We start from the raw sequence: 276,880 nt of genomic DNA, 5'->3' as shown, positions 1-276,880 counted from the left end.
CACACACACCCACCCCCAGAGAATGCTGAAGAGGCTCAGTGATAACAAGAAGTATCAGAAATATTAAAGGAGCTCCAGAGTATCCAGCAGTACCAAGGATGGCCTCAGAGTAGACCAAAAAACAAACAAAAAAAAAAGGGCAGAAAGCTTGAAAGTGCCCCAAAGAGTAGCATCAAAGAAGGGAAACTGAGCCAAAATCTGTAAAAGACTCAGAGAACACAGGGTAGCCTCAAAGAGGCAAAGAAACAAGTCGAAAGCCTGAAAGAACCATGTTGAACACACCAGAGACCTTGACAATGACAAGAAAGTAGCAGAGATTCTGAAAGAGCACTAGGAGAGTATGCCTGCAGCTGCTAAGAAAGGAGAGAACTGCTAAGAAAGAAAAGAGCAACAGAGAATAGCCTTGGAGAAGGGAAGAAATAAGCAGGGAGACTGACAAAGTGGGAATGGTTCGTTTCTGGGAAGAAGCCTCTGTGAACTGGACAACACTCTTTAAGAGCCTGAACTGATAGACCTTATGCTGAATTAAGCCACTGCACTGATGGCTAATTATGTCCCTTAACTCCACCGTATAGTTCAGCACGATCTTCACTTCCCATGTTCAAAGGATTTGCCTAGGAAAGTTACATTGCCCCAGCCACAGAAGTTGTGGACTTTCTTATCATGATGACAAACCTTACCATCAAGATTCCTCTCTGTATCTGGCTGAGAAGAACTAGACTAGTTCCTGACAATGGTTTTGATGTGTTATCGTTATGTTTTTAATTTGCTATTTGGAAATTACATTCACCTGCTGTTGTAAATGGCTTTGAAAAACACTGAAGAAAAGCAGCAGAATAGTTCTAAACAGCATTCTTAATGCTTGGGTCTTGCAAATACATGGCTTCACTTCTGGAATTACTAACCCACAGTTTCAGTTTAGGTGGAACAGAGTAATCCCAAAATGACTGGAATGAATGAATGAATGAATGAATGAATGAATGAATGAATGAATGAATGAAAACACTATGTTGCTGATAAACCTCCCCCCCAGCTGCAAAGAAGCAGCTATTTAGTCTTGGCTAAAGCAGTCCCCAGTTGTGTTTTTCTCTGGAAATATTTTGGAAACCAAGCCTAAAAGAATTCTGATTCCAGCTGTACGGGGGAAAAGAAGAAGCAGAAAATATTTAATCCTGCCAATGCTGTAGCATTTTTCTACAACACAGAAGAGCCCTAAAATAGGAAGGCTGTACCAGACCTACACAGCCCTTGTGGGGTGGGATGGGGGGGAGGCATTAACATAAACTTGGTATTAATCATTAGCGTGTAATATAGAAGTGTCTGCTTTCAAATCTCAAGGAAAGAAATGTTACTAAACAAGGCCTTGAATGCACCTGAAGACAGCATGTTAACAACCGCTTTAGCAGCCTCTTTTCATTATTCAAATGAAACTTTAGGAGTCACAAATAAAACCAGCATGCTCCGGGCTGCGGTTCTTTTCCTTGTTCATCTAAAAAAATCAAAATGACAAGACTGTGTGTTCCTTCCTGGGAAAAAAATCTGTTAGCACAGCCTGCTGGTTTTGAACAAAACTACAAATAAAAAACTTAAAATGTTCTTTCTGAAATCTTTTTTCTTTTGAGGGTTTCTCTTCTTGAATATTCCTGACTGATAAAGTCAGACATGTCTGACCAAGGACCCCCAGTTTTTAACTTACTCATCCTGCAGACAAGGCTGCACTCAGCATTGGAAACTACTGCACGTAGGAATAGTACTCACACTACGCTGGATCCAAAGTTTACCTCAGAAATAAATTTTGGTGGCATTTGGATACATCTTCTGCTCAAAATAAAACCAGCATAAACCAAGTAGCTCACGGCCTTGTCAAGTTACAAATACATCCAAGGATGGAGAGTCCAAACATCTCTAAGAACCCATTTGAAAGTTTAACTTCCCTCAAAGCAAAAATTCTTTTCCTAATAACTACTCATAATTTCTCTTGGTTCACTTTGCATCTATTGCCTCTTGTCCTATCACTGCACACCTCCAAGAAGAGATTGGCTCCATCTCCTCTACGTCTTCACATGAAGTAGCTGAAGACAGCAATGAGACCATCTCCTTGAACCTACACTGCAGCCTTGTCAGCAGTCCTGCCTCTGTCAGAGAGCAGTGAGGATTAGCTGCTCCACCATGGAAGGTTAGTCAGGAGCAGAATGCAGTAACAAGGCAGGTGCAAGCAGTCGCCTCACCAAGAAGGAGTCAGGATGCAGAACAGCAAGTCCAGGTCAGGACGAGGGCCAAAGACGGTCACAGACAGCCCAGAGATCCCCCAGCAAGTCCATGTGACGAGGCAGATCCAAGGCTGGCCAGGAAGCTGATCCAGTGGGTCTGGGTCAAGGTCCAGGTTGTGCAGGTACAAGATCAGCCATAGACAGAGCTGCTACACACCTGCAGTGTAACATGGGCAGGGGGCAGCAGCAAGGCCTCTGCTTAAAAACAGTTCCCAAGGGAAAAGAGGGACAGCCCCTTGCTTCTAGCTTTCTTCCCAACAGCTCTTATCAACAAAGGAGCTGTACTTGGACTCAGCCACCCAACCTCCAACTTAGCCACCTAAACCCCTGGAGGAGGGATGCACTCCGGGCCCTGACACGCTGACCCCATCTCCGTCTTCTCCTGACTGGATTCTCTGGATGGACCATGATCCGATTCATTACCTTGATTTGCCTGGGAAAGTCAGTGGACCCTGTTGCCAGCAGACCTGCTCTGCCCTCCCTACGCAGCACGAGTGCTGTGGGAGTGTGCCCTGGCCACTGAGGGCATTACCTGTGCTGTGGCCGACCCCTCCAGCTCCTGGTTTGCCTCCTTGAAGATCTCCAACAAAAATGTGCACACCCGTTTCACCAGGCACTTCCTTCCTGCTCCCTGTGCCTCCCCTTCTCTTCGGGCTTTGGTCACCATCCCCTGACAAACCTCCGTTCAAGCCCTCCTAGGAAAGCCTGTTGGAAAGCATCCTCTTGCCCCGCCCCAGTGTGGCGTCCTGTGTCTCCCCAGCACGCCCCGTTCCTCAAAGAGGGGGCCTGTGGTCATAAAAGCCGAAGCTCTGTCTGCAACACTGGCTGTGCAGTCAGGTGTTAACCCGTAGGTTGGGTGCCCTCCTACACAAGCCTTTCCTCTCCACTGGCAGGACCAAGGAGAACAGCACCTGGGCTCCCGTGCCCTGTACCCACACTTGGTTTATTAAGGTCTCCCTTGACAGTATCATTGGTGCACACGTGGATGAGCAGGCCAGGGGTAAGAGGCCAAAGTCCAGACGTGCCTCAGTGTTCTCTGCAACACCCCCGTCCAACCTCCCTGCAAGCAACTGATCAGGTGAGGTAGCAAGTCAGGTCAGCAGATGAGTGCCTCTTACCCTGTAGAAAGAAGTCTCCAACCCGTGTCACACACCGCTTCCTCTCGGCGCTGCTTCAGGTGTGGTTCATATTCACCTGGCTGTGATGCAGCCCTTCAGCCTGTATGGCAGTATTCATCCACTGGTCATTCCAGGGCAGGCTCAGAGTTGTCCCTCCTCTCTTCCATCTCTTGCCTCTGTAGGAGCTCTGCAAAGATCCTGTCAATCTCTTGTTTGTCTGCCCCTATGGCAGTCTGTGCACATCCCTCACAGCTCCTTTTGTGGTGACGTAGTGACTCAACCATTACTGCAACCCTGACATGCAAAACCACGTGGCACCCAGACACGCTGTTGTCCAAGGCCTGGATTGTATCTGCTTGCAGGGGCTCTGTCTGTTCTGAAGACTCCAGCATGTCAGGGTAGTTGCTCCAGGCAGTGCCCTATTGTACACAGTCCATTGCTGCACAGTCCTAGAAAGTCTCATGCTCTCTTGAGCAGAGTTTTTAGCCCTCTTTGCATCCTCTTAGAATCATAGAGTATCTCCAGTTGGAAGGATCATCAAGCCCAACTCCCTACTCCTCGCAGGACTACATAAAACTAAACCATTTGACTAAGAGCATCATGCAGGCTTGGTCCCATGACCACTTCCCTGGGGACCCTGTTCTGGTGACCGACCACTGAAGAACCTTTTCCTAATGTCCCAGCTGAACTTCCCCTGATGGAGCTTCATTCCATTTCCTTGTGTCCTATCACTGGTCACCAGAGAGAGGAGATCAGCACCTCCCCCTCTGCTGCCTGCCTTGAGGAAGCTGTAGACGGCAATGAGGTCGCCCCTCAGCCTTCGCTTCTCCAAACTGAACAAACCAAGTGTCCTCAGCTGCTCCTCCTAAGTCTTGCCCTTGAAGCTTTTCACCATCTTGGTCACCCGCCTCTGGACACACTCTAATAGTCCAATGTCCTTCTTATATTAAGGCACCCAAAACTGCACTCAAGGTGGGGCCACATCAGTGCAGTGTAGAGTGGGACAATCACCTCCCTAGACTGGCTAGCTGTGCTGTGCTTGATGCACCCCCGGACACGGTCGACCCTTTTGGCTGCCAGGACACACTGTTGACTCGTATTCAACCCAATCCTGAGGTCTTTCTTACGCACATTGTCATTCTTGCTCTGACCACTTTGAAGCAACACAAAAAGAACAACGTAATTCCTGCAAAGAAATGCAACCCAAATGTCATGGTAGAGGCTATATAGCAATTACGTCAGGCACATGGCATTCTTAGACTCAACTTGTAATTTGTCTCCTGACATGTCATACGACCTCTGACTAGTCAGTTCCCAATCTGAGCTAGATGATTGCCTTCGCTGACCTGTAAAACTAGATCTTTGAACCAGCGAAGCATCTTCGTTATCACTCTGGAAGCATGTTAACTTCCTCAAACATTTAATCTGTTGCCCCAAAGTTGTACAAAACCAAAGTACCAACGTGAATAGGCACATATGTGGCAGACCATTCAGTGAGGTACGGTCACCTTCGGTTTATTCCTCAATCCCTTCCCCTCACCCCATGCAAGAAGAAAATTCAGGACACTTTTCAGTACACTGGTTGTCCAATGACAGCACAGTGTCAGCAAGCTAGCTCTGCAACTGGGCGCATGGGGCACCTGAGTCCTAGGTTCAGGAGAGGCAGCTGAAAAGCTGGACTGACTCTAGACCTGAGCCAGGAGGGCTGTGCTGTAAGAGGACTTGGTGGCTCAGACCCACACCAACTCAGGGGTCTTTTGGTTCTGCTTTATTGACCAGCGTAGCCAGCCCGCTGTCGGAAAATTCTTAACAAGGACAACTTGTGAAATACAGAGCCACATTTCTGTGCAGTAATAATGTTTTTTCTGCCTTGACACTCTGAACCCAACATTTTCTATGCTGTTTTCCAAAGCCATTTTAAAGATTTCTCCATTCATTCTCAGCCAATGCAGATTTTTTTGTGCATACTAAACCACTTGCCAGCCGATGTACAGCCAAGTTTAAACTGAACACCAGAGACAGCTCTGCCATTTTTTTCTTATGGTGGAAAGAGACAGCATGAGGATACACAGAGATGTAGGATGCAATTTTGCCTCTTCTTCTTATGGATACTATGCTTTACAGACTTCCCAGACAACCACAGACTTCCAACTCCACAGTCTGCAGTGTGGGTTTTTCTCTGCTCATCTCAGTCTTGCTCACTACATTCCCTAGACATGGAGGAAACTACTGACAGTTGCTTGTGCTGCCCAATGTAACTGGGCACAGGTGTGTTCCTGCTTTTCTCCCCACAGAGATAATCACAGGGAGCAAAGTCAGAGAGGCTGCACAGAGAAGCCATTCCTTACATGAGTGTTATTCACTGGGAGGTGAGGTGAACAGGAATGCCATCTCCAATCATTGAACAAGGCTACAAGTAATCCCTGCATCCTTTTCTAGGTTACAGTGAATGTAGAGAGGAGTGCATCAGGCTATAGGAAAGTCTCTTTTTCCCTATGTATAGAACGAACCTCTATATTGAAATTTCAGGTTGATGGAGTCCAGTGCAGGTATGATATGTACATTGGAGCACAGAAGAACTCTGCCTAGTACACACACTGTAAGGAAAGTTAGATGATGAGCAAAGTTTAATCGTTAGAAGAACGCACAGGGAGCAGCACTGCAGGGTCAGTGAGAACCAGCCCCATTCAGCTGTTTGTGTCATGGTCAAGAAACTGTGCTGGTGCTGGCAGACGCACTGCTTTTGAAGTTACCTCATTTCCCCACGTATATATTTCCACGTATATGCGAGAGTATATTACTTTAAATCACACTTAGCGAAACTTTGATTAATTAATATAGGCTAACCAAACACAAAATTTCCCCCAAATTATAATTAGATTATGGCATTATCTCTTTATAGGCATAGAGGCAAGAAGCAAGCACACTGCCACTCTATGGATGAGTTAAATTGATTTTAGTCATGGGGCGGATTGTGGTGGTGCAACCCTCCCCTCCTGAGCTGCACAGTGCTTGGTGTGATTCCGCCCATCCTGGGCTACATACCAACCCAAGATGGATTGCAAAAGGCACAGGCCAGAGCGTTAAGGCACCCCCTTGACGTACATGGCTCCTCCTTCCCTTGTCCCCCTGCTCGGGGACAATCAACCACCTCCTGACAGCCTAATACATCTGTACCTGGGTCCTGGCGCAAAGGGGGTGATACCAGAACTTCAAAATCTAACAAGTTCTGGGCCTGTGCAACTGGTAGAAAGTATGAGAGTATTTAATCATCTGAGTTGTGCTGAAATGGAAAATTACCTGATGAAAGTCAGTTATCTTGGACCCTATAAATAGCGATCCTAAGTGAGACCCTTTGAGCTCTCCTGGAGCTGTGACCAGCCCTTGAGTTGGGATGCCTCTCAGGCACAGACTCGTCAAGGTTTAAAGACTGTCTGCTGACAAAGCTGACAAAAGGCCAGGGCAAAGTCAGACTTCTCAAGGCTTGATTATCTCCCACTGAGGAATGCTGATGCCTTGTATTTGCTCTAAACTCGAGAAGAGGGAAACTTTAACTATGGGCTACCCTCTTCACAGAATCACAGAATCATCTAGGTTGGAAAAGACCTTGAAGATCACCTAGTCCAACTCTTAACCTAACACTGACAGTTCTCAACTACACCATATCCCTCAGTGCTGTGTCAACCCAACTCTTAAACCCCTCCAGGGATGGGGACTCCACCACCTCCCTGGGCAGCCCATTCCAACACCTAACAACCCCTTCTGGAAAGAAATACTTCCTAATATCTGGTCTAAACCTTCCCTGGTGCAACTTGAGGCCATTCCCTCTTGTCCTATCGCTTGTTACTTGGTTAAAGAGACTCATCCCCAGCTCTCTGCAACCTCCTTTCAGGGAGTTGTAGAGGGCGATGAGGTCTCCCCTCAGCCTCCTCTTCTCCAGACTAAACAACCCCAGTTCCCTCAGCCGCTCCTCCTACGACATGTGCTCCAGACCCTGCACCAGCTTCGTTGCCCTTCTCTGGACACGCTCGAGTCATTCAATGGCCTTTTTGTAGTGAGGGGCCCAAAACTGAACACAGGAATCGAGGTGCGGCCTCACCAGTGCCGAGCACAGGGGTAAGATCCCTTCCCTGTCCCTGCTGGCCACGCTATTTCTGACACAAGCCAGGATGCCATTGGCCTTCTTGGCCACCTGGGCACACTGCTGGCTCCTGTTCAGCCGGCTGTCAATCAACACCCCCAGGTCCCTCTCTGACTGGCAGCTCTCCAGCCACTGCTCCCCAAGCCTGTAGCGCTGCTGGGGGTTGTTGTGGCCCAAGTGCAGCACCCGGCATTTGGCCTTATTGAAACTCATGCAGTTGGCCTTAGCCCATCAAACCTCTCCACCGAGCTGTATGTTTAAATACGCACATTTCTTTCATGAATGGCAGGCAGGCAGACCTCAGCTCTACCCGGTACAGAGTGTTCCCCCTCCCCGGCGGCACAACAGAGACCCCTCCCGGACCCGCCTCCCGCCTCCCCTCCCGGACCCGCCTATCCCGTTGCCCGTCTCTATGCCAGACCACGCCCCCCTGTGTGATGGACCTATGGAGCGCGACCTGTCACAGCTGGTGCTCCGCCCCTTTCCCCTGCCGCCGATAACGGAAGCGCCCGGAGCCGACCGGTGACGCGCCCCGCGCGCCGCCTGCGTACGACTCCTCCCACACGCATCCCCCCACACACACACCCCCTCCTCACTCCCGCCTCCCCCCGGCTCCAGGCGGCATGTGGGGAGCGGGCCCGGGCCCAGGCCCGGGGTGGGCGGCCGATGCGGTGAGTGCGGGCGGGAGGGTGACGGGGGAAACGGCCGCTCCTTTCCTCTTTTTCCTTCTCCGCCCGTCGCCGTGCTACGCGCGCCCCGCAGGCCGCTTCCGTTCCCCTCCCGCCCCCGCCGGCCAGCGCGCGGCCAGGTTGGGGAGGGGGGTGGGGGGCGTAGGCCACCATCTGCGGGGAAGCCGAGGGCCCGGTTGGAGGTCTGGGTCGTAGATAGGCCGCTCCGCCATGTCCCTGAGCTCTAATGGGATCAGCCCTGGAGGTGGGCGGTCACGGGGCTGACTGCAACGGTGCTCCGCTGCAGCACAAAGGGGGTAAGTGGTGGTACAGCTGCGGAGGGCATTGTCATCTCACGTTGTGTCCTGTACTGGTGCTAATGCTGTTCTTCCTTCTCACTGCCCCTCCCTAGCTCAGCACTCTTACCTCAGCCAAGTCTCCTGCTCAGGTACTTTGTTCTCTAAGGAAGAGCCAGAGAGTCCTTTAGCACTGCTAGTGTTCCCAACAGGGAACTCTGTACAGAGTTGATGTTTGTAGGCAAAAGAGTCTTTGGCAATAAAGCACAATCTGCCAAATGGAAGTAGGCCGCACAAGAAGGCAGACAGATTTGCCCATCAGGGTGCTTCTGTATTTTTCACCTTGACAGTGGTGAGGCACTGGCACAGGTTGCCCAGAGAAGCTGTGGCTGCCCCCTCCCTGGCAGTGTTCAAGGCCAGGTTGGACGGGGCTTTGAGCAACCTGGGCTAGTGGAAGGTGTCCCTGCCCATGGCAGAGGGGTTGGAACTGGATGATCTTTAAGTTCCCTTTCAGCCCAAACCATTCTGTGATTCTACATGCATTAAAGCATGTTTATTATTCAAACTTAGAAGTACTTCTGGAAAAATGAGGCAATGCATTACCAGTAGTAGTAAAGCCATTCAGTCGCAGCACAACACACAACGAGCATTCATTCTGTTTAGGAGGATCCTTTTGCTGTCAGAGTGTGTTTAACCTGAGCTGTTCTGCTAGCTCCTGGACTGGTAGAAACAGTGCTAATGATGGGAGTTGAGAGGCCTTGTGTTAGCGACAGCACTGCTCATAAAACCCTCATTGCTCTATCTTTGATAGTCGACATCCTGCCATCCAGAAAAACCCACTGAGATTTTTTTGGCTCACTGTGCATGCAATCAGTGCTTTTGGACAAAAAGCTGCCTGCTCCTTATAAATGGTGTGGGTTTGATTTTAAATTCAGCAGTAAGTTGAGCAATGTCCTTCAAGCATTTTGGATTTGTATCACCTTTGATAACAAGCTATCTTGTTTTTGTGGCTTTACCTGTTCATGCCTTTTGGTCATTCTTCCATACTTATAAGTATCCTGGAATCTGCCTGCTTCCCCTGGAGTTTGTGACGAGGGTAGTACATGTGGATTGAATGTAACATTTTTTAAAGCTATGGGAATAACTGTCTCCTTAGTAAATGGTTTATTCTGAAGGTAGTGTTGCCCCCAGAGGAGTATAAGTGTGTTGATGGGGCACAGGTGAACATGCCTTCTCTGTAACTTGTTCAAAAGGCGTTACTGGTTTGATTGATCAGATTCAAGGCCCTGAACTAATGCTGGGACGGAGCTGAGGTCTGACTGTTTTACCAAAAAAAAGCCTGAATTGCTTTCCTCTTAGCTTTAAAACGTAGATTACCTCTGCCTTCTCTCTGTAGGAGAGAACATAACCAAATAGTCATCTGAGAGGAAGAGTCAAGTTGAAGGTGAATGATTATCATCAAAAGATGTTGGCCAGTTGTGCTTTAAACACAAAGAGAATATAGGCTCTGTGACTTTGTATTGCTGTGAGGAATAGAAGAGATCTTGGCAGATGCCCTCTGAAATAGAGAACAGTTTTTCTTATCAAAATATTTTTCCATGCAGCTAATGTACCTTTAGTGTAGCTCTGCTTGAACTTGAGGCAGCTCTCCATGTTTGTAGCCTTCCATCTGTACTAAAGTAGTTTTGCCCTCAGATTCTGCAATTTAAAGATGTGTTGTAGAGGTCTACTTCTGATTCCCCTGTTTTCTAAGCATCTAGATTTTTGTAGCCCTTTGGAGCTTTTGATGATTAGAATACAGTCTCTAGCTATTACAAGGAGGTTTCAGGGATTGTTTTTCAAACAACCGCAGAGGGCTAGCTTGGAAAAAACGAGGGGGAGGGATAGTGCTAGAAGTGCCTTCTGCTCTCAGTAGCACTGGCCAGCTGGTGCCTACTTGTCGTCTCCAGTATTTGCTTCTTCAGGTCTCTACTTTTTTCTGGGTTGAAGTGTCCAGGAAACAACTGAAACATGGCTTGACTTACTTGTGCTGGAGGGTGTTGTTCCACTTATTGGAAGCAAAAGTTAAGCTGAGGAATTTGTTGAAAGAGTGCCAGTCTTGGTTAAGCAGAGGGGATGAATTGCTGACCTTTTCTGGGAGTAGGGTGAGCTGCTTTCTCTGAAAGATTCCCCTAAACTACTTACCATTTTTGCTGGGAGGGGAGTGGCAGACAGGGTGGACATGTTAGGAGATACATGCAAGTAGAGTCAAGTACTTTCAGAGTTTTCAAGATTTTATTGATGAATGAAGGAGGAGCTGAAATCTGACAGGGACTGTTCTGAAAGTATTCCAGCATAGCTCTTGGTAGGCTTGATCTTGTCTGTCTGCTTTTTGAACCTCCATAAACTTGCAGCATCCACAGCATGCCATTAAAAGGAATTCCATAGATTTCCATCTGCTTTATGAAGAAGTTTCTCTTTTACTTGTTTTGAACTTGACATGTGCAGCCTTTGATATGTGTCTCCTTATGTTGGAAGAAGATTTGACTCGTTATTCCCTATTCAGTTTTGTCATGGTTTTGTAGACCTCTGCTATATCCTTTCCTCAGTCCTTTTTCTTCTATCAGGCAGAACCCTAACTATGATAGTCATTGCTTGTGTGGAAGCTGCTCTGGCTTTTGGTGTGAAGTTTCTCTGTAATTACAAGTACAGAATACCAGTAATGTTACTGTATCATTTTTAAGTAGGTGCATTATGGGGGAAAGAAACCTTCATGCAGTGTTGAGGAATAATGCACTGTGGACGTGCACAGTTAAATAATTATATTCTTTGCCTTAGTTCTTAATTTTTTTTCTAATTTCTGATATCCAGTCTAATTTGTTTACTGTTGGTGAGTACCTAGTAGATGTTTTCATCAGAGGCTATCAGATGTAACCCCAACAGCTCATTCCTGAGTGGTACGTAACTTGGAGCCTGTTGTATATATGAATGGCCTTGCTCATATAACCATCAGTATGAAATTTAACACTTCTCTTTGATCTGATAAAGCCTATAGTGCTTGCCTTTACTGGCACACTTACAGACATTGAGAGAGTTTTGAAAATGTTGCACTAACTTAAAGGATAATACTGGTTAAGTAGCAAATTGAGAATTTTTCTCTAAAAAAGAGAAAACACATCTTCCCTCCACCTGCCAAGGGTTTTTTTTTTTTAAGTATTGCAAATTTATTTTGCTTTTTTGTGAATTTCTCAAATAATGCATTTTTGCAAATAGTATCAAAGCTTTTTTTGTGTGTGTGTGTGAATATTTCAGGAAATGCTCCAAAGGACATCAGAAGATTTGTTTCCAAAGATGGAAAGTTCGGTTGAAGAAATGGATACCTCTGATACCCAGTGGGGCTGGTTTTATTTGGCTGAGTGTGGTAAATGGCATATGTTTCAGGTAAATACCTACGAAGTTATATTAGCTGTGATGTATTCCATACATCAAACTACCTATTGCTGAATTTGTCTAAATGTTCTTTTTCATTTATTTTGAAGAGCGATTCAAACAGTCATTGCTCTGTTAGCAGTGAAGATATTGAAAGGAGCTTCCAAACAAACCCACATGGTTCTGTTTCTTTTACTACTGCGAAATTTAACTACACACTAGACTTTTCAGGTATGTATCTTTTCACAGAGTAAATTTAAATAACAGGTGCCAGATACACCAGTTCATTTGTTCATTCAGCAAATTATTTACCACGTATCTAGTGCAAAAACTTGTGATTGGAAATGTCTTCTGTACCGGAATGTACATGTAAGTTTTTAGAAGCAGCTCCCTGTTACATTTTCTGGTGTAGTTTATTAATAAAGTAGCATGTCTTGTTTAGTAGCTCTCCATCATGTTAGTGCTGCTTACCTCAGCTGTAGGTGGTATGTGGCATACATCTATGGGACTGGGAAGTTTAAACCTTTTTTCTTTAACGTGCAACTGTTTGTAAGCTTGAAAAACTTCTTCTGTTCAGAGTTTTTATAAGAAACATTGATAGGAAGGAAGCTTTCTGCAAAATACTGGCATCAAAGTGATTTTTATAATTCATCAGGTAGTTGAAGCCAGTTCTGTTGTCAGAATAACGAGAAGATAGGCAAAGGGATTTTTTAGTAGATTGTCAAGGTCTCACTTATGCCATGCTTGTAAATTACAGACTGTTACAGGAGTCCAAAGTATGTATCTAATTATAAATTCATCTGTCCTTTGTTGACAGGTGTGTTGTAATGACTTCCTTTCTTTTTGTAATTTTCCATCCATAGATTGTTTATTTTCTGATTAAGCATATACCTGTTTCACAATTTAAATAGAAGCCTCTTCCAAATCAAAGAAAATAATAGTATTTCAAATACAGAAAGTGGGGATAGGGTAAAACAGTGATGTACTGGGACTAAAGTAGTATGTAACAATATAAGAAGTTTTATATTTACTTGTGTTGAAATGTCTGTTTAAAATAACCTTTGTTTCGCATCCAGAATAAAAACATAAAAATTGTTGCTTAAAGTTTGCATTTAATGTTGCTGTTAGTAGGTCGTGATGTCTTGCATTAAGGATAGTAGTAATGTGCTTTGTCATCCTAGTTGTATTAAAGTCAGTGGAAGTTTTGCCAGTGATTTAATGGGGGTGTTTTGTTTGTGTAATATATGCACATTTTGCCAACTCCTATAAATGACAGTGATTCTGAGGCCAGTATTTAGAAATGTTTATCAAAAATGCTGATTTGTTAATTGTTGAAATAGGAATTCCTGTCAAGCAACTGTGGGAGTAGTAATGTTATTTTAATGACACTTAAATATTTCATATGCTATAGATGAATTCTAGAAACTTTCACCCTAACTCTTGTTTTATGCTCAGTGATGAAACAAACCAACCTAACGACCCTTAAGCAACGTCCAATAAAGCGAGCTCCCTTTTCTATCAGTGCTTTCAGGTAAGGAAATAAAAGGAAGACTCCTTATTTTTATTTTATTCCTGATTCTTCTAAGTAAAATGGAAGTAAAAATTTTATATTTATTTCCATTTTGCATCAAACAATTTGAGAGGTGAAATGAGGCAGGAGAGCTAGTCGAGTGAAGAAGGAAGACATTTCAGAGAAGAATGACAAAAGAATTTTTAGTTTGCCTTTTGTCTTTTTTCTGAGAAAGTAAAGAACTTGTAGTGGAAGAGTCAAAGTGTACTGAATATCCTTTGGCGAGGTTCTTAAAGCTGTGCCTGACTTTGGCCGTTGGAGTCCCTTGCTGTAAATACCTGTTGAATCAGAGTTGCTGGAGAAGCGGCAGCAAAAAAGAGTCGTTTTTTCCATTGTAATAATGACTTCATAAATCATTAGGAAGTATCATTGTAACAGCAAAAAAGATTGAGTTCTATTTTCTTGCCTGTATGTTTTAATCATTTACTCTAAAATGATTTGAAATTACAAGAAATTGCATCAAAACAATCACATACTGTTTTATGAGTCTTAATTGCTTTAGGTTATAAGTTTCTTACCATCTGATCAGATGTAGAGCTGTGCTGATGTAAATCTGGTACTCACTAAACAATAAACTGATCTATGCAGTGATACTACCACAGGTGAAATTGACTGTATGGTATACATGGGGCTTTTTCCCCAAATAGTTTCTTAGAAATAATTTTAGTTCTGAATTGTAGTCTGGTTGTACTTTCAAAAAGAAATTTGGCATTTGTAATAAGCAATGTAGTAGCAATCTTTTTACACTGATATTCAAGAAGGGTTGTTTTTTTGAAGTGTCAACTGCTTATTTAATGGATATTTGCTGAAGAGTGCATGCAATAATGTGGCAATTCACTTGTGTTTTTTGTTTCTTGAGTAATTGCATTCAGTACCCTCTTTCCATGTGATGACACCATTCTTTACTTTCAGGAGATTGCTTAATTTAGTGCCGGTTTTAAGACTTAAAAGCTGCTATGTATGTGGTGTATATGTTTAAAACACTCTTTTTATGAGGGTTTAGTTTGGTTTTTTGAAAAGCAAATTCAATTACAATTTTCAAGTGCGTATTTCTAACATGATTCTTTTAAACACTTCAGATGAGGGCTCAGTTTCCAGAGGCTTAGGCTAGTTGTAATGCCTGATAGTTTGGAATGTCCAGGCTGTATCTACTCTCACATTTCTAAATTAGTGTTGCTCTCCTGATGACGTGGACCTTTCTGACCATCTCTTCTGATTTATATTCCTATCTTTTGTTGGGTAGGTGGTTTATTAAAACTGTTCATTACTGTGGCTAATTTATAATAACCTAAGCCAGAATTTGAATACAAAATAAGACCTCTTGACCTTACCTGCTGACAACAGCCTTTGAATTAAAACACAAAGTAGTTTTGTATAAGTTTGGGGTGGTTTTGCGTACGGTGTTGTTGGGAGCAGGAGTTTGACAGGAAGAAAATGCCTCATGTCTTTGATATGATGTGTTTTTACCTTTTTTTGTTTGAAGTTTCATCTGTGAAAATGAGGCTATCCCTATGCCTTCACACTGGGAGAATGTAAATACTGAGGAACCATATCAGGTAAGAGTTGGTATGCAAATTGGTCAAAAACACATGATAATGAAATAATGCATCGAATTGAAATTGTACTAACCTCTTTTTTTCCAGCTTATTCCATTGCAAAAGAAAACAAATGAATATAATGAAGTTTCTAGTCTCTTTGGAAAAACAATGGATAGCCACCGAATTAAAAGAATTAAGAGAATACAAAATCTAGACTTGTGGGAGTTTTTTTGCAGGTGAGATTATTTCTAAAAACCAACAGTCATAGGATTGTTAACAAAGAAATCTTGAAGGCATGTAGCAGAACTATGTTTAATTGCTTTCATTAATAATGAAAATAAATGTTACTCTTTATCTCTCTTAAATTTTCTTATTTGTCATTCCTCTGTATTCATAATCCCATATTCAGGACTGTAGCTTCTGCAGGTGCAGAAATGTAATACTTGTAGAAATGCATTACATGTAGATGTAGCGCAGATAAAACTGATGCATTAAAGATGTTCAGGATGTTCATGTGGTAGATGCCCATGATAGTTACAGTGAAGTAAGGAGAGCAAAAATAAGCTTTCTGTAAAATAATTCCTTGACAGACTTGTACTATTTTAATTTCTAGTGAACAAAGCAAATGAGTATCTGTGGCTTTTTTAGTTTCTCAACGTTATAAAACCTAGGACAGAATTAAGTGTCCAGTTAGCACATATTCATGTAATTTCTTTACATTTAGTGTGCTACCAAAGCTTTCACTAAGTTCTCTGCTTTTCCCTCTTCATATTGTGCTGTCCCAGAAGAAGGAGGAAGTGTAAAGTTCTGTTTCCACTTATTTTGCAGTATCAACCTTAAGCAGTTGTATTTGGCAAAAATTATTTGTGTAGCCTCTATGAAGGAGTACCTACGAGAATCAGTTTTAAAGATGCATTACTCTATTAAAACCAACTGAACTAAGTTAAATAATGAGGAAATAACTAAGCAGATGTATATTAAAAATCTGCATAAGTTGTATGAGTTTTTGAAAGATGTATAATTGTTAATTTAAAGCTGTGTCATGAATATGCATAAGGAAATTAATTTAAGTTCCTGGTTAAGAGAGTTAACCTCTTGGTTAAGAGAATTTTCTTAATTGCAGGTCTACTTGGTTATATTTACTTATTTGGTTATATTTACTTGTTTAGGTATTAAGGCTTATGTGCTTGGTCTTGTGTTTCAAGATCTACCTTTCTACCAATAAGTTTCTGCAGAGGTATATTTATACCATCTTAATACCAATCTTAATTTTTGAGAATAGGAATACCAAGCAGACTTCAAAGTAAATATCCTTTGAATCTCCAGTGGAGATGACAGCGGGGGGTAGATGACCTTTTTTGCTTAGCTTAGGAACTGATGTCATTTGGAGAGTGTACTACTTTTCCTGACTGGTCAGTGAGTAGAATTCATGGTTTAAGAACTCTGAATCTATGGATACTGTGCTAGAATATTTTCAAAGTGCAAAACTGAGAATGGGAATTAGAATTTCATACATCAGGAGTATTACAGTCATCACTGTATAACTAACTACAAAACAAGGTACTTTTTAGTACCTGTACAATATAAAAATATGTAGAGAGAAGTCATTTCAGTTTTAAAACTTTTCTCCTGTGTCAAAAAAAAAATACAACTAACAGTGAAAATTTCTAGAATAAGTGTATGCAATTGAGGCTTAGCTGCTTTTCTGTTGAGGGTAAAATACAGCCTTGGAATAGTGGATTTATACACACTGGTGAAGAAATTATAGCCCGGTAGTATATTACAAAGAAGTAGGTATTCCAGCACTTCAAATTCACTAAAAGTTCTTTTGGTGTCCCATGTGGGAAAGTGAAAGTAACAGAAGATGAATCTTAGTCTAGCACATTTTGGTTTATACATCTCAGTTTGGAGCTGTAGAGGAGTAGAGCAAGTAGAAAATGGTGTTTGGTCAGTGAGATTGCTGACCATCTTTAGAAACAGCTTGTGTGCTTGCATATGCACAAAGAGCATGTCTCTGGGTATTTAGTTTTGTTTAGGTTTCTCCTTTATTCAGTGAAGCAGCTGTATGAGAGCCTTCTGAGTGGATCAACTTAATTTTGTTTTACTGGATTAGCTTGTCACTGCTGGTAGACAGTGCTAACACAAAGTTTTTTTTAATAATAGTTGGATTCCTCAATTTCTATTCCAAATCTACAAAAAGTCCTGCTGTGGCATTTCTCCATTCTGCTGACCCAGCTGCTCAGTGTGCTCAGTATATTCCCCTACTTATGAGGAACAATTGCTGCTTAAACTTTTGTGGTTTTGAGCAAGTGTTTTGTTTCATTGATAAGGTCTGTGATTAAATTTGAGCATTGCTTAAATGATTATTTGCATCATTGTAGTGGTCCAAACATACTTGCCTGTTCCCATATGAATGACTATTTTAAATTGGGTTTATGAAATCAACTAGTCAGAGATAGTGAAGATGTTACAGAACATTTCTGGACAATTGATTATATACCTTTTCTATAAATTTGTTCTGTTCCCCTGTTTCAAGAGAAGTTACTCTAGGCTACCTTATATATTGTCAGAGATCAGCAGCCAACAGTAGAGGGCTGCTGATTGAAAAATTTCAAATGTTCAGAGTACTAGCCCTTAGCTCAGAGGTGTTGCCTCACACAGGTAGTTTTCTCAAGATGCAGGGAGTCTTGGCTCCTGGGTTTTGTTGAATTGCTAACAGGGTGGAACTTGAGTGCCTGGAACCTCTCTGCCTCTGACACAATATGTCACAAATTAGTGAAACCTTCCAGATGCCCTTGAGATTCTACTGACATTCTTCTGATTTGGAAAGCAGTTTTAGGGAAAAAAAAGACACACAAAAATTAAGTTGCCAAGACATAGTTATTTAAGTTTGCGCTAAATGGAGGAGAAAAAAACAAGCTCAACAATAAAACAGAATAAACACATCTTTCAAGCTAAGCACTGCAAGATTTTCAGTTCTGTGAAATGTAGTTATTTATAAATAATGCGTAATTGCAATGTAATGCCATTAATACGATGATGAATTTTTGCTGCCTGTCTCTTTCCCTGGACCTGGTTGATAGGACTTCCTCAGACTGCATCTAAACTGTAGGCCCTGAGAACGCTTCTCCAGTTCAGTGTGCACTCCAGGTATAAGCAGATTGCTTAATCTGGTAAATCTAAGTATATGCATGAGAAACCTAAGTATGTAGCACAGAGCCCCTTGCACTGTGGCTTTTATAGGAAGAAAATTCAGGTATGTAGACAAGAACAAAGCTATGATGCATTCCTACTCATCTTTGGACAGTCAAGGGATCATACCTATGAATGGCTCAGTGATTTAGACACAGCTCCGCAGTCTGCTTCATGGATCTTAGGAACACCCAGCTGACAGTCGCTTAAAAAAGATTGGTGGAAAATATATCTGTTCTTTAATTGAAGGTATGCCATGGCCTTCTGCCCGTGAGACTGTAATATAGGTTCACGTGTAGTATAATTTTTTTTCAAAATTCTAGGTTGATGTAACCCTGTCAATGCATGACTTACCTGTTTTAGAAAGTATGTGAACCATAAATTTAGAAAACCATTATGAAATGATTATGTTGAAGTAATTTTACCTAAAAATACAGGTAATTTTATTTTTAATATTTTTGCTGGTTTACCTGGGTAATTATAATCCACTAACTTCATTGTCCCTCTCACCATGCTATTTAAGTAGGTGGAGGGGGAAAAATACCTTTCTTTTAAAAATGTATTTGCAGAAAGTGACCACACTGAAACTAATGCCAAATGAACACTGTTGATAAAATTGGTATAAAAGTCCTTTTTACCTAATCTTGGATTTCTTCTGAAAATGGTCCACAGCATCCAGAAGTGTGTGATTTCTAAACATGTACCTTAAGAATTCTGATCTCTGTAGATACTAGAATCATCTAGATGCTTGTGAAAGTGAAATGTATGGAGTGTTTTAGGTCTGTCCCCTCTGCAGTATTTTCAGAGTACTAACTTAATTTGATTGTACAGATGTTTGTAATGCTGTATTGTGTGTTCTCTGTAGGAAAAAAGCTCAGCTAAAGAAGAAAAGAGGTATCCCAACTATTAATGAGCAGATGTTATTTCATGGCACCAGTAATGAATTTGTAGAAGCAATATGCATTCATAACTTTGACTGGAGAATAAATGGGATGCATGCTGCTGTATATGGAAAAGGTAAGTATTTTTGTCACATACAACAGTTTGGTAATCTTAACAGTTCAACATTAAGTGTTCCCTATAGTGTGTTCTTTGTGATGTACTCCCTGTGGTTTATCTAAGAGCTGTTTAGTATAGCTCTGCTTTTACAGCAAGCGTAATTAAGACAGTTAGGATGCAGTAAGGAATGTAATTGTCACAACTGGCTGGTAGGACCAGGGAGCGTGGGGAAGGGATGCCCAAGAAAGCAGATCACAAGACAATCTCCCTATTAAAGTGTTCCCACTAAAAATATTTGGTCATCTTGCTATAATCTTAACGATTTAGAGAAAAAAAAAAATGTATTACTAATGAACATAAAAGAACAGATATCCTTCATCATCCTGATAGCTATATCCATGCTCTAGTAGTTAAGCTGTCATGATAAGAATGTCATCAGATTTTTTTTTTTTATTTGAAAGGGACCTATTTTGCAAGAGATGCATCATATTCCAGTCGTTTCTGCAAAGAGGACATGAAGCATGGAGATACTTTTCAAATTCATGGTGTGAATCTGCAGCCTCATCTGCATAGACCAGATAAAGTTATGTTTCTTGCTCGTGTATTAACTGGTGACTATATCAATGGTGATTCAAAATACATGAGGCCTCCTTCAAAAGATGGAAGTTTTGTGAACTTGTATGACAGCTGTGTGGATAATACCTGGAACCCAAAGATCTTTGTTATCTTTGACGCCAATCAGATCTACCCTGAGTACTTAATTGAATTTTGTTAAACTTGGAAGGAGCTGAACTGAATGTTGTTTGTGTCTTTTTTGATACTTTTGTTCCTTTTCTAAAGACAACAATACAAAAACATGAAGCGTAAAAGGAGAGAGGTGAAAGAAAAGCTGCATATGTTTATGGAGGAGGGAAGCTATTTAAGAGAGGTTGTTGAACTGTTTTAAAAAACTGTAAACTTTACTAATGCGTTTTTCCAATGTAGGGATTATTACAAATTTGAGATTGCTTAGTGAGCCTTAAATATATTGGGCATTGGTAAGTTTTCAAAGGCAAGATTTATGTTCTGATTTTTTTTAATATATTACAAGTATTTATTCACGTGGTAGAAATATGCCTGTAATATAGTATGCATAAGATGAAACTAATTTTTTATAAAGATTGTCTGTAGAACATAAAAATAACAAAAACAACAACAAAAAACAAACCCAGGGGACTTGGCTACATATGTATATATGTCTGTGTTCTGTAGTACACGTTGCTTTGTGTTTGGAGGTCTCTTAGTTTTTTTCTGTAGGTTTAGAATCCAATCTGGAGAAAACTGATGAAGGAGCTGTAAAGTTCACCAAAGCTGTTACGTTTAACTTTAGGTACATTTTACTGTAAGCTTCAGTTACATACTTGCAAAGATTTAATCATATCCTTGCAAGATTGCAAAACCGTTACACTAGGATTTGGACTTTGGTTTTGATGGAGATGAGGCACATAAGCTTTTCTGGTTGTTAATTGTTTGGTATGTAGCAGTTGAACTCAGTGTTGAGATACCAGCAGTGCCATATACCTTTCTGAGTTCTTATTCTATAGAATTTTTTCCCTCTTGTTACAGTGTATGTGTGCATGCACTTACATTCATGCAGCTGTGCTGCTGTGATTCTTGCCTGGTCAGGGTTTAAGAAGCACTTGGTGCTTGTGCACTTTTTATTACTGAAGGCAATGTTTAGATTAACTTTACTGGAAATAATACAGTTAAACTAACAATGAAAGCTTCAAAAGATGCCATCCTTTAATTTTTAAACACTTTAATAGAAGGCTTTCTGTAACACTTGTGTAGAACAGGTTTTCATAACAGGTATAGTTGTAAAGTTAAAGTGTGTTTTTTCACATGTAGAAAGAGCAAAAGAGACAATATTTGGGTAAAGAACAAACTTGAGTACCTAAATACATGACGAGCCTTAAGGGGCTGTTTCGGTAAAATGTACTGATATGTTAAACAATTTCCTCTAAAATTGTATCCCTAGCGTTTGTTAAAGAACCTAAGGAGCACTAAGGGACAGTAATACAAGGTCTAAGTGGAAGCCTTCCAGGTTTCTTCTTTGGCTATGACCAGTAACAAATCCTTATAGAAATATTATATAATTGTGGCAGATATGAATGATCTGTGTTAGTCTGTCATGGAACTGTTAATGGACTTTTTGATCCAAGGCTGTGTTTAAAATCTGTTGTATTTAAAAGGCACTGCAGCTGGTATGACCAAGTCTGCTCAAAATCACATTAAACTTATGGAACTAAAAGCAGAATATGACTACATATCTGGCATCATAACTGAAGATGCAAACATCTCTTCCTTCTCCTTAGTGCTGTTATCTTTGCCTGTCCATGGATCTTGCACAAGTTGGGTGTCTGTTTGTATTTGTAATTCCATGGCAGCTTTTGCTTCTGTTCCTGAACTGTTTAGGACTAAGATGCGTTTTCCTTTATTTTAGTGCAACAGAAAGTGTGATCTCTGATTCCAGTTGGAAACTCTAGGTTCTACTGTTGTAGGCATGATTTGTGTTTGATTCACTACTATGCTGTCTGTGCAAAAGGCACATTGTTCCTCACGTTGTATAAAATATTTAATAGCAAATGATCCAGGGAATTTGTGTATTACTGACTACTCTTTATTCTTATATGGTATTCTACAGAACATACATTTTATGAAACTAACATATGTGCTGTTGTTCCTTTGATTTGGTCTTTTATTTCTTCTGAGGTCTGAACTGACGTTTTTAATTAAGTTTCTTTTTTTTGTGTGTCTCATGGATACAAAATAACCATAATCTATACCCATCTTAGTGACTTCCAATTGTTTGCGTGGTGGTGTCTTGTTTACTACTTAAATCACTTGAATGGCAGAATCTTAATCTTACCAAATCACTGTGCAGTTGTAGTTTCAGCTGCTCTTTTAATGTACTGTTCTGCTTTCTGGTGTCCATTTTTGTGCTGATCAGTCTTGATGCTGAAGGTATCTGTAAAGTAGCCATTCTTGCCGACAAGGAGAGATTATTATTGTAACTCTACAGGTGGCCAATACAAGAACTAGCTGGACTTAATAAAAGGAACAGTGAGGGAGGAAGGGAGGAAAATAATTTCTTGGAATACAGACCATTAAAGGAAAGGGATTTAGTCTGATTTCTGGGGCAGGAAACCTGCAATTTTCTGTTACTATTTCATGTAGTAAAACTTTATGCTCCATTTTCTTTTTACACCTGTGCGAGAGAGCACGTACTGATCTGAGGTAAAGCTTTCTTACTAAATTATTCTTGTAGCAGAATGTTTTCACATGGGCACGACACTTCAGTATGAGCTGATCTTCTGTATCATACTGGCCTCCTGTGCCAGCTTTGCTTTCTAGAATGGGTGTGTACTTAATTATTGCTGAACAGATCTCATTCATCCAAAGCAGTTTGGGAGAGCATCTGTCTTCACTCCAGTTCATTTATAGGGGCAGTTTGTACAAACTTTGTTTTCAAGTTAAAATCTGCAGAAACAAAAGGATACTGTTTTAGTTTTTAACAGATGTCCCCGTACTCTCACATCCAAGTTAGATGTGAGATGCATAATGTACTGGCTGGAGTTAGTGACTTAAATTCCAGGAGTACATTGGATGCCAGATCAGCTGGTAGTTTGAGGACAACTCTGATCCTTTTTAAACCATTATCAGCACACAAGATCACAGCAGGAAGGCTAAACTGAGTTTGTGCAGTCCACGTAGGTGGAGATTGCCTTCAGTAATTGCCTTCAGACTCATCAGTAATTGCTGTGCTTCTCAGTTGCCTATACAAACCATACATGTCAGTTTTAAAATTCCTTTGACCTATATGTCCATCAGTGGTGTAACTATGATTATTATTAGACACTGTCCAAAACAGCAGACTCCCAGAACAGCATAGGTCTGCTCCAGTACAGCCAGCTACTCTTGACAAATCACCAAAAAAGTGTGGGGACTGACAGATGGAATACTTCGTAATGTGATTGCTGCTTCTGTGCTTCTCTTGCTTTCCTCCGCTGACACAAGCCTGCAGAGTTAGTGAGAGAGTTTAAAGGCATAATCTCTCAGCAGCCAAAATAAGTATATGCTTGCTTAGCTGCTTTTTTTTTATTTTGTTAACAGAGACAGAAACTGCTCACATTACTGATGAATTCACTGACTTGATTTCTGTCACATACAGAGTAGAAAAACAGGTCACACTAGAGGTCAGTTTTTTTGTTTTTTTTTTTTTTCCAAAAACACACATTGCATAGCAAATAGACTGTGGGACCCTGGCCCAGACCCTAAGCCCCCCGCAGTCACCGCCTAGTCCAGCTTAAAGGTTGCTGGTGAATACGCAGGCACACCAGGGTTGGGGAAGACACAGTCTCTTTGCTGTCCCCAAAGCAGCTGGTTTTGGGAACAGACACTGTTCCTGCCCCAGGGACGGGGGGCTCAAGACCCCCACTCTGGCTCCAGTAGCTGACACGGAGACCCCGCTCGTCCCAGTCGCTGGCACCACAGGCCAGGGGCGCCCACCCCCAGGTCTGACCCCGGGAGCTGGCACCAGCTTCCCCTCACACACACACAGGTCTCAGCAGTAGCTGGCACCGAGTCCTTGCAGCAAGCACATGGGACAAAGGGTGTGCGTACGCAGAGAGATGCTTAAGAAAATATTGAATAAGAAGATAGAGGAAGCCAGGCCACACTGCAGTGATCAGGCACAAGGCTCAGCCAGACAAGCGACCGACCAGCCCCGTTTTACAGCCAGCTGGCCCCGCTTACACCCCTTTCTGTCTACCACCCTTTGTTCCCCCTTGCTCCCCCTTCCCCTGCACACCCCCCACCCCGTGGGTCTGTACAGCTCTGTCCATTCCTGCGCCCCTTGAAGTCCAGGGTCCCCCGGTGTGCAGTATTAGCAGTTGCAGTCACAGAATCATCTAGGTTGGAAAAGACCTTGAAGATCATCTAGTCCAACCATTAACCTAACATTGACAGTTCTCAACAACACCATATCCCTCAGTGCTATGTCAGTCCCGGCTGATCTTCCTGAAGTGGCACCAGTGGTTTCTTGATAGCCCATCCGTTAGTGTGAGTGCTGAGGTTTGTTTCTTTCCATTTCCTCCATGTTTGTTTTGTCAGGTCTGTGTCTCAGTGTATTTTGTTTCAGGTTTCCCCCTTTTCCCCTGAGTTTCCCAACTGACAGGTCCCCAGTCAGATCACCTTGCTGGAATAAACTTTCTCACGTTCTCTCACGTGTCCTTATCAACTGATGTGACTGACCAGGTTTGTTCTCACCGCTGCCTCCCTTATCAAGTCAGTCAGGTTTGTGTCCCTGTATGTTCTTGTTCATGGCTTCCTCCTTTTCTTATTGTCCCTGTTGCACTGGAAAAGGTTCTTGACCAGATACCCTTAAAGGAGTGACACTCATTCCACATATCCTTCCAGATAATTATGCCACATAACATGTCCTGCAGTTCTAGTCCCACATTTGTCCTAACTTGGGGATTTATTTGTGCAGGTCACGTTTCATTCCTACGGTAAGGAATGCACATAGTAAGATCATTTGCACGGAGCTTTCATCATGATGCCAGGACAAGAGACAGCCAAGGTGAACACAAGGACTGGAAGCTTGCAATTTCTTGTGAGTGGATCTTTAATTTTAAAGGGCCCACTTGAATGTACAGAAGTATTTGGTGTATAGCAGTATAAGCAAGAAAAAAATCGCAGTTTAATGAAGAGGGGGTGTACAGTATGGGAAAAGGTGTCGTGGTTGAAGCTCCTCACAGGGGCCACTGCTGTAGCCCCCTCCCCTGCTACCAAAAGCCCCGGCCACACACACAAACCCAGTACAAAAGGATAAAGAAAATAAACTCTGCCCATTCAGACATTAATCAGTTCCATGGAATACCATAAAAAGAGTTCCTCTTCCTTGTGTGCTTGGAACTGTTAGGACTTCGACATTGCTGTCATGTTAAGGATGGTAAACCAGCTGGTCATAGGTGTTTGCACACCTATTTGCAGATATTTTAAGATTAATTTACAGCTACTATTAGAGTCTTTTACAAAAGAGATTGTGACTCCACTGCTAGAAACAACAGTCTTAAGCTATGCTCTTCTCAGCTGTTGACTTCATTAATTAGAAAAGTCATTAATTTCTGTATTTATGTTTTGCCTGCCTGGTGCCTTAGAATGTCTTTGAGGGTTTTTTTGTTTCAGTATTTTCCTTTTTAGAAAAATGTATTTTGCAATTGGAGAGGGATGAGAAAAGAGTAAGACAGGATAAATGTATCAGCATTTGGGGAAGCTGCTTGGTCCATGTGCTGAGAGTGTGCTTATCAGGAAGGCAGATATTGGAAATAACATGTTTCCTATCTGAAACCAAGAACAGTTAGACCAATTTCCTGTTTCAGTCTGCTAGCCAATAAATGCCAAATTTTACTTAAAGGGAATGAAATCATACTGACACCAAAAGGAACAACCTTAAATGTTTCTTCTCTTTACTGAGGTTCTGCACTGAATGGTTTTCTTCCCTTTGACTAATAAAGCAATGTAATATGTAAATCAATAACAGGTGGTGAGTGTCTGGCTCGTGTCTTGGTTTCATGAACAATATAAGGCAACGTAAGGGCTTAGCCTGCTCACCTCCCTCTTTTTGTTCCCATATTTTGCTTGCATTCACATAAAGTGAATCAGACAAAAGATCTGGACCTTTGTTAAAAGCTAATTTGGAGTGGGAAGGATGGTTTGGCTTAGTTACAGTTTTCTTTTCTGGTCTATAACACTACTGCATAAATAATACATGGCTCCAGTATAGCTGTCTACTGTTGACAAGACACAAAGGAAGATGGGAGAATGATGTTAGGAAAAAATGTAGCAAGAACGATGGACCTGTGTCTTTGGAAGTTAGGTCCAATTTATGGTGCATTGTGCATGAAACAATGTCAGCTGTAATGAAAATCTGCCACCTCAGACTTTGTCAGAAGGCCATCAGGCTAAAAAGCAGGCAGAAGAGTCTTGAAGGGCAACAGCTGTACTCATCTGTACACATGAGTACATCATGACTACTGCTCTAGTTACAGCAGGGTTTTTTTAATTTAAAGGAGTTCTTAAGGGAAGGATTACCTAATTACCTAAAACATACATAGAGAAAGACCACGTTAGCTGCAATAGCCTTGTATAGGGCTTAAGGCATAGGAATTGGAGCAATAGTTATAAAACATGCTTGTCCTTCAACCTACTTACTCACCTTTCTATGCCTCACTTCCCATCTCATCTCTTTTTATGTTTACAACACATATGGAGTGCAGCTTGCAGCTGAGCTTGACTAGCACCCCCCAGATGTCCTTTGTAATATGCTAATGCAGTTTATTGCACTAAGTGATGTTTTTAGGTTACAGACCTGGTGGTGACCAAGTAGCTAGTACCTGTGATTTTTTTTTCCAGTCAATATCTACCTTTGAGCTGGTGAAGGTTATCCAAGAAAGTAATCCCAACTGAAAACTGTTGGGGCAAATTAGGCTTTCAAAGAATGACTGGATATTGGATACACTGTGCTATTATCTACGTATTAAACCATGGGATTAATTTTAAAAGACTTTGTTCTATAAAAGGCCTGGGTGACACAAATACTTTCATCATAGATTTTGTGTTAACAGAGCTGTTGAGAATACTGTATCTCTGACAAAGCACTGTCAGCTACTTATTGGATGTATCTGAGAGTGACTGAAATGGCAGCTCCAGTCTGAATTTTTTTTAATGTTTTTGATTTTTTTTTCTTAGTATAAGAAATATGACCCAAAACAATGGTATAAAAGACAAGGACAAGAGATGGAAAACCTGGGAAAAAAGATAAATGGGAGAAAAATGGTTCAATAAGTGAAATAGTGCATGTGTGAGCATGAATACTGGGGCTGGGGAGTGGAAGCAAGAAGGGGAGAGAACATAAAAATATTATTGCTTTAAATCTGTCCTTTAAAATTTTTAAACTCAATTTTCATGCTGATGATCATCCTGAATGTTCAGCAACCTTATGTATTCCCAGTGGGACACAGTATTGGATGAAGAGTCAGGGGACCTGTAGTCTCTTTTGGCAGTTTCTGATGAGGACAGACATACATGGTACATAAATGATACAGATATGAGAGCTCCAGCACCTCTTCTAAGCACTGTTGTAAGGAGCATGGGGATAGCAAAGTATTGCTGTCTGCTGTACATAACTGGCTTCTTGTGGGGCCAACATGCTTCCCAGAATATTCCCAGAGCAGTGACATTGCATACATCTTGTCTTTGCACCTTTATCATGACAAGTGTGTGGTATCAACTTTACTGCACTTAATTGATCACTCCAGCATGACAAAAGGAGCAAAAATGTTCTGTTTTATATTAATGAATCAGAGGAAACTGTGTTGTTGCTCTAAATCTTTCTGCGCTATGGAGCAATTGATTTCTGGACAGGAACTGTCTTCTGTTGTGTGCACAGACTACTTATTGCAATAGATCTCCATTTTTCTTGGCCTTTAGCTGCTATGGTGGTAATTATGACTGATTTCCAATTTCACAATATGAACTTTCTCTGTCTCTTTGTAAAAAACAGGTTTCTATCAAGCATGCTCATAAGGTGGTGAGTTTCTAAAAGTTTTCCTTTGAAGCATAAAATCCTTCACTGAACAGTATCCAGCACTCTACAAAAATTAATTGCATTAGGAAGACAATATAGTTCTCTTTATAATAACTATTCATTTAAACTGAAAAGCCCTGAGTGGAAGAGATGTGACAAACAGAGCTTCTAGCTATCAGTGCACTTCAGCTGTTTCTGGGCTGGAATCTCTGTAATGCTTCATGACAGATAGCCAGGTTGTGGACAAAAATACAGAGTTCACCCCCTCAGCATAACTGTGGGGTAATTGGTAAGGCAGTATATAATCAGTGTTGGATTTCATCCAGGATACCTTTCCCTTAGGAGAGTAGATCAAGATTTTTAATGGCAGTATGTTTTTAAGACTAGTTTATAGTTCAGCAAACTGTGGAATATTGAGTAAAATTGCAACAGTATCATGGCACAGGCTGAGAGAGAAGTCCATCTACTGTACAGCTGGCTCCACATCCTCGCAGTGAAACTTTCCAAAATGGTGTTTTTCTTTTAAAATAAAAATTAAATGGTAATCCTTTTCAGTTTGAGATATATGAAGATTGTGGCTGTAAAATGTGATAGGAAAGAAATCAACATGAAGAACTGATTTGAATGTTCCCCTGGGAGTGTTGTGGATTTTAATATTTCAGAAATGGGTTCACTTAGCCCCGAGGGAAAGTGAGTGGAAGAGCATGATAGATATGAGCATGCACAAAGATTGTACTTTCAGTATTAAGGGGGAAGAAATAGGTCACTGTAGGTTAGATAGCTAATTTGGTTTCATTTAAAGCCACAAGAGGTAGAAAGTGCTGAGCTACAATCAGGAAGAACGGATACTGTCTCCTGAGGGACAGGGCAAATAAGCAGTGTAGATATTAAGTCTTCTTGCTTTGTAAACTCTCAATTTACACAAATACACCTGTTAATTCATGCTTTATTACTGATCTGATGTTGCCTAACGGAGAAAAGTGCCAGTTTATGCAACAGCTCTAATTAATCGTGTGACAGTGCTGAGATACCCATGGTTTAAGAAAAACATTTCTAATGCAGGTCATATAGAAGGAAATACTTCTATTGTTAGTTTTTTATTTATTTATTATACATTACGCCCAAGAATGGTCCATCCCAGCATCCAGAAAGTCAAGCAAAAGTGGCAAGATGCCTGCATGGATGAACAATTTGCTCCTGACTGAACTCAGACGTCAAAAGGAAGCACACAAGAGGAGACAGCTCAGAGAGGTGACCTGGGAGGAATGCAGCAATGCTGTCTTGAGCATGCATGCACAGGCTTAGAAAAGCCAAAACTAAGTTGGAGTTGAATGTGGTGAGGGATTTGAAGGGCAACAAAAGGCGCTTTGTTGTGGTTTGTCCAGCTGGCAACTAAGCAGCCTGCGGCCGCTTGCTCAATCCTTGCCCCCTGTGGTGGGATGGCAAGGAGAATAGGAAGAAAAAGGTAAAACCTCATGGGTTGAGATAAGGACAGTTTAATAGGACAACACAAGGAGAGAAAAAGTAATTACTAACATAATACTGATAAAATAATATATAAAGCAAGTGGTGCACAATGCAATTTCTCACCACCCAGAACCTGTTGCCCAGCACATTCCCAAGCCATGATCCCTCCCCGCCCAGGCCAGCTCCCCCAGTTACATACTGGGTATGATGTCATATGGTATGGAATATCCCCTTGGCTGGTTCGGGTTAGCTGTCCTGGCTGTGCCCCTTCCCAGATAGAATTAATAGAAAATTAATTCTATCCCAGTCAAACCCAGGACGGGCTTCTAGATATATGCCAGTAACAAAACAAACAAACCCAAAACAATTAGGGAAGCAATGGGCCTGTTGGTGAATGGGACAGGGGATCTGGTGACAAAGGACATGGGAAAAGGCTGAGATACTCAATGCCTCAATGGTAGGATCTGCCATCAGGATTCCCAGGGCCCTGAGACAAGTGGCAAAGTCCAGCGCAGTGAAGACTTTCCCTCAGACCAGGGATCTGATGGTCGGATCCAGTGGATGGTGTAGGGTCCTGTGCTGGGGTGCCATGACGAGCGTTTATCAGGTCTGCAGAAGGGGCAGGCGAGGCAGCGGGGCATGGCGCTGTATGTAAGGGAGGGGTTGGATTGTATGATGCTTACAGTTGGTGATGACATGGTTGAGACTCTCTGGGTAAGGATGAAGGGGAAAGCAAGTAAAGCAGATGTTGTTGTGGGAGTCTAATATTGACCACCCAGCCATGATGATGACACAAGTGAATTATTCTATAAGGAATTAAGGGATATCTCTAGATCAACCTCCCTTGTCCTTATGGGTGATTTTAACTTCCCGGATACCAACTGGGAATATTATACAGTGAACACAAACAGGTCTGGGAAATTGCTGAAGCACACTGAAGATAACTTCTTGGTGCAGGTACTGAGGGAGCTGACTAGGAAAGGTGCCTTCCTAGAATTGTTGTTTTTAAACAGAGAGAGTCTCGTGGGTGAAGTGATGGTTGGTGGCTGTCTTGGTCACAGTGGCCACAAAGTAGTTGAGTTTCAAATTGTTGGTGATTGATTGGAGCAAAACTGCCAGCAAAACTTTGGCCCTGGATGTGGGGAGAGCAGACTTTGGGTTGCTGAAGGAGCTAGTTACTAAGGTTCCCTGGGAATCTGCTTTTGAAGGTATTGGGGTCCATGAATGCTGATCACTTTTTAAGAGCCATGTCTTAAGAATGCAGGAGCAGGCAATTCTAAAGTGTGAGAAGTCAAGCAAGTGGGGCAGAAGGCCAGCTTGGCTGAGCAGGGATCTTCTTCTAGAACTTAGACAAAAAAGGAAAGTGTACAAACCTGGAAGCAAGGACAGGCGATACGGGAGGGCTACAGAGATGTTGTTCACCACTGTAGGGAAAAAATTCATGCGGCTAAAGCTCGATTAGAGTTCAAACTGGCCAGAACTGTGAAGGACAACAAAAAGGGCATTTTAAAATATGTTAATAGCAAAAAGAGAATGAGAAATAACATTGGTCCGTTGCTTGACAGGGTCGATCACCTCACAAATAGGGACACAGACAAAACAGAGATGTTTAATGCCTTCTTTACCTCTATCTTCACCACCGATGATGGGCCCTGGGACCCCTGGAGCCCTGTGTTGGAAGACCGTAACTGGGGAAATGCTAAACTTCCAGCTGACCCTGAACTTGTTCCAGACTTGCTGCTCCAGCTGGATGCACATAAATCTATGGGGCCCAATGGGATTCATCCCAGGGTACTGAAAGAGCTGGCCGATGTCATGGTAGGACCTGTTTCCATTATTTTTCATGGTCTTGGGAGCCTGGAGAGGTCTGAGCTGACTGGAAGCTGGCAAATGTTCTCTCAGTTTTCAAAAAGGGTAAGAAGGAAGACCCTGGTGTTGTGGTTTAATCCTAGCCAGCCACTAAGCCCCACACAGCTGCTCGCTCACTCCCCCGCTGGCGGGATAGGGGAGAGAATCAGAAGAGTAAAAGTGAGAAAATTCATGGGTTAAGATAAACACTGTTTAATAGGTAAAGCAAAAGCCACGTGTGCAAGCAAAGCAAAACAAGGAATTCCTTCCCCACTTCCCATCGGCAGGCAGGTGTTCAGCCATCTCCAGGAAAGCAGGGCTCCATCACATGTAATGGTTACTTGGGAAGACAAACGCCATCACTCTGAATGCCCCCCCCTTCCTTCTTCTTCCCTCAGCTTTTTATTGCTGAGCATGATGTCATATGGTATGGAATATCCCTTTGGTCAGTTGGCGTCAGCTGTCCTGACTGTGTCCCCTCCCAGCTTCTTGTGCACCCCCAGTACTTGCTAGCAGGGTGGTGTGAGAAGCAGAAAAGGCCTTGACTCTGTGTAAGCACTGCTCAGCAATAACAAAAACATCCCTGTATTATGAACACTGTTTTCACCTACTAGCCATACTAGCTACTATGAAGAAAAATAACTTTATCCCAGCCAAAACCAGCACACCCTGGTAATTACAGGCCTGTCAGTCTCACTTCAGTGCCTGGTAAAATTATGGACGTTACTCTGGGAGTTACTGAAAAACACTTGAGAGACAACGCAGTCATTGGTCATAACCAGCACAGGTTCATGAGGGGAAAGACCCACTTAACCAACTTCATTACATTTTATGACAAGGTCACCCACCGAGTTGACCAAGGGAAGCCAGTAGATGTGGATTTTAGCAAAGCTTTTGATACTGTCTCTCACAGTGTCCTGGTTAAACTGTGCAGCACACACCTAGACAAGTCCATAATGCATTGGGTGAGCAATGGGCTGATGGGTTGGGCTCAAAGGGTTATAGTGAAAGGGGTTACATCAGGCTGGTGGCCAGTCACCAATGGGGCTCCTCAGGGCTCAATTTTAGGGCCAGTGCTCTTTAATGTTTTTATAAATTATATGGATGCAGGAATTGAATGTACATTAAGTAAGTTTGCCGATGATACTAAACTAGGAGTTGTGGACTCCCTCGAGGGTAGAGGGGCCTTACAGAGAGATCTGGATAGACTAAAGAGCTGGGCAATCACCAGTGGTATGAAATTTAACAAGAGCAAGTGCCAGATTCTCCACCTGGGACAGGGTAATCCTGGTTATACGTACAAACTGGGGGACGAGAGGCTGGGGAACAGGCCCGCAGAAAGAGATTTGGGGGGTTGGGTTGATGGCAAGTTGAATATGAGTCAACAGTGTGCCCTGGCAGCCAAAAGGGCCAATTGTGTCCCTGGGTGCATCAAGCACAGCATAGCCAGCTGATCAAGGGGGGCGATTGTTCCCTTCTACACTACAGTGATGCAGCCCCACCTTGAGCACTGTGTGCAGTTTTGGGTGCCTCAATATAAGAAGGACATCAAACTATTAGAGTGTGTCCAGATGGTGAAAGGCCTTGAGAGCAAGACTTACGAGGAACAGCTGAGGTCACTTGGCTTGTTCAGCTTAGAGAAGAGAAGGCTGAGGGGTGACCTCATTGCCGTCTACAGCTTCTTCAAGGTGGGCAGTGGAGGGGGAGGTGCTGATCTCCTCTCTCTGGTGACCAGTGATAGGACACAAGGAAATGGAATGAAGCTCCATCAGGGGAAGTTCAGCTGGGACATTAGGAAAAGGTTCTTCAGTGAGAGGGTGGTGGGTAACTGGAACAGATTCCCCAGGGAAGTGGTCACGGCATCAAGCCTATCAGAGTTCAAGGAGTGTCTGGATGATGCTCTTATAGTTTAGTTTTAGATAGTCCTGAGAGGAGCAGGGAGTTGGACTTGATGATCCTTATAAGTGCCTTCGAACTTGAGATATTTTATGATTCTAAGTCTATGAAACCTGAGGGGATGCATCCCTGAGAAGTGAGGGAGCTGGCCAGTGTCATTGCAAGGTGACTTGCAATCAGGAGGAATGTTTCTGGCAGGTTTGAGGAAGGTGATCCTTCCCCTCTACTCAGCACTCAGACCACATCTGGAGTGTTGTGAGTAGTTCTGGGTTTTCCCCACAATACATGGATGTACTGGAGTGAATCCAGCAAACAGCCACGAAAATGGTTAAGGAATTGAAACACCTGAGGAGAGACTGAGAGAGCTGGGACTGTTTAGCCTCAAGAGGAGAAGGCTCAGGAAGTTAATTTTATCAATGTATATATATACTTGGTTGGGGGGAATAAAGAAGACAAAGCTAGACTCTCCTCAGTACTGCAAAGGGAAAGGACAAGAGGCAATGGACACAAATCGAGATACAGGAACTTCTACCTAAACATAAGAAAAAAATGTTTTTACTGTGTGCATGGTCAAACACTAGAGCAGGTTGCCCTGAGAGGTTGTGGAGTCTCCATCTTTGGAGATTTTCAAAATCCAGTTGAACAAGGCCTTGGGCAACTTGCTTTAGCTGACTGTGCTGTGAGCAAGGGGTTGGAATAGATGACAGCCAGATTAATTCCATGATTAAAGCTTGATTTTTAGAAAAGTCTTACATATTTTCTTGCAGTGTAGCATGATCAAGCTTACACTGCTGCAGGTGACATGAGAATGAAGTCAAACATGTATTTCCTTTACTCTGGCGAGTGAGATGACTCTAGAGGAGGTCAAGCTGGATGACTTCCAGTTTCCTAGCTGTCGCTTAATGTAATTTCCATTTCATAGCCCATCTGTAAATTTCTTGCACTATGTTCACGACTCCAGTTTCTGTAACTTTTCCTCTGATCCCTAATCATAAAAAAGGAAAACATGTTTTTGAATGTTACTATGAAGTTCCCTCAAGGTGGCTGCAGTTTCATAGGCATTTAAAAGCTGCATTAGTGTGGAAAGCCAAAATAGGCCTGTTACTAACAGGTAGAAGAAATGACCCCTTGCATCCCAGCAGTGTGATAGCTCTCCAGACTGAAATAACCACACATCACCACAAATAAACTGTGAAATACAGCCTGTTTTATTTAAAGGGTGGGGGTTTTATTTTTATATTGCACTTGGCATTTCCTGACTTAAGAGATGCAAACTGTCTTCTGCCTACCACCTGTTTCTGTTTGTAGTTCTGGCATTTGTATAAGCTAGTGGTAGAGACTGCCATCCTGTTTCTAACTCATTTTACATTAAACATAGCAATCAGAAGGATCCTAGCTCTGGACAATATGTTTTGCACCCCCAGTGCTTTTCAAAATCTCTTAGTTTTACTCCTTGAAGAAAATCAAGTGAGTTTATACCAAGACTTCATAGAGGACAATTTTGGACCCATATAAAAGGGTGGAATTCTTTGAAGTATTCCATTTACCGGTGTAATTTAAGCCTGTGCTAAGAAGTGAATCCATGCATATGCACCTTTATTCTTGGGCTCTTTTTTCTTTTTTCTCTTTGCAGTTTGCATTATAGTCTCTGAGACCACAGTATATCACTTTACTGCTTTTCACTCCACTTAATCCAGGAGCATGGATTTGATTCTGGCTTTTCATGAAGAACAAACTTGTGTCTGCTGAAACCTGTCAGGGTCTTTCTCTCTGCTGTCACCAGCTAGGGAACTGAATGCATATGAAGGTATAGGATCAGAAACTGCTGCAAGATATCACAGCAGTACATGAGTGCAATTTTGGAAGCAAAATTCTATCCTGAAACATGTTTCTTCAAGGCCTCGGAGGCTGAATTTCCACGGTGGTATAAAGGAATCTGATGTTCCAATACTATGAAATTTCAATGTGATAAATTTACCCTTTAGCTGTATGTCAAAGTAGTCCATTCCTTGTGTGGGTCTTCTGGGGTTTGATAATTACAGCAAGTGGTTGACAGTCCTCTGAAATACATAGGTAGTTGCTCCTTGCTCTTGCTACTCCTCCAGTTTGCGAATACTTTGATCCAAGTCCAATATTCTTCCCAATTTTGCTAAAAAGAAAAGAAAAAGAGGTAATTTTAAAGCAGAGGACATAAAATGGATAGGTCTAATGGTGCAAGTTTCACCTGTCAGATGACACTCACTTAGTCAGGACACTCATTTAGTTAGCTGGAAGTAATAAATACTCCGTTTTTTTCTTTTGATTAATGTGATTAAATCCAGCAGCTCCCATGACTACTGCTCATCAGAATTAAAAACAAAGATTTCTTTGTTTGGGAGACCTAGACAAGACAGTTCCATTCAAACTGCAGATCTGACCCAAATTTTCAAACAATATCAGAATAAATAATTTAAATTGTGAATTATAACAGTTACTTCTAAGCCCTATCTTCTAGTTGACATGTATCTGCATGGGTATTGCAACATGGTAGCGGTCCTACACTGGTATTTTATGTTTTGCTCCTTACTCCACTGTTTGTTCTTCCTAATGAAGAGCTAGAATCCATAACTTTTTGCTATGAGAGAGAATGAAAACAGAGAGCAATAGCCCATTTCTAGCTGGCTCTGTAAGGCTCTACTCCAAAGTATTCACAAATATATGTAAAAACAGCATTAGCTGAGTAAACAAGACCTAGACAACCTCAGTGACCAGCTCTTCCACTATCCCTTAGGAAGCCACAAAAATTTCTTACAGAAACTGGAAAGTCTAAACTGCATCATAGTAAATGATAAGGAAGAAAATGGAATGATTTGTTGCAACAAGGTGCCTAAGCAGTCCCCAGTTTTAAGATGTATTCTCTGGGGCCTTAATACAGTACTGTTACCACTCAACCTGCAAATGATACTTCAGTGAGCTTTTTTTTCCCATGCATGTGACTCTTGGCTGTTCTAGAATTTTCCCCAGTCTTAGCTAACCCTGAATACAGGATGTTTCTTGGAAACACTTCTATAGTGTTTCTTACCCTGCGTCTCCTGACTTGGGAGCCCTTTAGAAGAGTTTTCAACATGGTAAGAATTTCCCTTTCTATATGCTGTCTTCAGCTTCTCCACAAGCTTCTGAATTATGTCTAGTACTTTGTGGCTGAGAGTGTGACTATTTCTCTGAAATAATTTTGTAAGAAATATTGTCCACACCTTTAAAGGAAATGTAATTCCATCTTTTACCCACTATTTTACTAACATAGCAAAAAGTTAAATAGAAAAGTTAGTCTGAGTCAAGTCAGCATGTGCAGAGTCTTGTAGCTATTCAACATGCTGATGATTTCATGGTAACTACCTGTGTGCCTATTTTAGCCCACAGTACATATAAGGCAGCTGCTGTGGTTAAACAAGTTTCAAATATTTATTACTGAGCGTGGATGTAAGCAGTAACTGTCAAGTAGCACTTTAATGTACTGTAAATCCACACTCAAGCTTGCTTTGTGGAAACTTGTACAAGCCTATAGTCAAAGAATCGTTAGAATTACCGAAGTAAAATTTCCCTTTGCAGAAGCCATCCTAGTTAAAACCCAGTTACATAATCATCAACTCAGTATTTAATAACTGTCTTGAAGTATTGTAGTGTTTTTTAATTAGATATATCAGGCATACATGCCTGTATTCTATGAACTATCTGCAGGTTTTCTTCACATTCCTCTTTATAGATGCAAGATTTGCTATTTAGCAGCGCTCTGGTATTGTAGCCTACATTAAGAAGATAAGCCTGAAGGGTTACAGGCTGTTCAGGAAAGATGGGGTGGGTAGGAGAGCTTGTACTCTGTGAAAAGGAGTGCCTTGGGTGCATGGCCAAGTTGATGAACCCATGGAGAGTGTGGGTAAGGACCAGAGAACCGACTAGTGCAGTTGTGTGTGTGTGTGTGCTACCACATCACCTGATCAAAAAGAGGCAGCTCAACCCTTCATCAAGCACCGTGCCCTAGGAGCTCTTCTGCAGTTGGAAGACTTTACAGTGGTGAAAACTATGTTGAGGATTTTTCTCATCTTGGGGGACTACTCAGAGAACCTGATCCCAGATGCAGATATTTACACGTTTCAACATATACTTTGGGCGAAGTGAAGTATCTGAATCAAACGCGGAATCAGTTCTGACTCCTGTTACCATCTTCTTGTAACAAGACTTGGGGCAATTTGAGCTTGCAAGACACGGAAAATTCTAGCCGGTCCCCTTTGCGTGGTCGCCACCCGAAGCCCTCGCTGCGGCTGAGTGCCCCTGCACCCTCCCAAACCCTCTGCCCGGTGCCGTTTAGGTTACAGCGATTACACCCACACCCTCACCCTGGAAAACCGCGCCCAGTCCCGGCTGCCGGAGGGCCCGAGGAAGGCAGGGCCTCCCCCTCCCTCCCCCAGGGCTCTCCCACCAGACCCGCAGAAGGCGAGGGGCGATGGGCCGCGGCGCCGCAGCGGCCTCGGGCGGGGCGGCCGAGCTCCGGCTGCCCGGCCCCGCGGGGAGGGAGGGAGGGCAGGCGGCCGGGAGGGAGGCAGTAGGCTAGGCTGGACGGGCCGGGCGTTCCGCCCCCCCCCCCCCCCGCGGGGCGCAGCTCGCCTCGCCCGATTGTGCCACCCGTGCTCGGAACAAAGTTTGGAGAGTTGTTTCAACCTTTCCGCGGTTTTACTTCCACCCCGAGGGCGGGCAGGCACCGCGCCTTCGCCGGGGCGCCTGAGGGAAGCGGCGGGAGGTGAGTCCGGGAGAAGTGTGGTGGGCCAGAAGAGCCAAGGGGGGGGGGGGGAAGAAGAGGTCCGTGCACGGCCAGGTCCTTCTCCCAGCGAAGCTGCTGGCAGAAAGGCACCCGCGGCGCTGCTTCACCCTTCTTGGCGGAGCCCCGGTGTCTCAACAGTGCCCTGCTCTTCCGCCGCGCTCCGCCTGCTGCAAGCCTTGCTTCCTGCGAGGGGCTGGCTGCAAGGGAGCGGCCCCTTCGCGGGCTCTGCGGGGCTCTGCAGGTTCAGGGGAGCCGGCAAGGGACAGCCCATACCCTGCCTCCGCCGGGGGCTGGGGGCTGCAGAGAAGGAAAAGTTTCCGTGCCGGCAGGGAGCCGGGAAAGGTTGGCCGGGGCGGGCCGGCCCCGCTGGCAGCAGCCGGGGGGCGCGGCGGCGCTCCCGAAGCCGCTGTGAGGGTCGCAGACTGCACTCGCAGCGCCGGGCCCGCCCGTTTCTCCTCAGCGGGCTCTGAGGCGGGAAGGGGGCCGGCGGCCTGAACCCCAGTGAGTTGCTGAAGCCCACCCTGCCTCGTTCCTTCCTTCACACACCGCTGGTGCCAGCACCGGAGCGACGGGCGGCGGGAAGCTGGCGCTCAGAACTTCAGCCGAGTGTGGTGAGGGGTGAGGAGGTGTCATGGCTCCTACACAGAGAATATTGCATAAAGGTGCTGCCCAAAAGTGCTGTTGACTTTGTATTTGCACTTCTGCATTCCTCATGTAGCTTCATGCCAAGGCCAACAGACAGTGTCACTTCATGTCCTGGTTACTTCAGGAGCTGCCCGGTTGGTTTTCAGTGAATACTTCCCTGCAGATACAAAAGATCATTGAGTTTGTGGCAGGTGACTGCCTTCAGGGCGGGAACAGGCCCACCAAGTGCTTAGAAGTACTGGCAGTGAAGATGAAGGCAGTGCTTCTACTGATGGTTGCAAAAATGATTCTTGTGTTTCCCTGCAATAGTTTGGTGTCAGTCTTGCACTGCTGTAGCTCTAGTGTGGGATCTGATTTAGTTTTCTCGCTTTCTTGATACTGAATGCTTATGATGACTGTAAATGACAGTTACAAAAGAAGACTTACTGCCACCACGATAATAGATTTCTTAATATATACCAATAGAACAGATTATGACTGCATTGTAGTGGAACTTGGGTAGTGTCATAATTGGGAGAATGGTGAAATCCCTCTGGAACACTTTGACTAATTTAACATACTTTTCTATTTTCCTAATTGCAGCTTTGGTTTTCAGCAATAGTTTCCAGGCTCGTTTCACTTTTCAGATGGCATATATGAATTATTCTGATGCACTGGTGAAAGTTTATTGGTTTTCTGTGGGATGCCCTAAGCACTCAGGTATCTGGTCCCCAAATTTACCATTAGGGACTTAAATATTGTACAACTCAAAAGGTAACTGTTACACCCAAAAGAGTGAAAATGAAGCGTCAGTCTTCTCTTTACTAATTCTCATCTTTCTTGACATCAAGAAAAGAAATCAAAAGTCTGTTTTAAGTACAAAGAGCAGATGTATTTCTGTGAATGGATTAAGTAGCAAATGAGATTTAGCACAGTAATAGTTTACAGTTTCCTGGTCTGCCAGCTCTTGGAGACAAGTTCACTGCTGCTGAAATGAAGGAGGTTCTGTGTGAAACACCTACCACCCCCCACCCCTCCCCTTTTCTTCCTATCTTGTAATGGGCTAGAAGAGAACTGTAAAGAAATTAATGCACGAAAGAGCATTGCTCTACAAGATTTTCTTGTGGTTTCTTCAGTCCACAGGATGGATGTGCTGCTTCTAACAGACCTCTTTTCCTCCTGTTTCTGTTCACTGGCAAATGATACACTGTCATGATTTTGTAGATGGGTAAATGGTGGCCATATGGAGCGGTAAAGAATATAGTGGTCTGCCCAGATTCCCTCTCCATTATTTGCTAATTTTCAGTATAAGTAAATATGAATGTACAGTTCTACATATAAGGAGCGAGTAATACATCTTTAGGGTTTTATTGCTCTTGTTAAAAATGCAGATTTAATCAGTTCAAGTTAAACCTGATGTAAAAACATAACTGATTCCACTGTCCATGACTTATCCATGCAGAAGCACCAGGATGCCTGTGTCAAGAAACTGACCGAAACTCAAAGAATTTGGAGCTCTTTCCAGACAAAGATCTAACCAGGTTAGGCCTAGAGTTTTCAGTCTAAATCTGGTTTAATTTTTATCCTAAGAGTAAACAAAAAAATTGTGATAAATATTTGTCTGCATTTCTAGGCACCAGTGCCCATTTCTGGGGTAGTTCTTCTGCACTGTCATGGTTTAAACCCCTCCGGCAGCCAAACACCACGCAGCTGCTTGCTCACCCTCAGGGAAGGGGGGGAGAATTGGAGGGGTAAGAGTAAAGAGACTGGTAGGTTGAGATAAAAACAATTTAATAATTGAAATAAAATTAAAATAATAATGATAATAGTAATAATAGAAAATACAAACAGGTCATGCACAATGTGATTGCTCACCACCTGCTGACCGATACCCAGCCCGTTCCCAGCTAGCGATCCCAGAGAAGAGAGAATCCTGAAACCAGCGTCCCAAAAACCAGAGTGGAGCTTCTTGACCAACCCATATCAATACACTGAGCATGACGTTAGATGATACGGAATATTCCATTGGCCAGTTTGGGTTCATTGTTTTGGCTGTGCTCCCCCCAACTTCTTGTGTACCTGCGCACTAGCAGGACGTGGGAAGTTGAAGTCCTTGATTTCTTAGCAACAACTGAAAACGTCAATACATTATCAACATTCTTTTCGTATCAAATCCCATACTGAATCCAAAACACAGCACGATTCTAGCTACTAAGAAGGAAGGAAAAAACCCCAACAATTAGCTGTATCCCAGCTGAAACTAGGACACCCACATTTAGTAAGTTGAATCACCACAGGTTTGGATAAGCAAGGTATGGGATAGCTTACTGAGAGTCTTGTCGAATCTGCCTCATTAGTCACTATCAGATTTATTGTGTGTCATGTCTCAGTCTAATCTGACTGCCTTCTCGTGCTCTCCTTCTGCTGTGCCTCTGTATCATGTGTTGTGTCCCAGACTGCCCCTTGCTCTGGTGCCTTATTTTTGCCAGACAGAAATTATGAAGTAGCCATACCTGTTTCAGGGTGGGAGGTCACACATTGCTGAGCCATGGCCAGGATATGTGCCCCTTTGAAGAGCCTGTGACCTCCAGAGAGCCACCCCAAAAGATATTCTCCCTATTTGCAGTAATCATGCAATTGCCCCTTTTTCCTCACATGACTCATCCCTTAGTCTCACAGATGGGTTGTCAAGAAAGGTGAAGGGTCTTGCTGGGGAACTTCCCTTCGTTTGACAGCAGTGTAAATGGAGGCAGGGATCCTGCACAATTGCAGGAAAAACTTCTTGACTAGTTGACTCATAGAGAATGTGAAAGTTGTGTTTCCACTTAAAAGCAGCGGTGAATTAAAATCCAATTAAGAATCTGTAATGATGCATTTTTAATTGTTTGTGTTGCTAGAATTTTTTTTAGAATTAAACAGGATGAGGTACACCAAGCCTACTAATCAAATATAGATAAGTGGTTTTGTTTATATGTGTTTCCCAGACCTTGGAAGTGAGCCATGCGGAAGAGATAGCATGAAGGTTATCTTGTACTGCATATAGGAAAATGACACTTGTACCATATTTTACCATTATTTCTTGCAATGGAAAAACAGTGATCTAGAAAATTAAATATTCCCATGCCTCACTCACATGGTCTTGTCCCATACAAACTGTCTAACTGACTCAGGTGAAGGTGGTTTCCAAGAGCAAATTTATAGTTTTAGAAATTCTGAAACTTTTGCAAACAAGAATTCTTGCAAGCCAGGTGCCAAATAACTAAGTAGACACTTGGAACATGCCTCTTGGGTTTTCTAGTGCAATCTGCATTAGCTTGGGTTCCACTAAAGTCAGTGGCAGAGTAGACTGAAATTTTCCACTAACATTTTTTCCATTAAAAATTAATTTTTATTTTACGATAATATTTAAATTGCATCTCAGAATCCTTTCATTTAGCTTAAAGATGTGACATTCCTTGACAAACTAGAAACAGAGAGTGTATTTTAGATTTCAAGTCAAACTTTTGTTAGTTTGCAGGCAGATCAAAGGGTTTTAATTTTTTTTTCCAGAAGTTACATTTTTAGCAAGGTCTTTTGGCAGAGGCAGAATATTTCAAGGTTTTTTTTTGTGAAAATGGTGTACTTTAAAGATGTTCTTGTCAACCAGATTTTACCAGCTGAAAGTAGCTCCATTTAGCAGTAAGTCATTAAGAAAACCTGAAAGATAAGACAATTAAAAGCGACATATACTGCTTTACTTAAACTTTTTCCAGGCCTTTACTTTGGGGGGGGGTCTTGTTTCCAAAGCAAATAATCTGTCAACAAATGGAACAGCTCATATGAATTGGCAATACCTCCTGCCAGAACATCATGTTACATGTTACACCATTTACTAATATAAGGCTGTTATTAATATAGTTATTTGCATTTATTTTCAGTGCTTGGGACAATTCAACACAATAAATCATGCAGTCAGATGGAGTCAGCTGAGTTTTGACTTCACCATGCTTGGAATGTGCTGCGTATGTTTTAAGGTGCTCTTTCTTAACAACAGGTTTTACTTCTCTGAACTAACATTTTATGTTTTGTAAAGGAAATCAAAATAATGGTAAAATGGTTCTATAGAGTTCTATAATAGTTCTGATACAAGTTCCATAACTGATCTCACTACTGTATGCAAACGTTTATGAAAACTAATGCTCCAGCCACAGATGTTAGCCAGAGTTGCCCAGAATACATAACTGGCCAAATTGTATTTGTATGCAGTAAGGTTTTATTGATAAGTTAGAGAGATAGAGACAGAATTTGTGGGGAAAATACACACACACACTTATACCACTATACTTCTCAGGTGTTAGGTAGGTCAACGGTTTCCTGAAGACTCAAGGTTCTTGCAGGCAGCATGCAGGCAAGGAACAGGAGGGAGAGAGAACAGGTTTTCTTGGTGTCCTTGAATAAGGCAGGAGGAGCAGGTGGAGGGAGAGAAGAAGAGCGTGGGTCCTTGAAGCATGCAGAGACTGCACGCAGGGTGCTCTCACAGCTCTGATAATCCTGTGATTATTCTGCAACAGTGATTGCCATGATGATTGTTGCCCCTAAATTCAGTGTCCTTTTATAAGAAGTTTGCATTTCCAGAGAATTCTTAGCTTTTAATTTCTTAAATACATTAAAAAGGAAGCATCCAAAGCAATGAAACAAGAGGAAAAGATGCATTTCCACTAAAATCTTAACTAGAGTAGCTTTACTTCTCAAGGAGCCTAGCAGGTCCATTTAATTTCACCCTGCCTTTCCAGTATGGATCCCTAAGAACTGCTAATATTTAGGCAATGAAAACCAGAGAAGATAGTGCTCAAAGGAAAGTGAGAGGTTTTGGTTGCCTGTGCATTAGTTGTTTTTCACTAGTGTTTCCATATTGAAGGAGCAGGATGGGAAATAAATGAATCTGCCTGCTTCCTTTGCTTACTTCTGTTACCTTTGGACATGTGAATTAATAATACATGGATAGTTTTGTTTACTACTTCCATAGAGGCCAGCAGGAAGCCAGGCAGGCGACTTTCTTCTTCATCTGTGTGGGAAGCTAACCGTTGGGAGAGGCACATTTTCTTAGAAACACAGTGAAAACTAGTTGCTTGGATGGAGATGTTAAAAATAAAAAAGGTAAATGAGGACATGATCAGCAGTCAGAGAGTTGGGATCCTGCGTCATCGTGCGCAGAAGTGACATAGTTTGGGTTTTTTCCAACATTTGGATTTATGGATTCATCTAGGGACAAATACCGAGTGGGGAGTGAGTGGTCTTTCTGAAGTCTTCGGTAGCCTGTTTTGGAATCATTAATGCTGTCACTTCAAGCATCTTTTCTGGTTTTCTCCTGTTTCCCATTTAATACTGTGAAGACTGTGCTTCTGATATATGACCTAGGTTTTTTTCCTTCTTTAGTTTTTGGTATGTTTTTTTCTTTAACCAGTCATCTTCTGAAAATGAAGAATTTAATTTATACAATTATGATGTATTTATTACCCACAACATCTTCTCCCAGGTCTTTTACCTCTTGATTTCTGCTCATCTCCCTTACTTTGAAATAAATTGGAAGCAATTTTATGGAAATCTAAAACCTTGTTGTGGTATAAATGAAGCTTTGAACTTCCATTATGCAGAATATACAAAGTAGGTGATCCTAATGGTTCCCTTAATCTTTAAAATCTACAGTCAGGGCTGGTTGGAGAGTTTCTCTTAAGATTGATTGTAAACAGAATTTGGTTCTCCCACACAAATTTACTCACAGGAACAGAATTTCTACATAATGTAAAGTTTTTCCTTTTTAGGCTAGTGGATGCATGATTCCTTCATTGTCTGCCTTTGCTGTTCCCCTTGAAATTATTTTCATGACCCATTTCTTTCAGACTATCCTGTTGTGGTCCTTCATAGGAACTCCAACCTGTCTGAGATCTCTCCCTCCACAGTTAAACTCCCCATACCCACCCTATGGTGCGCTATCTCCTAGGATGAAGAATCATGAGAGATCATGTGCATCATGAGAGAAGTTACCTAGCCAGTGAATTCAGGCTGTGTGGAAGAAAAGAGGCTTTTATGACACATTTCAATGCGTTTCTGAAGCAAAAGCACGAGACTTGCATGTTTTTACTTGAAAAGTCAAAATTGGAGGAATGAAGGTCCCATTTTTCACCTAGTTCAGTCCAGGTGTTCATATGCTTAGGTGAGGCTTTATAATGTATCCATGAGAGCTTAAAGGATAATTGTCTTAGTCGTAGTAAAGGAAAAAAAAATGCGGATTTTTTTGGGGCGCACAACTTTGTATCTCTGTTAGTTTTTTTAAGTGTGGGACCTGAAGTTTTACCTTGAATAGTCATAAAATCTTTTTAAAATGCCTAAAAATAACATTGAGGTCCACTGATCTATTATTCTTTCTCAAGGAATGATCACCTATGCCATTATTTGCAGAACTGTGGTCTGTTCTTCCATGATGGCAGTTGCACTACCTTTGCAGACAGTGGTTCGGTGCTCTTCTTTTTTTATCATTGAATGGTTTATCATGTTGAGCTTGTCTGCCATGTTACAGCACTGTACAGAAGACTGTTACTTCTTGTGTATTGCGTTATGTGCATAGGGAGTATTTTTCTCCAGTCCTGTATCTTGCAAACTTCTATGTTCTTGAGGATGGTCACTGTTCTGTCTTTGGTCTTAGCAGTCCCGTTCCTCTGTCATTCTCTGTAGGTCCTGATTTTTTTGATTCTTGATTTTTCTTTGATGTGTTTCCTTGATGGGCCTCTTGGCCTTAATTGAGCTAAATAAACTAACTTTCCAGATTAAATTGAAAGGATTCTACAACAGGGTTCACAGTCTAGCTGGATGAACACTTGACCAAGGGCAGGGCACAGTAGTAGGGAACAGAATGACTTCTTTCAGCAGGCTTGTGCCAACTTAAAATAGTTGTGGTGGTACATTTTAGCAGCCTTAGAAGCTTTTCAGCATAATGCTAAAAGATAACTAACTCTGACACAGAATTAGTTCTGAAGAGATTCCTGTTGGTGTGTCAGACATATTACAGAACAGCTGCAAGTTATTTTAACAATGATAATTTGGTTGTAGGAAAATATATTTCTTGTAGCAAAAATATGCAATCTTAATTTTCCAGCTTTTGTAAAACATAAATGTTATCTCTCATTTTGTAGTTTGTATAAATCCATGGTGACCTCTGTATTAAGTAAGCTTGCTACATTTTTCTGCTGATGATTTGTGTTTTGAAGTGTGCTACAGGAAGTTTGTACCTATAACCACATACTAAAAAAATAATTTTACTGAAACCTGAAGACTCAAGAGACATGAATGCAGGTAAAACAGCTCTGTAAGTTTTCAACTATCACAATTAGGGAGAATGGGGTTGTCACAAGTCATGACTTAAGAAATTTGTGGATCAGTAGTGCTCTGTAACTGTAGAGTTTGGAGTATGTCTGACTGGAAAATCAAGATGAAAATGTCATTTGAAATTCTAACAGTGACTTGGCTTTTGCAGGCCAGTCCAAAAATACCTCATGATTAATCATCTGTAAAAAACCTCATAAACCCCACATCCTTCTTAAGTATTATTTGGAGCTATGCTTGCTTGCATCAGCTCATGATATGAACTGTTTTACATAGTGAAGTGTCTGTTTGTAGCTAAAAGAATGGAAATCAAAGATCTTAATAGAACAGAATAGTCTTTTGAATTTATAAACCAATTGGTTTTTAAAGGAGATGGATGAGTGAATGGAACTACCTATGTTATTTAAAACTGGCCTTGGAATAATTAACATTACTGATCCAGTAACGTGGGGCAAATTGCAGTTTTAATCTTTCATGTTATTACCAGCATTTGCAAAGTATCAGGGTACTCTAGGGAAGCAGCCGTAAGGATTAAGAATTTTAGTGTATGCTCTAATTCAATTTTCTGCTGTGTTCAAGATGCTCGCTGTGTAGCAAGTTTTTATGATGTATACGAAAGGTGAGGCAACTTGTAAGAAGGTGAGGCTTCTGTGATGCACATAATTTCATTTTGTGGTATGGAAATATTTAGAAAGCATGGTGACGTTTTCTGAATCATCTGTACTGTTTGCTAAATATAAGCAACTTTATCAAACTGTATATAGTGCCTTTTTGTTCCACCATTTTTAATCTGTTTTCATATTTCTATTCTTTCATATGCCATTGACTATTACTTGCAGGGTTTTTCTTTTTTCTTTTTCTTAAGGAAGTCTAATGAACTGTGCAGAAACCACAAGCACTAGCAGCACTTACTATCATGATTAACTTGACCTTTTCCTGCAGTTGTGGCCTTCTGAGAAATTGTTGAGATGTGAGAGAGAGAAAAAATATATTACATCCAATACACTTGGAGTCTGGGTCAGATCTTGTTAAGACCATCTTTAGGTTGCACTTGTCCCACGGATCTTTGGTTTTTTTAAACCTGTTTTTAGTTAGTGCCACCGCAAAGTTGAAACTGATGGCCTGATTTTGATTACGACTCATACAGTGGTGTCAGTCAAGAATGAGCTGTATTGAAGTAAGTGAGGTTTAGGTGTATAAAAGCAATATGAGAGGAGAATCCCATCCAGATTATTATACCGCTGTAGTCTGAATGTGGCTTGCAGTGGCATTTCCATTTGATCCCCTTGTGGGTGACTGTATAGAGTCAGAGCCAAGATTCATCTAGCTCATACACTGTTTTTGAGACTGTCTAATATTGGAAATGTCAGGAAAGGGATTAAGAAACAGGGCAGTTATGGAATGATCTTTTTCTTCATGTATCCTCCCAGCTACTGGTGTTGGTCAGACTTTCTGAGCTAGGAATTTTCCTCGTAAGATAAAGAGTACAGCTGGTTTAGGCAGCTGTAATAGCCAAATGCCCCTTGTTCTGTCTGACCTATATTCCCTGTGACGGCATTTCCTAGCGTTGTTAATTTTCCAGGGCTTGCTTGGCTGTCAGCACAGGGCCTGCTCTGAGAGGCTTCAGTGCCTTTTGGGGTGCGGAGCATGGTGAGCCCTGGCAGAGGGCTCACCCGCCGCGGCACCGAGTGGTACCCAGTGCCTGCACGCTGTGTGCAGGTGGAGGGGCGATGGTGCCGTCCAAATAGCTGCTCTTGGGGTTTATAAAGCACCCCTGACTGCTGTACATTAAAATTGAAGTAAGACCCGTTCTGAGAAGGAGTTTCCTAAGGTGGGATGGTATTGGGTGTAGCCATCCTTTGTCTCTCTTAAGAGTGTTTTTTCTTCTGCTGCTTGTAACTCTGCTTTAGGAAGGATTTTGACAGCTAAGTTCTTTGGTCATTAAGCCAAAATTATTTCACCTTTGGAGAGTGTTTGAAGAACAGCCCTGGGATGATTGGAGTTGCAAAAGAGAATGAGGGAGAGAGGAAAATTTACCTATGTTTGCAGATTTTTGCCACATGGTTTCAGAGGGGGTGAGTGATTTGCTCATCAACGTCCTAACTTGGTTTGAAGTCAGTGGCCTGGTTGCAGTGCTTTTATACTTATATGCAACATGGGAAGTCCAATAGCCTGGCCCATAGCTATTGGAGAAATCACTTTGTCATGGGAAGCCACTGCAAGTGTGACTGACTGTACATCTAAGAAGTTCTTGGAAGATGCTGTGTTTTAAGAGGTATAAAGCACTGCCAGGTTTGAACTTAAGCACAGAATAAAGCAGACTCTGTCTGCGTTACTCTGTCTGTGTGATCAGAGCCTTTTCTCCTTAAGAAGCTGAGTAGGCAAGCTAAAGTTCTTGTTTCCTTACATTCTGCCTTCACATCCATGCAATACCAAGGTCTGTACTCTGGAGACAACATACATTTCAGATTCAAATAATTCCCACTGGCCTCTGTTGGCGTTGTTCTAGATTGTGCCAGTCATGCTGGATCAGAATCAGGCTATGTTCCTTTATAATAGTCAAATGCCTCTCAAAATACTTCTCTGTCTTTAAAATTCTCAGACAAATTTGTGGCTGCTTCAGGGAGACCTATTTAGAAAAAGGGAAATACAAATTCAAGATGCAGATACGAAGTCAAGTTGTTGCATGTCATCTGAGCCCTGGTGACTGTACATGTGTTCTTAGCCTGTAATTCACAGTACCTCAGTGAAATAGACTGTTTCTCTGCTTGGTTTACCCACGTGATAATGAGTTAAGATCATGCAGGGAGACTTACAAACATCAGGTGAGGCATGACAACCCATGATTAGTCAATAATGCCTTTGAGTCCATAGGCTTTTGGGAAAGCCTGCTCCTTTTGTATTGATACTGTGCGTTGTACAATTGTACATGTTTGGAGAAGGAAAGCTATTTACATCTGATCTCTTAGAATGAATTTAAGATCCAATTATAGCCAAACATAAATATATACAAATATTTTCATGCAGGGGGTATAAACGTGATTAGCTTATGAAGTCTTTTCCCCAAGTTCACTAGTAATTAGTTCTCCTTCACAGCTGAAAGTCAAAGCCCTAAGTAATAACGATGGATCTAAGGAAATGTTTCAGAATTCCATAATCCGTTATCTTTCTCTTAATTTACTTAACTGATTTAAACACTGTGATTCATTGGGTTCCATCAGTCATCAATTACCTTCCACTCTGTAGCTATTATATGAACTGTATTCCAAAGCACTGGATGCACACTCTGATACATGGTGTTAAGATGATCAGCGTCAAAAGGGTACCAGTTGAATACTTGTAGTGACTTTAAATTATTCTTTCATTTACCCATATTTCCTGTGTTTTCTTCTTCAGGTTAATTAATTGTCTATATTTCTTGTTAAACTGGCTGATTTTGCTTTGAGATTCCTTTTCAGAGCTAGTTTTGTCTTCTCCTTCCCTCAGACTCCCTCCTCCTCATTCAGCGTCCCATTTGCAGTGTCTTTAGTGCGGGCCATCAGGGTAGGCATTTTCAAAAAGCTTTTTCATCTTCTAAGCTTTAGTGCCTAATTAAAGAGATGGTTGCTAAGAAATTGTGGAAAGCATCATTAAGAGGGTCTGATTTGCTCTTTTCCTTACCTTTCATGCACAGGTTTCAGATCAGAATTTATGCGTAAATGGGATAGCAGCATCCCAAAGTATTTCTGTGCTGAGATTGTAACAATGGACAGAATACAAGGAGACTGTGCCAGTCCTGTGCCACCAGGAGATGCAGAGAGGAACAGGACTGGAGAACAAGACCCACGACTAACTGTGTTGGGAAAAGCACATGAGTTCTTCCAGATTTGTGATCTGGAAGGCAAAGGCTTCATCACTCGTCAAGACATGCAGGTAAAACAAAATTTGCTATGTGAATGCACAATGAAAGAAGCTCCTAATGCCCTTAATGAGTTGAGACTGATTTAGAGTTAAAAATTGTAACACCCTCCTGATAACTTTAAAGAGATATGTAGGATATAAATAATCTCTTTGAAGTCTTACATAATGCTTGCATTTGTTTCCACAGACAAAGCAACAAAAAAGTGGAAAATTGAAGTAGGTGAATTAATTCCATTCTTGTTGAGAAAGTTGAAACTCCAGTAAATTAATTACTTTGTGATTGGCCACAGCATCATGAATGTATTCAGTCCAGCAATTTCATCTTTCTGTTTTTTCCACAAAATTAAAAACTTTCACTTTGGTTTCATCTGCCAGACAATGGTGAACTCTCAACTGGATCACATATATATGTAGAAAATATAGAGAAACAGTATTTTAGCATCACAGTGTTCACCATAATCTTACCAAATTGTTCTGAAATTTCCTGAGGGGCCAAAATCAGATTTGCTGGAAATGTAGCTGAAAAAAACCCAACTATATAACAAAATCTTTTGAAAATGGGATTGGATGCATACTGCAGAAATGATAAGGTGATTTCAACTAATGTGGCAGAAAACAAGAATGTACTCATGCTTGACATGCAAAGCATAATTTCATTGTGTTAATCCATTTCTACTTCAGTACTTATGGATGAAATAGAATTGGGGAGTGGTAGCAAAATCAATTCAGCACAAACTACTACCAATGGAAGCATCTAATATAAAACGTAGAAACCTTCCATATCCTCAGAAACAGAGATGTGTCTGTATATAGGAAAATGCAAGTGCAACACTTTTAACTACGTATGTTGGAAAAGCAAAAACCTCATAGTAAATTGCTCAGATTCTGGCAGTTGTGTGTTTCTGAGTTTTGTGATGACCTGTGCTAATTCTGCAAAGTTGAAAAAATACAGGAATGCAGGTGTTTGCTGTGCTTTAGGCTTTACCAGTATACATTATCTCATTGAAGTAACTGAAACAAACAAATACATCGTTAGTGGTAATTTTGGTAAATCCATACCCATAGAGAATTTCACGGATTATAATTTTATTGTCTTTCCAAAAACTGAACGCCATGTATTTTCACCTAGTGGAAGACCCGTATCTGTATATGTATATATGTGTATATGAAGGGTTTTAATATCTATCTTTGTAAGGAACATAAAAACATTTGTTTCTGTTTGATTCTAGGTTTTATGCTTAGAGTGCTGGTAAATTTATACTTTAGGTTCTAAAACACATGTTGTAAGAAATGCAGTAGAAAAAGGGCTACAAAGGGTTACAAAGAGCAGATAAAGCACATTTCTTCTATTTCACCATGAGTATTTCTTCACCGTGTCTGACAACTTCAGTTTATATGTGTCTGGTTCATTTGAATACAGAAATAAGGGTACTCAGAATACTTGGGAAGTTTTTTTTATATTTGCTTTTATTTCCTGCTGATCCAATTAAAGCTAATATTACAAATACAGACATTTTGAAGATATTGGATTATCCTTACTCCACTCAACACTTTAGTAAACAGGAGTAACTCAGCTGAAATCAATGCAGTTCCACTGACAAAAAACTGGGGTGAGACCCATCTCCTCCCTTTGACTTTACAGTAGTTTAGTGACAGTGAATAAAAATTATGAAGTAAAGTCTAATTTTACATTAATTCCAGCAATTCAGAAACCCTGATTCTTTGAAGCCAGGGGTAGCTTTCTCATTGTCCCATCTTCCTTGTAATTCAGTAAAACAGAGATTTGTTTGGACACCAGTGACAGTGATCTACATTTTCTAATGGATTTGGTATCCTTTATTTTATTAATATACAAAATAATGATGTTTTCTACTGAACAACTGTACATTAGACATATACTGCTACAGTTATTCATTATGCTTCATTCATTAATCATTGAGAAAAATGACTAGTTAACTAGAAACCCTGTATTGCAAGCATGTTTGAAATCAGTATAGTTGATTCTGATTGCACTTTTCATGATGTTCACTCCCTATAACAAAGACAAATCAATAAAATAAATCAGTTTTTCCTTAAAAGGTACCAAGTGTTGATCACGTTTGGATCCTGCTATTTGTTAGTTCAGCACTACTTACCATTAATGAAGCATTGCTTCAAATGCAAGATGCTAACATGAAGCTTTTTAATCTTTAGTCATGTGATATGAGGCATGATTTTCAACAGAGAGTGCTGGGTATCTAAAAAGTGCTGAGTATTTAAAATCCAATTAACTTCAGTGAAACAGATCTTGCAAACAAAGTTTTCTGATGTGTCTATAATATAGTAATTATATTAAAGATTTACTCCTCCCATATTATATCATGCTGTTTATTTTGAGATTATGTTAATACTGGTTGTTTGGAATCTTTCATTCCATTTCAAAATATCAAATGTGCTCAACTTTCAAACAAACAAGGTTTTCTGAAATTGCAAGAAAGCAAATTCTGCATGAGTCTTGAAACAACAGCTTTGCACTTTGGGCCTTGAGCTTATCATGAGTAAGGAGAATAAGTGTTGCAAAATGTTTTGTTTTAATGTGTATAGCAGAATTGGGTTCATATCTTGCTCTTAGCTGTTTGAGCTCTGTCTTTTTATTTAGCAGAGTAAAAGCTTGGTATTTTTAGATAAGTAAACATAGACATCATGAAAGCACAGAGCACACACTGAGTGACAATTCAGATAATTTCCCTTTAAGCTCCAGTGGTATCTTTGGAAATGTTTTATTTCCTTTTTTTTTTTTTATTAAATTAAGAGCCTCATGTTGAAAGGATCGATGTATTTTTACAGTAAGCTCAAAATGAGCAAATAAACTAAAACACATCTATGAGACCAACCATAAGATTTTGTTACTAACAAAAAAAAACCTTAAAATTTTTTTGAAGAACAAAACCAAGAGGTTGGGAAAACATTGACTTGATCTTAGTAACAATGGTTAGTGTGGCCCCAGTTCATCAAAGTCCATAAATCATAAACTACCCACAGGGAATTTAATGGAGCAAAATGTTGATACATTCTTCAAAATCTCCTGTTTCCATAGTTTTCAAGGAAATGCAAGTAATTGTGGTGTTTTCTACTGCAAAATTAGTGTAATTCAGTTCAGAATTTGAACCCTGCAATAGGGCACTCCAGCTGTAGTTGGAGAAGCGTGTATTTATCAGTCAAATTAGCAGCAAGACCCACAAGCATTTGTACTGGAATAGCAGGTGGGCCTGTGTTTATGACATGGTCGGCAGAGGACAGCCAGCTCTCAGGAAGCACTCCTTCAGCAGGTCCCAAATACCTGGCAGTAGGAGTACAGTTTTTGTTTTTCTAAGTGTAAAAAGAGTAATTTGTCTGAAGCACCTTCGCCCTCATCAGTGCAGTGTAGGCTGTAAGAATTTTACAAGAGAAGCTAATTTTGAAAAGTTTCCCTGTAGATCTAAAAGATTAAAATATAAAGCTTTGGGAAGATGTGTGTGTTTAAGTGAGAAACTGATAGTAAGTCAGGTGTATTGCTGATGAAGTAACTTATTTAGACTGAATATACATCAAGTTTTCTTAGTTTTTTGGAAGCAGGCAGCAACGCATAATTAATCCTGCTCAGATATCCCTTTGGGACTATTCCATGTAGCTCCGTGCTTTAGCAGCTCTGTTGCTTTCCCTTCTCAAGACCACCTTGGAGTTCCCTTTACTGCTCTTCCATTCAACTCATAGAGGTTTTAATGTATACCCTAAACCCTGGTTAATGCACTCAGCTAATTCTTACCTTGGCTGTATGGCTTGGTTTGCATAGTGTTTTCTATTGTTCTTGGATTGCAGGAGAAACTTTCTTTGGCCCTAAATCCCTTCCCTACAGTGAAACAGATTAGTACTTTTGTTCTGATGAACTTTATCAACCTATTAGCTTGCAATTTTTAATATGTTGTATATACAATAGGAGTTCAGGGAAGGGATTAAAATCTTAACTAATGAGGCAGAGGAGTTCACCAGTGATATTATATTGCCTCTCAAACTGAGGAAAGGTTTTAATCTTCCTAGTGCTATCTCCTGGTGCTGTTGTAGTTGTTTGCTGCTCTAGTTTCCTGTTATTTCCAGGAATCTGTCTATACTGTTAAAAGAATTACAGTAAAACCATTAGGGCCAGATTAAAAAAATGGTTTTTTCTTTTATGCCTGTCTTTAGATTCTCCGGAAAAAATATCTGATTTTGTGGAACTGCTTTCATTAAGTTTTGTCTTTTTTGGTGTGAGCATGCTGCAGTTCAGAAGTAGATGGTCATGAACTACATATAACTCATTACTGGAGCAGCAGGTTTGCTCCTTGGACACTGCAGCTTTCTTAGCTTTGTTTTATTTATTTATTTAAAATATTTACACGTTTTAAAGCAGCTTTAATTAGGACAGTATACCCTCTATAATGTTCTTGATTAGAGAGTCTCTTGCTTGACCTCATGACATGGAAGGAACTAGGTGTACACTTCTGCTTGCAACTTTGTCCAGCTGCATGATAATCAAGGCATTTCACCAAGATAATCAAGCCATTTCACCAGAACGCTGAGACTCCACCTCAAGTTCTACCTCGTCCCTTTGTGATTGGAATCTGTGTCACAAGGAGATTGTTCTCACTGCTTTGTCTTAAAGGGTTCATAAAAGCAAATAATGAAGTTAAAAAAGCAAATCTCCCTCAGTTGATGATGTTTTACTCTGTGATGTATTTAAATTTTAACTCTGGAAAACAGATGTATTTAAATTTTAACTCTGTATTATGGATGTTCTGTAGAATCTAGTCTTCCTCTCATCCTGTAGTACTGGGTAAAGTTGCTTCGTGTTTTGTCATTCCAGAGACTGCATCCTGAGTTACCTCTTAGCCTGGAAGAACTTGAGAAAGTTTTTGTTACATTGGATGCTGATGGCAACGGCTCACTTACTCCAAAGGAGTTCACCACAGGATTCAGTGAGTTTGGAAAGCACGTCTCCTTTATAGAGCTTTATTCATATTCTGTGCTGTTCACATCAATAAAGACACATTTTATCTCAACAGTACGCTTAACGATGCACACAGGGAGCCAGACTGTTCCTTAGATACAGCAGATATATGCAGCAGATGAAGTGGTCAAATTATGTCTATAAATAGACAGAGAGCTCCAGGGTCTTTCTCTCCTGTGTAAGATGGCACAGTATGAGACAGGTGATGTAACCTGTTTGAAGTTGTGGAGTAGATCTATGAACAAATTTTAGAAAATTCCCTTGGAGGAAAAGAATCTTGTGTTTTATTTCATATCAGGTGATAAGACCTGAGAGATAATTAAGATTAAGATTAATGTAAGACAATGTTGAAAATGTGTTAATACCATTGTCCTTACATCTTACATCCTTACATAACAAATTAATTCTTCAAATGATGTCACTTTATTTCAAAACAAACCACGATGAGGCAATTGTTATCACTGAATGATGGGAGCTGATAAGTCTTTTGTAACTGCCTGCTTTGCAACAGCACTCTTACTGTCATGTTTTTTGTGTTTGTGAAAGGGTTGTTTTCTGCCCAGCTGTGAGGTTCCAGGTAAGATGACAATGTTAGTTAGTGAGACTGTTTGGTTGTTTATGCAGAATCAATTTTGTACTTAAATTTTAGCTCTGCTGACTATAAGCATCAGGTTTAAGTATTTTCTCTAGAAAACTGAATCTCTTCTACATGTGAATTGTAACATTAAATCTCCATTTAAATACTATGTAATAGGCCCAGCAAATAGGACCTTCATTTTTGTTTGCAATCATTTGAAATTTTAGTTCTCTTATGTCCCACCTCTCCCATTTTAGAGCTAGATCAAGTATCTTAACTAAGTATGCTTTAATCTGCAAATTGTCATTATTTAAAAATGAAATAATGTGTTACTGCTTTACTTTTCATAAGTAAATTATACATATTTCTTAGTTAAATGGAGATTATTTTCATAAGTAGTCTCTGCAAAAACAAAATTTTGTGTTAAGGGATGTTGTAAGTGGCTGCCATGTCCAGCAGCTGCAGAGCCTGGGGATTCTTTCTGCCCAGCTGCTGCAGCCCAGTTCAGAGACCCAGATGGATGTGGCTGCTGCTTTTCTGTTGCAGGTTCAACTGGTAGTGCAGTTAAATGTGTGTCCTAGAGGCACCCACACATGCACACGCACAGACACACAAAGGACCTGCACCCAGCAGACTACACAGACTGCCACAGACAAGGCGCTGCCTTCAACAGCACCTGTGTGTAGGGTTCACATAAAATGTAAGGATAAGACAGTGTAAAGCATGCTACATTTTAACCTGCTACACAGGATTGACGGCTATTTTCTAGGGATCCAGGCTAGATAGTCATACATTTGGCTAGGTGATGATGTTTCTAGTAGAAGCAGAAGCTGTACTAGATAAAGGCTGCTTTAGAAAACTAGAGAATGGAGAAAGCAGAGTAGCATCTGGATAAAACTTGTGCTGTACCAATTAGTGTGGGAGAATCCCGTTCATATTTCTAAATGGTGGAAAATCTGAAATTTACTTTGCAATATAGTCTATTGTTTCTGTTGTCAACATGCTGTGCTGGGTTCTGTGAGAAAAAATGCAAGATAGAGATGATAAAACCATAAAACCACATCAGTATTTTGTTTCCTTGAGTCTAAGGTAACTTCTGTACTAGAATTTAGAATATAACCAAAGATCCTTTGCAGAAAATCACAATTTTGCCTAGATTCCTTAAAACTTCTGACTTGCAGATGTTAAAATAGCTCACACATTTAGAATTTGATGGAATCATCATCATAGAATCATTATAGAATTGTTTGGGTTGGAAGGGACCTTAAAGGTCATCTAGTCCGAACCCCCCTGCCATGGGCAGGGACACCTTCCATTAGACCAGGTTGCTCAAAGCCCTGTCCAGCCTGGCCTTGAACACTGCCAGGGAGGGGGCAGCCACAGCTTCTCTGGGCAACCTGTGCCAGTGTCTCACCACCCTCACAGTAAAGAATTTCTTCCTTATGTCTAATCTAAATCTACCCTCTTTCAGTTTAAAACTGTTACCCCTCGTGCTATCCCTGCACTCCCTGATGCAGAGTCCCTCCCCATCTTTCCTGTAGCCCCCTTTAAGCACTGGAAGGCCGCTCTAAGGTCTCCCTGGAGCCTTCTCTTCTCCAGGCTGAACAACCCCAACTCTCTCAGCCTGTCCTCATAGGGGAGGTGCTTCACCCCCCCAGTCATCTTTGTGGCCTCCTCTGAACCCGCTCGAGCAGGTCCATGTCCTTCTGTTGGGGGCCTCAGAGCTGGACACAGCACTGCAGGTGGGGTCTCATAAGAGTGGAGTAGAGGGGTAGAATCCCCTCCCTTGACCTGCTGGCCACACTGCTCTTGATGCAGCCCAGGACACAGCTGGCTTTCTGGAATGTGAGCGCACATTGCTGGCTCATAGTCAGTTTTCCATCCGCTAATATCTCCAAGTCCTTCTCCGCAGGGCTGCTCTCAATCCACTCATCACCCAGCCTGTATTTGTGCTTGTCATTGACCCAACCCATGGGCAGGACCTTGCACTTGGCCTTGTTGAACCTCATGAGGTTTGCACGGTCCTACCTCTCCAGCCCGTCCAGGTCCCTCTGGATGGCACATCCCTTCCCTCCAGCCTGTCAACCGCACCACACAGCTTGGTGTCATCGGCAAACTTGCTGAGGGTGCACTCAATGTATCTTGTCTTCCCCAACAGAGCACAAGTGCATTGATTATTCATGTGGCAATTCCACTTCTGCAACCTCACTGTACAACTACTGTATTTCTTTCTTCCTTTCTTTTTATGGATATCACTAAAAAGCCTGTAGCTGTTTATTTTAGTATTCTTTGCAAGTCTCAGTATTTTTGGCTCTCTTGTCTATATATATATTCTTTTTATCTCCAAGTTGTCGATTTCTTTTTTTGTTCATTGTATTCATTGTAGGATCTCAGCTTACCTCTTTTTTGAGGTCAATATTGATACAGTCAGATCTGAAGGCAGATCAGATACAGTCAGATACAGCCAGATCTTGTCTACATATGTGTCCCCTCCACACCCTCCCACTTTGAGATATGAGTTCAGATAGTTGTGCACTTTTGAGTCTAAGATAGTTTCAAGCTTCACCTGTTTGTTAATTTACTTGAACCCTTCTAACCAGTTGAGTTCAGTAATACCTATTTTTGCTTAGCCTCATGTTTAAACTGAATCAACTGATTTGTCAATTTCTTATAATCAATTCTTCTATAGTGTTCTCAACACTTACTAGAGCAAATGCAAGGTAACATCATGTCTTGTTGGCTAGTGAAAAATTGTTGAGAAGGTCTCATGACTTTCATGGAAGTCTCTCATGGCTGTGATGTGGTCTCAATAGCCAGGAATATCTGAATCACAGAATCATAGAGTGGTTGAGGTTGAAAGGGACCTCTGGAGGTCATCTGGTCCAAGCCCCCTACTCAAGCGGGGCCACCTCAAGCTAATTGCCTCGGTCTCTGTCCAGATGGCTTTTAAGTATCTCCAAGGAGGGAGACTCCACGATCTCCCTGGGCAACCTGTGCCAGTGCTTGGTTACCCTCACAGTAGAGAAGTGTTTCCTGATCTTCAGATGGAACCTCCTGTGTTTCAGTTTGTGCCCATTGCCTCTTGTCCTGTCACTAGGCACCACTTAAAAAAGCCTGGTTCTGTCCTCTTTGCACTCTCCCTTCATGTATTTGTATACATTGATTATATCCCTGAGCCTTCTCTTCTCTAGACTAAACAGTCCCAGCCCCCTCAGCCTTTCCTCATATCAGAGATACTCCAGTCCCTTAATCATCTTTTGTTGGACTCTCTTCGGTATGTTCCTGTCTTTCTTGTACTGAGGAGCCCAATACTCCAGGTGTGGCCTCCCCAGTGCTGAATAAAGGCAAAGGATCACTTTCCTCAACCTGCTGCCAATACTCTTGTCTAATGCAGCCAAGGATACCATTAGCCTTCTTTGCAGCAAGGAAACATTGCTGTCTTCTGTCAAACTGGTGTTCACCAGGATTGCCAGGTCCTTTTCTGCCAAGCTGCTTTCCAGCTGGGTGGCCCCCAGCATGTACTGGTGCATGAAGTCATTCCTCCCCAGGTGCAGGACTTTGCACTTCCCTTCGTTGAATTTCATGAGGTTCCTGTCAGCCCGTTTCTCCAGACTGTTGAGGTACCTGTGGATGGCTGCACAACCCTCTCGTGTATCAGTCACTCCTCCCAGTTTGGTGTCATCTACAGACTTGCTGAGGGTGCACTCTGCACCATCATCCAGGTCATTAATGAAGATGTTAAACTGGACTGGACCCAGTATTGATCCCTGGGGTACGTGCCAGTCACTGGCCTCCAATTAGACTCTGCACCACTGATCACCACTCTCTGGGCCCAGCCATTCAGCCACTTTTCAATCTACCTCACTGAATGCTCAACAGCTTGTTGGAGGCCTTACTGAAGTCCAGGTAGACCATATCCACTGCTCCCCCCTCACCTACCAGGCCAGTTACTTTATCATAGTTTATCAAGTTGGTCAAGCTTGACTTCCCCTTGGTGAATCCATGCTGACCACTCCTGATGATTTTCTCATCCTTAATGTGTCTGGAAATGGTTTCCAGGATTAGGTTATCCATCACCTTCCCAGGGGTCAAGGTTAGGCTGACGAGCTTGTGGTTCCCTGGATTCTCTTTCCTGACTTTCTTGAAGATAGAAGTGACATTTCTTTTCCTCCAGTCTTCTGGCACTTCTCCCAGTCACCGTGATCTAAGATTATCAGGAGTGGCCTCACAGTGACTCAAGAGTGGCTTCATAGTGACATGTGCCAGCTCCCTCAGCACTCCTGGGTGCATCCCATCAGGGCCTATGGACTTACATATGTCCACTATACTTAAGTATTCCCTGACCTGACTTATCCTCTTCCACCAGGTGTACGTCTTCCTTGCTCCAACCCTTCTCTCTCATCTCTGGGACTTGGGATTCCTGAAGGCCAGTCTTGCTAGTAAAGACTGGGGCAAAGAAGGCATTCAATACTTCTGCCTTTTTCATGTCCTGTGTAACCAAGTCCCTCATCTCATTGAGGGACACATTTCCCTAGTCTTCCTTTTGTCTCCTATGTACTTAAAGAAGCCCTTCTTTTTTTTCTTTTTTTTTCCACATCACTGTCCAGATGCAATTCCATTTGGTCTTTACCTTTCCTAACCACCCCTGCATGCCCAGACAATGTTTCTGTATTCCTGTTTCCTCCTAGGTTACCCATCCTTGCTTCCACCCTCTGTGCTTTTTTTGTGTGTTTCAGTTTGTCCAGGAGCTCCTTGTTCATCCATGCAGGCCTCCTGGCTTTTTTGCCTGGCTTCTTATTCATTGGGATGGAACTCTCTTGAGCTTAGAGAGGGTGATCCTTGAATATTATCCAGCTTTCTTGGGCCCCTCTTTTGACTACGGCCTTATCCCAAGGGACTCTTCCAAGCAAATATTTGAAGAGGCCGAAGTCTGCTGTCCTGAAGTCCACAGTTATGAGCGTGCTTTTCACCCTTCTCCCTGCCCCTCTGGATCCTGAACTCCATCTCATGGTCACTGCAGCCAATGCTTTCTTTTGACTTTCACATCCCCAATGAGACCCTCCTTGTTGGTGGATATAATGTTCAGCAGAGCACTTCTCATTGGGTCCTCTGTCACTTGGAGGAGGAACTTATCATCAGTGCACTCCAGGAACCTCCTGGTTTGCGTATGTCCTGCTGCATTTCCCTCCAACAGATACCAGGGTGGTTGAAGTCCCCCGTGAGGACCAGGGCCTGCAAACATGAGGCTGTTCCTGTCTGTCTGTAGAAGGCCTCATCCACCTGGTTGGGTGGCCTATAGCAGACACCCACTATACTGTCCCCTTTGCCTGTCCTTTCTTTAATCCTAACCCATAAGCTCTCCATCAGCAACTCTTCTATTCCCACACAGAGCTCCATGCATTCCAGCTGCTCTCTCACGTAAAGGGCAACTCCCTCCTCATCTTCCCTTCCTGTCCTTCCTAAAGAGTCTGTATCCTTCCATTGCAACACTCCAGTCATGGGAGCCATCCCACCATGTCTCCATGATCCAATCTTCCTGTTATTAATAGAAATATCCCAAATAGATTGAAGAAACTGCTGTAGGGGTCAAGTTTAGAGGAATTAAAATGCATGTGAGTCAAATGGAGGGAAATAAGTGTTGATAAAATGTAGCTTTCTATATGCAGTTTATACAGGAATTTGAGGTGTGCGTTTGGTCATGCACTAAAAAAAGAATGTTAAAACAGGAGATAGGTTTTATCAGTACCAATGCTATGATTATTTTAGATTCCTAACTTCTATTTAAGGATATCAAGAAATAAGACCACAACATTTATTAAGTGCTTGTTGCTGCAATTTATGTCTTTTGTTTATGGAGGCCTGAATTTTTTCAGTATGCTTGTGGATTTTGAGGTGAGTGATTTACTGAAGGTTAGACATTAAACTGGGGACAGAGGCATAGAACTCAGGGATCCTCTTGCCGTGCCTCATCCTTTTGCTGTTTCATTATACTCCCTTTTCTTGTAAACAAGTGTAGGAGTTTCCCTCACAAATCATATTTACTGTAAAATTTGATCTTTAGTATATTGCTGCTCAGTGACATTGGTTCTTATAGTAAATTCTGAAAATGCTAACATATGTAATTTCTGATTCTTAGGCCAGTTTCTTTTGGGGCAGATTGCTTTGAATAATGAAATGATGCAGCAATCAGAAGGTGAAACATCCCACCCACTTAAATGCGAAGAGACCATGAATGATGATGAGGATGAAGAATTTCAGTTCTCAAATCTGATGGATCGGCTTGGAGCTAAAATGGTTTTGGATGAGTGAGTCTTCACAGCAATAGTAATAGATTGTATGATCTTTTATGATTCAGCTCTGGGTTTGACTTTAATGGAATCCAAGGTGAATGACAAGAACCAAGGCTGCTCAGTTACACAGTGATTTTTTTAAAAATTAATTTTCTTGGTTGTCAAAGATGATAAAATGCCATTCAATATTCAAGAACAAAGCTATTGTACTTCATGCATATGAAACGTGTGTTTGTGCCATGTGAAAGCTATACCATTAACCCACTAATTACCATGGATTTTGAACTTACATAGTTACTAGCATGTAATCCACAGATGCCACTGATTTTCAATCAAACAATGCACGATGACTGCTTTTTTTGGCAAGGTCTGTGTTTAAAGTGTACCAGTTAACCACAAGAAAGAATGTTTTCTCCCCTTTTTCTGCTTTTTCTTCCCTCTGTGCATAATTGCAATTGTGATTGCTCTAATAACACTACCTCTTTCAGGACGAGAATGACTCACTCTGAAACACAAAACCCAAAAACTGCTTCTAAGAGCTTCTTGTGTGTTGCCCTGACATTCATTGGTCAATCACAATGAATGTTCTAGATCAAAAAAAGCATGGGGCAAAAATGGGAGAGAATCTGGACAGAGAGTAGGAATGTTTCAGAAATGCATAAGCGATCCTTACCATGAAATAAAAGTGCCCATCAGTGCTTCTTTTCACCTGACTGCCTGTTACAGGAAAGAGATGATTGTCAGTCATCCTGAAAGGTTTTCATTATGAAGAGATTTTTATCACCCACTTTTTCTATCCTTATCCTCATTTTGTCCTTTAAATATAGAACTCTTTGCTGGCTAAGTTCAGGCTTACAATGCACGTGAAAGAGAATGAGTCAGGAAGAAACAAACAGAAGAAGTTGTTCAGGAGAATTTTGTCAAAGTCTTAAAAACCCATTATCGTTCACAGTAGAACATCTTTTTTCTGGTGTCTGCTGAACAGATTTGGAAACAAAACATACTCTTAGTAAATCTTTAAATCAAAATTTTCAAGATGTCATGTTCTGATTTTTGTAGCAGTCCCACTGTAAAATTAAAATGAGTTGAAAATGAAAGAACATAGTGCAAATGCAATTTGTTAACTTGCCTAAGTAACTTAGGAGACCGAGTCTCATTCATGTCTCATGAGGAAGTGTTGTTGATTAGCCTTCCCACTGTCCCCTCCCTACTAGATTCGTGGGAACTTCTTTACTTCTAATAGAAGTGACGGGATGGTACAGTGTCTCTCATCTGTCTCCTTTCTTATCCATTCCTGTTTAGAGGAAATGTCTGGCAAGGCACCCACTAGACAAGCAGTTCCTGTGATTCTCTGCAGTCATGCATGGCCATTCAATAAATGCAATTTCCACCATTTCCCACCCACCTCATCCTTTTCAAATCTGGCACTGCTTAAGTATCCTGGTTTTTTTAATAAGCTTTGTGTTCTGACTAGTGATGCCTCAAAGCCTTCATCCACTAGGATCCTGTGAACATTTATTGCAGCCTGAGAAATGTTGTCTTTTAATGAATCCTTTGTGATCTCTTCTTTCAGTGAGAGTGATGTGAAACAACTTTGGTTGCAGCTGAGAAAAGACGAACCCCATTTACTTTCCAATTTTGAAGAGTTCCTGGTCAGAATTTTTTCCCAGCTCCAGGAAGCAGATAATGAAAAGAACGAGTTGGAATGCGCTCTAAAAAAGTTAGTACTTCTTTTTGTTGTACTGTTTCTGTAGTTTTACAACTATCTTCCCTACTCTTTGAACCTTTGAAATAAACAAGGTGTTTCAGTGCAGAACTGAGGACTGTAATCACAAGAGTTCCCATAACATAAAGTTCTATTAGTCATGAAGAGTGCCAGTAAAATTATTTGTAATGTGGAAGTGGCTGAAACTAGCTTTTCTCTTCCAGTTAACAGATTTTGTTGACTGAAAGTCTTCTGCAGAAGTCTATTGCATTGCAGTTTTAAGACAGTATTAAGCAATTAACTTCTAGTTAATCAGTTTGACTCCAGAGGACGGTCAGATTTACCAGTAAATGTGGTGAATTGTCTGTGTGCTTTGCAAATATTGCGTGCAGAAAAGCTGTAAATCTGGATTAACTGGCCAGAGAAATGAGAGGTTTAAGATGTTAAAGGAACCCAAAGCACTGATACCAGTGAAAATGTAAGTTAACAAATACAAACATAAAACAAACATGAAATATAGTAAACAATATATATTGGTTTTATATATAAAAACATATATAACGTGTATATATATAAACAAATACATAAAACATATATAAAACCAAATATATAAGAACTAAAAATTAATAGATCATCCTTCAATATGTAGCTATCTAGAGGGAAAAAAATTGTGATGCTAAATCTAACTAGAATGCAAAATAATGCTTATAGTTGAAGTTCTCCTGTATTTTTATTATGAAGTGTCACTTCTGAATTTCGCATTCTTATAGATTGAGTAATAAAGGCAAATAATACATTGCTGAACATTTACTTCATTTGTTCAGCACTCTGTTGGCTATTCTGAGAATCTGATAAGGCTTCTGAAGAAAGAAAAAGACTAAAAATGTATGGTCGTTAAAGACAATTGGTTTGTATTGATAGCAGCATTTTTATCTAAGTCTACAAGTGTGGTTTTAGCCTGCAGACAGCTTTTCAGTTGGAAACAGCATAGAGGTAGTTGTGCTGTCTGTTTTAGACTAGAGATTATCAATAACCGTGTGTGGTGAGGGGTTTGTTTTGTGGTTTTATTGTGGTTTTTTTGTCAGACCGTTGTCAGTGGTTTTTTTGGGAACTGAATGAATAAATTTGTCTGTTTAATAACTGTGATCAGCACAGAAGCGCATGGAGAATACATTTTCTTCTATCCAGTTTATCAAGAGTGAATTTTATTAGTGAAAACATACACACATGCAGCCATCCCCCACATTTACATTATTCAGAATCAAACCTGCATTCAGAGATCCTTTGAACATTGGCATGGACTTTAGTCTACCTGATGTGCCTGCCTGCACCCTGGGCGCCTTACCTATTCTTTGACTCAGACCTTGGGTCCTTCCAGATGTGGGTCTTCTTCTACTCACTGGCTGGTTCAGCTGGATTGAAGTTTGCTACCAGAATGTGTTCATTTGCTCACTCATTAGCAATCACAGATCCTTCAGGTATTAGCATGAGGCTGTTTAAGTCCATCTAATGGCCATGCTGAGAACCTAGTCCCTTTACTTCCAGTCATCAGCTCAGACCTTGAGTTTTTCTGGATGGAGATCTCCTCCTCCTTGCTGGCTAGTTCAGCTTGAAGTGTGCTTGTGAATAACACCCATACAGAATAGACATTGAGTTCACACAGACAATTGTTGGAGAAGAAACTTAAAACCTGCCACTGTGATCCCTTAGTTAAAAGAGTTTCAACAAAGATTCCTAACAAGATACCAGATATATTCCTGGTACACTCACGGAAGAGGTCTATCAGTGCATCAGACATATTCTGTATGATGGGGGTGTTTCTCCTTTTAAGTGATCTGTAGTTCTGGTTCACTAGAACAACAGCCAAAATACTGCTAATGAGTTTTTACATAGAACTCAATACACTTTAAGGAAAATGAAGCAAATAGCCACACTTTTATCCCAGAAATGGTGTTCTTCTCCTCACTGGTGTTTATAATCATAAATGAATTGATGATGAGCTGTTGCCCATATTTGTAGATTTTAAGGCAAGATGAAACTATGAGGTTTAAACCCTCTGCTTTGTAAATACTCATTTGCTTCTTTATTTCTTTTCATTTAAACAGAAGTGAGAGACTTTTACTTCAGTGATATATCAAACTAAATACTGTACATATATCTGGTCTGGTGCTGGAAAAGCTAAGCTGTGCACTGAAAGTCTGGACTAGTAGCTCCTTACATTCTTCCATTTTGTTTTTGGCATCTACACAGTAGATAGAGTTTTTGTTTGCCAGGGTTCTCCTTGATTTTCTGATATTTGTATTTAATTTTAAGTGCTAATTTGAAATTAGATGTCTTCTTAAATTTAGTACTGGTGTTTTTTAAATAATAGGGTGATGGTAACTGAGTAGGCAGAAAAGTGGTAAATGAACTTAATTGTACGTAAATGTAAGGAAGATAAAATAATTTAAGTCATGTTTAAATGATAGTGAGCTTGGAATGGACAGTTACAACTCTGGAGAAAGCCCTTGGGGTCATCACAGAAAGCTTCCTGCAATCATCAGTTCAGGGTGCAATGGCAGCCAGAAAAACCCAGTAAAATGCTATGCATGATAAGGAACGTTACTGAGAACATGACAAAGCATGGTTTTGCCACTACAAAATCTTGGTGCACCCACATCTTGAGTACTGAGTGAAGTTCTGGTCTCTGTGACACAAGAAGAATGTAGTGGAATGAAGAAAGGTACAGAGAATGGCAACTCAGTGGTTAAAGGAGTGGAATAGTTATTCTGAGAGAGTGTCTTTAAAAGGTAGGATCTATTGAGCAAGGAGGTAAAGGCTGGAATGAAATATGATAGACCTTTACAAAACTATGAGACCACTGACTAGGCTGAATGCGGAACTGTTATTCTTAAAATCCCTAGCAGCAGAACCAAGGGGCATTTATTAAGACTAATAAGAAGTAAGCTTAAAACAGATGAGAAAGAGACCTTTTTCTTCTAATAGCAGATAAAATCTTCAACTGCCATTAGCCCTGTCTGCTGCTGTGCTTTGCATTTGAAAGACAAACCTAGTAAAAAGGTGGACTGTGCTTCAAACAAGAGAGTTCTAAACAGAGAAGATAAACATAAGGGTAAACGAGAAGGGAAGGATGAATTGACTTCTCATTGGGTTAGCACGGACAGTGTCAGAGTACACCTTCGGTGGAAGAAGAGGAGAATCAGCGTCTCAGATTAGTGCACAAAGTGCACAAATCACTGTATTCTTTTAAGGGGAAAGAAGAACCATTACAACAAACTGGATGAACAGCAGTTGTGAAACCCAAACAATTCACACTGCAGCTACATGAACGGGCAGAAATTAAGCCCTTGAGAGTGATCCTGAACTCATCATGAGAACTTAGTGAACTCACGTTTCATTCCATTTTGGTTAACGTGCTCTGTCTCCCATTCGTTCCCATCTCTGTTTATTCCACAGCATTACTGGAAAGAGAAAGATCACGTTATCAAATATTGCTGAAATTATACAATTATGCATTGAGTAAAACTGGATGGTATGATCCCAGAAAATAGAGATTTTGTATCTTCACATAACAATGATATGCCCTTATGGCTTTAACTATTTTTCTGCTTGTGGGGAATATTTGCCAGCTAATGTATTGGATTATTTTTTCTGCTGCTTGTTAATTACGTTACTTATAATTGTGTCACAGTTTTGATTATAACAGGGTACTATTTTATCTTTCTGTCTAATTTGCTCAGAGTTAAGAATGGTAGACCATGAATGAAATGCTTGGGGAGTACTTAACCTGCAGAAATGACATGTGCTTATGTGCCAGACCAACTAAAAAGATTCCTCATCTAGAGGTACCTCCTGGATGTAGTCTTGATGGTGCTGCCAATATCCTTTGCTTCCAAACACATAAGAGGAAGGAAATATCTAAATCAGCAGCTTAATAATATGGGACTAAAGTTATTCTCCCTGTCACACAGAAGCAAAGAAAATCTTTATGATTCCCATGGAATCACTGGTTGCTGTGCAGTGTGTTCTGCCTGTGCAAAGTTACAGGGTTTTTCAGTACATAGTCAATCTAGCCCTGATCAAAGTGACATTATACTGCATGAATACAGTATTTTTAAATATGATCTTAGCATCTCTGCCATACCTTTCTAAATAAGTGTTAATTCTTTATGAATCTGTGTAATTTTATTCCATTGACAAGTGCTAATTTCTTATGAAGCATTTTCTTAGTTATAACAAAATAAAATTTGAGATCAGAACATGACCTGACTTTACACTGTAAGGGGAGTAAGGCAGCAAAAAGGGCTTCTGGATTTTCTGTCACTCTCTTTGAAGCATTGCAGTCACATGAAGAGGCCCTTGTCTGGGCTGCTTTTCTCACCTAGTCAGAGTTCACAAAAATCTTAAGTGACAGCAATTGTTTTCCTCAGATTGGTGTAGCTTGATATTTCTTTACTGCTGCTGTAAATCCTGAGAAAATGCCTTCCTCCCCACATTTTTTACCTGTGACTGAAAATGCAAGCTGGCAATGTCAAGTGTTCTGATGTTTGAAAAAGAGAAAGAAAGACTTGTTTCTGGTGTTTCTTACTCTTCTTAGCATAGGTAAATTTTGTGAAGTTTCTTTCTGTTTGGCTTGGCTTTTACTGAGAAGAGAGCCAGGCCTTTAATAAGTGAAGATATAGAATATGGAGAGCATTAGGTATGAAAAAAAAAAAAAAAGTAGATACCCAGATTACAAAATCAGCAGCTTTTTTTTCTACTGTATATTCCTTCTCTTGCTTTTACTGTTGTGGATGCCCTAGGAGATTATGTACTTTATTTGTAACAGAAGCATTCTGCAGATTGCTTAAGCAACAGCTCTAGCAAGAGGAATGTGAGGGAATACATGGTATTGTCATAAAGGCCCTATTAATCTATTAGAAATCTTTCTAGGGTGTCCCCTGAGTTTGATGCAAAGTGTTTTTTGCTTTTCAGTTTCTGGATTAATCAGAAAGAATAGAATAGAATAGAATAGAATGGAATGGAATGGAATGGAATGGAATGGAATGGAATGGAATGGAATGAAATGGAATGGAATGGAATAGAATAGAATAGAATAGAATAGAATAGAATAGAATAGAATAGAATAGAATAGAATAGAATAGAATAGAATAGAATAGAATAGAATGGAATAGAATGGAATAGAAGTAGAACAAAGCATCTGTCTTGTTCCCTTTCAACAGCTAAATTTTTTCTGCTCAAACTGAGGCATCTGTTCAGTGTGATCCTTCATGTGTCAAACTGCAGTGATGCTAATTGCAGTATTCTGTTGGAAAAAGTGAGCTTTGTAGGTCTTCCTTTTTTCTACAGTCGGATACACTTGTATGCAGCATATTTATTTCTGTTTCTCACCTGGGCTTTTCAAATTGTTTCAGCAAAGCTGTTAGAGAGGCAGTAAGGCAGCTTTCAAGAAGGACTTTGAAGAAGTCTGTTCTTAGACATGTTAGAAGTACCTCATTCAGTGATCTTGAATGGTGAACAATGCAGTTCCAGAGTAAAAAAAATGAAGTTGCAGTGAAAATACTTCTTTTAACTGGCAAACTTAGGCTCTGGAATTCTTAGAATTGTCACTAGGAAGCTCTGTTCCTTAAACCTAACATTTAGTAGTCATCAAAACTGCATAATGAACATCTGCTTTATATGGAAACATCAGATGTGTAGCTTTATTAGCCTTTGAGCTGTTGAAGCTTTCCTTCCATGAGGAAAAAAAAAACTAATCTGTGACTTTTCCTGCACAAAAATTCCTGTTTTCTTAACCCTAGAACATTCTCTGGAGTCTTGTGTTAAGGCAGAAATGTGGGGCTTAGCTTGTCATGTGAACCGTGACTTGAAGTAATGCTACAAAGAACCACTCAGTATACTTTTATCTCTTACTAGGAAAATTGCTGCTTATGATGAAGAAATTCAACATCTCTATGAGGAAATGGAACAGCAAATAAAAAAAGAGAAGGAGCAGTTTCTCTTGAAAGTGAGTGTCTCTTTGTTGTTGTGGGCATGGATTCTGCTCCCACTTCCAGTGGTTTTATACTCATTCTGGGTGTGAAATGAAAGTCCACAAAATGCATTTCACAGCAGAATAAGAAAAAGCATCATTTACCTCACTGCTACTTTTGTACTGATCCAGGCTCTGCAGATTCAAACTAAGTGATTTGCTGGATGAGAGGAGCATCGATGTCCTGTGCTCAGTGGTTGGCATACAGTAGCAGCTGGCATTCTTTTGAAAGTCAGCTGAACTACAGCCTTATTGTTTTATTGATGCTGCTATGGGTACAGCTTCTGATCACAATTAGGAAAAATGCTCTTTGAGGTTGTTCAGAGCAACACTAATCCTGTTGAGTTCTGCAGTCTCTGCTTTTGGAGAGGGAATAAGTTCTCACTGAAGAGCAACAAGAGATGAATCAAGTGATGGTAATTTCTGAAGCCACCATGGCTATTTGCAAAGTAAACATAGGACAGATTCTTTTGTCATTGCCAAGGTGCTTCCAGAACACCTGACAATTAATTCCCTTTTCTTACGAAGTCTCCTTTAAATATCCTCTACTGCTTTCATAGTCTGTTCTCTGGATTTTTCTGTCCTGTTTTTTTCTCCTAAAACAAGGAAACTAACAAGAACTCCCGGTATGCCCCAGGAAAGTGTCATCTTAGAATCATTTAGGTGGGAAGACACCTATGCTGCTCCTAACTAGATCAGATTGCTCAGGGACTTGTCCAATTGAGTTTTGGGTATGCAAGTGATGGAGGTTCCACAGCTTCTCTGAGTGGCCTGAGACAGCCAATCAAGGCTCATGCCTTTTTGTTGTCTTGAAGGCAGTCTTAAATTAAACCAATATACGGTTTCAAACAACTCGCAGTACACAAAGTGTTGCCAAAACTAGTGGATATCCATCAATTAATGACTGCCTCCATTCTTGATCAAATATGGTATCCAAAAAATCCTTTAGTGATCCAAATACATGAAGTATTTTTTGTTTTCTGACATAAAGTGTGTTAGAGCAAAAAGAGCCTTAATCAGCTGTCTAAGGAATCAGACTTTTCACTTGCCTCACAGGGTAGTGAACCTGACTTACAAATTTCAAGATTTTTCCATTCCAAGCTGAGAGCAGTTTTTAGTGGTGGATGGGATGAAGCCTTTATATAAAGTTTGCACGTCAGCCGAACGATAAAAAGTATTTGCAACTTTGCCTGACAGCAGTTGTTGTGGAAGAAATGTTTTATATGCTCTTAATAGCCCACAACTGAAGCTGTATTGAAAATCCTAAAACAACAAAGGCTTTTCCATTAGCAATGATTGTTGGATCTCCTAATTAGTTGTATATTTGAGGTAAAGCTATTTCTTTCAAGCTTTTTCATTAAAGCTTCCCACTGAAGCCAGCATTCAGAAGCCAGTTCAGTCAGCATTCACATTAATGGTTGTCAGACGTTCAAGAAGTATTGTTTCTTGGCATGACTCATTTGGGGAGATCTGACTGTTAAATTCTTTCTCTAATGCAAAGTCTCACAAAGACTTTACAGCCTGGAGAGATGCATTGATGCGATATAAAAGGGGAATTATTATGGCTTGAATGAAGAGCAGCTCTTGAAGAATACATGTAAAGAAATTGGTAAGATGCAGATGCAGAGTACAAATTGTAGCTATTTACGATACTTAATACCCTGCTGACTGAAGGTTGTACAAAAGGGGCAGTTATTCTGTCTTTTTGACTTGGATATATATTCTTTCACATAAGTCAGTTAAAATGCATTTGATTACCCCATTACATGTAGTGCTGAAGGGGAAAAGCATGTAGGAACCACTGCTGTCTTGGGGGAATGTTTGTTTTTGTTTAGAGGCATTTTCCTGGGAACCTTAGAGAGTAGAAGCCTGTTGTGGAGGAAGAGAACATACTCTCAGCTAATATGAACTTCTGGAACCCAATTTTACTCAGAGGACGTCTGAGAGTTTGTCTCGGCTGAGGAGTGTCTGAAGGAGTAGTCTCAAATAGAACTGGGAGTTCCCAGAGATTGCAGGATACTTAGTGGACAGGTTGATATAGTTGCTAAGTGAATGGCAGAGCCTGAAGCCCAGATCACTTGCTTATACCAGTGGAACATCTGTGACAAATTGTTGTTAGTGATGGAGTTTAAGGGTAGCAGGTATTGTTTCTTTTACTTCAACCTGAGTTGCGCTGCTCTGTGTCAGTAGCCTCTATGTCCCATGTCAATCCTGGTAGCTTGTATGTGAGTTACTGTATGACTTCATAATAATTTAAATTTGTCCAGGTTGTTTCCATCAGTGCATTCTCATCACTTCTCTGTGTCAGCAGTTGTCTGGTTCAGGAAGCCAAATGTGCAGAAAGGTATTCACTTTTTTGCTATTTTTTTTCTGCTTGTTTGGCTCTCTGAAACAGCTCACTGCTGCAACAGGAATGCTAGTGTCTAAGAGGATGAGGGTATGTGTATCTGGAAATAGGAGGATCCATTCTAGCTTCATTGATTTAGGTTGACTAAGCTCCTAAGGCTCCTGCCTAAGATAGAAGACTTCTACCTCCACTTTGTAGACTTGATGCCTACTCACGTGCAGTCAAGCATGTCCTGTAGCAACTGCAGTCATTGAAGTTACTGGACTACACCAGTTTACAGAAGCTCAGAGTCGAGATTCATGATTGATACCATCCCTAAATTGAGTTCTATCAGTAGCTCATTATGTTCACTGTGAAAAGCTTGCCTGTTATTTTCGTGCCTGATTCCTTGTGTCTCCTCCTGCTGACACAGTTGTGCTGTTCTGTTAATCCATTTCCTCTTTGAATTTTGCAGGACACAGAGAGGTTTCAGTCCTACAGTCAAGAACTGGAGTGCAAGCTCCTTTCAAAAGAACAAGAACTGGAACAATTGGTTCAAAAACAGAAAGGGGTATTAACTGATATCCTTTAGAGTTTAAAAATTGATCATTTTTATTTGTTCATATGATTTTCTTTAGGTACTATTTTAGGTCCCAAAAATGGAAGTTGGTGTGGTGTGGTTCTGCCAAACTGTGACCCTCTGTTGCTTTTGTGTCATGAGTGTAGATATCTGAATGCGTTTAAAAGTGAAGTTATGACTGCCAGACTTCTACACGTGTGCTTAGGAAAAATGTTACCATCTATTTCTAAAGCAGTTTTCCTTTTATATGATAAAATGAAAGAAAAATGCTCCAGGCATTCTCCCCAGGTACTAGGTTAATTTTATGAAAATGTAGCAGAATTCCACTGCCTTCAATGTGCTAGGAACTGGCTTAATGCCCAGACAGTTCAAGAGCAGAGAACAATGATTTGGGTCTTATAGTGTACACCTTTGCTCAAAGCTTGTACCAACTACACATTTACTTGTTTTGGATGATTCAGCACTATGAACTTGAAATGCTCCCTCCTGAACAGTCTGCTCCTCATACATGTCTCTGTGATAACAGTTTTATAGCAGTGCACAGTTCTCTTGCATGATAACAGCTTGTCAGGTTTCCATATTAAAGCCTGATGTGTTTTGCTTCTTAAAATGCATGGCCTGCTTGGGGAAGCAGAGTATTTCTGCATGTGTGAACTTGTAAAGTGTCTCCAAGGTCAGTACATGAAAGACTAGTGATAGGGAAAGGGGGTAACACTGGAATTTAAAGGGCTGAAATGAAATGCTGTGAAACCAACTTCCTCTGTGGAATATGAATATAAAATACATGTAAAATTTCTTTTCCTGGCAGCAGTGCTTAGGAGTGCCAGTCCTGGGAAGTAGGAGGGAAGTAAGAGAGGAAGGGAAGAAAGAGGAAAAAGAAGTTCGAGGGCAGTTTCCTAGTTATGTGTAGTTTTTAGATCCTCTTCTGAGGAACGAATCCAGGTGCTGCTGAAGCCAATGGTAACTGTAGGATTCTACTTGAGTAAGAGGGGAGACAAACCTCTAGTTTACTATAATTATGCAAGTTTAGCTGATGAGGATATAGGCCATTGAAAGTTGAAATTTGAAATCAACTGCCTGGTGTTAATTACCTTTGTTCAGTACCACTGTGAATCAGAATAGATGTGGTTTTATGCATGCTGTTTACCACACTGCAGCACTATAGTGAAATAATCTATACTTTGAAGATATCTGTGGGGGCACACAAATCAGGCATTTTTAGTCTGAAGCTACCTGGAAAAATATAATAAATTATTTATAAATGTTTTGTAATGATTACATTTTAATATTCTCCTTTTTTGGTTGTGGGTTTTTTTTTTTTTTTCTTTAAAGCTGTGTTTAAAACTTAGTTATCAACCAGTAGTTCTGTAAAACCCTTCTCCTGTGATTCTCTAAAATATATGTGTTCTAAATTTGGTATAAAACCCACAGAAGCTATACAAAGGCTTACACTCAATTTTAAGACTGGTGCAATCAAGTAATACAGGCATGTTAACACTGCAGTAATACTGTATCAGGAAGGTTTATCTTATGATTATTGTCTACGTTACCTATTGTCTACTATTGCCTATCTTAGAGAACATAAAACAATGTGTTATTTTTATGAGTATTTTTGATCTAATTTTATGTTTTCCTTTTCTGTTCATTGCATTGCTTATTATTAATAGTATTACTGTGTTTTCTATTTTATTTGTCGTTTCTATTATTTATCATTTCCCCTCTCCCTTATGAATTTATATGAGTCTCAACAAGGGTGCTTTTGAAGGACAGGATCTTAATACCACCATAAAAATTAAACTGTCCCATTTTATTTTTATGGAAAGGAAGCTGTGTTGGACGAATGGAATTCACTACTTGTAATGATGTGATGAGTGAGATAATTTTATTCAGATGATTGATGGCATTTGAAACTTTTGTTATTCAACCAACTGATTGGTACCCGTTGTCAGTCTTATATGCAATATTTGATTTTTTTTTTCTAGTATAGCAGCCTAGCCTGTTTATTTGAATACTTAGTGTAGTTAGAGGCAGTGTTTTGTACATATATTTTTCTAATTACTAATGATCATCTCTGAGAGTGACTCTCATCTTTTCTGAGATCTGTTTTTATAATACTATATCCCCACTCATTTTCTGGTATTACTCTTCATTCACTTAGATATCTGTGTGCTAGGTTAGCTTCCACCTGTCTAATGTTTGCCTTATCCAGAGCACTCTGTCACTTTCGCCTCCTTCTCTTGCATGTAAATATATTTTGGTAATTAAATCTATTCTTGCAGACAGTAATGGTAGCTTTGTTTAATTAGAACTTCCATGCTTGATTGTATGAAAGAACCACTTTGGAGTAATAAGAATCCTTTTTTCCAAACTTCATTAATAAGTCTTTTTCTTCTATTTTTTTTTTCTTTTTAAATACAGTGTAATTATTCCTGTGTTGGAAATTAGTATAAAAAATGTGAAAGGAAACTTCCAGATAAGATGAGTTCAGTGTTGTTTCTGCTGAGTTAGCCAGAGGTAGTGTGCTGGTGTGGAAGTCCCGGACACAACTTAGACGATCAATGTGATCAAGTTGATGCCACTTTATTAAAGGATACACAGCAATTTATACTATCACAAAGCTTCACACGCTGCTATCTTATTGCTAATAGGCTAAAGCTACTTGTTCACGCGCCCTTCTGCCCTCTATGATTGGTCCCGGTGTGGTGTCCACGCGCTGCTCTCCCACTAGGTAGGCATCCTGTTTTGAACAGTCCAACTTCTTTATCTTTTGCCCAGGAATGTAGTTTCTAAATCTATCTCGGCCTTGCTTATGTCCTTGAACACAGCTGCAGCTTGTTGTTACAGTGAGGCCCCTTGGTCTGGATTGCTCACAACATGTTCGTTGTTCTCCAGCGATTCCACAGTAGTGTCCCTTATGAGGGTCTTCTGCCTGGCATGACTGATGTGATTCCATGTTGACTGGCCTTCTGGAGGCCAGGATTCCTTTGGCTTGGGCCATTTTTGCTGGCTACCATGATCTTGAACTGTCAGCTTGATCTACATCGCTTAGATAAAGCACAAGGTACTCTCAGTAGTGTTCCTCAAGGGATGTGTGATGGCATGTCTCAGAAGGAGGCACTGGGGACAGAGGATGTCCAGCATAACATCTAGGGCACAGAATCTTATATTAGGGGAAGAAAGTAGGTGTGGAGCAGGTAAAAGGCAGGAGAGCTACTTGGCTTCTCACATAAAATAATGGGTTCTGTGCTGATGAGAGCCACTGAAGAGCATGATTGTGGGATTCTGAGACATCATGGATCAGTAGCACTCAAAAAATGCAAATCAAGTGATAGGATTGTTAAGAAAGGCGTCTCCAGCCTTATAACACTATATAAATGTTTCATCTTTCACACACACCTGAAATAAATAGGAGAAAAATACAGAAAGGATGCTGGGCTAAGAACAAGGGAATGCATGAAGAGTGCTTAATGTATGTGTCTTTGAGGAACAGCAATAGCTGTCCTCAGCAACAGTTTGTTTGTATTGGACAATCCCAGTTCTTCACTCAATTTTAAACTTGGAGTTTTTCCTCCCATTTTTGTCAAAAAAAGAGAATATACACAGCTACTGTGTCTCTGTGTGACCTGTGGTAATTGGTTAATTCTCTCTGTTACCTAGATTTTCTTAAAAATGACTATGGGCCATGAGTCTTCCCCAATCAATTTTCATCTATTTGATGACTCTGGGAGCCAATTTGCAGCTCCAATAAGCAGCTAGAGCCTATATGGTCTATGCCATTCTGTACCAGCTGAGCATCCACCTAATGAGTTATTGTACTGTATTGAGAGTTGTTTAAATGAATGCTTTACAAGTAGTGTTTGGCATTACTTAAAGGATTGTATAGATAAAGTGAAAGGGCGGGAGCTCTGTATTGCTGTAAAGTAACCATTTCTCCTCTTGTTGTGTCCCAGGGTTTAAATATTATGAGCATCTGCTATTGAGCATAGTTTCAACATAATTATTTTTCTCACAAGAGTAAGCACCAGGATTTATAGCAAGCATTTCTAACATCAGTACCTATGATTCTGGGAGCTGATGAGGGCTACCATTGCAGTTACATTTCCAGACCAGTCTCTGTGTAAATTTTCAGATGGCCATACTGTTCTGTAAGTGAGATTTCTGCCTGCAGTTTGTTGCTCTTGAGATTTTGGAAGTTCATCTTTGTGTGATCAGTTTTTGCTTCTCCCAAAACCACTCCTCTGGATAAGAAAGTCTTGTCTTCTGGTACCTGAAGCATTTGGTCTTAGTTACTTAGAATAGATAACTTCATTCTGTCAAGGAATGGAAGCAATACTCAGAAACTGAAGTGATCTATCAATGTAAACCAACATTGCTCAGCAGTAATTTGATGCCCAGCTGGTCAGTGTTCCATATGAACTGTGAGCCTGCTGAGGCTACAGTTCAGCAAATATATCAAGCTGGGCTGCTGCTGAGATAAGTGCATCCACACTACTCTTGTTCCTGACCTTTCACAATCCCAGCCAGAAAGTATTTTCTGCTTTTGTTTTCTTAGAATCACAGAATGGTTTGGGTTGGAAGGGACCTTAAAGATCATCTAGTCCGAACCCCCCTGCCATGGGCAGGGACACCTTCCACTAGACCAGGTTGCTCAAAGCCAACCTGGCCTTGAACACTGCCAGGGAGGGGGCAGCCACAGTTTCTCTGGGCAACCTGTGCCAGTGTCTCACCACCCTCACTGTAAAGAATTTCTTTCTTATATCTAATCTAAATCCACCCTTTTTCAGTTGAAAACCGTTACCTCTTGTCCTATCACTACACTCCCTGATGCAGAGTCCCTCCCCATCTTTCCAGTAGCCCCCTTTAAGTACTGGAAGGCCACTATAAGGTCTCCCTGGAGCCTTCTCTTCTCCAGTCTGAACAGCCCCGACTCTCTCAGCCTGTCCTCACAGGGGAGGTGCTCCAGCCTCCTGATCATCTTCATGGCCTCCTCTGGACCGACTCAGTCAGGTCCATGTCCTCCTTCTGTTGGGGGCCTCAGAGCTGGACACAGCACTGCAGGTGGGGTCTCATGACAGTGGAGTAGAGGGGAAGAATCCCCTCCCTTGACCTGCTGGCCACAATCCTCTTGATGCAGCCCAGGACACGGTTGGTTTTCTGGGCTGCGAGCACACATTGCTGGCTTATACTTTTCTATCCACTAAATACCCCAGGTCCTTTTCTACAGGGCTGCTCTCAATTCACGCATTGCCCAGCCTGTATTTGTGCTTGGGATTGCCCCGACCCATGTGCAGGACCTTGCACTTGGCCTTGTTGAACCTCATGAGGTTTGCATGGGCCCACCACTCCAGCCTGTCCAAGGTCCCTCTGGATGGCACATCCCTTCCCTCCAGCGTGTTGACAGCACCCCACAGCTTGGTGTCATTGACAAACTTGCTGAGGGTGCACTTGATCCCACTGCCCATGTCTCCAACAAAGATGTTAATCATTACTGGTCCCAACACCGACCCCCAAGGAACCCCACTCGTCACTGCTCTCCACTTGGACATGGAGCCATTGACCGCAACTCTCTTGAGTGTGACCATCAATCCAATTCCTTATCCACCGAGTGGTCCATCCATCAAATCCATGCGTCTCCAATTTAGAGACAAGGATGTCATGCGGGACAGTTTCAAAAGCTTTGCACCGGTCCAGGTAGATGACATCAGTTGTTCTTCCCGTATCCACCCATGCTGTAACCCTGGCATAGAAGGTCACCAAATTTGTCAGGCATGATTTGCCCTTAGTGAAGCCATTGACTGTCACCTATCACCCTATTTTCCATATTCCTGGGCCTTAAGGTTGCATTTAAAACCAAGACTAGAACAACAGCAGTGTTGTGAAGCGTGAATAGACTGGCAGAGCTGGGTAAGGACAGATTTTGGGTTGGGTGAGCTCTGCTTATTGGCAAGTGCCAAATGAGAGTTCTAACAAAATCCATTGTGTCTTAAATCTGGAATATTTAACTGGTATCCTTGTAATGCTCCTGGTACATTTTACATCCCTTAAAACACATACTGGAAAAAAATTAATATAAAAAGCTTTTATACCTTCGGGTCAGTAGTGCCTTCCCTAATATAAAAGTAACTAATTTTAGTTGTCTTAACTTTTGCTTTGTCATCTTATATTTGCTCAGTTAGCCAGGGAGATGCAGGTGGAACTTCTTCACATACCAGAAACTGCTGTCATCTGCTGTTATCTGTTTCACAGGAAGGGTGTCTCTTTCCTTTATATATACTTTGAAGAGTGCATATAAAAGTGAATAAAAAAACTTTAATTCACACTTCTTGGTGGATTTAGCTGAGGTGGCAGAAGGGTTACTGCTTGTTGATATTACTGGGGATGGGAAGTTTTATCAGCTACAAGATTTAAACCTAACAGTTTTTAGGCAGAAGTCTGAATTGCTCTGTGTAGGCCTTGTCATTGTGGGAAATTGTCTAAAATAGCAGTTGTGAATATCAACTAAGTACTGCTAATCTGCTCTGTAAACACGTTTTTTGTGGTTTGTCCTGGTGCATTTTTGAACTGGATGAAATTCAATCATAGACTGGAATGGCTTTGTTTTTGTGTAACATAATTATGTCTGCATACAGAACAGTGGAAGAGCACCATATGTGTTTTATTCATATGTTGGCTTTGATAGAAATAGCTTCCCTATTCAACTAACCTCTGAGACTTGAAAGCCTCAAAACCAGGATGCCTCAGTTAGTTATAATACTTTCTCTTCTCTTTTCTTCCATCCCAGTTAGAGCAGCAATGTACAGAACTTCTCAGTGGCAAAGAAGAAACCAAAGTAGAGAACACCAAGCTGAAGCTGACTAACCAGGAGCTGCTGAGAGACCTGGAGAGAACGTCTCATGATCTAAGCCTCGCTCAACAACAGTTACAGGTGCTTCAGGAGGAGGCATCAAGACTACATGAGGAGAAGGAAATGTAAGTCTCCAGCTGCAGGGGTTCTGGTGCATTTGCTTAGCATGCCAGTGAGCGTCCTTCTCAGGGTATTCAGTGCTGTGATTTAAGTTTGTGTCATAAGCAGAAACCACCAGCAAAGCCAAATGCGGTTCTAGTAATTTTCCCCCAAGTAATTCAGCATGTTTTCTGGCTTCTACAGAGTCTTTTGCTACTTCTTCAAAACGTCAGTGTTCTCCCATTTGTTGAGGGTGTATGGAACCAAAAATCAGTTTAATTGGTTAAAAAGTATGTCTTAGTTTTGAAATACCAGTGGAATTAATTACAGAAATTACAGTTTGGCACATGATGTTCCATTTTCCTCAAAGCTAGGTCTGTCTGAAACTTGATTCTCAGAATATACTCAGGCTATGAGATGGCCAAGATGGCTTCTTTTCTTCATCAAAACCAAGCATGTTATTTCTGACTAAGGAGCCTAGCCAGCAAGATAAAACGTAGCTTATGCAGCTAAATCAAAATTCACACAAGGCATTATGGCAATCCAGAACCATCATTTTGGGGTTTCCAGTTCAGATGTTTTGGATTTCAGATTCTGACTCTGAATTAAAAAATATTTTTCAAAAAGAAATATTTACAATTCATATTTTGAGGGATATTAATGGCCTTTAAGTGACAGATCAATCTACCTGTTTGCTCCAGCCTTTCGCACAAAGCAAAAGTTACATCACCCTGAAGCTGTAATTGGCAGAAACATTCACTGAAGTCCATTTAATGGAAGATAGTTTTAAAAAATGCTCAGGGATCTGTAAAACCCTCTTGTTGCCAATGGAGAGCACATGGATGCCAGACTGTGGTGCATATCTTGCCAGAATCTATGTATTTCAGCAGTGAACTACTTAATTCAGAGCTGTTGCTATTTGGCATATTTCAGGATAGAGCAGAATATTAGATCAAATGTCATATTCTGTTTCTGTTAAGCTTTGTGCCAAACTCTATTTAGTTATTACTGATTTAATTTTCCTTAAGGGTATAAATAATGGACTTTGCTGATAAATGATTGTTAACGGCCACTGTGTTTAGAACACTATTTTTAGGTTTGCGTGTTTGTTGTGTGTTTTGGAAATAGACAGTAGAAATATTCCTCCTCAAGGTGGTTTGTTTCCTCTTTGAGGCCTCTCTTTTCAGATCCAGAGCAAAGACTGTGGAGTGATCTGGTTTTAAAGCTACAGAGGAAATCTGCCCAGTGGTCAGACTGATGAATAATACTACTGCATTTCAAAGCACTTTGGATTCAATAGTGTTTTATGGAATTAGAGCTCAGCCCTACTCAACTGCACCTGCAGTGTTGCTTTAAACATCTGTATCAGTCTGGTAAGACCTGAGCTGTTGAAGCAGGTGTAATGTTCAGACTGTGCACAGGAAGAACTTGAGGCTTCACTGAAAGGCAAAAAACATGTAAAGCCAGACACCAAGTTGTGTTAAGTCTAAGTAAATGGTGTAAATCTAGTGTAAAAATCTGAGATGCTGTGTCCAATTTTAAGGCTGCATAACTGTTAAAGTCAGGAAAGTAACCGTAAAAGTCAGGAACTGAAAAGAAGTTGTAGGGATTGTAAATGCGTGAGCCTGATACATGGTTCCAGCTGCAAGATAAACTCATAATTTTGGATAAATTGTTACATGGTCTTTTGTGGCCATGAGTGAGAAGGCTTTTAGCAGTATGTCTTCTCTGAATGATGCAAGTGCCAGTATCAGTGTATATTAAGCTCTCAGGATGAAAAAATTATAAAGCTATAGTTTTTTTAAAAAGAACCTCTACTCCTTCCTCTGCTAACTCAAACTGCTGTGGTACCGCGGGCCTTTTATTGAATAAACTTTTTTAAAATTAACTACCATTCATGCAGAATAAAGTCTACAGGTTTGGAGAAGCTGAAGTCTCAAATGTGGATACTCCCGGGGGAAGCATTTTAGCAGTGTTGTTACTGTGATTGGAACAATTTTATTTATTTCTTCTCATTACAGGGAGGTGTACCGAGTGACGGAGACCTTAGAAAGAGAGAAGTCAGGACTTCTGAAGCAGCTGGATTTTTTAAGGTAATGCAGACCTTACATTCAAGAACTTCTTGCATTATTCTAAAGAGGTACATTAAAGGATGAAATTATGTTGGGATATGTACTGGATGTAGGTGTTCAGGTGTTGGCAGTGGGGTGCCGCAGGGGCGGCCTCTGTGCCCGAGAGGAGAGGCTGGGGCTGCCCCATCCCAGACACAGCTGGTCCCAGATGGTCCCAGCAGACCCACCAAAGGGCACAGCTGAGCCCCACAGCCAAGATGGTGACACCTCTGGGAAAGTGTGTGTAGGAAAGGGTAGAAAACACTGCGCAGCAGTTAAGAGAGAGGAGTAAGAAAAAAATGTGTGAGAAACAGCCCTGCAGACACCAAGGTCAATGAAGTAGAAGGGAGAGGAGGTCTTCCAGGTGCTGGAGCAGAGATTCCCCTGCAGCCTGCGCAGAGCCCATGCAGGAGCAGGCTCCTGGCAGGAGCTATGGCCCGTGGAGAGGAGCCCATGCAGGAGCAGGTTTTCTGGCAGGAACTGCAGCCCATGGGGAACCCACACTGGAGCAGTCTGTTCCTGAAGGACTGTGCCCCATGGAAAGCATCCACACTGGAGCAGTTCGTGAAGGACTGTAACCTGTGGGAGGGAACACATACTGGACCAAGGGAAAAGTGTGAGGAGGAAGGAGCAGCAGAGAAGGAGCTGTTACGGACTGACCATAACCCTCCCATTCCTCATCCCCCTGCACCACTCAGGATTGGGAAGGAGGTAGAAGAGTCGAGAGTGCAGGAATGAAGTAGGAAAGGAAGGGTGGGTAGAAGGTGGTTTTAGTTTTGTCTTTGTTTCTCAACATCCAGTTGACTGTTTTGTCTGTGATGGTAGGTGGTAAGGAATCTTCACATCTTTATCTTGACCCACAAGCTTTTCCATTTTCTTCCCCTGTCGTGTTGAGGAAGGGGAGTGAGAGAGCAGCTGGATGCACATCTGGCAGCCAATCAAGGTCAATTCACCACAGGATAATGACACAAAAGGTAGCAAAAATGGTTACAAAAGACAATATGTCTTTTGCAAGTCCCGTTCTTGCACACAGTAGAGGGCAGTACACATGGAAGATTTGCTTTGTTTTGCAGTTTGGTACTGTAGGACAATCTCTGTTCCAAAGGTCAAATGTAAAACAAAACAAGGGTGAACTGTTCTAAGCTGGTTCTGTGGTAGAAGCCTGGCCACAGGAGACTTGAAGCTTACTAAAAGGCTCTGTTGTTTCTAAAGTGATGGGAGTACAGACAAAATGAAGATTCTTTCCCAAAAATGTTTATTTGTAAAATTATATCAAAATATAGTTAGCTAATTTTTTCTGTAATATTTCTGTATTGATAGGCTTCAAAGTCTGGAGTTGTGTTGAGACAACTGTAACCCTCTTTTTAATGTGCAGCAATGTTAGTTTTTGTTTGCTCAATGGAAAGTTTGCATGGGCTATAGATTGTACTTGCCTGGAGGCAATTTTAGAGTTACCTATAAAGTTCCCATGCTGGAGGAAAGGCTCTTACTTTGCAGTGTGTTTCCCGTAGGACACTCTATGTGGTGCAGTTTTACCTGCTGGTGGCAATGGGGCCATAGATAGAAACATCTGACAGCAGAGGGTGTTTCTGTTCACCAGGGCTGTAATGTCTGCTCTTTTGTGGCCAGGCCAGCGATAGATGGAGACAATGAACGATGTACTAAGCAGGTGTGTTGTCAGATCTGATGAGAGCTGGCTGATTGCCTGGAGCCTCCATTTCTTGACATTTTCATCTTTTCTGTACAATGACTGGAAGTTGGATGTTTTCCTAGGAAGACTTCTCCATGGCAGCCACAACTGTAGCCCTCAGAGGGATATAACTGGCCCTCACAGCTGTCATGAGATGAATGGAGATGGTGTTCATTGCACCCTGTCCACATTAACAAGCCATCTTTACTGTGAAAAGCTTTAAAGGTTCTAATTTGGACTAAGTGAAGGCATATTGACCAGAACTGATTTCTATGTGTTAAGGCATTTGTTTTGATAAACTACAGAATGAGGGCCAGATGCCAGCTGGCTTTAATCAGCATAGCCCTACTGGAGATTCAATGGCCCAGACAGGGAACTCGCTGTGGTGAGAATATAAATAAAGCATGATTGAGGGTGGAGATATGCCAAATTAAAGTGTATTTGTCTTGCCTTTTACGCTGCCAACTGTCCAGTCTGTCTGTTAGTGTTGAGTAGAAAAGTCAGCAGTTCTAAATACTTGGCCTCAGTGTTTCTTTTATTTGTGTTCTCTTTGCAGGGAGAGGAACAAACATCTCAAAGATGAACGTGACATATTTTTACAGGTAAACAACTGTTATTTTCAAACCCAGTGTTGAGCAAACACATATCAGAACAGCTTCAAAAGAAAGGGATCAGAAGGCTGTGCAGCAGACAGACTCTTGTGATACTTAAATCTCGCCCCATTCTTAATTTGTATCACCTTTTTTCTCACATGAGACTAAGATTTTTAAATTTGCTGCACAATTTTAAGAGCTACATTTTTAGAATTATAAAGTTGGAGCTATCTTGAGGGAGATGAATGTATTTTATAAGAAGCTAAGGATGCAACCATGAGAGGATGAAATAACCTAAAAATTGAACAATTGAACAATTAAATTGTGTTAAATCTATTCAGTCAAGAGTAGCTAATAGCCTGAAATGTGTATACAACAGTACAATATGTGAGTACCTGAATACCTGTCGGTACTGGGTAAGAGCAGATCACATTAACTTTTTATCAGGCAGCAGAGAATGGGCCCCTAAGAAGTTCCAGAAGTACCCTGGCTTAAGGAGAGTAAGGCCACTTAGTTTGCACTTGTTTGTGTTCTTAGTCCTACAAGAAACTGCTAATGTAAAAAATATATCTGTTGACTTCTTTTCATGACATTATGCTGGTTTATTGTGGTCCACTTAGTTTACAAAGCAGAGAATTCTTGCAGGATCTGGTGTTTCCATGTTCTGATAGTTTATCCATCAGGATTTTGAAGCATTTATACCTCTAGGATTTTATCTAAAATTTTTCTTTCATATTCATTTCATTATTTAACCATTAAGAATGAAGGAATTAACCATAATGAACAACAGGAGTAAATTAGTAAGAAGTGTTTTGTATTTCTGCAGAAATGTAAAACAAGTGTTCCAAAAGCATACTGGAAGCAAAGATCAGGGTCTGTCATTGGGAAATACATAGAGGGCAAGATGCTGCCTAACAGGTAAGAACTTTTTTTCATGTGTTCCCTGTTTGAGTACAAGGCTTATAGAACAAGATGTGAAATGTTTTCTTTCTGATACCTTTGGAGTTTTCAAAGCATGTATTTCTAAAGTGTCTGTCACTATAAGATTACTGTACTCTTTGCGAAATTTGGAAATAAAGAGACAAATTTTCACATAAAACAAGTGTACTGTCTGCAAAGGCAAGAGTCTTCCTCATTGTGAATGAGTATATGCTGGGAGGTGCAAAAGCTTGCCATTACACTATGTTGATGTGGTACAATGTCCTTGATAACTCCTGAAAGAGTACACCTCCTCCCTTCTCACTCTAGAGGACAGCAGTCCTGATGTAGAGTATGGGATGTGGAACATGAAGAATTTAATTCTCAACTGTGTGGCTGTAAACTTGAAATCAACAGGAACAAGATGGTGATCTCAGTGAAACATTAGCTTGTTTCCTTTGAGAAAGAGGAGCTGGAAAGAAGACTAGTATTTCACTTTGAAATAGCAGCTAAGACAGTGTCCCTGCAGGCACAGGGTCATGAACTGTAAGGAGGGAAAGCTTTCAGAAACAGTTTAGTAAGTTCTGTACTGAGAAGTGAAGCGTAATTGGCAGAAGCAATTATGGCACAAAAATCACAGGAAAATTTAGGTGGGAAGGACCTCTTATGTCTCTAGTCCAGTCTCCTGCTCAAACAGGGGTAACTCCAAGACTAGGTAAGGTTGCTCAGGCCCTTGTTCAGCTGAGTTTTTGAACATCTGGATGGAATTCTCACAGCCTCTTTGGCACCTGTTCCCTGGCTGCACCAGTCTCATGAAGAAATTTTGTATGAAGTCAGCATTTCTCTTATTGCAACTTGCATCTGTGGTCATTGTGCACATCTGAGAAGACTCTGGATCTATTTTATCTACACTCCCCCTTCTCTTGAATCCCCACTTAGCCTTTTTTTCATCCATATTGAACAAAACCATCTCCCTCCCACCTGTTAAAGAGAGTATTAGATTACACATAGAAAGGGTCTGAGTTGGAGTGTTGTTTTATTCTTCCAGAATGGCATGGGGAGGGGAGGAGGAAATCAGAGTAGAGAGTTTACTTTAGCCAGGAGGTTAGAAATGAGACTAATCTTATGCTTTGTATTCTGGTACAGGTTTTCCCCATAAGTTATTAGCTTTCCCCCTGATGCTTATATTTATCAAGCACACTATATATGTATACACATTGTATGATGAGCTCACTTTTCAGTAGACATTAGACTGAATCTCTATGTCTTCTGTGAGTAGTAAAAAACATGGGAGATTAAATTCAGTTACACTAGAATAAAACAACAGGAATCCACCTCCAGTATATTTTTGTGATGTACTTTTTTCTCTTTCTAGCTATTCATTTGAAGAAGATGATGTTTTCAGTAACTCAAAGAGAAGGAATTCTGCTGGACTGAATGGAATTCTCTCTGTAGAGCCTGATGCTGGAGCCACTGGAGGAATGTCTAAAGCATCGCATCTCCAAAGAATCATATCAATTGAGGAAGATCACCTACCCCAGCTTCTTGACAGGCTGGTTGATAAGCAGCTGAACAGGTGGACTGGAGAAGATGAGAATACTTCTGAGATGGAAATGGATAAGAAAAACACAGAACAATCAATGGAACACTCACCATCATCTCCTAGACAGCAGCCTGTAGGGAAGGAAACACTGTCAAATGTAAGGGGACAGAGGGGACCTCACCTTGAGTATTTTGTGCAGTTCTGGGCCCCACACTTTCAGAAGGATCTGAAGGTCCTTGAATGTGTCCGGAGTAGGGCAACAAAGCTGGTGGAAGGGCTGTAAGGCATGTCCTGTGAGCAGCGGCTAAGGACTTTCCTTGGTCTTGTCTAGTTTGGAGAGGAGGAGGCTGAGGGGCGACCTCATTGCTCACTACAGCTTCCTGGGGAGGGGAACTGAGAGGTGCTGAGCTCTTCTCTCTGTGATCCAGTGAGAGGATGCATGGGAATGGTTCAACAGGGGAGGTTTGGACTGATATTAGGAAATATTTCTTTACCGAGAGGGTGGTCAAACACTGGAACAGGTTTCCTAGAGGGGTGGTCAGTGCCCCATGCCTACAGGTGTTTAAGAGGCATTTGGAGAATGCCCTTAATAACATGCTCTAACTTTTGGTCAGTCCTGAAGTGGTCAGGCAGTTGGACTAGATAATCATTGTAGTCCTTTCCAACTGGAACTATTCTATTCTGTTCTGAAGGACCTTGGAAAACATGAAATGGTGTTGAAGGGTAATGCATTATTCTTAGACTCTAAAATGATTTAGTTTTCTGTTTTTAAGTTAAAGCTTGACAAATTAAGCCATTGAGTGAAGCGGGAGATGGAAATACACTGCAGATAAATGTTGAAGGTGTGAAGAAGGGAAACTCAACCTAAAGGAGTGGTAACTGTGGACAATGTGTGCATAGAGTTATGTGTGAAGGAGTCTTTCAGGAAAAATGAAGTTAAGCCTTGTAATAGATGACACAAGAAGATCACTGAAAGGTAGCAATTGTCTAAAAAAAGAAACAACTCTTTTTTTAAAAAGTTGCGGGGTTTTTTTGCCAAAAAGTGACATTTCTCATATTTTGATACTTTTGAGTCAGCTTTGGTAGCTGTTACAGTGTCTAAGAAATAATATCTTTACTTTTTGATCATTTTTTGAGAAAACTTTTAATTAACAAATTGAAATCCAGTTGGGTTTTTTCATCTCTTGCGTATATGTGCAAGATAACAATGCAGTAATAATCCATGCAGTAATAATACTTAATACAATATGCTGGAAGGTGCATTTCTTTGGAGTCTGAAGTCCTACTTGCACTGCTATTGCTTCAGAGCTAACTGTGCTTGTTTTCTAATTTTAGTATCATTGTTAAGTATTACTCATTTTTAGATTCTTGAAGCACATATTAAAAAGATTAAAGTATTGGAAAAATAGGTATGCTTGGTCATAATTATATAGTTCTTTTAGAAGAAGCAAGCGTATCTTAAAAATTATGATGGAATTATGCCATGGTTACATAACTTCTAAGTGGTACATTTTAATAAAAAGTCTAGGGCACAGAACAGAGCTTCATTCTTTAAGATGATTTAATACAATGCATACTTTTTGCTTGCTATATGACTTATTTTGTATCACATTTTCAAAGTATGGCATCATTGGACTTTAGGACAGGAATAGCCAGGTAGGTCATCACGTCCATCTAGGACAAACTTGTCCTGCCTGCTCTGTTTTGGCAGTCATGCCCCGTGAAAGCGCATCCTCTCAGCTGGGTAGGAACTGGGCATTCCTGCAGATCTTGTTTCTTCTTTTCTTCCCCCCCCCCCCCCCCCCCAAAAAAAAAAACAGTTGAGAGCAAGCAGGGAGGGGAGAGGAGAAATCATAAAGTATCTCCTGCCAGGTTGCTGAAAACATTTTGTTTCAGTTTCTAAAGAAACATTGTGAGGGTAAACAAGAAGTTCATTTCCAAAGGTCACTTAGAACTGGGACTTCATATTTTTTTTCCATGAAATGTCAGTGCCTTAGCCTGGCCCTTAGTTTGGGTTGGTTTTTTGCTTGTTTTTTAAAATTTAGTTTAAAAAAACCACAGCAAAATACCCCTTTCTGATAAACTCCCTGTCTATGTGGCACTGTAATATGTGTGTGGTCCTGCATGGTCCTCTTGGCCTGCTGACTAGGCCTGACTATTCAACTGATAGCATTCCATTGCTTAGGGCAGTCTCTAGGCTGTGTAAGTGTCTGACCACTGCCATTTTGTCCGAGTAGTGCTTTGTCTTCTTCCGTACACCACCTCTAGCCTCATGAATTTCTCAAACAACTTTGCATGACCTAAATAATGGCTCTTCGGATCACCACTTTTTGACCATGAGATTTAGACATCAGAAATGATCTTGTTCCATACAGTGCTTGCACACTGATTCCCTCTCCTCACAGCATGCCTGGACTAGGAGGAGTCATATTCAATTAGTAAGTGTTTTCAGGGCAACTCAGCATATAATCTTCAACTGGAGCTGAAGAAAACTTCAGAAAAAGATAACTCCCTGTTTGCTGCATGATGAGTTATGAGGAGTGAGTCTCAGGGCTGTATGTCTTCTGCAGCCAGTCCTTCTCTCCCCTCATGTTTTGCTGCTCAAAGGATCTGCAGTATAAAGGAGTTTAGGATCTAGAAATACTTGTGCAAATGAGGCAGAATGATTCCATTTAGTTGTTACGTAAGTAGCTCACTCAGATATGAAGTCTTGTCATTCTGTTTTGCACTAGGAAGATGTATTTTTCAGTTCATCACCATTTGTGTTCTTGTAGTCTACATGGCTTCGTATTACTGCATTCCATGATCTCACTGCTTACTATACTGAACTCAGGCTCCTAGCTGGTGGCATTAAGACTTCCTGTTCACCATACATTCACAGTCATTTAGCTGCCTTTATGACCTACTGCATCTTAAAGGAGAGTAGAACCAATGTAAACTTTTTCTCCTTTTAGAGAATGGAAGTCGACTTCTGAAAGCATCTAAGAACTTGCAGCAGTACATGAGGCCAGCAACTGCTCTTTTATCTGGGAGTTAACAGTCAGGTAGAACATTTTTCTGAGTGGCTATGAAGACGAAGCTGCAGTTAGCATAAGCAGAAATGTGATTGGGAAAACATCTGAAGAAACCATAATGGAAACTAAAGCAAGATTTTCTGTCCAAAACCTCTGCCTGAGATGCAATTCCTCTCCCCTCTGTTGATTCAAAATGGAATATGAACTATGTTTATACCTGCCATCTTCCACATTTGTGTTAAATTGCACAAAAACTAGGTATGTTACTTGACCTGGCTACTGTTTATATGAAGGCCACTCGAAAGACACATCTAGAGAAGACTTTTTTAGATTGTATTGTAAACTAAACCATATTTACATCTCACTATTATTCCATTTTCCCATCATCACTTTGTTGAAGCAGACTATGAAGTAGCTCATCCCTTAGTACACTGTTCAGAAGCAGTTTTAGAATCAAATTTGTTTATTAAGGTTATTTTCATAGGTGGACTTGATACATCTCAATGAAAAATGGCTGCCTATTGTGTTGGGAGTTGAGCTGAAGGCCTCTGGTGTCTTTGAGTCTTAGTGCTACTGAGGTGTGTATGACCACCAGGGACAGGGTATTTCAGGTCATGTAGTCCATATTTAGTTATTGTTCTCAGAAGCACTGTGAAAATGGTGCCAAGCTGATGATTGTATGTTAACTTGTTTTATTTCCCAGAGCACACACACTAATAAGCTGGGAATGTTTTTCAGCAGAAATGAAAATGTGTGTGATGTATGTGTATTACTAGCAGCCTAATAGCTGCAGTGGAGTTTGGGATTTTAACAGAAAAGGAGAAGTGAACAATGAGATAAGACATCTCGGTATAGTTGTAATGCGCTATTAGCCCAGCTCATGAAAGAGACATGTTTTTTTGTCCCAAAGATTTACAGCAGTGAATGATTTTTTCTCATACTAAGGAAAACAGCAGCTTGAGGTTTTATTTATTTTTTTCCCCTTGAGTTGTTTCTGATTCTTTCTGTAAGGCTTCAGTATGTTTATAGGAAGCATTTGCAAGGCCAGACTTCAATGTCTCTTTCAAAGGACTGTCAGGCAGTGAGTTCAGTTCTGATATCTTCTTGAAGTCAGCAGTCTCAGGGGATTCTGTACCTCAAATACCTGGCAGAGGGCCTTTCCCTCCCTCTCCTTCCCTCCTCTCCTCTCCCTCCTCGCAAACCCCACCCCAACAAACTAATGCCAGGAGCATCCATGATCTTGCTCCCTTCTGCAGCATTAAGAACAAACTTGCTATCTCCCCCTTCCTCCCCCACCTTTGCACAAAATAGGAGAAGAGGCCAGCTAGGGCACCCCCTGCAAACCAGCTGGTGCCACAGTGTTCTTCCCTCAGCAGCTCCTGGTCTACATACAAAGGTCTTTGGAATAATGACCTACTCGACAGAGGATATAAATATTCTCTCCAGCATCCACTTAGCTTGCCTGCAGTAAACAGGATGTGGATAGGCAGAACAAATTGTTCTTCCTTCTGCTTAAAAAACCTAAATGACAGAAGCATAGTTGAATGTTTACAGCTGAATTAACTGGGTCTAATTCTCTCTCTGTCTCTTTCCCCCATGCTTCTGCCTATAATGTTAAACAGATACAGAAGTGCAGTAATTCCATGGAAGCTCTTGGCTCCACAATAGTATCAAAGAGAAGAATCTGGTGATAGATGACATAAGCCAAAAAATTATGACTTTGCTTCAGTTATCTAGGTGACGATGTGCTGTTTCCTCTGTGTCATTGGTATAGGATGAAAGTACTGAGCAGAGATGTGTGAACCTGTATGAGTTTTGATTTGCAGGGATGAACATAAACCATTTTCTTTTCTCACTTTCATGCATTTTTCAATGCAGTCTCATGTCAAAGTTCACATTCAGTATACTTCCAGATCTCAGCCCAAATCACCACACTTCCAATGATCTGAAATGATGCATGGCAAACATCTGAAATGCTGAGTTATTTTAAGAAACAGAATGTTGCTTTATGAGTAGTGGAGAACATGATAGGATAAAATCTCTTTTTTTCCAATCTCAGTTTTCCTTCAAGACAAGGCAAATTGGAGAGGCAACAGGATTTATAGAACAGATGGAAACTAATGTTTGCTCTTACTTGAAGGAGGAGAGAATAAACTCAGTCCCAGACCGCTTATTCAAGATTATTTTTGTGGGCAATTCAAGTGTTGGAAAGACTTCATTCTTAAGGCGATTTTGTGAAGATCGGTTTTTCCCAGGCACAGCTGCTACTGTAGGTAAGTTTAAGAAACATTATTACTATTATTATTTTAGTTCCAACAGTACTTAGCAGCTTCTGCTGAGATCAGGCCCTGTGTTATAAAGCAGAAGCATACAGATGTTTTAAAAGTAGGACATGCAAAGTGAGTTTTCCTAAACTGGGAAGCAGATAATTGATGGAGAGGTTTCAGAGTAGTTTCTGTACTGGAATCCTGGCAGCACTGAAGTATATCAGAAAAATCCTACTAATTTCAGTGAAGCTAAAATTTCCTTGTAGATCTCACTGTTCTAAAACTGATATCCTGTCCTCTGGACTGCGCTGTACTAATTATCCCACCACCATACCCCATCTCTATCCCTCTAAGTAATCTGATGTTGTTTTAAAGAGCAAGTAGAATATCTGAATTATGTTTGAAGAATTACCATTATACTAAGCACCAAAGAAATATGCTGGATCAGTGTTTTCAAAGCCAAACATGTCAAAGCCTACATTGTACTTACATTGCCTGAAGTAAAGCAAGCTTTCAAAAGTCAGACACATAATCAATGTACAAAAACTTAAGTATAGGTTATTGCAATGCAGCTGAGTTACTGTAAATGACCAGATTCATTATACTTAGTCTGTATTTAGACCTTACTTATTCTGCAGCATATATGAAATAAAACTTGTTCGCGATTAAAGGTATTTAAATTAATGAATTTGTCTTGCATTTGTGACAATCTAAGAACATTCAGGTGAGCAGTTGCTGTATCTCCCTTGACTTACGGGGTAGATAAAGACACCTGAGTTTAAATTTCTACTGGTATGTTGGGTGTCTAAGTTCACATTAGAGTCAGGGAAGATCTAAGATCTTAGCATAGGTATTTAAATTAATTTTGGCACTATAAGGTATTTTACTTGGTCTTAAGCTGCTGCTTTGGAAGAGAGCAGGTCTCCTGGGTGTTCTGCCAGATTCAGACATTTTGAATAGCAAATGGCATCTCAGATAGCACTAGGTGCTCAGCAGACAGCTGAATTCTACCCTGCCATCCTCTCTGAATCAATCCACTCAAAGGAGCCTTGGGACCAATTAATCTGACCCTTGATGCCTGCTTCAGGGTGAGCTTAGTCATTTCCTAGACTCCTAGTTCTTCACTGACTAGATCTTCATTAACTGTAATAGGAGCTTAGACACCTCCATGCAGTTGTCTACATTTAAGAGTGGTGCTATGTCCTATCCATGTTGTCTTGTAAATGGCTGATTTGCTTCTCTAGACTCTGAGGTCTTGCACAGTGTGTGCAATTGCCTGGAGCTTCCAGAGGAAAAGCACAGAAATGCGTCTTGACCTTTTCATCTTTCAGCTGGTCATCCAGTATTCTTGCAAATGCAATGGCAAGAAAGTATTTGTCATAGCTTTGATTTAGTCTTCACATCAGTTAGTTTCACAGGTCCCAGAGGAGTTGTTGATGACCTACTGAGATCCCTTCCAACCTGAATTATTCTATGATTCTGTGATTCTATGATACAATACAGTGTGATACAAGAAAATGCAGGTTGTCATTAGGACGAGGCAATGACTATTAATATTAAAGACTCTAATTATTGTTATAAATATCCAGAAGGTATTTACATCATCACAGGTTAGGAGAATTGGGAGGGGATTCATTTAAAAGTTTACATAAATTAATTTTTGTCTCACTTCCATTTAGCCACATAAAAATTAGGGGACTAACCTAACTGTAGTCTATATTCTGAAGAGGGGAAGAGGTTCTCCACATATTCAGTCCATCTGTCATCAGCGTTTATCTTAGGCTCCACTGTCCTCTTAGTGTAGTGCCTTGTGTTTTTCCACTAACTGTGTAAGGTGCCTATGTGGCTAGCTCAGACTAAATGATGAAATTTCAGACAGCTGAAGTTAGACAGCATGAATTCCAGGCTAAATGGCTGAGACTGCTGTGAACTGTCAAATGGACCCTTGACTCATATACTCTGATTTGGAAAGTTACTTATCTTACAGCTTTTACAAAATTCAAATACTCTGTTAACATTCAGTATTTTATTACTGAAGAACTTTTGGCAAATAAAAGCTCTTGTTCTCTGATAGTTAGAGACTATGGACATTATTTTTAATGTAGTATCTATCTTGTTATCTTTCTGGAATTGTTGCTATTTGCTGGATCAGGTTTTCAGAGATCAAACTGAGCATATAAAGAGACAACCTACCTTGTATTTCTGTTGTAGGTGTGGATTACAACGTGAAAACCATCACAGTAGATAATACCCAGGTAGCCCTGCAGCTCTGGGACACTGCTGGCCAGGAGCGGTGAGAAACCTTCTGTTGTGGTTTAACCCTGGTAGTCAGCTAAACACCACAGAGCTGCTTCCTCACTCCAGTGGGATGGGGGAGAGAATCAGAGGGTGAAAGTGAGAAAACTCATTGGTTGAAAAAAAGACAGTTTAGTAATTAAAAAAATAACAACAACAAACCCACCACCACCAAAAAAAACAATAAAGAGGGAAAGAAACAAAACCAAGAAAAACAAATCATGCAAAAAACCCCAGTTGCTTACCACCAAACAATTGATGCCCAGCCAGTCTCTGAGCAGCTGCAGCCTCAGCCAACCTCTCTACCCCCACCCTGCAGTTTTATTGCTGAGTACAACATCATATGGTATGGAACATCCATTTGGTCAGTTGGGGTCAGCTCTCCCAGCTGTGTTCCCCTCCCAACTTCTTATGCACCCCAGCCTACTCACTGGTGGGGGAACCTGAGAAGCAGAAGAGGCCTTGATGCTCTTTAAACACCGTTGAGCAGTAAATAAAATGGTGTGTTACCAACACTGTTTTCATCACAAATCCAAAACATAGCCTGGTACAAGCTACTATGATGAAATTTAATTCTATCCCACCCGAAACCAGTACCCCTTCTAAGGTTTTGCTTCCTTGAATCATCTGTTTGAAGATTGGTAAGCATGGACCTAATCCTGCTTCTTGGGAGAGGAGCAAATATAGTATTCCTAACAGAGCCAGTGAATTCACAGTTTAGATCCTTCCCTAGCAGCAATAATGTGTTGATTTGGTGCTAAGTATCCATTGAAAAACTGCCAATCTGTAAGAGAGACTTAAAGCTCTGAAAATTTCATACCACACAATTTCTTTAGGAGGAAGGCTGATTTTAAAATGTACCTAGAATTATTTCTATAGCAGAAAAGTTTAAAATAAAGGGGTTTTTTTCACCAAAACAATCCCATTGTAGTTGAATAACTCCAAGCTTTTGTAAGTTTTCAGTGATAATTTCGTTCCCCATCTGTTCACCCATTTGTATAGTTTTCTGTTATTAAAAGCAAGGATAATAATGATAATCCACGTTTTCTAGAGAAAGCTTGGCAAAAAAGCCCCAAACAGAAATCTAGCTAGCTTTAGGCAGAGAAGTTTGTCAGGGGGAAATTTCTACTCCAAGCTTAAAATGAAAGAGGATGGGAGAAAGTGAGATATGCCCCTGATTATCCAGACTAACCCAGAATCAATTAAAGGCAACAGAGGGAACTTTTCCAAACACTTTGTTTCAAAAAATATTTTTTTGCAAAGAATTTATTTGCTGTTGCAGTAATTTGTGGTAGTAGTGTCCTCTGTGAACCTTCTGCTGAATGTGAAAAGGGGTCTGATGATTTGGGAAGAATGGGATTGCTTGCTACAATTTGTAATAAGCCTCACCTTTCAAACAGGATCTGCAGTGAAGATCAGTATTATAGCTTCTCTGTTGTCTAGTTTATGGAATTTTGGAATACATTTGTAAACCAAATTAACAGGGCTTTAACACTTACTAAGACTAGAAGATTAGAAGAAACTGTATGGCAACATCTTCCTTTTTGGTGTGGGGGAGGATTACTATAAAATTTTACTTATATTGTCAGATTGCTACTTCTGTTGAAGAGAGCTATAAACAGGTTCTTACTTGTAGGTACCGAAGTATTACCAAGCAGTTTTTCAGAAAAGCTGATGGTGTCATTGTGATGTATGATATAACAGCAAAAGACACATTCACAGCTGTCAAGCAGTGGCTGATAAGCATCGAGGTAACATGACAAAACTTTAAATCCAAACTCTGGTGTCATTCTTCTCTACCTTCTTTTGAATAGGGAGTGTTAGCAGGGCAAAGCACAGAGAGCAGCATGTTTCTTGTGTTGTCACAACTACATTTTTGTTAGTGATTTTGGTCTATACAGTTGCCAGTAAAGCTGTTTATGAAAATAATCACAGTTCCGGAGATTTAAGGACTTAAAATGAGAGGTGGGGAAAGCCCAGCATGGAGTCCTCTGATTTCCCATAAAGGTTATCTAGCTGGATCACCACTGGTAGGTGCTTTGGATCAGTGATGATGGTCTGATGATCACTGATCATCACTAGCAGTTTGACAACCAAGTGTGTAGCTCATGGGAAGTTGACTGTTCTGTGAACATAAGCTATAAACTTAAAAGTTACGGTATCTACATTAGTGCTATAAAACTGTCTTGTGGTAGACAGTTCAGTTTCCTGGGGATCATCCTTTCAACCACATGAAAACAAAATCATAGCCCATGCCACTGAGTGGCTTCAGTTAATTAAAAATTCTTTTTTTCTCTTGGTATACCACTGTAGCTCATAGACAACATGTAGTAAGTTCAAGCAGCTGAATTTTCATGTGGCCAAAAGAAAAAATAAAAATAAAACTGAGGCTGCTGCAATAAAGGACTGAATCGCTAGGGAGACCAAAGTGTGACATCCTGTTTGCTCACTATTGCAGAGTATTTGTACTGAAAAAGTAGAGAACAAATTGGTATTTAAAGATCATTTAGTCTGGTTTTATTGGGCATGGTGTTCTAGTATAATACACTGTTTCCCTAATGGCCAATAGGTGGCTTTGCGAGTTGAAATTAGAACTCATTCATTCAAATGGTTCCAAACAGGCATAGTTATTCCTTATCTGAGTAGCTCTACTGAAGTAATAGTAGCATGCATTTTGTAAGAGCAGGCCCTTATTAAATATATGAGCTTAACAAATCAGTGATTATTATAATTCAGTATATTAAAACTAGAGGACAATTCCAGTTTTTGATCCAGCACAATTGAATATTGTGGTCAAAATCTTTTTCCAAGCTGTAATAGTTCACTTATCTTTACTGACTAATTTTGTTTGCTACAAACTATTGCTAAGTTGAAGACATATGGCCAAGTCCATTTATTGCTAAAGCATTCAGCCCACTTTATGAATGTACTCACTGTGATAATTACAACAATTTTCAGAATGAATTTTGATTCGTGCCTATTCTATGGATTTTTTTGGACATATTCTGTGTATCTCTCCACTAATTTATGTAATTTATCTGGCATAATTGTACCCAGATGTTGTAATTATTTTCTTGTCCATGTAATTAGAAAAGCAGTGGCTATAAACTGCAATGTCAGAGCCTGTATAGCATGGTAGTTTTCTCTCTCCTGTTTTAGTATAGAGCCTGATGAGCTTCTGTACTGTTATTAAAAAGTGCCAAGTTAGTGCAATCTCTAGCATTCTGTCTTTTTCATGCCTTTTATCCAAGTTTAATTCCTGACATGTTTGTAAGTAGAGTGGCACATACCTGGCTCATATGTGATGTCTTAAATGGCTTGTTGCAGCGTGACATTTGTTAGTTTTTATCCTCTTGATCTGTGATTTTTTAAATACAATGCATCAGTTGATAATTATTCTTTGTTCTGCAGGAGACAACTGGGGAGAATGTACCTGTGCTTTTGTTGGGTAATAAAACGGATAATGAAAAGGAACGTGAGGTCCCTATGGGAATGGGAGAGCATCTTGCTAAGGTACTATACTTAGAGAGGAACCCCTTACAAAACTTGAAGGTGAAGGTTTTAAAATGGAGTCTCAATGTGTATAAATTCATAGAAACACAGCTTAATTAGACAAGTATTTTTAAGGATTAGGAACCCCATCATGCTTATCAATTCAGCTCTTAATGATGTAAATGCTGATAATTACACTAGTTATAAAACTGTCTAGCTGAAAAAAACAAAAAGTGGTGCAAAAAATATTTAAGAATTCACTTATTGTCTCTCCTCTCTCTCCCTCTCTTTTTCTCCCTTCTCTTTGTCTCTCTCTTTTTTCTCTTTTCTCTGTGGATGGATTCTTAACAGAGATAGTTTGTGGACCTTTTCTCCCTCCTACCTCTTGTAAAACCACAGAAGACCATCTGTTACTCCTATGTTAGGAGTAGAAAACATGTTTACTTCTAGTAGCTTTCCATCAAGGAGATAAAATAAGTAGAGCTAACAGTGCATCTACCAAAGCACTGGTGATCATGGGCCATAATTTAAGCACTAAGGGACTGCAAATAGCAGATACTTGGTTATATTGCTGTCTACCATGTTCATCAATTTTTCTTCTGAATTTCTCTATACAATGCATATAGTTTGAACACCAACGCCTCCAGAATATTAATTTATTTAGAAATAAGTCATCCCAATATTCCTGAGAAATTAACTGAGTTGGGAGGAATTTACCTAAATTAAGCATTGATTGCTGGATTTTACGCATGTACTTGTTTCTTCTTTGAAAATAGATTTACAGCTCTGCTTGCTGGTAACCAAAAGGATGTTTTCAAAATTTGAAATGCAGATGAATAGTTCTTGGTTTATAGGAAAGATTGCTGCTAGGCACCTGCCTGTAACTGAAAGAAGTAGGGCCAGATCTCTTTTTATCTTACTTTGATTATTCATACAGCCTTTTACAAGAATACCTCTGTGTTCAGGTTTGTGTCCATTACTCTGTTTTTATAGGGGAGCAGTATCAGCCTTGAACTTCATCCCTCAAAGGTTCTCCCTTTAGGAAATCTGCTTTTTCTTGTATGCATGGAAACACAGATAGTTTTAAGACCCTGGAGGCTGGGTGGGACTCCAGGGTGTAACATTGAATCCTTCTGTGAAAAAACAAATGACACATAAATGCTAAATGGACAGAGTAGGTGTCTTGCATGTCATTTAGCTCTCTTAAAAAATTGTACTATAGTAAAACAAAGATGAATCATTCTAATATATAGAACTCACAGCCCACCAGGCCATTAATTCTAACATGTGATGCAAGAAAATAAAATGTTTTGCATAAGTAAAACAAAAAAGGTTGTCAAATTAAAGATAGTTATAATCAAATGAATGGATCTGAATGACTCATTTGAATGTTTGAATAATTCTTGCTAAACAGCCATGTAATTCCTATGAAACCACATACCACTGTCTCTATTAGTGAATGCAATTGAGTTACTTATTTTGTGAATAATCCCATGAATTATTCACAAATGATCCAAAGCACATGGAACTAGATGCTGAGTTGATAAAAATATCTATAGCCATATTTGGTGAAAACAACCCTGAACCTGTTCTCATGCAAAGAACCAGATTAGCCTATTGACCCTGAAGTCCAACAGTTTTTATGGACTGTTTCAAGGTCTCACAGGATGGGATCATTTTTACCTACTTTTTTCTGTAGTCAGAGAGGAATGTGTACTTTCAGAGGGCATTGAAGCCCAGCTGTATTAACTCTTGCTTTGCTTCAGTCCCACATCTTACAAGTCAGTGTACTACAAATTGGTTCAGAAAACCAAGAGCTCCCATTGTAATGCATGGGTCACATAACTTCTTTGCAAGGCAGACAGCACAGTTCGTTATTAAAACGAAGAATGGCAGCCTGAAGGGACTCCTTTCAGTTCCTTGTCATTTGAGAAGACTGATAGTTGCACTGTGTGTGATACCCCGGGAAAGGGGGAATAGAGGATAGGGATTCTGGAAGGCAACATAGGGAACAACGAGGCTGTGATGAAGCTGACCTGTAGTTGGATGAATTAAAGAGTAAACATCATGATGGTAAGAAGACTTTTGCAGTCTTGACTTTGCAGGGAGAAACAGCAGACACAAATCAAAATGTTCACATGCAGTACAAGAATGACCTGAGGGAAAACATCTAAAACTGTCTTGATAGAGCTACCAGTAATATAAAGAGGAAAAGGAAAAGGGAAAGGAAAAGGGAAAGGAAAAGGGAAAGGAAAAGGGAAAGGAAAAGGGAAAGGAAAAGGGAAAGGAAAAGGGAAAGGAAAAGGGAAAGGAAAAGGGAAAGGAAAAGGGAAAGGAAAGGAAAGGAAAGGAAAGGAAAGGAAAGGAAAGGAAAGGAAAGGAAAGGAAAGGAAAGGAAAGGAAAGGAAAGGAAAGGAAAGGAAAGGAAAGGAAAGGAAAGGAAAGGAAAGGAAAGGAAAGGAAAGGAAAAAGAAAAGAGGGAAAAGTCTGTTTCACTTCTCTAGCAGAGGCTCGAGAAGGAAAATTCCGTGTAACAAATTTCTGTTTGTCTTAGCTTGATCCACTGATCAAGAGTTCATGTGAGCACAACAATACAGAGGGTATTCAGATCATATTGTGAGCATCCAGGATCAGCCAATGTTCTTTTTGAGTGGATTAATGTAACCACTGCCAATTATTTAAATAAAATGGCTTATGATGTAGGTGCTGCTGAGGCATTCAGGCAGCATTTTATTTTGGCCCTGCACAGACTTCCTGAATGATCTTAAATCAGTCAATAAATCCTTGTCTATCTCTGTTCCTCAACTGTAAAATCAAATAATAATGCCTTTGTCTGCCTTGACTTTGCAGACTATGTATGCTTCATGGGATGAGGACTGTTACTGTGTGTTTATCAACCTGTCAGTGCCATTGTTATACAAATACTGCTAATGAGTGAGCTATTCTTCTCAGAGTGACACTACTTTACAGGACAGAAATTGCCCAGCTCCCTCCGGTAATCATGCATTTTCCTCCCTGTTCTTTAGATGTCTGCTGATTTTTATGTAAGTTTTTAAAATGAAGTAATTGCCCGTGGTCTCTCAGGTTTGATAGGTAATTCCTGGATGGAGATGAATGGCATTTTCTGACTTATTAATTATGTGTCCTGCCTTCTTCTACTTTGTTCTCATTGTGTATGCTATCAATTAAAGTTTCCTGCCCGATTCAAAAGAATGACACTTAACATTTCCAGGCTGACTCCCCCTCCAGAGAAGGACCTGTTTGCCAGACTGACAGAAATAAGCAATTAATATCAGTTGAGTTTAAATTGTTATCTTTCACTAATAAGACTCTGCCCTACCCATGCAATTTGTTGAAAAATCCATTCAGATTCATGCCAGCATAAATGATGTCATCACTGAGAGTTCTCTAGTGAAATCCTGTTGTTTGTGGGGAAGATGTAGGAGTAGTATCACTCTCTGCCTAACTGATGTAAAGTAGCTAGATACTGATCACAGTAGGTTTTCTATTAGAGTTCTGATCAGCTAAGCAGAATAAAGGAGTGCAAATTTTATTTCAAACTTCTGTTTGTGTAGCTAGCAAGAAATTTGAGCCAGTCAAATTTTATCTTAAAACTTTTCTAAGGAAAGCAAGAGAATCATGGGGTTAGATCATTGTAAAGAACACTGTTTAAACAAAAAAATCAATAAAATATCCATCCAACACTTAACATTGCCTGATTTCTTCCCTTCTCTGCTCTTCTGTGCTAATCTGGCCGCCCAGAAATTACTACAAGTGGTTCAATCTTGATGTTCATTAGAACAAATCATGTAACCACTGACAACATATTCAAAACTGACATTTGATAACATTGGAGCAATTTTTAGATATACTAAAATGAACTACCATATTTATGAAACTTCTTTTCCCCACTTCTTGTGTTCAAAAATTCATGAAGATTATAAAAATTTCAAAAAACTGTGCAATTTTGGAAGCATGGTATATTAAAAAAACCCACACAAACCAAAACTGAAATACCTGGTCATTTTAATGGGAACTTTTCAAAACTGAATTGTAAGTGTCATATGAAGGGTGATTAAGTACAAATGCAGAAGCCACAGTTAATAGCAAACAAATGAAAATATGCAGACATGTGATTGTTATAGAAAGTTGGGTAAAAGGGCATGTAGTAATACTGTAGAGGCAGTGTAGGTGATCATCAATGTAATAACTTGTGAAAGTAGACAGATGTCTATTGTGGAGAGGATAATCTGTCATTTCCTCTTAAACTTCTGTTGCCATCACAGCTGCCCCGTCAGGTTTTTGTGAAGATGATCTCCTGCATTTGCATTTATTGTGATAAGGCTTCAGCTGAAGTGCTGAGAATGTCTCCAGAGCTTGATAATTCATCTGTTGTTCTTAATTGCAAAGCTCCCAGGGGCTACAAAATCAAAGGTGCAGGTTGACTGCAAAAGAAGGTGCAGAAAATTTACCAAGTACAAAAAATGAAACAGAATTCATTTGTTGTTATATTTTGCTGAGGTTTTTAACGGGTCATTTTCTGGAAAACGTTGGTCTCAAACTATTGAATACAAGAAACACTGCTGCTGAAGCTTTCCAAGATTAAAAAAAAAAAAAGTCACTGGAATTATTTTCACCTGCTTTGTCAAGCACTCAGTGATGTACTAATTACCTCATCATCACAAGGAAAGTTCACAAGATTTCCATACCTTACAAGGCACGTTTGCATTTGAGCCGTTGAGAGATCAAGCTCTTACAGCAAAAGCTCACTGTATAGAACAAATATCTGCTAAGAAATGCATATAGTTGTTTGGGAGGCACACTTAGACTTCTTTTCTTATGTTACTTTTTACTGTTAGCTCTAGAATTGTCTTAATTTTTCCTAAAATGATCTATTTGTTTCTTTATTTGCATATTCCAGTATATCTGTGTTGCTTTTTTAAAGCTGGAGTGAGATATTGTGCAAAATTAATTGAAACTGTCTTTCCATTTGATTCTAGGATTACAATTTAATTTTCTATGAATGCAGTGCATATTCTGGGTACAATACCAAACAGTCTGTGCTTCATTTGGCTAGGTAAGAAGAAAACGCAACCTATGAGTTCTATATGTGCCTGACTTCCTTATCACTGATGACAGAGTGAATTCTGTTTGTTAAATTAGTTTGATGGGAACTTAGAGTGATTAAGTACTTGTTCCTTTTGAACTGGTCTGTAGCCTGACCCTGTTGTTCCAGCTAGGCAGTTAGTTGTTCAGTTCTGTGTAAACTAACAAAGCTCTGTATAGACCCAGAAACACCTGAATTGTTGCTAGAAAAGCTGAAGGCCTGGGACATTGTGATAGTTCTTGCAGGAAATTCTTGGAGGTTTGGTTTGGAGAAATATGCTTGTAAATGGCTGCTGCTGTATCCTTGCAGCAGAACATTGTATGTGCAGCTTTCTTCCCTCATTGCAGCTCAAATTCTGCTGTCTGCCTGGGGGCTGGGAGAGAGGGAGAGGTGGATTTTTGAAGTTATATAAAGACTAGGGATAAAAATACAGGTAAACTTGTTCCTCTTATGTGAAGACATTGGTAATGAATTGGCAGATCTTTAATACTGTTGCTGAAGTTAGTGAAATTTTGTGAATGTGGCAGGTAATTGATAAATGTCTAGGTAGCCAGATGTGTTTTTGTTTTGCTCCAGCCTCAAAAATAGCAAATTGAAAGTCACTATTTTGGTTCTCTGTAATATACAATAAATGCTAACAATCAGCACCAATTACATTTTTCTAACTAAATGAACAAAAGCAGTTCTTTGATGGAGCAACCATAATTGTTTGTTTGTTAGTTCACAAAATTCTGTCATTTTCTGTTAATCTCTGCACAATTTTATAGGCTTGGGGGAAATGTTTTTTGGTTTGATCTCTTGTGGTTATTATTGATTTTTTTAATCAAAAGTATTGTTTCTTTCCCCCAGGATTTTAAAGGAACATGAAGATAAAGTGAAAGAGAAAACCATTGAACTTCAATCTGATACGAATAAAAAGTCTTGCTGTATCAGGCCATAAAATGCTGGGACATGTTTAGACAAATCGTACATTTATATGACACTACATGGCACCATCAGATTTGCTTTATCTTCCAAATATTTCTTCTGCTGTGTTCCGAGTGTAGGTGTAAGTGAAACTTAAATTCCTTGTATGCTCTAATCTTTGCTTTTACAAATACTGTCTTTAGTTAATTGACAATGTATTTGGGGCAGTAACAATCTTTTATTCTGTTTGACACCTAACACCACTGAATCCTGCTTTGTGATCAGGCTTGTAGAAGCTGCCACATTAATAATTAGAAATAATTTTATAGGAAGAAAACTACTTGGAATGTGAAGTAAATTCTTACTGGTGTGGATGACCTATCTTCTGAATACTTCTGTTTATTTCAGTGCTTTTTAGATCCTGATTTTGTGCTGACCTTTGTTACAGTTTCTTAAAAATTGAAATAGGAAGCTGGTTGGTTGTTTAAAAGCAACACACCAACAATTGCAAAGTATAAGGTGAACAAAGGATTGAAGAACTAGGAAGACTTTCATAAGTAGCATCAACTCATTTATACTACACATTGTTGCATAAAGGTCCTTGATAAGAAACCCTCCCACTTAGATGTGATGAACTACATATTTTTAGACAGGTCACTGAGATACCATACAGGCTTGCCTGAGCTGTTGCCAAATAAGATGGCATGTTTCCATGGTGAGATGGTGCTATGCAAATATCTAGCTTAGTTTCCAGAAACAGTAAAGTCATGGCAGTGCAGTGCTTTATTCTGGCTAGTTAGCCAGAGCCTATCAGAGCAAATCAGCCTGTGCTTTTCATATTTGACATGGCTGTATTGCTTTGTGTTGCAGAGCTTGCTCTGAACCTCTGTTTGGCTATGGTGTCCTATAGAAGTCCCAAAGCAATCTGTGTCCAACTTGACCATTCTGATCAATTCACTGTCATTAACGCTGGTCAAAAACACATACCTACGTAGGAAGCTCATTTCACTGGTGTAGTTGGTTGCAGTACAAAGGATATTATGGCCAACTGAACAGCTCTGTGTCTCCAGAAGTCTGACACAGAAGGTGTCATGCCAAATGTTGGAGGTGAAATTTTCAGAAATAGTAGATCTTCTTTTGAGAAAGATTTTTGAGAAACTTTTCAGCATTTAAGGAGTGAAAAATCTCACCAAAATCCAGTAAGATACTGCTTTCTTTAGCAATGTTAAGAAAAAATTTCTCCTCATCTACCTAAATATGTGACCGATTTTTCAAAAGCATCTGCCACACAGCATTTCACTTTGGTTTAACCAGGGCCTGATAGCACTGAGATACAGTGTTTGAGAAATCAAACCCATGGGGACATCTTTTAGAAAATCATGGCCTACCCTGGATCATAAGAAACCCAAATGTCATAATTACTTTTGGAAGCCTTCTGTAGAATATAAATGAAAATAACCAACTTGAGACTGGGTCACCCAGCCAGAACATGATCAACAATTATTCTTGTTGGTATTTGTCTTCACTGCATCCAGCTATTGTGGTAAGCATTCAAGAATGATTATTCATGATGATGGGCTTGTTGGGAAACTTGAACCCATGGCATAATTTATTTCATTAAAATATCAAGCAAAACTGTAGATTTTCTTATGTGGCTGTTACAGACATTGTTTTCAATCCTTTTTCTAAATCTTTAAAAGTTATTTTTCATTTAAATAATGAATCAATTTGAAACTAAAGATGAAAGTTAACCACTAGCTCAGTAACTCTATTTTGGGATAAAAACTTCATCAGTAATTAATTGTGCTCTTGGGATTTTGGTCTGATCAAAGGTATTTATGTAGTGCCAAGAACTGTACGATAGGGGTTTGCAAACTTTCCGCTACAGCAATTCTTATATCCATACCAACACTCAAATGCCCTTTCCTATGAGTTGGGATCCAAACGTGACTCCTTACCCTATCAAGTAGAATAACCAGGATTTTCTTTCTATCAGGACCAAGTAGCCCAGGATGAGCTGATGCTTAGGGGTGCATTAGAGTGTTTCATACCCCATCAATATCAGAACTGGCAATATTTCTTCCAAACTCTGTCAGCCTCAGGAAGACAGTTTGAAGGCTTAATTTCAGCTTTACAACTGCTAACTCTAGCCCCACAAAACTCCAAATTCAGATCCTTAATTTTTTGTTCCCTGAAGTTAATTTTGATTTTGGAAGAAAGTGACACATGATGTGGATATTCTTTATGTGACTTCTACAGGATAGTTTTTATTTGGACATCTTTTAGTGTGCACTGAGACCCTGCTAGCAGGATATACACAACTTGAGGGTAGGCAATGCATCTGAATCCTAGGATGAAGGTGATTTCCTTTTCTTCATCTACTAGAGCCAAATCTGGTGCAGTCTAAGACCCAGGAGGTGTCTCCCATCTCAGACTGATAGCTGTGGCTGCTGCTGTTCCTTTTTGCAAGTCCAGCCAAAACCCAAGCTGAGTACATATTGCAAGATGCAGATACACACACAACACTAACATCATCGGCCACGCAGACAACACAGAGAGCAGTGTCTTCACTGCTTGTCACCCACATGCACACAAACGGCATTCCCATAAATACAAACACAGATAGCCCAGTTCTTCTCTTCCTTTCCAACTGGTCAAGATTGAAAATTGCTGATGAAAACATACACATACACAATTCCTATGACTTGCAGTGCTCTCTATCCCCTTCTGCCCTCCCTCCTTCCCCAGGATCATGCAGAAATTTGGTAGAAATAAATTTGATAAAAAGACTGGATAGCCTGCAGTTATGGGGTGCAGGGCTCAGTCAGATTAAACTCTGACCAGCAGCTTGCTTGTATGCAACTGGCCCCTTTTATTCTACCTTCTCTTGATTTTTTTTTTCCCCATGCTTGTTCTTCTTCCATCCACCTTGACCCCTCCCTTTCTCTGCCCTTCATATCCCAAAGAAACAACTTGCCCCTGGTTGTCTTTTCCACATTAGTCCCAGTTTTGCTACATCTGTACCCACATACATTTTATATTTCTTCTACCATTACCTAGGTCACCTTGGTATTATTGATATAGTTACTTAGGTGCTGCTGGCGTTGCAAGTTTCCCCTCCCAAAGAAGTCATTACTATTCCCTTCCAGTTATCTGTGAAGTTAGTCATGACTTATCGTATAACTCCCCCTTAACCACCTGTGAAGTCCAGCCATTGCTCACATGTTGTATGTTAACTGTTATCAGCTTCTCACTTTGTTACATTCGGAGTTTCTCATGTCATGTCCAGAGTTTCTCATGGTCTGTTTGGTTAGCTAAACCTCAGGCCAGGTCCTAGTTGTCTGTCTGCCCACCTTAAGAAACAGCAATTATTTGTTGATTAATGCTCTCAGAAGATAGGTATGACTAACATACTACAAAGCTCTACTTTGGACAGATTCTACTGGCCAGGTGGTCATCAAACTGGTGCGGGAATTGTCAGCTTCCAGTGTTCCTTGATGCTAACTGATCCTTCGTGTTTCTGGGTTGCTGTGTTCTGACTCTCCACCGTGGTTTTATACCTCCTGTCAATATTATTTTCAGATGCATCAGAAAGTTAATACTGACTTAATAGCAATGAAGCTTTCTTTTTTTTTTTCCAGTTTTGCATTAGCTTTCCTTGCTCATAGACCCCCCTCCCCTCTTTCCAAAAGCTTTTTGGTAAAGATAAGCCAAGATCATGATGCAGCTGTGGGTCATGAAGTCTTCTCTAGTGGGTTACATAGAGATTTTTGGAGATGTGGATGATGTCTTTGTACTGAAAGAGAAATGAATCAAAAGGTAGTAGGCAGGGGAATGCTGAGCAGAAGTGTATTTCACCTATTCCTATTACACTCTGAGAACACAAAACCATCTTCATTTAGAAGTGACTAAAATGCTGATACAGGAATCTTTGAATACAAGTACCTGCAATGCTACAGAACATTTTAGCTACAGAATGTTTTGCTTCTTCTGCCAGACTCTTCCTAATAGTCTTTGGACAAAATTCATAGCGGGTATAAGTTCAATGACTGTAGTAGATTTTTTTTTAGGGATGTATATTACTTTGGAAAATTTCCCTTAGTAGAATGAAAAGTACCAACAATAGTGAATGAGAAATTCTGCTGAAAAATTCCTTCTTACACTCAGCAGGCTTTGTCCTTCTCTCAAGTTCACTGATGTAACTCCTTGACTTTCTTCTGATGCCACCCTGTATAGAGTAAATCAGCTCACAAGCAGTGCACGCCCATGTGAACTCTTTGAGAGGATGATCAGTTGGTAAGAGAAAGTGGGTGAAATTAATCTTCTTAGCCTGGTCAGGTACGCAGTACTGACAGATCTTTGGATATCACACACACTACGAAGCCTATTTGCATGGATGTAACACAATGGTCCGAGCCCTTTGAAATGGGCATATGTTACAGTCTGTAAGTAGCAGTGGTCTGCAGTCGTGACCTGTCTGAAGGAGATCATGAACTACTGTGTGACAGTCAACACTGGTTCCAGCCTGCCCAGATTCAAGCCAAGCAACAGTATTAAAAAACATTGCACGCTATAATCTCACTCAGAGAAGTGTACAGCACCTACCTATGGAACATATTTAAAGAGTAATCTGCAGCTGTTAAAGTGGGGACACTCCACACACAAGGAATGTGTGAGGAACAGACCACATTGAAGAAGGTTTGCTCCTGAAAGAATTGTAACCAGTGGGTCATTCCCCATGCTGGAGCAAGGACAACTAAAGAACAGGACAACTGGAATCCCTGTGCCCAGAACAACTGGAAGCATCAGGAACTGAGTGGCAGAAACCATAATATTTGGGATGGCAGAAAGCATAATGCACACCGCCTCAACTCCCTGTGCTGCCTGTTGGCTCACTGGATGAATTCTGACAGAGTGTACCTCAGAGTGAAAATAAAGGAAGCTGAGACTCAGGGGCAGAAGAGAGAAAAAAAATATATTGATGTTTGTCTAATTCTTTGCATACTTTTTCTTTCCCAAGTACCTGAATCAGCAATAAAGATTTAAGTTGGTTGGTAGTAAATTAACTCAGGTAAAATTCCCCAACTTCAGACTGGTTTTGTTTGTAACATCTGCATATTGGCAGAATTTTCTACTGTGTGAGACCATTATTGAATAAATCCACTTCATCATCTGCACAAGTGGAAGCTTGTTTTAGAAAGAGAAACATGTCCATAAAGCTCATCAGTAGCAACTTCCTGAATTCATCCACAGCTGCTGAAATAAGGGGTCTTTTTGATTATTGAATTGACAGGAATTGCAATAGCACTCACGTACACTCCTGAAAAAAACAGAAAGATGGGCACTTTGACCTGTTTACACCTCAAACAACTAAAGTTCTTTTAATATGAAACTGGTAAAAGACATCTGATTTTTGTATGATGAAAATAGATATCTCAAGGAAAAAAACAAATCTGTAGGTTAAGTTTACATGGCAGGAATAAAAGTTCATTCCTATAACTTTAATACTGAGTTAATATGGGAAAGTACATTCCAAGTAACCTGAAATATCGTATCTAGTGACACTGATTCCTTCCAAATGTACTGGAACTTAAAGGTCATCTGATTAGTCAGATAAGCATTGATTCTTTCCTTTCAAACACTGAGGAGGAAAGTGTTTCAAACAAGTTCAGCCATACTGGAAAACTGTGTTTAGCTTCTACAGTCATCCGTCTCTTTCTGGTGCCTTTTCTGCAACATGCTCCTCCTGAGCACAACAATCATTGCAAGTCTTTTCCCATTCCCAGAAGAACCCAGATTCAGAGGGGCTTTCTCACTGGAAATGACTAATTTTCATATGCTGAACAGGAAGGGAGTAGGGAAGCCAGTGGAACTGAGACATTCAAATAGAATATTATGTGGCTCTGAGTATTACTCAAGTACTCATATTTCTTGAGCTGCTGTTTGTGTGTATGCAGGTGATGAACAGTGAAGACATTGCTCTCTGTGTTGTCTGTGTGGCTGATGATGTTAGTGTTGTATGTGTATCTGCATTTTTGCAATATGTACTCAGATTGGGTTTTGGCTGGACTTGCAAAAAAGAACAACAGCAGCCACGACTATCATCCCTCTATGACATTTTGTGTTGTGCCCTGCATTTCCACATGTTATTTTGTGCCATCTGTATCACATGTGTTGTGAGATTCGTTTTCTTTTACTCTGAGCATGCATAATAGAGGTCTTTTCCAGGTCTTTTGCCACTGTGTCCAGCTTCATCTTTTTTTGCTGCCTTCTCAGTGACCACATTGCAAAGTGAACATTATCAGTCTGCCTATTTGCAGGATTCAGTACTCCTGCAGCACTAAACTTAAATCTTGCCTTTGCAGAGCAAATCAAGTATATGAATCAGGAATTTGAATACTGCTGTATCTGTATAGCTGTTATTAAAGCTCAGGTGCCATCTTTTCCAGGGGGAAGAGTACAGGGTGGGATTGTGACTCACTGTCCCTGCCAGTCATTACTCATCTGTTTTACCTTTTAAAAGTCATTAGAACTCTGCAATGAACCAGCTTTAAATTACTCCTTTGGCAGAACGTCAAGGAAAAAAAAAAAAAAAAGACAAGAGTTCTCTGGTGAGAGCTAGTGAGCTGAACTAGCCCAGCAAAATCTGACAAATACTGAAGCTAGTGGGAGGATACAGGTGGAAAAACACAGCTAAGATCACAGCTGTGAAAAAAGAAGTCTAGAGGGGAGAGCAGCCCATTTTCAGTACTAGCAAGGTGTTTAATTGCCTCATCTGTAACTTCATCTTTAAATACAGATAAATGGAACTGGATCTGAACTAATTTACCATGCTTCTCAGGTGGCTTTTAGGGGTGGTGGCTTTGGGGGTCAGTGCTGAGCCCAGTACTGCTGCAGCCAAACACCAGTTTGGATACCTCTGCTAGAGCTGAAAAGCCTCAAGACTACCACTGCACAGCTCAGAGATACAACACTGCTGTAAAGCTTAGTGGGGTGCCCCTGTGAGTGTGAGTGCACTGTTCTGTTTCTGCACAGCCATGCTCCCTGTTGCAGGTGCATATGACTGAACTACGTTGTACTGCACTACAAGACAGTTTTGATCAAGGTCCTTTGAATCCAGACTATTAAGGCTCATCAATTTCTGTAGCAACCCATTATTATATGGGTTTATATTATGAAGCTGTAATAAGGCTGTTCCTCATCCCTTTGAAATAAGCCATAAATCAGTAACGCAGCTTCTCAGTGACAGGACTTCTGTAAGTATTATTCTGACAGAGAAAATGATTTGCATTAAATGACATGTCTGTCAGCAGAGAAAGACAAATGAATTATGAGAGTGGAACTTTATACATGTATGCTGTAGACATTTTTATTTGTAACCATACTGTAAAGTCACTTTCTACATTGAAATGTATTGGTGTCATTAAAAGCCCCAGCAGAGGCTGTACAAGGAATTACTAAACTCAGATAGGATGTCTGAAGCTTTTACTTTTGTCATGTCCATGTCCCATGTAGGGTGTGCTGCACAGAAGTTGAGTGCTACTCACATCAAGGCAAGTGGAGAACATATGCACAGATGATTAAGTAGTGGAAAATTTGTTTAACATTTGTTCCTAATGGTCATGATTCTTAGGGTTGCGTAGAACAATATCTAAAGTATCTTTTTGTCATTGCTTGGCGATGGTGTAGCTGTGCAGATGTAGTATACTTAGACTTCTACAGGGTGCCATTGATCAAGAAAGTGGAGTCATACAAAATCAGCATTACAGACATCCATCAAATGGTTAAAAATTATCTGCTGGCAGGTCTCATAATGCTAAATAAGCAAAGCATGGTCTGTTGTGAAGGGGAATGTGTTTTATCAGATCTGCCGATAGCTTATAAAATCTCTATCCTTGGAAGTTTTCAGGACAGGTTTTACACAAAGTTCTTTCTGGAGCAGTAAGTTGGACTAGAAACCTCCAAGGTTTCCTTACAACCAACATTTCTATGGTACAGATGGAAAAAAACAGATAATCTTTTAGTCATGCAAACCATTCTGCATGTCTGCTTTGTATAAAGCCTAACAGTTAGTCTAAGACCCCTACAACACCTGCAACAGAGCATCCAAGGGTGCTATGAAAGCACTTTATGGTACTAGACATTCACAAGAAAGCAAATGTCAGTCCTATCTTCCAGAGGGCAAGAAGGAGGGCCCAGACAACTACAGGGTGGTAAGCCTTACTACAGTTCCTGGGAAAGCGATGGAGCAACTAATCCTGGAAACCATTTCCAGACATGTGAAGGACAAGACGGTGATCAGGAATATTCAGCATGGAATTACAAATGGGAAATTGTGCTTCTCCAAGCTGATGGTTTCTACAGTGAGATGGCTAGCTTGGCAGATGAGGGGTCATGGATGCTGTTTACCTCAACTTTAGTAAGGATTTTGACACTGTTGCCCATAACATCCTCACTGAGAAAATGACAAAGTGCAGGTTAGATAATTGGACAGGAAAGTGCTTTGAAAACTGGCTGAATGACTGGGCCCAGAGGGTCTAAAGAAGAGAAAGCTCAGGAGGAATCTTATCAGTGTGTGTAAATACCTGACGGAGGTGGGGAATGAAGAGGAGGGAGCCACTCTTCTCAGGAGTTCCCAGTGACGGAATGAGAGGCTGCAGGCACAAAATGAAACACATGAAATTCCATCTAAACACAAGAAATACTTTTTTTTACTGTGGAGGTGGTCAAACACTGTCCATCCTTGGAGATATGCAAAACCCAACTGTAAATGGTCCTGGGCAACCTGCACCAGCTTGTCTTGCTTCAGCAGTGGGGTTGGAAAAGATGTTTTCAAGAGATTGGTGGATCACAGTGCTACTTTCTGGCTCCTGAAATTCTGACTCTGTAATGTTCAAAGCCCCATAGGACTCCAGGCTGACTAGATTTATCCTCACTACCCCAGGCAATTACGTGAGTGTGGACTATAGTAAAAAGAACACATGACACACAGGCAAGTAAGAGATGAGGACAGCTTAGAAGAAAAGTTTGGCTTTGATTTATAAGTGGATTCTGGTTTTATGTATACCACTGAAGTACAAGCTAGAAACATCTTGAGATGAAGGAAAAGAAACAGCATATTGTGTCAGTACTGTGTCCATCATTTGCTGCTGTTACAGCTTCACAGAACACTTAGGTTGCTTGCCTGCCTACTCTCATCCCATAGGAAAGCAAGCAAAACAGCTATTTTTTTCTGAGATGCTCTGTCAGTGGTGATAACTGCAGTTTGGATAATCAGACAATTATGGAAGTAAATAGTTTTTGCTTTAATCAGGTCTCATTAGCTAATGATATTGATTTGTCATGCCAATAAATGTGAAAAATAAGCCATTATGATGATAAAGTGCTTCTGCTAACTGATCAGCATTGTAAGTTACTGTTAATATAATGAGTTATATATGCCTTTTTGGACTGCCATTTCATATTTCTGCATCAAAATGGTAGGGCATGTATGGTTTGTGAATAAATTCTGTTGTGACCTTAACACAGGGATCCATTTCTGGCTCTAGGGCTGTGTTGTACTGGAAATGCTGATGGTTCATTTGAGTAAATGAAAATGGCTAGACACAAAAGCACAGCACTGAACTGCAAAAGAGGATGTTCTGTTTTCCACATGAGGATTTAGGGGTCAGCTCAGGCTTGATTTTGTTGACTGCTGTGCTTCTAAAAGACCATGTTTGATGTTTCAGAGGAATGGCTTGGATTGTAGCCCAAACCTGTATGTTCTGTGAGGAAGTGACACTGATTTTGGGTTGTAGTTGTCATGTCAAAGCAAACATGGTTTCTTTCCGTTTCACAGTCACACCGTAGTTTTCTCCAAGCTTTCTCAAAAATGCTATCTTCATGTTGTCTGCATCATCACTTATCTCCAATGTTTGTTTCCACTGAAAAATGAGAAAAATATCAAACATTCTAAGAAAATGGAAAGGGAAGGGAGTCGGAAATTGTATCAGTACCTGCTGAGACTGGAAAGACAGGTAAAGAGAAGAGCAGAGATTGCAACAATTTTGAGATCATAAAAAACCTTTTCCTTTCCCTTCAGCAGTATCTGGATCCTGGAATATTTTTTTGTCTAAAGGACGGGTGCTCTGCTTTAGCAGTCATCTGCCTCTTTCTCAGTGCTGGCTGTGTATAGCATGTCTTCTTTACCCTTTTTGTGTCTATCCCCAGAAGCAGCAGCAATTTTCAAGGGAACAGTCTTGTTTCCTGTAGGCATACTACTGCCCTGGCTCACCTCAGTCAACATACTGTGCAGAAATACCAATATTCTGGGGAATCTCTAGCTGATGAATCACATCCTCTTTACTCTAGACCAATGTATGAAAAATGAATTTAAAGTAATGTGGGTTTTTTTATTTTACAATAAGGCTATTAGAAAACAAACATATTGTTATATCAGATCTTAAACATCAGGTTTGTTTCTTTAATTGCTCTTTAAAAAGGTTTGTAAGTGCTATAAATTCACACTTAATTTTTAGGAAGTTTAGATATGATCTAAATGATTTGTCTGCCTCCCACTTGCCTGTGTGCTTGGTGATTAACATCTGAGACGATCTCTGAGAAACGTTGAAAAGAAATGTTTCAAAAAAGAATAAAACCCTCCCACTTTTCCAGTTGGAACTAGTCTGTGAATGCTTAATGCCTTTTGAAAAAGAAATCACTTGGCTCTGTTGTATGTTCAAACTAGGCAAATGCATTCACTGGCATAAACTTACACCTCATATGCCAACCTGAAGATTACTCATAAAAATGTGTCCTCCATGCCACCAACACAACACGGTAAGAGACCCTGACGTTCTCTTTAATTAGTGACCCTTGGAGTTACATTCTTTGCAAAACCCTTGGATACATCTGTTAATCAGTGTGCAACAGCAGCAATATATGCATAGCCTCTGTTAGAAGGAAAAAAAGGGTGTGTGTGAGGATTACAGGCAGATAGGTGGTGTAATTCATATGAAAGGCTAGGATGCAATCAAGGGTGGTGTAGGGAAGAGAGGGACTACCATGAGGGGACTAAGGGAGGAACTAGTTGTATCTTCCAGTATCTAATGGGGAATTACAGTGGAAACAGAACCAGACTCTTCTCAAGGGCAAATAGTAAAGAACAAGAGCCAACAGTTTGAAGTTATAACAAGAGGAATTCCAGTTGAATATAAAATGCTTCCTTGTGAGATTAGCACAGCACTGGAACAGCTGCCCAGAGAGGCTGGGGAATCTCTGATCTTGGAAATGTTCAGAACTTCTCTGGACAAGGGCCTGAGCAACATGAGTTAGCTCTGAAGTTAGCCCTACTCTGAGCAGGTGGTTAGAATAAAGACTTCCAGAAGTCTTTTCCATTACAAATAACTCAAAGCTTCTATGAGGTTCTATGGCAAAATAACTCCAGCTACTCTGTTTTGCTGTCCCCTTTGCAATTCGGATACTTTCTTTTTTCCCCTTCACCCGTCCTCCCATATATAGTGGGAGTCATTGCCTGTAGCTAAAGTAATCTACTCTTACTCAGCTGAGAAAGGGGTTCTGAGCCCCTGACTCCACCTGAACAAGGGAGCTGACAAACTGGTAAGAGCTAAGTCACTCTGATGTCTGCCTGCTCCACCACCCTCCCCGCCCTTCTCTCCTGCTACTCCTGCCTGCAAAAGAAAAGCATGCTCACCAATGAAAGCAGCCTTCTAAAAGCTAACTTCCCATTTCTATAACACTCGTGGGGCTTTGTAATTTGAAAGTAGTTATAATACTGTGTTGTTTTGTCGATTATACCAGGGACATTGGGACACGGTTTTGTTAAGTAAATCTTTCTTTCTTAAGTGTTATTTACACTTTTTTGCAGTGTATTTTGATCACAGAAAACATATTACATCTACCAGTATGCACAGTACTTGAAGTTACTGATTATAAAACACAGACAGATTGTCCTCTATTACACTGAGTTCAATTCATATGAATTGGGCCACTTACAATGTTACTGACAAGACATTGAAATGATAGCACATACAAGTATTTTTTAAGTAAGTAGTATGTGTGAGATGTATTTTACAGGTAAAGGAGAGTGATGGTTAGATTATCTTCTTAAAGTGGTGATTTATCCTTTGTTATATACATGGTATACCATGTATCCTTTGTAAAATTACCTTCTAAGTGAAGGAAGTTTTTCTTGATTATTTACAATCAAATCTGTATGTGGTAAATTAATTTATAAGTTAATATTAAATTTAAGACAAGTCCTGTAAGAAATTACCTCTGAGAAGGTTCTTCAAGCTAGCTCTGTAGTAAAAGCATGCTGTCTCTGGTAATATTATTGTCTATATTCTGAACCATTTCAACCCCTATTAAAAGTCTAAGACAGTTTTAAAAAGTCTCTAAAACTCCTAATTCTGCACATAAGAAGGTCCCCAGAACAAGCCCTGCAAAACCCAAACCAAAACTGTGAAACTTTAGTAACATTAGGCGAGGGCTAGTTGCTGCTGGGAATAAGAAATGCATGTGAGAATAAAGTCATACTCTACTGTTCTCTAGAGAAGCTTGGGAACACTGAGTGGCCCTCTTAACATCAGGGACCACCTCCCTAATCCTGCAGGCACTGCAAGTGTGAATTGCACACACTGCTTTTTAGAGGCATGCTCAGTATCTAGCTTTTTTGGATGCTCCTTTGAGTTTCTACTGACAGGACAATCCTTGAGAAGAGCTTTAATACTTTTGCCTTAAGATTAGAGTCGAGGCAGAAACAACCTACTTTTTCTTTTCTCCAGGGCTGTATTTGTTACTCATCAGGGACAGTCTTTTGTGTAAATACTGTATTTCAGTTTCTTTCTCATGCTCTGTCCTCAGCTCATCATCTTCTTTTCCTGTCAGTGGGAAGGAAATGAAAAGCTTTTCAACATATATCTGTTTCAGATATCAATGGCCATTTTGTCATTAGTATTTTAATGCAGAGCTTTGAAGATCTCAGTGGCTTGGGTTCAACCCTGGAGTTCACGATAGACTTTTCTATTCAAGCCTTGAGAAGATTAGGCTCAGACTCTGTGGTAGTTACTGAGACTTGTTGGATTGCTGAGGAAAGCCTATCAGCTGATTGCACCTGGCCTGCAAGCTCTTTGCAGATCTGTTTCACTAATGCTGACCTAACAGATTCTATGTACGCTGAACTCATCGGTGCTTTCAGAACCTTAGTAGTAGGTAACGCCTGTAATGGCCTTGGTAGCTCAATTTTTCTTTTTGAGCACTGTGATTTGAAGATACTCAGCACTGCAGTAAGCACTCTCAGTTCTTTATGTGATGGAGAAATATGTGATGTGGTTTTGATAGGAAGAAAAGCACAAGTCAGGTTCCCAGGGCTGAATGTGACTGAGTCTGGTCATCACCTCAGAACTGTGCCATTAACAACAGCAGCAAGGACTTGCAACACCGAGGTGAACGGGCACTCGTAGTAAGAAGGCAAGGTGGGTGCTGTTGAAGGGGCACCTACATTTCATTCTCCTTAGGTGAAAGATGAGGCAGAAATGGCAGTACACAGCAGTGCTTAAAATACCTCTCAGACTGATTAATGAGCTGTCCTGATCAAGTTTTCTTTGCTGCTTCTTGTCCAATGCTTTCTGTCAGGCAAAAATGACACATTCTCAGTACAGGCGGGCAGACCCTTGTGAATTCTCTTTTTTTTGTGTGTGTGTGATTTGTATTTTCGTTTTTCAAACAAGATGTTGGGGTTTTTTTTGTTTCCTTCTTTTAATATTAAAGATATTAGAGATTCATGCAGTGGGTAAGAGAAGTGGATGGTTTGAAGTGCTGTCAAAGTGCAAGTTAGACAACAAAGCAAGAGTCTTCTTTCATTTACAGTCAGCTCAGTTGTTACTAGTAAAGAAGATGAAAACATTGTTTGGGTATCTATATAAATGGAGAGGGCTGAGAAAAAACCTGGTAGAATTCCTTACCTTAAAGTCCTAGAATCGCAGAAGTGTTAGTAGAAAGTGACTTCTAGAGGTTTTCTGGTCAAAGTCATTACTGAAAGAGTAGCTGATCTAGCTATGAACTGTTCCCTGAAAATGACAGCAATATTTGAAAGATAAAATCCTACTCATTTTTGTGAGGAAAGTTGTTCATCCTCATTCCAAGAAAATGTAAGGAAAGTGCTTTAAAACAACAGTGATGAACTACACTGCAAACAGTATGTTTTACTGCTGAATTACAGTTTAATTTCATTCTACATAGATACCATGTGATACAATCCCTAGACCATAATCTTTAGACCATAAGAAAATGGAGGCACTGTACAGTTTTTGTGAAGGGAAAACCAATAGAAATAGGTTTCTAAAAAGTGAAAAGTTGACAAATACTGGCAAAATACATCTTCAAGTATGCTTTATTTGCAGGTGATTAAAAAGATTTTTAGGCAAAAAACCTAGTCAATCTCATCCATGATGGAACATGATTTAGTGCCTAATGCCAGACAGACTGGAATATGGGTAGATAGGACCGATGATGCAGTTTTTGACGAATTACATGTGGTTAAATGGTCAGTATTCATATAGTAAAAAGACTTGATACATAGTATGAAGAATTATAAGCAGTTAATATTTTAACTATAAGCAGGAGATATTGTAAGAAAAACAAGGGGTGTAAGGGGGTGGGGAAGCTACAGACATCTTAGTAATATCAGAAGCCATAGACATCTTTTTAAAGACATTAGCTTGTTCCTGCAAATCACTGCACTCTTGAGAATAGTATTTGCAATTTATAGCTTATCTAAAACATCACCAAAAGGAAACACTAATTCTTATTTTTTTAAAAATTATTTTGTATTAAGAATCTTGCAAAGAACTGAAATATGGCATGGCCAAGAAACATGAATTACCCACCATTTCAGAGACTTTGCATTCATTACATTTAAATACTAGGTGTCTGATTTCAGAAGGTCTCATGCAAAATCCAGCTATAAAAACTCACCACAGAATATTTTCAAGGATAAAAAGCTAATGTTTTTTAAAGCTCTGACAGACATCCAGTTGTGAAGGTGAATTTTAAAACTAATGGTCCACATTTTCCAGAGGACATTCAAAAAGATAGTTGTTGAACTTTCTGTAAATACCCAGCTCTTATCTACACTTTGCATGGAATATTTACCAAAGCTGTAACTTTGGACAGTTAATGGAATATATCACTGCCTAGAGTAGTGCCAGAGGTAACATCATTATCTTTCCATAATTGCATAATGAGAATTAAATAATCACAAAACAAATTCCTATTATGAAATGACATTTTTTTTCTCATGTACAATATATATATTCATTTATATTGAATATAAGTCCAGTAATACTATCACAGTAATGTGCTGTAGTGGTCTTTCATAGTGAGAAAACTGCCCTAATCATCTTTAACATGCAAAGCTTGGAAGAACCAGAAATTCACAGTAAGTAGTACAATTTGTATATGCATCTTCTGCCATCCTAAAGTTAACCAGAACACTCAAGACTCTTGCTTATTTTTCCTATATGTTTGACAAAAGCTACAGTTCTGTATACTGTACATTCACAGTGGGATACCAGCCCCCTGTACTATCTGCAAGAAGGATCAGGTTACCACTTTCCATCAGAGTAAACATTCTAGTATTTAATACAATAATCTTGTGAACAGTAGTTCCTAGCTTGAAGTTCAGCAGTTCAAGACTTGATAAAATTCTCCTTTTCATCTCGCTGAAAGGTTTCTTGCTAGCGCATTTTGTAGTCATTAGATACTGACATTTCACATAGCTGTCCTTTAAAATCCAAGTCTACCGTGAAATCCAGGTCACGCTGTAAAAAGATTTAAATGTAACATGTAAGTAAGACCATAAGTTCAGTGTATGAATTCAGTTATCATTGCTTGGGTTGAAAAGACCTGCAGATTCAAGGGATACCTACTGTGGTTTATAACTTCTTTTGGTTTTAAATGTTGCTAACAATGAAAAAGCAGGATATAGGATGTGTAATAGCGTTCACCATACAATCTATGTCTAGGGCATATTTGTATATTCTTCTTAATGCTGATTTAGTGTCCTGGTTACAACTAGGGAGTTTCTGAAACGCTGTGCTGTCACACATATTCTATAACAATTTTTTAAGGGTATCCCCCATTCAGATGCTCTTGTTCTAGCGTAAAGGGCTTTCACACTAGGAGTTATTCCAGAACAGATCTAGTAAACTTCCTGTTGTAGAGAAACCCTCAGTCATTCTTTATCTTATAATGACATGTTTTTTGGAAAGAGGCACTACATAGCCCTACAAAACAAAGCTGTCTCCCTACAAGCTTTTGAAAGTCTTCATGTTTCAGAAGAACAAAGCACTAACAAATCCTTTTGAACCAAGGTAGTCTCTCTGTCTTATGATAACTATCAAGAACCCATTAATTTTAGCACCTAAATCTGCATTCAGGTGCTTACTGCTGTGTGAACAAATTTGATATATTTTCTTCATTTTTCCCTCAGAAGAAAATTGATAAATTCAACCCAAAAGAAAATGTTCCAGTTCCCCAAGCACAACATAAAGGTGGGAAACAGACTGTTTTCCTCTACTTTCACAGCAAGTGGTAGCTTCAGGAGTGAATGTGTTTGTTTTAATGCCAAGTTTATTTTGTGTTTATTTCTTCCCCTGTATCAACACTACTCTGAAAACCATATCCAATCTGTATTTGGTACAAAAAAGGAAGGCAATGAAATGTTAAGATTTGCTGCAGTCAACAAATGCAGTATTTCAACAATTACAACAACTGCATGGATGGATTATAATCAGGTTATTTTCATGGCTGTATGTTGTAATAGAAAATGAAGAGATTCTGCTCAAGGGTTTTGGCAGAAAATGGTGCCACTGTTTCTCCCAGAAGCCATACTTCTCATGTCTTGCTCTTATATACAGGCATGGGTCGTCCATCAGACCGTGTCTCATAGTCTCCTTACAAGTTAAAAGAAGCACTAAATAACGGACATACTTGGTGAGGGATTCAGCCCATGGCAGAGAAATTGAGGAAGCTTTCACCAGTTGTCATAGTGTGATATCCAATATCCATCATGCTTTAGCTTTAGTCTTAAATAAAACATCTGTATTTTCTGTGGAAAACCACAATTTTTAAACAAGCATATCACTTGATTAGTGAGCTCAAGTACATTTGATCAGTGAGTTCATACAGACATTAAGCTGAAATCTATTAATTTCCTAAAGGTTCTTAGGCACTGCATGGGAAATCTGGCCATAGATATGGAACTGAAGTACTCTTGATCATCCTGTATTGGCAGAAGGGATCTTACCGCTGATTTTAGTGATAGTATGAAGAGACCCTTGCTTACTTGTGTCACAAAATGTGAGCCAAGCTGATTGCAGAGGGCAACTGACTTGGTGATGTACTCGAATCATTTCTTCCTTCCCATGCTAGCTTGTTTGCAGGCTGAGTTCTGTGACATTAGCACTGCATTATCATTGCTGTTAGCAGCTTTGGTGAAGCTGTGACTAGAGCTCTTACTAATAAACATGAATTTACAGCCTTTAGCATGCTCATTGTTTTACTTATATGCACTTTATTTACTGTTGATTATAGTTTGTGATCAATAGAGTTGGAATTAGAATCAGTGATGCTGACTCACCACATTTTTTGCATTTGGTTTCATGGATATAGTCCCATAGATTTCTTCTCCTCGTCTCACAGTTAAATAGTCCTCTAAGTAGAAGACAGTTTGCTTCCAGTGAGTATAGGGAGCATCAGGTGCTAAAAATACATATGGGTATTATTTATAGAAATTTCATCTTTGCATTGCAAATCAAATTAAGACTTGGGAACAATTGAAAAAAGCCTTTCTTTAGAGAATAGAATTCTTTAATTTATATACTATATTAGCAAACATGCTTTACAACAACACAGTTCTCTTGACTGTCACTGGCTTGACTTCTGATTTTTACTGGAATATGTCAGATGTAAATCACACCCAGCAAGGACTCCGCAAAGCGGTTACTGGGATGGTAGGCACTTTTTTGATGCTTCCCTTTCAACCCACACACATTCAAATTGGGCAAATCAACGCTAAGTGCTTTGAAAGTCAGAAGTCTAAATTAATTCAAAAAACAATTACACAAAACCATAAAAGAAAGATTCATAAAAAAGCTATTAATCACAATGACACAGATGAAACCTTTGACTCATGATCCCAGAACAGGAGATTTTATAGTTTCCAGGAGGATACAGCTGGGGAAAGGGCACTTGCACTTTAACCTGTTTTTGGACTTTTTAAAGGCATATGCTATGGGCAATTTGCCAGAGATAGATACTGGTCTAAATTCACTTCTAGTCTTGCTTAGCAAAATCACTTTGATGACCTTCTGCTATTTCAGGGTTTTATTTTACTTTGTTTTTATTTCAGAGTTAAATTCAAATCTTTGAGCAGTGCTTAATGAACTAATGGTTACTTCTTGTTCCTAGCATTCTTGCAGTTAAGAGCATCTAGGAACCTAAGAATAGCTGTACAAGTTCGGAGACTTCCTCCTGACAAAAAAGCCTCCGATAAACGTATTTTTCTTCCATTTGTTTCTTCAGTCACTTTTTGATGCAGACATGGGCCCAATGTATTGAATCATGCTAATAATACCTTAGCACAGTTCAATAAAACAATGATCTCATTTCATTTCAACATCAAAGTTTAAAAAAGAAATTTGGCTTTAGAAATTGTGACTGGGGGAATAATGAAGCTTTTTTTAAAAACTGCCAGGACAGGAATTTTTAACAGTTCTTTTTTTTTCCCAAAATCCTAGAATCAGAAGACCAATGGAAAAAAACTTTTGTCAGAAACGGTGTTGGCAAACTGATATCTTCCAAAGGAAAAATATTTTACCAGCTAATTTCTGGCTATATGTCTAGACAGTTTTAATGACTGTTAATCTCAATGCCTAATTTCTTTCAGGAGTTCAGATCCAGAATCTGTTTTCCATTTGGACATGCTCTGTAAAATTTCTAATTGAAAACATGTTAGACCAAAACTAAGCTGAACTTTTATTTTAAATCATAACTGCTATCTTGTACACACAGATGTACATGTGCACATGCCCTTATGCAGAGCTATCTTCCTTAGAAAAGCCTGGCATATCTGGAAACTTGTGCTCCATGGACAGGGGGTGTGTGTGGAATGTAGGTGCAGGTCTTCAAGTCCATAAGGTCTTCATAATTAAAAAATGACATATCAGCGAAGTGGCACTTCCTCATGTCCTACAAACTTGGATATTTTACTGAATTGAGTAGAGCTCTGCCAACAGACACTAGCTGGGAACCCAGACCAGTCTTCTAGACAGTGGTGTCTACTCCTTCAGTTACAGAAGGCCAAACAACCTTTTTATGATAGAGTTACTTCTTCTGCACCTACCTTATCATGATGTGCTGAACAGAGGCAGAGAACCACTTCCCTCAACCTCCTGTCTACACTCATGCTCATACAGGTCAGGATGATTGGCCAGATTTGCTGCAAAGGCATACTTCTGACTCACGTTCAGTTGTTGCTCACCAGAATCCAAGAGTCTTTTCCAACAAAGCTGATTTCTATCCAGTTGGCCTAAGCAATAGCATGGAGTTGTTTGGTCCCAGCTGCAGGACTTTGCATCTGGCTTTGCTGAACTTTATAAGGTTCTCATCAGCCCATTTCGAACCTGCATAGGTCTCTATAAATAGCAGCCCTTTCTCTCCAGCCTCTTCTCCTCCCAACTTGGGATCATCCACAGATTTGCTGAGATTGCACTCTATCCCATTATTCAGGTCGTTAATAAAGATGTGGAATAATACTGACCTCACTGTAGGTCACCTGTGGGATGCTACTAATAGCTGGCCTCTGGTTTGACTTTGCTGACTGACACATTTTGAGCCAATTTTTCACCTGTGTTATTGTTCACTTATCCAGTCTGTATCTTACCAGTATAGCTGTAAGGATGCTATGCAAGGTTGTATAAAAGGCCTTGCTAATGTGAAGGTGTACAACAGCCATTGATCTCCCCTCATCTATACAGCTAGTCATCTAGAAGGCAGTCAGGTTTGTCAGGTATAATTGGCTTTGGTAAATCCATGCTAACTGTTCTCAATCACCTTCTTGTCCTTCATATAGCTGGAAATAGTTTCCAGGTGGATTTGTGTCATAACCTTCCCAGGAACTAAGGTGAGATTGACTGGCCTGTAGTTCCATGGATCTTGCTTACTGAACTTCTTGAAGATGGGTGTGATAGCTGCCTTCTTCTAATCATCAAGAAGCTTCCCCCATCACCATGAACTTTTAAAGATGTTAGAGGGTAGACTTACAATGACATTGACCAGCACCCTCAGCATGCTTGGGTGCCTCCTGTCTGGTCCTATAGACTTGTTTAAGGTTCTGTAGTCCTGATGGCACGCCTTGAGGCACAACTCATGTGCTATCAGTTCATGGTTTAAAAACCCTTCTTCTCCAATGGCTGGAAGGCACCCCTCCCATTATTTTAGATACTTTGAATAACAGTTAACCCCTCCACATAAATAGTACTTGTCTTAGTGCAATTAGAGTGGCACCACACGGGACCCAGACGAAACTCTGGACCAAGTACTGTGCAAAAGAGTCACAACCAATTGGTTCCCCCAGGCTTCAGAGTGGTCCCTAAATCTTCCATAATTGGTGATATGGCTGTAGCCTCATTTGCATCAAAGAAGGCCAGAGTGAACTTTGGTCTTAGAAGCCCTTGTCAAAAACACACAAACAACTTGAGCATGGACTTGAAAATCTTAAGAACTTGACTTTGCAGAGATGTCTGGCTAGCAGCTCTTCTCCATCTGCATACAACGGCATCCAACCTTTTTTATTTGGTGGGCCATACAGCCTCCTGGAGAAGTTGGTTACTGAAGTAAGACATTCAGAGAATTGGCAGTAAAGCAAAGAAAACCATTCAATGGGAGAAATGTCGCATTTGCCAAGTGGCAGGAGACAGAATTTGGAGACATAGGAAGCCTCTTCAAGCAAGCCTCAAAGGAGGCTGAGCCACCAGCAGCTAAGAGATCTAGTTGCAGAAAGAATGATAAGAAAGGGCAAGCCTTCAAAGCTGGAAGGATTCTAGAAGGGCAGTGTATGACTAAGCATTCAGAAGCAGCCTGTGGGAGCTACAGATAGTTTAAAGAAAGTAGGTTTTCAGGCACTGCTGATGAACTCCGTTCTTGATAGAGGTTCAGAAATATTGGAGATTGTGACTCCTTTCCCCTCTTTTTTATGACAGGTAGGCACACAATACCTTGTATATATACTTGCAAGTTGAGGTGGGTCTGCAAAAACCTCTCTGTAAGAAAAACACTATGCCAAACTTGGTATCTGCCCTAGGCTTTTGTCCAAATGTAGCCTCTTCTCCCTAAGAGTATTTAACCTTTCTCCTTCCTCAAGTTCTCACTTCCTGTGTGCTAAGGGAAGATAAGCCCACCTGTGGTGGTCTTGCAGAACATTTTCTAAGTGCCTGAGTGAGCCCTCTTCATTCCATACACCCAAGAGGCAAGAAGAGTCAAAAAGTCCTCATCCCAGCCACCTTTTGCTATACTGATACTGGAGCAAGTCTATGTCTACTCCACAGACAATGCCTTGCAGTAACATAACAGGTCCTTTTCCTTGCTACTTTTGATGCCTACTCACTGGGATGTCTAAGAGTCAAGCCAAGAATGGCTGGGTTTGAGGGCCAGATATGCTGATGGGACACATCTGACTAGAAAACATTAATCAAATAGCCTAATCTATTCAACGGATGTTTCTTAAAACATGCATGTTCATATGCACACATAAACCAGAAACACATTCCATTATTCCTTTGCAGATGAAGCCACATTTTCAATGACATAAAAGACCTTTCATGTAGTTCTGGGAATATAAGAAGACCTCCTTTACTAAGGTAGGTTTCAGTTAACATCACAACACAGTAACTACACCCTTCATTCGAACCTATTTTTTACAAAAAACTGGAGGTTTGACTATATTACCTTTTAAAAAAGATTAATGGCCTGCCTTCTGCTGAAAAAAAACCAGCCTTCTGTGGAAAAATCAAATGCCTAAAATGTAAACTGTTTTCCACCTTAGATAATTTTGTTCAGCACAAACCCAGAAATATTAACACTTCAGGATACTACTGCAGTGCCTCACAGATTGTTCACATCTACGCTTTGTTCCCCAGCACATACCGATGCCTGTCATGGTGTGGGCAATACTGTAGTATAACACATTTATGGAATGACCAGGGAAACACAGTTACTGAAAAACATAATACGAGGCACCAAATAACATCATCCATATAGTTATACTTCTAGAATCAAATATAAATATTTTAACAAAGTACTTTGAGCCTTGAATCTCACGTAAGGGGTTAAGAGCTCCTGTGAAAAAAGAGATTTCTAATCATATTTAGAAGCTGGCAGCTCTCACGAGAGTGAGCGACTGATGAGTTGTGGGCTGGGCCAGGAGTAACGGCAGCCACCCCCCACTCCCACAACAGGCAGCCCCAAGGAGCACCAGCCACCAGGAGCGTGGTGACCAGAGCGGGAAAACAGGGCCTGGTGAGGCAGTTTGCACAGAAGGGTGCGCAGGGAGGGCAGCTCTGCAAAGGAGGGGCATTCCACTGGCCGAGCAGAGAGGCTTAAGTTCACCTAACCCAGCAGTGGGCACCATTCAGGTGGTTCCTCAGGGGTCGGTGTTGGGACCAGTGACGTTTAACATCTTTGTTGGGGGCATGGACAGTGGGATCGAGCGCACCCTCAGCAAGTTTGCTGACGACACCAAGTTGTGTGGTGTGGTCGACACGCTGGAGGGAAGGGATGTGCCATCCAGAGGGACCTGGATGGGCTGGAGAGGTGGGACCATGCAAACCTCATGAGGTTCAACAATGCCAAGTGCAAGGTCCTGAACATGGGTCGGGGCAATCCCAAGCACAAATACAGGCTGGGTGATGAGTGGACTGAGAGCTGGAGAAGGGCTTGGGAGTAGTAGTGGATGGAAAACTGACTATGAGCCAGCAATGTGCACTTGCAGCCCAGAAAGCCAACCATGTCCTGGGCTGCATCAAGAGAAGTGTGGCCAGCAGGTCGAGGGAGGGGATTCTGCCCCTCTACTCTGCTCTTGTGAGACCCCACCTGCAGTGCTGTGTCCAGCTCTGGGGCCCCCAACAGAAGAAGGACATGGACCTGCTCGAGTGGGTTCAGAGGAGGCCGTGAAGATGGTCGGGGGGCTGGAGCACCTCCCCTGTGAGGACAGGCTGAGAGAGTTGGGGTTGTTCAGCCTGGAGAAGAGAAGGCTCCAGGGAGACCTTATAGTGGCCTTCCAGTACTTAAAGGGGGCTACAGGAAAGCTGGGGAGGGACTCTATCAGGGAGTGTAGAGATAGGATGAGGGGTAACAGTTTTTAAACTGAAAGAGGGAAGATTTAGATTTGATATAAGGAAGAAATTCTTCACTGTGAGGGTGGTGAGACACTGGCACAGGTTGCCCAGAGAAGCTGTGGCTGCCCCCTCCCTGGCAGTGTCCAAGGCCAGGTTGGACGGGGCTTTGAGCAACCTGGTCTAGTGGAAGGTGTCCCTGCCCATGGTGGGGGGGGGGGTGGAACTAGATGGTCTTTCAGGTCCCTTCCAACTCAAACTATTCTATGATTCTATAATCAACTTACATTAGGTCCCATTTACACCTGTTTGAGATGTGTAATGGTGCTAATTGCAATCAGCACCAGCTGTAATTTGTTGTTCTTGTCATTAAAGCAGTCATAAGGGGGTTTTTTTTCTCACAACACTGGCTGGTTTATTCACTCTGGTAAACAATGCCTTATAGGAATGGAGTTACTCCTTTAAGTATCTGCTCACTAAGGTAAGTTAGAGTTTCACATTTGAGTTGTTAGAGCTGTTTTACATAAGCAGTACGTGTGTTGTTAGATCTTGGAAAAATATGATGGTTTTGTTCTAGACTCTGAGACAAGCAAGAGCTTTTATTGAGTTTTGGATTTCGGGGAAACTAGGATGCAGAGTTGCTATCTCTCACTGAGCCAACAATTCCCTGTCTAATCTGAGAAACTTGTCACAGGATTTACATATAACTAGTGATGGGCATAAAGTCCTGGGTCATAATTTGTGCTGAAATCCAAGCTTGGTAGTCATTGTGAAATCTTGCCCTGATGTTTTGGCAGAATTACTACAAGCAGCTGTCCTTTCCTCATCCTGCTCACTTCCCCCAAAATGACAATAATTTTTATCACTGAAATTCAAACCTGGTGTTACACTAAACCTTTGTGTACCATCAGACCAGTATCACTGATATAGCAATAGAAATGAAATGAAAAGAAATACAGATTACCTGTAGAAAATCCCATCTTCTTGTGGCACTTTGTAAATTCAATATTAAAATACGTGACCAAGGCATGAATGTAATCATTACGCTGAATTTGGAGGCAGAATGCAGAAGTAAATGCCAGTTCTTCAGTCTTCACTGTATAAATATCTACTTCCTGTTTTGAGGAGAAAGAAAAAGGCATTTACATGCAGATGTCTGTGACTAAGGTAAATGTTAAGTGATGTACTTAAGCATTTTATTTAATGATCAGCAACAAAGACAACTGGCAGCCCTTTAACACTGTAAGAAATCAGTGGTACATTTGAATATATCAAATCATCAGCAAATGATCCAGTTATGTGACTAAGTTGACAGAGTGTGATAAGAGAGACCACTCACAGAAGAGTGTGTGCCCTTGGGAATGGCAGGGAGGGGCTGCGGGAGCTGGAGGAAATCAAGGTAAAATGTGCTTTGACAAATATAGGCACAATGGATGTTGAAAGAGAAATATAGGTCCCAGTTCTAAGATGTTTTGTCATCGGGGACTGTCAGCTTGAGGAAAGATGGCAGAGTTGAGTTTTTAATAAGAATAAACCTCTGACTTGTTTGAGCATCTCTGGAAAGGAATGTGACTGTGTCAAGAAGTCCAAACATTTGAGGCATGACAGGGGCGTGCTTTTTGCCAATAATGCTTTCTAGTCCTGTGTCAGATGACCAATTCCAATTAGTAAGCACAGGGATCTTACTCTTAAACTAGACAGAAGCAAATAATGTAAATCGTACTACGCCTTGATTGCAGTAGTTGGGAGCAATGATGTAGTCTCCAAGACTGATTATTTCCATCAATATTTAAATCTCACTGTTCAAGGCTTAAACTAAGGTTTTTTTAGATGGATCTGATTTCCCCAGCTAGGTATTGCTTTTACTTGGGTTGTTTCCAAAACTTGTAGTCGTGTTAGGGAGGATACTAAGTCTGAAATACTATTAATTGTATTCTAATGCTATGGGAAATGTTTCCTATCAGTGCACTTTCTGATATCCTCCTAAGCGTATCTAGCTTCACTGTCCTTATTGTCTTTGTCAGGGCATATTTGGCAAGAGCCAGATATGCCCCAAATATTTTTCTCTCTATTATTCGGAAGGTCAGTATTAACAACCAAACTGCTCATGCACACAGAGAAATAGAAGCTTTGTAGGCAGAAATCCAAATTTCCTTTACCACCATAAGCCAGGAACCATATCACCGACCTCACCAGCATTAATTCAGACTCACTGCAAATCTGGAGAGCAGAGTCTAGAATGTCCATTAGAGGGCTCTTTTGGGCTCTTTCAGGGCACAATAGAGGGCTCTTTTAGCAATTGCATTCTATAATCTAAGAGAAGTCTGCAAAAAATAGACATCCAAAGTTGCAGCCATATTTCAGTTACTGAGGTCTTTCCATGGACCACATATCATGTGTTTCTGAGACTTAGAAAGCTTATGGTGAGATGATTTAAGCAAGCTATAGTTTTGGCTTGTCCGATTATCAATATTGTTCAAGAATAACTTAACCATAATGAAAATTATTCTACATTGCGATTGCACCCTGAGTCACTAATGTTTATAAGTGACCCATGCTTATAAATGGTCATTTAAAGCCGTGATAGCCTTAAAATGTTTGGGTTGTGGGGTTGGTTTTTTTTTCCACAACAGATAAAAAGAAAAAAGCACACTAGGAAAAAGAATTTCTGAAGTCTCCTGGCAGACTTCCATAGCAGCCTGCAAAATTTGCTTTGACAAGCTAGACTGGACTGGTGGGTGGTAGCTGCAGATTTCTGCAATTTTTGGTGGCTTCTTCGTGGTATCACTGTGGGGAAATTGTGAATTAAGTCCAATGATGAGGCCCATAAAAGGGATGTAGCTCCCTCTCTCTGAGCTGTATTGGCTCTGCAGGGTAAAGTGGAATCAAAAGCAGTAGGAAGTATTTTCATTAGAGAAGTTAGTGGAAATGTCTCAGAAGTGTTGAACTATGCAAGATATGAGACAAATGTGGGGTTTTTTATTATTTAATATAGTTTTGAAACTGGCCTGATCCTGTTTTGGTGATCTCTTTGAATCGTAGTCTGGCTACTATATATTATTATATTAAATGTCATTGCTCATTGAATGTTAATTAAAGCTAACAACACAGGGGACAAATGCTATCTTTGCATAAAATAAGTGAGAAAAGTAATAATTTACCAAATTTTATTTAGATTTCAAAACCAACAACAAAATGGGCATAGTTAAGCAGGGATCTGATCAAAATACAGTTCTTAATTATACTAAAAAAATGTGTTAAGCTGAGCAACAATAAAAGTGTCAGAATTATGAGCTAAATAAGGAGGTCCAGACTGTGGTTGACACTGCATGAAAGACCATGAGACATCCCATACTACATGTCCCTGTTGCAGAGACACACAGAGGTCCAGTTTTCACATTCACTGCATAAAGAATGGTTCTTGGGCTGTCCTGTGGCACAAATTGCTTTAGGACTGAGCAAATGATGTATAGAAAATCACTTAGAATCACAGGGATGGCGACAATGAGGTTGAAAAGCAAGTGTTGCCAGCTGCTGTGTATTTCTTGAGTTGTATCACCCTAGCTGAAGGCAACCTAACTCATGAGAGAAACAGCCCTGAATCAGCTTCACTGATGAGAAAATCCCGACTTGCTGCCTGACCCATTTCCTCATGTGAATCGTAAAGCGATACCACCGCACCTCTTTTCTGATCTCCTTCCCAGCCAGTCAGCTTACGCAGCGAGGATTGTGTGAGCATGGAGGTAAAGATTCAAACCTCAATGAATGCCTGGTTTTGGTGGGGGGGGGTTCGTTTGTTTGTTTTTTGGTTTGGGGTTGGGGTTTTTTCCCCCTTCCTCTCTCCCATTGCACCAGCTGTCTTGGTTTGAACAAAGAGGGAAATGGTCACCCCAACACAGGATGTGATGGTGAAGGCAGTGCTGATCACAGCAGGCCAAGGCGCTGAACTGATGTAGAAGCCGGAGGACAGGCGGCATTGGTACAAGCAGTATTGCCAGCTTCAGGAAAAGGATTGATCTGAAGGCTGAGAGTAAAACTAATTGCTAAGGAAGGGAAAACCAGGAAACCCTCTTTTCTGACAAGCACTGAGAAAATGACCTACATTGTCAGATGCACACATGCATGCACATGTGAGGGGAACACTGAATGCAAGTCAGCCCCCAGAACACATTCACTTTTCAAAAAGAAAAATATTTTTCTTTTTTCTTGTCTTTAACGAGTGCAGAGAACTAACAGTATTAATGTGGGGAGAGAAGAAACAACATTAAATTCTGGGTGTTTCAGGGGAGCAGTGAAAGGAAGAATGGAGTATCTGAGATTGTTTTGACTAGATATTGCAGTGTTGTTGGTTCTCTATTAGATGGAATAACAGGGAAGCAGGTATAGCTATGGCTTCGTGATAACAGAGACCTCAGCTTCCTGCCAGGGCTGCTTTTCTGCCATCTTTTCCTGTTTGCACAAAAGGAAATGCTTGAAAATTACTAGGGTGTTGTTTGTGGGGGTTTTTTTTGGAGCGCAGGGAGGAATAGGTGGAGTTAAACCTGAGGATGCTGAAAGGAAAGAGTGTGGGGAGAACTGTTGGAAAGGAAAGAGTGACAGGGAAAGTCACTTAGGAAAGGGAAGGGAGATTTTCATGTGGAGAAGAGAGTAGAGAAGAAATATGAGAAAAAAAGAGCAGTGTTTGAAGAAAGATGGAAAATGAGTGTCACAGGTGCCTCTTGCTTCACTTTAGCAGAAGCTGGGAGAAAGAAATGTGATTAGGGAGTTCACTGAAGTTGCAGTGGAGCAAGAGAAAAGTCTCATGAGGACTGCCTTGTCCTAAACCTCATGGGTCAACATTACTATGGGAGAGGAACATGGGACTCATTGGAGCTCACAGACAAGTGCCTCACCTGTGTGGTTGGAGCTCTCTGAGCAACAGTACCTTCCTGCAGAAAATACTGCAGGTCCTTTGAAATAAGGCTTCATATAGATGAATCATTTCCAAACCAGCAAAAATTTCTCAAAGAACTGGGTATTTGAGCACATAGGTCAATGCTTTTTTGCTATTATGCTCTGTTCTCTGATAAACAAGAATGTTGCATATTTTTTTTTCTGCAGGGAAGGCAGTTTGTGCTTTAAGTAGCATTGAACTGTATAATCTTAAAGTGGTGTGTGACCTGCAGGAGCTTTAAACTGTTCCTGGAAAGTGTGGGACAAATGGGAGCATAAAAGTAGATTGATTTCTTTGTTTGGTTCTTTCTCTGTGGCTAGGTAGGGGAGGATATTCAGGAAAGTTCAACTGTATTTTTTTATTACAAACTGAACGTGGCATGTTCTTCATTCTTGTTTGGTTTTGTGAGTTTTTGCCACTCTCATTGCAGGTTTTTCTACAGCTGTGTGAACAATTGATTTATTGTTGTTGTAGTCCCTGGTGCTGACACCAAGTAAAAATTAACTTTTGGGTCACCCCAAACCCATTTGTATTTCTCTATTGTTCAAGGGGATCAGAGAAGAAAACACAACTCTCTTACTGAGTTTGAAACAAACTTTCCCAATTTTTAAGGCAATGTTACTGAGAGCAGTAGGCCCTCAGAAGGACGCTTGTACACCTTTCCTGAGATCAGTTATTGACTGGTGGTTTGAAGATGTTTTGGTCCCACTACCCTCCCTGGCTGATCTGGTTTGGAATTTAAACAGAAGACTCCTACTTGCCAAGAAAATTCCTATGCCCCTGGAATATATTTAAGAGATCGTTCAAAGGGGAATTGCTTCCACAAGAGAGGAGATGCTGTATTCCCTGCATGCTCCACCCCCAGTGCACCCGTGGCTTAGTGGCTAGAGTTTCTTGAAGAGTTCAAGGCTTGGGTTACATCCAGTTCCTGAAGAGTACAAATGAGGAAATTTTACTCAAGTCTCCAGCATTCTAGATGTGTCATGGTTACATAGCATGCAGGGGTTGATGTCTTATTTTGATGATTTTTGTAGAACAATTCAGATCATTTAAATTGGGAATTGGAATAACTGCAGAAGCACAGGGCTCTGACTGGTCTGTCAGGAATGCATCTAGTGACTAGTTCATCTACTGACTTATGTACAGGAAACCTGGACTCATCTGGTAGGCACCCTAAGTTAGCTGAATTTGAGTTGAATACACCCCTAACAAATCCCTTTGTGAATCTAATATGAATAAGCTGTGCCATCTTGAAATGCTATAGTAAAACATTTGAATAATTAAACATTATTGCTTTGTTTATTCTCAAATGTTTTCTTATGCTAATATTATTCTCTAAATTCACAAATATTTTCAGGATCAAAGAAATGCACTTTATAGAAATATACCATGTGCAAAAGTAAATTAAATTAGAAAAAAGAAATGCAGCCTCAGTTTTTCCTGCTTCCATATTGCTATCTTGAACAGAAGTCTCCCTCCTTCCTGTCTTTCATTGACAATTTTCTCTTTTTTTTAGTGATTAGTTGTGAGATTAGGGACAGATTCTGGAATGGAGAGTGTTTTCTGCTTGTGTAGTTATTACCCGCTTTGCTCCCAAGGTGCCATTACATGGTAAAGCACCATTCAGTGTATGGACAAAAGATGTCAGGCCATGTAGAATTAAATCGGTGCAGATGGACTGTGCATGCATATGTACTCACACAGAGTTTCTACTTCTGTTCCTTTTTGCTGCTTTCAGTAAAGGTTCTGCAGACTAAAGGTATGTCTTTCCTTTTTGCATATGGGGATACTTAATGCCTTGTTTGTTACTGGCAAAAAGTGAAAGGGAAAAATTAGAAATGAGTCTTTGGGATAAATGAGCATACTCTTGGATTCATGGACCTGATTTTTACCACTGCTATTGACGTGGACAGCCTTATTAATAACAGTACTCCCACATGAGGAGGACTGCTTCACATGGAAGGAATTTTAGAACCTTCATGTGTTCCTGCAGGCTATGGATTCTTAACCTGGTCTTGTGAACAGGGAGTAGTGACCCTTCTGTCTTATATATAGAACAGGGTACAAGCTAACCTCTGGCTGCAGATGTTGGGGCTGGAGAGCACAGTAACATTCTGGATAAGGCTAAGAATTAGGAAGTTATACAAATAAATTAGGTTCCAATTTTGATATGCTCTGGAGTAAATTAGAGTTATTTCATCAGAGCTGACCAATTCAGAAACAGATGCTTCAGTCTTTTTTTTATTGCAAACAGAATCAATTTACTCCTTTTCCTCAGCAGCATTCCATCAGTAATTTCCAACCTCTACTTACAAGAAGGTAGGGCAATTAATATCTAAATACACTATGTCCATATTTTTCCAGTATTTGCACATGTATAATTTGTAAGAGTATTAAGTTACAGTAGCAGTAGCCAGATGAGTACAGCGTCACAAGGAGAATCTTGCTTTTGGGTATTCCATAAGTGATAGAGGTATCAATGTTCTCGCTTAGCTCAGGTGACAGTATTGGGCATGTGCAACATACTAGTACTGCCTAACTTAAAACTGCACAATTTTCCTTCTTGGTGTAATAGCATTTTATGATGATGGCTTCAGCAGCTAGTTAGAAGCATACAAAGATAAAACATAAGTAGCAGGTCTCCAAAGAATCCTACAGTTAGGTGTAAACATTCATAATTAGGTATATTTGGAATTACCAAACCTTTATTAAACAGGCATTGGTCACCACTTGCTTTGGATCTACTATGTCCACCAAAGGCTCCTTCATGGCAACATCCCTAATACAGGTCATGTCAAAGCCGTACACATTCTCCCACCCTGTCAATGCAAATGGATGTGTCAAAGATTAGCAGTAATAATCAAAATATTTTTTGTTTCTCAAAGCATCTTTCATTTGAAAGACCTTCTACCATCCCCTAACTTTCAGCTCTCTTTGCTCTCTGCCCCAGTTGTCTATGTCATCATTGATATTGTACAGATAATGCAGTTGTGGCAAAATAACCTCTCAATGTAAATCTTTGAACAAGTGGCCCTTGTTTTCTGGTGTTCCCAAAATCGTGTTATATGAGATTTGTCGATGATTTTCATGGCTTCAGACATTTGAGAGTGTTGTCCAAAATCATGTAATATGTCAGGTTGAGACTTGGGAATAGCTGCTAAGGTTAACCTATCCTTTCCTATCCGTTCTGGTTAATACTTCCTTTTTTTATAGACTGCTATTCAATCAGCAGTTTGCATGCTCTTAATTATTTAAGTAGTCTTATTTTCAGCAAGTGAATTACTGACAGGAGTGGACTTAGAGGTATGTTTCAATATCTGGGGCACCCAAGTTTTAATCTGCATGTACATCATGACAAAAAACCAAGATGTCCACTTTCTAAAAGACTTAAAGCCATGCTGATCTTCTGATTGTTCAGATAAATGCTTCTTATCTTGCTGAGGGTTTTTTTTCCTTTTATATTTCTTGAACAAAATGAAAACATTGAAACATTGAAAAGTACACTGGCTTTGCTTTTAAGATTGCTTAACAAAATGCTTCAAAAAAGTGAAATCTTAGTCTTATGAATCATATGAGACAAGGTTCATTCAATGTTCCATCTGAAAGTCTAAGCTGAATACTGTGAAATTTTTAAAAAATCATTTGAACACAAGCAAGGTAAACTGATAAACAGCAACAGTGAGCATGTTTAAAATGTCTTGTTTCTTCAGAGCATAGCATTTGGGCTACCAGTGTTCCCAGAGGACTATGACTGAAAATGCAGTATAAGCAAAAAATCGGCACATTTCTAAATTGGAACAAATCTGGACATGAACAGTTCTTTGTGTTATCTCTTTATTGGGCTGTGAGTTTCTCAATATTTCAGGGGAGCTGGTGATCAAAACTTTCGTTTCAGGCATCATGAGCATGTAGGAACTTCAGATTGTATTTATAGAAGCCATATGTTTTTATGTGGTTACTCAGAAAAGATTAACTAGGAAACCCTGAAGGAACAATCTATTAACAGAGTTGTTGGGGCCTCCATTACTTGATGTACTTCAGCCTACATGGGATGCCTTTGAAGTATATGCCACAGTCTGTATTAGGCAGAGACCTGTCACAGGAGTTAAAAGATAAAATTATATGTTTTACATTTTGCAGAAAATCAGAGTAATTTACTATAGTAGTACTCTGTGGCATTAATAAAGTTTGAGAAATCAGAAGTCAGATATTTTTAGAAACCTCATATTGCAATATTTCTTAATCAATATGATGGTTCTCGAGTGCCCTTTGAAATGCTCAGCCCTGCATCTCATATGAAGGCAAGACACTATCCACCTTGAGAGCAAAAAAAAGAATGATGAAAAATTGAAATGTAAGGAGACACCATCAAGGATTTATAAACTGAAAAGAGAGACAGGGTGGTGGTGCAGATAAACAGTGAGATGGAAATAACTGAGGAAGATACAGAGGTATAAAAAGTGAGGGGGGAAGGGAAATCAAAAGTGAAATCAGAAAAGAAAGTGTCTTAAAGGCAAACAACATTTTAGAAGAGAAAGAACCTGAAACATTTTTTTTAAATGATAAAAAAATGAACAAGTTGAAAACAGGTATATTGTCAGTGAGAAAAGAAAAAGGCTCAAGGCCTAGAAAGGTAGGGGTTCAAAAGCAAGGTGAAACAAGGCATAAGGGAATTTTTTTAGGCCAAAATGGCTTTGATTCCTTTACAGAATGAATCCCTCATACATCCTTCTGAATCTGTAAATTTTGTAAGGAATTTAGCCATCAAGGTCATCACATCACTGAGGAGAAAAATCTAGGCTGTGCTTGAGGAGTCGATATAATTCTCCCCGGCACCTACACAGACTTCTTGTCACTGCCCCACTGCTCTGGGCTTGCTTTTGACCCAGAATGGCAGTTTTGATCCATTGGAAGTTGAGTATTGGCAATGTATTTGATTAAAGAAACACCAAACTTTCTTTTCTGAGAGAAGCTGAGAGGCAAGGAATGAGGAGTCAGGCATTTTCATTTAAAGGTTGACTGAACCCACTAATTTTACTCAAGCTTTTGCATGTATCCTTAATTAATAAAACTGCTTAGGAATTTTGTGATTTTTTTTTTTTTTTTTTTTACCCTAATGGAAAATGCCTTTAAGTGAAATTGACCAGCTCTGAAAAATAAATAAAAGCCAAAAAAGAAAAAAAGAAAAAAAAAAAAAGAGTGAAATCATGTAGAACTTATTCATTTCATCAAAACTATTATGACCAAATAAATCCAAGCTTGAATGACCTGGGGGATAAGAAGTTGAACATGAACTAGGAGCATGACCTTGCGGTGATGGAAGTGAACCACATGCTGAGATATGAGGAGTGTCCAAGAAACCCTGGGATAGCAAAGGCTAATGGTGGGATCTAATTGCTATCTGCTGCTACAGAAACAAACAAAAAGTCAGATTCCTGTCAGGTGACAAGGGACAATGAAGGCAAATTTCAGCAAGGAAAATTCTGACTGGATATTCATAAACATGTTTACTCCTGAGGGTGCTTCAGTATTTGAACAGTGCCCAGAGAAGCTATGGAATCCCCATTTCTTGACTGGAGGGCAGAGCCCTGAGTGACCTTTAACGGTGAAATCTGGCCTGCTTTGAGCAGAAGGGCTGGACTAGGTGACCTGTGGAGGTCACTAACAGCACCAGTTATTCAATGAAACTTCAAGGAAAAAAATCCCCAAATTATAAATGTAAAGGAAAAGTCAGTTTTATCCATCTATGAAATAAAACAAAAAAGTTTAGAACTTTTTTTCACATCAAAGTAAAATGGAAATTTCTGATCCTTACTTTTCATGTTAAAATTCTCACATAAAGTGTTCTAAAGTTAAAAAAGCATTACTTTTTTTACTTCTTGACAAGCTTATTAGTGAGATTTCTTTTTTTCTAGGCTTATTTCTTAACATTCACAAATCACTTGCATCTTAATTATTTTTCTGTTCTTTTTATTTTAAAAACAGAACCCAGCACCTGGAAGGCAAAAGAATACTACCAATTTTAATGGCAGTTACGTGGGATGATGTATTTATCAAAACAACAACAAAAGGAAATCTCCTAAAATCCACATTTGAAAATAGAGATAGAGATATCAACATACTCTTAGCAAGGTCTACATCAATTTATTCATGCATCTTTCCTTTTAAAGCATTTTAAATTACTACAAGTTTCCTGACTTTATCACCAGACTAGAGTTTTCTTAGTGTTCATGTTTATAGTGGAATTCTGGCCTCGTCAGCGTGATTACTTGGCTTTTGCAAAACTTTGCCAGTGAAGAGATTAGAGCAGGCCACTATAAATCAAATATTTTAGGAAAATAACCATAGAAAGGTGTTACTGTTAGGTGTTTACTCACAGTGAATTTTGAAGTCCTTGTACTGTCTGTCTTCAATTGCTACCACGTACAAAGCAGCTCGGTCTGGAAACATTAGCCCTCCAGGTTTCTGTTGATGAATTGTGGGGAAATGGATCTCGTAATCTATTCACCTGACAAAGACATCACATTTTGAACTGCACATACAAAAACCAGACAAGCACCCCTTGCATGCCTTTATTGTTTTCCTTCAGATTGTCACATCAGCTTTAATTTCAGCAACTCTTGCAGCCTGTAGCAATGTCATTGATAGTGTCTATACGAATTTCACCAGCAGTTAATCAAAAGCAAAGCTCTTTCACTGAAATTCCCTTTCTTAATCTTTTCGTTAAAGCCTAAGAAATGGCACTTGGACATGTAACTGTGTCTTGTTATGGTGACAGTAGGAGAGGGAAGGCTTGTAATCAGAAAATAATTGGTGATTGCTCCAGCAAGGAGTATGACATGCAGAGCACCTACCAGCCACTTGTCTCGTGCGAAGATGACTGTGTTTAACATTGACTCATAGAACAGACAGTAACCCATCCACTCGCTGATGATGATGTCTACTTTATCCACAGGTAATTCAACTTCTTCCACTTTACCTTTAAATATTGTGATTACTGAAAAAAGAATCCAAAGAAATATGTTTCACATAATAAAAACATCTGACTAAGTTCCTTACTGGTGAATGTCAGGATGACCTTTTCAATATGATTCTCTTCTTGAATGCCTGTAGATAAGGGGTCACTCCATGCAACTCAATGGATTTTATACTATTTTAAAACTACTTGCAGAAGTTTTAGTATCAGTATAAAAGGGAAAAAAAAATCCCAAACCAAAACCCAAACTAAATAAAACCCATATATAAAAAAACAACAGAAAAACGGGCCTTACCTGGTTACCTGCATGATCTCATTTTACATGCCCTTTGGAATTTGGAAGATTTCTAGATCATTAACCAAGTAATGCAAAGAATTGACCTAGAATCCTTTAAATGTCCCTGTAGGGTTACACATACATGATCTCGTCACCGAGATATGAGAGATTTATGTAAGTAGGATCTAACTCTCATGTGCTTTTCAAACACATTATTCTGGCTTCACAATGAGGAAACTAAGACTTATTTCATCCATGAATTCTGGGGAGCGGGCTCAACTGAGAAAGTCAGATCTAGCCTGACAGTACACAAACAAGAAAGTTTGTACAAGCATGGTTCTCTCGTGAAAAATCAATCATTTCATTCCTTTCTGCTTCATGATTGAATCTTTTATAACATACTGGCATTCTCACTCTGAATCTTCTATCTGGTTTAGACTTGCATAACTTCCCACAGTTATCAAAAGTGACTGCTGGAAAACATTGCTGTCAGGTATTTTATCACCAAATTAGTTTAAAGGAAATTAAAAAGGTTGCTAGAAGTTTGATGTAGTAGAATACCAGATCCTCAGAGACACTATTACAACACAGCACATTAAATTACTGGCAATACTGTGTATTACTTACAGGAGACTGGGTATGCACTGCAAAAGTCAATCAACAAGCAATTAATAAAACTTGTTGATACTAGAACAGATATTTTGCTTAAAGGAAAATTAAATGCTGGTCCATGTTTAGTTCAGTTGTAACAAATAATTTTGTTTCAGGATCACTACACAATTCACCAATCATTCTTCCATTTTTAAAATATATTTTCTATTTACAAATGTATTCCAAACTCTTTAGACAAATAATTTTCAGCTTGTGTTTGCTATTTATATTGTTTGTTGCAGTGGGTAAAGTCTCATGGGTCTGGATTCTTCCTTGACAAGGTAATTCAGGACCAGAGGGAGTAGGGAATATTTTACTTTCCATTACTAATTGATGAGATTACTGTATTACTCTTAATAAATGGCAATTTTTAACTATGGCAATTTTTATTGATGAACGTGGTCAACATTCAGTTTAAGGAAGATCAAAGTACTTTCATTTAGCTAGAACTAGGTTAGCCGTTTAAGTGTGCAAGTGTGGGTTGAGTGATTTTTAAAACTCGGCCCAGGGAAAATGAGGTTTCGTCTTTCCAAAATACATGCAGTATTACTCTAACCAGATGTGGCAACTTTATTTGCATAGCAAACTTTTAACCCAGACTGGCCCCCTAAGAAGTTGGGAACACTCTGATTCAGACTGGTAACACAAAGTATCAGCTGGTAAGAGCAACCTGATTGGAAAAGAGCAGAGTTCTCTTCTCCTTCCCATTCTTTAAACTCCTTCCTTTCACAGTTAGTAGCTCAATAGTTCATCTGTTGTTATACTGAAGACTCTTCATGTCTATAAGCTCCAGCCACGAGTTCTCTTTAGTTCTCTTTTCTCCCAAGAACTTTCACTGCCACAATTCTTTTGGAGTGAATTTTAGCACTGTTGACAGCTGCCAGGGTGACACACCTGCAGACTTTGAAGCCCTCTGTTTATACCTAGAACAGTCACAGTGTAAGCAGCAGCAGCAGCACAAGTTCCTCCCACCTCCCTTCACTTTGATGAAACATCTTCATAAGGCATCATGTGGGAACAGATTGTGCTGTCCCCAGCTGTATTGTATCTGTTCTGGAAACAGTGGGTTTTCTCTTGGTTCAGCCCCTTTTGCTGACTCTGCATTTCTCTAAACAATTAGGGGGAAAAAAAGAAAAATTTCCATGAGCAACAAGATCCTTCGGCTCAGTACCTGGTTGCATTAAAATAAAAGTGAATGTGGGTCAGTGTAAAGTGTGTAAATGTAAATGTTAGTTCAGCTGTGTAATTTGTTTATATTGGAGGCCAAACTGCAGTTGGACAGACTGTGAAAACTATCCAGGCAAGTCTCCTGCCCAAGGTGAGGGGTCTCTGCTGCTTCCTTCACAGTTTTTCCAAGGAATTGCTCCTTGGAGAAACAGGAGGAAGAAGCAGAGATAAATACCCTCTGCAACTTCTGGAGCACACTGGATCCTTCTCATTCTGAAAATGGTCCCTTCACACACAATTCCTGTCGCTGGAAATCCAAACATGAATGGATTTGTGGTATGCTATTTGTGTATCTACTTGATGAAAGGTCATTCTGGGAATATACAGGCTCTGCACCAAAGGTGCAGGATAACCAAGCTGAGGTCAACACCTCATTGTTTTAGTGCCTTACCCCTACTGTGGAGGAGAGTATTTTCTGGTCCTTTGCTTCGTCCTTTTTCTGAACCAAAAGATGCTTACACTGGCTGGCCTCTTACATCCCATGTCCCTGTTGTTTCTTTCACACCACAGCACTTGAATAGGCATACTGTACAATAAATTCTCCTCCCAAACAGCTCCATGTTAGTCAGAAGCTGCCAGAGACGGCAATAAAAATTAGAGCAGATCTAAACCAGAAGAGAAATGTATACCTGCACACGTGCTAGCATAGCACCAGCACAGACACAGCGAAAAGTGGGGGCAAATGATTCAGTCTAGCCAGCTATGACTTGCGCTGCTCTGCAGCAAAGGCAAGCTCTCACAAAGAGCACTTTTAAACAAGAACTGTCTCACAGCCTCAGTTTAAAAAAGCCTGATTTTTTAGGTTGTTATAAAGATATCTTCTGTGGAGTGATTTGGAGGAGGACTGAAGACACGAAATAGAGCTTGTTGGAGATTATTTTTTGTTAAGAGTTTTCAGTAGGTTGGGGGTATTTTTAGTATTTTTTTTAAATTTAAGTGTTTTCACATCCCTGGAAATTTCAACAGCTTTCTTTTCAAGGAAAAAAAATGTTTTCTGTGATACTGTTATTCTGAGAATTGAACATTTTAATTTGTGTGAGTGTGTGTGTTTCAATATGGTTTTCAAAAACCAATATTTTTTTTAAAGTTGGAAGTCAGAAGAAACAGTGAAAAATGTGTATTGACATGGAATATTTTTTGCTTTGAACCTTACTTCAATCTGAATGTAAGTGTGTGTGTCGATTCTATTTAAGAGATAAGGTGGAATTCAAATGGCAGAATTAATTTGAAAAGTTCTGCTCTAATATGGGGCTTTCTGTCTGCTTTGCTAAATCGAACTGCCTGCCGATGAGTTCTATTTGCTTCTGTTGTCTGTGAGCCTAGAAGTAAATGTAGCAGTAACTTCTCCCATGAGGAACTGTTGTAGTGCCTAGAATGAGGTGTTTAGTTTTGTATTTACGTAAGTAAATTATTCAAAACTACCATTTACATATAAACCATATAACAAATTAATCAGAAAAAGCGAAACAGTTCTCTTCTCTTTCTCCTGAAGAAAACATTTTTATATATGCCTTACTGTTGTCCAAGTGGTTGGCCTTGATAATTTTTTCTGAGTAGTCAGATATACTTGAGCATTCAATCTAGGAAAAAAAGAAAAAAAGAAAACCAAGAGGAAGAGTAATTATGTGTTAGGGATCTCAACTATATGAATAAAACCAAAATCTACTGAATGCAACAAAGACTCTACAGAACATGTAACCACTGATAAAGTGTAAATCAAACCTGTGTGGGCAGGATCATGATCAGTGATACCTTAATAATTAAACTGCGGTCTGTGTTTGAGTTAAACTGGGTCATGCAGAAAAGACTGTTTTTAAAACTGTTGAAATATGGAAAAAAGAGGTCCTAACTACAAAATTACATAATTTATTAATCATATTATTTAATTTATTCCTGCTACTTCAGAATATTGCCTCCTTCCCCCCCCCCCAGTCTGCTGAAGGGAATGAATTAGCATCGTGCCTCATTTCCTCAGGCATTTTAAAACAAAATACATTCAAACTTTGTGAATAATGTTAAAATTCAAACTATGCTAATATTGGTCTGTGTCAAGAAGCAATTGCTTTTCTCTGTGAAAAATCTATCATCTTTGGCAATGCATGCTACCAAAAAAGAATATAGATACTTTACACATAAGAAATGACTTAAATTATTGTATTTACAAAACCATCCAGATCTGCATGTCTTTTTCTATGACCAGTTCTGTGCTTTTACTAAGAAAGGAATTACAAAGTACCTTCTAGTTTTAGATTTGCCCTTAAATTTGTTAAAATCTGAGTTCTAGCATAAAAGCCCATGTTTGCAATGACCTTTGGTATCTTTTGGAGAAATAGTGCATTCCATGAATCTCTCTGGTTTTTGTGCCCTTTTAAAATCATGAGGGACAAAGTTGCTGGTAGTCACCAAATCAGTTCCTAATTTACCTCTTCAAAATTTGACATTAAACTGCCAATAATACTTTGTATAATCCTTGTCTCTCTAATTCCCCTATGGGGATGTCAGACAGAATTAAATTATCTCTAGTGAGGTGTTTTATATGTCCAGTGAATACCATTTAACCTCTAAAAGCCAAACTGTGCTTGACCTCTGTGGTAACACTCACAGATGGCAGAACAGCAGATGGAAGGACACACAGATCCCTTATTCTTTTTATAAAGCCCATGAAACAACTAGACATATTAGCAGTCATAATATCAATCCCTGTCCCCATGGGAACATGAGCATTAATTCTTCTTAGCTTGCCTGTGAATGCAAACCACTCCTTAAGATGTCTGACTCCATGGCCTGAATAGAAATCAAAACTGGCATGTAGAAAGGAACACCAGAGTGCCAGTCCAGAGAGTCCAAGGAAGAAATCCCTTGGGGACAACTCCATCCTTTTTCTCCATCCAGCTGCTTCTTCCCTTACTATAAACTGTATAGACTATATGTCTTGTCTATACTTACAGCCATTATAACATACTCAGTTTTCCTGTCTGTATTCACATCTGTCTGGCATTTTCAATTCCATTGCCCATTCTTTCTGCTTGTTTTGGATGATTTTTAAATAAAGCATGGGTATGTAGATGTTTGGAGGTGGCTTTCCAACCTTTCTAAAGAAAAAGATGCAAAGAAATAAAAAGTTCTATTTCATGAATGACTACGAGTTTCAAAAATCAGCTTGATTCTCAAAGAAGCAAAACAATAAAAAACCAACACTCAAATATTCCAGGAAGGAATATGTATTTCAGAAAACTTGCTTTAGGGTGGCTAAAACTGTTCATGTCTATTTTCACTGGGACTCTATACTGTGGTACAATTTTATTTTAAAAAGCAATTCATTTCAGAAAAATACAATACTGAATTCTGCAGGTGAAGAATTAGGAAAAAAAATACAGGGTTGTCAGGTTTTTCCCCAGTTCTCTTTCAAGTCAGTGATCTGCTCAAATCTGTACAATTTTACAAAGCATTTGGATTTTATTAAAACCGTGTGTTCCAATAAAATACGGCTGTACCTCAGTTAACAATCATAGAAGGGTTTGGGTTGGAAGGGACCTTCAAAGATCATCTAGTCCAACAACCCTGCCATGGGCAGGGACACCTTCCACTAGCCCAGGTTGCTCAAAGCCCCGTCCAACCTGGCCTTGGACACTTCCAATGACGGGGCATCCACAACTTCTCGGGGCAACCTGTGCCAGTGTTTCATCATCCTCATCATAAAAAATGTGTTCCTTATATCCAATCTAAATCTACCTCCTTTCAGTTTAAAACCATTGCCCCATGTCCTATCAGCATAGGCCCTGGTAAAATGTTTTCCTCCAGCTTTCTTATAAGCCCCCTTTTTATATTGAAAGGCTGCAATAAGGTCTCCCCAGAGCCTTGTCTGGGGAGCAACCCCAACTTGCTCAGCCTTTCTTCACAGGAGAGGTGTTCCAGCCCTCTGATCATTTTTGTGGCCATCCTCTGGATCTGCTATAAACAGTCCATGTCTTTCTTGTACTGGAGACCCCCAGAACTGGATGCAGTACTCCAGGTGGGGTCTCACCAGAATGGAGTAGAGGGAGAGTACCTCCTTTCTCGGGCTGCTGGCCACAATTCTTCTTATGCAGTTTGGGATACAATTGGCTTTCTGACCTGTAAGCATGCTCTGCTGGTTCATATCCAATTTTCAATCCACCAGTATCCCCAAGTCCTTCTCTGCAGGGCTGCTCTCAATCAATTCATTATCCAGTCTGACACTGGGGATTGCCCTGATTCAAGGGAAGGACCTTGCACTTGTCCTTGTTGAACTTTATGTGGTTCACACTGGTCCACTTCTCAAGGCTGTCAAGGTCCCTCTGGATGGCATTCTTTCTCACAAGCTTATCAACTGCACCACTCAGCTTTGTGTCATCTGCAAACTTGCTAAGGGTGAACCCAATACCACTATCTATGTCATTTATGAAGCTATTAAATAGCAGTGGCCCCAGTACAGACCCTTGAGGGACCCTTGAGTTTCTTCAGTTGTATCTAGTTCTGTGCGCATATATTAATCTCCACTTTCATTGTACTTAGTCTTCAATCTAATGCCACAAATGTCTCCCCTTTTACTGGGGTCTTTTTCTGAAATAGTCACCACATTCCCAGATTTCCTTTTCCCCTGGGCTGTGTCCTCATCACCACCTTTTTATCCAAATCAGCCAATATGTGACATGTGCCTTCATTTTATGTATCTGTTTAATTCCTTCTTACCTACACTGTCCTGTTTGTCTGAACATACCATAGAATTCTGATAGTTCTACTGCAGTGATTGTCTTGAATTTTGTATGACTAAATGCAGCAGATGAACCAAGGGTTTAAGGGATAATTGAATGTACTTTCTGTCCCTCACTCACCCCTCCCAAGCACCAACCGCCACATGCCAATCCTATATCTACATGTCTTACGACAGCTCCCCAGCTAGATGAACATCATTGCACGATTTATGGTTATCCTCCCACAACGGTTAGGTGTCAGAGCACATCAAGAAAGAAGAACTGAGGGGGCTGGTTCTGTTCAGCTTGTAGAAGAGATCCCCCCAATCCAATAGCTATCTTCAACTATCTAAAAAGGGCTTGTGGAGAAAACAAAATCAAACTCTTCTCTGAAGTGCACAGTGACAGGACAAAAGTCAGCCATCAGGAGCTGCAGCAAGGTAAATTCCTGCTGATTGTAGCACTGGAATAGGTGCTGAGAGAGGATTCAGAGTCTCCATTCTTGGAGATTTTCCGAACTGGGCTGGACAAGGCCTTGAGCAACCTGATATAGCTTTAAACTTAAGTCTGCTTTGAGGAGGAGGTTGGATTAGATATTTCCAGAGGTCTTCTAAACTAAATCTTTCTATGAGTCAGTGATTCTATGATTTACACCTCTTGAATACCCAGAGATGATCCTAGCAGTTGGCTGAGGCAGTGGCAAGGAATAAGTTCCAACAGTAAGAGGGGATAAGAAGAACCAGACAGGGTAGTGGATGAATTTGAACCTGAAGAAGGGAAAGAGTGAGAAAGAGGAGAGTGATTTCAGTGGCACTGTAGTCAGAAAACCAACACTCCGTATTTATCAACAGTTCCTACCTACATCATGCTATTTGAAAAATCACATCTAACTGTAGAGAAGAAACTGGAACATCTCAGCTCTAGCTAATAACTCATGGCAAAAGTTTGCTTTTTAAAAGGAACACTCAGTTTCCATTGGCACTCTTTGCCAATAGAAGCATAAAGTCTGAATTTGATTGTAAGATTGCCACTGCCAGATCTCTGAAATACCTGCTTTTCCATCACAAATACAACTCTGCAGCTTGCTGTGTGGCAGGGTTCATGGTGAGGTAGCTCATGTGACAAGAAGGTTGAAACTCTTAGGCTGTAGCAGAGGAGTTTCACACCTAAGTGAGTTCCTTTGAGAGCTAAGTTTCCCAGATAGCACACCCCGCAGCTTCAGTGCTGAACAGTCCATGGGTGAGCTGACACTGGTGTGCCACTGAGCTTTTCAAATGCCTGAGGTACAGCCTCAACTGTAAAGAAGTCCAAAGAAAAAAACCCCACAACAACAAACCTGTGGAAAAGTATTTTCCTTTACCGGGTGAATTTTCTGCCAGTGAGCTGGCTCACTGTAGAATCAGATAAGCACCAGTGCCAGCACAAGGGAGGGAGGAAGACCATATGGCCAGGGATCTGGGAGATAGGAAGGTGGGAGCACAGCATCATCATTTTGTATATACTTTTACAGCATTGCAACATCCTTGCGTGAGACCTGCATTCCTGCATCAGAGAAGGCTACATGTTTATTTTCCCTGGAGCTTTGAGATAATAAATTGTGTTTACAAGACATACATTCTAGCTGCCAACTCTGTATATTAAGTCTCATGCTTAAACTCCAAAACTCTTGCCAGCACCTTCTGATTTCAGCTATCTATACTTCCATGCTCTAGTCTGATACTCAGATGAGGCACTCAGAATTGACGTTGGATTTTGAAAATATAAGCCTGAGAAATGAACAGGAGTCCTTGCATTTTGTGTATCATTACCAGTAATAAAGATGCACAGTTTAGATACTCAGTGACATCAGTGTCTTCAAATGCACAGATGTAGCCGACTAATTTTAGTAAACAATTTTGTCAAAGAAGTACACAGAGAAGTAGAATCTAGTTCCCCTTTCCTATGTTGTGTTGTGTCTGCAGGGCAAACAGAAGTCCAAAGCAAAAATAAATTCTATTTGTCATTTTAGAGTCAGTACAAATAACTCTGAATATACTTAGGAAGCAAATCTATGCTCTCTCTAATGACTTCTCTACAGAGAACTGCACATTCATGCTCCTAAAGTTCAATGTATTTAAGGTAATCATTCCCTTCTGCCTCTGAAAAGTGTTATTGTTGGCACAGAAAACATGCACATGCTTTCTTGCATGATTGAGTTGTAATGTACAGGGAAAACTGTATTAAAGCAATTTGTTTCCAAGACTACAAATTTGCAATCTTGGAATACTTCAGAATTTAAAAAAAGCAAGATAGTTCCTTTGACCCCTCTGAGTAGGAGTGAGTCCCTTTAACATTCTCTTGCAGCCAAGAAGAAATGTGGATATGTACCAGATCACCAAAGATTCCACACAAGAGAATATATTATATCTCGATTTGGAAAAGGCACACTACTGCAAGTCATAGAAAGCAACAGAACTCCACTGAAGTCACTGTAAATCAAGACATACAAGAGCTTGAAGAGAAGAATTTCAAACCAAGACAAGTAAGAAAAGGTAAATCATCAAGCCAAAATTCTCAGGCAAAATCCACAAAAAAACTCAAAATATGACAGAAAGTCTTCTTACCCCATATACCTTCTTGGCTCCTGCCTTTGCAGCAAACATGGAGAGGATTCCCGTGCCACTTCCAACATCAAGGACAATCTTATCTTTAAAAACATGCTTATTGTGATACATTGAGTTTCTATAGGTTAATGTGCGCACTTCGTCCTTTAACATTTCCTGTGATGACAAAAAAAGCATTGCATTATTATTTGAAGTGCTTATACACATTCAACACTGCTGCTGAATGCATTCCCTTACTACAGTTTAAGCATTATTATGCTTAAAGAAGCAACCTGAAGGACTAAGAAGCAGCATGATGTCCTTTGTACAATGTTATTCCTCTAAATATTACTTCACTGTTACAACTGACAACCGGAATGTGATCGAACCACTGCTTTGGGCATAGACAAAAGCCATACAGAAATCAAAGCGTTCCTTTTCTCCTAAATTTTACACAGCCTAGAGTGTCAGTGGAGGGACTTTCTGAGGTTCCTCTTTGAACACAAAAGAAAACGTTCCACAAACCATTATAAGACAGCAGTCTTGGTAGCCTTGCCCAAAGTGATGCAGGAAGTCCATAGTAGAGCTTAGAGGTACTGTGCTCTATAGTACTCCCTTACTGCTCTTCTGTTCACTCATTTATATAACCAATTTCCAGAAGATATTAAAGTATAACCTAGACCATGATGTCACTATTTTGCGTTTTCATTGTTAGGTGCTGATTTCTGCTTCATCGATAGCACCAGTAAATGCATTTCATTCCACTGACTTGCTCTCAAGTGTGCATGTATCAGTCAAACTATATCAATAAAGAGCAGTGAGATCAAGATCCAAGTGCTATTTTTAAGAGAAGGGTAGGCCATTCGATACACACTTTAATTTTCTCAGAATGTTTCTGTTGGGTCTAGAAGGCTGAACTTTTGCTTACACTACTCTCATCATTTCGTAGTTTAAGCAAGTAGGCAAATGAGTTTTTGAGTTTCAGGATAAAAAGAATCAGTTCACTGCCCAGCAGTCTGAAGTACTAGTGAGCTGGATTGTTACATACATGACTTGCTCGCTTACCTGTCTTGGCAAAAGACTATATGTACTCAATAACTGTAGATGAATAAAAGGCTATTTTTATCATCATAAAGCATGGTTTGGTATAAGGCAAAGAAAGACGCAGAGGAACAGTCCAACAACACTAGAAAGATGATGGAGCACACCCTCATGGAAACTCATTCCAAACATATTAAGGACAAGAAGGTGATTAGGAGTGTTCAGCATGGATCTGGAGATGACCAACTGATAGCTTTCTATGGTGAAATAACGGATAAGGGAAGAGGAGTGGATGCTTGTTTATCTTGATTTTAGCTGTTTCTCATAACATCCTCACTGAAAAACTGACCTCATAAATGGACAGTGGATTGAAAACTGACTGAGCTGCTGCTTTCAAAATGTTGTGATCAGCAGCACAAAATCCATCTGGAGGCCAGTTACTAGTCATGTCCCCCCAGGAGTCAGTACTGGTGCCAATAATATTGGATACCTTCAATAATAACCTGGATGATGGGACAGAGTGCAGTCTCAGCAAGTTGCAGCTTGTAGAAAACTTGGAGGAGTGGTTGATTCACCAGATGGTTGTGCTGCAAATCAGAGGGACTTCAACAAGCTTAAGAAAGAACTGACAGGAATCTCAAGAAAGGCAACAAAGGGAAATGCAAAGTCTTACACATGGGGAGGAATAATCTCATGCACTAGTACAGGCTGAGGACTGGCTTTTTGGAAAGCAGTGTTTGCCAAAAATGACCTTGGGAACCTGGTGGACAACAGTATGAACATGAGCCAGCAATGTGCCTGTGTTGGGTCTGTGTGTGTGGTGGGGGTTTTTGGTAGTGGGGGAGTGCCACCACTTCCCCATGGGACTGTGGGTCATTATCTCTTTTCTCTATCATTCTTAGCTTAAAGGTCTCCTCACCAGATTGGCCAACCTGTTGGCAAAGACACTTCTGGCCTGGTTTGTCTGGTGGATTCCATCTCTTCCTAGCAGACCTCAATCCTCGAAGAGGGTCCCATTGACATAAGAGCCGAAAACTTGTCATTGACACCAGCTGCACAACCAGTTGTGGACCTGCAGGAGCACTTCTCAAGTCCTTATTTGCACTGTTAGAACTGAGGCAAAAAACCATCTCGCACACCTTTCTGTTGATTATCATCCTAAGATCCCTATAGTCATACTTGATATGCTCCAGGTGTCATTAGTGCTCATGTGGAAGAGCAGCAGTAGTAATCCAAGGCTGGTCAAAGGGCTGGACAAACGTCAGCAGCCTCTCCACAATGTCTCAGATCCAAATGCCTAGACAGTAGGTCAGGTCAGTAGATGGGGGCCTCTGTCTCTGCAGGAGAGAGCCTTCCACTACTATCACTTGTTGCTTCCTCCCAGTGCTTCTGTGTGGCTCATGGCCAACTGGTTCTGATGCTTCATTAGACAGAACTTCCTGCCCCTCCTCTGCAATGAAGGCACTGAACCTCTTCTGTAGCTGGAGATCTGCAGGTGGATCAGGAGCCTTCCTCCTGTTGCCAGAAGTCACAAGTTTCTGGCCTTCACCACCAGAAGAGTCTCCACGTCCAAATCTAATAAGTAGAGACTCCAACTGCCCCTCCTTTCAGTACAGTTGGGGATTTAGGCTCTTGTACCTTCAGGATCTTGAAGAAAATCCAATTGGTCTCTTCCTCATGTCCCTGATGCTGCAGTGTCTGCCACACTCCTCTAGCAGCTCCTTTACTTGTTGACACAGATCATCTACCAGTGCACACCTCCTGCAGGCAAGGAGGCAAGCTCCCACTACCCAGTCTCACCAAGAGGCCCTGAGACCTACAGAGCTGTATCCTTCCATCAGGAGCTCAAGCTGACTTGAGTTCTCTGATGTGTTTTCAATATTTCTCTTAGGTCTCCTTCCCACTCAATTGTTCCTCTACCTTCTTCCATTCTTGGATTGAATTTCTGAATGCTACACTGGCAAGATGTAATTGGCAGACAGAAATCTTCTGTTTCTGTATATACCCCACAAACAATTACTAGATTAATGGAAGTACACTGTTTGTAACGTAGTTTTCTGTGAAAGTGCCACTGATTTCACATGGCTGGCCTTTTAGCATCATACTCTTTAAGATCCCATCCTCTTGGGTCACGTAAACGTAAGATATTAGTGTTTCCTTTAGAATTGTTCTACACTCAACTTTTTGGTGATGAATATGGTCCACTGTGTATTTTTAATTCCTTCCAGGATTGTATTTGCTGGAGGCTATTGGACTATATATTTCCATTAATGCAGCCCATGCATTCAAGTAACAATGCCAGGAGTCAAGAAATCACTTGGCTTCTCATGTCAGTTAAGTAGCTGTTCCGTTGACATCTGTGCTCAAATATGTAAGAGTACAAAAGACCTAACAGCAATAAGGTAGTTTCCATGTGTGGCTGGGTTGTTTGCAGCCCTCATAAATGCACAAAACTGATGCACTCATGAAGATCACCACTCTGTGAGCTCTGTGGAGAATTCATACATAAGAATCTAAGTGGGACAGAGGATTTGAGCACAGGTCTCTAGAGGAGTGGGTGATATCTTTGGCACTTAACCAGATTGTACAATCTTCTGAGGAAAGGTGGAGGAATATAATCATGAACAAGTGGGAGGGGGATAAATAACTAATAGGTCAAAGAAAACATCATCATCATACTTATTATTATTATTATTATTATTAAATTGCTGAAATAAAAATAAATATTACCTCATGAATTCCAAAGTGAGCATAGGAATCAAAGTAATAATCCCTGGATGTCATCTCTTCTGGATTGATGAGCTTTGCCATCTTGCCTCTGCCCGGGCAGCTTGGTTGCAATGGGACATGTATGACAGATTGAACTGGCTTTGGAACAACAGTAGGCTGAGGAGGCTGGGATGGGATGGGGCAAACCTAGGAAAACATGGAATATTGTTAAGAGGCATCATTAAAAGAAAACATTTCTCTCTATATCTAGCATAGTGATATTACTGTAACTAGCTAGGAGATAGTAAGACTGAAGACTCCTGGGGTTTCATCAGTGAAATTTAGGTTGCCTTCTGTACCTGGCTCTTTAACTTATTTACTCTGTCTTAGAAAAATTCCTTAATGACTTTTTCCTTGATGTTCCTCTGCAGATACCTACATCCTCTGCAGATACCTACAGTGTGAAGTAAGGGCAAATTAATGGTGTTGGCTGAAGTGGGTAACTCCAAACAGTGACGCAAGGCAGTTAAGAGCTAGGTTTTCTCTTTTAGTGTCTTTTTCTGTCAAACTACCACAGCTTTATGAGAGGTAAGTTGTAATAAATAAATAGTTCCCCTGCAAAGAAGAGCTCATAATCAAAGGATTTTGAACACAGTGTTGCCAACAAGGACAGGATGCACAATCTATTCTTAATTGTCAGGTAATGTATCTGGGTGTATTGATGAGGTAGGTCTCAGAATGGTCACAATATCTGAAAGTCCCTGAGACTATCTGAAACTCTCTCAGCATGTCCAGAAAGCACTGTAGGGAGCTGTGTGGGACATGTGATCCCTTAATTTCGTTTCCTGTTGTTGGGAGATGCAGGAGTTATGTGTTATCAACACCCCCTGGCCCACTGCTCTTCATTTTTCCCTGCATATTGCATCTCCAACACCAAAATTTCAATAGAGCCAGAATGATCACACCCCCTTGACTCAGATTTTATACCTGTAGTATCTAAGACAGAAGATAGAATGTTTCACAAACATGAGACACAGACCACGGTCTGGTCCATAAGCACATCTACAGCTTTCATCCTTAACATGAAGCAAAACCCTGAAAACCGAGAAAGAATAAGCAAGATGCTAAGGCTTCACATATGCAGTAAGTCACCTGCAAATTATGGGTCAACAACTTCATCTATTAAGAAGGTCAATCCTTTTTAAAATATGTCAACTCCTCTTGTGCTTTTTTTTATCTTCAGATTGAGTAGTTTCCCAGTGGGGACCACTGGGACCCAGTGCGCCTCTCCTAGATACTTTCATAAAGTTCACTCTATCCTCTATAGCTTGATACTGCCAGACATTAATCCCTTGTACTCTCTCTGAATAGCATCAATTAGCCTAGTTCAGTTTACTTCAGTATTAAAAAAACCCCACACATATTTTTCCCTTGTTCATTTGGAGATTTAAATGTGTCATCTTTTGATGGTTTCTTTGGTCGGTCTGTGAAAAATGAATACTAGTGGTTTATAGCCTGTAGCACCTTTCATCCCCAAAGACCCAGAAATGCTTTACTCATACGTCTTTTCTATTTCTGACATTTTTTACTTTATCACCTCACCCAGTTCACCTCCCACACAGAATACAATTATTCCCAATTGGTATTTGTATTTCTGTCCTGTCTAGTTTTAAAATGTCCATCTGCAGTAATTCTTCTTAAGAGACTATTTCACTGCCTGTTCATTGCAAGCAACATCTTGACAGCTCATTCCGTCAAGGTGTTGCTTGTAATATTTAGCCCTTCCAAATTTAATCCCGATGCTTTTAATTACATCCTTGAGGTTATATCCCAACACTTTTCTCCATTGGTGTACACACTATCAAATTTTTGCAGTTACCTTGCCCTGTAGTCCTTTCTGTATTTGCCTGCTGGATTACAAAGATTTAAACTGCAGATGTTCGGAATTTTGTTTTAACTTAATATGAACTCTGTAAGGTCTTTTCTCCTAAATCTTGCCCTCTGCATCATTTTACAAGCAAAATATGTAAATATAACAGTCACTGAACTCTTCATTCCCTAAGAAGGTGTCCAGACACAAGATAGTACATCACAGGCAACTGCTCCAAAGCTACCTACTGGAGAAAGGTCCGTCAGTTTTTGTGAGTGAAACCAAAGGGGTATTAGCATTTCTATTGCTGTCAAACTACAAATTCAGATGTCTTTGCTGTACAATAGAAAGCATCTTCTACAGGAAAAGAGACTAGTCTTGAAGGTGAATCTTCTGTCTGGGTCTTGGGCACTATCAGTTCTGCTCCTGGCTGCATGGAATTTGTCTAGGTGGGGTTATGAGAACAAGGCTTATTCTGACTGAAGATACAGAATGAAAGTAAATTCAGCAACTCAGGCTAGGAAAGTTGTCTGAATTATTTTGTTTGCTGTAAAGGAATTAATATTGTTATCTCATAGTCTGCAAGACAGCTGAATTCTGCTACAGCCAAGGAGTGGCAAGATAACTTTTATTAAGCTACTGAGGCAGTATTAGACCTTTGACTCACGGTACTTTTCAGGTTTATCTAAAGTACCTGAAGACTTACTGCTTTCAACAGTCCATCTACATCTCTGTCAGAGAATATATATCCCATCTAATGGAAAAAGTAGAAGCCTATTAGGTCTGCTTCTCAGCTGTCTTAGTTTGTAGCCAAGCAGCCCGTGGTAAAATGTGTTGATGGTGGGTTATGTGACAACGTTAGGCTGTGAATATCATTACGTCATGCATTGTCCATCCTGTGCTATGGGTATCATAGCCTCATGCAGAAGGGTAGCAGAAAACCAGATAGGGGTGGTGATCTTCTCAGGCAGCAGCACTCTGTCACAGGGACCTTTAATCAGCTGCTTTGTTTCTGTTTTAGGCATATTAACACAACACAGACCCGTAATTTTTTGCAGCATCTGTAATACCCATTGGTATAATTTCTTCGTGTAGCACTGTAATTCTGAAACTCCAAGGCAAGGTCAAAATTACAAGAATGATTTTGTGAGTGGGGCTCAGGAAATCCCTCTGTCATAGATTTGCTATAGGAACTGTGAACAATTTCAGTCAAGAGTAACTCATGTCCTATGACAACAAATACCTGGGGAAAACATATAAACACAGTGACCAATTACAAAACAAAGAAATGTAGTGAAAGTTATTATTTGTATCAGAAACAATAAAGTCTTCAGGTGTACAGCTCTGTGTTTGCTAAACTAGAAACAACTGAGCTTTTAGGGATGTGGTATAACTGCTTTAATAGAAAACATGCCTCCAAGAGAAAAGGTATCAAGGAAAGACAGCTTCCTGTATTCTTTCCAGAACTGAAAAGAATCCTTGATATAATTCACAAGCTTAGCATATATATACACCCTACCTGTCAGAAAGAATAACTCCTGAAAAAGGAAAGCATCTGGGTTGGGGGCAAACCTCACACAAATGAAAACAAATACTAGCTGAATAAACCATGTTTATTACAAATATGGATTCCTGCCAGCTGCACACTGTTCCAGAACACTGGCCTCTACTAATGCAGATGAAGTTTGAAAGAATGCAAGCAGCTGCCTCAGAATCCATTCATCACTGTGCTAAACATGCAGCCCTCTATTTTTCCATTTCCCATTTCCCATTCCCAGATAGAGGTGGAGGGTCTGAAGGATCTGAGAAGCAATCTTTTACTACCATTGCTATGGGACTTAGGTCCTGCTGCTCTGTACCATTTCAACATGTAAGTCAAAGGAAATTAAGGAAATACATTCCTACTTCTAAAACTTACATAAAGTTTCTTTCCTCTTTCTTTGTGGACAGGGTTGGTAGATTACAGATGCATCAGGACTGCTTTTTTTAAAAGCTCTGAATTCTTACAGAAGGAAAGATTCATAATGCTCATTCATTTCTCAAAATCTCACATCTGAACATCTTGACGTAGGTTTCTAAAACACATATAAGCACTTCAGTGATGGATGTGACTCTCAGATATGTGGAGCTGCCCATGTGCATCAATGGAAACTGCTGAAATTCTTCTTTCTTGAAAACTGGACCTAATTCAACATGGACTTATGAGGCTATCTGGATGTACAATTCCCATAATACAAAAGAGAACGGGGTATTCAAATGTGAGTCTTTTAGATATATCCATCTGACTACAGAGAGGCAAGATGGTGAAATATGCACAACTCACTTTTTAGGTGGTTTGTGACAAAAGCTGAGGTGTGTAGAGTAAAAATAAACTTGAATTTCAATGTTCATTTCTTGATATTACTATGGAGACACAGGGCTGGAGGTTAAAATTCCAGTCCTGGTAAACTGTTGTTCAAGCTGCAGTGTTTTCTCCTTGACAAATTCTTGGTTATTTAAGACATTTTTATGGCACTGAAGAGGTTAACAGTATCTTCTGTCTGGAAATGCCTACCCTTTCACTAAGAATCTACACTCATTAAGAACGGAATTACAGTTTAATATGATTCAGTTTCAGCATTCTCTTCTTTTTAAACAAATGGTTTTATTGTATCATTGATTATACTTACTTCTTGGGCCAGACAGCTTTCTGTGTCAAAACTACTAGAATAGAATGTGCCTAGCACCATTTTCATTAGTCTGAATTTAATAATAAACACCTTTAGCATGCAAGAGATTATCATCTGATATGCAGTCACCATAGCAGTTCCAACAATACAGCTTCTTCCTGTTGCAGATATAAAGGCATAGCCAAACATAAGAGGTATTTGGTATCCTCCTGCCAAAATTTAGGCTTACTTCCACAACAGTTTCTTGGAATCATTACACAATGGTACAGGCTGAAACCTCTACTGAGTCCTTTATCTCATATCGTTTTGAAATAAGTCTTTGTCCCAGATTTGTGGGAGAATATCTTAAGTGATCTTTGGATTGAGCAAAGAATCTGGTCCATTATCTGAGAAGAGAAGTTTTAATCTGATTTTCTGAGGAAATGAAGCTGCCACAGTATCTTGTCTCTGTCTCCCACTTATAACTTTTGAGCTTTTAGCAACCCAGTCTAACTTGAAAGAAGAGTGGAAATATTGAACATATTTGTATTCTATACATTTCTTGAAAATCAGAAATTAGGTAGAAGGATAGCCAATTTGATGATTCACTGAAATTGAAGCAGCCAGATTTCAGTTGTCATTCTTTCTGCTGGCTCTAGGTTTATTAAGCTTGTGTTACATATGTAATGTATAGTCTCCAGACTAACTATACTGTATGATCAGTAATGGAGATGTAGGAAGAAGTCTAGGCAGAACTAAGAACTAAGATGGGAGATAAAGGGATAAAGAGCACATACTTGCAGGAAACAAGGTTTCACTAGCTTCCCTACTCATGGAAAAACCTTTTTATGCTGAAAAACCTTTTTATGCTAAGGACATGAAGTTCACAAGGAGTGTAAAATGGCCAGAAATCAAGGGGCTCCAAAGAGACTAAATGAGACAAACATTCAACTGCGGACAGGCATTACTGCTTGGAAACAAGGACATTATGTATGTCTGCATTAGGTACATGTTTTTAGGAAGTAGGGTCTTCAAAGACCAGTAAGAAAGTTTGCCTCTCATTGTGGATTTTGTTTTTCTTAGTGGAGGCTTTATGTTGTGATATTTCTCAAAATCAGGATGAAATAGCCAGTTCCTCAGCACCTATAAATCTACTTTCTGCTTGATAAAAATTAGGCTCAGTTTCTTTTAAATTGCAGATAACTATGAGTTCAATGCAACTGCAAATCTCTCTAAACTCTAAAACTGCAAATCTAGCCAGACTGTAAGAAAATTGGGAGAGAGAACTGATTCTTAAAACTGCTTGCTTTGAAGCTGTTCCTTTTTCAGCCACTTCAAAGTAAAGAGCAGCTCTGAACTTTCTTCATGGAGTGTCTGAAATGCCAGATCAACCTGTCATAGACAAATTTGTCCATTTAATTATCAACAGGAATTTCATTGTCCTTTACAGACAAGTATAGCTTAGAGTACATTACAATTGCTACGTGTTAGCCCTAATGTAATGGTGATAGCAAAAATATTGTGAAAACACTGAGGCACATTCTGAAATCCAAGGCTCTATTGTTTGCTTTAGAATAAAGCTTCTGTCCAGAACAACTGAGACTAAGCAGTCATACAAGGAACTTGATTATACACTACGTGTCCAAATCCTCAAAAAGTCAAAGATGCAAGCAGGTCTTCAGTATGATAAAGGCATGGCTGGCATACTTAGGTTGCAGCAGAAATAACACTGAGCAGCAAGACGGAATGCAAAGATCACAGAGGTTTGCAAATCTGTTGCTTGTTGTTTGAAAGTTTGTTGTGGTTTGAGCCCAGAGGGTAACTGAGCACCATGCAGCCGCTCACTCCTTCCCCCTCAGGGATGAGGAGGAGAAGATGCGACAGAAGGCTCGGGTGTCAACAGAATTGGACTGAAATGATAGGAAATGAGATGACAAGAATGTAAAGATGGGAGTGATAAAAGTCTGAGCAGTTCTAGACCATCCTGTGTGCCAGTGCAGGTGATAAAAATGCTCTTCATCCAACCTGCCCTCTTGACTGCTTACGGCACATTACAGTGCAGCTTGGGCACAGCAGCAAAAAACAGGTGGCAAACTGTAGTTATGGATGTTGATGTTTAATTGAAGTTGTGTTCCTTTTTATAAAGATGGAGATCTTGCTATGCATGTAGAGTAGAAGGTCCAGGGCAGGGCATGAACAATCCTAGTTCAGCATAAAATGGAAGGAAATACGAGAGAAATGTATTGCTATTAACTGAAATATACTCTTTGCAAAGTACCTAATGAAAGGATAAAAAAGCATTAGTTTAAAAGTGCTGAGAGGTACTTTTCTTTAGGAAAAGTTTGCATTTTGATTATCTTTGGCATATGATAGACCTAATGTCTATTATTGTTTTAGATTTAACGCCACAGACTCAACTGCAACACCTTCTTGGTTATACAAGACTGCTCTTACAGGAACAGCTGGAGAAATGCCGTGTTTTCACCTATACTCTTGCTGTGTAGAGCAGATGGTCTATGTGGGAATACAACAGAAGATTAGTGATGAGGGCTGTACACATGCTCAAGTGACTTGCAGCTGCGGTGCTGAAAAAACACATTTATTGCACTAATTGTTTAGCTCTGTGCTTGATGGGTAGAATGTCTGTGTTTAGATAACACAGGCCTGTGAGAGACTCAGAGGCACCTTATCGAACATCCCTGAGATTCCTGCCCTGCTGTGGGAAAGATCAAAGCACAGTGGAAAAATACACCTGCAAAAATCCCTGATATATACAGGTGAAAGCAGCAGGTTTGAGACCTTTTCTTTCTTCTCCTCTTTCTGGCTAGCAAGGACCAAGATCTGCAGTGCCTGTGTCCCCGCTTGCGTGCCTCTGCCCAGGTGTTGCTGTGCAGATCCCCCAGGTCACAAGGCAACAAGAATAAATTTGCTCTTTGCATTTCATCTGTGGTTTTGTGCTTGTTCCTGTGTCCTGCTTGCACCGGCTCTCACATTTGGCATAGTTGGCAGGATCCAGGAACAGACATGCCATGGCTGAAAAAGAAGTCGAGGACTGGGGAGGCCATGACCGTGACTCCCTTTGTTCCAGGATGGTCCAGTACTGAGAAATGGACCCCTGTGGCTGCTATTCTGGCTAAAGTGGCTCTGCTGGAAGCCTGGCCTAAAATAGATAACAAGGTGGTGGTTACTCCCCAGACAATTGCAATGGCTATATGCGGATTGCCATGGAAAGCAGCACTGGATTCTTCTTGCAAGTTAGCGGGGAGATTGGGATGGTTGTTAGTTACTGGTCTTAGAGCTCTTTGCCATGAAGTTGTTGCACTACAGAGTAAAGTGAGAGAACTGGAAAAGGAAATTGGGACTTTACAAGATGCAAAGGTGATCACGCAAGAAGTAATTACTGTTCAAGCAGAGTGGTGCTGTGAGCTGCAAGATAATGTAGAGCAGTTGGTAGCACATATCACTAATAAACAAAGGGACAAATATGGGAAAAATAAGTTTCAATTTCCCAAGTCCATACTTTCACCACAAATGGTCACAGGATCCTAAGGAATGGGATGGAAATATTCAGAGTGAAAGCTCAGACTCCAAGACTGAGTGTGAATTTAATTCAGATAGGGTAGCAGTAACAAGAAATATCAAAAAGCAGTTTTTGAGAGGAGCACCTGTCTCACTAAAACCCTTGATTATAGCAGCAGTGACAAATGCTATGGGTAATGTACGCACCCCAGAAGCTACCTTGAGGGAAATTGGGGCTTTAATTTTGGGGCCATCTGTTTGGGTGGTGGATAAAGGAAAGTTGGTAAAACCGAAAGGATCCACAGCATGGGTGACAAGGAAACAAATGTGGACTGATCTTGGATGAGCTGGTATCCCACAATCAGAAATAGATGGGACCACGACATCACAAATGTTCCACTGACAGCAAAAGTTAGCGTTTATGCAAAAAAGCCAACCAGCCCTAGCCTAACCACCAACTCCGCACCTGCCCTCCACCCTGCCTGCCACCTCAAGGCAAGATACTATCTGGCAAACACCAAAAAAGTACAAATTAAGGTTCGGCAGGTCCCCCAAAAGTGCTGCTACTGCAGCCTCTTACTGTGAGGGGGATCAACACCCTATAAAGTGGTGATCTGGGGGGATTTTATATGTATTAACTCTGGCAGATACAGGAGCTGAGGTTACTGTATTACATAGTAATATTGGTAATAAAGAAGCCACATGACAGATCTGGGGATTGGGGGCAATCTGACTCCTGTCCTCCGAAGGTGTTAATTGCCCCAATTAAAGAACATGTCTTGGGTGTGGATCTGTTGGCAGGAGGAACAGTTGAAACTTTAAATGGTCATTTCTGCTTCGGGACTTCACAAGCAGGATTTGCTATTCGATCTATAACCGTCCTGTGAGGATTCCTGAAGTGGGATCCCGTTGTGCTGCCCATGCCTGCCGAAGTGGTAATTGTAAAACAATATCATATTCCGGGGGGAGGACAAAATCACTCAAACCATTCAGGCACTTCAACAAGTGGGAATTGTTAGGGAAATTATGACTGCTTTTAATAATACTATTTGGCCTGTTCATAAACCAGACAGCACTTGGTGAATGACTGTAGATTATAGAGAACTGAATAAAGTCATTCCCCCTGCTTGCAGTTATGGTACCAGACATGGTTACTCTTATTGAAAAAAAATCAGCAAAAACTTACAACCCTGGAAGGTGGTGACAGACCTTGCTAATGCTTTCTTTTCAATATCTATTGCTTCAGAAAACCACGACTGGTTTGCCTTTATCTGGCAACAAAAGCGATATAATTTCCAAGTCTTGCCCCAGGGGTACAAACACAGCCCCTCGTTTTGCCACCAAATGATAGCAGCTGATGTGGCACTATGGCCTGGTACCGCGGCTGTTTACCATTTTATTGATGATTTACTGAATATGTCAGAATCACAACAAGAAATCAAAGTGGCTGTTGCATTGCTAAAAGTGCATTTACAGGACTGAGGCTGGGCAATTAATCCAAAGAAAATACAGGGCCCTAGTAAATTCTGGAGAATAGTTTGGTATGGACAGATTAGAGAAATACCAAACTAGGTACAGCAAAGAGTCCAGCAATTTCCTGTGCCAATCACAGTAAAACACTTACAGACTTTTTTGTGTCTTTTGGGGTATTGGAGAACTTTTACCCCACATCTGGCGGAATTAATGCACCCTCTGAAGAGATTAACTAAAAAGTTTGTTTGGCAGTGGACCAAGCAATAACAAGAAGCCTTTGATGCCTGCAAAAATTTTTTGATTGAGCATGCACAATTATACACTTCTAGGCGAGGACATCCTTTTGAATTATAAGTAACAATTCCAGATGATACAGTCTGGTGAGGATTGTGGCAGATGACTGGGCCAAAAAATCAGAAAGAACCTATTAGCCTAGATGTGAAGATTCATATATTACCTCCTGAGAATACTGTATGGTTTTGTACTCTAACTTCTCCTCTTATTTTACATCCTTTATTGATATCAGATTCTTGAGTTCTTGCATTTCAGGTATCTTCAATGAATACCTGTGCCTTATCTAGAGGAAAATGGTGTTAATGGTGTCACAAACCCAACATTGAATTGAAGTTCAATCTGGAAAAGCTCAATCAAAAGCTCTCCAATCTGTGTGGACAATCCCCCCACATCAGGTTATTAAACCCAGAGTAATGTTAACTGAAGGAGATGGAGCAATGGCATATGTATTACTGGAAGGAGATGACACTCCTGTTTTCCTCCCCTATCACAGGTTGGCTCGTCATGCTTTATAGTCTTATACTACAAGCACACACCTTAGACACATTTCTACAAGATCAGCATGCACATGCTTAGATTTGGTTGACCTTTACTGTAACTGACTCATCTGCCTTTTATATTAAGGGAAGACTAACAACTACAGATCTTTTGACAATGTGTTTCATTGGCAGGCTAACCCCAGTAGCTGTGTTACAAAATTATACTCTGCTAAGTGATTTTGATATTAATGTTTCTCATTGCTATTTTTCCTGAGTAGCTAATGGATGTATGCCAATGAACATCACCAAATTGATTGACAGTGGACCATTTCCTCCTTCCACAACACAAACACTGCCTCAATTTTGAAGGCATGTGTTGTTTCAACATCACTGATGGATCAGCCAGTGTAGAGGATGACATTCAGCATCCCCAGGACTAAATGCATCAAGTGAAACAATCTAATGATGGTGCCTGGCTGACTGAGTTCTTCAATTCTCTGACAGGATGAATGGGATGCCTGATCAAAAGCAGCTTTACCAGCCCCAGCAAGAGTGGTCGCTTAAGCAAGGGGGTGCAATGTGGAAATACAATGGAAGATTGGCAGGAGGATTGTAAACACACTCGAGTAACTTGCAGCTGGGGTGCCAAAAAACACATACATATATATATATATATCACACTAATCATTGTTTAGCTCTGTGTGCTTGATGGGTAGAATGTCTGTGTTTAGATAACACAGGCCTGTGAGAGACTCAGAGGCACCTTATCGAACATCCCTGAGATTCCTGCCTTGATGTGGGAAAGATCAAAGCACAGTGGAAAAATACGCCTGTGAAAATCCCTGATACAGGTGAAAGCAGCAGGTTTGAGATCTTTTCTTTCTTCTCCTCTTTCTGGCTAGCAAGGACCAAGATCTGCAGTGCCTGTGTCCCCGCTTGCGTGCCTCTGCCTGGGTGTTGCTGTGCAGATTCCCCAGGTCACAAGGTAATGAGAATAAATTTGCTCTTTGCATTTCATCCGTGCTTTTGTGGTTGTTCCTGTGTCCTGCTTGTGCTGGCTCACTCAGTCTATCATTAGACTCTGCTGCCCATTTGTTTGTTTGAAGCCCCTTAAGCCTCATGAGGAGTGAGCTAAGTTGCACGGTGAGGAGTTTCTCAAGTGCTGGCTAAAGTCTCAAACCTGCTTCTGTTGAAGTCAAGAGAGTTTTGCAGCTTCAGCTCAGTGGGGAATCATGCTTTAAAACTGTTGCCCTCTGGTGAATAATACTAAAAGTGAAGCACATCTGGCAGATGTCTAAATTCATTCCTCATTTGATGGGGTAGAGACTAAGTTACTGCAATCAATAATCTGGTAGTGAATTTCCACATATAACCATGCGGTTGCCTCCACATATACAGCATATGGATTTGTGACAGTGTAATGGTCTCTGTCACGAGTCAAGAATCTGAAAGGTGGAGAATTAAATAGAGGAGAATTTCAAAACTCATGAAGGAGGCAAGCTGTGACTAGATGTTCTGTGGTTGTGTTTCCATTCTTCAGTGTAATCGGGAATGGAAGAGATGGATATACTCAAGCACACCGGTTATTTTGACACAAGATAGACACCTATAAGTAAATCTGACAGGCTGAGAAATAAAGGCTAGACCATCATGGCTACAGTGTTTCTGAGAGACATCCCAGACTTCTCAGCCTTTTTCTGGCTCAGTACCATGTATCAGAAGTTAGGAACAGCAGGCTTTCTAATAGAGCTCCTCTGAATTTGGTGCCTTGCTATGAAGTTGGGCTCTTTGGTTGCTGTATGTTACAGCAGCCTTTCTCCTGTTCCAAATTCCACTAAAAGTTAATAAAAAAAATTAACTCCGGTGTGTAGATCACAGAGCAGCACAAACTGCAATCAGCAGCCTCACAAGGCCAGCGGCTCTTGCAGGTTGCAGCTTCTGGTCTCATACAGATTTACAGCTACGTCTGACATGGTAACACAGCAAGTTCCTGCTTTCCACTGGGGCATTCCATCCCTTTTAAGGCTTCAGGAAAGGCAAATAAAACCAAATGATGAAATAAAAAATCCTTCCTACCTTCCTTTTGTTTTAGGCCTCTCCTGACTAAAGGAGGTGAGAATTTAATTTAATGTTATCATTCCTCATTCATTTGGTAGAAGCTGAGACATTACAGTAGTGAAAAACAGCATGGTGCCTTAACGAGTGGTTCTCAGCCTATCAACGTTGACTGGGTGAAACTCTGATATTGTCATGGGAACTTAAAATTAAAAACTGAGGTCAACTGTGAGAGCTAAGAATGTTATTGCCAGCTATATGTTATATAATTGGTATTACTTCTATCAAAATTTGAAGTGCACCTAATACCTAAAATAGCCATTAAAGGCCAGGGAGCACTTAAATTGACTGATCACCATGGAATACTTTTCCTTCTCTTCCATTTAATTATCCAGGAAAAAAAGCTGTAGGCATAAACTATGCTGTAGGTTTTCCTGCAACAGATTTGCATTCTGAGATTTCTCATTTTCAGGAATTTTGACAGATCAAAGAACAAGAACAAAAAGCAAGGACAAATGCAATCAAGCTGCACAGATATATAAGAAGGTGAAACAGCCTGTTGTTCTGACTGGGCTATTAGAGGCTTAGCCTTTGTGGTAGTTCAGAGGGAAGGTTTGAGGTCTGTCTGTTGTTGAAAGTGAGGGTGAAAGAGGAAAAGCTGATAGAAGAATTTTCCATTTGATTAGGCTATAGGCTCTGGGAAATAAAGAGCTTTTCCAAGTTTAGTGTAATTTTATTTCTGATTTCTCTTTCAGGGAGAATTATCTCTGCATCAGATCTTCCAGCTGATTTTAAAGGAATGGTCACAAGCTCCAGGAATGTAAAAATAAACCATATCAATTTCATTCCTGGGCATTCATTGCAGAGTCACCTCTACATTTGGTAGTGACAATTGCTAACATTAAATGCTTACTACTTGCACTGATACTGATATTTTAATGTCCCATCTGGCTTGATAGGGCAAGCACTTCTATACCAACAAGTAACACTCAGCTATGGTGTGCTGTTCAGGAGCCAAACTCACACTGCCACTTCCAACTCCCATTCAGGTTTGGCATGGCAGAGTGAGAAGGCTGCACAGGTGTTGTATTGCTGGAACAGCACCAACTTAAACTACAGCTGTTAGTCTTTCCCTTCCCCCTTGTATTGTGCGATACAAGTAGTCAAACAGCACCAGTCTTGCCTCATTTTTTGAGATGGGATGGAAACCCTCAGATTTATGTGTGGCTGGCTGAGTGGAGTCTTCAAGTCCTGTCAATCAAGCACTAGTTCTAGGGCATCTGGGTACTGTGAGGCAGTAGCTGGAACAGGGGTAATAGTTCTTCCTGTGCGTATATAAACACTGATAGTTCAAGGTTCCTGGTGAGTAATGTTCTTTGCTGTCTGGGTAGATTTGGCACTTTGCGGTCAAATAGGATGAAGAAATTGTTCCATGCTATGTTTCCCTGGGAGTAGCTCAAAGCCTATATTGTTATTCAGCAAGTCATGATTCAGTTCCTTTTCCTCCTGTGATGTGGGGCTCAGTAATAATGAGGCAGTTTTCTAGGACTGCTTTTGCACAAACTTGTTGGACTAGCTGGAAGAAGGATCTAGGTTTCTCACTGTTTCTTGTTGGCCCCATCCCTTCTATGTGCACCAGAGGGGGCTCATCAGTGTCACCTTCTTTTCTACAGTACAGCTCACAGGTGAGATAGACTGCACTGGACAATAAAAAGACTGCCCTTTTACTTCTCTGCAGAGTCCAACATTCAGTGTGCAAGGTCCTATAAAAGAAGCCTCCATAATGTGTGGTGGGTCACCCATGTAAGAGGAAGTAACTCCACATAAATTCTGAGTTAGAGACTATTTATCATCATGGCTATGAAGCCATGAATGGTGCACAGGGATCTATAGTCAGAACATTAGGGGCCTATTAACAGATGGTATGTAGTTGTATTTTAAGGATGACTAGGCAATTCAGCTCTTTTTGTGGAAAAAAATTTTTAAGGACAAGGTCATTTTCTGAGGCACAAAACCCTAGCTTTGTCACCAGTTGTTTTCACTTTGTGATCAACTATAAACCAGGGAAGACATGCTACTGTTATCTGCAAGCAGTGAGCAGAAATGTAAACGTGACTGATGGTTTTTATTCATCTCCAAGTGAAGAAAGATATTCATGTGCCAGATTACTTTAAAACGCCTCACATCACAAGGCACAGCTTGTTGTAGAAAAAGCAACAGAAGTTATAAGAGCCTGTACTGAAAATATCAAAGTTGAACGCAGTGAAGAGGAAGAGTTTGTTGCAGATCATTGCATAAAGCGTTATGAAGCTACAAAGCCAGAGAAGTGAGAGTTTTCCATTGTGATTTTCTCATTGGTTACTACTACCATTGCTGCTGCATAAGTGCCTGAACAGAATCATGTTTCCAAATAATATACAAGAGATATATCCTCTTATGAGAAACTCAAGATGGACACAAAATGGAAAGGAAACAAAAAAAACTTGGTAATTTAAAGCTACTTTACCTCACCCTGGCAAGTGCATGAAAATCTGCTGAGAAATGTGTGGGGTGTGCTACAGCCCCCATTATCAATGCTCATGACGTGTTTCTTGTAGGGGAAGTAGCTGTACTGCTGGACAGCCTCTTCCCCACCCCATCATCATCTTGACTGACTCTCTAGTGACAGGGAACAAGAAGCAGAAAGCACTAATCAACTATAAAACCAGCTATTTTTAGGCCCTTTCTCAGTATCAGGCTGTAAGCTGAAATTCACATGAAAAAGTAGAGCTCTGCTATTTTTAGAGGCTAATTATTAACAAAAATAACCAGAGTATTCTATCTGTACAAATTATTTTCTTAAATTAGCAGGAAATTTAGTGGAAGCCTTCCTCTGCTTAGCAAATTTCTAATGCACTGATTCCTGAAAGTCACTTTGCATCTGATATCCCAGTCATTCTCTTCCCCTCTCACTGAGCTTCCCATGTTTTACAACAGTTCTAGAAAGACATTATATTCTGCAGGCTTTGCTGAACTTTAGGATGGGGGAGGGGAAAAAAAATTTCCAATTGATCACCTACTCCATGTCCTAGCCAAGCTTTTGATCTGCACTTCAGTGTAGTTTCAAATGTAGTTCACCTCTAGAGGAGGTCTCTGCCTAAGAAGTATCCAGGTTTATCCATTATTACTTTTTAACCTCTGCAGGATAAATGAGGGCAGAAAGGAGAACAAGACTGAGAAATGGCAGTTCCTGAGCTGAAGTGCCAGAGAAAATCAACCGATTTACACAGTTCAGCGCCACTTAAGAACTACCAGCAAACAGGCACCACCATTTAATAGAAGTCCCACATTCGGCACTTTCATTTATCAATTAACAATTAATTAGCAAAAAAAAGTCTGTTTCCCTGCACTGAGCAAAGACACCCCGCCACTTCCTTTGAAGCTGTGGCTCACTGGTTCTTAATATGTTATAGCACAGATTTTTCTCTCGATCACCCGTAATAACCAGGCTGGCAGATTTTTGTCCTCTGTTGATTTTAAGTCCATCTCACTGTGTGAGTTTGAAGGAGTGGGCCATCTCTTAGTGTGGGTTAATCAGAGTATTGCATCCTCTTGCGACCGACTAAACCCCTAGAGCTGGAATGTGACTCTCTGAATCAGCCCCTAAAATGGATGAAGGCCACTGGAGATGGGCAAGGGTGATGTGCCCATAAAACTCAGGGAATAATGCAGGTTGTGATTAACCACAGCTGGTGCAAAGAAGCTGACTTTATCTCAACACAAAGGGGACTAGATGGTGGCCTTTGTTTCAGATAAGCAGCTGTCAACAGCTGAGTGGATCAACTGGTGGATTAAATGTTTCTCCCTGAGTTCCTTAAAGGAGCTGTGGGGGGGAAGTGATTACATGGCTCAGCCCAACAAAAAGTATAAAAGTTGAACAACTAACAGAATAAATTCAATGAGAGCAACCGGCTTAAGCTGCCTTCAACTCAGGTTTTCCTTCCCTGTGATCGCAGACACCCAGCGTCATGGCAGTGAGTATATTACAAAAAACAGGAATGGGAATCACTTTGGTATTATAACTGAACTGCAATTGCAATTCCTATATTTTACTAAGCGTAACTTACATACGTATTGTGTTTTCAGTGTATTTTGTATCACTCTACTAAATCAGAAATCCCATGTAACATCAACTGTCTTCAAACGAGACATTAATAAGACATTTGATACTTAACGTTACAGTCTCCATGCATGGAATATCTAAAAGAAACTGGTCAAGAGAGTATTGGACTCTAACACCTACCTGCAACTAGTATTTTGATTTGTAATCATTAGAATAAAACTCTTGTGAGGACATTCAAAGCTTTATTTTTATCAGATGTCAAGGGCCCAACTGTAAACAAATAATTCAGAAGAAAAATGGCAGAAAGCCTTTAACTCGTGCTCAGGAGCCCCAGCTGCTAAAACAAAAAAAAGAGTAGCTTTTCTGCCTCACATGGTTAAGTGTATGGTGGAGGAAAGTTCTGACTGTTTTCTCTTAGGCACCTGGAAGTTCAGGAAGACACTTCTCGAGATTTACAATGAAGAGTGCATCTTCTCTTCCTTCTCCAGACTTACCTTGGAGTGAGAATATATGAATTTTATACTGAATGATTTCAGGTTAGTTAAAATATCACAAAACGTCTACCTTGAACCACTGCCATTGCTATTCATTAAGGGGATGTCTCCATCCTGGCTTTTGCTGTTACCATTTGCCTTCCCTTTCTTGCTGTTGCCATTTTCATAAGTGGTTGGGCATTTTGTCTCAGCACTCCCATTGATGCCGATTCATAAGGCAGCCTATGTTATTGTGTGAGGAGAGCCGGCACACACTTGGCTAGGACTGAATGGAAATCCTTGCCTGATTTATGGACACAATGTAGTATGCTTCGTCCACAAAATCCAACCTGTGACTGTCCTGACAGTTGTCAACCACAACTTCTCTTTGCAACAAGCTTGTCTTTGAACAAGCAACTGCTACTTGCACCACACAGTGTCAGCTGAAGCTGAATCCTTCCTGCAGGTCTCAGGCATGCAAGGGCAGTCTGCATTTTGCTACCCCATTTCTGTAGCTATCACATACCCTTTCATGCTTTTCTGTTGATATTCTGTGTGGGTCCTTATTCTTCCTTCTTGTTGTGAAAAGCTTTGGCTCTGCCTAGTGCATTCACAAGAGCACATGGGCAGCAAGACTTGCATGTATGTGCATGTGTGGTTCATCTTTCCCTTAGGCAGTTACAGAGAAGGAATTCAAATGAGTGCTGTAGAATCACTACAGACTGAAGAAGTGTCTTCGCTTAGAAGAACTAGAGATCAAAAAGGAAAATACTAGAGACAGTATGAGTAGAAAATGTAACTGATAGTAGAAAGATCTATATAATTAGTCTTGCATTGATGCTGTGTAAATAGGCTGATCAGCATGAAGACTGATGTTCTCCAATTAAACTGCTTCTGACCTGTGATTTTTCACTGATTCATGTGACTTTTCTTAACCTGAAAAGCTTAGAGTGAATCTCAGCTTTAGAAAGGTTTTTACCATTCACAGTTGTGAAGAAACCTTGAAAACCCTGAGTGAAAGTTTCTGGGTACTGAAAGGCCTATAAAAGGAACACATTGACACAAAGTCGGTGGGGGTTTTTTTTAGCCAGTCTTATCACCTTTCCACATAGGACGTTGGAATTATTGTTCTCTAGCCACAGTATGGGCACAGCATGATGCACAGCAATGCAGAATTCTTTGTTGCACCAACCCCATCTGTGTTCCAGTGGTGGAACAGGCCTTCAGTTTCTCTTGACTTTTGATGTGCTGGTGGATGGGACAAAAAAAAAATTTCCATCAAAACCTGTGCATTGTCTGAGATAAGTGTGAGTCAAAGGATAGGACTGAAAGTGTTGCTTGCTAGTTTTCTGAACATTAACATGATTTAAGAATCAGGGGAAAAAAAACAGAAGAAAGAAAAATAGTAGAAGCAAAAATAGTGTTTCCCTATAGCCTGCTGCTGGCCATGTCACTGAATTCAGATCTGAGAAAGCTGATTTATCTTTTTCATGTATCTCAGGACCAGAAGAACAGCATTTGGCTCACTCCAGTACTACTCATACCTCATTTCCAAGAAACCTTTTTCCCAGTTTTTCTAGTGGTGATTGTTGGAAGCTACAACAAATTAACATGGAGAGTGGGAGAAGATTCAAGGTGATTCAAGGTTTTATTGACACAGAATACTGGGGTTTGTTTTTTTTTTTTTGGAACATATCAAGCTTCTTGGGATCCTGTTTCTTTAAATATTTCTCCTGTTCATGGAATGATTGGCAGCTGAGTGGGATAGAGGAGAAGAATCATCAGCTCTCACTTCTGAAATGGCTGCACATTCAGAATTAATGGGGAGGGAGAGCTTTCTGACAGGAAGAAGATTCTGAGAATGTGAAAAACAGGAAAAAATGGGATTTTCCACAGGACTATGAATCAGGGGAGTATGTTTTCAGGGCTGCCATACAAATAAAAATCACTGTGTTTGGTCTGTTAACATTACTGAAGGTTGGCAGCCGAGCCACGCTAGGCTCTGTCTAGGATCAACAGAAAGCAAGAGGCTTCTTTAAAGTATGATTCAGGTTTGAGATGGGCAGAGTTTCCATTTAGAGGTGTTTGTTGATTAGACAGGACAAGCAGGCCACCAACTCAGGCATCTTGTTAAAGCATTTGAATTTATGTGAGCTTATCCAGATCCTAGTTCACCCATTTAAAATAAAATAATAACAGAAAATAAAAAAGATTTGTTGATTCAACGATAGAGAACATCAGGACCCTAACCAATGAGTTGTGCATATTTGTTAAAATAGCATAGAAAACAAATTACTGTCATCAAGAAGATCCCAAAAGAGTGACTTGAATAACTCTTGAACCTTTTCAGGAATTTAGCATTGCAAAAGGCTTGTGAAAATGGGTTTTCTTGAGACACTGAATCACTGGAGGTAAAACCACTCAGAACCAAATAAAAAACAGTGCTTATTTTTCTCCTTTAACTGACAACATAGTAATTTTCAGCAGAATTCTGAAGCATGATGCAAATCAGAGGAATGCACTGTTCTGCCACCAGCAGCACAACTGACACAAATTGTATATCACAAGCAGTAAGGTTTCTTTTGAAGACCATACCATGAAGAAAGATCTAAATGATTAAAAGATGAAGGAAGAACAAAGGAAACTGCAAACAGCATCTCCCCTACCTCCTTAAAAAGGTCCAAATAAATAATACCATCTTTATTCAACCTGGGATTTCTCACTAAAAAGAGATGATTAAGTAGGATTTTGATCTTAAATTGGTGTCAGAGAAAATGAAGTCATATGAAGCAGTTAAAAGACTTAAACTAATGCAAAGTGATAAAAGCTAAATATAGAATTGTTGACAAGTATATGAAGTAATGAATTGTCTTGATTTCCTTTGTTCTGGATTGTGCAGACTATCCAACAGCTGTAATAAATCATTGGTCCTTTTTATTGAGACCTCAGTTTGTCAGGTGTAAAAGAAAACATAGTCAATAGAGATGTGAACATAGTCAGCATTTCACAGGACTGAATGTTTGAGGAAACCCAGGGACTGTGTTCTTCTGTTACAGATTCCTAAATTTACCATATTTTTTAAATACCAACCAAGGAAAGAAAAAGAATGCCATGGATAAAATATATATATAAAGCACTCAGATTTCAAATTTTATTTATATCTGTGTTTAACAGAATCACAGAATCACAGAAAAGCTGAGGTTGGAGGGACCCCATTGCTAAAGCAGGGTCACCTCAGCCCAGTTGCCCAGGGCTACATCCAGATGGCTTTTGAGTATCTCCAAGGAGGGAGACTCCACAACCTCCCTGGGCAACCTGTGCCAGTGCTCAGTCATCCTCACAGTAAAAACATATTTCTGGATGTTCAGCTAGAACCTCCTGTATTTCTCTTTGTGCCCACTGCCCCTTGTCCTGTCACTGCGCATCACAGAAAAGAGCCTGACTCCATCCTCTCTGCAGGCTCCCTTCAGGTTATTTATATTCATTAAAAAGCTCACCCTGAGCCTTCTCCTCTTCAGGCTAAACAGTCCCAGCCCTCTCAGACTTTCCTCATACGAGAGATGTCCCTTCCCTTCATCTTCGTGGCCATTTGCTGGACTCTCTTCAGTATGTCCATATCTGTCTTGTACTGAGGAGCCCAGAACTAGACACAGTACTCCAGGTAGTTCACCAGTGCTGAATAAAGGGGAAGGATCACTTTCCTCCACCTGCTGCCAATACTCTGTCTAATGCAGCCAAGGATACCATTGGCCCTCCTTGCACCAAGGGCATATTGCTGGGTCCTGTTCAACCAGGTGTCCACCGAGATTGCCAGGTCCTTTTCTGCCAGCTGGGTGGCCCCCAGCATGTACTGGTGCATGAGGCTGTTCCTCACCAGGTGCAGGACTTGGCGCTTCCCTTTGCTGAACTTCATGAGGTTCCTGTCAGCCCATTTCTCCAGCCTTTATTTGCTTATTCAGATTTATTTTGATGTAAAATCAGTGTTTGAGCAATTTTCTGGTTTTATTTTTCCTCATGATTTGAGATCACCAAACAAGAAAATGGGTAGAAACAGGAATCACATACCAGATCTCCTCTTTCTGGCAAAAATATTAATTCTCTGTTGTTATTTCACTCTTATTTTACACTTAAAATTCATATTCCCCTTAGTGGAGGTTTAAGTGGTAGTGGCTTTTAAGAGCAACTTTGATTCCCAGTGGCCTCTGTGTTTTTATTAGGGATTAGACTTTCACACCTATGAAAAGTCTGCAAGTAATGAAAAATGTCAGATGCAGTCAAGAGGCCCTAAATATAACATACAACATGGAAAATATAAATGGTACTTTATAGAATATGATTAATACTGATGTTCATTATCATGACATATCTTACAGGAAAATGTATTGCTAATGACTTAGGAGAAACTAGCCGCTAGAGAGCTGTTCTCATTCTTTATACAAAAGGTACTCTCTGCACACAGTACAATTCAGAATTGCTAAATTCTGTTGAAAATTGTCACCATAACTAGGTACTTGTAGCATTTACTTCTGCCCTTGTAAGATTGTACTAGTCATGGATTTACAAAAGGATTAACTTTGGCTTCCAAGAAACATAGGTATTGGTCGTACATAATGAAGCGCGTAACAGTGACTTCATGATAACTATTACATTGAGATTCTAAATGAAGCACAACAGATATCTTATTTTTTAAGATTTTAATGACTTAATATATTATCCGTATCTGGCACAGTTGATCTACAAGGTACAACTGATTTTTCCATTCATTCTCTTAGTAGATCTATAGTTATCTGAAGTATTTCAGTATGGTTTAGAGTCTTAAGCCACTTAACATAGGGTTATCATATTTGTCTATGATTGGACAGAAATAGTACATTTCAGGAAATGTCAGACCTGCTCACAGACAATTGTGGTTTGTATGTGCTAAATCCAGTGCATTTGTGAGTCATCAAACTTACTGTACAATATGCACAATAAGTCCCAGGCTTGGTTTAAATAAACTACTTAGTGTCCTGGTTTGAGTGAGTGGCAGGCGTTTTTGGTAGCAGGGGAGGGGGCAACAGTGGTGGCCTCCTGTGAGAAACTTCTCGACGCTCCCCCAGCTCCAAGTCAGACCTGCCTTTGCACCAAGGCTGGGCCACTTAGCTGCGCCTCTGCAATAACATATTTAAGAAGGGGAAGCTGGGAGGAGTGGTGGAAGTGGTGAGGAGAAGTTGCAAGGAGAACATCAGTGTGAACACCAAGGTCAGTGGAAGAAAGGAGAAGGGAGGGAGGTGTGCTAGAGCAGAGACTCCCCTGTATCCCATGGTGAGATGGCAGGGCTGCTCCCCCCATCCTGCCACCCATGGGGGTCTACAGTGGAGCAGATACCGATTTGCCCCACGCCGACCCAGGTGACTGTGTCTGAAGAAGGCCAGGACCCCATGGCAAGAAGGCCCCACTGCTGTAGTTTGGCAATGGGAGGGCTGCAACACATGGGGGTGACCCACATGCCCGTGGGAGTGACTCATGTCTGGGTTGGTTTGTGGAGGACTGCCTGCTGTGAGAGGGGGACCATGCTGGGACAGGGGAGGGATGTCAGGAGTTCCCCACCCCGAGGTGGAAGAAGTGGCAGGACTGCACCCCCCCATTCCCTGCCCCCTGCGCCGCTCGGGGGAAGGAGATGGAGATATTGGGAGCAAAGCTATGCCCGGAAAGAAGGGAGGGGTGGGGGAAGGTGTTTTCAAGATGTGACAATGCTTCTCGCAGTCCTACTCCATCTGCTATGTGGTGTTGTTAGTGTCTGTATTAAATTTTATGTTCTCTTTTTCTTCCCCTAACGAGCCTTGGTTTTGCCAGTGCCTTAATGGATGAGTTCATCCTTCCCTGTCCTTATCTCAAGTTCCTGGGTCTTTTTCTTCCCTCCTTCCCAGCACTGGGGAGGAGGGGAGCAGCGCGCAGCATCTTTGCCTATTTTCCCCTTCTCAGCACTGGGGGGAAAGGGGGGAGTGAGTGGCATTTTTGCTTATTTTCCACTTCTCAGTGCTGGGGGGGAAGGGGAGAGTGAGTGGCTGCATGGTGCTCAGTCGCCCTGAGCTCAAGCCATGACAACTACAGACTTGGTTTAAATTATACTACAAATTTAAATTATACTACAAGTCCCAGACCTGGTTTAAATTATACAAATGTGTGTGGTGTGCAGAACAATCATCATTCAAAAATACAGGATTCACTTGGCCATTCCAACTGTAGTATAATCCCAGGTAAACCTTTCAAAATTCCTAAATTTAACCTATACAAAATATCTGTGCAGAACTAGAATAAATGTCAAAGTAAGTACAGGTATACAGTACAGGTAAGATGAGGGCCAGGATTTCAAAGGTATGTGGAAGGGTATGTGGAATGAGTGTCACTCCTTTAAGGGTATCTGGTCAAGGACCTTTTCCAGTGCAACAGGGACAATACGAAAAGGAGGAAGCCATGAACAAGAACATACAGGGACACAAACCTGACTGACTTGATAAGGGAGGCAGCGGTGAGAACAAACCTGGTCAGTCACATCAATTGATAAGGACATGTGAGAGAACGTGAGAAAGTTTACTCCAGCAAGGTGATCTGACTGGGGACCTGTCAGTTGGGAAACTCAGGGGAAAAGGGGGAAACCTGAAACAAAATACACTGAGACACAGACCTGACAAAACAAACATGGAGGAAATGGCAAGAAACAAACCTCAGCACTCACACTAACGGATGGGCTATCAAGAAACCACCGGTGCCACTTCAGGAAGATCAGCCGGGATGTGGACCGCAAGGGGCGGGCGCAGGAATGGACAGAGCTGTACAGACCCACGGGGTGGGGGGTGTGCAGGGGAAGGGGGAGCAAGGGGGAACAAAGGGTAGTAGACAGAAAGGGGTGTAAGCGGGGCCAGCTGGCTGTAAAACGGGGCTGGTCGGTCGCTTGTCTGGCTGAGCCTTGTGCCTGATCACTGCAGTCTGGCCTGGCTTCCTCTATCTTCTTATTCAATATTTTCTTAAGCATCTCTCTGCGTACGCACACCCTTTGTCCCATGTGCTGCAAGGACTCGGTGCCAGCTACTGCTGAGACCTGTGTGTGTGTGAGGGGAAGCTGGTGCCAGCTCCCGGGGTCAGACCTGGGGGTGGGCGCCCCTGGCCTGTGGTACCAGCGACTGGGACGAGCGGGGTCTCCATGTCAGCTACTGGAGCCAGTGGGGTTCTTGAACCCCCCATCCCAAAACCAGCTGCTGCAGGGACAGCATGAGCGAGGTGAGCAAGGAGCTCAGCACCACTCGAGCGGGTCCACGGGTCACTGCCCGTGTGCCTGGTGCCAGCTGCTGGAGGGAGAGACTGTGTCTTCCCCAACCCTGGTGTGCCGGCGGTGTGCCTGCGTATTCACCAGCAACCTCTAAGCTCGACTAGGCGGTCACTGCAGGGGGCTTAGGGTCCAGGCCAGGGTCCCCTGGGCAGGGGGTCCCTGCTGGTATGCCCAGGGGGACTTATGAATGTGGACTGCATGAGGGACGAGTGAGTGCTGCATGTTTGCAGCGAGCACCAAGTTGGACCAGTTGGCAAGCTGGGGACCCTGTGGGGCAGTTAAGGGGGCCCAAGATCCAGGCAGGGGTGTTGGCCAGGCAGAAAGGCCACGCTGGCAATCAAGGGATCTGCAAACGTGTGTGTGTGCACTTGTGAACCTGGAGAGCAGGGGGATCTGTGTGTGTGCCTGCACCTAGTGATCTTCTGCCTCTGCAAACTGAAGAGGCGGGGGCTTGGCTGGCTGTGGATTGTCACGTATGTGAGTCCTGTACGTAGGTGCTGTTGAAGGCAGCGCCTTGTCTGTGGCAGCCTGTGATGACTGGTCACATCGGTGTCCTCTGTGTGTGTCTGTGTGTGGGTCTGGGATACGTGCGCAGCCTCGTCACTGGTTGAACCTGCAAACAGGAGGTGATCTACACTGAACCAGACAAATATTTTTAAATGCTCCCTTTCTGAATTGGGAGTCTGTATTCCTAACAGCTCACCAAGTTAGTTAAATTTAAACTTGCTTTAGAGCTTTGTTAGCAGTATATCTGAAATGTGAGCTTGTTATTTCAACTTCAAATGGAAGGCTATAGCTTCCTGTAATTCTCAACAACTAAACTGAATTTTGTGAGAACACCCATACAGAGGAAGACTGTGAATATAAAGAATGTTATTCAATGAGAAGCTAGGACTTTTCTGTGAAACTGCCTTTTTAAACATAGATTTTCTATGTCAACAGATAAATATACATATAGAAACATTTGATGTGGTATAAGACTTTAACCAGGATTTTATCATTTTATAGTATATGAGCCCACATTGGCACAGTAGGGTCTTCTCTGGCATAGTTTTAATAACTCTGACAACCTGGATGCACAAAGAAATGAAAGTCACAGAATAATATGCAGTTTGAATTTATGTAAATATAAAACATTGTGTGTATATGTATAGATACACACACATGATAAGTAATTTTGTAAGTAAGCGTATTAATGTATGTTTAAGGAACTGCATACTTTTCTGTGTGGCTGAGATGACAAATGATCACAATGTTAAAGCAGTTACTGAATTACTAAATAGTAATAGTAATACAGAATTACTAAATAATCTTGCTCACTCAGTACTAATGCTTATTTGCATTTTAGTTCTAAGATAGAGAGTAGAGTAACTTGATTTGAAATAGTGTTAGAATAGAAATTGTGGTGTCAATGTGACTGGATATCTTGTTGGTAATTCATTAATTATCATACCCTGGAACTACACTGGATACAAATGTTTCTTTAATGGTGATGGTATTTTGTAACCTCATTGAAGCAGCTAATTAAATGACAAGTTTAAAAAACCCTGGTAAAGGAAAGCTTCTCATAAGGCTGCTTAGTAATGGACAAAGAAATATTAATCTTTCTTCAGACTGTAAAGACAATCATGTACTGCTGAGACTGACTAGTCTTCATTTATAGCAAGGATGACATATATGTCCTTAAGCACTCTGTAAATTTAGCCTAATGAAGTACACTTGCTCGTATTTGGCCATTAAACAGTCTGAGAAATTTCACTGTAAGAGACTGAGATTAATAACCCACCAACTCCAGGCTTGGGTAGTATATTTGTTCTCAAAAGGGCTGCAAATACCACAATTGACTTCAGTGTGTTTTCAGCAGTTATTTAAGAATCTTGGATGTGTACCTAACATTCAGAACACACATAATCCCACTAGTTCCAGTGGAATTACTTTTGCTCCATATTATACAAGGTGGATGAGGAGTGTGTTTAAATATCCTGCCAGTATGGAACTTGATTCTACAATAAATAATCATGCTGAGTGCTGCTAACACACATGAGCAATCCAGTGTGTTCAGCATTTCTTGCATTATTAATAGAACATTTACTGAAGTGTTCAAAGATCTTCAGCAATTGATGTTACCTCCAATAGGTTCTGAACTAGACCTGTTAAAAAGATACCGACACAGTGTATTTCAAAAGCAGTTGTTGATAATCATGTTGACATAAATCAGGCTTGTATAGCTTTCTGTTAACAAGAGAGTAAGTTTTTGCTATTTCAGACCCATCTTTTGAACACAGTTAAGAAAGGGATATAAGAAAGTATACTCCTAACATTTTTATACAATCATGAAACAGAATTATGAAAACTATTCTTGAGCAAAGCCCCTGGTGATTCATCCTTTTTAATACAATTTTATATATAGATGTGAGCTGGTTTTGAATCTATAGAAATCACAAATAATTCTGATGCCACTGGTGCATTTACATGAGGGTAAACCTGTCTTGAGATCAGAATGCCTTTGTTTCTATGGTTAGAATACTCAGTTTTACCCAGTGGAAATAGGTCTTGCAAGCATAAATACTTTTGCCTTTCACTTTACAAAGTGACAAAGACATATTTTATGAGCACTAAGGAGCATTGAGAAAGGAACAGACCTATCACACAGAAAGATGGCACAGAGGCTTTTTTCTTCAATAAAATAATTGTATTGAGGCTACATGAAAGCATGTCTTCTATTAAAAAAAATCCTATAGTTTCATATTTTTATTAAAATCTCACAGTAATAAGTGAAAGCACCTTCTTTGCTTAAAATCCTTATCTATCTTTGTCTCCCATTAAGTTTGTTTGCTTAAATGAAAAATTGTCTTAGAAAAGCAAGACGGAAATTGAATGCCAAATACAGAGAAAACAGACATAAACCCAACTTTGAATTGGGCTAGATTTACTAGTTCTAGGCTAACCTTCATTAAAACTGTATACACACTGTCACAGTACTAGTATTATAATTCATTAAAGTATGTTTAAAAAACCTAAGAAGTGTGACATGGAGTTTAGCACTGGAGGTCTGAATTAACCTCTTGGTACTGATGAGAAATGATAGGTAGCAGGACACATGCTTCGCATGACCTTGAAAATGACAAACAGATTTTTGATTTAATAGAATATAAAGGTTCAGCAGATTAGATATTAATAGAAGGGTGATGTAGTTAAAACACCAAGCTAGGAAAATGATCTTCTCAGTAATATGTCAAGCTCAGCAATGACAATGTGACTGTGATCAAACAGAGGTGAGGTGAGAGCCAGTCTGTGTGCCTGAGGTGGAACTGCAGTGAGCTGGAGCTGAGCTGCTGCTCCAGATCCTGACACGGAAACTAGTGAGGAGTGTCACATCTTCTCCTGGGTCTACTCATTGGAGCGGTGATTGGGGTGGGTCTCAGAAAACAGTACACACGTGTGCAAGTGGGTGAAAAGGTTTCACTGACAATCAGTCACCGTATGGCTCTCACAGTATGGTAAGTCAGTTATTTGTGAGACTAGCCATTGATTAACCATTTGTGAGACAATGCTGGTAAAAGCAAATTTCAATGGAGAATTTCAAGGAGGCTTTAATACACACACCTTGATAACTAATTAAAAACAGTCCCATGTTTCTCTGTGTTATATTCTTTCCTCATTAATGGTTGGTTGGGGTGAATCACAAGGCTAGAAATACATACTATATCATCTTGTTGGGGTGAATCACAGAGCTAGAACTACATACTATCTCTTCTTATTCCATGACTGACTAATGTAGTCAAAAACCGGTCAATGTTTTTACTCTCTCTTTCTGACAGAGAAATTAAGGTTTGCATTAGACCTTGCCAGCTGTTACAAAAAACCCGATTATTTCCTTATTTACAAGCTGTAAAAGGGTTAACTGATCCACTCTCCTGATGGCCTCCTGCTACCTCTGCCTACAGCTCCTGGATTCCTGACATTTGTTGAATTCAACAATGGGACAATGAAGCACAAGAAGAAAATATTCTCCAAGTACACAGGCACCAAAAGGGAGGCTAGGGAAAACGTGGGCCCATTGCTAAATGGTGCAGGGGCCCTGGTGACAAAGGATGTGGAAAAGGTCAAGGTACTCAGTGTGTTCTTCACCTTGGTCTCTACTGGTAAGACCGGCCTTCAGGAGTCACAGTGTGATTCTATGACTTTTTGATGTAAATTTAAGTATGTATTTCTACTGTTCCTGCTTTTATGGAAATGAGCAGCTTCTCTGGATGCTGACTGTATTGCTCTTTCCTGCCTACCTTCCTCCCTCTTCTTCCTTCCTTTCTTCCCTTTATTTTCATATCCACTCCCTCAGTTCTTCCCTCCCTGTGCACCTGCCCACCCCCTTTCCTATCTGCCTTTCTTCCCTCCTTCCCTCTCTTCCTTTTCTTTTCCACCTTCACAAAGTAATTTCATTATGACCTTTGACCTCCAGTAAATTTAAAAAGCACATTCTGTTTCATGACTAAATATTTTCCAGGGCTTTTACTTGAGGGCAATTTCACGTTTGCCACTTCTAATCCCAGAAATCTAAGAGATCATCAAATCTCACAGAGCTGAAAAGGATTTAGCTGAAATTTTAGTCTGCAACGTACTTTCTTGCACAATAAAATATGTTCCCTTTTTTGTCTTCTCTGCCCAATAACTGTTCTTGTACCCCAGTTTTATTCTTTCACATCCTTGGTCTGCTTCAGGCTTGCAGAGGACCTAGTGGGTTAAATCAAAGCAAACAGGTAATGATGGCCCTTACTTTTTTTTTAAGGCTCAACAGTAGAATAGGCAGAGCATCCCTAACAATTGCTGAACACCCCTTGCCTAAATTCAGCTACTTCTAATTAAGTTTAAAACACGTGACTCCTAAGGAGGCAACTATGTTATGATGTGGCTAACACCATCTCATTTGATTTCCTTCTGAAACAGCTGTTTCAGCTGTACAGTTACACAGAATGCAAACTGTAGGTAAGAAGCAGTGCTGCTTTTCAGATTTGAGCTCTCTCTTTCTAGAGGAAATAAATAAGAAATGACTAATCCAAAATACCAAAGTAAAACATGCCAGATACACAGCTGGGCACAGTCACAAGGGATTTCTGCAGAATACACTTTACTGACACTACCTGGCCATGTGCACTTAATCAGTTAGTCTTCTGCTATAAAGTTCTTCCAGTGAAGAAAATATTCTCTCCTTCCATTCTCATAACATTTCTGCAGAGCTTTTAGTTAAAAGGATGTAAGCAAGATACTATATAATACAATGGTCATGGGCCTGAGAAGATGACCTGTAAGAAGAGATTGCTGTCTGCTGAATTTATTTGATTCATGGAAAAGGAGGCTAAGGGACAATCTAATAGCAGCCTGCAAGTACTTGAAAGATCATTAAAAAGAAAATGGAAGCAAACTCTTCTCAATAGCAGCAGTTGAGATAACAAGTTGCAAAGGTCACAACTTGCAGTTTGGGAGGTTCACATAGGACAATAAAAAAAGCATTTTCACCCAGAGCTCTGTGCAGCACTGGAAGCAGTTGCCTGAAGAGGTAGTGGAATCTCTGTGCTTGAAGATTTTTTCAAGACTTGGCTAGAGACAGCAATGTCCAACATGATCTAATGCTGGTGACTGTTCTACACTGAGTGTGAGGTTGCTTCAGATATTCTATAGAAGTCCCTTCTAATCAACACATCTGTGTTTCTGCAATGCCACTGAGTGTGATACCGATTTATAAAGGACTCATTGGCATTACTACTGATATATCCCAATGTAACTGAGGTTAGAGTAAAATTTAAAAAATAGGTATCCTGTACTTCAGACAGAGTAATGTCTAATACAGGGCACAATCATGAGCTATGTGGTCCTCAAACAGAAGTAGCTCAGAAGGAGTTATGGGAAGGGTTAATGACTTCCCTCTTTGTGACTAAGAAAATCAGTAGCTGGTCTTTATCCCAAGCTGGGGTCAATGGATTGATAAATAGTATAAGGATGCAACCAGAAACTGAAACAGATGGCAGGGTCTCCTCTCCTATCTAAGTGAGAAATTAAGGTCCACAACAGAGATAAGTTTGGATTGATGAACTGTTGTTGGAGGCCTTTGCTTGGTCACACATTATTCTGGCCTCTGAGACTGGGTTTGAGCTTTCTGGTGCTATTGGAAGCGATGAAAGAAGCTTTTTGGCCAGAAAAGGACAAGAAGGACAGAAGAACTGCTAGGCAACATGTGACCCCAAGTGTGCATCATGGGCACTGAAGGAACACTTCAACGCTAATCCTTGGACAACGCTATATGCCACTGCTTCCCAACCAGTGTATGTTTACTTTCATCGTGCTATTACAAGAGAGGGAAATGTTACTTCTTCATTCAAAAACGGGAGGGGGAACTGTGGCAGAATGGTTCAGATATACTTGGATCTTGCACAGGACAAGATGAGCACTAGGAACTTCAGTGTATGGTCCAGACCAAACAGTATGCTGAATGTAAAGCTTGCCAACTGCACTATGATGAAGAGTTTGCCACCAGGAAAAGCTGAGGAAGACAGTGGTATAACACAACGTCTTAGAAGATAGACACCTCCATGCACTTCTCTTCCAAAGTTGTTTTTTTTCCCCATTCTTTCTCAAAAAAGCTTAAGGAACTCCTTTTCTGTGACTAATGGCTAGAAAAGGTGGTAATGCCCCTTTTAAAACAATTAATTCACTCTGGGAGGAAAAGACCAGGTACCATGCAGTCCTCAATACACGCAAACTTCCAAGAGCATGTCTTAAGTGCAGGACAGGATATTTTAAGTGAGGGAGAATAGTATTCTCCTCACCTTCTTTATGGTCTCTCTGTCTAAAATTTTAGCTAAACATTTTACTCCCACCATAATTTCCTTGCAAATGTTCCCTTCATTCTGGAAAGCAAAGACATCGAGATTTTATGCTCACCTTTTACACTCAAAATACAAAGCAAAATTATATTTAACTTTTGTGCTTAACAGAGTTTTCAGAAAAGCAAACTTGGCAGTGAGTGCTTCTTCAAGTGCAACTGCCTTATTTCCAATTCTGGTCTCTAAATCTCCAAATTGTTGATGCAATAAAATGAAGATAGATAGGTTTTCTATTCCAGGTTTTCAAACTGAGTTTCTATTTTAAGAGATATGCAGATTATGGAAAAGACAAAATTTTACATATCTTTTAAAATTTGGATTTTTTGAGATAGATTTTTCACAACTGGGACCTGAAAAACCTAGCTTATAAGAAATAAATAAAGCCATCATCCGTCATCTTTCTACACCTCTCAAATCTCAGTTTAAAACTGAAATACTGAGTGAAATAGTGTCCATCCTCACAGTCACTGTGATGTAAGAAAGTAGTCTCAGCTTCCATGCAACAGCTTGAAAGCAACAGCACGCCAAGAGACTCCAGGGAGCCAGTCAGTACCTGTTCAAGAACACAGTAAAGAGCCAGGTAGGCTGTGATTAGTCAGCAATGGCTCCATTCTGACATGGTGAAGACACCCTTGTGGCCATCAACTCAGCCACTTAGTGGCCAATCTCCACTTCCTTGAGATGAGTGCTTCTTGTCTGCTGTTTAGCGGTTATTCTCTGTGAAATCAGAGGTAGGAACGACCAGTTTCATCATTCACCACCTTTAACTGTTCATCGCCTCATCTGCCAGTGAAGTGAACTTTGCTGCAAACTCAGAAAGGCTGAGCAAAATCTTATTAAAAGATTAGGCTCAATGCTTTTTAACCTTTCTGTATTTCTCTGCTCTGCCTGTACCAGTAAGTGCACAAGCCTTCATCTTTCACAGTCAGGCTGAGGGTGAAGCTCTGGAAGACACGTAAGTCAGTCTTGCTAAGCTCACTTTTGGTGTGGAGGTAGAAAAACTACAAAGGTGGTCATCTACAGAATTTTTTGCACTCTTCTCTGAAGAATTTGGTGGTTTTCACAGACTGAGGTTGGAAAAAAGAGTCATTACAGCAAAATCTGTGCAAAGTGATCACTAGCGGGGAACCTCTCTTTTAGTATTGCCATAATGACAACAATATGATCTGGTCCCTGCTGTCACCAAGATGAACCATACCCTTTCTAAAAAATACCAGTCGTCTTGACACTAAAATGCTGTTCACTAGACAACCCTATGCTGGCAGAGGATGATCCACGATCAGATATCTTTATCTTGAAACTCTGCTTTAAGTGATTGCTGTTATTCTTTATTTAAGCACAAACATTTTTTGATCCTATTCATATTATTAATGACAACCAAAAGTTATTTCTTCAATGAGGCCAAAAAATTATGGTCAATGTCTTGAATTTTTAGTATTAAATTTGAGAAAAGAATGGAATACATTTAACTACACTGAGATCTTCAGCTGAGCTAAATTAATGTTCTGCACAGTTGAAGTTGGTAGGAGAAGATGGCTCAGAGCCACATTTCTGCTCCCCCATTCCTGAGTTGGCTAGAAACCAAAAAAGCCCCCATGACTATATTAGAACTGACTTGTTACTAGCCTGAGTAGTATGGGCTACTTAGTCCTAGTAGGAGCACTGTACAGGTAGGAGCACTGTACAGGATCAAAATGGGGTAAAGTGGAATGCTCCCTGCTTTAACTCAGAGCTGCCTCTACTTTCACAGGCCTGGATCTCATAATACTGCACCAGTTAGATTAATCTGTATTGGGAAGCACGTCTGTCATGCCTGTTACCCCAGATCTTCAGAAGAGTATTTTTTTTCTAATCCAAACCCAAGCTTTGTATAATAGGACATTCAGGGAGGACTCTTTTGCTACCATTAATAAATTATCTAATATCTTTATTCTTAGCAATGAAACACCTATCTTTTCTTGCTACAGACACTGTGAAGTCTCCAGCATAAGAACTGCCTTTTATGAAGTTACTGTGCAATGGCATTGTACAAAACCAGCCCAGTTTCAGGTTCTAGGATTGTTTCGGTCAGCAACTCACCTGTTATATGTAAATGTATATGTCTGTTGGATGTGCCTGTAAACCCTGGCACATTGTGCTATTGCAGGACTTTGTGCTTACTGCAGCCTTTCAGTACTTAAAGGGAGTTTATAAGAAAGATGGGGCCAAACTTTTTAGCAGGGCCTGTTGCGCTAGGACAAGGGGTAATGGTTTTAAACTAAAGGAGTGTAGATTTAGACTAGATTTAAGGAAGAAATTTTTTACAATGAGGGTAGTGAAACACTGGAACAGGTCGCCCAGAGAGGTGGTAGATGCCCCATCCCTAGAAACATTCAAGGCCAGGTTGGACGGGGCTCTGAGCAACCTGATCTAGTTGAAGATGTCCCTGCTCAGTGCAGGAGGGTTGGACTAGATAAGCTTTAAAGGTCTCTTCCAACCCAAACTATTCTATGATTCTATTCCCTTCACCTGGCATACGTCCACAAGCTACATTCAGGCACACTTCTGAAATCTCACTTCTTTCAATTTGTTTCCCTATTAATATGGATTCCATTTAATGCATTTAACGTAAAAAGACACAGAAACTGCAATCTACAGCAGGTCAGCACCACGAATTTTGCAGAATTTTCATGCATATGTTCTACAAAGAACAGTCTCTCACTTTTTTTTTTTTTTCTCTGTCTGAGTGCCCTTATTTGCAGAGAACTCAATCCTGGTTCTGTTATTTACACAAACAGTCCTGTTTTATTTCGACAAGTCTTCTTTCATGACTAAAGATACAGAGGTTCATTTTTATATCTTGAGGAAAAATTCTACACCTTTTGTTCCAGTAGAACTTCCCTTAAAGTTCATGGGATTGCCAAGGGGAATAAAGATTTTCTGAACCTTTTTTTCCCCTGTGCACTCCAAGCAAAGCTTGAAACCATTCTAGCACGCTTCCCATTAGTGTGAGTCCGTGGCCTTCAGTAAGGCTCTAAATAGAAAAGACTTGTGGTTTTATTCCCCTTGACTTTTCGTTTTATATAAAGCACCATGTACTCTCAGGCTGCTATAAACACATATTCCACTTAATTCCACTTAAACTCTGGCAGACAGACCAGTATCAGGCTGTTATCAGTACAATAAAATTACAAAACTATTCTGAGCCTGATCCAACAGCACCTGTGGCAACACTTCCACTCACTTAACTGTTTTGTATCAAGCTGTAAGGCTACAGGGATACTGGTAATATAAATGTCTGTACAACCTGGTACCATGGGAGCACACTTCTGTAAGTTTCCCGGTAACATGAGGTATCTTCCTTGACTGGAAAGTAATGCCAGTGAGCTATTGCTGTTATCTTACTGTAGTTTTGGTCTTCCCTTGTCTGTATTTGTTATCATTTGTTTAAGCTTTTAGGCTAACGAGTCATCAGAGGGTCGTTAATGGACTAACAAGTTTATCATACAGTATCCATGTTCTTTGTCTTAATGTATTTTTTTTTAAACTGCCCTACTACTGAAACAGTATACTTGCCATATTTGGCCAAAAGTTTGATTAATGCTCTTAGTTGTGGTAGATGTAGAAAAAAAAAAAATCTACTATGAAGTTGTAACATAAGTAATTGGCTCAAATCAGTCTGAGTAAGAATCAGAAGGTTTTTGGAATGATTTGGAAGTGGGGCATTTTGACCATTTAACACAATGTTTTAACTCTTCATCTCTCTTTATAGCTGACATTTTTTACATCATGCGTATCACCACAGCATCAAATACTTCAGAAATTTAGTGAGTTCCAAATCATGCATATTACTGGTACCCCACTAGTTTCAAATGAAGCAAATTTACACCAGTTGCAGATTTATACCAATTGCTAATTTTCTCTGATGCTGCGATCAGTCCAGAAGTGAGATGCTTTGCCTGTATTCCTTCTGTCACAGAACATTTGCAAACTTCAGGAGAAAGTTAAAGAAATACAGGTTTGAAGGTCAAACTGGTATCATATGACTGCTAAATATAGGTGCTCGAGGACTGAAAGAGCTTCAAAGGTCTTGGCATATTTTGCTCAGTGCACTTTTAAGTCTGAACATATGCAGACTACTCTCAGTACATAACAGATCTTATCACACATATGAAAATTAATAAAATAGAAAATATCTTGGCAGGTGTTATGAATGTATCCCTCTGATTTTCTTAAGGTAGAAGTGCAGCAGGATATGCCTAATCTGCAATATTTTCACTCTCATTTCACAAATCTGTCACTGATGGATACTCTGAGGAGCGGAAGCACAGCATTTTCATATTCTCCTAACCTGTATGCAGCATTGGAATGAAACTGTCGTTATTAAGAAAGCCTTCTCCATACAATGACATTGCAGTGTGTGCAGCATTGCACAAGCAGAAAGACAACGGCAGTTAAACAGCAAAAATACACTTCACAGTGAATTGAAATAGAAGAGGAACATTTAAAGAGCTCCTCTCACCTATTTTCCCTGTCTACAGACAATCTCCAGTGAAAAACTGCTTTGAAAGGAACTGGCTGTACTTGTACGTTTCTCTTTGCAGTACTGCCCAGGATCCTGGGACTTTTAATGCAATATGTGCTGTCAGTACTACGACAGTTTACAGATGTGCAGCCAGACTTCTTGCTATTTATAGATGCTTCTTCTGCAAACAGTACTCTACGGGGTTGTAATGCAGTAGCAGGCATGTTCTTTGGTTTAATGCTCACATCGCATTCATTTAAGAAAACCCTGCTCTTCACCTGGCATGGCAAAGGAGGCATATTTACGAAGGTCAAGCAGGGAGAGCACTATTCGGAGGAGAAATGTGAAATTCCTGAGGGAGCAGGACACCTACTGGGAGGACTATCTGAAAGAAGGAGACGTTTGGCAGAAACATTGGAAGAATAAAGAAGGGAATAGTCGTGTGCTCGCTCACACTGAAGTGGTGATTTTGTTCTTCGTTACCTCTGCAGGGCAGCTGGGGAGGATGGTCAGTGCCCCCAGTAAGGGCAAAGCTTGCTTGGGGTGCAATGTCCCTGGGGGTCTGTACAGGGCTGCGCTGCGTATCACTTAACCACGCGTTAAGTGTTCAGTCGGAGTGCTAGGCACGGTCTATTAATAGAAACGGGGAGTTTGGCACACACTCGCACTTTCGCCTGTCTCCTTCTCACATGCTCCCAGAGAAGCTGGGACTGCATCCTGCATCCTTCTGCTTTTCCAGATCTGAGACTTCGCACACTGCCGTTATCTCTTGAGAAGTCTCAGTGAGGTCAAGGCAGCCCTAGACAAGTAAACGAGGGCTGCTCAACCCCAATGTTGAGGAAAACGAAGGTAACGGGGGGGCGGGGGGGGGGGGGCGGGGGGCGCGGATTTCTTGCAGAAAATCTGAGAGCTCGCAGGGTACCCACCCCCTCGGTCCGAAGGCAGTGCAAAGCTATTCTCGGCACTGCCCAGGCCAGCCGGGCGCAAGGGGGAATGCTCCTCCCCCCCTCTGCCCCCGCGTCGGGCAGCTCCGCTCGGCAACATGCGGGATGCTGCAGAGACACGGATGCTCCTGAAGTCCCCCAAACGATCCCAGCAGAGGCCCCGCGGCGTTTTTCCAGGCGAAAATCACCCAGAGCTGGCAAAGGTGCTGTCGCCAGAGTCCGTCTTTGTCCCTATCAGCCTCAAACCTTTCCTCAGCGCCTCACACACACCCCCATCCCCTCCCCGCAGCCCGCACGGACCCTCCCCCCCAACCCGGCCACCCAACTTCCCGGGGAACCGGCCGTAAAGCGGCGGCTCCCGAACCCGAGCCACGGGAGGGTTCCGCGGGGTGCGAAGTTCTCTGCCGAGGGGGAGCGGGGTTGGGGGGGACACACACACGCAAGCAGGAAATCATAGCAGCGACAGAGGAGACAGGAAAGTTTATTTGCACTTGCTGCTGCTTCTGCTAAGGGAGCTGTGCTCGGGGCTGGGGGAGCTCGGGCGCCGGGCTCTGCCTCGCATCCTTACCTCGGTGCTGTCGGCAGCGTTCTCCGCCATTTTCCTCCTCAGGAGCAGGCAGCGGGAGGAGTGTTTCATTCCCATAAGAGCTAGCCAAGGGGTTGGGGCTTCGGGCTTGATGTTTTTGTTCGGTGTTTTTTCAAAGATCTCCAAACACTGGTGTGCGCCAAAGGGTAGGGAGAAAAAATTACGGGAAACAGCAGTAAATCAGTCAGCTTTGTCCTTTCTGCGTCGTCCACGGGGAATGTTTGTCGCCTCTTAGCATCGGGAGCTCCTCGGGCACTTTCAAGTCTTCGTCTTTCTCCCCTTTCCTCCAGCAAGCTCTTGGGATGGGCAGAGAGAGGCGGCGCGGCACACACTCTTCAGGTTAAACTAAAAGGCTGTCGGGCTGTGAGTCCTCCCCTTCTGAGAAAGCAGTCGGGCTAAACAGGAGAGAAGCACCAGCTAAACTGAACTTGGGCGTGCAGTGACCAGCTGGGCATCTTTGTGTCCTATGGCTACTCTTCCAGAGGCAGAGGGAGCCAGAGACAAAGCAACAGGGCAAGGAAATCATAGCCCTTTATTTTCCTTCTTTGGGCTTCTTTCTTTCTCTCTAGGTCCCAGGAAACTTCCTTTAAAGATGGTCACAGAATTTGCCACCCTCTTTCTATGAATGCCTTCTGAAATAGCAGACACCCACCCCACCCCCTCCTCCTACTACTCCCCCCCCCCCTTTCCTCTTCCTCCTCCCCCTCCTCCTCCTCCCCCCTCCTCCCTCCCCCCTTCCCTCTCCTCTCCCCTTCCTTCTCCCTACCCCTTCTGCTCTTGGGCAGAGCTTGGTGTCCTTCTCTGGGAATTGCATTCACGTGTCTTTCGTAGAAAAAAACATTGTGTCGAGCTGCCCCCACTCGTCGACTACACCCTGTCACGCACAAGCACGCATTCACACGTACGCACACACACGTTGTCTTCCTCTCACACGGACAGACACTATTTTTTTTCCTCCCCATCCCTCCTCTTCTTTTGAATCAGCAACACTTTCCTTTGTAAGGACTCTGGGCAAGGCTCTTAGAGAGCAACCGAAGAAGTCTGCTCCAGCTTCTTTCCTCCGAGTTAAGTATCAAACCTGCTTTCTTAATATATCTTCTCGTGTGTGTGCTCCCAGCTTCTGTTCTACTTGGAGTTTTTCAGCAGGATCCACGCTTTGTCAGGTAGCCGTGAACTGTAAAAACATGGTCTCGATCCGGCTGCAGCTCCTGCTGAAAAGGGGGGGGGGGGGAGGAGGAGGAGGTAGAAGGAGAGGTCTTGCTGGGGAGGGAAGGGGCTAAAGGTCTTTTGAACCTCTTTTTAGCCTTTCCCTAATGACATCTTCCTCTGTGGGAGTGTATTGCCACCTTCCCCACACATTTATCTTGTTTTCACTCCTCCGGGCACTTTCTAGTTCTGAGTTGTCAGCTGGGAGGATTAGGTTTACCTCACTCGTGTTGCTGTGGGTAAGGGCGGGAGAGGGGGCGTATTACATAATTAATCCTTCCAACTTCACTTTCCGCAGCTCCAGCCCACTGTTCTCACGTTTCTGTTTTGTTTTTATACGGAGGAGGTGAGAAAATAATGCTGGTGTGTGGGTGTGTGTTGCTCGAAGGATTTTAAGGACCAGAACAGGCTTGCTGCTCTCTGAACAGTTTGAAATAATTTCCTCTGGGGGTGCCAGTGGAGACCTGAAGAAGAGGTTTGAAAGATTACTTTCGATGCATATTTTAAGCACATAGCCAGCTCAGATGCTACATCAGTAGCAGATTATGATGGAGCTGGGGTTCTGAATTTTTGTCCCCTGCAGCCTATTTTAATGTTTGTTAATTAGAGTTTATCCTCAGCTGACCTCTGAAATACTAACACACCGTGAAGTACTGCCAAAACGACAGGAGGTCCCTGGGCACACAGGAGGCTGAAATATTCCCGGGGGTGGGGGAACGGAGATAGAGAATGTGAATTAAAGAGCAGAGAGCAAAATTATTCTCCTACCCCCAGGGATGAGGCGGTGGGGCCAAGAAAAATAAGCAAATTTCTCCCTTTTACTTGAAGGACCCTCACAAATTCTTGTTCAGACACAGATCAGTAGGTATGCAATAGATTTCAGGGATTTGTAATAAATCACACAGGAGTAAGCAACCCAGGGAAGCAGAAGGTGTGTGGTACGCTGAAATGTCAAGTGACAATATGAGTATGCCATAGAGGGCACAATGGTACCATATGGAAAGGTTTCAGAATGTGAGAGTATATTATAGACACACATGCCATACAGCCTGAGACTGGACCTCTGTGAGATACTCCGCAGAGCCTTTTGATCATCTAGTTTTTCACAAGCCTCTGATTTCCTACTACTCCTTTCACCTCACATTTATTCTAACACCTTAAGTTCTTTCATTAGCTCCACACCACTGCTAATTTTTTCAATAATCATCCACACATCCTTTGTTTATAAAGTAGAATTTTATTTCACACCTTCTAGGCATGAGGCTCAAATAATGACGGAAGTGGAAGCAGGCCATTCCCCCTTTTCTTTGGGACGTTCATGGAGCTCTTGAAAATCTTAAAACCCTTCAGACATGAAAATCCTTACAGCTATTGCCAATAGAAGCTATTTTAGAGTATTCTAAAGCTACCCTCACAGTCTTGGGCTATGGAACTCCTTCTCATTAAGTACTTTGGTTTCTGGGTAGAGGGATAAGGAAAAAAAAAATCTGCAAATAAAAATTCAATGTCTCTGCAATCTTTGTGACCATGTTTTTCTCTGCTATGTCATGAATATCTGGTAGGTAGTGAGTGCATGAAGTTTTAGTTAGCATGCATTTGGACTAACCTACATAGTTTTAGTGTGTCTTCTCTATTTTCAGGTGATACACACAGCTAAACTTACCCTAATTAGATCCTTTAAAATAAACCAGTGTTCTATATAGAGAAAAAGAATTAGATTTTTCAAACTACTCCAGGACATATTTTCCAATTTTCTCTGACAGCTGGATCTGTATTTCTGGTAGAGCTCAATCACTCTTTAGTCAGCTAAATGAGGCATCAGATTTTCAAAAGCACTCAGCAACTGGCAAAACTGGCAGGCAGAGATTTGATTATCCTTCCTGCTTCTGCTTCAGATACTGCACGACTTGCCCTGGCACCTATTCTTGTCCTCCTCCACCTCTTTGTCAACACAGATGATACCTGACTGCTCATCCTTGAATGTGGTGCTGATGCTTTACAGATACCAGGAAAACCTTCCAGTCTCATGGTTTCCAGCATAAGGATGAATGTTTTAGTCCTGAGCTCCTTTGTAAGTCTGCCAGATGGTTGGTGTCCTCACTCCTCCTTTTATGTTCTGTATGTGATTGAGGAAACTGCTTTGAAAACACACACCATTTGCTCTAATCTGTTTTATTCCAAAGGGAAAATTATTTGTCCTTCAGGACTTTTTTTGATCAGTCATGGGTAGAAGTTATTCCTTGCAAGAATCAATTAGCAATATCAGTTAAGAGGCTGCAAGCAGTGTGTTTACACATACAGATGTCTGTGTGCATACACAGATACTTGGCCAGACCTTCAGTTTGAATACGGGCCTCAGTACAAGTTCCTGTTGATACTGAAATTCACAGGAACACTGAACTTGAGGAATACAAGCTTTCATACTGTTTAGAGGACAAATTCTGCCCTCAGACATGTGAATATAAATCCTGCTGACATCTGGCATCTAAGGGTGCTAGTTGGCCATTGGAGCTGAGCTTGGGAACATATTTCTGATCCCCTGTTTTGTTAGATCTCAAGAAAAAGAATATTGTCATGAAGAAAATGCCATGGTAGTAAACGTGCATTTGCAACAAAGCCAGGAGATGTCAAAAGCGTCTTCTGAATTTAAATATATCGTGTGTAAGTACCTGTGAAGGTCACAAAGTATTACAAATGGAGTGGGGTTGTGCTGAAGAGAAAATGAAGTTTCCATTTATTACTTCAGATTTCCAATAATAGCAGCTGTGATTGGGGCTGCTTTGCTACTTGCTGAGTGTGGCAATAATACTGTGCTGGCCCTCAGAAGATTCAGACTTATTGCCAGCTTTGTCATTAGCTTGGGTGAAATCCAAATGTCTGCGTTTAAGGTGGGATAATCCTGTGCATCGATGTACAGACTGAGAAAATGTGTAGCAGTCCTGATGGAAAGCATCTGGGGTTACGGGGTGGGGGTGGAGCTAGGCTGAATATGACTCATCGTGCTTTCTCACTGCATAAAAGGCAAACTATATAATTATCTACATTAAATGGAAAGTGGCCAGTAGAACGAGGGAAGTATGATTCTCTCTCTACTGGTGAGACTGCATCTTTGATTCTGTGTCCAGTGCTGAGTCCCCTGGTTCAAGAGGGAGGTGGATACATTGGAGATGGTTCAGTGAAAGACTGCTACGATGGTCTCGTAGGGCACTAACCTCCGAGGAGAGTTGGGCTTGTTAGGTTTGGTGAAGAAGAGGTCAAGGGGCACCCAGTAGCAGCTTACAACTAGCTTTAAGGATTGTAACTAAGATGAGCCAAGCTCCTCTTGGTACAGTCAGATGATATGAAAAAGGGCAACAGCTGAAAGTTGTGGCTTGGGAAATTCAGATTCAATATTTGCAAAAGCCTAACCTTTCTTTGTGCTTTATACATCAAGGAAAGCCTTTTATTTTTTTTCAATTGCCACATCTATGCCTGAGGATAACATCAGTGAAATATGGGATCTGCTAAAGATAAAGCTAAGGACATACATGAACAGGAGAACATCTTTTTCCTCTAATAAAAATTTTCTCCCCCAAATAATTTTGTGGGGAAGAAGACGGAATGAAGTTGCTGCTGTGATGATTCCAATTGAAGTAGGTAAGACACTGACAATTTGGCATCATTTCAAGTAGGAGGCAATAGCAGTGCTCCAGTCAAACAATGGACAGGAAATAAAAGGATGAATAAGGAGAGTAAGAGAAAATATGAATAAGGAAGGAGGTCAGGTGGAGGACTGGCAGAAGAGGACTGGCAGAAAAGGTGAAAAAATGTGTAGCGAAGTTCTTCATAGGGAAGTACGGGGTAGCTATGGTAGGCAAAGAAAAGCAGCGATGACAAGGCTGAAGACAGGAGAGGGTAAAATAGCACTTTGTGTGCATCTGGGCACACAACTTATCAGAAAGAAAGTGAACTAATACTCTCAGAATCACAAACCCATCTTTACTGAAATGAAATGGAAATCGCCATCTTCCATCCTATCTTGTCACTTTCTGCTCTTGTGTGATAGCTTTTAAGAAACTTTCCTTTCTGAGAAAAACTCCCCCTTCTACCTTATATTGTGTGCTGGAATCTAAGATGGAATTTCTATATTTAAAGACAAGACCCCTTTCTGTTTCATCTGCCCTGCTTTTCTCTCCTGCTGGATTATAGCATGCTTAGCAAGTCTGAGATGAAGACCAGGTAAGTAAAAATGCCCCTATTCATTCAAACAAGATGTTTTGTAGCTTTGTAAGTATCAAATCTTAGTTGTTTCTTTTCTTCTTAGGCTACAGTCTGTGCTTAAACTTTTAAATTGCTGTGTCACATAGAGTTAAAGGAATTTAACTAGACCACAGGCAACTTTGCAACAATTGGGGTTACTACTCTCTTTTCTTTCTTTGCACAATGGCAGGCACTCTGTCATCTTGGTTTCTGTCACTTTCTGGTTTGCACCTATTCTTAAACTTTCTTTTTCTCTTTCTCTTTCTTTTTCTTTTTCTTTTTCTTTTTCTTTTTCTTTTTCTTTTTCTTTTTCTTTTTCTTTTTCTTTTTCTTTTTCTTTTTCTTTTTCTTTTTCTTTTTTCTCTCACCTTTGTTGAGGGTTAGACTATTGATTTCTTGCTAGACTGGAAAGTACTAGAGGTATTTACTTGCCCCCTTCAGTGATATGCATAAGGCTTTGGGAGCACTCTTGTAAAGCATTTTAACTGGAAGATCTATGAATATCACTCAGATGGCTCTGTTGGGTCTGGCAAATAGCCGTCTGTCTGCTTGCTTTCTCTTCCATAACTGTCTTATACAGTAAGCCATGCTGCTATGTGTCTCACCTTTTCCTGTTGTGAACAATTTTCTTCAAACACATGCACATGTGTTCGGCTGTCACTGTCGACAAACAATCAACTGTAACTATGATAGTGGGTTGACATTTTTTTTCTTCGCAGTTTGGTATTTTCCTTCCTCTCCCATTAAGGAAAATTGCCAAAATACTGCAGCCTCCCACGAAAACAAGAAAAACAAGAAAGTCTGATCAGTAGTGCATGTATTTCATGAACTAAGAGTAATGTATCTTGTTTTCCAGAACCAGTCTAGTACTTAGCAAAAGTGAGGTCATACTTCTTTACAATGTTGCCTGATGATGGTCCCCAATAAATTAAATACAGTCAAGCTTTGGCCAGGTTATAGTGTAGAGTCAGCACTCTGAGGTGCCTAAGATGATGATTTTTCTGGCTGCAAACAGAGCTCAGCCTCCTGGGTTATTGATCTGGTTTTGAACTTTGGCAATTGATGTGCTTGTGGACTCTGGCAGAATCTAGAGATTCTGACAGTTCATCTATTGTCCCTGCCAGAGAAAAGATCAATTTATTTATACTAAACTCCGCATAATACAGGTATAGTTGTGTGACCTAGGTGTTAATGGTGCCCATCTTCTCTCTTGCTTCAAACTAAATAAAATAGAAGATGGTAGAAGCAATAGAGCCAAAATTGAGAAGTACATGAACTTTATATGTGGTATACTTATATTTTCTTTCAGAGAAAAGAGAGCAAAGCATTCAGAGAGCAAAGCATTATTTCCCTGATTCTTGCTTTACACTTGTGGCACAGAGCTCAAGTGAATTACATGCAACATAAAACAAATTCCAGGAGGGCTGGGCCAGAGCCAGTTTTCAGGTCTATTTCAGTAACTGACAGGATCTTCCTGTCCATAAACCTAAGAACTGGCAAGCTGGAAAAAAAAAAAAAAGAAACAAAATTCAAGCTGCTAATTCAAAACAGTACATAATTAAAAATGGAGGATTTAGAAATAAAGTGATGCAGAATTAGAACTCTTCCCCTGACTAAGATAATTTTTGTGATCCATTCGTTTTCATTAAGAACACTACCTACTACAGTGTGGAAAAAACAAGAATAGAATGGATAAGTTTAACAAGAAGGGTAAACTACTGCAACACCAAATGAAAATGTTCTTATCTTTACAGCAGTCTTGGGACCTGCAAGATGTTTGACAAAATATGTAATCTCTTAATGACAAAAAAAAAAAAAAGAAAGTGGCACATTCTCTCCCTAGTACATTCTAGAAATACATAAAAACGATCATTTATAAGTAGTAAATCCATGTGTGTACCAGCTTCCAAGGAACTACCAGCTTGGTGAGGAGGAGAAAGGAAACCTACAGCAATCTAACCCACAGAGGGTTCATGTTACAAGTAAATTTAAGGCAGGTTTTTAAAATGGCATATGAACAGTCATGTTCATTCTGTAAGAGCGTGAGCTCAGGAGGAATTTGAGACGTACTGGACTCAAAAATAATATGCTGTTTTGTGTCTTTTGATATCAGGATGAATTTAAAAAATCAACAAACACCTTAAACTGCAATTAATCCTATAATGGTCCCTGTAAATTATGGTCAAACAGAAGTATAAACCTTGAAGAACAATTTGAATGGGAAAGCTCATTGAAGTTTCTAACACCTATGGGTTAGAAGTGTTAGATTTTCATCTTGTCTCTGCCCCAATTTACTAGATGATTTTATCTGCCTTCCAGTTTTGCAATCTATAATATTAATATCTAAGTTAATATTAATCTATAATGTTAGCCTGCATTTTGGGGTGTGGAGAATTAGTTGATGGCTGTACATGCTGTGGATCGTACATGTTTAGAGACAATACAAAAGTCTCCCTAAGTGCAAAGTATTATTTAAAGCACTTCTTATATGTAACACAAGGATGGGAGAGACCACCTGGATTTTCATTTCAGGTACTGTAATGGGTCATCATCAGGTATTACAATCATGTTTGTAATAGCATTGTAAACACTCATACACTGCAAACTTGAACTATACTAATCATCCCATACACTGCAAACCAAACATGCTTCATTGTCCAGTACAATCTTACAACATGCAGTACCAAAGAGCAAAAAGTCATCAACCTGTGGTTTGCAAAAGGAAGAGAGCAGAAGATATCGAGCACATGCATGGCCAAGTAGAGAGTGTTGTCAAATAGGGTAGCCTAATCTTGGTTACTCCCCAGGGCTGAATGTTTTTTATATGTTTTTAGATTAGATTTTTAAAATTATTTTGCCTCTCTGAATGATACTCTGCCATATCTAAAAGCTGTTTTATCTTTATCACAGCTACAGTTGTGAGTGAAAGACACAAAAATTCTCCTATCTGAAAACCCGCTAAAAGGAAAGCAATCATGAATGGCCCTTGTGGCAAGATTTATGAAATTTTAATTGTGATATAAGATTCAAATTCAAGTTCATCATATAGATTTTGACCATTGCAGAAGCCTGGGAAAACTGTAAGATATGAACGTACTAATCAGGATATTACACCATGGCTTGTCACTGTGCTCTCAAGCCTGGTCATCCTGACCTCTGAGCCATCAGTTCCTTCTGTACTCACAACTAATTGAAAATATGGTTGTTAAAGACTAACAGTTCTGTATATGTAGTGAGGATGATTAGTGTAGTATAAATACTGACTGTTACCAAGAAGTGTGTTGCTGATGAATGAATTTAGAAAAAAAAAAAAGTTTTACAGTTTACACCTGGTTTCTCAGTTTCCTAAGCACTGTCATTCCAGCAATCTCTTAATTCCCTAACTGACATATCATATACTGATATATTCATTCACAACAAGTTACATTCACAGTGCAGCTGTGTATCTTGGCTGTGCCAATGTGCATACTCAGCACAATCATTAATTCTTTGGGTGACTGAGGAACTCTACAGATAGTTTCTGCTGGCTGAGACAACTAATTTGAGACAATGGATTGACATGATATGAGGTGGCTGACTGAACTTCTAGTTGCCTTCACAACAAAGTATTTGACAAACCATTGCAGAAGCTCTCCAAGTGGGAATTTCAGACAGTCCTGGAGATTTCCCCAGGCATTTCCTCCTGTGTGTAAGACAACTGACAGGCACTATTAGTATGGTATTGTCTCAGAGATGTCCCCAGGTAGTTGCTGCTGCAGGATTGACCAAATTGTGCTAGGTAAGATGCTTGTAACTTGTCATTAGAGCTGTTCTTGCAAATGATACAGAAATGATCGCACTAACACTTAAGACATCTAGACCAGACTTATGCATATAAGACTCTGTGTCAGCTGTATTATAAGAATTCAGCAGAGCAGCAGTTCAGTGAGTCTCATTTGCTTCAGCTGAAGATGCCTTTGCAAAGACACTTCCAACAGAGCCTTACAGTGTCACTATCTGGACACCAGCTGACCAACCCGTTTGAGAGATTTAATTTCCTATGTGAACATTTTCTTATGCAAAAAATCCCAATAAATCAGTATTTTCTTAACAAAACATCTATCTTATGAGTGTCTGTAACATCCATTCTCATGTACATCACCTCCATTAGAATATTCATTGGCAGAGGGGGAAATGTGTGGGGCTGAAAGTCCATGAGAAACTGGGACTGGCTCAGAAGCAAACTTCCTTAGAGAGAGGTAAATACCTACTGAGCTGACTAGAATAATTAGACTGGTGTTGGAGGCCCAGAGTTTGACCTCTGATATACTGCTATGGAGTTGTTAGGGATGTAACTTTTATTAGTTAAAGTGCAATTAGGCAGGTGTTATGAAAACACATATAATTGGCAGAAATAACTGAACTTAACTATTCAAGGATATTTGCCTGGCAACTCACTACACTAATCAATATATAGCGCCTCGGAGCAGTCCACCAATTACAATGTTAAATATCCAGGAGTTGCTCATCCACCTTAGCCTGAAGGGGAGAAGTCAACCTTCTGGAATGCCTAACTCCAGAGCACCTCCAGGGACACCTGGGACCAAGCTCACGTGGCCAGAACTGACACTCTTAACAGCCTACTCCTCCAGAAGCAAGCCATATATTTCTAAGTAGACACATACAAATAAACTGAAGACTAAATGTGCAACTAGTAGGTAGAAAGGTAAAGGTTGTTGCTTTATTCAGAAGCAACCTGAAAATTATATTTCTGAATCCTGGTGAGGACAACTGCTAGGTCATTGAGACTACTGACCATTAGGCAGGTTAACATGCATCTTATGCCTGAAAAACCATGGCCACAAATACTAGTATGTTTTCAGGAGCCAAATATGAAATTGTGTTTAATAATGGTACAGATACTCCTGAGGATAAGTGCATGTGAGTTATTAGACAAGAGTGAGAGGGTTGATATCTTCAAGGATACAGCAGCTATTACAAAATCACATAGAGATCAGTGATCATTATTGCACAAAAGGAGACTGAAACAGTTCAGGTTTAGTCTACCAAAGCAGAGGCTGAGAGGAAAGCAATTACTCTGTCAATACACTAGGAATAAACAGAAGACTAGGGAAACTGTCTCAGCTAAAGGACAAAGTTGACACAAGAGTGAAAAGGTATAAAGTTGCCACGATTAGATTTAGGTTGGAAGTTAGTAGTAGTCCTCTGAGCAGGAAGTCTGGAACAGCCAGCTACTAGGGCCAGCAGGGCAAGAATCTGCCTAGTTTTAAGTCTGCACTCAGTACATTATGAGCATGTGCTGAGGTAACATAAACGGATGCATATTTTTTTTTACTTGCCATACTCAGCACTGAGAAGATAATATAAGCACAGAAGAGATCAATGTCAGGTCATTGCATCCAAAAAAAGAATTCCAAATTAGAGGCTAGAGAAATCTTTACATGATTTTTCTATTTAATTTTGAACAATGTAAAACACAAGGCTACAATCAGCCAGTAAATTCTGCTGTTCCTGCATGGAGAAAAGCACTCTTAGTCACAATACCTGTAAGTGATTAGCTCTAAGTGCTTCTTTGAGATTCCCCATGTGTAAGAAAACTTTTCTGCTATCTCTGAAACAGTTACTGTGGAAGTAGCATGACAGGGCCTAAATGTAACAGCTGGATAGAAGCCTCCCAAGTTTATGATGTCTAGTATTTCGGGTTCAGGTGGGGGAAAAAGAATTTATGTCATGCTGCCCAACAACACCAACATCAGGACTTCTCCACAAAACATCAGCTCGAACTTTACCACACAGCAGATGAAGACCCTGGAATTTCCTAGAAATTGAGAGGTGAGTGGGGCTGGCAGGAATTCAATACCCACAGCACTGGAATAACATCAGTGAAGACACCGCCTTTGAAATAAGGCTGCTGGTTAAAATATGGCACTATACTTTGCAGGGGCCAATATCCATTCCTCTCCATATTGAAGGAATATATGAACAGTCTTACTGACCTCCACAGCAGAACTTCAACTGTTGACTCTCCAGTCATATGCACAGATTTAGGAAATCAAAGCTTAAAAGACATGAAAATCCTTATGCTTTTTGTACACTAGGGCAGTTGGTGCATATTTTTGGGTCTTGTCCATGGGCTACCACTAAGAAATTACCCTTTGTGGTAGGTATCACCTCTCCACCTTTACATGGATCTTGTAGAGCACCAACTGGTGGGGACGTTTTGCTTCATTATCGTGCTGTGTTCCAACTGCCAGTAACAATGCGATCATTACAGTGATGCATGATAAGCCCCTCTGTGTGCCTGAAAAACCTACTGAATATCCACATTGAATTAAAGACTGGCTAGAACATGAACATTTCAAGGTGAGGTGGCCTCTTGTTCAGCCTCATTGATCCCTAGCTCCATAGACATATTCATAGTGCCCACATTATTGCTGCAGCCCACTCCCCTAAAACTTATCTCACCCCAGACTTCTTAGGATGTGATCAGCAAACTTGTACAGTGGGAGTGCAAGTCTGTATTTTTTAATTTTATTTAATATTCTTTCTAGTCTCATTTAAACTTGCAGTATTAATTTCATTACCTCTTATTTTAAAAGTGTATTGTACAGGACTGCATGACCTGGAAATACTTGCATTAGAACAGGAAGACACGGCTTGCTTTCTGTCCAATCACAGTGCTCTTTGAGACCAAGTAGGAATATGAGGCTTCAAAAAAATGGAGTCCTTCAGGGGCGAATGGAGGTGAGGTAAGCTGATCATGTGACCAGAAGACGTTGCCAGGGACCAGCAAGGGCTGGCAGCTCCCTCACAGATGGCCAGCTGGAAGCTGAGCATGATACCAAGGCCAGAGGCCTCATCAGCTGGGGAAGCCCTGGAGGGCTTGGCAGGGAACGGTCTGAGCCATCTTTGAAGAGCCGCATGGCCAGGCAGGGAGGAATCCATAAACCTCCTTGGAAGCCCCAACATGCTTGACGTGGAACAATCCAAGTCATGCCTGGTGAGCCCCATCTGGCTTGGTGGGGAAGGTTCCAAGCTGCCCCCCGGGAGCCCCAGAGGGCACGGTGCAGAAGGGTTCTTGCAGTTTCTCAGGGCCCCCAGGTGACAAATGAGATTGGTGGAGAAGGGTCCAAGTCACCACCCCATGGGCAGCCTCAGAGGGAGGCTGAGGTGGGGAAAGGTTCAAGCTACCACTGGGGAGCCTCAGAAGATTTGCTGGGGAATGGTTCAAGATTACTCTGGGAGGCCAAGCTTGGCCTGAAAGGGGCAACTAATACCTAGAAGCCCTGGCAGGCTTGTCAGGGAAGGGGTCTTGCTGTCCCTAGAGAACCCCAGATAGCATGAAGGGGAAGGGTCAAAGCCACCCCTGGGTAGCCCTGGACAGCCTAGTGATGAAGGATCCAGGTGAGGAAGGGACTAAGCCACCCCTGGGGAGCCCTCAAGGCTGGGCAGGCTTGTTGGGAAGGATCCAACCCACCCTGGGGATCAGGTGAGGACTTTATGGGGAAGGGTCTGTAGTGACTTAACATTGAGGAGTTAGCTATCCACATAACAGTTAACCTGAGTAGGCACAAGCCTGTGCTGTGCTAGGCTGCATGTACAGCTTGGCCATCAGGCCTATGTTATGTTGCTCATATCCCTTGGCTGCAGGATAACTTACACAGTTGATTGTAATAGAGGAGCCTGTAGGTATCTCCCACTCTCTGTTGGCAATTACACCACCTGCAAGTCTTTGTCTTTACCTAAAAGTGCACCTAGGAAAGGTCACTCCAAAAGATATACTACTGGCACTAGTACAGGCAGGAGTGCCTAGGCAACAGATAGATGGCAAACCATCTCCTTGCTTGTGGGACTTGTATAAATAAATAAAAGCAAAGAAGGGGTGAAAGACTCCGTAGAGCATGGGAGAAACAGTCCCATCTGCACCACCCTCTGTAGACAGTGAAGATACATCTTCCTTAATTGTTCCCATATACTCTGACCTTTCTCCTTGGAAATGTGGGTAGGAAATGGGTGGTCCCTCTCCAGTATGGCTAATAAACAGAGCTAGCTGGGCAGGAGTGTCACCCATATGTTCCATTGCACTTGTAATACATTGGAGGTGCCATCATAAGCAACAACTTATGGCTCTTCTAGAGACCGGAAGAAATTACCTTAATCATGGAAATTCATCCCATTACCCTAAAAATAAACTGATGAATATTAACATATTCAGGGAGGTGAAAGAACCAACCAGAGAATTTTTTTTAACCTTGCAACTAGAAGGATATTCGCCTTTTATAGCTAGGGTGTGTTAGGAGAAAAATGTATCATGCCAGCTCTGACAACATGAAAGAGCTGAGGCTGCTGAAGTTCCATGGCCCCAAGTCCAGCCAGCAGCAAAGCTGAAACTGTATTCCCAGGAGGCACAAGCATGCAAAGCACACGTATACAACACATACATACACATATAGATGGTCAGTGATACAGATCACAGACAGACACATGAAGCACTCCCATGAACAGACAGCACCAACATATGAGCCCCGGGGCTGCAGCCCCACTCTATGTACTGGTACAGACCATCTCTCTCTCCCTCTCTCTCTCTCTCTCTCACACACACACACACACACAGCCAGAGCTGGCTGGGACTCCCCTGGTCTCAATAGCCAAGTGCCATGTAGCTCCCAGACCACTTCACCTACGTGCCAGCTAGTCCAGTTTGATCTTCACTAGTGCTTACACACTCGCTCACACACTTGCATTCTCTAGTTGCTATTGCCACAGACACAAGGGTTGCTATGACCCACTGTCCCACTCCAGTTGCTAGCGCTTAGATCCACTCACTCTGGTCTCTCCAGCTGCTGGTACCACAGACAAATAGGCCCCTCCAACCTGTGATCTGACTCCAGTTGTTGCTCTCCTCTCAGATCCCCACAGACACTCCACACACACCCCCCCCCCCCAAGTAGAGTCCCTTACCCAGGAAAAGAGTTAGAAATTTAATAAGAAAGTAGGAGAGACTGCACTGATCAGGCACAAGGCATGGCAAGCTGAGTGCACTAACAGCAAACTAATTGTACGCAACCAGCCCTTTTTATCCCCCTACCCATCCATTTTCACACACTTGTTCCTCCACAAATTACCTAAATTAATCCCTTTACTCACCTTTTGTTCCTCTTCTAAACATGCCATAATACTAATAATGTGCATTCCCAAAGTTCTCTTCCCCTGCATGCCCTATAATTCCCATGCAATAAACCCTCCTTCAGTTTAAAAAGGTAATCAGACTTGTTCCTGATGACACATCTTGATGGGTTTCGCACCTGAACAGTGGGGCTAATGGCCCTGTTGGGGCTGCCACAAGACAGGGTGTCCACTTCACAGGAGTCACTGTTCTTCTCTGAGCTTGTAGAGATGGGCCTTTGACAGGTTGCTCGTTCTCCCTGACAGAGGCCAGAGGCTGCAGTGAGCACCCAGTATACTTGACTATAACTTTGGTGGTCCTATCTCTAATGTCACTGCTACTCTACGCTTATTCTCACAACCAACACTTGTTTTACTTATCACTACTCTTGTATTACTAACTGTAGTAATCAGTTACTGAATCTGCAACTTACAGTATCTTGAAGGGATGATCAAGGGATGAAATGTAGTGATCCCACCTGAAAGGGCATTGAACTTCAGAGCTGGGCCCTGGAGACAGGACAGCCTCAAGGAGAGTGGAACATGATGCTGGCCTGCGAGGACTAGGAGGTGTGCAGGACTGTGAACCACACCAGCCTGCTGGGCTCCAGAGGAGGGATGACCTCAAGGGAAGTGGGGCACCACACTGGGCTCAAGAGTCAGGGTGGTCTCAAGGAGCACCACACTAGGCGCTGAAGAAAAGGCCAGTCTCAAAGAGAACTGGCCCACCTGCCAGGCCAAGGAGACTGGACAGCTTCCATGGGCACAGGCCTCCCTGTCGGGCCCCAGAGATGGCGTGGCCTCAAGGGGAGAGTAGCACCACACCAGGCCCTGGTTGCAAGGCAGCCTCAAGGGAAGAGGGGCATCCTCCTGAGCCAAGTCGGCCAGGCAGCCTTAAGAGGAACAGATGTCCATGTCAGGCCCCAGAAGCAGAGCAGCCTTGAGGGAAGACCTCCTTGCTAGAGCCTGGAGGTGGGGCAGCCTGGAGTGCTCTGGAGAACAACAGGCCTCTCTGATGGAACTTGAAGCAGGGCAACCTCAACGGGAGCAGGACCGCACTCGAGTTTAGCAGACCCCAGAGGCAGGGCAGCTAAAAGGGGAGTGGGCCCCCCACCAGGCTAGGTATACCAGGTGGCCTCAAGGGGAGCAGCCTCTTCACTGGGCCCTGGAGGCAGAGCAACCTCAAGGGAAGGGAAGCAGGGCACCATGCTGTCCAACTGTGCCCCAAGGTAGGGCAACCTTGAGGGAGCGGGACACAACACCATGCCTTGGAGGTGCCCCTGCCAGGTCAAGGACACTGGGTGGCCTCAGAGGGCCAGGCCCTGGAGGTGGGAAAGCGTTGAGGGTAGCGGGCCTATTCCAGGAGCTGGGGTGCCCTCAACACAAGTGTTCACTCCAGCAGATCCCAAGGTGGGGCAACCTCAATGGAAGTGGGGCACCTCTCCAGTCTGCAAGGCCCCAGAGGCAGAGTGTATGAGAGAGGAGCTGGCATCCTCAAGGCTGCCTTGAGAGGATTGAGGAACAACGCCAGCCTGCCATGCCCCAGAGGTGGGGCAGCCTCGAGGCCTGATGGCAGGGTGCCCAAGAGGGGAGCGAGGCTCTACACCAGCCTGCCAGGCTGTAGAGGTGGGATGACCTTGACAGGAGCAGGCTTTGTCCCCCATCCTGGAGGTGGGACAGCCTTGAGGGGACCAGGCCTCCTTGCCAGATCCCAGAAACAGGGCAGCCTAAGAGAAGCAGGGCACAATGCTGAGCCCTGGAGGTGAGCTAGACTGAGAGGATCAAGCCTCTCTGCTGGGCCCAGGAGGCAGAGTGGCCTCAAGGGGAGCAAGGGCACTGTGGTGGCTCACTGTGCCCAGGAGGTACAGTGACCTCAGTAGGAGAGGGGCAACATACTGGTTTGCCTGGAGAGTATCTGTTAAAATATGTCTAATAAAGAGAGAGACTCCAATATGACTCTCAACTATATTTTATCTTCTTTGGTTTCTCAACACTAAATATTTTAAAATTTGGCTTTTTGTTGTAGAAGATTTCAGTTTCAATGGTTTCCAAGTGAAAAGAGTAATCAGTTTCTATGACAGAATAAAAAATCTGCCATTCTCACTGATTTAGATTTAGGAGTTTTCTTTGCCAGGTTGCAGCTGATATTCCATATTGACGTCTTAAAACGCAGGATTTGCATTTTCGCAACCAGGCGCACTCTGTTGCCAATGTATGTTAAGTAATGTCACTGTATATTTACCCCAGGGAATAATACCAGACCACTATAGCTGAATTCAATCACAGAAGTGATGACAAGTCAGTTTACACCTTAACAAGAGAACATCACATTCCCAAAAGCTATGAAAAATTAACTCTGCTTATCATGCCACACGCATTGCAAAGTAGAGCTGTACCACGACAAATTGTATTATTTGTGTTAATTGTATTACTATGGTATTTTTCTTGATTAAATACAAGCCAGTAGGATATGGTTTTAACTGCTAAATGTTGATGCAGCTCAATTTTTACTCCCTTCAGCCCTGCCTCTTCTCTTTAAGACCTGCTAGGTATATTTTGCTCAATGTTGGCCATCTGCTCCCTTCCTTTCTCCAGGCTCCCCTTGTTCCACAGAGAACCTCTATGACCTGCTGCAATTTCTGGCCCGAAGGCAGGTGAGTGTGGGTAGGCTGACCTTGAACAGAAATTGAAGACAAACTACTTCAATCAAAAATAAATGTTGATTTTAACAGTCAACTGTAAATAAAAAAAAAGACAAATGCAGCAATCCTGATTAAACATGAAGGGCCTGAGTCTCAGATCCCTTGAGCTAAAGGTACAAAGCACAGGCCAGACAGCACCAGAATGTTTCACAGACACCACTCATGAGGAATTGGTATCATTGAAGCTAATAACAGGTAAGGCTACAAAAGCCTTCCACTAGAGGATGGTAAGAATGCTGACTCCATTTCAGGATTACACATTTTAATGCAGTCTTTTAGGCAGCAAATATTGGTTACGTAAGGACTCTTCCTTCATAGGTAAGATGAAAGAATCTCTAACTATCTTAAAATGATAAATGAATCTTCCTTTCTTATCTTGACTTCTTCTCTTTTTGACCTGTACAACTTACAAATCCCAAGAAATCTGTCTAATCTGTTTATAAAGTGTCATATTAAAACCTATGCTAGACAATGCAGACTGATGTTGCCATTAGAGATAGTAGATCTCTGTGTGTGCTGATAGGAACGGGTTGAGTTCTAAGTGTTTTGTTTTCTAGGGAATTTCAATGGGAATATATATTTGATCAAAAAAAAATTAATAAATTTAAGACGTGTTTACTTTTTGAAAAACTGTAGATCTTTCTGTCACTCCTCCATGTTAATGGTTCCTTAGCCAAGAAAGGCATATTTATAGCTTTCTCCATGTATTCTTTCCCCATAAATTAATCCCTCCAAATAGACCCATCAGAATTGTTTTCTTTCTCTCTTTTTATACTGTTTTGTTATTGGAATATCTGTCTTTAAGGATATGTCTAGAACTGCCCACAGTATAGTTCTGTCAGCTCCAGAGGGAGAGAGACTACTGCTGTGTGTTTTCAAAGTTCAATACCACAGGCCTTTTTTGCTGGCATATTACTTTAAAAATTTGCCTGATTTTTAATTCTTCACTTTGATATTCCTGAATTTAGTACTGTTGAACTTCTTTCTGAATATTTCCTACCAATCGCATATCTGCCTCCAAAGTTAAATTTTCTGAAACCTATTAGGAGGGTCTCACTGCTGTGTCACTTTAAGCACACATGAAATGCTCTAGGTTAGGACAAAATCCACTCCCCTCCTTTTTTTCATGGTAAAAAGAAAATGAAAATAATTATATTTTACTTACTTGTCAGAAATCATCACTCACCGCAGGTGAGTAAGCAAACAGGAATTTTAAAGAAGAAATTAATATGCAGTTTTGCTCTAGAAATGGCTATCTAAAAATGGCTCTTACGCAGCATGTTCTTGATGTTGTTGCAGGAAAGAATGGGACTGTGATACATAAGGCACAGATACAAAATATAGAGCACACAGGAGACTATCAGATTCTCAACTCCTGAGACCTCTCAAGCCTCTGTATCAAAAAGGATCATTAATGCCTTGGGCTATTTTAAACCCAACTAAACCACAATATAACTTCAGTATTATTGTATATTTGCATCTTTGATTTCAAGGTGAAATTTAAATTCTTCGTTCTGACAAATAGAAACAGGCCAACCCACCAAAACTCCCCTAGTTTTTAATCAAAGCAAATATGCTAAACAATATCTGAGACAAAGAATTTTTTTCTGGAGATAATCATACTTTCGGAGTCTGTGTGAGGACTGACAATACAAACATAGTTTGTGCATCAGTGCCAATGGGATGACTTCTACAGTCGGTGATTGAACTTTTGCAAATGCAACATATTATGGTCTTTTTCAAGAGTACAAGTTTTCATCAGGTCACTCCATAAGAGAAAGCACATGACCCCAAAGCAACATCAATTTATTAACAGAGCAAATGAGCTAATCAAATTAGACACACTCTACTTTGTCATACATAAACGAATCTCAGAAAAATTTCAAAGCACTCTGCTTGTTCCTACTCCAAGTGTATATTTCTTTGATTTCAAAACAACTGATCACAGCTTTACTTCTCTGAGTTCTATTTAAAGAACGGAAGTGCAGTCTGCAGGATTAAATACCCAGCAAATATAATTAATTTAATCAATATAATCAATTAACCAACATGCCATAAAAATCATCATCTAAGGAAAAGGAGAAGCTAGACCAAACCAGATTCCTTTTTCAAGTTATGGCAGAACCTCACAATGCAAAGAGACATTCAGTGACAATTTAGTGAAGAACCTGGGTCTTCATAAGCAAGCTCTGTTGTTTCCTTTCTAAAGGAGTATATAGCATGACCAGCTCCCTTCTGTCCTTGTTGCTAGAGACTTTTAATTCAACCACTGAATAAAAAGAAGACAACACATGTCCATTTCTCAAACTCTTCAGTTCACAGCATGATATTTTAGACCAAACCACTTCTCTTGGCAGAGTATTCTAAGCTACAAGGTTTCCCACTGAAGTGGTTGATATGAAGGCTCATGTTCCCTTTCATCACCCTTACGCCCACAACAGATACTAGTAGGGTAGTGACTGAGAGGAAGAGTTACAGACAGGAATCTCTTGAACTGACAAAGCAATAGTCAGCAGATTCTTCTGTCAAAGGCCTCAGATTCCACAAAAACTAGTTTCCAAAGCTTTTCATCTCATATAATGTTAAGTTCAGTACATCTTCAAAAAAGGGTAGCCTTTTCATATGCATGTATTCCTTTGCTTTAAAAAGTCTAATCCCAGAATATACTGTCAGTCATAAATCTAAGCACTTTGTTACCTGGAGAACTACTGTTGCTAGTAACTGTGACTTCAAATGTGCCGGCATTAACAAACGTGAATCAGAGAAACCTTTTTGCTATGAGAAAACAAAGTCATCAATTGAAAATCACTTTCCTTAGGAAAATATATTGGAATGGGCTCTCTTTTTGACAAAAGAAACTTTTGCTATTGATTGTGTATACATCTCTGAAAATGTAACTCTTTTAATTGTAAAAACATAAACTGTAAAAGCTGTAAGTTAAATATTAGGATTCTGTCAAGAAAAAAAGAGGTTGAGATTATATAATCCAAATAATGTTTGGCTTTCAATGCCATTGGAAAACATATTTTCTCTTCAGGTGTAACTAGGTAAATTAAGCTTTAATCATAATTTTTCCAGATTTACTCTGAGAATTTTCCCCTAAAAATAAACTCTGAAATTAAATAGTTCTTCACAAGTGTTATGTTCTGCTTATGAACATTTTAAAATGAGGTAGAACTTCTCGCAACCTCATAAACATCCATCAAAGCCGGTGATGATCAGATTCTGTGTAGAATACATCAACTGACAATTCATGTGTCTCACTGACTTCTGTTCAGGTTTCTCTTGTTCCCATCAATCAATCAGTTGCATTTGGCAACTAGTTCTGTGTCCTCTAGATACCGAAAGAATAGTCACTTCATTTGAGTTTGTTCATCTAGGGCTGCTTAATGTTTGATTTATCCAAAATGGAAAAACTGACAGGTCTTGTTAAAAAAGAAACAACCCCAAAATAAACCTAGGGGTTTTTTTTCCATTAGATCAGGCATGGTGATCCAAATCAATGTATTTCTCTTCTGTAACTACAGCTAATAGTTATCTTTCTTACTAAAAGATTCCTTTTCAGTGCCGGTAATTTGATAAACTACTTTATTCTTATATAGCCAACATCTTTACAGCAGCTTCACTCAAGCATAAAATAATTTAAAATCCTTTCTTTGAATCTTGAGTTGAATTCCATTTCTTTTCAAAATGCTGCTTAATGTATATGATGAATAAGAAAGTTTTTCATCTACCAAATAGGAAATTCACCATTTCTAAAGACAGCTAAAATGACAAAAGAATCTGATCTGAGTGCTTTAACAATCATGTTTTAATGCATGATTGCTTTAGCAAATTTACAGAGACAATGTGTCTTCCTGACTAGTGAAAGAAAGGACTGTATTATACAAACCTAGGAATAAACCATCCTTGTAAAAGAAGGTAGCTAAACAGTACAAAATGAACAGCAAGATCATGTGAATCAAGGTTTCCTTCTTCCAGATATTTTAGAAACACTCAAACTGAGCTGTTTCATTTATCTGGATTTAATTTATTCTACTCTGCAAAACAAGATGAAAGAGTCTTCTCTTACAGATCTCACTAAGGTAATTCCAAAGGTGATTTATGTGAGCCTATTTATGCTGAAGTTTCAGTTCTTACATGAAATAGATTTGACCATTTGTAGCTGTGGATCAGCAGCAATGATAGAAAGAAAAACCATGTTACAATTGGTTGAACCTGTTTAAAACAAAAAATTGCTTTGGGAAACTTGAAAAAGGCCAATAAACTTCCATGTGCATGCCCCTGATAAATTCTGAGCTGGAATCCAGGGTTTGCACAGGAACACTACATTTGAATTTAAGACATGATTCTTACCTAAGCTTCAAACTGTAATCACTCACAGGGTAAAAGCAGATAAAAATCCATTTGCATGTTTTCAGAAATTACATATTGCTCTATTTACAAGAACACAATCGATTATCTCAGCAGCTAACTTATCACTCCCTACTCAAGCCATGTGCTTAAGTGCAGTATGACTCCTTGTGGCAACAGGACCAAACCTTGAGTAGTTATCAGAAAGGCCTTGGATGAAACAGGCTCTGAGAGACAACTGAGGTATCTTGAGAGAGCCCTGACAGAATAGAAACAAGACACTTGCAGGAGGGCTACAGGAAAGTCTGCACAGCTGCTTCCTTCTTTACTATTGAATCATTTCAGCCTCCAGAGCTGTCAGGCTAGTGCATGACCAAGTCCTAAAATCCCCTTAAAACCTCCATCTGATTTTGCTATAAGCACGCTTTTGCTTGGCTTGCCAAGACTTCCGATGGAGTATCGTAATTAAGAGGCACAATTAATTTGATATACAAAGCCTCCTATGCTTTTTTGACACCTGCTTTGTAAAGTGCCTCTCACTAGGGAAAATCTAGCAGAAGCATTTTTTTCATTGTGACTTCCATTTTAACAGTTATTCAGTATTGCCTTGCAATATGCTGAAATGTAATTTTTTTTTTATTAAAGGCACATCGTTTTCTGTCCAGCTCTCCATTCTCTGCACTTAGAATAAATGTGTTGGGATCATCAGGACAATCATTGGCTTTGTATGGCAGTCCATTTTGTACACTGCATTACACATATTAGCTATAGATTTTATTTTGGCATTCAGCATTCCTACATAGTTTGTTCATTGGTTCTTTTGTAATGCATCAAGTGTCAGGGTTACTGTCATATGCATATTTGATATAAGCATGAGGACAGGAAAGAAAAGGAGGCTAAGGACCTGGTTTTTTCTTTTGATAATTCCTTCAGATTTTTTTAGGAATGTGAAAGTATCATCAAGAATTAACCGTTTAACTGAAGAGTGCTCTCTACTGTGAGAAGCTTCTGATGTTATCTTCATTAGTTAAGTTTCTTCCACATATTTGGCTTTTTTTTTGTTATTGTTTCTTTTTACAGATTAAATTTTGATGCATTTAGGCGTTCTGAAGCCATTATCTTTTTACTCAGATATTGAGATGGTTATTCACATTTGACTTGCCATATAACATAATTCTGGTAAGCAAAAAATAATGTCAAACCAATATAATTTCTATTATTTTATATTACTTACTGGCTTTTTCTTTTCTTTTTTTTTTTTTTTAAATAGGAATCATTTACTTACTGAAAGCAAAATTAATTAAAGGAAGTAACGTTCACAATTTTTGTGACACTGGTTTCTGTCTTTTCAGAGTACCTTGAGCTGAATAACTAGTTTGGGATCTGGCCAATGGTAACTGATGGGTGCTCTGTTTTTCCTAAAGTAAAATCACAGGATTGGCAGTAATTTATTTCAAAGAAGATTTTTACCAAGGGTCTGGAGGCAAAGATCTTTTATTATTGACAGAATTTAAACTGGTTCAATTTAGACTGAAGTCAGGTTTCACAGAGAGCAGTGCAATGAAGTACAAAAGGAAAATACTTTTTGTGCTTATCTTTTTGGACTGACAATATGAGAGAGTCATGAGAGGCAGAACTTTTAACTCTAGCTCTTGAGAGGCAGAAAACATACTTATGTGGTAAGATTTCAAATAAATAGCATACAAGAGATCTATGAAATATTTTTACAGTTTCTGACTAGAAATTGTATTTAATATGTCTTAATCTTATGATTCACTTCCCAAAGTTTTTTAGAAACAACTGAAATTGGACTGCTGATGTTATTTGATGTGGACCATGCTGGTAGACACTCCAGTGAAAAAGTGATCTCACAAAGATAATGAACGTTCAGAGGATCCTCAAAATTCTAAGAGCATAATTCTGCAGGATATTTCGGCAAATCCCCACTCCTCTCAGAAGGTGTAACTAATAGAGGGTATTTCCATTCACCCTGTATATCTCATAGATTTTTGTTGTGCTTATGAAAATATCTGAAACATGCTTAGTCTAAAATAAATGTTGGTCACTACCCTTTACTAGTGACACAAAAGACATAACAAAACACAGGTCCAAGAGGAAAATAAAACCACATCACTGGGAGATGCTGAAAAATTATATAAAAGCTGTTGGTGTTGTCCCAGAATCTGTGTTCTTCTACCTGGTGTGCAATGAGCTGGAAACCACACAGAGTCGAGATATTTGTTTAATCCATACCTGTGCAGAGGTGGTACAAGATGGTAATTCCACAAAGCTAGCACACCGCACACAGGCAAGAGACATATTTATACACTTTAAACTACACGAATATGTTTAATGTAATGACCACTGGTTAGTTTCTTATCACTTTGTTCCTCATTGGTTAACAACATGCCTCATCTCGATTTAAAGTTACAGTTATTATTCTGCGCAAACTCAAAGGGTGGGGGTCTTATCTGAGTAGGGGGCTTTTTCTCATCAAGAGGTGTGGTTTTCACATTATAATGAGCTAAATTCATCTAAAGGGCACAACTTGGCAGTCTTTATAGTATCTCAGAGCACATGACCAAGGGAGGTTTCCTTTTCCTCAATTCAAGGTTCCATCTGTTCTTTTCTCTTTTTCATTTTGCAAGGCTCTACTATCTTTGAGCCTATTATCCCCTCCCAAGGCCTTGTCCTGTGAAATGTTTCTTTTTGTTTTAATCTTTCATCCTTGATGCCTTTTGAAAACCTTTAAAATTCATGATTTTTAGGAATGGTCCTTTTTTTTTTTTTACAATATATGATCAGCAAGGCAGGTGTTGTGCACCTGTGAAGCAGTGAAGTGAGAGAGAGATGGTTCTTTCTGGATCTCAGTGAGAAAGGCCCAACAGCAAATGGCTTACTCAAATGGCTGTTTTCATAAGACAGAATATAAAGAGGAATATAGATAGCAAGTATATCTTGCATCCCTTCAGATGCTGGATATCCTGCATTCATACAGCATCAGACAAACCCCGGATGGATTTCTTCCCTGTGGCATGCTACTCAGATTCCATCCATTGAGAGTAATGCCTCCTTTCTGGTCTTTCAAGCTATTACATATTTTCTTGTAAGAAAACAGCTATATTCCTAAAGGAGGTTCACATGGGAACTTCTTGCTGTACATTTAGATAAAAGCAAGGCCATACAGGTGGTGTAGTAGCCAGTACCAAGTGGAAGCTGAATGTAGGCTCCTCTGTTACAATAAGCGGTCTGAGTTTATCCCGTGTCCAAAGAATTTATGCAGTACAACACAAGCCTGAAGGCCACACCTATGTGCAGCACAGAGCACAGCACAAACCTGGGTCTATTCATGTAACTGTTATGTGGATTCCTCAATGTATAGCGGTCTCCTGGTCAGGATCATTACAGCAGGTAAATACATTTTTTTCTGAGACATTAATAAAAATAGATGATTAGAGATATGTTTACTTGAGGTTATCTGCTACATAAATTTATGTCTCTGCAATTGCAAATACATTTTAGATAGCTGATGAAAATAATCATATTTTACTTGCATTTCCCTCCTAGTCTTTACTTTTCATAACATTTCAATGATTATTTCACTCTTAATGTTACCCCTGTCCTAATATCTGACTACTCAACCAAAGTCAAGCGCCAGTCATTACACAAATGGTTATACTTGGAAGAGAAATTTGTTCCTTCTTCAAAGGCTATAGTTTTCTCAGAGATAAATTGTCTGATTTGGATGTATACTAAGTTCCCTTTACAAAGCTTTGATTGTGAAAGTCTTTAAAGCAGCTGTAGGTATAGGAGACACTTTCTTTTTTACACTGTACAAAAAGCAAAATGCATGAGAATCAAAAGATGGTTCTTACTCATCACAGGCCCGATGAGTAAGAAAAAAATTGAAAAGAAAGGAGAAAAGAAAGGGGGTAAAGCAAAAGCTGCATGCACAAGCAAAGCAGAAATAAGGAATTCATTCACTACTTCCCATCAGCAGGCAGATGTTTTGCCATTTCCAGGAAAGCAGGGCTCCATCACGCATAACGGTTACTTATGCCATCGCTCTGAATCTCCCCCCTTCCTCCTTCTTTCCCTCAGCTTTTATTGCTGAGCACAACATCATATAGCATGGAATATCCCTTTGGTCAGATGGGGTCAGCTGTCCTGGCTGTGTCCTCTCCCACCCTGTTACACACCCGCAGCCTACTCACTGGCAGGGCTGTGTGAGAAACAGAAAAGGCCTTCACACTGTGTAAGCACTGTTCAGCAATAACAAAACCTTTGGTGTACTATCGACACTGTGTTTGGTCACAAATCCAAAGCACAGCACCATATGAGCTACTGTGAAGCAAATGAACTCTGTCTCAGCCAAAACCAGTAGTGTATCAACAGGCACCGGCATTTACTTTTCATGGTCCACTTCGTGAATTGAACTGAGTATGTAGAGGCCAACTTGTTCTCAGTTAGGGCTCTAGCAAGGCACTGTCAATCATGGCCATGTGGTTGCAGTCTCTAAAGAACTGCAGAGAGCTTAGTAAGCTTTCAGGGCCTTGGATCACTGTGACACACAAGGTGTATGCGACTCTCTGTGATCATACAGGGTGACTTAAGCTAGGGCCAGCCCTAACAGTGAAGAGATTATAACTGAAGAGTGCCTAATATCTGTCAGGTAGTCCCCAGAGAAGTGGCAAAGATTAGCCATATCTGATAAATACATCCCCATGCCCTCATCCTAGTGAAGGGTTTGGGGAACTATGTCGGGGGCTGGGGTCACTGTGGCTGAAGGTGGTATCAAAAAAGTCTATAGGGCTGTGACCTGTTTATAGGCCACAACCTCCTGGAGGTTTTGGAGGTCATTCTAGAGTTGTGGGATAGCCCTAGGCTCCCGACCAGCCTAGCGGCTAGAATCCATGGTGCTCAGCTCATGGCTGAAGATGGTCTAAGCTAACAGATGGTGGGGAAAATGCTGTCAAGATTACAGGGAATGTTACAAGCTCATCAGGGCAAATTGAGCCTGGTGATGCACCGAGAACCCTGACACACAATAATAATGTGGTTTTTTGACCTGCTACAATAGATTCAAGTGGACCCTCACTCTGTAGAGACACAGAGTGGGGCAGGCAGGTAGAGGGAGCAGTCTGGAAACTTTTGCATGCCACAGAGACCTTCCACGTGCCAATCAGAATACTATGTAGAAACAGAATCGGACAATAATGTAAGTCGGAAGACATCTCTGAAGGCTGTTGAAGAGAAATTGTGGATGTCTCATTGTTGGAAGGGTTCAAAGTCGGGTTGGATGGGATTTTGAACACCTGATCTAGTGAAAGATGACCATGGCAGGGTGGTTGAACTACATGCTCCCTTCCAACCCAAACCCAAACTGTTCTATGATTCAGTGATTCAGCTGTTATGAACTCCTGTTCAAAGCAAAGCTAGATCCAACTATGAAGTTAAATTATCTTGCTCAGATCCTTATCCACAAAAATTCTTAGTATCTCCAGGAATTCCACAATGTTTCAGGGCAACATCTCCCAATATTTGACTACCCTCACAGTGGAAAAGATTTCCTGCTATTTAATCGGAATGTCTCTTGTTCAGCTAATGCCTCATCCAGCTGTAAGAAAAGTCTGCTTCCAACTTCTCTGTACTGCCCTATTAGGTACGTAAGTGCAATAATATGTTCCCTGAGCCATTCTGTCTTAAGACTGAACAAATCTAACTCTCTCAGCCTCTCCCTGTATGCCAGAAGCTTCAGTCCCCTGACCATCTCAATGGCCCACCATTGGGCTTGCTCCAGTATGTCAATGACTCTCGCAGTGCGGAGACCCAAACTGAACACAGTACTCCAGATGCGGTGACACAACTGTGAAACAGAGAGGAATAAACATTACCCTTGACCTGCTGGCTATATTGTTGCTAACCCCACCCCTCTATGTCCTTGGTCACTTTCTACACAAATTGCAGAATCCCCAAGGTCACCAGCTCATTTTTTGCAAAGCTGCATTCTATCCTGTCAGCTCCCAGCATGTATTGCTGCACAGGATTCTTCAGTCACAGAGGACTTTGTATATGCCTTGATGAGGCTTGTGTCATTTCTCCTGTCTGCTAAGGTCCCTCTGAAGGGCAGTTCTACCCACCATCATAGTGCTCAATATAATCTATGTCTAGAGCACAGGAAGCAGCAGTGGTTTCTTCCAATCCTTTCTGCTCCTCCTCTTTCAGTCAGATGAAGTAGCTGTTCCATTGAAGAGATCTGTGTTAGACTCTAGTACTACAAATTTGTTAGTACATAGAATAAGCAGAAAAAAAAAAAAAAGCTGTTATTAAAATTGAAAACCCAGCTAAGATAAGGAACTCTTAGATCCTGGTTGACACCCTGGGTCATGTTGTCTCGGCCCACGTGGTAGGTTATGAGGGGGGTGAATCTTTTGAATTCCCTGAGAGCCTGCGTGCCGGTGGAAGAGACAGTCTCTCCTCTGCAGAATCGCAGGGAGGCTGAGTCATGACAATGACTCAGAGGAACAATTGTGCTGGTGACTTTATTAACTGACCATTTTAGTAAGTGAATGAAGACAATTTGGCAACAATCAAGTGATAACCATCCTGGGAATGAATAAAGGTACTTTGGCGATGAAACTATTTTCCTAATAACCCATCAACGATCAACCCATCCCAATTCAAATCCTACAAAACTTATACACATGAATATATGTAAGAAAGAGAGAGAGAGAGAGAGAGAGCAAAAAGAGGAAAGAGAAAAGAGAGGAAGAGGGGATAGGAAAAGGGGAACCACCACCCTTGGATCCCGCGTGTCGCAGAGTAGCTGGCTTGGTCTGTAGGTGATGGGTCAACAAAGATACACGTGGGGTATTGCCTTTATATAGTCTTTCTTATGCATGTGCAATAGGTTGTTCCAGAAGGTTCTCATTTTCTCTGACTTGTACCTGCACAGTTAGGCAAATTCTGTCTCTGGGCAACAATAAGAGGGAGGGGGAAAGAAACAGCCCACTGCCCCACCTCTGCAGAGCTCACTCCGCTTCTCCCCCACAGGGCATCCCACTCGAGTTGTTTGAGACATCCTTTTTACGAACAGTTTCTTGTTTATGAACAGCTTGTGACACATGTGAATATTGCAACCTTGAGTCCTCTTTCACTTCTTCTCATAAAACTTACTTGGGTTCAGAGATTTCCCATGAACCTCTTTGTCTTTCAATGGAAAAAAAATTTCCCTGCTTCAAACAGAGAGCTCTCCTGGCTTTTCTAGAACAGTCCTTCTAACACACAAAAACTTAGAGCTGGAGTAAGTTCATCTTTACAGCAGCTAGTGGACTTAGCAAAGATGAATATTTGATATATAAATTAAAGATTAAAGACTGTTTATCCCTTATAATCCAATTCTTTCATTTGGAGAAAATGAAATAAAGCTTCTCAATATTCAAAATATACTAGATACATATGGGAATAATTTTTTTTCTTCAGAGTTTACTCCTGAAAGAGCAAGGGCATGTCAACCAAAGGAGATTCCTGAGAACAAGAAAGTAAATGTCACTATTAACTTCAGGAAGGGCAAGAAGGGATCTACATGCTGCTCAGTAGTAACTAAAGGATGGTCCCTGATAGATGAATATTAAAGATATGCTAGGATAATAATTTTAGGACTAAGAAAACCTTTGGCTGCTCCTTTTAAATTTATTTAACCTCAGACAAAATGTTATTTAAAAACTAAAGAGCAACATCACAAGGGTAAGGGAATGTAGATAAACAATATACATCAATGCATAAATCCAGATATAGGCACCAGTCAGAATGGAATACAGGCCAGAAAGAACAAAGAAGATATGGAAGTATATAATTTGAAAGAAACTTGCTGTGTTGAGTTTCTGTGTGGCAGAGTTTTGGTAGCAGGGAAGGGGCTAGAGAAGTGGCTCCTGGGAGAAGCTTCTAGAAGCTCCCGCAGTTCGAAGTTGGACCTGGCTCTGGCCAAGGCTGAGCCAATTAGCGACAGTGGCTGCACCTCTGTGATAACATATTTAAGAAGTGGGACCTGAGGAGTAGTTGTGAGTGAAATACCTCTGCAAACACCAAGGTCAGTTGAAGAAAGGAGGAGGGGAGGAAGCAGCACCAGAGCAGAGACCCCCCTGCAGCCCGTGGTGAGAGGGCAGGCTGTGCCCCTGTGCCCATGGGGGTCACCAGTGGAGCAGATGCCCACATGCAGCCTGTGGAGGACCCCACACTGGAGCAGGGGGCTGCACCCAAAGAAGGCCAGGACACTGAGGGCAGCCCACGCTGGGGCAGTCTGTTGCTGGGAAGAGCTGCAGCCTGTGGCAGGGACACACGCTGGAGCAGTTCATGAAGAGCTGCAGCCCTGTAGGAAGGACTAATGTTAGAGGAAGTTCATGGTGGACTGTCTTCTGTGGGAGGGACCCCACGCTGGAGCAGGGGAAGAGTGCAAGGAGTCTTCCCCCTGAGGAGGAAGGAGCGGCAGAAACAAGCGGCTGAGGGAACTGGGGTTGTTTAGTCTGGAGAAGAGGAGGCTGAGGGGAGACCTTATCGCCCTCTACAACTACCTGAAAGGAGGTTGCAGAAAGCTGGGGATGAGCCTCTTTAATCAAGTAATAAGCGATAGGACAAGAGGGAATGGCCTCAAGTTGCTCCAGGGAAGGTTTAGACTGGATATTAGGAAGCATTTCTTTACAGAAGGGGTTGTTAGGCGTTGGAATGGGCTGCCCAGGGAGGTGGTGGAGTCCCCATCCCTGGAGGTGTTCAAGAGGCGGGTTGACATAGCACTTAGGGCTATGGTGTAGTTGGGATCTGTCAGTGCTAGGTTAACGGTTGGACTAGATGATCTTCAAGGTCCCTTTCCAACCTAGATGATTCTATGATTCTATGAATTCACTGCAATCCCCATCCCCTGTTCCCCCTTGCTGCTGCATGGGAGGAAGTAGAGAAATCAGGAGCAAAACTGAGCCCAGGAGGAAGGGAGGGGTGAGGGGAAGGTGGTTTTTTTTAAGATTATGTTGTATTTTCTACTCTGTTTAGTGAATTAGTGTTGGTGGTGTTGAAATTAAATTGATGTTCTTTCTTCCCCAGTTAAGTCTGTCTTTTGCCTGTGACCATAATGGGTGAATCATCCCTCCCTGCCCTTGTCTCGATCCCTGAGCCTTTTGTTTTATTTTTGTCCTCCCCATCCCTGAGGGGTAAGGAGTGAGTGAGTGGCTTCCTGGTGTTCAGTTGCCCTCTGGGCTTGAACCATGACACTTGGAATACCGTAACTGCAAGAAAAGAAATGTTGCTCATTTTTCTGGTAAGGATCTACCTTACTAAAATGGATTGCATGTCCACTAGCATTCAGTTTCTGCAGTCAAATAAATGACTGTCTCAACAATCACTTCAGTTTAATTCTGTGGCCTTTGACTCTGATGTAAGACCTTATGAAACATTAACATTTTCAAAGGCACTTCCTTATTCTTATTTATATGTGCCTCTAAGTTCTTTTTCCTATGATTTTTTCCTGTCAAAAGAGCAAATTATATATCACAGCAAAAAAGCATTAAATAAAAAAAGACACCAGACTCTACCCATCTATATTCAGGATAATTCTGATATTTTAGTGGGCAATTTAAGATTTATTCTGGCCTGGAGAAATCAGAATCTGGATTTTCATTGTTTGCTCGCTATGCTTCCTCCAAGTCCCCATTGTTGTAGTAGCAACAAAAATGTTTACACAATTGAAAAAGGGAAAGGAAATGTAAATGATAAAATTTGAGAAAAGCTGTGTCTACTAGATAATCTCTCACAGATCAATACAGAAAATATGAATCAGCTTTAAAGATAGCGATGGTCTTTATCAGTGTCTTAAGAAGAAAACCACATTTTCATAATGCTGACAAAGACACTTAGCAGAGAAGTTCCACATAATCTGTTTTCTTCTATGGTGTTACCCATATGCATGATCAAATGGTGCTTATTGGTGGATATATTGTAGTATTACTGCCAGTTATTCTTACCACACAAAGTCCTGTTAAAAATCAGCAGAAGTATTCTAAGAATCTCAGTGAGAATCTGAGCAGCAAGTTTGAGTGTTCAACTACTACTAGTTGAACTAGTAGTACTACACTAGTTTTCACAATATTATCTTGCAAGAAGCAGCCATAGCCGTATCAGCCATACCTGGTAGTGCATACGTGATAGTTTTGACTAAGCATATCAGAACAAAGGAGCAGTCAAAGTAATAAAATACTGTTCAAAGTAGGCTGTGATCTTACAGTGAAACAGAAATGACTTACAATGACTGGAGTTCCAAAAAAAAGACCTGACAGAATACAAAACATCTTAACAGAACAAAAATTCCGCACTGTATCATACTTTGAAAAGATAATGAAGACAAAAATGGCAGTGTTCAGAACCATAAGCACTTAAATTGCTTTTCCAGACTCTGTGTGCTAATAAATATATGGACAACTGTGCACATGACATGTGTACAATACATGAGCATGGTTTTAAACTGCCTATAAAATTGCTTGTTAGCATATGAAAGATCAAATAGCTAGAAGAACGGACTTGGAGGTGCTAAATTTGCAGAATGTTCCCCATATAATTCCTATACATTTCTGAAATCAGAAATACTGCACAGAATAAATAAAACTAAATAAGAAACAAGTAATTGCATTGACAATTTTTATTTTTGGGTATTCCACAGTGACTCTACTACTCTTTGCCTACCACAGCAATTTTAAAATGTATGAATAATTTAAATTTTCCCTCTACAGAAATGTAGATTCCTTTAAAGCAGACAGAAGGATGGATTTACCAGTCACAATAATGGCATTTCTAACTATCTTGTCTTTTCACACAGACACATCCTCATGCACATTTCTTAGAAGTTTATAAAAATTTTGAGTTTAATTTCAAAGTAGATTATACTTGGGAAAATGGTTGAAAACAATCAGACTCAAAGAACGTTTTACCAGTGATCTATTGTCAATCTAAAGGTATACTGGATTGGTCTGTATTTGGTCCATTTTTATTTAATATTTTATTTTGAAATACAAAATGCACTGGCAGAGTTTGCCTCTTAGGAACTGGATATACATGTTTTAGACAATAGACTTTGAATTCAAAACGATCTTGAAAATTGTACTCTGATATCAAGAAATGCAATTCCACAAAAGACAAGGACAAGTTCTTTACAGCTCAGAAGAAACAAATGTAAAAAATAAATGGGAAACAGCTAGTTACAGTGCAATGGTTTACAAGCTAAGCTTGAGTCCTTAATTTGACTCTTGCAAAAAAATGTAAACTCATTCCAGAATGCAATACTGTCTGGATTATAAGGAAAACATGGGAATTCATTTTTCACCTAATGAGGTGCTACTGAGATTGCAGCCCTGGCTGCAATTCTTGGTGATCAGACTTGGAAAAAAGGTAAATCAGCTACATAAAGTTCAACAACAAACTATAAAAGTGACCAAGAGTTTGAGAAAATCTGTCCTAAAAGAGAAGACTAAAGGAATTTAGGTTATTTCATCTGGTGAAGACAAACCTAAGGAGGAATGTTATAAATCTTCCCCTACATAAAAAAAATTTTACTGAAGATAGTAGTTAGTTGACATCACATCTACTGGACAAGAAGAAGAAGAGTTGTTTGGAATTGCTTCTGGAGGTGTCTAGCCCAACAAGCCCACTCAAAGCAGGACTATCACTAACAGAAGCCCTTTTGACAGTTAACTATTTACTATTGACACTTGAAAACCACAATGGAAGGCAAAGTCACCATTTTTCTGGGTCATCTGTTCCAGTCCTATACTAAGCTGGTGAAAGTATTCTTCTTAATGTTTGATCTCAGTTTCCCCAGCCACAATTTTTTTGGCTGTTGCCTCTTGTTTTCTGTCACTATGGAGAAAAGTAATGTGGTGTCATCATCTTTGTTAATCCCATTCTGGTTCAGATGGGTTGCTACATATTGGTTTTTTGTCTTCTCTTTGCCAAAGTAACCATCAACTCCTTCAACTCCCCTTTGTAGATCACGTGCTCTAGGCCCTGCACCATAGTGGCAGCTCTCTGCTGGACCCTTTTCAAGTTTCTCCACATCCTTCTTTTATCACGAGTTCTTCAGCTCACAGCTGATTGAAGTTTCCTGGAGTAATTTCCCTAATTACATATGTTTTAAGTTCTTAAGAAAGATAGGCAAGATCTTTGGGACCCAGCCTTCCAAGAGAGGGAACCAGATGCTGTACTTCATCCAAAGTCAGATGAGCAAAGGAGGCCTAATGATAGGAGGGGTCTAGCTCATAGCTCAAGACTGCATTTTCATAGGTTGATAACAGCTAAAAGATGTGAAGTGGTGCCTTGCAGGGCTGTCAGAATTTACCATAGACAGACAGATCTGCATGTTTTATTACAGAAGAGGCTTCACTTTCAAGAACCAACATATGCTCCAGCAATTCAAAGACTGCAGTGGTAAAATAGATTTTTTTGTTAAATTATAGAATTCTCATTGTATTTTCCTGCCTCTGTAGCTTGCTTAACTATCAAAGTATCAGTTTTTGCAGTAATTTTTCCTTTCCTTGAAAAGCAACGTTTACAGCAAACATGGACACCAGCCTTACATCTTGAATTTTTGATTCTGCTGCAATTTGAAATCAAACTGGATCTCTCACCAGTTTTTACTGTTCCTATTAAGAAAGAAGACTTTGATCTACAAACCTCAATCACAAGATCAGTGCATTGAAATCATCTGCACTGCAAAAGCACTCCACTTTTTGATTGGTTTTGTCCTGACACAAAATAGTTTATTACAACCACACAGTTGGCACTTAATTAAGCAAACAGATGCCTGTAAAATACCAGTGAAGTCTATATCTTGATTGATATATGATCTTGTATTCAGAGCAATCACAACACTGCCATAGATTGACACAATGTGATACACCATGTGCTCTACAAAACAGGAAAATGAGCTGGAGGTGTGGACCTTTTACATAGATTCTACATATGTCTTTCTGTTCACATGTTAAGAAAGAGTTCTTCTGTTCCCCACTCTGATTTATCTATTTTGACTGTAAATTTGATTGAAGAGCATGGGATTACTCTTCAGTGGGAACAATGTGCACTAATCTCATCTGATCTTCCAAATAATAATTTAGAATAAACAATAAGCATAAAAATGTACACTGATATAAAGCATAGCTTGCTCAGGTACTAATACAGTGACTGTTTTATAAAGCGTGTGCTGCTCCCTCACTGTTTATTTTAAACAGGTCCATGACAGACAGGAAGAGTCCAAAGGCATGTTTGGTGGCAGAGGAAAGATAGTTGTTTTTACACTTAGGATGCAGAGGGAGAACCTAGGAAGTTACTACAGTGCTTAAGGTCTTTCCAATCCAGACTGAGGAGTGTTACAGGGAAACATGCCTATTCGTGTAACGTAGATTTTGTGCCAAGCTCTGCTTTATTTATTACACTGGGTACTGGTTTGGAAAAGAGAATGTTTTTACATCAAAAAAAAACCCCAGGACACGGCTTGCAAAAAATCAAACAACAACAGGACTTCACAAGTTAAAGAAAAGGATGTTACAGTAAAGAAAAAAAAGCAGAAAGAGGGAAAACTGGGGAACTTGGAGACATCTAGCTAATTTTAACAGCTTGAAGTTTAATTAGGGTATGATTTATTGCATTCTATATTCTTCAATTCCCAGAGCAGGGCTGGGGCATTTTCTAAATAATATTATACTTTACAAAAACTCCATGGACAAAGAAACCAGGAAAACTATAGTGCCAAATGATACCTAAAAGCTTTTGTGGACAGCAAATTGAATATATGCTTGAAATATGATATAAAGGGAAGGGGATGACATAATGTACTTTTGAATAGCATTTTCCAGAGCATTCTTTTTTACATAACTAAGGGTTATTATTCTGCAAAGTTCTTAAACATATGCTCAACTTCAAGGCCCAGTGTAGCTTTGACTAAAGTGGTATGTTTAAATTTAACTGCAGGACTAAGTGTTTAAGTTGTTCAAGGACTAAGGAATCTCATGTGATTGAAACTAAATCGCACTAAATGAGCAAAACACTTCATAGTAAGAGTGAGAGACCCACATACTAGACATACTTCATAATTAAGTTGGGTTGATCCTCTAATATTCTTTTTCTTCTTTTGTAGAATACAGAAAGAGAAAAGAAGCTAGAACCGATATTGAGATCACACCTGATACTGAGCATACCTGTCCTAAAGCTGTTAGCTGTCTCATCCCAATTCCTGTTTCAAAGGAAAAATAAAACAAAACAAAACAAACAAAAAACCCAATACAGACCAAACCAACAAAAAAAATCCCAGGCACTCAGTGTCATCTTGTTAATATTTGTTACAGCAATCAGACTCATGACATTGCTTGGAAGCAACAATGAGAAGTTTGACAACTGCTAGAAGGTGGGCCATTGAAAAGATGCACCTTCTCTGTCATGAAATATTAAATTTGATTATCATCTTTTGGAAACCTTTGCATCAGTCAAGAAAAGTGCAGAGAACATTGTTTTTCCATTCTACAAAAAGCTAATAGTCTAGTGTTCCATTTTTAATTAAATCCCCTACCCATGCATCAGTATGTCAACAGGTTATAAAGTAAGATTTCTTCTTGGCAGTTGGTAGCTGTCTGTCCTGATCTATGATGGTTAACAGTTCTTGCACTTTACTGTAGGACAACAGGGATAGCCATACATGAGTGTAAGAATTTTTCCAGTCAAAGTAAATGTATGCACAACACTGTTCAGTGAGAGGAAACTCCATAGAACATACTGGCAAATTTGCATTTAAATGAATGCCTTTTATTTCTGCATTCTAAATAAAATGAACCATCTGCAGCTAGACTGTATCTAAAGGTAGCATGATCCAAAGGGCTCTGAAGTACAATACAGTAGATCCCTTTTACATCAGTAAGCGGGGTTTGTGCAATAGTTAGTATCTCATTCTACTAGAAATGCAAAATCTGATCATCTCAGCCTCCCTTCAGCATGAGTAGGATTTCACTCTTGAGGAACTGCCAGAAGAAAAGCTCATGATTTTTATTAATATTTATTATTTTAAATATGCAGATGTTCCATGAAGAACTAATAGGACTAAAAGCATTATAAGTACTCGTTGTACTGGTTTTGGCTGAGACAGAGTTCATTTGCTTCACAGTAGCTCATATGGTGCTGTGCTTTGGATTTGTGACCAAACACAGTGTCGATAGTACACCAAAGGTTTTGTTATTGCTGAACAGTGCTTACACAGTGTGAAGGCCTTTTCTGTTTCTCACACAGCCCTGCCAGTGAGTAGGCTGCGGGTGTGTAACAGGGTGGGAGAGGACACAGCCAGGACAGCTGACCCCATCTGACCAAAGGGATATTCCATGCTATATGATGTTGTGCTCAGCAATAAAAGCTGAGGGAAAGAAGGAGGAAGGGGGGAGATTCAGAGCGATGGCATAAGTAACCGTTATGCGTGATGGAGCCCTGCTTTCCTGGAAATGGCAAAACATCTGCCTGCTGATGGGAAGTAGTGAATGAATTCCTTATTTTTGCTTTGCTTGTGCATGCAGCTTTTGCTTTACCTATTTACTGTCTTTATCTCAACCCATGAGTTTTTACACTTTTACTCTTCCGATTGTCTCCCTCATCCCACTGAAGGGGAGTGAGAAAGTGGCTGTATGGTGCTTAGCTGCCTACGAGGGTTAAACTACAACAGTACATTTTTAGTTATTTCCTCCCCCTCAACACCAATATTTCTTTCATAACTGTTCCCAATCCTGAATTATGTTCTTGCACCAAATATTCTTGGTATACCACATATGCTTGGATAAGGAGACTCACAAATACTGGTTAATTAAATCAGTTAGCTGTGCTACTGAAATTTTATCATGAAAACAAGAATACTCCCAAATCCTCCTTCCGTGTTTATTGTATTAAATACCGTAGTTTTTAAAACTCCTTCTATGATTCCCTCTTATAGCCAAGTGGGTCTAGCTTCTCACATAGAAATATTCAGCCTCAGCTTACCATCATTTTTGCTGCATGCCTCTAGAAATGTCCCATATAGATGCTATTTTGCAGTGACCAGAGAATTCCTGAGAAATTCACACCACCATACTACAAAGAAAACATACTGCTGACTATAATGTGATCTTATAGATGATCCCTTATTTTATGTCTCTCTGAGAGGGGAGAAGTAGACATTTGACCTGAAACGTAGCATGACCTTACGTCTCCCAACCTGTCAATCCCAAATCCTTTCATCACAGATTCTTACACCTCCAAATCAGAAATCCAATCCCATGTTCCTGTCACTTCCACTCATCTCACTCAAAACAGGAATTAACCTTATTCACCCCCACCTTGTACTGCTACGTTTCCTCAGTTCTTTACCTTACGCTTCCCTTCTTTCATGTCTATAATATCCCTCTCGACCTCAACATCACCACTCTGTCCTCATCTGGATGTTTAGCACCATCCGAGATCCTGCACAAGCTTTAAAGCATCTAGAGATGTCAACTCACATTGGGAAACATTACCAACAGGCAGAGATACCTTATCTCTGAGCAAGGCAGCTCCTACACTTCAACGGTTGATATAAGACAAGGCGGTAGGGGCTCTGTGTGTGGTTTTTTGGTGGCTTTTTTCAGGAAAACTACACTAGAAACAAACCAGAATTTACTGTACAATAAACCACTGTGTGTTGATTGCAATATTCTGTCATTTTCCTTTCCTTTCCACTGGCAGTTTTATCCTGCGCGTGACAGACATTGGTTAAAAACATATTCACTGTATCTCTTAGAAATTTCACACCAAAAAAAACCCAAACCAAACCTTTGGGAGAATTTTCTGGAAAAAAAATGCTAGGAAAATTTTAACATTTTTGCTAACTCTAAACCACTGACTAATTTTTTGAGATTTTGAAAAAATCCTGATATGATATGTGGTACGGGAAAGATTTGGGCTGTTTATAGTGAAGGTAGGAGGTGTTAAAAATGGTTTCTGTGCTGAAACTCACTGACTACAGAACAAAGGATCTTTCAATTCCTTGTAAGAGTTGCACTTTCAGAAAACTTTAAAGAAAATTCACCCAGGTGTTACTGCATATATTGGCAAATTTAGAAGTAAGGAAATAATTAACAAAATTGATTGAGGTCCATGTGAGAGCCTGAAAGCAGACTAGAAGCTGCAGACAGGTGTTTAATGTTGAATTTTGTAAGGGACAAGCTATAACTCCATTAACAGTTTATGCAAATTAGACCATGTAAAATCAGTTAATGCTGCAGTTAATAGAAAACAGGTGATGTCAACCAAGTATAGAGAAATGAATTAGACAAGCAGATTCAGAAGTGGAATACAATAATGTATTGAAAGCTGTATGCTTGAACTAAATGCCCAAAGGCAAGTATAAACAGTTGCTACCTGTCAGATGTAGTAGGAAAGAACAAGAATCTGCATGTAGTGGTACAGTCAGATTTTAAACTTCTGATCTAAGACACACAAAGAGTAGTGAAGGCAAGTGCAAAGAGTACTTTAAGAACACAATGCTCTCAATCTCAGTGACATGACAGTTTGTTCTTCGGCATAACATGACTTACGTGTTGTTTGAAAGACAACATACATTTCCAGTGGGAAAACAAAAATCAGGCAGCAAGCCAAATAAAGTGATAAACAAAAAAGATATACACTCCATGTTAGAATCAAGAGATACACAGTCTTGAGAAATGCCTTAGAAGAGATGACAATGATGAAGTAGGGAAACTCTCAAGAGGTGACAAAAGAATTTAAACTGCTGTTGTGAGAACAAGGAGACACCAGTAGAACATGCAGGTTTAAGTTGAAAGGTCAAGTGGGAAAGGTGAATGCATTATTTTACAGAAAAGATTTAAAATGGACATCTCAGAAAAGTAAAGTCAGGTTGTACTCATTTAACTAAAAACTGGATAACTGTATGGAATATTGGAAGTTCTATTCCAAAAGTGATTACATAAAAATTGCACCTTCCTACTCAACAGATTTGGTTGCTGTGTTTGTTCAGATTCAGATCTATTTACCTTGAAGACAAAAATATGCCTTTACAACTTTTTATTCCTGTCCTGTCTCCTTGCAGAGCCCACACAATTCAGCCAGGGGTCTAGATGTTATTCATTCTTGTACAACAGCTAAATTACTTTGCAAGTTTCAAACAACTATACTTGTAAGAGCAACCAGAACACAGATTCAGTGCAAATATTACAGAATTAAATTTTACATTCTGCATTGTAGAGTAGGCCAGAAAAGATCTTATTGATTCCTCCTGGTCTTAAAATCTGTATGTGAAATACTGACTTCCCTAAAAGTCATGGGGTTTTACCACTGCCTTCAGTCAAACCTAAACATATGCAGACATAAACTAATTCTCAATCTCTTTCTGTCATTTGTTGGCTTGAATGCAATTGACATTTAGCAAGCAAAATTCTTTGGTTGGCGGTGTAGCTGTTAAAGAAACTTTCCCCAGATTCCCAAACATCCTTCACTGTAATATTATACAAAGGTATATATTTACAGAAAATATCTAGAATGGACATCTAGAGGGGGGCTACAGCACCTTCCTTATGAGGACCTGCTGGGAGAGTTGGGGTTGTTCAACCTGGAGAAGAGAAGGCTCCAGGGAGACCTTATAGCAGCCTTCCAGTTCTTAAAGGGGGCTACAGGAAAAGTGGGGAGGGACTCTATCAGGGAGTGTAGGGATAGGATGAGGGGTAATGGTTTTAAACTGAAAGAGGGTAGATTTAGATTAGATATAAGGAAGAAATTCTTTATTGTGAGGGTGGTGAGACACTGGCACAGGTTGCCCAGAGAAGCTGTGGCTGCCCCCTCCCTGGAAGGGTTCAAGGCCAGGTTGGACGGGACTTTGAGCAACCTGGGCTAGTGGAAAGTGTCCCTGCCCATGGCAGGGGGGGTGGAACTAGATGAAATTTAAGGTCCCTTCCAAGCCAAACCATTCTATGATTCTATGATCTCAGCAAAGTACTTAAGTTCAGATTGTATTTTCATATTTAACTAAAAACTGAATAAGATAGAAGTACTCCAATTACCTATGCAATGTGAACTATAGAGATTCAGTCCTTGATTCTCTCCATTATTCTCCATTCAGTCCTTAAGCCTTCTCAAGCTGATGTGAAGTTTTTCTATTCAGTGCAAATGTATTAAATTTTAGAAAAGATTGTTTGGGACTGATTAACCTCATTAAAATTATCTGTTACCACCCCAAGCTACTCCTCCTGATAAAATGGACAGAAAGTCCCACTTCAAATCTGCCCCATCATGAAGAAGAAAAAAAATGAACAATATGATTTCTGGTGTAATTGATCATTTCTCAGTTCAAAATAAAGACAACATGATTAAAGTGCTTCCATCTTCCAGCTGAAGAGTCTCATGAAACGAAAACCTGTTCAGAAAACTGCATAATCCTGGAGAAAGCATGTGTACCAGTTAACCTCAAAAATAGATCTAAAATAATGTATGGGCTGGAGCCAAGCTTCACTCCACAGTCAGGAACACACATACACACTGACACTTGGACCTTTACCAGCAGCCAGACCCAAAACATTCAGGGTGTAACAGGCCCCAACGGTTGAGGCCTTGTGTAAGCCAAGTAACTGCACATTGTATTTGGGTCCTTTCTGCAATACTGGCTTCCTACCTACACTCCTTCTGTCTGCACCCAAGAAGATTGTGCAGGCTGGCACAATATGCAAACACGCCTTTTGGTTGCAATGTAGATGCACTCAAAGAAGGATAGAGAAGGATCTTGACATGAACACAAAAGGTGTGAACTGGATGTTTTGAAGAAGGGGAAGTGGGCAGAATGGGAAGGATGGGAGAGACATGATCAAAACACACTATCTGAAGCAATGATGTTAGTAAGGGAGAAAATGAACAGCAGAAAGAAAAAGGCCAAGGAATTCGGGACATAAAGGAGGGATTTCTAGGAAATGTACTACTGTGGAGATGCTATGGAGGGAGATGTGACAGACAGTGGCTACAACTAGATGAGAGCAGTATCTGAAAGGCATATAAGCCTAAGTTAGAAGTCAAAGGTGTAGACTGCAAGTGGAAGTGGTCCATGGTACAAAGCATAGCAAGAGCAAAATATCCAACTTACACAAAGTTCTGGTAGTAGTACATAAACTAACATTAAAGGTGAAAAAATTTTGGATCTTTCAGACAAAAACATCTGCATAAGGAGTCAGAACTGAAGTCAAATAGAGCAAATAAAGAGTATCTTTAGGTGAAGGTGAGCCACCTGTATTAGAAAGATCTCACATAAAATGTATCTGAATTTACCTTTAAATATATCTTAAAAAACATTGGTCAGAACTTCAGTGATGTAAACTGGAACAGCACTACTGATGTCATTGCAAATACGGTGATTTATACCAAAGTTAAGAATCCAATCCATTAAATTTTTTTTTTTTAATATCCTATGTAGCATGATATATTCTACCACTGCTGAAGTTTTCAGGCTATGTAAAAAGAGTGCATATACATAAAAGGACCATTAAAACCATAATACATTTTAATAAAAATGTCTTATATCTGCTATGTTATAGGCTTTTAAACAAAAAATATAATTTATGAACTCAGAGGATACTCTAGTTAAGGAAATTAGATCCAAATTGTACAGGACAGTGCTAATAAACATCTCAAAACTAAACAGTAAACTCTTGCAAGCAACATTGAAGGCCACTAAATATTGTTGAATGGAAACAGTTACAGAAGCAGGGTAAGAACAACAAATATGATAATCAAAATGGAATCTGATCATTTTAATATAACCCTAAGATGATTTAGAGGGAAACAATAAAAAAGGGTTTTTCGGTGTCAGCACCAAGCATTTACTAATTTCACAGCACTCAGCTTAGACAATAAAAACAGGGTAGTGAGAGTTAGGGTCTGCTTTACCTTGCAGCCATTCAGTGATCTTATAGTTCTGTTTAAAATCCCTATAGTAAGAGTTTGAAGTTTAACAAGATACTGTTCTTTAGCTTGATTACATTTAACTTTGAAGATATACTACCTTTATAGTAAAACCAAACCAACCAAAAAAAAAAAAGGAAAAGGGAAAAAACCTAAATACACTACTGTCCTAAAAATGCAACTGCTATCTTTTTCCTGTTTTAAGCTTCTTTCTAATTGACTACCTTAGCTTTTCTTTTCACAAGGACTGAACTGGGAAACGTTGGGGCTTGTATTCAGTAGAAAGAGAATGAAAGCAGAATGTGTTCAACATACAGAAGGCATTTACAAAATGTTATATAGACTACTGTGGTGTTTCTGAGTAACTGAAGACATTTAATTAATAACATGATAAAACTGAGCTCTGCACATCATAGGAATAACTTAAAAAAACCCAAAAGCATAGCTGCAATCACCACCCTTTGGGATTTGTCAGAGATGAGTAAGCAACGGCAATTTTATCCACTACTAAAAATGCTTGCAAGTCAATAAATAGTGGTCAGTAGTACTGAAAACATTAACAGGAAGCATACTGTAGAGAACAATGCTGTAACATTGCAGACATGGTCTGAACATCCTCATGTTTTAGGGTTTTTCATGTCTGATTTTTGTTATTTTATATCAAATCTAACACTGTCAGCTGGATTCTTGGCCTAGATATGCAGTCCCATGTAAAACATTCACTGACACACTAAGAACTGCTTTCTCTCAACACATTCAAGTTTGAATACTGACTAGAAGGCATCTCAGATGCTAAGAAAGCTCAGTCTTCCTGGAGTCAGCCTGCTGCCTTCTTCACATAGTAGCTTATCCAAGCAAGAAGTCTTGAGATGAACAAGTATCAATTTTTTGAGTGATGAGGGTAGCACCAAGCTATGTCACACACCTAAGAATGGTCAGTTGCTCATTGTTGACCCTTTGAGAAGCAATATGTGTTGTTTCAGCTCCCTATCAGGAGCAGTTCTAATAAAAACTTACATAGAAACTATGGTGAAAAAGAGATGTTTTCTCTGAAGACAGATCACAGGGAAAAGACTTGCTACTGTCCTATGTTATACAACTTCCTCATACTGCCAGTCATCACGTTCAAAATCCTAGTACTTGCCACTACTGATCTTGTTTTTTGTTCTGCTTATCTTCTGTCGGTCATAGTTAACTAAACTCCAAAGACACTCCTTACAGGGCTCAGAGACTCTTATAAACTACACTGCCAACACCAACAAGTTAACAGATAGCTATTCCCTGTCAGCACACTGTTCTCTCACTGAGGGAGCACTCTTTTTACCACAAGGTATTGAAAATTCACTATATGGAAGTAAGTTTTCACGTGTGAAATCATGAAGTTTGAACAAAACCAGGAACTGTTGTGTTTCTTTATGTCTACTAGAAGGCAATAAAGGCAGGAAAGGAACAGGCAGATTGCACTACTAGACCAGTCCAAGACTCAGCTGTCTGAAAATGTGTCATCATTGTGAAAAGATTTTTTAAAGTGTTCTTTTACTTTTACCATTCCAAATCAGAATGGGATGTAAAGAGTTCTCTCTTGCACTCTATAAAGGGCTATATATATAGGTAGTATGATATATTAAACAATATTAGCAACAATTGATGTTTGACCTATAGCTCATAAGCTTTTGTTGTATTGTAATTGCACAAAAAAATTTTATGAAGTACTAAAATTAAGCTTCAGGTGAAAGGATAGTCAAAATAGTTTTTGCTTACAGTTTAGCTGTCATCCCTTGAAATACAATCTGGAATCTGAGCCAAACTGAGTTTCCTTCTGATTACCATAAGCAACAAAGTTCCGCAGAATAAATTAGGAACTCACTGGCATGTATGTAAATGCACCATCTCAGTCATGTTCTTGTAACAACTCCCAGGGAATTCTGCAGACTCTGTTAGGGAATGTTAATCTCAGTCAGAGGAGCACCATGTGGGCAGTGTCACATGTCCGAGCTTGTTGATGAGAATTAGAAAAGCACCTTTTTATCTTGTTTATCTTGGCAAGATTGTAATTTTAGTTATGGCTTAGGGCTGAAGCCAAAGCAGTGATAATTAGCCAGAAAATTACTTCTGGAATGAGGTCATATAAAAATGATCAGTGATGTCTGGACTTTTAGCTGCTATGTGTAATGGAAACTGGACACAGATTAAATGTTACATAGGATACTAAATAAGGAACCTGGAAGATACACTGGCAACTGATGAACAGCTGTAAAGCAACCTCTTTAAACAAAAACCTTATAAAGTCAATTTCATTTTAATGACCAATATATCTTCTAATTGGTTCTCTGTGCAGAGATTACCATTAATTTTGTATGAACAATCTCATATTACTGCTAAATTTCAAGCAAACACAAAAAATCCTTTCCCAATACTTTGAAAAAGTTTTTAAAAACTTGTATACTGATACTGTAAATTCCTGTAGGATCTTTCAGATTAAGGCACCTTCCTCTCTATACCAGTCAGGCCAGAGTGCTTTTCTCCCTAACACTAGGCACTGAAATTCATCTCTTCTAAGCAGACACCTTGTGCTACCAGTGCCTCAAATAGCATATGAAGTTTGTCAGAGGACCACCTTGCCACTGTCTTGATACTCTGCAGTGCTGAACATTGCAAAGAGTGGTCCAGGGTTCTATTAAGGCTTCATAAATGGTAAAGACAGTCCTTTATTCATCACTGATTTCATAATCACCCTTAGCACAAACACTTCAAATAATGAGCTTATTTACAATAAATTTAAATAAAAGCAATAAGATTGCAAAGCTTTCATGTTCATGGATTACTGACTGTCCCCCCATCTCTTTAAAAATAGTAATGTCTCTCAGGGAAGCCAGATGCAGTCACATTCCTCTCTGAATTCAGTGCTTGATTAAATCATAAGCAAATCATCAGACTATGATGAGCAAACCACCCTCTAGACCAAATGATGTTAAAATCATCAAAGCAATGTCAAAAATTAAAATCTCAAAGCAAAGCCTGACTGAGCCTAGTATTTTCTAAACATGCATGCACTGTTGATTAATATATCTTATACAACCATAAAAAGTAGACCAAAGCATATGACTCATTAAAGTCTGCTGGCTGAAACTGCTGGTTGATTACATTCATATTCTGGGATCATGAACAGTGTTATGGTAGCTAACTCAGTTTTTAAGGGATAATATTACAACCTTATTGGGTCAAGTAATGAATACTCAATAGGCAGGAATACCAAAACACAGGCACTGGCATCAAAGTGTCTAACACATATCAACATCAAGAGGTACATAAAAGTATGTTGTCTTAACTGACAGAAGTACATAAAGGCAGTATAAAAAGCTACCCAGCTGCTGGTAGAAAATACCTCTGCACAGTTTACAATGAGTTATGTATACAGCTTTATGACAGCTGCCTTTCAGTCAATAGACCTTCGGGAAGTTACATTAGAATAATATATATTCAGACCAATGTTCTGTATATTTTCAATTTGCTGCAATATATATAGAATTTCACTATAATCAAACTATAACCTCCAAGAGGAAACAATCCAGTAAAGGTTTACCATGTCTCTGTTAGGAATCATACATATAAAGAACTGTGGAAAAGGAAAGAATAAAAATAAAAATTTGGAAGAACTTTTGATATAAGTAGACTGCTGGCTTATTTGTCAGACTAGTCAGGTTTGGAACAATGTTAAGTTATAAAAGGACACCATAATCTGCACACATTATTTCATATGCAAATTTATGAGATCTGAAAATAACCCCAGTAGATCAACAGAGTTGTAGCCTACTCAAGGAATATTAGCATCGTTTTAGAGACAAACTGAGGAACGCTGCAGTTCTGTGACTGCTGCAGATCAAACAAGCAAGTGCTAAGAGCAGAAATATAATGCAGGATTTCCTGCACTCCTTTTCCTAAAGAGAGTGGGAAAGAACACAGAACAACAGCCAACATTTATTAAAAGGCTGAACTCCAAACTACTTTGTTGTTGTTTCTTTCTCTTCTCAATGCAGACTCTTACTTTCAATCTTTCATTACATACTTATATTCACATAGCAAACATGTATTCCTCTGTCACAACTTTCCACACAGCTGCATTTGGTCACCAGCTCTTTGATGCACTGCATCAAAGCAGTGGTTGGGTGAGAAGCTTTTATCATCCAAGGCCATGTTTTGATCGGTTGGTTGGTATATCATTAGAACCTCACCACAAAAATAATGAATACATTACATTAAGTGCTGTAAATATTTGTTATTTATAATAGACACATCTAACTTCAGGTCAATTATAGCATATTATTATTATTAAAGCATTATAATAGAACTCCTAATATTTTTTCACCCTATTTTCTGTATTTTTCTTTTTTAACCAAAAACCCTAAATATTTGTTCAAACAAAAAAAATCAAACTATATGCCTTTAATCAAGAGCAGACCTTTACTATGTGAAGACATATCCATTAATGTATTCAACCATCTACTTCCTACTTAGCTGTTTCCACCTCGCTGTTTCTAGTATTATCCCTTTGGTTTTATATTTAACATATTGCACAATATTTCTTCTGGGTTTTTTTAATGTATACGAACAATTTCTAATAGGAAGTACTTGCTTAAATCAGGCATTTAATTTTCTTCAAGAATTTGATCCACAGTACCTAGGAATAAATGAGGCCTGATCTGGTTCATGCTTTTAGCTGCTTTCACAATAATAAAGTTAATTAAGGCTAATAATACTGGTGCATGAAGCAAACCAGACATGGTAATAAAGGCCAGCTGCAAATACAAGCTGTCAACAACTTAGTAAGGGACCATCCAATTTTTTCCTTTTAGGCTGTGTTAAACCCTGACTGTCAAGATAAATGGGTGAGCAGAGAAGCAGGCTTTCTTTGGTTTCTCTTTCTTTGTACTTTTTTTTTTTTTTTAAACACAAACCATGAAATTCTGGCCCCACTATGGTCAGGCGGGCAATTTACAATTCACTGGTCTTAAGACTGGAACCACAAAGCGATTCTGCAGTATCTAGTGAACTCTACTTCTGTTTAGAGTCACTGAGTTGAAAAAATAATGGTTATGAAAAGTACAGGAACAAAAGGAAGTTGAAAAATATACGTAGCACTCAGTGACCTCGAAGGCCAAGACTGGATTTTCAGCATCCCCTTGGACACAGATGATCAGCCAATGCTTTGTAAGGAGGTCAGGGATGGGTTTGGTAAGACTGAGTAAGAGCAAATCATCTCAAGTATTCTTCCTTTCTTTTTGTGCAGCTTCATTCCAGTGCATTGCAGAGAGGAAAACCTGTGATATATAAGCAAAGGTGACAAAAGGTAGGTTGAAATGCCACTGTTCTTGCATCTGTTCTCTATTACCTCTCGTTCTTCCCTCTCTTTCTAAACATGACCTTTTCTATCTAAAATTTCAGCTTCCCATATGAGGAAGCCTATAAAGCAGGCCAGCTGCTCTTCAGTGTTTCTCAGCATCAGGGAGGCCAGGGCTGAAAAGCATCAAGTTTGGAAGAAGTAAGTATACTGCTGTACAAATAAAATATATTCTAGCAGCTGTGACTTCAAACCAAGACTATAAAATGCTATTTTCCCACAGTGCTGCATCCTGGGAAGGCAAATTATCAATATTCTAAAATTCTTCCAAGTCAAGTGTCTTAACTGAAAAGAAACAGCAGAAATTATTTGGAAGGAAAGGAGCTGGATACAGACTAAAGAGACAGTTTTAAGAAGTCTCTTCCCTTTTCATCTGTCTGTATTCCAAGAATCTGACTGCTGTTTCTGATTAGGGTAGAGTAAGAACAAACCACTGGAATGAAGAAAACAAGGAGGTGTCAGAGAGGTTTACATTCAAATTATTCACATTGAAATTATTCAGATTCCACTACTGTTACAGACTGAATCTCATACTGCATGAAGCCAAAAGTAACTATGGCTAGTTTCAGCTGGCTCGATGTAAACAGTTCAATCAACTAAGTTAGAATGCCTGTTACATGTTCTTGAAAGCCCAGAATATGTATTTCTCCCCTTAGACCCATTTTATCTCAAAGGATGAAAAAAAACCAATTTGGGGCACAGATAAATAAAGCGTGCACAAATGAACTGTGCTGATTTTTTTGTTCTGCAGCATCATTCATCTTAACAGAAATGCAAAATGGCAGCTTCCTAGGTACCTTTACAGCAAGCAAAGAGCAAAGACTACGTGAGAAAGTACACAGAGAATGCAATATCACCTTTCTCAGATGCCACAACACTGGCTCCAAAGAACCTACTTAATTACCTACTTAACTTTACAGCAAATAGCTATGTATGAGTATTTTTTGCAGGGTTTATGTGGTCCCATTAACACAGCAGTGAATTTTAGTCTTATGGGACAAGCTGCATGTGAGCTCACCATGTTAAAAATGTAATCATATACATATCATTTGCTACCAAAAGTTAGGATTTTACTCTCCATCACTGTAAGATACTTCTAAGATTATTAATGGGCAAACACTTGTTTATTTGATACTATGAAGTACAACCTCCTCAAAGTCTTACAGCCCTCACAGGTACATATCTAAACAGATGTTCCCTTGCTATTTATTCACAGATGGGAACAGGCTTTGGAAAACATAACCATAAAATAGGGAGACTATGAATGACAACAGAGACCAACAAAAAGACCTTTAAATAAAATTTTATCACACTGCATTCCCAACTTTATGCCTAAATTAGCTAAGTTGCTCTACAAAAGATGCATATGCAGCTTGGTTTTAATACCATCATGTAGAAAAAAAGGGAAAAAGATTCCCAAAGCTTGAACTATAAGGTGAAACTCATCCATTGCCAAGGGATGGTCACAGTCAGTAGAATGAGTTGCCAAAAAATTTCCAGATCAGCAAAAGCCTTTTATTATTACATCTACCCTGTGAGACAAAGGGTGGCTGAGCAGTGCTTCCTGTCTACGTGGCTGGCTGTAACTCACATCCAAGCAATCTATACTCTTCTAAGTAATTAAGAAACGAGCTTGGGATCTCTTATACCTCAAGTACGCAGGCCACATGACTGACAACAGGATCCTGAGTATGCTCAGACTCGCTCCTCCTTCAAACAGTTACAGAGCTGGGTGTAAGTCTGAAGTGTGCTCATGCATGCAATATGCATGTTAGACAAATCTGGACTTGAAAATTAGTTTAAACCCATATTGGACTTACAAATGTAGGTAGATAGGACCAAAATGTCTATGTGATGCACAGAGCTTCATGTAGTTCCTTCTGCTTTAGGGGAAACTTCACCTTAAGACCAGTGTGGAAGCACTTATTGTGATCAGTGTTTTAAACAGCTTTCACAAATCACTAATTATTCTGCTGACAGACCAGACACAGAGCTCTAATTTTAACATACACAGCCTCAAAAACAGCTTTTAAAAATACATTTACTGACCTTAATAAAACAAGTTTTGGTTAGAATGAGTCATGCAGTCTACAGTCTTTTTTACACTCATTTATTTTACCTTTAATCACCCTGACTTCATTGAGAATGTGCCTGGGAAGGAACCATAAGAGAAAGCAGGAGATGCTCAGAGATAGAGAAGGCCTGCAGCAGATTCCCAACAATGCCAGACATTCCCACTCTGTATCATTCCTGTATCCATAGGACACACGTGCTATCCCCCCTTACCATTCTTTTTGCAACCCACTGCTGCAAACTGAAGATTCTTAGGAAAAGCCCAATAGATTTATCAATTCCAGCAAAGACAGAGCAAGAACCGCCTTATTTGGACTCAAACAAGGAATATCATCACTGTATCCAGTGCATGGGTTGGCCAGAAACATGGGGTCCTGATGAACCATAAGAGGTTCTGGAGCTATGTACTGGAGAATGCCAGAATTCTTCTGTTCGAAAGGCCATCAACACACTTAATTTGGAGAAAAGCCAGGTAAAGGTGTGGCAAGAGGGGACATCAAGCTCAGGTATATATTTTCTTCAGACAAAGGGGAATGATTATCCTAAAAAAATCAAATTGGCAATGTATCCCGGCTCATTTCAAAATCCAAAATGTCTTTAACTCAAAAAGTCACTGTTTTTTCTCGTCAGTTCATTCTGAGCACTTGACAAGCCTGTATGATGGTGTCATGACTTTGCCTCCTACGTTATGAGGCTTTTACTCCAATTCTGAAAATCATAGAATAGTTTGGGTTGGAAGGGACCTTTAAAGGCCATCTAGCCCACCACCCTGCAATGAGCAAGGATATCTTCAACTAGATAAGCTTGCTCAGAGCCCCATCCAACCCCACCTTGATTGTTTCCACAGATGGGGCATTCACCACCTCTCTGGGCAACCTGTTCCACTGTTACATCACTCTCCTTGTAAAAAATTTCTTCCTTAAATCTAGTCTGAATCTATCCTCTTTTAATTTATAACCATTAACCCCTTGTCCTAACTCAACAGACCCTACTAAAAAGTCTCTTCCCATTTTTCTCATAAGCCCCATTTAAGTGTTGAAAGGCACAATAAGGTCTCCCAGAAGCCTTCTCTTCTCCAGGCTGAATAACTCCAACTCTCTCAGCCTTTCCTTATAGAAGAGGTGTTCCATCCCTCTGATCATTTTTGTGGCCCTCCTCTGGACCAGCAATGCCACTCCCTTGTTTATTCAGTGCCCTTGCAGGGTCTGAACTGAACAGATGCTTCCTGCAGGACCAAGGCCTGTGCTAGCTGCACCTTTGCTGAAAAACACCCTTACAAACATCAGCAAGGAAATGGTTTGATGTGCTGTTTCTTTGTTTTCAAAGCTTGCAAACAGTTAAGAAGCAAGAATTAGCAATCAGTTAATTAGCAAGAAAAATAATACCAGAAAGATATTTCTTAAATTAGCCTATTTTTAAATGACAAAATAATACCAACAGGGCCATTTTCCACCTCTGAGGTTAAGAAGAAAGAAGTATGCTTGTCTCTGGAGACTGCAGTATCTCATCCCTTTCACACGTAAGGGCTATTCCATGCTTTCTAAGACCATAAACCTGGTTCTGAGGCTGATGCAAATGAGGCATAACTCCATGAGTATTCACAGAGCAATTCAAGGGCCAGTAATATAAGGTTCCTTGTATATTTTGACATGTAGGAATCTGAGCTTGACAAACCCTTCCTGACAGAGCTGACCCTTAGGCATAGCCCTTAACTTCTAACACAGCCTTCCAATTCTCAACAGCCAAGGCAGTACTGATGCCATTTTGAAACTGGCTTTTTACCAAATGTTGAGGTACTACCAGCACACAGGCACTTGGTGGGATTACAGTCATTCTTAGCCAGCGACAAGAGAATGCTTGCAGTTACAGTGCATGGAGTAGGGCCAAACCCAAGGGATATATATACAGGGAAGTGGTGAGGCAACATTGAAAGTGCAGACTGCAAGGAAAACAAAGCATCCAGGAGCATTCTTTTCGAGACCACTTCTGAGGAATTGGATTGTTTAAACAGTGAATGCTTCTGACGGCAGGTGTGGGAATAGACTGGCTAGGGAGACGTTGTGAGAGCAAGGGACTAGGCCAGGGTAGGCTAAGGAGCTTGTGAGGGAATGGGAAAATGTTTCTCACTGCAGAAGTGAGGGGGCTGAGGGTCATAGGTCATCGCTGGGGATACTGCCAGGAGAAGGCATAGCTGGGATGGGCAGCACCGCCTGGGGCACAACAGCAAATAGAAGGGATGGGTCATCTCATGAAACTGAGAGCACTCACTCAGTGCCTCTGAGAATATGGAGAACCCCTGCCCCAGTGCTGCTAAGGCAAAGCTGGGCCCAAATGCATCCCCATCAGGAAAGCAAGGAAGGAGAGTAACGACACGGGCTCTGGATGGACCTGTTTCGCTGCCTGGACATATCAGTTTCCTTATTCTCCTCTCCTTCTCATGCCACAGTAGTCCTCTGCCACTTCCCTGCCTCCCACCCACCCTGCTCCTACTCCAATTCATTAGCAAAAAGTTTTCTATGTTTTAAAAAATTTGCAAAATGACCACAGCAGCTTCCCTTCTGCTACTGCCATTGCCAGGGCAGTCTTGCTGTCCCTTTCAGCCTTTCAGGTTGTTGTGGTTGAGCCCAGAGGGCAACTGAGCACCACACAGCCATTCACTCCCCCCTTCCCCCCTCCAGCGCTGGGAAGTTGAAAATGAATCAGAAGGCTTGTGAATCCAGATAAGGACAGGGAGGGGTGGCTCACCCATTACCCAAAAGACAGACACATTAGAGGAAGAAAAAAAACCATCACTGTAATTCAAATACTAACAAAAACAACACTTAACAGACAGAATGGGACAGTGAGAAGCGTTGCCACATCTTAAAAACACCTCGCCTCATTCCTCCCTTCTTCCCGGGCTCAGTTTTGCTCCCAATTGCTCTATGTCCTCCCCCCAGCACCGCAGGAGGCAGAGAATGGGGTTACCGTCAGTTCACCGCTTCTTCCTCCAAGAAGGGGGAGCACTTCTCTGCATTTTTCCCGTGCTTCATGTGAGTCTCCTCTCATGGGAGACAGTCCTCCATGAACCTTCTCCGATGTGAGTTCTTCCCACAGGCTGCAGCCAGTCCCAGGCTGCTCTGGTGTGGGTCACCCCTGTGTGTTACAGTCCTCCCAGCACTGACTACAACAGCGGGGGCTTCTTCTCCCCTCAGAGTCCCGACCTCCTTTAAGTGCAGCCACCTGCTGCAGTGGGGTCCTCCACAGGCTGCAGGTGAATCTCTGCTCCACCAGTGACCTCCATGGGTGGTAGTGGGGGTGGCCCTGCTGTCTCACCACAGGATACAGGGGAGGGGGGTGCCTCTGCTCTAGTGCACCTCCCACCCTTCCTCCTCCTTCCTTCTACTGACCTTAGTGTTCCCAGAGGTGTCCTTCTTGTCACTTGTCCTCACAAGTCTTAACCCCCTCTCAGGTGCCCCTTCTTAAACAAGTTATCACACAGGTGCAGCCACCATCACTAATTGGCTCTGTCAGGGCCAGAGGTGGGTCTGACCTGGAGTTGGGGGAGCTTTTGAGAAGCTTCTCACAGGGGGCCACCGCTGTAGCCCCCTCCCCCCCTACCAAAAACCCTGCCACACAAACCCAGCACACAGGCGGATGAGGTTCCACATTCGCCTCCACACACAAATCTGTACCACTATGCCAAGTGGGACCCCTCACTAACACCAGCTGCTGACATGACCTCGCAGACCGCAGGCCATGACTGCTACTGCAACTCTGGGGTCAGCAAGCACAATTCAGCCTTTAGTGGGAAAGGTGCTGGAACTATTGTGTGGGTCTTGGGCTGGAACTTTTCCAAGAAGTATAACAGATTAGAGCTGGAATATACCTTCGATGATTTTTGTATATAAAAATCAAAAGAAAAGCAAATAAATACCTGAGGAAATTACAGAGTAATGAGGTTTGCTTTTCTATCACCTTACACCTAGCACCAGTGTTTACATTTAATTGCTCTTTGATCCCTTGTCTCTTTGCACCTCAGGCTGCCCTGATTAAGAATTGCCCAAGTGTGAAAAGTAATAGTCAGCCCCTAGGTCCTGGAGGTAAGGGGTGGCTTCTGGTCTCTCCTGAACTACATAGAGCAATGCAGTAACACTCAGGGCAAAAAATTAAGCTTGGGACCTTCTCAGACTTTTTTCAAAGGAGCTTGTGGCAAACATCTTTTTGCTTGCTGCACCCCTCTCTTACCCTATCAAGGCTGGAACATACTACCAAACGGGAAGACGGGAGAGCATGGGGATACAGATTCTTTTTGCAGTAACATTCTTTCCTGGTACTTCTGAATTATAGCACAGGGAGACTGGGGAAATCAGCCACATGGTCCTTTCTGTCTAGTTTATCTGCTGCAGGGTTTAATTTTAATTTTTAAACATACCATCCTGAATGAAGGAAGCAGCAGCATGGGATAAAAAGCTACATCAGTACACACGGGGAAACATACTTTGCCAAAGATACGGAAGCACAGACTCCTCAATGCACAACCCTGCATAAAAACTATGGTAGACTATGGTAGTTATCTTGGCTTCAGAAACTAGCTATTAAAAAGCAAATATTTGAGCTACCAAGAGAATATTTCATTAGTGATGTGTTGATAATGAATTTTAGTGAGGTCTCTTTGTTTCACTTGGCAAGAAAGCCTAAGGCACAAAATGATCTTCCTGGTTTTGGTGAATGCATTTAATCATATGTGGCTGGACAGCTGCAAACTGCTACTGCTAGAGAGCATGTGGTTCTGGAGATCATAAAATATTCTTGGAGTGACATCTGGAGCTTTGAAGGAGATCAAAGAATAGGTGTTTTCTAAACATCCCCTGGATTAATGGATCTGAAGTGCAACATCATGGTTCATCTTTCTTCACTGGAAACTGAACGTGACATATCCAGATAAATATGGCAAGAATAAATTCAATTCTGCAGCAAAATATCCTTGGCATTTTTTTGTCTTTAACTCATAGTTTGGCACCTAGGGTGTCAGTAAAGACAGTTTGTTTCTGCTGTAATTGGGAAGATACAGGAATAAAATGCATGTTTATTCCTGTTGCAGATGAAAATATTTGACATGGTTATGATTAATATTAATAGCAATTTAAGATTTATTAAAGGCATGAAGTGGATCAAAAGGTTGAATTTTAGCAACACTTAATTTAGTGACATTTAAAGACTGACAAAGTGATTTGGTAGAATATACTATGATTAAAATAGAACTTTAATTACAATTTTGAGAATGACGAGATTCACACTAACTTACTACAAGGTATTCTAAATCAGAATGTGTATATATTTATGTATAAACACAAAACATACACACACACACACAAACAACACAAAAATATTTGGATATTCAATGAAATATATAGACATCCACACTCGTGACAGCAAATGTGCATAGTTAAACACATAGGTAAAGAGGTGGATGGAAGAGGCTAGCCTATCATTAAAATTTCCTTCTTCCTGAGTTTGGAGCAAATCTCACAATGCATTGGTATTTCTCAGTGGGCAATAATTGAGATTCAAGAAGAAGTCTGACTTCACCCTGGCCTTCCATTGGCTTTGTGGGCAGATGATCTTTAAACTTCAAGAATTTTGAGCCTGAGAGGCGTCCCAGTTCAGGGGAGATGCTGGTCACAGCCTGCTTCAATACAGGAGAGCTCAAAGGGTCTTGCTTAGAATCGCTATTTATAGGGTCTGAGATAATTGATTTTCATCAGGTACTTTTCCATTTCAGCCCAACTTGGATGATGGAATATTCTGGTACTTTCTACCAGTTGTGCAAGCCCAGAGCTTGCTAGATCTTGGAATTCTGGTATCACCCCCTTTGGGCCAAACCCAAGTACAGATGTACTAAGTCGTCAGGAGATATTGATTGTTACTCTTGTTCTTAAGCAATAAGAGAAGGAGGAGAAACCAAGTATGCTAAGGGAGTGCCCTAACACTTTGCTCCACTACCTTTGTCATTGTTCTCAAATGGTTGGAGAGGAGGGAGCAGAAACCAAGTGGGCCAAGGGGTCACCTTAACACTATGGTCTACTGTCTTTCCTAATTAATTTGACCTGACATGTAGTCCATTTTCAAGTGATAGGGAAGATAGGGGTCAGGAGCATTAAGGAAGAGACTTTATGCTCTGATTCACTACCTTTCCCTGTTCATCTCGGGTTGGCATGTGACCCGGGGGGGGGGAAATTGCACTAAACACCCAGCAGCCCAAGAAAGGGGCAGGGGTTGCACCACCACAGTTCCCTTTCTTGCCAGACATACAGTCAAGAACTGAGTTCATCACATGCTAAGGGTAACACAGGAGTAGTTTTCTGGCCTCGAGGACAGTACCAGATGCTTCAAAGGGAGATGCAAGAAGCCTCAGATTAAACAGATGAAGAATTACTTTCTCAAAGGGGAAGTTGCTAGAGATCTCTCAACCGTTCTGTCTCATCCTGGATGAAAGATAACTTTCATCCAGAAACACATGGGCTTTGTCTCTTTTAATTCCTTAGTTCTGTTTCTTAAATCTCTCAGGTGCGTCTGTGAAGGTGAGCTTTTTTTTCCTCCCTAAGCCACTGTTAATCAAAGAAACAACTCACAAATCCAGTAACTCTATGTTTTTGTTTTGTTTTGTTTTGTTTCAATTATTCTTCATCGTTAAAATCTTTTGTTGCTGGTCGTTGTTGGCTGCAAATCTTGTGCCTTGTCAGTGCAACTTTTTGTTTCTTGCGACACAATGCCTCCTGCAGTTCCCCAGAAGAACTGCAGCTGTGCACAGTTAAGTACCTGTGAGCAGGTATATAAAAATATAAGTACATTGGCTCAGAAGACCACGATCTCTTCTTACAAACATGGATACTCTCTTTATAATCTTTTCATGATTTAAAAATAATGAAATGTGGGAAGAAATTCTGCATTCCCTCTCAAAACCCGTGTTCTGCACTGACATCGACATCAAGTCGATGATTGACTTGACTGCCTACCTGAACTAAGAACAATATATTCAGACAGGGGAAGAGACTCAAGAATGGTGTCTGCCTGACTGCTGGATCCTCCTGCCAGAGCCGTATGTTTGAGAGACATCCATTACATTCTAGTTTTTGAAATTAAAGTGAGAAGAATATTTTTCTTTTAATTTTTTATTGGTGTCAAGTTTGCAAAAAAGAACTTCCCATAACTGGGGAAATATATTAAAGCTTTTGTTTCAGGCCTGAAAAAAGATACCAGTCATTCAGTGCATCCCTGAGCTCTGAAGAACTGAGCCAACACCCATGGGGCTTTGATTTTTGCTATTATTTGGTCCAAGTCAGCTTCTCTTCCATGTCTGAGTAGCCCAGGGGAAGCCAAATTTTCCTCCTGTGGTTGACATCAATGATATCAATGGAATGATTCTTAAGTAACATCAGTGACAGGGTAAATGTAAATCTTATTCAATATTAAATTCAGTAAGATAGATGGGATCCAAGATCTTTAACCCTGTTTTAGTTGTCTTTCCATCAGTCAAACAATTCAGAAGGTACACAAACCACATGTGTGACATGACTGTAAGATTTAATGGCTTCAGCATGCTAACTGAGCAAAAGTCAAAGCGAAGATTTTATTGGCCTCTTCAACTCATTCCTCTCTGAGGCTAGTTTGCAACAAAAGTTTTTAATGGTTCAGCAGCATATTTCAGTACACGTGAATAATCTCATAAGTCTCAGGTGTCTGTCAATCCTCTGTATTAGTCCACCTTGCATCAGCAAATGGAAAGTCAGAGACCTTGTTCTGAGAAGGGGAGAGAAATGATGTGCAGTACAAAGCTAGCAGAAAGCTGTGAGAAAAGAGAAGGGAAGAGAAAGCTGTTCTCAAAGAGTATCTAAATATTCTGTAGGAGTATATAAAGAGTGGACTTAGCATAAGTTGACCACTGAGGAAAGAGTAACAACATGTAGTAGTTACAGCAATGGACTCTCTGTCTACTTGGCCAATTTCCATTCTCAGTTTTACAAATGTAAAGTTCATGATATGAACGTGTGACATCGCAAGCTACCTAACAAAAACATGTTCTCCCTGTGACTACTAATAACAAGCTATGGTTCTAAGTGGTATCTTTCACCAAAAAGTTCCTTGGCACACTTTGCCATGCAGCTCCATTTTATTGGGAGAAATGGAAACACAGTTATGCAAAATAAGTTGCTCTAAAAGAAAGATTTAGTAGCAAGACAACCTTTTCTCGATCAGATAGTTGTGAGTTAGGTCCTCTCTTGCCATGAACTGCCTCTGCATCAGCAGGCTTTTCCAGTCTTGACATTAAGAGCTTCTTTGGTCAGGATCAGTCCTATGTCAACATGTATAAATGGTTCGGGAATGGATCTTGGTTTATATCCTGCCAAGAGTATGGACAGGCCAAGATTGACCCCCCACATCTAACTGTGCAGAAGGTGCTTGTGATTTTCTGTTCTGCTAAAACCCCATCCTACTCAGAGAGTACTCAGAATCAACCAGAACTATGATTCAAATTTTGTTTTGTTTACAGTACAAAAAGATCTATTTTAGCATCCAGAAAAGGGAAAATAAGTAGGGAAACATAATGTAAAGTGATCACTCCAAAGACAAACACATCCAAAAAATTACCACATTCATTGACAACTGCAATAAAACATCATAGCAATGCCCTTCAGCATGCCCTGAAGCTGCACAATAAAATATTTAATAAATATCACAGTTAGTTTTTAAAAGTCTCGAATAGCATCAAGTGAAAGCCCAAACAGTGAAAGCAGCCCAAATAGGAAGGAAGAACTCTGAAAACACAGGATATGATCCAGGGAGTACTTATATTGCAAAGACATTAGAGTAATGCTCAAAGTGATTAAAGTATCACCTTCCTGCTTCTGACTTCAATGGAATTCCTATGTACCTCAAATGACAAAAGTTCTGCCTGACATGTTCAGTTACAGTACCTTACAAACACAAATATAGAACCTTGAAATCAATATAGAGCTGTAAAGAATTGTGCTGTACAATAAGAATATGTCATGGTTTAAGCCCAGAGAGAAACTGAGCACCATGCAGCCACTTGCTCACTCCTTTCCCCTCAGGGATGGGGAGGAGAAAATAAAACAAAAGCCTCAGGGATCGAGACAAGGACAGGGAGGGATGACTCAACAGTTATGGTCACGAGCAAAAGACAGACTCAATTTGGGAAAAAACCACGTCAATTTAGTTTGAACACCACCACCAGCAGCAATTTACCAATCAAATCAGAGAACGACAGTGAGAAATACAACCACATCTTAAAAACACCTTCCCCCACCCCTCCCTTCTTCCTGGACTTAGCTTTGCTCCCGATTTCTCTCCCTTCTCCCCCACAACAGTGCAGTGGGGACAGGGGATGGGGTCTTGCACTCTTTCCCTGCTCCAGTGTGGGGTCCTTCTCATGGGAGGCAGTCCACCATGAACTTCTCCGACCTGAGTCCTTCCCACAGGGCTGCAGCTCTTCCCGAACTGCTCTGGTGTGGGTCCCTCATTTGGGCTGCAGTCCTGCAGTCCTCCCAGCACCATCCTGCCCCAGTACGGGCTGCCCTCACAGTCCCAGCCTTCTTTGGGTGCAGGCCCCTGCTCCAGCATGGGGTCCTCCACGGGCTGCAGGTGGGCATCCGCCCCACCGTTAACCTCCACGGATGCAGGGGCACAGCCTGCCCTCTCACCACGGGCTGCAGGGGGTCTCTGCTCCAGCACAACTCCCCCTCCTCATCCTTTCTTCAACTGGCCTCAGTGTTTGCATAGCTATTTCCCTTATTCTTCTTCCTCCTCTCAGGTTTCCTTTTTTAAATATGTTATCACAAACGCGCAGCCACCATTGCTAATTGTCTCGGCCTTGGGTCTGACTTAGAGCCAGGGGAGCTTCTAGAAGCTCTTCACAGGAGCCACCTCTGTAGCCCACTCCCCTGCTACCAAAACCCTGCCACACACAAACTCAACATAGAATAATATTCCAAGTGCCATGAGCACTAGCTCTTAATAGAGCACTGGAGAGCTAGGTATAATAAATAACTTTGAGCTTCATTCCATGGTTAACTGTGGCCTGCTCTTGTAGAAGTGCAAATGAGTTTCCTCCCTTTCGCAAATTGCTTGTGTCAAAGCACACCAGTCTTTCCATGTCTTTTCATCTGACTTTTATGAGTGTTACTTACAACTTACCTTCATAGAACATAGCCTAGTCCTAAATGGAACCCTAAATAGTTCCTTGCAACTAAGATGCATGCTAGAGTTGATATGGCTTTAATACCCTAAAAGCACCACTACCCCAAAGACTGAATGGTACTGAATTAAAACTAAGGTCTTATGTAAGAAAATATGCTTGTTCCTTGGAAGACAGGGAAACATTTCAATTCACTGGTCTATCTTTTGTCCAGTGAAATTGATAGCAGTACTACCAGTCTTCTGGGACTGTAAGACTGCGTATCAACCAGACTTTGTGACTGTAATACTCTCCTTGTGTGGGATGCAGATCATCAGAAGCATCCCAAAGGGCAAGGATTTATCTTTCACTAAGTTCAGTAGATGTTGAGGAGTTGTAGTCCCTTAATAGGTTAGATCTAATGAATACCTCTCACTGTGCTCCTATTGACCATGGTTATGGAGCTTGAACTAATCTCATAAACAGACTTTGGGGCTTGGAATTGTATGGGATAGGATAAATATGACTTGAATAAGATTTTGTTAAAATATTTGATCTGTGACACAGCTGTTGAACAAGTTATCAGAATCTTTGCAGTTTTTCAGATTATATCATCATAAAGCTGCCAACTGTACAGTGCTTGCTGGTAGCATTTCAAATCTGGAAGCCCATGCCAAATACTCATCCTCAGTGAATACCTTGTTTGCTTTCCCTCTACAACTAAAAGTACTTTATGTTGAGAGACTATTTTCATACCATACAACAACACTTCTTGTGCTCTGCCCATCTGCAGAGTGTCCTGTAGAATAATTATTTACTTTTGGTAGAGCAGATTCCTCACTGCTTGGACTGCAGCCCCTGGAGTGATTGACACAATTAGAAATTTCCTTCCTATTCTAGGAGAAAGAAGTCAGTGAAATAAGTGAAAGCTATCCCATTTGAGGGAAATCTGCAGGGAGACAGAAATTATCTACTGTGAGAAAGAGAGAGGAGAGTTATGGCTGGAGTCAAGCAAGGTTAAGGAGTGGAGGGGCTGTAAGAACTGCTTATATTAATGTCTTCACATGGATGAGAGCAGCTGAATCAACTGCAAGAGTCATACTGAGAGTCTTTCTAAATGATGCCAGAATAGCCTGCTCATTCATCTGTCATCCACCTGGCCCCTTCAAGGCGCACACACATCTTGGACATTAAGCAGTAGTTAACAATGAATTGCCAATCAAGCAGATTTTTGAAGAGACTGAAAAAAATGGAGGATAAGGATCAAAATGGTTGAGCTAGGATTTTCATATCTATTCCCACAGAATCTTCCCTTCAAACTCATCCTGGTTTCCTCCACAATGACTTCAGGAACTAATGAGATGAATTCTTCCGAGCTCTGTTCTCTGTAGGAAAATATTTTCAAGCGTTTATATTTTCCTCGGGCATTTTGACAAAATTAAAGAGAAAAATTGCAGAAGAGAAATAGAAGAGTGAAGAAGAGTGAGCTGCTTAGTGAATTAATGGTGGCCCACAGGATCTTTAATCTTCCTGCTTAGAATTAATTTATCTTTCGTGGTTGTTAACTGGGATTTGTACGAGATGCTGTGTCTTTTAAGGCAATTAATTTACACAAGCTTAGACATTTCAGAAGGAACCATTACAGCCTTAGTTGTCCCTTCTGTTTAGTTTCTTTAACAGAATGCAAGCAGGAAATCTGCATTGTGATTGGGAGTGGACCTATCACTTGAGGTAGCCTGGACTGAGATAGGTATAGGTGCAAATAGGTATTGAGGATAGCTTGCAGTCCTGCAGGTTCAAGGGTAAATAAAGATTTTATTTTGCAGTACTCTATGGCATTCTTTATAGGACTAATGGAGAGAGAAAAGACAATCTTACTGTTAAAATTAATTTTTCCAAAAGTAAGATTTTGTACATAAAATCTCTCCTAGTTGACTTTAAAGTCAGTAAATGGAATATATGTTCCTGAGAGTTTCAGTAGGTAATATAACTATTCCTATGAGACTAGGACTAGGATTTCCTTCTTCCAATTTATTAAGAGTGTTAAGTGAGTAGGACATTGACCATAATCCCGTTCAGGTTAATAGAACAATTTAATGCATTTTAATGCACTGCAGACAGCATAATAGTCATCTCCAAAAAGAAAGTTGAAATGTAGTACAGATACAAAGAGTAAGTCAACTTACTGGGTACAGAAAAATATATCTTACACTTTCCTGGGTGTGTGAGAGTCAATTTAGAAATTAGTATTTATTTATGTGAACATCTCTGTGCTGGCTTTTGCAGGAATAGAGTTAGTTTTCTTCACAGTAGCTAGTACGGGGCTATGTTTTGTATTTGTGCTGAAAATAGTGTTGATAATACAGGGATGTTTTTCATTATTGCTGAGCAGTGATTACACAGAGTCAAGGCCTTTTCTGCTTCCCACACCACCCCACCAGAGAGTAGGCTGCACAAGAAGTTGTGAGGGGACACACCCTGGACAGCTGACTCCAACTGACCAAAGGGATATTCCGTTTCATATGAAGTCATGCTCAGCATATAAAGCTGGGGAAAGAAGGAAGAGGGGACATTTGGAGTGATGGCATTTGTCTTCCCAAGTAACCGTTATGCATGATGGAGCCCTGCTTACCTGGAGATGGCTGAACACCTGCCTGCCAATGGGAAGTAATGAATGAATTCCTTATTTTGCTTTGCTTGTGCACGTGGTTTTTGCTTTACCTATAAAACTGTCTTATCTCAGCCCATGAGTTTTCTCGCTTTTACTCTTCCAATTCTCTCCCACATCCTGCTGCGGGGGGAGTGAGTGAGCAGCTATGTGGTGCTTAGTTGCTGGCTGGGGTTAAACCACGACAATCTCAGAAATTAAAGGAATATTTAAGATTCTTTGGCTTTAAGATTCCCCTAATGGAATCACACAGAGTAGCTGGAGGTTGGAAGGAACATCTGGGGATTGTCTAGGCTGAAGTCTGCTCTTGAATCATTGCCAGCTAGAGCAGCTTGCTCACTGTTCAGTCAGGTTTTGAGTATCTCCAAAGATATTTGATATCCAAAGATATTCGAGGACTACACAACATAGCTGGGCAACCTGTTCCTGTGTTTGAGTACCCTTACAGTAAAAAAGAGGGGATTTATAATTAAACAGAATTTTCTGTAATTGAATTTATTCCTGTTACACAACTGAGAATAGTCTGACTCCATTTTCTTTATTCAGATCTATGAATTAGATCTTTCCTGAACCTTCTCTTTTTAAGGCTAAACAAACCCAGATCTCTGAGCCTCTCCTTGTATGAAAGATGCTCCATCCCTTAATCATTTTAGTGGCCCTTTCCTGGAATTGCTCCAGCATTGCTCCAGCATGGAATTACTCCACATAGTTAATGTGCTGGGGAGTTCAGAATTGAACATGTATCCCAGATGTGATCCCACCAGTGCCGAGTAGAGGGTAATGACTTCCTTGATCTTCTGATAACACTTTTCTTAGTGCAGTCCCAGATGGTGTTGGTCTTTGCTGCTAGGGCACATTGCTGGCTCATCTTCAACTTTTCCATGAGGACTTCTACATCCCTTTCTTTGCAAAGCTGCTTTTCAGCTGGTTCTTCCCCGCATGTACTGGTACATGAGGTTATTCTTTCCCAGGTACAAGTCATTGCATTTCTTTTTATTGAGCTTCATGAAGTTTCTCGCTGCCTATTTCTTCAACCTGTCAAGGTCCCTCTGAATGGTGGCACAACCAATGGGTTTATCAACCAGTCCTCCCAATTTTGTGCCATCTTCAAAATTGCTGAGAGTACACTCTGTCCCATTGTCCAAGTCATTATTGAAAATGTTAAACTCTACTGTTCTTAGTGTCAACCCCTGATGTACACCTCTAGCAACTGACTGCCCTCCAGCTGGACTTTGCACTGCTGATCAGAACTCTTTGAGACCAGCAATTCAGTCATTTTTGTGTCCCTACACCCACACCTCCTTGAGATAGATGTTATAAAGTGTGAGCTTGCAGTGTGACAAAACTGGAAGGGAAATATTGTGGGATGGGACAAAGTGAACAGTATTCTTGGATTTAGCAAGCCAAGGGGGAAAAAAACAGGTAAGATAGCTGAAAATTTTTCCCATTAGTGTTAGTGGCTAGGTGACAGATGAGACATACAGAGACATTACTGAAGCTGTAGTATTTAGGAGATTTGAAAATCCATTAAATGAGGCATTAGAGAAAGACAGAATGAGAAGACTTGCAAAGTGCAAAAATTCAGACAAATGATGAAGCAAACATTTCTTTTGAACTCTGCTCTCTGTGATTATCTCATTACAAGGATTGGCTATGCTTAGTGTCACTTGCTATTAAGATCAAGAAAAAAGTGTGTTACGGAGATGGAGACTAGAGAAATGGAAAAAAAAAAAGGAAGTGCAGTAAGGTAAGGAAAAGACTGTAAGAAAAAACAGGCTTAAAGCAAGTGTTAGTGATAGTGAACTGGAAAAGTCTGCCGGAAAACATTTTGATTTGACAGAGCTACTGAAAGAGGAGAGGGACAATGAAAAAGCTGAGCTTCACAGGCTTGACTTACTCCCTCCCCAAGGTAGGGGACAAGTTAGCTACAAACTCCATGTCCACAGGAGTATAGGAACTTTGGACATGATCAGTTACCTCAAGATAAGTGTATAGTTCTACCTGAGACACTCAGGATGTCTGCACAGGGCTGGCAAATACAACACAGAAACTGTGAAAGAACTTTGCAGTATTGGACTGACACCAGCATCAGATGTTAGGCAATCGAATCAGTCTTCCATTACATAGTCTGGGAGATGGAGCTCCACTGTTTTAGGAATGGAATATCCCTAGTTTTTTTATGGATGCACCTGAATAAGCCTAGAGCTCCTGCCATACTGCACACCACAGAATAACTCAACGAGAAGTTTTTCCTGTGGGCCTGTAGGATGATTCTGATGCAGAAGTCATCCTCATGTCATATTGACAACCTTTCTGCACAATAATCTGTCTTGAGCCTGTAAGTTCACAGGTGGCATGTTCTAAAGAGTGACATCCTTAAACTTTCTTCTGAAACCCATTTTTCTTCATGTAACACCAAAAATTCAAAATTCTTTAGGCTAGAAACCTAACTCCTTCACTCAAGGGAGATCAGTAGTTACAATCTCGATTCTATCATGTGGTGGACCTTGATATTGAAGAAACAGCTGAGGTCTTCCACCATTTCCTGGACCTGTATTCTCTAGCCACTGCCTTCTTCCTACTCACCTCCATGTTTGTAGGAGAAATCTGCAAACGTATTTATACATGTCTAGACAAATGTCATGCCTTATCCCATGGCTCTTCCTCCACCCCTTGTGTTCATGTCACTTAAAGAGTTTGAAGTACCAATGTAGTTCACTGACAACAAGATCATAGCAGGGTTCTGATTGTTAACTGGTATGAATACTGTAAGAAACATGTTTTTGGAAGATCCACTGTAAATCAGCAGATATATAACATAATCTCTAAGAGTCTGGAAGAGGAGATGATCAGATAGATAATAATTCACAGGGTTGTGTATCTGATCAATACAGACAAGTTTTTACACCTAAGCTAGTCAACCATATATCCTTTTAGTTAATAAAACAAATGTAGTTACTCTTACTTTATCCTGCACAACTGGACTATGAGTAAGATAGTGTGATTTTTTGGCCTGACGAAGAAGAGATAGGATAGAACAGGAAGAACCTTCACAGCTTTGTGCTAGATAGTGAGCCCTGTAATTCTGAGTGGATGTGCTAAATTAAAAAAATATTTTGATGATAGAAATAGTTGACCTTATAAAGATATTTTTGCATAGCATGATGTGCAAGTAGAACAGAGATAAGCAAATTCAGTGTTATACATCTACTGTCTTTAGCACAGTTTAATGTTTGCCTGAATTTTTCCCTGCTGGCCAACAATACTGTAGAATTAAAACCAGTTAATGAGATTGCTTTAAAGTTAAACTTAAAGAGCTATTCTGGTAAGTGAACAGCTGTTTCTAGTAATTTTTAAGTCAGGGAGTGACAAAAATATCTGTCTTGCCTACACAGATAATCTTCAGCAACCTGAAAAATATCATTGTTCTTCATTGTCAAAATACATTTGCAAACAGCTATTGCAATTAATTCTCAACTGGTGAATAGGTCTTCTAAGTGTGGTGAATTGGAGAATAATTGTCTAATTACTCATTAAAGGAATACATTGCAATGTTACCATGATACGGAACATTAGAAAAGAATTTGGTGCTGATGTCTCTCTCCCTTGATATAGTGAGTTGATGGTGATGACAAGTCCACACTCCAGGCATCACTGGCATGTCTAAGTTTGAATAATGCAATGTTGTCATGGCGCCTGAAGTTTTACCACTGCTAGGAGAGATTTGAAGTCATTCCTTTGCTCCTGCAAATTGAAGGTACATGCACACATGGACTACTTCTCCGACAAAAAAATCCCTACTTTTGTTTGCGCTTCTCAGACCTGTGTGGTATATGAGTGCATATGACCATAACACGAGGTACAAGAGATAGTTAGCATCATTCATCATTTTCAGTCACTGCACTGGAGGATGATAGGTTACAAAAGCAAATGTATTCCCTAGCAAATAATATTTCAGCAAGACTATTGTACACTTTACTGGCAAACACGTCTTTTACAGTGACAGAATTCTCTTGGGAACAGTCTTCTCATAAATAAGAGGATATTCCTCTCCATTAACATTTTAAGACAGAATTACTTCAGTTCCTAATTCCATGGCATTGGTTTGCAGGACAAAGCTTCTTTGGAAGTCAAGGCTGCACTAAACAGAATAGCTACAACAGCTATTGCTTGAGAGCTTCAAAACTTCACCCATGATGTCTTGAGTGTAGCCAGGTCAGTGTCTGTGTAACATACTCCCAAACATGTCTTGTTAACATGAGCTAAGACATTATTTACATACACCAACATTGTAGATGTACCCTTAGGTAGCATGGAGGAAAAAGATGAGCAAGATGAGAAGGTGACAGGAAGAAGAATGGAAAAAGGACAAAGTGACCAGGCAGTGCCTGAAACAGTTAACTCTTTTAACCAGTACCTATGGGGAATGCTAGTATCTTGTACTAAGCTCTTGTACCTGCTTGAGCATCGGATTTTGTGTTCACATTTCCTACTCCATACTACAGGACCTTAAACTGATGCAGATGCCTGTGAAATATCCTATGTCATTTGAGCTATGCATCACTGCAGGAATAGGCAAGATGTTCCATATCTCTACTCCTATGTAATTAGCTGGTCAGGAGAACAGGTGAGTACAGATGCCTACCTACATTACCTAAGAAACTGTAGGTCTTGGTGTCATTTTTGTAAGGCTAACAGCACTTTTTGATTTACTGCATAGCTGGAATGACTGGAACTATTTCCAGCACACTGCTGAACAATGTAGTACATTCTGCTTCCAAACATTTTGTTGAATCATATGTTGGAGGGAATAAGCATGAGAAGGAAGAAGTTTGTTATCAAAGTCTTTCAGCAAATTGTAGCAACCCCTCCTTTTCATAAAGAAGATAGGACAAAATGTATAACATAGCATAGAACTGCCCCTTCCCCACTCATACCATCACATCAGCTATTCTCTCTTTCCTTTGCTTGTCCACATTCTGAGCTACTGAAGACTTCTGATGAGTTGTGCTGTGCTATAAAACAGCCTGCTTGTGAAGACATATCTTACTGTGATCCTTGAAGATGTGTACTATGGCCTGCATTGGCTCCAAGCAGAATTGTGTGTAATGCCGTTTTCCCTAAAGGGGAACTTTGCAACTTGAGCTGTAGTGTTATAGTATTCTTGTAGTATGCTTTTAGCCAAAAAGGGTGAGATATAGTTTGGTGGGTGGGAAAGTAAGTTGGAATTGGCCACTGGCAGTGGATATGTTGTCATGTCCCGCTCAAGTCATCTCTCATATATGTGGACGACCTTATTTGCTGGAAAGCAACATTTCTGACTAATGTCCAGATTCTTTCCTGTAAAGTTGCCTTCTAGTGAGTTGGTGTCCAGGCCATACTGTTGTTTGAGTAATTCCACTTCAGCTATAGGACTTTATACTTCTATCTGTTGAAATTCCTGAAGTTCAAGAAGTGAAGTTCCTGCTGACTAGAAAAAGGGAAACATAATTCCCTTTTTTAAAAATGGAAAAAAAGGAAGACCCAAGGAACTATAGTCCAGTCAGTCTCACCTCTGTGCCTGGCAAGATCATGGAGCAGATCCTCTTGGAAAACATGCTAGGACACATGGAAAGTAAAGAGGTGATTGGTGACAGCCAACATGGCTTCACTAAGGGCAAATCATGCCTGACAAATTTGGTGGCCTTTTATGACAGGGTTACAGCGCTGGTGGATAAGGAAAGAGCAACTGATGTCACCTACCTGGACTCTTGCAAAGCATTTGACACTGTCCCAAGTGGAGAGCAGTGACGAGTGGTGTTCTTCAGGGGTCCGTGTTGGACCAGTAGTGTTTAACATCTTTGTTGGAGACATGGACAGTGGGATTGAGTGAAGCCTCAGCAAGTTTGCCGATGACACCAAGCTGTGTGGTGCGGTCGACATGCTGGAGGGAAGGGATGTGCCATCCAGAGCGACCTGGACAGGCTGGAGTGGTGGGTCTGTGCAAATTCAAGGCCAAGTGCAAGGTCCTGCACATGGGCTGGGGCAATCCCAAACACAAATACAAGCTGGGTCATGAGTGGATTGAGAGCAGCCCTGCGGAGAAGGATTTGGGGGTATTAGTGGATGGAAAATTATCAGCCTGTTCAAAGCCCACCCAAAACTGAGGCTTGTTCTATCATGTAACATAAACTCTCGCCAGACCCGGAAACAACATCTAAATGCACCAACTGGGAACGCCACATGGAAGGTGCCAGGAGGGAATGTTGTTACTGGCCCTAGTGTTAGGTTTAGGGTTAGGGTTAGGACCACTAAGGTTAGGGTTAGTGTTATGGTTAGACTTAAGGCAGTTAGGGTTAGGCTTAGGGTAAGGGTAAGGGTTAGGGCTAGGATTAGGGATGCCACACAGAAGGTGCCAGGACAGAATGTTATTGCTTGCCTTCACCATCCCTTTGCAGCCCATTCACAGCCCTAGCAAAACTGGGGTCTGTGATTGCTTAGCCCCTGAACAAGCACTTGTGCCAGACACAGGAACACCGTGTAAACATACTAAGTGTGCACACTACAGAGAAGGTGCCAGGAGGGAATGGTATTGCTGGCCTTCACCATCCCTTTGCAGCCCATTCAGAGCAAAAGCCAAACTGGGGCTCTGTGCTTGCTTAGCCCTTGAACAAGCACTCGCACCAGACTGAGCCACAACATCTAAATGCACTGTGTGAGCCAGCACAGGCATGATGCAGGAACAACCACAAAACCATGGGTAAAAGCCAAAACCCAAATTTGTTCCCTTTACTTCATGACCCAAAGGATCTCCACAGCAACACCCAGGCAGAGTCACACAAGTGGGACGCAGGCATTGCGGAGCACGGTCCCTGCGAACCAGGAAAAGGAGAATAAAGAAAAGGTCTCAAACCTGCTGCTTTCACCTGTATATATCAGGGATTTTCACAGGCGTACTTTTCCACTGTGCTTTGATCTTTCCCACATCAGGGCAGGAACCTCAAGGATGTTCGATAAGGTGCCTCTGAGTCTCTCACAGGCCTATGTTATCTAAGTGCAGATATTCTACTCATCAAGCACACAGAACTAAACAACTATTAGTGTGATATATGTGTTTTTCAGCACCCCAGCTGCAAGTTACTTGAGCGTGTTTACAATCCTCCTCACCAATCTTCCGTTGTATTCCTACGTTCCACCCCCCTCGCTCAAGCAACAACTACCGCTGGGGCTGGTGAAGCTGGAGGTGTTCATTTGAGTTTGTGGGGAGTAGCACAGAGCAATGTACAGAGACGTAAACACCCATAAAATAAAGAAAGGAAAAGAAGAGAGAAAAAAACCCCTGAAACATATCTCTACAATAAGGCTATTGTATTTGGCATCCCATTCATCCTGTCAGAGAGTTAAACAACTCAGTCAGCCAGGCACCATCAGTAGATCGTTTCGCTTGATGCATTAAGTCCTGGGAATGTTGAATGTCATCCTCTACACTGGCTGATCCATCAGTGATATTGAAGCAACACATGCCTTCAAAATTGAGGCAGTGTTTGTATTGTGGAAGGAGGAAATGGTCCACTGTCAATCAATTTGGTGATGTTCATTGACGTACATCCATTAGCTACTCAGAAAAAACAGCAATGAGAAACATTAACTGTCAAAAGATTTGCAGCTGTTAATGTTTCTTTAATATAAAACCCAGATAAGTCAGTTACACTAGAGGCCAACCAAATCTAGGCATGTACATGCTGGTTTCATGGAAATGTGTCCAGGGTGTGTGCTTGCAGTGTAAGACAATAAAGCACGACAAGCCAACCTGTGTTAATGGAGGAAAACAGGAGTGTCATTTCCTTCCAGTAATACATATGCCGTTGCTCCAGGTCTTTCAGCTAATATCACCCTGGGTTTGGTAACCTGATGTGGAGTGATTGTCCACACAGATTGGAGAGCTATGGCTTGCAATTCTTCAGATTGAACTTCAATTCGGTATTGGGGTTACAACAGCAATGTCAGTGTTCCAATGCTATCCCCTTTAGATAAGGCACAGGTGTTCATCAAAGAGACCTGAAACACAAGAACTCAAGAATCTGTTATTAACAAATGATGTAAAATAAGAGGGGCAGTTGGGGTACAAAACCATACAGCATTCTCAGGGGTTATTATATGGATCTTCACATCAAGGCTAATAGGTTGTGGTCCCACCATGCCGTTCACTGGTGTAAACAATTCCATTTCCCCTGTAGTTACTAGTTTGAGAGAGATACCATCTGGCAGAATTTCAGTTCTCACCATTCTTTCTACTGGAGGTGTTGTAATACGACCATAAGGTGTTTGATTATGAATAGCTTGGCTGTTTAACAAAGAAACTGGCTGAGTAAGATGTGGACCCTAATGTTGTAAAGTTTTAGTACTGGTTAGCTTTTTTAATTGTTCTTTCAGTATCCCATTTATTCTTTCAACCAAGCCATTAGCTTGAGGATGGTAAGCAATGTGGAATATCTAAACTATCTTTAGTCCTGGGCCCAATCTTGGACATTAATGTGTTCCTTGGTCACTTTGTATTTGGTGAGGAGGTCCATATTGATTGATGAGTTGTTCTAATGCTTCAATTGTGTTATGTTGATTAGCACACTTGATAGGGTTTAACAAAGAGCTGTGAACACATATCACCACACCCTCAACAAGGAAAGTGGGCCCATATAATCAATCTGCCAGGTATTCAAGGCCCATTGACTGCCCTTTATCCTTCCCCATGGCCTATATAATGCCCTTAAGTGTAGCTGTGTACAAGTAGTACAATTATGTGCACATGTTTTAGAAATATATAGTGACAAAGGAGTTTGATTTTGAACAATTCCCCACGCGTGCACAGTGTGAGCTAATCGACGTCCACAAGGTATATGTGTGCTTATAGCCTGGGCATGTGCTTCAGTAGAGGTCATATTATCTACTTCTCTAACATTTTGTGACTCAACGGAATCATTGTTTTGATGAGTTGAGACATGCCTTACTTTTAAAGGATGCCTTTGCACATATGGCCATATTTGCTGCCATATATCTGCTCCCCCTACATAGGGTATCTTTGTATATGCCAGTCTTCTTGGGCCCAGCGTGGTAACCACATTTGTGAGACTTTTGTATACAATCCAACTGTCAGTGTATAAATAGTGTGCGTTCCTTTCCAGGATAGCAAGAGATGCTGCAATCAATTCAGCCCACTGACTATATGCCTGTAGACTTGTTTGCCATAATATAATTCCTGGTAATGCAGCATACGCAACTGCTCTCCACTGTCTTTGTCCAGTTTCTGCATATGTTGCACTTCCATCAGTAAACCAGGCGTCTTTCTTGTGCTCTTCTATTAAGTCGTCATAAGGGAGAGCATCCTCCACAGGAGATGTAGGGATATCTCCAAGGGGGAGAGTTTCCCCCTACTGTGGGTATGTGATTAGATGACACAGTTCCTATAAGAGTGGCGTGTGGAGCGGTTACATGTGGTTTTCCTGTTAGAAATCATTGCTGTAAATAGTGTTTCCATTTCCTGAGTTATCCCAACATGGGCCCTCACAGAATCGTCAGTAACCCAGCCATGAATAAGTACGGGTGTATGTACAGTGACATTATCTTGGCCTGCGATTCTTTCAGTTTCTTGTAGTGCCCAGACGACAGCTAAAACTTACTTCTCCATTAGGGTATAATGTATGGCCAAGCCTTGTAATACCTTGGACCAAAATCCTACAGGTTCCTTCTGATGGTTCAGCCCAGTCAATTGCCACAATCCCCACCAGACTGTATCATCTAGAATTGTGTCTTCTAATTCAAAGGGGCATCCCTGCCTAGGAGTGTATAATTGCACATGCTCAGTCAAAAACTTTTCGCAGTCATCAAAGGCTTCCTGTTGTTGCTTGGTCCACTGCCAAAAAAACTTCTTACTTAATCTCTTCAGAGGGTGCATTAATTCCGCCAGATGTGGGGTAAAAGTTCTCCAATACTCCAAAAGACACAAAAAAGTCTGTAAGTGTTTTACTGTGATTGGCACAGGAAATTGCTGGACTCTTTGCTGTACCTAGTTTGGTATTTCTCTAATCTCTCCATACCAAACTATTCTCCAGAATTTACTAGGGCCCTGTATTTTCTTTGGATTAATTGCCCAGCCTCAGTCCTGTAAATGCACTTTTAGCAATGCAACAGCCACTTTGATTTCTTGTTGTGATTCTGACATATTCAGTAAATCATCAATAAAATGGTAAACAGCCGCGGTACCAGGCCATAGTGCCACATCAGCTGCTATCATTTGGTGGCAAAACGAGGGGCTGTGTTTGTACCCCTGGGGCAAGACTTGGAAATTATATCGCTTTTGTTGCCAGATAAAGGCAAACCATTCAGGCATGGGCAGCACAACAGGATCCCACTTCAGGAATCCTCACAGGAGGGTTATAGATCAAATAGCAAATCCTGCTTGTGAAATCCCAAAGCAGAAATGACCATTTAAAGTTTCAACTGTTCCTCCTGCCAGCAGATGCACACCCAAGACATGTTCTTTAATTGGGGTTAGAGTCATGGTTAGGTTTAGGATTAGCATTAGGGTTAGGGATTAGAATTAGGGTTAGGTTTAGGGCTAGGGTTAGGGTTGGTTATGGCTAGGGTTAGGTTTAGGGTTAGGGATTATGGTTAGGGTTAGTGTTGAAGTTAGGGTTAGGTTTAGGTTTAGGTTTAGGGCTAGGATTAGGATTAGGATTAGGATTAGGTTTAGGCTGATTTACAGTAACAGCCAAGAAGTCAGCCAAATACAGGCACTATGGTATGATCAGTTCAGCAATTATTATTGAACGTGGATTTATTTGTGGATTAATTTCAGGCTAATTCCAATCAAAAACTCCTCTGTGAATTGCTATAAAAGGACATAATCTCATTAATTTACTTTTTAATTTATAATTTCATTTTGAAACAGCTTTTAGCAGGCTGCCTTTCTATTGGCCTCCTTTTTATGTGTTCTGAAATCATTTTATTGCAGCTTCTATCAGGTTTGCTATATTGCCATCCCTATAAGCAAATCAATATGTTTTTATGTCCAGCAATAGTAATAATTTATGAATTTTTAATTATTTTAATGCAGTAAAGTAGAAGGAAGTAGAAGGAGGATTTTGGTTTGATTGGTTGTGTTTTGACTGACTTCTGTTAACATTTATCTGTAAATAAGACACACACACACAAAATACATGTATGTATGTGTATGTATAACATATCTATCTCCCTGAACATACTAGTTTTTGACAGAAAAGCCTGTTCTTTTCTGCTTTCTTCTAGAATCCACATCCAGTTCAGTAAATTGTGCAGTACTGTCACCATGTGCTAGGCATGGGTGTATGCTGTCACGGTGCAGTGGCTGGTCTTGCTGCGTCTCTGGATGTGTGCCCGCAGCAACCCCCTGCGACGGAGCATGCCTGCTCGAGGGATGATAGGTGTGCACGTATGCAGCCTCCTCTCGCACCCCAAAAATAGAGATCTGCACTTGTCATGTGAGGGAGGAGGGATGTCCAGCAAGGGGAGCAGTGGCTGGAGGGGAGGCAGGGGAATGGGTACCAGCCTGCTGTGAGGTGCTTGTCCCTTGAGGATGCTGAGGCCCATGGTGATGGGCTCTTCTGGGCCTCGCTGCCGAGCCTCCTTGCGATTTTGTGCTAAAATGTCACGAGATAAGAGACAGAAATAGCACAGGCTTTCCTGGCAGAAGCATGAGCTGCCGCACATCGAGTGGGCAGGATTCATCAGTGCTGGGGCTGCTGCTCCTCGCTGGCTCTGTGCGGGGAGGGTGCGGTGCTGTGCAAGAGGCAGGCGTGGACGGCTTCGTGTTCAGTCCCGAGCATCTTGTGTTTCAGCCAAGAGTTTTCGTGTGAAGAGCCTCGTTCTTTCACATACTTCCATTTTAGAACAAACCATAAAAAAGCCCTTGGAGAACACAGTCATACATACACGTCATAAAGTACAGTAAAATAATAGTTGACAACCACGAGATGAGTATTTTTGCTTATTCTCTTCTGCTGTGTAGGTAGTCATGGTGTTAGATCGTAGTGGAAAACATCTGATTATATTTCACAGTCACGCAGCAATGTAAAATCTGAATCAATCATTACTTTTTAATAATGAAAAATCAGTAGATTATTTTCTAAAAGGAATGTATGGTATTTTTGATCTATATTGTAGAAAGGAAACTTTATTTTTTCTCAGCTTGAGTTTTATCTGTTCTTTTCATAAACACAGGACTTCCTTTTATATGCAGTCTCACTTTTATCTGAGTATATATTTCCATGGTGGTCGTTACTGTTAAAAATAATTTAGCACACTTTAAAGAACGGACTGTGTAGGTTTCAGCATCTGTAATAATATTGTTCAGCCAGGAAGAGGTCATTTTGTGCTTATTAGCAAACAAAAACTCAACAGCCAGGGTTGAATGGCCATCTCCCACTCATCCCAGGCCTCAAAAACGAGGAAGGGGTCTGTCAGTGTCTTCCTTTCTCTTGCCAGCAGCACACTACAAGAGATGCAGAGGTGTAAAGAGCCATAGCGCTTTTGCTTTCCAGTTTCTCTGCTTCTAATGTTTGTTTCATATGAATCTTACACTGCCGAAATCTCTGTTGCTATGAATTGGTTTTGCCTATTCTATTTTTTTAAAAAATGCAAAATACAGCATCGAATCTGCTGACTTCTGTAGTGTGTGGAGCTGAGAAGATGAGCCCCCGAATGAGAGCGGGAAAGGGGTTTGGTGCATCGACAGCATCTGAGCAGATCAACATATTACTGCACAACCACAAAGCTATGCCACCCTTGTCTTTAGTATTGTTACACCCCTGGGCAGGGCAGCTCCAACCCTGACACAGACTGACACTGCATACAGACACCACAAATAATGTGACTGTGAGGTCAATATGGGCTGGTGTGTTGGTGACTGGCAGCGCTCCGTCTCGTAGGTGATGAAGAGGAACCTGCTGAATGTAGGAGCATCCTGGTTAGATGATGTGCTCCTGATGAGGATGGATTCTGGACCCTGCTCCCTGAAAGGTAAGTCAAGGGGCAAAAGCAGTGGGTGGGGTGTGGCCAGCAGAGGGGATATAATGTCAGGGTTGTGGGGAGGCCTGTTTAGGCTTCATTAAGTCTGGGGGCAGATAGTGAGCATGGGGTCTGTCCCACAGGATTTGAATGTTGTGTCCTGTGTCTGTGTCCTAGTGTCATTTATGTTGCCTGTGTTCTGTCTTATATATGGTGCCTTCCACAGGTCTCTGTTCTGCCCTGTGGGCTCTCTGCACTTGGCATGCACCTTGGTAGGTGTCTGTAGGGTTGCTAACACCTCGATGCTTCAGCACAGCACCTGTCGAGTGCTTGTCTTGTGATTGGAGCTTAAAGCGTGTCTTGCATCACAGATGTTTCTGGAGGGTTGCCTTTGTGGACATGATTTGGGCTGGACTGGCAACTCTTCTCTTGAAAGTTCTGTGTCCATAGAGATCCCCTTTAGCATTTCATCCCTGTGCCCTTAGGGGCTCTGGTCTTAAAGCCTGGCTTCTCACACATCCATTGTTCTGGTTTTGTATTGCATTGCAGCACTTGGTATAGGTTTTGACTACAATCTGAAACCGCCTTGCTTTGTGGCGCTTGGTGTTGTCTGGCAACGCAGTGATTGGTGCTTGGTGTTGTATTGTGGTTTGTTTTGTCTGTGATCTAAGCGTGTTGCATTGTATGGCATTATATTTGCATGTGCATTGAGCGGCTCTAAGTTTGTGCCTGTATTGTCCGGCCTTGCAGAGCCAGAGTAGAGGGTTAAGGTGACTTTTGGGTCTCTGTGCATGTGAGTGGGAGTTAAGCAGATCACAACTGACTTGTGAGGTAGCATGAGGTAAGCCAGTAAGTCAGCAGTAGTTTTCGTATTGTTTTTGCAGGCATCTTGTGGCAAGCCCCTAGAAATGGTTGAGGCATCAAGGTCTGAGGAGCAGCAGAACAGGCCTCGGAGCAGTTGGTCACTTTGAGGGGCAGATCAGTCATTACTGCTCTGGATTTTCAAGTGCCATGGAGGACTGTGGCTGTGAGGTGTTATTTTTGGAGCTGGAGCGGAGCAGGTGAGTGGAACTGTACAGGGCTGCTCTCTCATGGATGAAATGTGTATTGAACAGCTTTGTGTTTTGTTTGGTGCAGGTAACAGAGTGGCATGAGGTGATTAAGGGACCCTTGCATTTTGGTGATATGGCCACTATTGAGGATGGCCATTGAGCGTGGACCATGATCTGTGGAACCATGAAAGCTAAGTAGCAGGACAAAAATCTGGTGGGGGTGGAGAGCCTGTGTGTCCAAACACTGGCATAATGGAGGGTTAGTCTGTGGGGAGTCAGCCTCATGCAGATAGAGGGAGTGAATGTCTTGTGCGATTCGTGCCCTGGCAAAGCAGCTCTGGGATGAGTGGGTAGAGTTGTGCAGTATGTCTAGTGTGTGTTCATACATGTTCCTTAGTTATCTGATGTGTTGATGTTTGTCTTGGCCTTCGTGCTTGAGCAGCCTCAGGCATACTCACATCCTACTCCAATTGCAGTAGCCATCTGTTGCATCTCTGATGATTCTGATTCTGTCTTTAACCAAGTAATAAGTGATAGGACAAGAGGGAATGGCCTCAAGTTGCTCCAGGGAAGGTTTAGACTGGATATTAGGAAGCATTTCTTTACAGAAGGGGTTGTTAGGTGTTGGAATAGGCTGCCCAGGGAGGTGGTGGAGTCCCCATCCCTGGAGGTATTTAAGAGTCGGGTTGACACAGCACTGAGGGATATGGTGTATTTGACAACTGTCAATGTTAGGTTAATGGTTGGACTAGATGATCTTCAAGGTCTTTTCCAACCTAGACAATTCTGTGATTCTGTCTGTTTGTGTAGAAATTCTGGTTGAGGTTGGAATAGTCCAAGCATGGGATGATAATCTGCTGATGAGCATGTCCTGTTTGGGTGGAGGTTGTATAGGCTGGTGTTGGAGATAGCCAGTAGCTCTTGGCAAGCAGGCTCTAGAGTCCCTTCTTTTGTCTTTTGCAGGTGCCAGAGGGCCATTTGGATCCTGGGAGCAAATCCTTCTGTGAGATTTGCCAGAGCGTACAAATGGAAGCAAAGAAGGAGCAGGAGTGGTGCACAGAGGGAAACATATTCCTCTGCTTCCAGTTACGAAGGCTGATGCTGTGGAATCGCGTGGAGCGGTGGTGATGTTTTGAGGTGCACAGTGATGCAGTTCCAGGCACGGTTATAGAATTGGGGTGATCTGCCACTCTGGCAGGTGGGTGGTGAAATGGATATGTTTTGAATGAGGGGTGGGTTGAGTGGGTGCTGAATGAGTGTTAGTTTTGGAATGTGTCTATCCTTGTATGGGTGGCTTTCTTTTATTTCAGGTTGTATTGAATATAGAGATAGTTAATGTTTCTTTTCAAAAGAATTAAAAAACCCTCAAACTGGGGGATTTTTTTTCTCCCTAACTGAGTTTATTTTCACCTGGTCCTGGCTGCTCTGAGGTGATGTTCATGGCCAGTGTTTGGGTGCTGGTCAGCCTCAGGCCAGGGTTTTCGCAGGCAGGGTGATGTTTGAGACCCCTGGGAAGGGTGTTCTGGGGAGCACCACAGACATGGGGTGATGGCCTGTTGTGGCAGTCAGGAGGCAGCAGGGATGAGCTGAGAGTGCGGGTGGGTTTGTGTGGTAGCTGAGCCAGCGGTGTGTTTAGAATGTGTCTGACTGTGTATGATTGTTTTATGTTTTGATTTTTTGTTGCAGGTTATACGTTGAGTCAAGGTTTTTTGGCTATTTAGAAAAAAAAATTAAAAAAAAAAAAACAGCCAGGGGATTTTTTTTTCCCTGTTCCTGGCTGCTCCGCATGGCGATGATCATCGCCAATGTTTGGGTGCAGGTTGGGCTTGGGCCAGGGTTTCTGAAGGGCACCTTGTGTCCTTATGTCCCCATGTCCTCCACATCCCTGTCCCCTTGTATCCCTGCATCCCCATTCACCCCATACGTCCCTGCCACCCCCCCATGTCCCTGTTCCTCGCTGTGTTTCCATCTCCTTGTGTCCCTGTCCCCACGTGTCCCTGTCCCACTATGTGTCCCCATGTCCCCACTTGTCCCTGTCCCCCGATCTCTGTGCCACCCCATCCCCAACCCCCCTATGACCCCCCCCATGACACAGCCCCCCCTGCATCCCTGTCCCCCTGCACCTCCCACTCCCCTCCAATCCATGTTGTCCCCCTGGGGCCCTGTCCCCTGTCCCCCCTCCCAACAGGACCAGTGGAACTTGGTGTGTCCCCCCCCCCCCCGCCGTGTCCACTTTCAGCCAGCACCCTGCCCCGGGGAAGGACGGCCCCGCAGAGAAGGGGGGGGGACAGGGGGGGCAACGGACAGGGATAGGAACAGGGGGAGAGGGAAGGGGGGGACGGGAAAGGAGGGGGGAATGTAGGGGGACAGGGATGGGGGGACACAGGGACATGGAGACGAGGTGAGGACAGGCAGGATGGGGGGGAAGGGGGGGGACAGGGATCGGGACAGGGGGACAGGGAGGGACATGGGGACAGGGATGGGGACAGGGGCATGAGGGGGTCGGGGGGGACAGGGATGCGGACACTGGGGACGGAGGGGACATGGGGGACAGGATGGGGGGGATGGGTGGGGCGGGGGGACATCCCAGTGCCCAGAGTCAGGGTAGCCGAGGGGGGGTGATCGATGGGGGGCCCTCCCCGAGGGTCTCACTCGGGTTGTCCCGTCCCCCCATTTCCTCACAGGTTCCTGACTGCTACCAACCTCCGGAGCCCTCGGGGCCGGGGGGGGTGATCGGGGGGTTACCGCTCCCCACGGCCCACCCAACCTCCCCTGCTGCTCCCCCCCCCCCCCCCCCCCCGCCCACCCAGGAGCCCCGCCACCCCCTCCCCTGGCTGAAGGACGCAGCAGGGGACACACACCCCTTGGATGACATCCTTTTTTGGGGGGGGGACACGCCCAAGGAGGGGGACAATCCCCCTTTGGGGGGGGGTCCCAGGGATCCTACCTGGACCCCAACACCATCAGCATGACGGGAGGGGACAGACTCCATTTGAGGGGGGTCCCGTCCCGTCCGTCCCCCCCCCCCCTTTCCGCTGTTCTTACTCCGAGAAGGAGGAAGAGGAGGAGGAGGAAGTTCACCACGAACACCGCCCCCCCCGCCGATTTTTGGCTGGGGACCCCTCCCCAGCCACTCCTCCCCCTCGGATACTTCAGGAACTTGTCCCACCCCCCTTCCCCCAGCCCCCCAGTTTTTTCGGGGGTCGTCTATCCAGAGAGCGCCTCCCCCCCCCCCCGGCCCCTCCCCTGTCCCGGCCTCCTCCTCTCCGCCCCCCCCCCCCCCATCGCCGGGGGTCACCCATCCCCTTTTCGATTTCGGGGCTCCCCCCTTGCACGATCAATTCCAGGAACCCCCCCCGAATTTGCGAAAATTTATCGGACGGTTTGGCCAATATTATGAAAATGTTGGACGAATCCATCGGCAAGAGGAGGGCGAGGGCGGGGTCACCATTTTGCCCCCCCTCCCCTCCAACCTCCTCCTCCGGTCCCTCCGCTCCTTCCCAGCCTCCCCCGCCTCGCTCGCCCCAAGGCGCCGCCTTTTGGGGGTCCCCCAGGTCAGGATTTCCCCGACCTCCCCCCCCAGCTTTATCCCTTCGGCAAACAGGATGAACCCAAAACCGCCGGAGTTTTGAAATTTTTAGCGGCCGCTTTAGAAGGACAAAAAACGGGGAGACACAAAACGGGGATCCCCAAAACTTCTCCATCCCCACCGCTGACCCCCCACCTTGCTACCTCGCCCTCCCCCCCGTCCAAAATTTACCGGTACGAGACCTCCCGCACCCCCAAATGGGAGGCGTTGGAGGAGATCAGCCGAGCCTGCGAGACCTTGGCAAAGCAAGGGGGGTGTCACGTTCCCCCCCGCCGCCCCCCCCTTCATCAACACCCCCTAAATTAGGGGGCAACGATACCGAAGACCCCCCCCATTGTCACTGTGACCTTCGCCGTGCGCCCCACCGCCCCTCCCCCAGCGTCACCATTGAAAAGGGCGTAATCGGTGTGTTCAATCGTTGGGGTTCATATGGGGATGGGAAGGGGGGGTTGGGGGTGTTGGAAGGGGTTGGGGGGGTTGGAAGGGTTTTGGGGGTGTTTATGGGGTTGGAGGTTCATATGGGTATGGGAAGGGGGAGGGTTGAGGGGGTGTGTGTGTTTTATAGGGATTGGAAGGAGGTTTGGGGTTCATATGGGGATGGGATGGGCTGGTGGGGGATTTGGAGGGTTTAGGGGGAGTTATCGGGAATTGTGGGGGTTGCAAGGAGGCTTGGGGTTCACATAGGGATGGGGAGGGGGATTTTAGTGGGTGGGGGGCTTGGAAGGGGGTTTGTGGTTCATATGAGGCTGGCGGGGTTTGGGGGTGTTTTACAGGGGTTTGGGGGTTTGCAGGGGGGGTTGGGGGGTTACATGGGTGTTTGGGGTTCATATGGGGATGGGGGTTTTGGGGGGATGGGGGGTTGGGGAGGTTACGTGGGGGTTCGGGGTTCATATGGGGATGGGGGTTTGGGAAGTTTGGAAGGCGGTTGGGGGGTTTGGGGGGTTCAGGGTTCATATGGGGCTGGGGAGGTGGGGGTTTGGGGGGCTGGGGGGTTACATGAGGGTTTGGGGGGTTTATGGGGGTTTGGGGTGGGGTTCTACAGGGATCTGGGGTTCCTATAGGGCTGGGGGTTGAATGGGGAATAGGGGCTCATGCAGGGATGTAGGGGCTTGCCTGAGGGCTTATACAGGGACGTGGGGTGACATATAGGGACATGGAGGCTCTGTTGGGAGTGGGGGCTCAATAGGGACATGGGGGCTCTGTAGGGACACGGGGGCTTGGATGGGAACACGGGGGCCTTGCATGGGGCTTTTACCCCTCGCACTGGGATCGACTCAGCTGAGTCAGTCGAGACTTCTCACTCAGGATGTGCTGCACAGGGGTTTTTTTGTTTGTTTTCTGTGCTACAGCAGAGTTTTATCTCCTCACCGTCATGTCCTACGACCACTACGCTGCCATCTGCAAACCCCTGCACTATGAGACCCTCCTGGGCAGCAGAGCTTGTGTCCACGTGGCAGCAGCTGCCCAGGGCTGTGGGTTTCTCTGGGCTCTGCTGCACACTGACAATACATTTTCACTGTCACTCTGCCAAGGCAATGCTGTGGACCAGTTCAGTGAAATCCCCCCAGTCCTCAAGTTCTCATGCTCAGGTGACATGCAGATGTAGGAGAGAGGAGCCCCCTCTGTGCCCTTGGTGGCATGGACGGACTGACAAGGAGTCCCAGGGCATTTATCAGCCCCCAGCCTCTCCCATTGGCCATTTCCAGCATGGGCCACTGTGGTGGTTTACCGGCTGGCAGCCAAACACCACCCAGCCGCTTGCTCACCCTCCCACACCCCACGGAATGGCGGAGAGAATTGGAGGGATATAGGTAAGGAGACGTGTAGTTTGAGATAAAAACAAATAATTATTGAAATTGGCTAATAATAATAATTATAATGATAGAAAATACAAACAAGTAATGCACAATTGCATCGGCATGTTGTCTCTGTTACATTTGGAGCTTGTAGCTGATGTATATGACACAGTCCATGCTCACGGTCTGTAGGCTGAAGATGTCAATCTCAAGGAAGTTGCTGGGAACCAATTGCTGAATTTAGTCCTGACTTTATCAAAGTTAATTTTTCATTAACCTGGGTGATTCTTAATATGATGCCATTAATATAATCAAGCATATCGATAATGATATGCAATGACAGGGTTACTTAGCATTTAACATCATACATTGGCTATTTTCACCAAAATCAAATCCCCTTGAAGCACACATCAGACTTCCCCATCCTTCTGCATTACCCACCAAGTGCACCCAGGTCCTTGAGCAAAAGTAATCCCACGCATGGGTTTACCTTTACTGGAGGCAGGAATAACCCAGACTGTTTCCCCCAGCATATTCTTAATGCATGCTACAAATGCTTTATCCCCATCTACAGTACGTAGAAGGTGACCCTGGGCAGGGCCAGCTCGATTGGCAGATCCTCTAGCTTTGTCTAACCAGGTGGCTTTTATTAAATGCGTGCCCCAATGTTTGAAAAGTCCCACCCCCCATTGCTCTCAGTGTACTTTTTAGCAGGCCATTGTACCACTCGATTTTCCCAGAGGCTGGTGCATGACAGGGGATGTGATATACCTACTCAATGCCGTGCTCTTTGGCCCAGGTGTCTATGAGATTATTTCAGAAATGAGTCCCGTTATCTGACTCAATTCTTTCTGGGGTGACATGTCACCGTAAGACTTGCTTTTCAAGGCCCAGGATAGCGTTCTGGGAGGTGGCATGGGGCATGGGATATGCCTCCAGCCATCTGGTGGTTGCTTCCATCAATTTAAGCACATGGTGCTTGCCTTGGCAGGTTTGTGGGAGTGTGAAATGGTCGATCTGTCAGGCCTCCCATATCTATATTTTAGCCATTGTCCTCCATACCACAGAGGCTTTAACCACTTGGCTTGCTTGATTGCAGCATGTTTCACATTCATGGATAACCAGTGCAATAGTGTCCATGGTCAAGTCCACCCCTCGATCCCGAGCCAATATATATGTTGCATCTCTTGACAGCCTGAGGAGTGAGGCCCAGTGAGCTATAAAAAATTCACCCTTATGGTGCCAGTCCAGATCCACCTGAGCCATGTTAATCTTAGTATCTTGATCCACCTGATGGTTGGTTTTATGTTCTTCAGTGGCCCAGCTCTTGGGTATGTGGGCATCTGCGTGACGTACTTTCACAATCAGGTTCTCTACCCAATCAGCAATATCTTGCCACAATGGGGCAGCCCAGATGGGTTTGCCTCTGCATTGCCAGTTGCTTTGCTTCCATTGCTGTAACCACCCCCACAGGGCATTTGCCACCATCCATGAGTCAGTTTAAAGGTAGAGCACTGGCCACCTTTCTCGCTCAGAGATATCCAAAGCCAGCTGGATGGCTTTCACCTCTGCAAACTGGCTCGATCCACCTTCTTCTTCAGCAGCTTCTGCAACTCTGCGTATAGGACTCCATGCAGCAGCCTTCCAACTCCGATGACTTCCTACAGTGCAACAGGACCCACCAGTGAGCAAGGCAGATCACTTCCCATTTTCTGACAGTTTATTATACAATAGGTCTTCTTCAGCACACATCACCTCCTCCTCTGGCGATATTCCAAAATCTTTGCCTTCTGGCCAGTCCGTGATTAATTCCATAATTCCTGGATGACTGGGGTTTCCTATTCGAGCCTGCCGTGTGCTCACTGTGGCACTTACTCCACGTGGCATCAGTGGCATGGTGTGTAGAAGGGACACTCCCTTTGAACACCCATCCCAGCACTGGCAGTCAGGGTTCCAGGAGGAGCTATGCTTCCATACCAACCACTTCTGAAGCAGGTTGAACCCCTTCATATGCTGCCAATATCCCTTTTCCAGTTGGAGTATAGCAGGCCTTGGGTTCTCTATATCCCCGACACTAAAACCCCCAGGAGTTGACCCCAAGTCTGCCCTGGTGCTCTCTACCAGAGACTCCGTGTAGGGCCATTCTCCCCGGCTGTGGTGTAGAGCAGTTTTAGCATCTCATCCTGCCCAAACAGCCCAAGGACTACTGCATGAACAATCTCCTGTTTAATTTGTTCAAAGTCTTGTTGCTCAGGGCCCCTTTTGAAATAATTTTTCTTCTGAGTCACTTGATAGAGAGGGCTTAAAATCAGACTGTAATTTGGGATATGCATTTTCCAAAAACTCACAACACCTAGGAAAGCCATCGTTGGTAGAGACATAGCTGCTATCTTGCTGATCACATTCATTGGGATCTGACGACATGTGCCTTGCCATTTTACTCCTAAAAACTCGATCTCCTGTGCAGGTCCCTTGACTTTACTTCGTCTTTTGGCAAAACCAGCTTTCAGAAGGATTGGAACTATTTTCTTCCCTTTCTCAAAAACTTCTGCTGTGTTGCCTCATATGATGATGTCATGAATGTATTGCAGGTGTTGAAGAGCTTCACCCTGTTCCAGTGCAGTCTGGATCAGCCCATGGCAAATGGCGGGGCTGTGTTTCCACCCCTGGGACAGTCGATTCCAAGTGTACTGGACGCTCCTCCAAGCGAAAGCAAACTGCAGCCTGCACCCTGCTGCCAAAGGGACTGAGAAAAATGCATTGGCAATATCAATTGTGACGTAACCACTTGGCTGCTTTTGACTCCAGTTCATAGTGAAGCTCTAGCATGTCCAGCAAGGCAGCACTCAGTGGCGGTGTGACTTCATTCAGGCCATGATAATCTACTGTTAGTCTCCATCCTCCATTAGATTTTCGCACTGGCCGTATCGGACTATGTGAGAGACTGAAATGTCCTATGACTGTCTCAAAGCTTGTTTGTATCTGTCTGTGCAAACCTCCAAGAGAAGCTGCTGCGGCCTGTGAATTGGTCTGGGGGTTGTCGCCCAGAGGAGTGGGAGTGTATTGAAGGATGCACCCCCCCACTTCCTTGCGGTTGCATTGTCTGGACTCTTTAGACAAGCCTCAAAGGGGCAGACAGCGTACTGAGCTGGCCCCATCCTGCAGCCATTTGTGGCTCTATTGTGTAGGCCAGACCCCATACATGCATGGCTAATGAACTGACAAGAGGCAAACGTTCCTGCCCTGAAGCCAGATGCAACAAAACTTGTTGGACCAGAGAAAAAAGAAACTAAAAGTGAGCAGATATGCTAATCAGCAGATACGATGAACTTAAAAAGGCAGCAGAAAATTTTGCTCAGTGTGCACCCACCACCAAAGAACTGAAGACTGAGGACCAACGGGGCGCAGCTGGATCCATGGTGGTGACTATTCTTGCAGCCCTATCCTGCATCCTTGCTTTCATTCTGTCTTTTCCTTCCATTCTGTCCTATCGCTACCCCTCTTCACTTTTTTAATAATAAAAACCTGGTTTGGGTATATGGCATTTGACCTCGTTTGTGTCTTAATCTCGCTCTTGGGATCATATCGAAACCTCCCCAACATTGGATCGGGACAGACTATTAAAGGGTGAGCAAGTTTTGCTGATCACCCTTTGGGTCTCCAGCTGATGAATCAGCTTATGGATGGGAATCAGAGAGTCCTGACTGTGATGTTGCCACCAGTGCACCGTTGTGGTAGTGACTGGCACCTGCTGTTTGCCAACCTTCAGCAACCCCACAACAGAAGGGTCCTCCAAGAGACCTGGCAAGGTGGACAACTGTTCAGTTTCCTCCATGTCCAAGGCTCTACCAAAGGCCCACCGGTAACCCTTTGGGTCCTTGAAATACCCTCTCCTGAGGTAGTCTATGACCAGGATGCACGGGGCCTCTGCACCAGTCACAATGGGGTGTTTTTGCCACTCATTCCCCATCAGACTCACTTCAGCTTCTAGCACAGCTGTTGGGATCCCCTGTCACTCTGGAACAGATGGGTTCTGCCCCTTTATAGCTCGATGACATTAGGGTACATTGTGCACCGGTATCTAATAGAGTCTTATACTCCTGTGGATCTGATGTGCCAGGCCATCACATCCACACAGTCCAATAAACCTGGATGTCCCTTTCCTCCACCTGGCTGGAGGCAGAGCCCCTCTAGTTCTGGTCATAGGATTCTCCACTCATTTCATGTAAAAATGAAATAGAAGTCCCTTCAAAAGGATCAGCAGTAAGATCAGCCCTTCTAATCTGTCTGGGGAATTGCCCACTGGAAACTGGAGTGGCATTTTTCCTGGAAGAATCCCCTTTTGTGATTGTTTTTCCTCACAACTCACATACCTGTGCCTCTAGGGTTGATGTAGGTTTTCCACACCACTTCCTCATGTCCTCTCTATTGTCACACAGGTGAAACCACAGGGTACTGCATGATGTATACCTTCTGCCTTTTGAGCAGGGGAACGCTTACTCCTAATAGCTGAGATGTGGGCCTGTACAGGTGGGGAGTAGGACCTATCCTGTTTGAATTGCTGGAGCTCCTGGGACAGTTTCTCAGCTAATATGTCTGGCAGTCTCTCTACAGCTGAGACAAGGGAGGAAGACAGACTTTTTTCCTATTGATGGAGTCGGACAGCCAATTCATCAACTGTTGGTCCCTTTTCATCTTTCCAGTCCATTACTGCCGATGCGTTGGCATGTGACAATGGCATGCTCTGTACAATCTTCTGCCACGTGGGTTGTGTGCATCAGACTTCATCTGGATCTGTGGGTAACTGCACATCGTCTGGGTCATAATAAACCATATCCCACATGACTAATTCCCTCAAATAGTGGATACTTCTCTCCATGGTTGTCCACTTGCTTGGATGATAGAAAACCTCTTCCTTGAAGGGATAACTTTCCCTCATGCCTGACAGAAGTCGCCTCTAGAGGCTGAGGGTTTTTGTCTTTTTTTGCTTTGTCAGTGCCCCATTCCCTAGACAGGGATCCCATCTGCTTGGCTTCCCTACTCTCTAATTCCAAGCTGCTGGCTCCATTATCCCAGCATCAGAGCAGCCAGGGCTCACCTGGATGGCAGCTGAAATCCTTTTGCATATCTCGCAGCTCACTCAGGGATAGTGATTGGGTGATTATCTGAGTTTCTGCCTCTTTCTTCCATTCTCATGACCTTGGTTCATCTTCATCCTTTACTAAGCAAACAGATATTTTTGTATATTTCACCTTCTGTATAGGGGTGACTGATAACGGCATTGGTTGGTTCTTTATGTCAGCTGCAACAACCATCACTGGAGTCGGAGTAGCTGCAGTGCCTCTCGCCGCAGTCTCAGTAGCCACAGTGCTTGTCAAAGGGGTTGATCTCTGGGTGGTATTCTTAAATAGTTGTTTAATCCTAAACAGGACCTCAACCACATTCAGGGTTACTACCAATAAGACCATATTGGTTTCAACATCTCAAGAATATTCACAATTTTCAAAATTCTCAAACACTATTGTAATTAGCCTGGCGGAGAAGCAGAAGATGTGGGAAGCTATCTCCTCCATAGGTTGGCTTACTGAGGAGAAATGGTAAAAAGTGTAATTATTAACAGTACCCAGGAGATGGCACCCGAGGTACGGAGATGATGGCAAAGCTGACTACAAATACCAGATTAGTCTCACAAGCAGTGTTACACAGTACAGATGAAACACATCCTT

At 41.1% G+C, this 276,880-nt stretch overlaps 3 protein-coding genes and 1 long non-coding RNA gene across 8 annotated transcripts; 2 read left to right on the top strand and 2 right to left on the bottom strand.

Annotated features, from left to right (window-relative positions):
• Positions 1 to 8,055: 8,055 nt before the first annotated feature.
• Positions 8,056 to 22,043, top strand: PARP11 (poly(ADP-ribose) polymerase family member 11). Of its 2 annotated transcripts, none has more exons than XM_074871944.1 (8): positions 8,056 to 8,200; positions 11,785 to 11,913; positions 12,012 to 12,132; positions 13,357 to 13,432; positions 14,955 to 15,027; positions 15,115 to 15,245; positions 19,067 to 19,218; positions 19,662 to 22,043. In XM_074871944.1, the coding sequence occupies exons 1-8, from the start codon at positions 8,153 to 8,155 to the stop codon at positions 19,973 to 19,975; spliced, it is 1,044 nt and encodes a 347-aa protein (XP_074728045.1). In that variant the 5' UTR covers positions 8,056 to 8,152; the 3' UTR covers positions 19,976 to 22,043. The 2 variants fall into 2 exon arrangements, with proteins under 2 accessions (XP_074728045.1, XP_074728046.1); XM_074871945.1 differs by lacking the exon at positions 8,056 to 8,200 and adding an exon at positions 8,225 to 8,514.
• A 15,639-nt stretch (positions 22,044 to 37,682) lies between these two features.
• Positions 37,683 to 104,748, top strand: CRACR2A (calcium release activated channel regulator 2A). The gene is made up of 18 exons (XM_074871946.1): positions 37,683 to 37,814; positions 49,492 to 49,730; positions 54,577 to 54,688; positions 61,434 to 61,602; positions 63,161 to 63,307; positions 69,209 to 69,299; positions 72,125 to 72,220; positions 79,011 to 79,198; positions 81,194 to 81,265; positions 83,530 to 83,575; positions 84,393 to 84,484; positions 85,860 to 86,184; positions 91,182 to 91,314; positions 93,520 to 93,601; positions 95,240 to 95,354; positions 97,015 to 97,116; positions 102,096 to 102,172; positions 103,052 to 104,748. The coding sequence occupies exons 2-18, from the start codon at positions 49,509 to 49,511 to the stop codon at positions 103,140 to 103,142; spliced, it is 2,160 nt and encodes a 719-aa protein (XP_074728047.1). The 5' UTR covers positions 37,683 to 37,814; positions 49,492 to 49,508; the 3' UTR covers positions 103,143 to 104,748.
• Positions 74,797 to 271,697, bottom strand: LOC141944780 (uncharacterized). Its single transcript, XR_012629322.1, has 2 exons — positions 271,596 to 271,697; positions 74,797 to 75,140 (listed from the first exon to the last, which is right to left on the bottom strand). It is a non-coding gene; the product is annotated as an uncharacterized LOC141944780 (long non-coding RNA).
• Positions 117,309 to 189,533, bottom strand: PRMT8 (protein arginine methyltransferase 8). 4 transcript variants are annotated; one of them, XM_074871941.1, is made up of 11 exons: positions 189,510 to 189,533; positions 188,726 to 189,138; positions 151,631 to 151,816; positions 147,881 to 148,036; positions 142,082 to 142,145; positions 138,289 to 138,431; positions 137,812 to 137,899; positions 134,138 to 134,253; positions 127,466 to 127,616; positions 120,750 to 120,871; positions 117,309 to 118,929 (listed from the first exon to the last, which is right to left on the bottom strand). In XM_074871941.1, the coding sequence occupies exons 2-11, from the start codon at positions 188,798 to 188,800 to the stop codon at positions 118,846 to 118,848; spliced, it is 1,185 nt and encodes a 394-aa protein (XP_074728042.1). In that variant the 5' UTR covers positions 188,801 to 189,138; positions 189,510 to 189,533; the 3' UTR covers positions 117,309 to 118,845. The 4 variants fall into 4 exon arrangements, with proteins under 4 accessions (XP_074728042.1, XP_074728041.1, XP_074728043.1 ...); XM_074871940.1 differs by lacking the exon at positions 189,510 to 189,533 and having other exon boundaries at positions 188,726 to 189,357; XM_074871942.1 differs by lacking the exon at positions 189,510 to 189,533 and having other exon boundaries at positions 138,289 to 138,413; positions 188,726 to 189,357.
• Positions 271,698 to 276,880: the final 5,183 nt, after the last annotated feature.

The sequence above is a fragment of the Strix uralensis genome, chromosome 5, assembly GCF_047716275.1.
Source record: "Strix uralensis isolate ZFMK-TIS-50842 chromosome 5, bStrUra1, whole genome shotgun sequence".
NCBI lineage: Eukaryota > Metazoa > Chordata > Aves > Strigiformes > Strigidae > Strix > Strix uralensis.
This window is presented reverse-complemented; position numbering and strand designations above follow the sequence as displayed.

Bases quoted from the DNA above. Each gene is read 5' to 3' on its own strand.
- CRACR2A (XM_074871946.1), top strand. From the start codon at position 49,509: ATGCGTAAATGGGATAGCAGCATCCCAAAGTATTTCTGTGCTGAGATT. The intron at 95,355-97,014 runs GTAACATGACAA...TTTGTTCTGCAG, and splicing joins AGTGGCTGATAAGCATCGAG to GAGACAACTGGGGAGAATGT. The intron at 102,173-103,051 runs GTAAGAAGAAAA...TCTTTCCCCCAG, and splicing joins TCTGTGCTTCATTTGGCTAG to GATTTTAAAGGAACATGAAG.
- PRMT8 (XM_074871941.1), bottom strand. From the start codon at position 188,800: ATGGGAATGAAACACTCCTCCCGCTGCCTGCTCCTGAGGAGGAAAATG. The intron at 148,037-151,630 runs GTAATATTTATT...TTGTCATCACAG, and splicing joins CTCACTTTGGAATTCATGAG to GAAATGTTAAAGGACGAAGT. The intron at 137,900-138,288 runs GTAGGTGCTCTG...ATTCATCAACAG, and splicing joins TCGCACGAGACAAGTGGCTG to AAACCTGGAGGGCTAATGTT.
- PARP11 (XM_074871944.1), top strand. From the start codon at position 8,153: ATGTGGGGAGCGGGCCCGGGCCCAGGCCCGGGGTGGGCGGCCGATGCG. The intron at 12,133-13,356 runs GTATGTATCTTT...TTTTATGCTCAG, and splicing joins CTACACACTAGACTTTTCAG to TGATGAAACAAACCAACCTA. The intron at 13,433-14,954 runs GTAAGGAAATAA...TTTTGTTTGAAG, and splicing joins TTTTCTATCAGTGCTTTCAG to TTTCATCTGTGAAAATGAGG.